General features: G+C 39.8%; 4 protein-coding genes and 2 long non-coding RNA genes across 15 annotated transcripts; 3 read left to right on the top strand and 3 right to left on the bottom strand.

The window, feature by feature from the left end:
• Nucleotides 1-2,654: 2,654 nt before the first annotated feature.
• Nucleotides 2,655-46,631, bottom strand: ACSL4 (acyl-CoA synthetase long chain family member 4). Of its 6 annotated transcripts, XM_053990668.1 has the most exons (17): nt 39,498-39,533; nt 33,111-33,221; nt 20,185-20,231; nt 17,402-17,918; nt 16,916-17,093; nt 15,048-15,157; nt 14,825-14,963; nt 13,306-13,456; nt 12,169-12,292; nt 11,336-11,407; nt 9,583-9,722; nt 8,981-9,153; nt 8,700-8,774; nt 8,276-8,467; nt 7,679-7,793; nt 6,837-6,994; nt 2,655-5,100 (listed from the first exon to the last, which is right to left on the bottom strand). In XM_053990668.1, the coding sequence occupies exons 4-17, from the start codon at nt 17,750-17,752 to the stop codon at nt 4,943-4,945; spliced, it is 2,136 nt and encodes a 711-aa protein (XP_053846643.1). In that variant the 5' UTR covers nt 17,753-17,918; nt 20,185-20,231; nt 33,111-33,221; nt 39,498-39,533; the 3' UTR covers nt 2,655-4,942. The 6 variants fall into 6 exon arrangements, with proteins under 6 accessions (XP_053846643.1, XP_053846645.1, XP_053846646.1 ...); XM_053990670.1 differs by lacking the exons at nt 33,111-33,221; nt 39,498-39,533 and adding an exon at nt 46,521-46,631 and having other exon boundaries at nt 17,402-17,641; XM_053990671.1 differs by lacking the exon at nt 33,111-33,221 and having other exon boundaries at nt 17,402-17,641; nt 39,498-39,694.
• On the top strand, nt 39,618-53,207 carry LOC128814640 (uncharacterized). Its single transcript, XR_008439440.1, has 3 exons — nt 39,618-39,740; nt 49,746-49,847; nt 53,156-53,207. It is a non-coding gene; the product is annotated as an uncharacterized LOC128814640 (long non-coding RNA).
• A 7,712-nt stretch (nt 53,208-60,919) lies between these two features.
• Nucleotides 60,920-99,353, top strand: TMEM164 (transmembrane protein 164). Its single transcript, XM_053990333.1, has 7 exons — nt 60,920-61,042; nt 61,253-61,824; nt 75,779-75,828; nt 77,394-77,460; nt 83,308-83,386; nt 93,216-93,316; nt 93,725-99,353. The coding sequence occupies exons 2-7, from the start codon at nt 61,459-61,461 to the stop codon at nt 93,929-93,931; spliced, it is 870 nt and encodes a 289-aa protein (XP_053846308.1). The 5' UTR covers nt 60,920-61,042; nt 61,253-61,458; the 3' UTR covers nt 93,932-99,353.
• A 2,005-nt stretch (nt 99,354-101,358) lies between these two features.
• Nucleotides 101,359-199,399, bottom strand: AMMECR1 (AMMECR nuclear protein 1). 2 transcript variants are annotated; one of them, XM_053989926.1, is made up of 7 exons: nt 174,738-175,816; nt 141,407-141,517; nt 117,947-118,061; nt 110,603-110,693; nt 108,899-108,995; nt 105,660-105,733; nt 101,359-105,113 (listed from the first exon to the last, which is right to left on the bottom strand). In XM_053989926.1, the coding sequence occupies exons 1-7, from the start codon at nt 175,190-175,192 to the stop codon at nt 105,046-105,048; spliced, it is 1,011 nt and encodes a 336-aa protein (XP_053845901.1). In that variant the 5' UTR covers nt 175,193-175,816; the 3' UTR covers nt 101,359-105,045. The 2 variants fall into 2 exon arrangements, with proteins under 2 accessions (XP_053845901.1, XP_053845900.1); XM_053989925.1 differs by adding an exon at nt 199,228-199,399 and having other exon boundaries at nt 105,031-105,733; nt 174,738-175,263.
• LOC128814260 (uncharacterized) lies at nt 174,232-244,706 on the top strand. 3 transcript variants are annotated; one of them, XR_008439327.1, is made up of 6 exons: nt 174,232-174,394; nt 175,829-175,976; nt 198,249-198,424; nt 227,281-227,422; nt 242,453-242,586; nt 244,403-244,706. It is a non-coding gene; the product is annotated as an uncharacterized LOC128814260 (long non-coding RNA). The 3 variants fall into 3 exon arrangements; XR_008439325.1 differs by lacking the exon at nt 174,232-174,394 and adding an exon at nt 174,449-174,618; XR_008439326.1 differs by lacking the exon at nt 174,232-174,394 and adding an exon at nt 174,723-174,787.
• CHRDL1 (chordin like 1) lies at nt 235,482-273,630 on the bottom strand. Of its 2 annotated transcripts, none has more exons than XM_053989923.1 (12): nt 273,248-273,630; nt 270,284-270,429; nt 268,466-268,578; nt 264,472-264,565; nt 249,571-249,716; nt 248,736-248,829; nt 246,688-246,755; nt 245,819-245,993; nt 242,349-242,543; nt 240,499-240,666; nt 239,309-239,398; nt 235,482-238,039 (listed from the first exon to the last, which is right to left on the bottom strand). In XM_053989923.1, exons 2-12 carry the CDS (start codon nt 270,387-270,389, stop codon nt 237,909-237,911), a joined length of 1,380 nt encoding a protein of 459 aa, XP_053845898.1. In that variant the 5' UTR covers nt 270,390-270,429; nt 273,248-273,630; the 3' UTR covers nt 235,482-237,908. The 2 variants fall into 2 exon arrangements, with proteins under 2 accessions (XP_053845898.1, XP_053845899.1); XM_053989924.1 differs by having other exon boundaries at nt 249,571-249,713.
• Nucleotides 273,631-288,358: the final 14,728 nt, after the last annotated feature.

Below are 288,358 nucleotides of genomic sequence, written 5' to 3'. Positions count from 1 at the left end.
TTCTTGTTTTAGCATTTAAATTGATGGGAGGTCATGTCTTGGAGTGATGGGCATTCCTGCTCAGGGTCTGGATGCTCAGAAATAACAGGGATGACATAGAGGTGATGGGCAAACTTCTGTACTTGGAGACATGTGAGGGTCAATGCAGAAATGAGCAGATGTGACCAACACGTAGTGTCCTCTGGAATCTCTGGTAGTGTTCATCACTAACCAGCTTATTGGTGTTTCAAAATGGGAGAACAAGGGGGAAACTCAACGGTTTGTGGCTTAGTTTTGGTTTCATTTTTTGTTTGTTTTGGTGCTTTAGTTATTTTTTGGTTTAAAAGTGCAGGTGAAGCCTGTGAGGATCAGACACTGTGCCCAGAGCTCTGTTTGTCTAAATTAATTAGCACTGGTCTAATGTCAAGGCTACATTCTTCCAACCACAGACAATTTTGGATAAATTATCTGTGATAATCAGCTTCATTAGAACACTTAATCAATTTAGAATGGTTTCATTTTGTTCAAAACATGTCTCTTCCCAATAAAAGTGTAGCAAGATTCATCCTATTAAAGCACCCAGTAGCAAAGCAATAGTGCAAACATTACCCTGTTTCTGTCAGAATTCATTCAAATTGAATTACATGAAAATGGCAGGCTAAGTACAAATGTATATTTCATATAGTCAGCCCTGGTCTTCCATGGCTGATGTACTCCTATCATAAAGCAATCACTAATCTAGTTGGCAGCAGCACTGAGTTAACTGGAAACGTTGTTTTATTAATCCAGGTAAGTTCACACAGAGTTTACTCTTTACTATTGTTTGCAATTCCTCGTAGCCAGTGACTGCAAGTTTTGCTGATTGCATTTTGTAGATGACCTTTGTACCATCTTATGCAAAAAACCCACCAGATGTATTATTTTTGATCTTCAAGTGTGTAAGTTTTAGCCTTCAAAAAGGAAACTGCTTTACTGTCATGTAAATAGAGCTTAGCCATAGGGTAGGCTCAGTGTGAAGGCAAAGAAACCCCACCACAGACAAAAATAACCAAAACCAAACAAAGCCAAGGTACGAACAAACAAAAACCCCAACAAAACCAAATACATAATGAGAATTTATTTCTTGTTTTGCATGTAATTGCAGAACAACACTAATTTATTGTTAGAATACAACAGTTATTTGAAGCTATTGTTCTGAGATGTGGTAGATATGTGTGGTTTTTTGTTTGTGTTTTTTTTTTTGTTTTTTTTTTTTTTTTTTGTTTGGTTTTTTTTTTTGTTTTTTTTTTTTTTTTTTTTGGTGGTGGTTTTTTTTTGTTTGGTTGGTTTTTTTTCCTAGTGAAAATGTGACCCACATTCTGAACTGATGTTCTGCTCCTTTTATAGCCTGCCAGTGTCCTGGGAACGGCAGTTCATGCTGGGGGAGCTGGCAGGCAGCCCCCTGCAGGTTATGCTCTGAGCGTAGTCAAGGGCACTGTGATTGCATGGGGTGGTTAAACACCACCTCATCTGCTCCTGAGGCAGTAACTCCTTCCTCTCCCTGTTTAGCCTTTTTTTTTTTTTTACCCTTTCAAGCCACTTTATGACATCTGCCTGTTACAGACATGTGTGTCATGTGCAGGACCAGTCCCTGCCAGCCCCACCACGGGGTCTGTGCCAAGGCTGTTCCTCAAAGGCTTTGCTGAACTGTCATTGACTCTGAGGCTCTGAAGGCTTTCATTGGCAGAGATCTTGGCTAACTAGTTCAGTATTTAGTAAGGCATAAGTTTAAAATCCCATGTTTCTCTTAAAATGCCAAATTATCCATTTCACTTTGTGCAAACTCAGACCCTGTTCTTTCTCCTTCCCGGGGGCCAGCTCTTTGTGCCTTTGTCAGGGTAACTGCATGGAGTTGCAGGTTAATCATCTAGTGGCATTTGCCATTCCTCCTCAGGGCAGCTAAACAACTCTAATCTTCCTTCACAGCTGAAGCTTTCTAGTGCCCCTGCTGTGGTAGTTACACTCTGGCTTTCTCTAGACACACCATGTCTTTTGAGGTAGAGGGCCTAAATATAATCTTACACCAGATACACCCAAACTGCATTTTGTTTCTCTTTGAACTTGTTTCTTCAGTCTTCTAATGATTTTAAAATACTTAACCTACTTTCTGAAGAACTTTCAGCATTCTGGAACCATCAGCAGTACATGAACTGCTCCCTCACGTTTCAGCCCAGCTCAAGATAAATAGCATCTGTAACTATCACATAATGATTTACTAACTCTTCATCTGCATCCTAGTCCCTTCTATTTAATGGCAAAAAATTAACATTCTTGCTCATTCTGTTTCTTCTCCACAAGCTCTGTCACAAAAAGGATTTAGAATTCATTAAAATGAAGGATAAAGTTCTTGCCCAACTGCAAGGTATTTGCAAACAATCCCCATATTTGAAGGCAGCCTGATGTAATCCTTCCCCCTCCTCAAAGGTTCTTGAAGAGCTGATGATGTAGCAAATTGTCTTTTGCAGTACATCCACCTCCAGTTCATTCCTTACAAGAAAAACCAAGCTTGCTGGAGGCTTGGTTTTTATTACCTGAAGCATGGACTCATTGCTGCTGCTTTGTAAGACAGACTCTGTTTTAGACAGAATGTGAGGCACAGAACAGCAATGATAGAAAGATCTTCCCAAAACACAAACTTGTTGAACCATTTAAGTTGTATTCCACTTTTGAAATGTTAACATTGTGTTATGTGTACATATATTTTGAAAATAGCAATCCTCAGTCAACCAAGACACAGAAGATAAAATACATTTCATATAAATACATTCATGGTTTAAAAAAATAGAACCTGCTGACAGACTCAAGTGCAAGCATCTTTCTTACATGTATTTCACTTTTGTGATACTATTAGGCTGACTAAAGGCTACTGAATAGGGACCAGTTTTAAAACATGGAAAAACTGGTACCATGGCTCCAGGACCAAGTACTTTTAAAAGTTGCTACTGATATGGGAAATGTTCCCTGTTGTCAAAAAACAACCATGTGTATCTTTAAAAAAAAAAAAATAGAAAAGCTATTTCCTTGTTTATTTTAGTGACTCTTGTAATTAATTCCATGCACAACTGGATACCATCACCTTTGTATACCAGGTTTCCTTTCTCTTTTTCCCCTTGGGGTTCTTGGAAGGTCAGCTGGCAGTGTTCTGCACTAGCAGGGAAAATTATGCATGGTAAAGATTGAAGCTGGTCCCCAGGAGAAGGGATGCTTTACTTCAGGAGCGTAGAGCCATCATTTATTTTTGCCAAAGTCTGTTTTAACTGGAAAATAAAATTACATATACATGCAGAAAAAGAAAAACTTGTCCTGAAATTGCAAGCTTGTGTGTTCAAGAGAAGCAATGTACAAAATCTTTTACTTTCTGTACAGTGACAAGTGACAATACCAAATAATTTTTTTAACCATCATATACACAACACAAATGTTATGAATAGAAATCTATAAATACTTTCAAATGAATTTGCAATATGGAGCAGTTGAGGGCCACAGCTGTACAAAATGTAAGCAACATATATAAAATGATTAAGAAAGTGCAAAGTAGAACAGTATCAAGAGCCTCCACTTTTTACAGCACTTATGGTTCAAGTGTGAAGAGCTGACAGGGATGCAGGAGCTCAGTTACAATTCAAAAGAAGACACAGTACAGGATTCGGCACACAAAATTATGAACTATTATTAAATTATATCTTCCTCCTTCTTCACTTCTATGACTTCCAGTTAATAGGAGAACATTTTTATAATGAATTTCTGTAGAGTGATTTGTCCCTTTTTACAAGTTTCCAAGAAACAAACGTTCCCTGGCCACAGACTACTTTTCTGTAAGTAAAACAAGACCAGACAGGGAAACTCCTGTTGGTTTCTGGTTGCCTTATCATGCTTACCACAGTTAAAAGGTGAACAGAAATACCTTCCATAAAGGAATGCAGACATTTAAAACCTGATCCTCTAAGTTACATCCAGTACTCACATGTATGTGAAGGTCTAGAGAATCACTGCCTTATAAACATCAACCACCTCTCAAAAAAACCCACCAAAACTCCTCTGAGTTTCAAGTCTGTTTAGAGACCACTGCCCATCAGTTTCAGAGCTGTTTGCCAGTCCAGATGCAAGTTCTGCATTCAGGCACTGATTTCTCATCAGCACCCCAGAGCTGTGCAAGTCTTTGTTTTCTTTTACACTCTGTGTCCAGTGGAAAGCTCTGCTTGAATTAAAAATTGCAGCAGCAATTAAAAACCTATTTGGTGAGTTGGAAGTTGAAATAGTTAATTCAATGCTCTTGAGTGAAATTGCTTATAACTTGTTTTTAGAAAGCTTTTCAGTTCACCTTTATTTCAGTATTTCAGTACTTTCTATTCTTTTGTAGGCACTGTAAGTGTTCAAGATATTGATGTGTAGAAGAATCCATCCATTTTCAAGCAGTGTGTTATTAGTAATCTCTAGCAAGTTCTTGACTACTGCTGTTGTCTTGGTTTTGTTTTTAAATGGAGAAGGGTAGACATTAGATACTCTTTTTCCCTCCTTGCTATAGGGAAGTATCTTATTATGACAGAAGAATCATCACAATTTCATTATTTTTTCCTCTTTGAGATATAGGCCAGACTTCACTACAAGTTAAAGAGAAGTTGTAAGCAGTCTGAATATGCTAGAGAAACAATAAAATTACCTGGTCACACTGCTTCACATAATGATGTCTGTCTCAAAACTGGAGATGATCACACGAAACTCTATGAAGACCATCAGTGTCTAATCTGCTAACAATTAAGAATTTGGAGTCTAAGATATTCTCTGTTTTACTTGATAGAGATTATAGAAACAGTCGTCCATTTGGTGTATTTTTTGAATGTGTGATATCTACAGTACACACAGACATCCAAAACTGAGGCATGAGAAGGAACCACCTGCCCAGCTGCCAGGTCAGCAGAGCTGTTTATTTGCCGCCGTACATTCTCTCGATGTCATTGAGGTAATGGTTTTTCAGTTCTTTCCTTTTCAGCTTGAAAGCGTCTGTTACCAGCCCAGTCTCGGGCGTCCACGGCTCAGGGCTTAACCGGACCTTGATGGGGATTTCAAATCTTTCTAATTTCACTGCAGGAACAAGAACAAAGAAAAGCACGACTGTGATTACAAAGCCAAATGAAATACTAATTCATGTTCCCTAAAAATCTGGTCAGCAGCCTGTAGCTTGTATAATATGCTGTCCTACTTCATGAAATAACCTTACAGAAGGGCCACAGGCAAATTTCATCCTGTCCCAACACTGAGTGCTGGTTAGTGTGCAAATACTCTTATACACTCTGTGTGTGACAATGCAAAATCTAAAGCTTGAAACAAATGACTGATTAGCCTGAAGCTCTGAGACTACTGCCACAAAAGCATACACTGAAATCTACAGTTGTATCTTTGCTACAGGAATGGAATAACTAGTTAACTCAGACTAGCTGGACATGCTTCATATTTAAATTATAATGAAGTACTTGTACACTTTCCCTGGGTGAATGTTTCTTTCCTGTATTTTTCATTCCTAAAAGTCTGTTTAGAGTTCAAAACAAAGGGACTTCTTTGTATTTTTGTTACATTAGCCACTTACTCTCCCTTCAGCTGGAAGCAGTGGCATGGCACATGCACAGCCTCACTGCAACCAAGGCTGCTTCTCTCTCTTGCACAGGTAATAGCCCAAGAGCGGGGAGAAAGGGAAGGGCAGGAGCAGCAGGAACAGCACAGGGAGCAGCATGTGCCCAGTACCACATGGAGTTTGCTACCAGCTCCTGCAGGTAGGCTGGGAATGGGATCCACAGCCATGGACTTGCAACTGAATTCCAGCACAGCCTCTGGGGGGCAGCAGAAGTGGGACCCAGCAGCTCCTCTGCCTTTCTAACTTCAGCTGCTATCAGGATGTGCTGCGCCTGCTCACGATGAAGGTGCATCATGCTCTGCTAAGAATGTAGAACTACCTCTTTAAATGAGTTTTGAAAAAAGTTTCACATAAATTAGTTGTATCTCAATAGTAGATTACTATCTAGAAGGCAGAAAGAAAGTATAAAAAAGGGTTTAAGTACACAAAGCTATATGGATAGTAATTTGCCCAATTCACAATAAAAACCCCCAGGGATTAAAGTGTTTAAACCTAAGCCTTAAACATATGGATTGATTTATTTTTTTTCAAGGTAAGACTTAACAGTGCCTGTCATTCTTGTTTTCCCATTTTCAAAAGGCAGATTCTCCTCTCTGTCCAAGAGAAAGTACTTAGCATGTGCTTAAGTGCAGCTTTTACTGCTTCCTTGTATGAGGTGCCAAGTGCTTTAGAGACTTTCTTCCCCACTGAGTTTGTTCATTTTTTTGTCCTGTAAAGGACTGATGACACATTTGATCATTCAGTACCACAGCAAGGAGTAGCAGGCTTTTAAGTCTCTACAACCACAAGGATCATGGCTGTTCAAAGCTGGATGGAACAAAGTTGTATGGGGAAAAATGCTTTGAAATCTCTTGCTTAACCAATTTCCTTGCCAGCAAATGCCTTGCAACATTTCTTCCAATTAATGGCTCTTTTGGACTTTATTTTAACCATATTAGACAAGAAACTTTTCTCCAGAATTTAGTTGGAAAAACCTTCAGATATTTTGTAAAAAGATACAATCAATACAACCAGTATTATGTCAATTCCTGGGATAATATGCAACAGTTTTGTGTGGTCTTTGCCTCGATAAACCATTAAGTTTTGGCAGATATAGAGAAACTGGAAGAAGGAGGAGCAGTTAGTGAAGATAATGGCAGTTTTTGCTGGATAAGCCCCCATGGCCAGCAGGATGTGCTGTGGTACTTACTCTTGTTTGCCACTTCTTTTATCTCTTGCAGTATTTCTGCTTCCATTGCAGGATTGTTACAGATGTCCACCCAGCTTCCACTGATGCCTTTCTGCTCAGCCAATGCTGTCAGCTTCTTCTGGTTAGGGACCACAAAACTGATCACGTAGGACTGGTCACTACACACAGAGTGGCAAGAGAAGGAAGGAAAAAAGGTTCAGTCAAGACTTTCAGGGTGTAAATTACCTGCTGCTGGACCCACAAATGCCCAGGTTATTCCACCATACAGAATCCTTCTTGTGCATTAAGTCTTCACATCTGAAGGCTTATCAAGAAGATAGTCTAAGCTGGTTTACAACACCAGGTTTGATCAGAATGAGGCTTTGCTGTCACTTCACTCATGCACATCTCAGTTTAGGTCCCCAGCTAGACCTGGGGTTTAACCACTTCTTTGCAGTTCCCCCTCACGTAGGCAGAGAGGGGAATATATTGGAACTAATTTCCAAACCTCACTGGAAAGCTTTGGATCAGGTGCAAAGTGTCCAGATTAACTTTTCACTGGTATTTTGACAGCCAGAACACATGCTAAATATAACCATATATAATGATATATACTCTTTTAGGGAAGGGATGGGATGGAACAGAAGCATATCTGGATAGGAGAAATGCCAACAGAAAAACTGGTAATTTCTTCAGCTTTTAGGCAATCTGGAAAGCTGTGCTTCTTCAGACATGTTTGTAACTTGTACTCTGAGGGAGAGGGTTATTAGAAGGAAACCATGGGAAACTATAGTTGGATTAGAGAAGTGGATCAGAGCCTGTACTTCAGGTTTACTCTAAGCAGAGTTTCTAAATGAATTTACCTTTTGGCATAAGCACAGATATTGTCAATCAATGGGCAGTTCTTCAGTGCTGCCTCTACTTTTCCGAGAGACACATATTCTCCTGCTTGTAGCTTTACCAAGTCCTTCTTACGATCTAGGAGTCAGGGGAAGGGAAAAAAAGAAAACATTGTTTCATTTAAACTTAAGCATTTCCACAGATCCCTCTCCATACATACCACCTGTGTATTTTGTGCTACACCAGATCTTAATGGGCAAGTTTTAAAGCAGCTAATAGCTGCCAAATTTATAAAGATTTCTGCAAAAAGTGTTCTAGCATTACACTTCTTGTCACACAGATTGTAAGAAAGGACTCTGATTTTAAAGCTTTGTAATTAATCCAAACCTTAACCTTGTATTTATTCTTTAAAGTCCATGTGCTAAATTTAGGAAATGGCATCACTTCCAACATTTTACTACAGCTATGAGGACTTTTGGAAATGTGTTTTACACCAGTTCTGTAAATAGGTAACCTTAAGTGGATTAGCTCAGGCAAAGCCAACAGTATTAATAACATGTTTATAATTATGGTTAGTCAATACTTTGTAATATATTAAGGTATCAAAAACTGAGACCCACCTATGATCTGCAGACACCCATCTGAATGAAATTCCCCAATATCTCCTGTACAGAACCATCTCTGGCCATTCTCATCAACAGAAAACTCTTCTGTTGTCTTCTCTTCATTTTTAAAATATCCCATGGAGACATTGGGTCCACCAATTACAATTTCTCCTCTAGGATTAGGCTTGTCTTTATTAGTATAGCCTCCTGAAAACAACACAGTCCCAAGCAATTATTTTTAACTTAACTTGTATATCCTTCTGCCAAGAAAATACTTTAAAACTTCAGTTTGAAGTTAAAGCACACTAACCGATGACTATTATCAAAGATAAAGAATAATTTCTTCATATGCTACACCTAGCTAAGCAGCCAGGCAAAGATACCTGCTAGGCAGAGGCTAAATGAATTACTCTGAAACCAGAACAATTACTACTCTCACCTTCTTGCCAGTCTCTCAGTTTTATTTCACAACAAATAAGAGGAGCTCCAACTCTGCCAGTGCTGTAATCAGCAACTTAGGGAGAAAACAAGAAAGAAAACCAAGATTTTTTGTTATTTGAAATATGAATGGGGTGTATCTTATCTCAAGTTACTTTACTGTAGAACTACAGCTGCAGTATTGTAGCTGTGTTTTGACTTGTTTTAAAAAAATTAAGAATCACCAAACACCATACATATCTATTTCTGAACTTATGTATTTCCACAGGTGTTTTTAAGTACCTTCTGTAATGGTTCCAGCTCCACACGTTTCTGTCAGTCCATAGCCTTGACCAACAGGACAGCAGAAACAGATGTTCATGAATCTTTGTGTTTGAGGTGAGAGTGGTGCTCCTCCAGAAAGCATCATTCGGACATTCCCTCCCAGCAGGGCCTTTACTTTTTTAAACAACAGTCTTGAAAGAAGGCAAAAAGCATTAAAAATTATTCACTTAGCTCACTCTTGTAAGAAGACACAAACCTCCTTCCTCCCCTTAAAAATTAACTTTTTCCCAGATTTTAGTAGACAGCAGGGCTAATCCAAGCCCATTACCTCCTGTGTAACACTTGAGGAGGCAGAGTTCCTGTAGCTTAACAAACATTCCAGTTTTATCACTTAAAAAAAAGCAGTGCAATGAAAATGAACCAGCCAGCTGTTTGGAAGATTAGTCATTACCATGAAATGTCTTAGCTGTTTCCAGTAAGAACTTGGACTACTTCAGTTAGTCATTAGGTGTTATTTGCATGTCAGATGAGAACTGTCTGATACTCAGAGCATCATTCTTTTAGACTGTCCTAACAGATTCCACGGCAAAATGCACCCTGGGCCCGTGAATGCTACTTACATGTTACACAGAGGTGCATCATATCCCCTCTTGATCTGTTCCAATTTGTAGTCATAGCCTATCTTGAACAGAGTTCTCTGGATATAGTTCATCTCTTGAACTTTACTCATGACATTTTTGTAAATTCTGTCCATTATTTCCTACAAAGTGTTAAAAAAAAAAAAAGGAAAATCACTATATGGGACAGACCAGCATGTGTAAATTAAATCCCATGTAATAAGTAACCCCCACCCCACCCCCCATTATCCTTCCTTTAAAATGGATAACCAGAGTGAAGATCTTTGCATTGTGGGGTTAGGCAGTACTTAAGTGCAATGCTTTTAACACATCATCAATGAGCCAATTTATAGACCGCTGCAGCTTGGAGCTATTTACACCTGAACCTGTACTTAAACGGTGACAAACTGATTTAGAAAATTTAAAATTCAAGTTTAACTCAATCTCTTTGCTAAGGTTGGTAAATTCCCCTCAAGGTGTGTCCTGCTTGGGAGTGCTGATGCTGTACTTTATCCACAGCAATTGTTAAGTGCAAGGGAATGAACTAAGAATTCATTGCACCACTTCCTTTTCCAAGAGAGCTCTTCAACTTTCCGAGAAACATGGTTGCAGTAATTCTAATTCTGACAAAAATCCACCACAATTCTGTCACAGATCAGAGATTAATTTCCATTAAAATAATAAGCTTATGGTCACCCTAATACACAGAAAGTAAAACATTGTTCAGGCTGGTGAAGTATTTAATAGAAGTTTAAAGATTGGCTCCTTCAAGTTTGTTTTGGAGCACAATGTATTGAAGTATTTATGTGCCTTCTCTCCATGTAATAAATTAAAATGGATATTTCCCAAAAGGTTGGAGTTCTCAGACATACTTATTGTCACTCTTAATTATCAAGAAGACAACCAAGCCTCTTTATGTGCTTATGATTTTATAAAACAAAAGAATGCATGTGACTAAATTGATTTTAAAACTCTTGGCTATTCTAAGATGTTGCAGAATAACCAGATCTCAAAACTCAGTATTCTAAATTAGATTAAATCCTCCTACTCACTACCCACCACCATGTGGCACCACCCAGTGCTACCAGTTTTTTGAGCCACAGGTGTGACAGGATCCTAAAAGCACCCATGATGGCAGCACATGTGGGGAGGGCCTTGGCACCAGAAAGACACAAACATTTGTGGAGTTTCTGGACAGCACCACAGCCTTGTGGAGTGCAGGAGCCCAGAGAAGTGTAACCTGCAGAAGCAAGAGGAGTTACAGGAGTGATCTGATCACTCTTTCCTCTGAGAGAAGCCTAAGCCTGGCCTAACCCTGAGAACAGCAAGAGACACTCAGCCTCGGTGTTACCTTGACTTGCTAAGTCTGTGACTGAGCCAAATGCCCATATCCTTCCAGTAGATTCCCTCTTGGCCAGAACCACCCTGTTTGCCCTGTGCAAAAAAGAGTTCCAGACTCTGACAGCGTCCTATTGTTGTGTCAGTAGCCCAGTAAAACACCACTTGTAACTACTGAAACATTGACAGGTTTGGATCAAAAAGGATCTTGGCTTTAGTACAGGCAGACTCTTGTGTTCATCTGCAGCATCAGTACTCAGTTCAATCCCCCAACAGCTGGAATGTCTGTGTTTTCTCTTTTCTTATTAGTGACAGGTTACTTATGTGTGAAGAGCAAAACATGTTAGTAAATACTTTTTTCTAGCATAAAAGAGACAGAACTTTTTTTGCTGGACGTTATCTGCTTCTGCATACTTACAGGCACAGCTGCCATCAGTGTAGGCTTAAGTACAGTACAGTCTCCTTTGCTTCCCTTCTTAATTTTACTTGACTGTAATAAGAAAAATATGTCAGTTTATGAAGCAGAAAACAAAACAGTGCTTGAAAACTAAAGGGCTAACAAAAGGAGGAGATATATTAGCATATGATTTGTTCAAATATTTTCCCCTGTTCCTGTGTCATTTTGCCCCCATTGATAAGGAAAGGGTAATGATTAACATCTATTTCAACCAAAATACTCAATCTTTTACAGGTTCACTTTGTTTATCTTTCTCTTACTTCCTCCCTCTAGTACTTGCTTTCTCCTCCATCTTCCTTTGGGAGCTTGTTTTGCTTGATGCAAATCTCTCTACAAGCAAAACACACAGAGGTATCTATTCTGGCTTAATTTACTCTTATTTATCTGAATTTTTAAAGGGGAAAAGGCAAAGGACTAAATAGAAGATCTGCAATAACTGGATAAAGAACTGATAAAGTGAGACCAAAACTTAAGATCACTTTAAACAGTTCAGCTGATCTATTAAGAGCTGTTCTTACCCTGTTATCCAGTGGATAACACTATATGCATTTATTAGGATTGCTTTTAGATTTCCTAAGTATCATAAAAGCAAAGGTTTTAATAAAATTTATATGGTACAACCTACTGCTGTTGTTCACCAGGAATGTTAATTTGCATCATTTTCTGAAAAAAAATTACATTTCTGAACTGTACCATATACATCAGTATTTCTTTACTGAAGGAGGAAGCTGAGCAAGGAAGGACAGGCTGCAAAAGCTGAAGTTTGCTCCCCACCTTGCTCTGTTAGCCCTCACCTGATCTGAGAGAGTGAGTGGAGAGGAGTAACCGATCCTGCAGCCGTAAGTGATGCAGGAAACTTCTGCTGTCAGTTCTAACACATGGGCCAGAGGCAAATAACCAATGTAAGTGTCCTTGGGTCTGGGAAAGAAAAAATAATTAACCATGAGTCACAAGTGGACTGAAAAATACCATTTAACCATTTTATTGTGTGTTTAGTTATTACTTTTTGATTGACCTGGATCCCAGGTGAGTTTATTCTCCTGCACACAAGACCAGTGTGATTTCAGCCACAGTATATAAACAAATTGGGGAAATCTGCCCTTACTGAAATCAGTATAAATTACAGGATTTGCCATGTTTTCTAGGAAACTCTGATTCCCTAGTCCTTTAATGCTATTTCCTCTCCTTGTGGGAGGTTTCATTTCAGTTATGAAATAATTACACTTTAAAATAATGACCAATGATTTACAAAGCCCTGTCAGTCATTTTCTTCTAGGATACATTACTAGAAAGAGAGCTAATTACTGAAGTACTGAGGCTGGTTTCAGAAACTAATTGCTCAAAGATTTCTCAGCAAGAACCTTAGAGCTGTCACTGAACAGCAGCTTCCAGCACCAAGCCAGAACTGTGTTTATATCCTCTCACAACAGCAGTCTGACAACAGGGCTTATTTCAGCTACTGAGCCTTTTGTGAATGCAGAGACAAATAGACATATTTCAGGAAAAGCTTCCTCAAAACATTAATGTGAAGGAATCTGCACCTGGTTTTACTGTTGTGAGTGCATAATTTCTTACTTCTCTGCTCTTTCAGTGAACTGTACTCGAGCAGATTCTGCAGCACGTGCACCCAGAGCAGTGTCTCCTGGTCACTGAAGTGCTAGGCTCTGACATGCTTCCTAAACTGATTCTGGGTGCCTGAAAATGTCTAAAAACATTTCCCAAGGTGCACTAGAGGAGGAATCTCTTATCTAGTGGTATCCTCTGATACTCAAAAGTGCAAAAATCCATCACAGACTTAGAGCTATGGGTAATAATAATAAAAGAAGCAACAGCATGTGAGAAAACAGCTAGAAGGGCGTATTATTCAAGCAAGGGAAGTTCACACTGGTTGTTTTATCTCTCTGTGCACAAGACAATGAAGTGTTTCTTACCCCAGTCCAGGTATTCTCTCACACTGTCCTGTCATTCCAGCTATTAAGTTTTTATGCATCATCATCACTCCTTTGGGTCTCCCAGTAGAGCCACTGGTGTACATTACTAAAGCCAAGTCTGTGGGAACAGGTCTGCTTGGCAGAATGCTTGCTACAAAATTCAGGAGAAAAACTTATTTATTATCTACTTTCTAAATTATTTCTGTAATTAATCAATGTGAAAATGTCTGTAATCAGTGTGAAACAGGTCCTTCATGGAAGGCCAGCACAGCAAGCTGTTGCATGGTCAGTGCTGGAGAAAGTAGTCATCTGGTTTTAAGAGGAAGAGAGGGAAGGCCAATTTTGAAAGGAATGATGAGTATTTGAGCATCTACACAATCTGGGTGACACTTTTGTCATTGTGGTTTATAGCTGACTGAAAGGAACCTTCCGAAGACCAAATAAAACTGTCAAAGGCTGCAAAGGGGGAGAATACAGTACTGATGAGAAACAGCAAGTTGGGTAAAAAAAAAAACCAAAAAGCCAACACCTCAAAAAGCTGCAAGTCAGCTTTTCTGTCCATCAGTCTTTCAAAGCCAAGGTTGTACAGGTAAGATTGCTTTTAACTCCCCCCCCCAACCTCAACATTTAAAAAAAATTTACATAAACCCTCCTCAGGTTTACATAAACCCCCTCAGCTGCAGGTTTAGTAGAAAAGCAGTTAGTTTAAAACACTTGACTTCTGATTTTTGTTTGCAATGACAATCACCAGCTTTCATGGCTTTCACAGTGTCTGCAAGGAAGCAGGCTTTTCAGAGACTAAGCCCAAGAAAAAACACCCATTAGGGTCACTGCAGGTCTGTATCAGCACCTCAGGCTGATCAGAGATAAGCAGCTGTAATGAATGTGTGTTTCCCAAAGCTCCTTTGCCAGTTTATCCCCTCCTTTATTCCAGAGACTGACATGGTTAATTACAGACTGCTGATGTAAGAACAGATCATCAGGGTTGGGTTTTCCTTCCTTAAAGCAGATGTTTACAGTCACTCCTAGCAGCCCAATGGAGCAAGGAATGTAACTGTTATTCCTCTAGCCTTAAATGCTTTTTAGCTACAGCTTGGTTAACATAATGGACATTTTCAAGCAAACAACCAAAAAAGCTTTAAGTGCTTTCTCCTCTTTTCTAATAAAAAATAGTGACAGTAAGATAAATAAAAGGCAAGAGTAGCAGAAAATGAAACATTAAACCAGTTTCTATTTCATTTCCTAAAATGAAGATGAAGTATTAAATTATTCTGGTTATGGTTTAGAAGTTAAAAACAAAGTTTTATCCTGACATACATGACACATGAACAAAAGATATTATAAAATAAGTTTTTTGTTTATTTAAAGGGAGCTGGAAGATGAATTGGCAACCTGCCACTACCTCTGTTGGTGACAAAGGCCACCCTTTGCTGGGTGAGGGGTTTTCTGCTAACGTCCCTCTTAAACCCGGTGCTAACACTGCTTGATTAGTCAGTCCTCTGTGAAGTGATTCACTTACAGTTTTCTGGTTTGGCTCCCAGCTCTTCTACTGCCTGCATGCTATGAATCTCCACATTTTCAGGGTATTCTGATTTATTGACAGTCTTCTTGTCCACATAAATGATATGTTTCAGACAGGAGACTTGTGGCAGTGCAGTCTACAGAAGAGAAATGAAATGTTTAGTAGTGTACTGACTGAACTGTAGGGTTGCTTATAGCAGGTGAAGATGGTACCAAATTACCTTAAGTTTGCTCTCAAGGAGTTCCACACTCGTGACCAGATATGATGCTCCACACTCGTTGAGACCATAGGTCACTGCCTCTTCCCCCAGGGTGGCATAGAGAGTGACAACTGTCGCAGGGGTGGGAGAGGACATGAAAGAAGGGTAAAAGTAAAACTAAATGCAAAAGCTCTTGCTTTATCTTACTGGAAAGCATTCAACTGGGAACTTTCTAATTTGGAAATAATATGGCTTTTGATTTTTCCACATCAGAAATTTTATGGCACAAGAGATCTCTGGAACAAGGAGGACAGCTGGGCAAGAAGCATGTGCTTACTAAGAGCATGGTCAATTACTGCAACATGGTTCCTAGACAGATGGTTGATGCCCCAAGACTGTCACTGTTTAGGGGGCCTTTGAACAACACTCTAGGTAACAGGCTGAAACTTTTAGTCAGCCCTGAAGTGGTCAGGCAGTTGGAAGGAACCTAGAATGGTCATCTACATCCTCCCAAAATAATTCTGCTTTTCCTATAGCAGAAATTATCAGAACAAACAGATGCACCAAACCCCAACAATGATGTACAAAGCAATCCCAGAGTAAGCAACTAAGAGCAGGTGTTCTGCCCCTGAGCTCTCTGCAGCCACAGCTCAGGGGGAGAGATAACACTCAGACAATACAGGGCACCAGCTTAAAGCTGGGCACGGCTACAGGCAGCTCTTTGGGCACTGTCAGCTACTTTCCTTGCTCCCATGTTATTAGTGATGGCAGCAAGGCAGAGAATCAGGCTAAGGAATCAGACTGTTTTTCACACTGCCAGATTATTTTTAACCCAGACTGGCTAGAGGAATGCCATTAAGTGCCTCCCAGGCACAATGGAGTTCACCTCTCCCCATTCTCTCTCTACTGAAAAAAACCCTCCTTTAATATAATTTGCTATCTCAAACTGTAACCTCCAAAGACCATTAAAGGAATTTAACAGTGCTGTGAGATAGGGTTCACACAGCACAGGAAAAAGAATAATGTTATACAGCTATTTCTTAGTGCCTTTCAAAATATCGGGATCCAGACCAAATTAGCCATAGTCTCCTACTTCAGTAGCAAGTTCATCTCTTCCACTACTGCCCCTGAACAGCCTCTCTGCACACTCTGCTGTACAAGCTGCTCCTTGCACAGGCAGCTACTACTGCTGCTGGGAGAAAAAGAGACAGCCCAGTGCAAGCAAAAAAATATAGGCTGTGGTTCAGAGTGTGTTGTGTGCAGAATGGGCACTGGAGTGCACAGTAACCACTGCAGTTCACCAAGTTTAACTCCCATTAGGGATTTCTGACAGCTTGAATTACCCCCCCCAAAAAAACAAACAAACAAACAAACACCACCCAACCCAAAAACAAACAAACAAACAAACAAAAACCAAAACAAAAAAACCCACCCATACATAATTGTAATGAATTATGAATTACCATTCATCTCTTCTGATAACCATTTCATCTTTTGGATGTATAATTTAGGATACAGACACAAAATACTATAAAAACATCCCACACTTTGTGGAAGAAATGCTTCTACTGACATCTTAAATGCAACTACTGACATCTTCAGAATATTTAAAACAACCTGAATAGTAAGTGGACTATTCTGTCATTTTAACATCTAGAACATAGTACAATAAAATCATAAAAAAGCAGTTTCATAAGTATGAGCAAGTTAATTTCAGGGACACCCACAATGCATACAATTGACAGAAAACTAAGACCATAAGGAGAGAAAGTTTGTGAAATTCTTACACCTCCAATGACAAGACTGGCAGAGTCAAAATACTTGACAGCCAGATCTGTGCTGAGAAATGGTTCTAAAGTACATTAGAAGTAACCATGTTGAGCACTCACGAGGGAAGTTGTACTTGAAGCAGGTGAGAGCTACAATCATCCACTCAGCTCGAGTCTCACAGAATATGACAGCAGTGCTTTTTGGGGTTAGTCCCAGGGCAGTCAGTCCATTCCCCAGGCGAGTAATTTTCTCGTTTACTTCTTCATAGGATAACCATCTGTAAGTTCCTAGAATTAACTTGAGAGAAAAAAAACCAATGAATTTCTATGACAAGAAGCTTCTGGTATAGCTCTAGTGGCTGATGTGAGCTGGTGCCTAACACCATGAGTACACAGTCTGCCATTCATTAAGAAATTGCTTTCATTTTACTTGAAGTAGAATAAACAGTGCATCTTGTATATTCTGTTATACCTCAGCTACCATAAAATGAATGGTTTATTAGATGATGACTGAAGAAGAGCTCCAAAGGGACATGCATTGTTGAGGCAAGATACAAAGCAGCTCAAACGCAAGTCAGAATTAAGTAAAAAATCGTTAAGTTTTACCTTTTTGAATACTTTTCCATTTGGTTGCATTTCATTTTCTTCACTCAGAATTTCCCTGGTTCCAAGACAGTCCTTCTTCCCAAACTTTGCTAAAGCATGGTCAAAGAGCTTGTCCAGTGTGTCTGCTCCAGGGATGTTTATGTTTGCTAGTGAGTCCATGTGAGTGACAGAGCGGTAGGGGCTCCCTGGCTTGTCCGAGACGGGTTTAGCTTTTAACCGCTTTGCCATAGCCTTTTTCTTCTTGGCATTGGTAAGAAAATACCAGGGAATAAATACCAGCATACTGTACAACCAGATTAACAAGTACACAGGCAGCAAGAGAATGGCACACATTTCTAGCCTAAATTTCATTGTGGGTATTTAAAAGAGAAACTCTCTTATGGAGTTCTGAAGCAGACAAGAGCAAGGCAGCAGTGCAGAGTGGTGCAGGGAGAAGCAACAGTAGGTGAAGCTTAGGTAGTGCTGATTCAGAGCAGCTGCAAAATTTTAGTAACCTTTGAGAGCCAACAGTGGACACCTATGGGCGAAAACCAGTGCCAAGCAGAGAGCAGGAAAAAGAAAGAAAAAATAATTAAATTAGTAATATTACAGTCAGTTAATTAGTTTTACTCCTTCTAAGAACTCACTTCAAAAGCATCACTGCACAACAGAGCAGTGAACTGCTCTGGGGATGAAAGAGGATGAATCTTTTCCATACTTGTTTCTTGCATTCACAAATATTTACTTTTCACAGACTTTTCCCCACTATTTCTGTTTGAATAGTTCAGGGCTGTTGAGATGAAGTCTGTCCTTCACAACATAATATTGTTTTTAAGCTACTTGAGTAATGACACAATTGCGTAATTAAGGGAAAGGTCAACACTTGTTTTCCCACTAAGTATTTGTACTACAGAGAAAAGGTACAGCAGATTGCTTTACTGCTTTTCAAAATGTTCTATCAAGTTCTATTCAGATTAAAATGTCTCTTGATATACTCAAAAATAGTATATAGGCTCAAAAGTCTACATGCTGTAATCTAAAAACTATATAATATTCCAAAACTGCTGTATTAACTTTGTTCCAGCAACTGCATTTTTAATCTTCTACTTTTCAACTTTGAATGTCAGACTCTTGGAAAGGGATAATGCAGATTAGCTTTTCCAATTTCAAAAAATACTTCAATACATGCATTTCAAACTCCAAGTATGGAAAACAGAATAAAATCTGACCAATTTAACTCAATTTAAAATAAAGTACAATTTGGCAAGATTTTGTCTGCATGTCAGAAATCTTTCCTCATTAAGGAGAACTGGGCCTAAATAAGGACTGGTGGTGAGTGGGAGAAAAACAAAACTGTCACAGCAAACCCCAGTCATGGCCAGCCCACTGGCCTAGGACAGTCTGCCCTGGCACGTGAGAGAGGTGTGGTTATCTTCACCTGGCTGCTGTGCTAACACACCACCCACGCTGCCACAGAGGGGAAAACAGAAGGCACAGGTGCACCAAGCAAGGGCAGAACCTCAGACAGGCAGGGGAGCCAGTGACACTGACACCCGCCATCAGAGCCCAGGCTGTCACCGACACCATCTGATGAACAGAATGGATGAGAATAGGGAAATTCTCAGGGCTCCATCAAGAGTTAAAAGAACGTAGGCACACCTCAAAATACCATCTTTATTAATATATTTGCTACCCTCAGGTGATGAGGGAGGCTACAATTAACATTTCAGGTTAAATAAGACAACTGCTACTTATAGCAGACAGAAGTCAGTTAACAGGTTGGTGGGTTATTTAATGAGAATTTCAATATAAGCAGCTGTGTTGTAGCCAATATCAACAGCTTTAAGGTAATTTAAGACTCAGAGATCTGCAGATATTTAAAACAACATGACCACCACATTAATTTAGTAATTACAACTACAGAATAAAATTACTGTTGAATGATAGTATAATAAACTAAGCTAAACTGAACTAAGCTCAGACTTGTATGGATGAAAGTATTCTGCATATTTCTTCTTATAAAAAATGAATGCTATATTCTTTTCAAAACATACATGTTTATTCTGCTCTCGTGAGCCTCACCATCAACCTCAGCAGAAAAGAGATCGGTTTACTTCCCAAAGCTCCAGTTCTCTAAAATGAAGGATTATGGGTTTATAACACAAATCTTGTATGACACTTTCATCCCAGTTAATTCAGTGCTCCAAAACCAGCAGTTGAGTCTGTATTTCAAAGACAAGCCAGCCACGGCTCTAAGACATGCTAAGGAACTGGCAGGACACACCCATGCTTACACATAATGCTACAAGTTAACAGACCCCAGGGGGAACTCTGGCTGCTCCTCACCTTCCAACAATGAACATAGGACCAGGCACACTGACTTGGATAAAAAGCAGAGTTGCTGGAGTACTGCAAAGTATTTAACACAATGAGACAGTACCACAGTTTTTCTTTGGGCTGTGTAGGAGCTTGTTCAGAAGTGGTGCTGCTGTGAAATACTACTGGCTAATAATCAAGAACTGGCTAATTTAGGAAGGGAGGAGAGGAAGGTTCCATTTCTTTCATTTTGGAATTTCAGGTTAATTTGTAATACTTTAAAAAGTGTTTATAAAAACAGAAAACTCAGCTAATTTGTATATAGTTTGAGTAATTAAAAAAAAATCACATTTCTATCCAGACAAAAATCAGTTGTTATTCTTAAAAGACATCAATTGGGAAGACTTAGTGAGTCCCAAAAATACAACTGTGGCTTTTTCCTCTGAACATGCTCATGCAAAACCTCACACACACAGAGGTGTACTTACAGGGGATCTTAGAGTGATGACTGAGATTTCTTCAGTGTTGATTAGACCTATAGTAAAACAGAAAAACATATTAGAATTTGGGATGTTTTTTGCCTTGCAGAAAGGAGGAATCCTTAGAATTTCCACCCTACTGCCCCTAAGAAGCACAGGCTATGAATTCAGACAGAAGTGCAACACAACCCATACAAGGGAGAGCCATTACAATACAGGAAAACATTAAGCTTCCAAACTACACTGGACAGACAAGAGACGAAGCTGCCAAAAAGGAGCTTAGCTTTTATGCGACACCACTTCCTCCCTTTCGTATTTAAACATGTTCTGAATAAAACAGAAGCTTAAGGCAATTTAATTACCAATGAAACCCAGAAAGACAAGGAAGAGACTTTCATATTGCATATGGTCCGTTCTTCTGACTCAAGGCAGGACAAGAAGCCCTTTGTCACTATTGATAGAGGAATATCAGTACAAACACGAACTCAGGACTACCCATAGCAAACACTGCCCAAGAGAACATCAAGTGGATTTGGGGTATTGAGGTAAGAGAAGAGTTTCCAGAACAAAAGCATGTTTATAGAGGCAGTGAGGCCTCATTGGTCCCATGACCAGTGTAATAAAAGATGGCTGTGTGTAACTGCAGAGATAAGGCTCCAAGAGGTCTACTGCAGAAAGCTTTAACTGATGTTTAACCTAGTTATATTTAAAAGGCCTTCCCCATAAGTCTGAGATTTTAATCAGTTTTTACAGACTGAAAATGAGTTAAATGTCCCTTGCAAAATTCTCCTACAAAGATTTTTCTCTTGAAATATAAAGAAGAGGTGCTAGAATGTTTTTAGAGTTACTGGCATTTGCACGTGGTTGTATAAGATTTTGATTCATTGCAGGATCATCCCAAACTTGTGCTAAGTAAGTATTTATCATCTCTTAAATATACTGCATATAACAGACTGACATATTCAACATGCAAAGGTACCTCCATACCAGTTGTATTCAGTTAGAAGCCAAACTTAGCTCCTCAAATTATACCTTATGCCTTCAATCTCCTACTTAATTAGACTTTAAGAGAAAGGATGGGATGCAATGCTCATGTCAATGCATCATCAAGGACACTTCAAGGTAAGACAACTACATATTACTAAAGTATAACAGTAATGTTCTTCATAAATTTCCTCATTCGTTACAAATAAAATTTAGCATTCATGAAAAGTTTCACAATAAGATAAAGCTGATATTTAACACTGGAATATTTAGAATATGTAATATTTTCCATTGGTTTATAAAGCTTATTCTTTCTCTTGACTGTTGAACAGAACTAGCCTCTTCAGATGCTTGTCTAGCTGTTTTGGAAACAGCAGAGCTTCCAGTTCTTGATGCAGGAAATGCATGTTCTCAGAAAGAGCAGCGTGCGTCAGGCATGACTACAAGAAAAAATGAAACCAAACAAAAATAGATGTTGTTTCTATCTATGAGAACCAAGATAGCTGGTTTTCAGCATTTCCTAAGGATTTTCCTCTGGTGAATCAGCTTCTATCAATTTTGAAGTGGTCTGGAGATCATTTAACATTTGCAGTGACATGTTACAGTGTACATGCTGGAAACCTCACTCATGAGGTAATGTTTCACTTACGGCTTTTATATATGGGTGTTTACAAAAATTCTACAGGCCAAGTTTACTCCTGCCTGACACTCTACTTTATGGGCTGCCAGAGATGGAAGAGATGTTATCTAAGTATAATCTGACTTTTATATCCTTAAATAAAAGTTTCAGAGAGATAACATACAACATTCTACTCCTGTCCTGTAGCCAGGGTCATAGAACAGAGTTCTGTTCCAGAACATGTGCTTTAATTTCAGAGAGACATCCCTCTCTTCCCATTTTAACTCAAATCTAAGAAACAACTGGCAACTATATTTTTTAATATAGGCAAAAACCCCTTTTAAATAGTCACAAAAGCTTATGGGACTAAATAAGAGCAAAAGTGTGTATGGGGGACAGAGAGAAGGTTTATGCCTCTGGAAGTGACTATTTTCAGAGGAGGAAATGCCTTAATCTTCTCTGCATTTGACTCGCCAAACTGAACAGAATCAACTTACTCAGCATTTACACACACTACTAGAATTTTTAAGTGTAATTCAAAATCAAATGAAGTACCTGTAGCTAGAAATTTTATCCTATGCAGTTTAACTTTAATAAGGCAGCAAATTAAATCATCACTAGGAAAGGCTTTAATTAGCCCAAGCCCAAAGCACTCTAAAGGCTTAATAGTCAAAGTATATCAACAACACTGCTTACAATCCTTCCTCTGGTGTTAAAAAGCTTGCCAGGGATCCAATTTACTATGGAATAGCATATTTGTAAGAAAACAACTTCATTTTCTGTCTGCTTCAAAGATAGTGTTAGGAAAGTAATCTAGTAAGGAAGATGACATTAGAGAGGAAAAGGGTTGTGTTCTAGTTTGTGAAGAAAACTGGAATCTCCAAAGCAGATTGTTTTTAGTTTAAAAGCAACACTAGAGGAAGTCTGGTTCCTTTGCACCAGAACTCTTGGAGCTCTTGCCAGCTTCAAATGGAGACACAATTCTGACTTTAGTGTAAGTGCTCAGGGCTGGCTCCTGCCCAGAAATTCTGAAATCTTCCAAAACAATCCAGTATGAGGTAAGTAACAACCATTTCTGCAATTTCTCTAGCATCCAGGCAGATGTAAACATCTTGGAAACCACAGTGAGCATTCAGGATTTTTAACTGGAAAAGTGGTTTTATGCAGTAAAAAAAAAAAAAAAAAAAAAAAAAAATTGAGTTGACCTAAGTATTTGAGTGTTCAGTTAGTCCAGTTAGTCAGTTTTTGGAAAGGAACTTTGGAAAGGAACTTAGCTGGTACTTAGTCGTCCTGAATTTGTTCGGTACAGGACAGAACAAGGCTGGGATTTCAAAAACAGATGACATAAAAAGAGATTACTCCAAGGGTAAGAAATACCACATAGCAAGGAAGATGCAGCACAATAAACAAATGAGTACATACTGTCAGGCTCTCTGCAAATTTTGATTTTTCCAGATTTATACCTAACACAGACAAGAATGAAAGGACATTTCCACAGCTGAGAAGACTGTGATGAAATAGCAGTAAGAGTTAGAAGGATCTGGTGGCTAATTACAGCTTAGAAAGATTGAAGGAAAGGAAACTGAAGGAAATGATTCAGTTTCTACATCATGTCGGTGCTTTTATAAAAACAAACTCCAGCAATATTAATGCAAGTTACTCACAGGAAAAAAAGTTCATGAGGTCTCATTTTTCTTTCTTTCTCACAGGCAGACTTCTACATGTTTTCCTCTTGCACATTTTGGTACATCACAAAGGGCAGTGAAAATCCAGAGAAAGTCTAACCAAACCTAACCAATTTTGAGGAGTACTTCTGTGCTCTGGCAATGCAATAGAAGCTCAAAGTTGAGCTTCTATTACTCAACTGTTCAAAGCTGAGAGTTGGAGAGCTCTCACTATGCCTGTACAGTGTAAATACTGGTACCTATGTCCCAACAAACAAGGAGAGGGGAAATCAGTTTTAGTGGATCCTGATACAAGTTTAAATATATACATTCTACTTGAAATAGCAAAATCACAAGTCACCTTAGGAAACTGTTTCTCTTACTACTGCTTAAAAAATACTGCTGCTTAATACAATATTTTACTCAGCTAATAACAAGGGTAATATTTATTTTTGGTTTCAAGAAAAACATTACTGTTGTCTTTTATGTTCATTGCTTCTGCTTACTACCTCAGAACATATATGCGCTTAAAGTCAATCAGAAAACAAAATCCATTTATAAATGTCAAGAGTCTATTTCTGCAACAAGTACTGTAGTGCAAGCCAGCCCAGCTATACTGACCCAGTAGTTCTCAATTACCTAAGAGCCGGGTGTGAAACGCTCTCCTAATTTGTAACACGAGTGCAAGCAAACATTTGGTGAAAGGGTAAGAGCTGTTTGCATGCCCCAAAGGCAGAAAACAGTAAAGGCCACGGCAAGATTTCACAACTGAAAACTGTCCATTGAGACTGCACTGAATTGGGAAAGTACTTCCTCTGACCCACCTGCTCCTTCGTCTCCAGCTCTACCAGAAGCTGCCCTGGGAGTACCTGAGGCTCTCACTGCAGCACCGCCTCTCCCGCAGGCCGTACCCAGCCTGCTCACAGCCTGGGCTGCACAGGCTGGCCAGTCACAGAACCACAACATCACAGAATGCTAAGGGGCTGGAATGGACCTCAAAGCTCATTTTGTTCTATCCCCCTGCCCTGGGCAGGGACACCTTCCACCAGAACAGGCTGCTCAGGGCCCCATCCAGCCTGGCCTTGAATAACTCCAAGGATGGGGCATCCACAGCCTGCTCCAGTGCCTCACCACCTCACTATAAAGAATTTATTCCTATTACCGAACCTAAATTTTCCCTCTTTCAGTTTGCACCCCTTCCCCCTTATCCTGTCACTACAGTTCCTCACAACAAGGCCCTCTCTGGCTTCCCTGAAGGCCCCTTCAGGTACCAGAAGGGGCTGTGAGGTCTCCACACAATCTTCTCTTCTCCCAGCTGAACAGCCCCAGCTCTCTTGGCCTGTCTCCATAAGGGAGGTGCTCCAGTCCTCTTAGCAACTCCATGGCCTCCTCTGGACTTGCTCCAACAGCTGCATATCTTCTTATGCTGGACACCCCAGAACTGTGTGCCATAGTCCAGGCTGGGTCTCACAAGGGCAGGGCAGAAAATCGCCAGGTCAATCTGAGTTACACACAGCACTGTGAATGCACTCACTGGGACTGATGACAAACACAGCCGTTTCAGTACCTTTTTTTGTGGTAAGGGAAGTGAGAGACATCTTTCTGTTTCACTGGCGTTTTAGTTAATGACTAGGCTAAAATCTGGTAGCTTGGACAGTGGGTATTCCAGAAGAAGATGGAAAAGGAGAAAATGTGTGACAGAAAAATACTGTTATTACCAGCATCTATGAAATATACTTGGACTAAAGGGGAAAAAATACAAAGAAAATACATATTCTATAGTAATAACGAAGTATTTCAGTCTGATCCCTCAACATATACCCCTGTCTCATCAGGCATTATGACAAATGTTACTCTGCTGTTCCAACAGCAGAGATAAATGTACTCTTTCCACCCAACTTTTTTAAACAAGGACACAAAGAGACAAGCAGTACAAGCAAGGACAAATTTCAGAGGACATGTGGCCACAGAAGACTTCAGCAAAAGCTCTGTAAACAGCCAAAGAAGAACTGATAATCTTCCCTCCCACACACAGTAAATATACAATGGACAGACTGGCTAGGTCTGTGTTTAGCTACACGAGCATTTTGCAGTGGAAAGGTTGTGACTTGCATGACTCTGATGATCCAACTAGTGACGTTTAAGTTATCATTGTATTTTACTTTCCAATTCTTTCTCAGTAACAAACTACTTCACAAAAAGAGAGTGTAGATCAAATCAATTTGAGACTTACAGATGTAAAGCCCTATTTGCTGTTATCTTCCCCTGCATTTTCAGGGCACAATGAAAGTAAATAACTGATGTACAGTTGGTGCCTGCATAACTTAGGTCAGAGTTACAAGGTGCTTATATAGCTTGAGTTATAAGATATCAATATAACCTGATATATTTATATAACCTGTTATCCATATAAGCTAAATCATTACTTTTTTTATATCTGTATAACCTGAATCATAACTTTTATATCTATATAACCTGACATAATGTATACCTATATAACCTGAAAAAATTATCTATACAATGTAATGGCTAATTAGTATACACTATACTATAACTAGTATATGGTTAACTAGTTGCTTAATGCTGAATAGACAAAAAAGAAGAAAAAACTCACCAGGTGGGTAGCTTTAGAGATAGGTAAGTATAGTACTAATGAGAAATTGGCAAATATAAAGCCAATTAGCCACCAAATAAAGAATTTAGACCAGTTAAGACCGAACAGACCAAGGAACATCATAACTATGCATGCTTCTAAGACAAAGTTGAAAAGTTCAGATGTGAAGAAGACTTTGGAAGCCTTCATCAAAGACCCCCCACAAGCCCCAAATAGGGGAGGCGCAAGCACAGTGCAAAAGAACTGTCTAATAACCATGAGCTCACACGATGTAAATTAGTTCTGGTGAGTATGTGATGGTGATGTAGTGACACTGAGCAACATTTACTGTATAAATGCACCGCAGCACTTGACAAAGGTGGGGGAGCTAGGAGGAGAAATCTCCCTGACTCCAGTGCTGCAATAAACAAATACCTGCTCTATAGACACTGCTATGGGGTTTTATTTCCAGCCCATCTTTTGGGCATCACATTGTTTTACAGTTTTCAAAGCCAGATGTAATATTCCTGTTTCTGGCTTATTACTGGATACTGCAGGTAAAAGTTACATTGATACTTTCTAACTTTTCTATCTTATTTTGCTTCCAATTGCTAGGTGCTTCCCTGGGCCTAGTGAAGTTCTTCTTGATCTATTTTCAGATATTGTCAGCACTACAAACATAAGCATTGACAAATGTTTTGTTTAATAATTCTTAAACTCACAGGTCAAGGGTGCTCATCTCCCCCTCTTATGCTTCTGATGATCATTTCAATGACAGCCTTTGACAATGTAAGGAAATTAGGATGCCAGGTGCATTTTGTTTTGCAAATAAAGATGAAGAAAATAATCTCCCTAGGTGTTTTTCAGAATTTGATTCACAGAAAATGTACTTATGTTTGTCCCAGTTCTAAATATAACTCTCTATTCCTTCTGGGAGCCTCACTGGCTCTTCAGCTTTCATTTTGGCAAGAAATGCTGCCATCGATTTTATATTTACCCTCCTCGCTTTTCAGAAACTCCATCCTCTCTCACCATTCACATTAGGGTGTTTTCTTCTCAGACACAGCTCATAATTTAGGTAGTGAAATTAATTACATACTTAAAAAAGGAAGAGGGAAGAGTAAATGTTCCTCCTTGTGTACTGCACCAGTAGTCTTTTGTCTACCAAAAAGTGGACTGTAGGCTGGGAGAGGTTTTTCTCATGTTTGTATGAGTTTTCCAAAATTCTGTAAGGACAGTCAACAAGAAGAGCACTAGAACTGGAAAATACACCTTCCTTTTTCCCTAAGGAGCTCACATTCAAATGCAAATTCCTCCTTTTTTTTTTTTTTTGACTAAGCCAAAAAAAAACCAAAACAAAAAAACATATTAGGCTTTCTTATTTGCATTTTGAAGAAATTCTCTCATTGCAGACATTCTGATATACAGAGGACTGGGTGTGCACTTAAAAAAAATACAAGTTTAAGAAAGCTGCCCCCACCCATGGTCATTTGAGATGGTAGCCCCTGAGATTTCAAGCATGAGTCATCTCTATTTTTCATTTGCATTGTGTAATAGAAATGCTTTGAGGGTCAATAAACAGTAGGAGCTTTGGGAGCAAGCACAGTTTAATCTTTTAAACAGATTCACAGTATCTTCCAGTGAAAAAGTGATGATGTTTTTTGTATGTTTAATGAATTGAATTTTATTGTAGTCATAAAGCAAAACTTTAGCAGTCTACTGCTTGGTTCATGTTGAACCTACCTCATTACCTTCTAGCTAAACATACCTAGATTCATTTCTAAGTATTCATCATCTCTGGATGCTCTCATGGAATTCTCAAGTTGTAACTTATCTAAGACAGGACTACATACTGCAACTTTTTGCTGAACTGACTTTAAACTTTTTGTGAGTGAACTTGCTTTCTGTTACTTTCATGTACTTTATGGTAGGCCAAGATACCTTTAGGGTACATTTCTGTTAATAATATTATTTGGCATTTTCTGCCGAGGAAGGCAATTTTACTGCCTAACTGTTTCATAATAGTTCTTTGATTTTTATCTGCACTTCAAAGAGGAAGTGAGGTGACCAAACAAATCCCATTGCATTTTCCCATACAAGGCAAAGCGCACATTCAAGTCTTTAGCTTTAACAGCTCTAAACAATGTTTTGTTCAAAAGTACTCTGAACATAATCATTAGTACTAAGAACACAGCAAAAACTAGCACAATACTTCAAGATGTCTTAAAAAAATATGCAGGGAAAAAATCCTCTGAAACAGTTTTAAACTTCAAAGTTTTGAACTTTACCAGCCCCAATAAATGTGCATTGCACTTCTTATTTACCAACAAGAAAGTGTTTAAGGGGTACAGTTGGAAAGGCAGAAGCATTTGATGTTCTTACTCCAAAATATCCAAGTACCATTTGCAAAGCAGCAGAGGGGTAGAGGATCACACGCTCCAGGCCTAAGCTGGAGCTGGCTCTGGCCAAGGAGCTGTGTAACCACATTACCATGGTCATACCCCTGTACATGTCCTACCCCGCAGCAAAACACACTAGCACAGGACAGCTGCGTGCTAGCACAGCCACAGAGCTTCCTGAAAGACATTTGTTCAGCTCCTGACAGTCCAAAAGACAAAAAAGTGTGTGTGACTATTTGCAGCAAAGCACATAGCTTTGATTGCATGACTTTTGTTGTTTATTTAGCTAACTGGATAATTTTGAATTTGAATAAAGCAGCAGTCACACTAGCAACTGCAGAAGAAAAAAACTGTGCAGCACTAGACTAAACAGACAGTAAAGTGGTCTCAGGCAAATTCTGAAGGAAGTTTCAAGAGGAAACTGATACTGTTGACCATTCTTTCAACTTATTTTTAGGAACTTTTTGTTCTGAAAAAGGGACTGAAAAGCATGACACAGTGTATCACAACAATAATTCATGGTTAGTAATAAAAAACAATTAGTAATTTTGTTTATTAACAAATGCAATGATACTCCAAAAGCTAACATTGGCAGAAAAGGTTTCTAATTCAACTTAAAAATGCACAATCCCCATCTCAAGTCTATCAGATTGATCCTTACAGGGATGGGAAGACAAAGTTCCCTGTTGAAGTTTTGAGTAAGGGTTATTTAAATGCCACTCCAGTTATTGTCAATCCTGCTGCTCACTAGCAGACACAAAAAACAAGTCACTTTACCCTGAACACAACTGCAATTCAAATGTTTCTGGGTAAGCAGGTTGATAAACTCAAAAAAAAAAAAAATCTAGAAAGGAAAACAAAATAGTGAAAATTCTAGGCCCTCTTAAATTACAAACATATCTGAATAGACCACTCAACCCAAACCTTTCCTGGTAATTAGAGCTCTGTCAGGTGTTGCTTGTCAATGCCATTTGTACAACTGGAAAACACTACCTGCTCCTTCAAAATGTGGAACAGGGTGTAGGTCAGGGCATAACACTAGAAACTCATTACATTATCATTTTCAATTTTCACCTCAGTTTTATGTTCTGAGCACCTTTGGGAGTTTGAACGATGTAACATGCTGCCAAAAGCATGCCAGACAAAGTTTTCATGTGTACTCACGATGGTTAAATCTGGCACAGACTGCTTTTAACAGCCTCAACAGTAAAGCTTCAGCAAGCCAATAATCAAAGCTTACCTTTCTGAAAGATAAATCTACTTAATGCTATGCAAGTTACAAATGCAAATCTCATTTCAGCTAACTAGGAAAATTAAAAGCTAAGAGGTAATATGTAACAAATTTCTCAAACTATTTGTTCTGTCTGAGGAACACCAATGAATCAACTTAGAGAAACAGACAACAGAAACCTTTGTCACCATTGCTTTTCAGGGAATAACACATCCTCCCTTTACCTTTTCATCCAACATCTGGACACAGACCATGACCCAGAAAGGTGTGGTAATATGATCAGGACAGAGCCTTACACAGAACAGTCATTAATAAGTGTAGGTGATCATCATTCATCACCTTTGAGCATGCAAATGACCTGAACTTGAGGGCTAGAATGAGGGGTTTTTCCTTTATTTATGTCAGACAAACTGCCAGGTGTTTATCAACTCTCCTCCTACTCGAGTTCATGGAGCCATACAACATTCTACACAGATACTGTTATTGAAAGACATGCAAGAAAAACAGGCCTGAAAGAGCAGCCAGATGGAGAACTGGCAATCCCAGAATGGCAAAATGTAGCACGCTCATACAAGGAGGATGCTCTGCATAGTTTTCTAAGGCATAACCTTGCTCTGAGCCCTACTCCAGTCCCCACAGTCTCACCCTGCTTTTCACTTAAGCCTAGCAAGCTTAGTTTCACTTTCTAGTTGTTCCTCTTGCCTGTGGCAATACATTTCATAAGGAAAGCACTTTTGACTAAGTTGCTCACACAGAGGAGCTCATAGAAATGCAGAAGTATTTGCATGCTTATAAAATAAACAGATAATCCATATTCATTATGAAAATTAAACGCACCTATCAAACAAAGGTACAAAACCAAGGCTATCAAGTTCAGTATTAACTTACCCTGTGTAAATACATAGTATGAATCAGCAGTACATACAACTGCCTCCATGGAAAGTAGTGTGCAGAATGACAAACAAACGAGCTACCGTGAGCAGATAGAAACTACTCCATCCTTCCCACTTCTATATCTGGTGCAAAAAGACCACAGACACCACAAACCAAGATCTCTTCCTTCTTTTTAATTTTTTTTATAATTTTGTATTACAAAATGTCAACTCTTAGTTGACATTACCACTAACTGCTTATTTTTCTACATAACATTCAAAGGTATAGAAAATACTGTTGTAAAACTACATTTTACCTATACAGTATTGCAATTCTTTTAGTATGTGTATTTTCATTGTGTAAGAAAACCAAAAGAAAAAAAGCCATACCAGGAACAGAAGAGGTTAGAGAGGTTAGTACTTAAAACAGTTTTTAGGATACAACACAGCATCAGCAAATTACTTTGCTGAATTGACAAAAACATGACCTCAGTGTAAGGGAGACTCCAAATGAGAAGTGAACAGCACAACAAGGGGGCTGGTCCCCTGAGTCTTCCAGTTGAGGCTCATGGCAGGTAACTGAATGCAGTTCTGGACTGAGGTGGTCCCACCTGGGCTGCACTGGCTGTTCCCCTGGGCTGCAGAGTTTGCAGGCACCTGGTCACACAACCTGTAGTTGCATGGGCTGTCTGACTCCACTCATGATTCAGTCCCAAAAAGCACCACTGCCAGAGAGGAAGTGATCACCTTGGTTTAGTTCTGCTGAAACACAGTTCTGTGCTTTGCAAGAACTTGAAATAAGCCTGAAAACAGAGCTACTGTTGAACGAAGTAGCCTCTACCTATTTGTTGCTGCCCCAGTCTGTCCCCTCCTTTTGCCAGCAGCCAGAGTAAGACTGCTGGCTGCAGCCTTTGCAAGCTTACTGCATCCATGGAGGTGTATTACAGGGGAAAAAAGGTAACCAGAAGCTCTACCATGATATATAATCCACTTTTATCTTTACTGAAAGCCACAAAACCCCAACCCCCCATACCTAGCCATTTAAAAAAGTTTACTGCAGATTAATTTTATACACTTCAAAATACTTTAACAGGCATAGTTTTTTTATTTGTGGAAGGTCAGGAGTTAGTAATTTTCCTAATCTGAAGTGACTGTGTGGTAGCTGGCTGCCAAACTGTCAGCTTAAGTTACGAGACCAATGCCCTCATTCATAAATTTTTGGGATTTTGCTGTGAGCCATTCAGCATGCTGCGATACACTGTGTCCAGCTCTTCAGACTGAACTGGCATATTTGAAATAGTGACATTTCACAGGCTGCTCAACTCCTCTAGCTACCAAGACAAATGAGAGAATGACTCACTGTGTATTCTACTTATCAGGTACTTGAGGTAAACTGAATTTAATATTATCTTTTCCAGAACTATTGCATGTATGACTGCTGGGGAGAAAACAACAAAGTACCCAATGGATCACTTAGACAAGGTGAAGTGTTTCAGTAAATCCAACCAGTTATGTCAATTTGCCTTTTTTTTTTTTTCAGACAGACACTTGCACCCTCTTACCAGCAAGGACAACACAGACTCCTTGTGTTCTTACCAGCTTTCTTCAGCCCTACCCACTCAACAGGACACTGGTGTCAGTGCACATTTAAATATGCAAAGACTCATTCTGCTGTGCTAGCTGTCATAAACATGTGCAATAAAATGGTGAACTACAACACAGGGTGAAATTAGAGCAAACACTTTGTAGTACCTGCCTAATTTGACAGTAGTGAGTGCTCTTTGTATTTCACTGTATGTGAGGAACTGACAGGAATCATTATTTACAATCTACTGTTTTTCTAAATACATCCTTCTTAGGGTACTTTTTGGTTCAGGTTGTTCTCCTAGTGCACAGAAACAGACCTAATAAATAAGTTACTGTTTTGTAAATTATAATATCTCCAATCAAGACTTGTGCCAGCTAAGCAATCGCTATATGAACACAAAAATGTATTTGTTTTGAAAAAGTTCTTATTTTAGCAAACACCCTGGTATAGGAGGCTTGCTATGGAGCTGAGTAAGCTCAGTGTAGAATGGGCAACTCACCTGCTCAGTCTCCAAAAGTACAGCACACCTTCAGCTTTGTCTTTAAAAGACTAACAGGAGATTCACCTTTTTTCAGGATAATCAGTACATTTTATCCTGAACCACAAAGGATAGCTCTTATGTTATAGCAGAGCACCTCCTATAAAAAATTCAAGCACGGGAATCAACTGGTGTGCACAGTGGGTGCTGAAGAACACAGAGATGATGGAATGAAGGACACCGGGCTCCTCCAGAGCATACAGCAGGCTCGTGGTGAGAGCTGCCTGCACTGGGCAGAGACTCACACGGTTTGCAGCTGGGGGCCTTTAGGTGCCACAGCAGGACATGAACAACTTGAAAAGCAATCACAGGAAAAGCTATCAGATAGAAACACTGCCGTGCTGATATGTCTGTAAAAGCATCTGTGAAACTGAGGGATGGTAAAAACTCACCTGCCCTAGTAGACTGTTAAAGCAAACTTAACACCCGTGTTAAGGCTGTTCTTACCATGGTATGCAACAAAGATTTTCTGGCAGCTTTGAAAGAGGTGCCTTAGGACACACAGGTGGTCTGAAGGAATCAGTTATTTGCTTTATATTTCTTTTCCAAGAATCTGAACTGGGAAATACCAAATAAATATGCTTATGAACTACCAACACAGAAGAGAATTTTCTCTTTGTGGTATTATACGTTCAATATTAAAACTTTTTCAGTTCCTCTCTATGCCAATTTTTTTTTTTTTTTTCTGTGAGCAGGACTTCTGCAAATAAGGTCCTTAAAAAAGCTTAAGGATCACTTACCAAGAAGAGCAGTTACACAGCTATTTTAGGGCTTACTCTGACAATGAGCTGAGTAGGTGAATACAAGGGATGTATAAATTACAGCAGTGCCAAGGTGAGCAGAGACATGGCTGAAAACACAACTATTTGGGGATGGGAGGAAATGCTTCAGGAAATAAGCAGCAGCATGTGGATGCTTGACTTTGAGTCGGGATGTTTAATGGCCAAAACTTTCAGCACAGAAATTAAAGTGTTCAAGCTCTGGGTCCCCAATAACCCCACCCCCAGTGATGTCAAACCACACGTGAGTGTGTAGTGGGCACTGCTGACAGCACCAGAGCCCAGTCTTGCACACACAGCACACTCAAAGACTGCCATGCAGCAGTCAGTAAGAACCTTAGTAAAGGCACTATTGCCACTCCAGTTATTTCTCTAAAGTTACACAAACACCCAAACAAGCAGCTGTATAAACTGGATATTGAACTGCTGAAACTGAGCCACTGCATGTACAGAGGAAAACCTCAGTGAAGGTGTGGTGCAGGACGCACCTCTTGTAGTTTATAATGTGCCAAAAACCATCCTTTCATGTTACTTGAATCTACTTCTCAGTCTCCTAGAGTATGTCACACTTACTAAGCACAACTTAAATTAAAACGTTATGCAGTTGGGTGAAGCACATTGCCAAGTGGAACAAAGATCAGCAATTGCACTAATATTACCTTCCTTTTAAATAGGTTGTACTGTCTTGTAAAATAGCTTTAAAAAAAACAAACAAAAACCAGGTCTGCTGTACAAATCTAAAAGGACTTTTGCCAAACATAACCATTAGCTTAATGTCAAAACTTTTACAAGTTGGCCAAGTTAATACTACAACAAAGGAAGGGGTTAGGGTAAATGTGTCATTAATATATATTTTTAAAATAAAGCACTCGTTTATTATAAGTTTAATTTTTTAAAAAAATTATCTTAAAACAAGCATTTCTGTAACTGTCTGGGTATTGCTCACTTACAATCTTATTTTTTGTAGTAAGGGGAGTTAGAACAGAACACCACCTCAGTGTTATTAAAATGGTAATTTAAACATCTCTTAATTAGTGCAAGCTGTAAGAGAACAAGTACTGGGATGTAATGTGCTATTTTAAGTCTGTCCTTGCAATGTCAACTTGTTTCTAATTTCAGTCTTTCAAGCACACCTAGATTATTTTTAAATTGATACACATATTAATATTCTAACTGCCATTATACACCTATGCTATAAAACATCAGGGTTTGGAAATAAGGGCACTTTCCCTGTACACTAACAAAAGTGACAAGCAAAAATCGTGCCATGAGCTGGCAGCATCATTACAGCTTCAAGTAAAACAGATATGTATACAGGTCTTCTGCTCTGAGTTTTGACTTTGAAAGCTGTCATTGCCAGACCAATGAGTTTATAATAAGAACTTTAAAAGAAATAGAAACCTGTTAACCTAAAAGGAAAGTTACAAGTATGCTTTAAAAAAAAAAAGCTCTACTGATGAAGCACATCAATATACATTGAAGGAAATCCTAGTACATTAGTTTTGTCCTCACGGAACAACAGGGGTATTCAAGTATAACAGATTTAAGAGTCTCGGATTTAAAGCGATAACTAAGGATCCACCTTGGATCACTTTAAATCCGAGACTCTTAATTCTGTGATAATTGGTAGATCACTTTATCTCTACCGTGGAGATAAAGATATCTCACCTTGAAGCCTGATGAACTCCCAGACATACAACAGCCCTTAATGTAGTATTAACTGTACTAGAAAACCCATGCAAAAATATATTTTTTAAAAAATAATTTCTCAATATCTAGGATTCCTTAAAACCACTTTACTGAGGTGAAAAGTACTCTTTGATTTCAGGGGCAAGTCCAAGTGCTTAGTTCTATCTGAAGTAAAAGAAAAAGGAAAACAATTCCTCACATCCTTCACATTACACAGCTGTTACTCCAAAATGTAAAGCAAATAAACTGCACACTGGCTTTCTGAAGCAGCAGCATTTGCTCCAACCTCACATCCATCCTAAGCAACTCAGGCACTCAAACTTTAAAATTCATCCATTATACAAACTGACAATCTGGCAACACGCTGGCTGAAGGAAAACACTTCCCACTCCTCCCAGTCCCATGCCCACAGTCATCTTTGCTTGCTTGTCCTGGTCCTCCATTTCCCAACACTGCCTGTGCTATTTATTCCCTTACTAAAAATTTGTTCAATGTGCCTTTGAGTTTTCTGCTATATTTGGGATCATCCTAAATAACTCTCCAGACAATTGTACCATCAGGCCTCACACCCACACACTCCTTGTAACGAAGCTCTGCAGGCTCAAGACCTCATCCAACCTGGCTTTGGACATTGCCGAGGTTGGGGCATCCGCAGCCCTCCTGGGCAACCTGTGCCAGTGTCTCACCATCCTCACAGTAAAAGAGAACTTGATGCCAGCCCCACGTCAGTCCTGACCCAGAAGCTACTTTGGGCTGTGGCAGCACAGGTCAGCAGCAGCACGGTAACCTGCAGAGGAGACAGGCTCCATATCTAGGGCAACAATAAGAGCATGAGGAATTTCCACCCCCACCACTCATTCCTAACCTCTGTCTCACACACTTGGTCAGGTAAATAATGTTATGAACACCTGGCACACAATCTAAGCTGTATCTTGATTATGAGTACACTTCATATGCAGCACTAGGTGGGAACTGATAGCCATGATAAGAAATGGAGCAGGCAAAGCAGAGCTGCTGTTGTTTATTTACCTTCTGCCCAACCATTTTTGTTGATCCCAATGCAGATCACACTAGGTACTTTCTGCAGAGAAGGAAACCGAAACCACAGCTCCTAGGCAATGCTGGCCAGTGGCCAAATCTTTTTCCAAACAGTGTCTTCTAGCTCATGTCCATATAAAACAAGCAAAACCAACTCACAGCTCCAGCTGTCCAGGACTAAGGCAAGGTCCTCCCCATGCACCACTCAGACCACAGAGCAGTCTGAGATAGGGCCTTGGTGCTGTCAGGCTCCACGGACACCACAGATGTAGGAGAAACCCGTCACACCACCTGAGTGTGTGCCTTACCTTCAGTGCAGCACAGGTTACCCTGAGAGTGGCCATAGCAGGAATAACCAGTGCTGCACTCAGCGTTTGTTTGCACGTGCCTACCTACAGAGTTCAACATTTTGAAAAAAACAGACAGCTTCTAGGAGTGTCAGCAGATTATAGGCAATCCTAATTTCCCTCCCTCACACTTAACCAAAAAAACAATAATAGTCCCTATCCACTGTAAAGATCGCTCTACCAGCAGAGGAGAAACTTTCTTAAGCCCTCCCTTCCACCCAGCTAGTCTATTCCAAATGGAAATGTGAAGGGCAGTAACCCCAGTTACAGGGAGGAGAGGAGAAGACTTTGGAACAAAGATGAACACCAAAGCAGTCACTCTGCAGCTGCCCCAAAAGGCAGTAAAATTAAACAGTGTGGACAGATTTTGAGATAGGCCTTCTACAAAAAAGGTTGAAGACGTTGCACCATCTAAGTAACAATCTAATCTATGAACAAACAGAAAGAAACCATAAATTCTGTTTCTCAGGAAATTGCTTTCCTCCTTCCATTCAACTTCCTTCTCTCCTGAGAAAACAAATGTCCTGCAGCACAGTGACCACATGCTTATTTGAGTATACTACGAAATTTCCCTTAATGATTAACTCCAACTCTTTTTTTTAGTTTAAGCAATGCCTTACTCAGAAGGGTTTTCTTATAAAAAAGCACCCATTCATTTTCTTATTAACTACCTAACTCTATTTATCATTAACTTCAATATATTTTGCATGTTTACTTGGCTGAGGCTACTGTTTGGCATTTAATTTGAGTACTCACTTCATTTACAACAGTGTAATGGGCTGCCCCTATTTTACTAGATATATATCACAACATCACCCGGCACATATCTGTATGCAAAGCCTTGCCTCGGTAGTTTGTTCGGAAGTGGTTTCTCTATTTTTATAAAAGGGCTGCAGCATCACCCTTACATTAGGAGAAGGTGTCATCTGCTGAACTCTGCTAATTTATTATGCTGAAAGTTTATAGCTGCTGCTGTTGGATTATTCAATAAGCAGCCATCAGGCAGCACCGTCACTGGCAGTGCATGTTCCAGAGGGCATTAAAGGTAACACATGAGCTAACTGTGCATGAGATGCAAACACCTGAATAATGAACACCTCCTGAAACCCCCCACCACAGCAGGGTCTGGGGGGAAATTATCTGTTTCAAATTTATACAATTCTGTAATTTAAGACAACAATGAAGGAGGAACTGGTAAATACAAAGAACTGAGAGCTATGTTAAATATGCATTAAATATTTACCAAAATAACTTTTATGAGGAAATATTTAAGGCTTCTGTAGAATTGTATTAAATACAAACTTTGTATGCATGCACAAAGAGCAGAAGAAATAAAAATGAAACCTGTCATCCTGTCAGAGACTGCAGAACTTTGCTACCTGTCTTTTAATTGGGTGAGAAGACTGGAGGCATGAAAATCTTAAACATATCTTAGGGAAAAAGAAAATCCATGTCCTTAGTCACTGCAGTTAGTCTGAGATGATAAATTCCAAAGATTCAAAAAGCAGAACTTATAGAAAAAAACATCATATGTTTCTAAAGTCTACCTGCAGCTTTATTTGCTCTTTTTTGCACGTGAAATTGGCAAGGCTACAACTGCAAGTTTATCTATAATAGTAAATGACAACACACATCATATTCTTATTTTTCTGCAACAATCTAAGATGCAAAGGGGATCAACACAGGATGCAAGCAAGGGCCAACATTATCCTTAACGTGACAATCATCTTTTACCATCATCAGGGATTTCAACTGTCCATTTACTTTCTATAAAACGTTCCCTGACACCAAAGCTCTCTGTAATCTCTATCTATATTTATGGAACATCCTCACTGAAATGTTTTGTACTATCACTCCTTTTTTTCTTAACATAAATGTTTCAGATTTCATTTTTTCCCCAAATACTATATGCTATAAAGGTATATGCTACTATTATTTCATTAAGGGACTGGGCAAACAGCAGCACTGGATCAGGAGAGGTCTGTGCAGCCAGGGCAGGGGAACCAGGTACTGCACATACAATTGCTTTTCAAATAAGTTTCAAAAACCCACAGAGGGGATGTTCTAGAACACCAAAAAGGAAAATCTATCACAGAGGAACACGACAACAAAAATATTCAGCCAGATTCTTGCTTTCCTCTTGCAGGTGCTTTTGTGACGTGGAGCAGAGAAGCATGCGCTGAGCAGTGAATCACCTCTCCTCATCGGCATCAGCCCATCTCCCGAGCCCAGCCTCCTCCCCTGCATCCAGGCGGGGGGCGGAGGGCTCCAAGGGCCGGGGGGCTCCGGGGGAGCCCAGAGCATCGTCGAAGCACCGGGCAGGGCCCCGGGCAGACCCAGGGAGAGGCCGGGGATGAGCTCCGGCCCGGCGCGGAGCGGGGAAGGGGCGGGCGGGGGGTCCGGCTGCTGGCGGGAGCGACTGCGCTCGGCCCCCCGGGCTGCGGGCGTGACGGGGAACGGCGAGATGCGCCAGCGCTGCCCCGGAGCTGCGGGGAAGACCCGGAGCGGAGCCCCGGCCCGGGGCGCTGCTGGGGCGGGCAGGGGCGCTTCCCGCCCGACTTCACGCCGGGCAGCCCGCCCGACCACCCCCCGGCACTTCCAGGAGGCCTTTCCGTGCCGCCACCTGTTCCGGGCAGCGGCCGAGGCAGCTCCTGCCCGCCCGTACCGGAGCGCCGAGCTCCGGCGCATCCTCTCGGCCCGGCCCCCCCGAGCCACGGCCGCGGGCACGGACCTGACCCCGCGTAACCCCGGCTCCTTCCCCGGCTGATCCGGCTGCCTCTGCCCCGACGGGAGCCCTGCGGTTCCGCGGGCAGCGCCAGCCCCGCGGCCCCTCTTCGTGCGCGGGGCGACCCTCCCGCCCCTCACCGCTCCCCAGATGCTGCCGAGTGGCAGCAAGATGAGGGAACCAGCTCTGCCCCATCCCATCCCATCTCACCCCACTCCATCCCATCCCTTCCCCGCCGCGCAGAGCCCGCACTCACCGCGCCCAGCCCCGGCGCTGCCGGAGGAGATCACAGCGCTACCGGCGGCGGTACCGGCTGCTAAAATGGCTGAGGCCGCGGGGGAGGAGCAAGCCCCGCGCCGCCGCCGCCAGGGCCGCCCAATCCTCCCTCCCTCCCTCCGCCACCGTGACGCGCTGGGGAAGGGGCGGAGGCGGCTGCGGACCCGAGCCCGGGGCCCCGGTCAGTGCTGCCGCCGCGTCCCGAGGACCCCGGGATTCGCAGGTTCGTGAGGGGGTGACATGGGACCCCGGGCTTCGGGCAGAGCTCGGTTAGCGCGGCCCTTCTCTGCGGGGCTTGTCACAGTTCCGCCGAGGCGCATGAACAGGCCGCGGGGCAGGCCGAACTACACGGCAAAAACCACTCCGGGGCCCCAGCCCCGACCCCGGGCACAGCCTCCCGGGCAGGCTACAGCTGGCAGCAGCAAGGCCGCCAGTCCGGATCTTTCAGGCTGGAGAAGACAGCTCAGATGTTTGTAACCCAGTTTTGGGCTCCTGACAATCTGGAGACCACCAGGCCCAGTCGGAGGCCCCTTTCGTCTTTATTCAGAACACAAGGAACGGGTTTCAGCAGCAGTGCTGACGAGAGTGACTGGCATTACTCACAGCGCGGTTCAAAAAGCCAGAGGCTACAAATATCCCCATGATTCATGCAAGTGTTTGCCAGATGGCTTTAGCTGTTTTGGAGTCTGAGGCTTCTTCGGAAGAGAACTGGCACAAAATAACTTGCTTCTGACAATGCCGCTTCTTAATAGCATGTAAGGGAAGAGGAAACATTTGGTGTTCCATCTATGTGGAACAGAAGTCCAGCAGGATCCTCCCCCGCCCATATGGAGTGGGATAGAGTGTGAAAAAACTAAATTGGCGTACATTACATAGCCACTGCTATATTTGGTAACAGGTTTGCTTCCATAAAGGACAACACCTTGCAGGAGGCTAAAATGTTCTGGCAACAACTGCACATGCAATGTGGATGTTATATTTAATAATTCCCAGAGAAGCAAAAAGCACATCACTTCCTTGGATAGAGGCTGAGCTGAATCACTGTGTGGGTTTTGCTCTGTTTGGACTATATGACACTTGGGGCAGTCTGTTACACTCTCACTTTGTTCTAATTTGTTTCAAACCCCATTGTGTTTCTTAATGTCACATCATCACTAATAAGAGAACCTGGATTGCATAAGATGCCCAAAGGCATATCTGTTTCATGCAGATTACTTTTTTCATGTAACCTCCCTAAATACTGAGAAAAGGTTGGGCAAACCAACTTGCCACATTTTGTTTTTTTCCAACTAGAACACTGACACAGCTTCTTTTCTAAATCTTTGTCCTGGACAGTAAATAGGCAAGAAAATCTACTTGTAATTTATTCCAGCTATTTTGTACTTCTTATAGTATTAGATTTTGCATTAAGTGAGTACAGATTTACTGTGATGTATTCTGCTGGTGGGTAAGGAAGCATGTCTTGTGCCTAAGCCAGCCAAAGCACTGGAATGACCACAGTGGATCAGAGTAATGCCTGAGGTAGAACATGATGCTGTTCTCAACAGTGGCTGGCCATCTCCTGGGAAGATAAGGACTTCTGCAACTTTGAGACCTTTAGCTAGAAGTAGTCTGTATCTGCTCCTGATAGAAAATGGAAAAGAAATCCAATTGCTTTCTTAGTCCTCTAAGCTTCCAGCATCTACAGCTTGATGTCATTCCACGGTCTAACTTCATGCTGGGTGGAAATCAACTCTGTATGTTCCATGCCTTCTGTCTGGAATTTCTACATGGTGTCCCCTGACTTTTGCATTAGTTAACCATTCTCTTGCCTCTCTCCATGCCACTCCTTGTTTTACAGATTTGTAACACACATTCCTTGCACTACTACCTTACTCACCTCTCTTCTAGGCTGACAAGTTTCATGCTTTCCAGATGCAGTTTCATAGTACCTCCAACAAGTCCAAGCTTCCATCTCTCTACTGCCGACTGCATGTCCTTGCTGCCACCTGGATTCCAGGTGCTTCAGGTTGTGCACTTCTGCTGAGTGTAACTCTTTCCCCTCCTCTCCCTTTATGCCCTCCCTCCTGGAGATCTCACCAAGCCATGGGACCTCATCAACCTCTTCTTGGCCCTGGACAAGCTGGCCCTATGTGCCACAGCAAGAAGCTCTGTGGGGAACCCCAGTGTCTGCAGGGTTTGTCCACTTGTCCCCAGGCCAGGCACCACTGACTGACATCCAGGCCTCAGTGTTCTTGGGGATGCTCAACAAAATACTTTGTCTGTTTCAGAAGGATGAACATCTAGGTCAAACTAATAATTTCAGCAAAGTTGGAAACAAATTTTGGTTAATTACAATTAAGGAAAAAATATAACCTGTCAGGTTATCATTAGAATAATGAGTCCTAAAATTATACTTACTACAGACAGGGTGAAGAGTCAAATACACCTTGTTCTGTGGAGGCTTTAGAAAGAGCACCATGGGAAACCTTTCCTGCAGCTACAGGTATGCAAATACCTGCCTGATTTTCATAGGATTTACTGATGTAGAATATGCTCTTTTGTTTGCTGTAAGATACATTTTCATTTAAACCAATTCTTTGAAAGATGCCAAACATTCTGTTTTGAAAGCAAAGCAGAAATGGATTTACTTGCTCTTTATAAATAAAGCTGTGGTCAACTGGTAATTCCCTGAGGATGTGTGATACTTCCAAAGGCTGTAAAACAGGAAGATAAGACAAGGAAGCCTGTAGTCAGGAAGCTGACATTCACTACAAGATGTGTAAAATCTCTTTGCAAACTTCTAGAGGAGTCTTTAAACAAAAATGAAAATGGTCTTTATATAACAAAGTGTCACAGTATCCTCAAAACCAAATCTGACTGAAAGGATTTTCCTTGTCTCTCATGTTGCAACTCCTTTGTATCTTTCTGGTAAGAAACGCTCGCTGAAGATCTCTGTGGGATGTGATGAGTGTAACAGCACTTCCCAGACAGTGAAGTCATGCTGTACTGACGCTGATTTTCAGCCTTAACACAGAGGTCAAAAGAAGAGAAAGGGATCTTGAGGAGAGGCTGAAGTCAAGGCCTCTGTTTTTCACCCAGAATTCAGAGAAAGCTTGGAAAGAGTAAAGAGCTTCTCACCTCATTCCTGATATCAGCAAAGGGATTGCATAATCTTAGCACTTCTAAGTAATAAATCAATATCTGGAGCCTTGTGGGTTGTTTATTTATATTAGGAGAAGTGACTGATGAAATCAACTATTTCCTAAATACAGTCCTGTTTGTATTCACAGACTGTACAGTTAGAATCAAAACAACAGAAAACAAAATTTGTACACATACTTGGCCATTTTGGAGCAAGCATTCTCCCAGAAAAGTTACCTGAGTTTCGTCTCGGGCTGTTGAAGTTTTAGTGTGCCCCTTTTTGCACACTGGACCTCCACATGAATTCTGCCCATCGAGAGTAATGGACTTTTGGTCACTCCAGACCTTTTTAAACTGACTCTTGTGTTTTAAAAGAAAACAAAGCCAACATAGCAGTCAGTCATATACATTTGATGACACAAAGGCTTACTGATACTGCCAAGTAAGTGCACTCCATGGGGGAATTTCCAGCAGGGGGAACTGAGGGATGGCTGTGATTAAAAGGCAGCATTTTAAGAGAAGGGGCTGCTATCAAACATATGAATGGTTTTGGTTTTTGATGGTTTTTGTTCAAGCTACTTCCATTCCTCCTTTAGTCTTATATAGGAAACCAGATTTAAAAATTATCTGCAAATCTGTTTATAATAGTTGTCAAAGAATAACAAATTTCTAATTTTTATAGGAAAAACAAAAAACTCTGTATTGCATTTCCAACCATAATACTGGGCCTTTGGAGGAAGGAGCAGGAGGAATGTAGAGACAAAGTCTGATAGGTTCTCTGAACAAAAAACCTGCAATCAGTTTCCCCCCCGCCCCCACGTACCCAAATATAACTTCTAACTTTGAGTCATTGTGCAGACAAATGAACAGCAGCTTGCAAGCACTGAACAAATACTTGCATTACATAATTAAATCATTGCTTTAAGCCCTATTCCATGCATGACACATAAACACGTACCTGCTTGCAGACATAACATTTGGATTTTGCAACACCATCAGCTCATTACCTGCTCAGATGTGTGCAGAAGTTAGAGCTACTTTGCTTTCCAGAAGTAACTGCTGACAGTAACACTCTGCTTAGGCTTCAAGACACCAGAGCAATGACAGCACACATGTTCTGGTTTTCTCTTTTCTCTGATTCTTTCCTCCAAGTGGGCACCTAGTTATTTACTATCTTGGGTCAAATCAGCACTCACAGGCAGTTCCATTGGTTGGGTCACACACTACATGAAGCTGAAGGAGAATGGTGTTTCAGTGTTCTGTTGCTGTCCAGTTTATCACAAAACTGAAAAGCCCTATCTGAAGCACAGCCTTAAAGTATTAGATGACAAATAGGATGCAGTATTGGACCAGGAATTCCTGACTGAAGGATATACATTTTAAGAAAGGAAAGCAGTATTGACAGAGAGATTTCTGATTTATAGCACAATAAATCTAGGGAAAGATGTGGAACTCTAAATTTAATGTTGTTGTTGCCAACATTTACGTGTCTTATCGGCAGAACAATCAATAGATCATCACAGAAAACAAAATACCTAAAAGTAGACTTCAGAGGAAACTTTGAACAGCCATTGCAAAAAAAGATTGAATAGTTAGCACATAATGAAATGTTCTACGCTGCCTAGAGATAATCACAAGAAAGAAAATTAATTGCTATAGAAATGAAATGCTTTCTTTGATTTTTCACAAGATCCAGTCTAAAGTGCATAACCACAGCAAACAGTAGCCACAACAGGCCAGATATACTACAGAGCCCATGAGATACATTATGGCTAAAAATACGGCTAAAAATTGTCTTCTTTCAGCATTTCTCTATTCTTCTCACCAGGATCTCTTGAGTCTTATAGTTTCCTTTAAAGGAATCATAACATTTTAAATATGGTGCCCTAATTTAGTATGAAACCATTTGGGGAATTCATCAGAGCAAACACTAGACTTCTGTGAGGACCTTGACCTCAATAGTTTTTCTGTTTACATATGTGATGGCAGAAGTTTTTGACAGGAACAGCAAGGCCAGCTCCTAATTGATACTTTTTTCCACAATTTTTTTTTTTTTTTTTTTTTTTTTGTTTTTTGTTTTGTTTTGTTTTGTTTTGTTTTGTGTTGTTTTGTTTTAAATTTAGAGCCTGGATAAAAAAAAAGTTACTGGTTCACCTTAACTTTGCTCCAGTTTTTCATTTGAGCTCAATTTTTTTAAAAATACAATACTCTATTTTAAAAAGTAGCAGTAGTCCTAAGCATGTATGTTTGTGGGTTGGCTGCTGCTTCAGCTGCATTTCTGGGGAACAGGGAATAGGGAAGAACAAACAATATCCTCTGTGGTGCTCCTGTACATGTTGTTCTCACAGGGAACAGTTACATGTGCATGTATTCCTCTGAATTTGCACAATTGAGAAGTAATGTTGGTAAGGTTAGAATGACTCAACTTGCTGCTATCTGTTTGTAGAAATTCCTATAAGCCTTGGGGGCAAATACACATCAGTAGAATGCATGAAGGACAGATATAGTCTTGTGTGCAAACCATATTTTGGTGCAGAAAGGAGCAGTTAACTAATTTTAGAGTAACTGGCTTCCTGTGTAACAATTTACCTATTACACAAAGATTAAATGGTGTGTTTCTTTGGGTTTTGATATTTCATTTCTTAAAGTGAAAAACTAAATCAACACATAGTTCTTAACATTGAGAGATTGAGCTCTTTTCTATACATAATAATATAAAAATATAAGAGAAATTCCTAAAAATTATTTGCTGATAGACTGGCAATCTACTTATATGCAAGCCTTATAAAGTCTTCTTGTTATTGTGAGCTGTGTTGTGTGATTTTTTTTAAACAACCTGTAAATGTTCCTCTTGGAACATCTGTTTTTATGTTTGTAAATCCCTATAAAATCAGTACAAACTAATCCTGCTTTCATCAGATATACTTTCTTTTTATATCAGAGATTGCTGAGCCCAGAGGGTAAAATTATGGAGTGGCAATACAGAACTCTAGCCCAAGGACAGAAGTATTGCCTATGCTTTAAAGCAAGTAGGTAGCCTTCAAGTACTAAAATATTCTATGCATCCTGTCTCAATTCCAGCAAGCTGCCAGTCTGCCCTGGCATGCTCCAGGAGTTCTGTTTCAGCCTGTTCCTGAAATGGTAAGGGAGTACTTACAGGACAGTCTTGCAGCTTCCATTCTTTAATGATTTACAAGACACTGCACCTATAAGAATCTCATTTACCCAGTTTGTCAAAAAGTTATGGATTTTGTTGTAATTCAAAGTGTATTCTTTTAATTCTGTTTTTGCAGCAAAGCTTTGAGTTAGCTTTTTTCTAGCATAACCCCTTTCTTCAGAGGCTGATTTTTCACCACACTGTTTCCCATCAGCCCAACACAATTATCTCCATAGCACTGTGGACCATTGAAAAAGGAACACAAATTCTAGGATAAATATCTTCTAAAATGTAATTTATGGACAGTGTGTTGTAGTGGTACAGACCTCTTCAGCAGTTTTGGCTATTACACTGAACAGTTTAAGAAAGGTATATAATTATTTGGTCACCTTTTTCAGACCCTTTAGGAGTCACCCATAAAACATTCCCCACATATACTTTTACCTCTCCCATCCACTTAGGTCTGTATAAGCTCTTGCTTACATGGACAAAAGATGCCAGAATATCAAGTTTCTACATTCTTAGTAGCATTTTTCAGTCAACAAGTCAGCAGTTCCTTTGCATAGTAACTTCATTGCCAAAATCTTTTGGGTCTAAATTGGTCTGTTTCCATTCATAATATCTGTGGTACACAAAATATTTGTCCATGAAAAAAAAACCAGAAATATCATATAAAGATGGGAAGTGCAGCTCAAAGTACAAAAAAAGTATTTGAATTCTTACCTTAAAAAGTGTTTCCTGTGAGATGAAGGATTTGACTCAGCACTCAGATCTGTAAAGTAAAAGCATTTATATTGAAGAGTCCAGGTGAATGTCAGTCTATAATGCTGTGGTAACGTTAATAGAACTCTGACTCTTAAATGCTTGCACTTGTAACATTGACTTCCCTTTTGGCAGCAAAATGGAAGAGAATTCTAATTGCACAATCAGTTTGTCAGATCACTGGCTGCTACCTACTTGTACACGTTGTTCCTCAAGTTTCCAATTAACGTCACGTATGCAAGAGACATTAATGGAATCTACTTCATTTACACAATGCTTCTAATGACTATGCTTTTGTTTCTGTCAGTAGTTCTATTAAAAGTTAATTCTTTGAGTCAGTTTTTTAATTGAATCACATGACCATATATGCAAATTGTTCGCAAAAAACAGTCCTTATTGTTGTAGTAGCTACAGAAGAAGTAAATGCTTGTGAATGAAGTTCTGAAATTCACAGGCCCTGGGGCCAGGGAAGGGAATGGCTGCATTGTGAGGTGTTCTCTGCCCCTGCTACTCTGCTACTCAGGGTCCAACACTGCCCAAAAGCAGACACCATCTCCCCCCCAACACCCCACCCCCGCTATCTGCTATGCTATCTGGTTCCACAGGCCAGCCCAGGTATCAGTATTACACAGCTGACAAGTACCCCGATAACAGTTTCTTCTTGTTTGAAGAATAGTATCACTTACAGACCTACCAGACAGTGATACTTAAGAAAGATGATGCTAGGGAGCTTCAGCTTTAGCCTCTGCTACCTAGATAATTCAGCTCCTTCATTGGTATACAATGGAAGCATCCTCACATAAAAGACTTGTAGCAGCTTGAGAAAATGAGAAGGCAGTGCAAAAATAGGCAGGGTAACAAAAGGTACATTATATCCACTGGACAAGCAGCCTGAGCAACTCCATCTCTTACCAAGTTTTAGAATATTATTTTTCATTGCTTCATCCAACTATATTATCAGGCTTAACAAGAGATGCCTTTCTTATCTCCTCATTATCAAGGATACAAACAGCAGCAGGGCTGTTCTTCCTTTAAATATTAAATATTCCTTTAAATATTATTGATCAGCATTGACAATAACACCCTTCAGGAGAAAAGTCGGGAGCAGCCCAAGTGTCAGCCCAGGACACCAGAGCACAGCAGTGGCAGCACCTTCTCTCCCCTCACACACAAGTGAGGGTCAGTTCTGCCTGCAGAGGCTGCTCAGCAAAAAGAACATGTGCAAAGTGTGTAGCACAGGACCAGTCCTTGTTCTCAGAATTTAAGGGGTTGCCTAAAGCAAAGCAGTTATTTGTGTCTTTCTAAGACATGTTTTCACACTGGACTTATGTATGTTACAGTAAGATCTGAACTCCCCAAATATCACCTAAATGTTGGGCTGGTATAATAAATTCATTCCTTCTTATGAGCAAACATCATATTAGAAAGGAATTCGATAATTTGGAGACAAACCACATAATAGAACATAAGTTCACTCTTCCCCCTTTTTACCTCTGCTGTCTATCAAATTTTGTTTTATACTGAGCATTTGACAAACACTGCTGTGGCTGGAGGATTAAAAGCTATGTCCCTATTCAATGTCATTCAATGTTACACTGCCATTCACCTCCCTTCCCAGAAATGGCTGCCCACAGGAGACAAGGTCTTTAGACTGAAATATTGCTGTGCAGAGTAAACAAGAACTCCTACGAGCAGCACAGCTGATGAAGCCTTACAGGCTTTTAATAGATTTGAAACCCTAGCTCTTTTTCTTCCATGGATTTCCTGTTTAATAAGGATGCTCAACTTAGGTTGTTACTGTAGAAGATCATTCAACATTATTCACCATTTCCATGCTAAACTAGGTTGCCATGTGACTGCACATGCAAATCCTGTGTGTCTTCACCTTTGACCCAATATAAAATTCTTATCAAAAAAGCAAATTTATGAGGTGGGACATCCTTTCCTCACAGAGCTTTTATTGTCAGGTCTTGAGTCTCTCCAAGTTATCCTGTGAAAGCAGCTTTGTTCCATGCTTCAGGTAGGAATTTCAGATAACAAAACCCACCACACTTCTTGTTCAAGTTTACTCACAAAATTAGATTTATAATCAATGCTACTGTTTCATCTTTTTCCCTATTTTGTGTGATAGTTTCAAACATTACACACTTTTATACTCTTCTGCAAAGTGCTACAAGAGTACTTGAAGTACATAGAGTCCTTGCAGTGCAGGGGAAACACTACAGACAGGAATTGCACCCTAATTTCTAAGCATTTCCTTTTGCTACTCATTTAATGCTAAAACTATCAAATAATTTATGATACTTGTTTCCAATTTTCACTTTTTCTTACATAGCAAACCCAGCAAATGCTACCTCAATGCAAATTCCATTACTTTACATCCCATGTACAAAATTTAGGACCTTTCAGAATTGATCTTGCAAATAGACATAGTTAACCTGGGGAAATTATCACACAAAACAAAGGAACAAGAACAGGTATTTCCACAAAAAAGAGACTCCATGAGAACTGCAACAGGCATTTAATGAGCTTCCACTGAATTTGGCAGCACAGAGTTCTGTGCTTACTTGGAAGGAATCAACTTAGATGACTGAAATACTGTGAAATTAATCTCCATTATGACCCCACTGACTTCTCTGGTGCTACACTGTGCACAAGGCTGTATAAAGCTATAAAAAGCTATAATGTGCTATAGCACATGCTATAAAAATTGTTGGCATAAGCACAAGGGAGTTCAGTAAATTGTGAGAGGATTTGTGATGAACAGGAGGCTTAAACAGTTTTAAACCAACAACACAAGATTTAACTTTAGACTTATTATTTTTCTATGGTATAACTTAATGGCAATTCTTCCTAATACTGGATTAAAAAGTTTAAAATAAGCCATAATAAGCCATATTCAATATCTCAGGAGGTCTACAGTAACAATACCAATTAAGCCTAATAACCACCTAAGTCTGTAGGTCTAAGACATTCCCCTGGGTGTTAGGTGATAGTTCAGCTAAGTACTAAAATGTCCCACTCAGGCAAATAAACACATAGTTTTAACAAATCAAGTTTAAAATGCCTGCCACCCAGGCCATATTTTTATTATGCCAACCCAAAATAATGATAAATGAATGCTGTCAAGTTTTTATCTCATGATAAATGTATTCCCAGAAGAATTCCTTCTTTTTTCTCCCACAGGCCAGGTGAGGAAATGGAACAAGGATGTGTAACATTCAATGACAACATGATGGTTTTTAGGCCTGTCTGAAGACAGAATTGGTGCAAATCCATCTGAAGCTGGTAAGAGGGCTTTCTAAGAATTATTATTCATGATATTTCAAAGCAAACTGCCCCATTTGCAGAGAAGATATAAACCCCCTCCTCCTCCTTTTCCTAACACCTTTTAAGGTTCAGAGAAGAGAGGAGGGGTAAGAATTACCTTTCAGGAATTAATTTTCAGAATCTCCTAGAGAATTTTACACCATTGGTTCTACAAGCTTTAGACTACTATACTCTACTCTTTACAATGTAACCAAAATATTACAGATTATTCAGGCCGTTCAATATCCAAAAATACACTGTGGGAACCTCTTGCTTCTGCTAACAGGCAGATGTATTGGGGTGGCTGTGGAGCATAACTCAGGCAGGATTATCAAGAGTTTGACTTCCTGCTTGATTTTGACATACAACTGACTCAACTTGAATCTACACTACAGTACCATCCCAAACTGCCAGAGAGTAGTGCTGCTCACATAGTTTACTCATTTTATTTTCAAATTATCTCCTCTTGAACCACTCTGCCTTTGTAATATGACAGTGACCAATGACTTCTTTGTTAAAAATCACCTGCTTCCCAGGAAGGAAAGCACTGCTGTTTAACAGCAGTAACCCCTCCAGCTCTGGCAGACTCTTCCTCCGAGGCGCGAACCGGGCTAAAGCCAAGCAGGACCGGGGCTGCCACCTGCTGTGCAAGTTTTGCTCTCTGTTACGACAGTCAGTAATTTTGTAACCAAAGGCTAATTGCACAACGCAGATGTCTAACCTGATTCCCTTCATAAATAATCATATGGAGAGGAATTTGGCACACGTGGAAGTGGGGAGAATCGCGTCTTGAAGCACAGGCGTTGTTCACTGGTGCACACTCACAGGGTCTCCAGGCAAGATCACAGCGGTAGGAGCCTCACCTGAGAGGGTCACACACACCTGCTCTGAGTTCCTGTGGGCACTCTCTACATGTGTACAACCCAATGTACTTCAACCTCTACAGAAGAAATATCTCAAAATACCAACTCCTGGGGGCATCTGAACTATTTTATACAGCACGTGAATGAATGCATGAGAACTGTCTGCAACCCTACAGATAACATTCTGCTGAATGTTCACCAAATTGCACTTCTCTGCTTGACTAATGATTTCTTTCCTGTCGGTTTGGGTTTTGCTTGTTTTGTTTTGTTTTAAGAAAAGCAGATTTTATATAGATACCAAGTATTTTTTAAATATCCTTGTTTCACTTACATAATTTACAGATCATAGAATTTCACTGCACTACAGAAATAGGAGAATGCATGCACTAGTATTGTGAAGATTTAAAAAATCTTTTAATGAGAAAACTGTACTTTATTCTGTTTGTGTGGCTGAACCTCTAGAATTTTTTTTTGCTTATCTAGCAGCCATTTGTGCTTTTTGGACTTATAGAACAGCAGCAAACAGATCTGAAAAACAGGAATAACCTGAGATGTTTCAAGCTGAAATATAAGGAGTTTTGTTCTTCTTTCCCCCTTCTTTGGATAATTTTTTGAATTACATGCTCCTGGAGCTCCTTTGAGCTTATGTGTCCACACTATAGTTTCAACTTATCTCTTTGTTTCTAGTAAAGAAGGCTTTACATAAATAATTTGGGCACATTTGTTCAACATTAAAAAATCTGTTGCTGAGTCCATGTGATCTGCTGGGTAATAACCTGTACTGAGTACCACAGCACTGACCTCCCATCCAGGCAGGAAGGGATTGTGTCAGGGTTGGGACTGTGGAAGAAATCTTCCCAGTAATCAGCCACAGGAGAAAACTCAGCCCCCAGCTCTGAAGCATGTGAATACCATCAGCCAAGCTGTGAAAATGCTCACAACTACACAAGCCATGAATCCTGATAAATATAGAAAGCTCTGTGGTAAATATTTTTAAGATTTATGAAAAATCCTAAGAGGAGCTGAGCTATCTGGATATCACAGACCTGAAAAACTCTTTTGCCTCCCCTGTTCTATTACTGGAAACTGTTAGCAACCATCCACTGATGTGGGATGGAAAAAGGAGCCAATGGCTACACGATTCATCTGGATACCAAGATGAGAACATAAGCTGAGATATTAAATCTGCATGAGATATATATTTTCTTGTTTCCTTCAAACACAGTGCACTACATTGGCCTCAGCAAATAACACCAAAAACCCCCTCTTATATTTAAACATGACCTGCTTTACAATATATGCAATCCATACATATTTCAAGAAAACTTGGTTCAAGTTATTCATCACTAAATTTCAGTCCAGTGATTGCTGCAGTTTAGAGCTAGTTCCTTTCTATCCCATCTCACCTGAGAATGGCAAAACCTATTTCACTCTGACAGGTCTAACATGAGAACACAATCCCTGCCTTCTTTCCTGCAAACACTGACTCCTTTTCCCAACCCCTGTTCTATCAGAAGGTTTGGTGTGCCTAGGCCCCAGCCAAGCTCTCAGTGACCACATGGCCATCATCCCTTCTGCAGGAACAGGCACATATTCTTGGAATTTAAAGTAAAACTCCCTTATAGAAGAGTATTGTGTCTCATGCAGGTGTGCCATATATTGTTAGACTAGAACTAGAAATAGAATCATAGAATGGCCAGGGTTGGAGTCTCCTTCCTTCTACTAGACCAGGCTGTTGCATCCTCACAGGGAAGAATTTCTACTTAATATCTAATCTAAACCAGCTCTTTTTCAGTGTAAAATCATTCTTCTTGTCCTGTCACTCCATGCCCTTGTCAAAACTCCCTCTCCAGCTCTCTTGGAGCCCCTTTAGGCAATGGAAGGTGTTCTAAGGCCTCCCTGGAGCCTTCTCTTCTCCAGACTGAACAGTCCCAACTCTCTCAGCCAGATTAATAGTAAATTGTTACTATTTCATTTCCTAGGTGTAGAAAAGTGGTCATAGCAACATTCTCAAGGGATAAACCAACAAAACTTGTACTGCTACTGAAAGCAAAGTGTATGTGTGGGTTACTGTATTAGTTATAGAGCATTGGGAGGAGAATTTCAGGGGGTGACCAACCACCAGAGGGCTCGCGGCTCCTTCCAGGCTGTTCAGTGAAATGGTTAAACCTTCTGTAACAAAGCACTTAAACATGACCTGTGTCCCGTGTGAGGCTCCTACTCTTTGTGAAATGCATTAGCTTGCACAGAAAACATGCCAGTATACTCACTTCTCAATAACTTATTAAGAGACACTAAAGACATACTTCACCATGGTCCTGCAGGGGCTGCAGGGGAATCTCTGCTCCAGCACCTCCTTCACCTTGGTGACCTTGGTGTCTGCAGTTGTTTCTCACTTATTCTCTCTCCTTTCTTCCACTGCAGCTGCACAGGGGTTATTTCTCCTTCTGAAAGCTGTTATCCCAGAACTGTTGTCTCTGTTGGTGCTGGGCACAGCCTTGTCCAGCAGCGGGTCCATCCTGGAGCCAGCCACCTTGTCCAGCAGCGGGTCCATCCTGGAGCCAGCCAGCCTTGGCTCTGTTGGACATCAGGGAAGCTTCTGGCAGCTTCACAGAAGTCATCTTGACCACAAAAACCTTGTCATGCAAACCCAATACAAAGGTATAAGAGCAGCCTTTTGGTATTTTAAAGCATCTAATTTCAGGGGCTATATTCACAGAAATGTTCAAGTGTGTGACTGACACCTGTGCATGCTAATAAATGATGGGAAGGTCTAACAGAACCCAGGTTTGGCTCAGAAATCTTTGTGAAAAATGGACACTTCTTGATCACTCACTGTAAAACTGAGATATCCAACACCTCCTTCCCAAATATCACACGGCATGAAAGCACACTGTAATAAGACAATTATATAACATAATAGACTTGACCACATAATATTCCATGATAGAACGAAATGGTACAAATTTCATTTAATTTAATTAACCAGAGACTGCACCATGTTATAGTTCTCCTTCCCACCTTTCATGTTGTTTCTGAGACTGCTGTTACATTTGTTTTACATTATGTAAAATATAGCAGTTCCCTGACTTTGAACACCAAATATCACTGTGGCTTTAATAACAAAGGCAAATTCCACACAGAAGGTTAAGGGAAGACACAGTGTTCTGAATCCCTCGGGTTGAGGTTCATAAGCAGTGACAGCGTCTCATAATCTGAAATTAATTCTTAGTTTTAAAACTAAGTTTATGCTAAAAGGGTTTTCAGTAATTCATCATGGATGCCAGTGTGCTCAATAAACTATAGCAAAACAGAACAAAAATAGAAAGCACACATTCTTCTGCCTTAATATCTATGTAGATTTAGAGTGTACCTCCTACGTATACCAGTCACAGCTTAACTCAACTGTAACAAACAATTAGAGACTGAGAAAAGTGCTGTTAGGGCTCAGCTTCCAAGAGAAAGAGTTTGGATGGTTCTTTTTAAAATGCCTTTTATTATACTTAGCAATAATATGGGGCTAGTACTGGACATAGAATAAAGCACATGCCTTGAAAACTTAAAAATGGCTGAACAACACAGGACACAAACACAAAAGGAAGTGTTCTAAGGCATAAATGTTTGGTTGCTGATGTATGAAAAGAGCAGTCTTCTTTTTGTTAGTTCTCAAGATACTTCAAGTTTAAGGAGAATATCTGGATAGAAATTTTAGTTTTCTTAAGAACACGTGTTTTATAGTAGATCCATTTTTTCAGACTCAACACAAATATAGTTTCCCAAGCTCCAAACAACTTCAGAGACTGTGTTTACTCATTTAGAATATGAAACTACAAAGAAATATTCCCATTTTTTGGGTGGCTCCTCCACCTGTATTGCAGACTGACTGCACTGTTTGACCTCTTAATCTCAATACAAGTGATCAAAGTGCAGATAAACTGTCAACTAAGATTTTCTTTATCTCAGAGCAAACTTTGCTGATTCATGATAGTTCTGTACTTTCCCCTGCTTTTACATCCACCTGGTTTTTGTGTCTGTTAATACTGCAGCATTTTATGTAAGGGAAAAACTAAATCTAATAATATGAACATGAGAGAAATGTGAATCGGTGAGAAGCTGGTTCATGCAGTTGTCATCTAGCAAGTTTCTGCTGGTGCTTTCTATTATTTTCAGTCCATCAGGTTAAAAAACATGACAATGTGATATGCCTTTCAAGCTTCTATTTTGAATGTTTCTAATTGACATTTACTTATTTTTTGGTATTGTCTAGCATATGTTCTAGCTACATTAGCTGACAGGGAGAGATATGATAAATGCAACAGACTTTCATCTTTCTCTCAAGAAAATTCCTTGAGAGGAAATAAGCAATTACACTACCACAAGCCTTTCTTTAAATTAATAAAAAATGCATGTGAGCAACTGACTCAATAGAAGGAAGTCAGAATAACTGATAGAAGAATCTCTATGAACCTAGATTTGTAGCAAGAAGGAAAAAACCCAACAGAACAGAAAAAATAAGAACAAACAAATCCACCCTGTAGTGAGTGGCTTGCTGTTCTGCATCCCCCACAACCACTGAGGTGTCCTGCATGGCAGCTGCTGGTGGTGATCTCCCTGGGGCAGGGACACTCTCAGGGTGCCCCTCGAGGCTGGGAGAGCCCTTACCCAGCATCTCCTGTCTGCAGCAAGGTAGGAGTGTTTGATGTCACATCCAAAGGTGCATTGCCTGCTCCTGACATGGATCTATACCCAGCTGCAGCTTCACTAGAGCAGGGCAGCCAGCAGCAGTGTTTGACTGCCTGCAGACTATCACAGTCTATGTGCTGTGTTCAGAGCAAGTCATGAGCCCTTGCCACAGCCAGTAAAGCATTGCTTGTGGCCCACTGCTTTCACAAGTGATCCAGGGTTTGATTACTTTCTGAAAAGTGGATAAAATGAGAATAATCTTCTTAAGACTATAAAAGCACCTCAGGAGTTAGTAGAACTCAGCCTAGGGTGTCAAAGCCATCTTAACAACAAAAAGCACATTGAAAATAAGGTCAGAGGAAGGATGTAGATGTATACACTTCTGAAGATTCAACCTCAGTAGGGGAGCAATTGTCCTAATTTGTGAAGGGAAAGTACATTTGATTTAATTCATGGGCTACAAGGAATGAAACAAGAAGGCCAAGTGAAAAGTGAAAAGAGGTAGGATGTAAGTAGGAAGCCAAAGGGACCATGGTTTCTGTTTTGTACAGAAATAGGCCTTCTGGTTTACAACTGTTGTTGCTTTCTGCATAAACAACCTGAATATATTCATACCCATAGTCTGCAAATGCTGCCCAGAACTGTTCTAAGTCTCATTTTGACTGCTCAAAGCTTTTTCAGACTGCAATTATGTGCCCAGTACTGTTGTTCAGTCAAAAAAACTACAAACAAGGAAGATCTGTGAATGTTGGTATTCACCAGAAATATTTCAGGACTTAAAATATAACTTTGTTGCTCATTTAGCTTGTGGGTTTTTGTTGTTTTGGTTTTTTGTAAAACTTCCTATACAACAAGGGCACAAAGTTTCTAGTACATCTACAGGTGTAACTACATACTGATGTGTACAATCACATTTCTAAAGTACAGGAGCAGAGCTTGGTGCTGAGGAAATTGATATAATTAAATTCAAAGGATCTGAGGACAGGCTAAAGCTAAGCATGTGCTTAAATGCTTTTTTGAATAAGAATTAAGGTTGTTTACTCCTGCTTTGAAGTCCAACTTATGATGCTTCTTGATGATACCTACCACATGCAAGATTTCAGGCCTTGCCTTTACTTTCAGACTCACTTAAGATGGAATTTGCAAATGATACATTAGGGAGAGACAAGATGCAGAGTTTTGTTTTCCAGAGAAAGCATAAGCTGCCTTTAAATTTCATACCTTGTCAGAGTGGGGCTGCCCCACAGAGGCAGCGATCCAGGAGCTGAGGGCAACACACAGAGACACTGACCTGACCAAGGACTCATCCCAGAGCATCCAGCCAGGCCAGGAGAACAGGGCTGGAATGGTGCCAGGGGCTGTAAGACTCCAGTGATCATTAAGGAAATGAGGGGGGACAAGCCAGGTCCAGGGGCAGGTGAGGAAGCCCACTCAACAAGTCAGGAAGAGCAAAGGCCAGGGCTGAGAACAGCTCTGGGAGAGGACTGGGGCTCTGGGTGGTCAAGGACTCCTGATATGTCCAGGGCCTGGCGTTTCTTCATGGATTAACATGTGATTTCACCACTTTTATATTTAAAGAAGCCACTGGCAGAAAAATAAATCTCATGCTAGATGCAAGAACAAGCCGCAGGTTCTCGTGCAAATATTTTAGTTGCAGGAATTTATTACTTTTAGAGAACCATTTCTATTGACATAGGAGATCCATATGTTTACAGTAGATCTTAGTAAGATCCTAACTTACTTAGGCAAAGGATGAGAAGAAATGGTTAATAAATAGAAAAGAGTAACAGCTTAGTGTTCAGTCAATAATACGAAATTGTTATTCACAGATTTCAGGGTGCTTTTCAAAGAAGCTGAAGAAATTCAGAGAGAATGAATGAACTGTGCATAAGCCATCCAGCAGATTGAGATCAGAGAAGCAGGTATTTTGAATTTGTTTTGGATCACAGTCTGAACATGAATGATCCATATTGTGTTGCTGCAAAGAAGTATCAGTTGTACCAGGGTATTAAATTTTATATCAACCGTGTTCCTTCTTTCTAATGAGTGGAATATCACAGCAAGAAATCAGCAGGTCATCTCATCCATTGCCACAACCTAAAGTAGGATCATATAGATCAGCAAAGTGCTCTAGGTTACACCTAACTCTGGAATTATAATTGTAAAGTTAATCAGCTTCCTCATACTGTTAACCAGAGCCCAGAAAAATTAATGCTGGCATAAGACACTGAGGCAGAAAATGAGTAGCAAGGGGAGGAGGAAAGGCAGAGGTGATTTATACCAGTATAATGTGCTGAACTATGATTCTACTTGATCTTACTGAACATCTTCTTTATTATTTAAAGTTATTATTTATTTTAAATGTTTCCTGAATGGTCGAAAAAGTTTTGAAATGTAATTCTGTGTCCTCCCCTCAGCTTTGCATCATCTGCAAAATTAATAAGAATTTTCTCTGTTCTGTTATTTAAATTGTTAATACCAGTAACACAGAGACAAAGACTGAAGACAGGCTCTAAAAAAACAGCAATATATCTTTTCCTTTTGTCAGTGAACTGTTTCTTGCTTTGAACTACTCCTTGCTATGCAGGAAGCTTTTTACAGACCTCATAATACATTTACCCAGACTGTATTTCTTTAACTTTTTAAAGAAAATATCATGAAAGTGTCATAAACATAATCAAGCTGACAGCAGGCTCTGTCCTGTCCATAAGGCCTGTTCTCTATTGGAGGAAAAAAGTCAAGTTATCTGGTGTGATTTATTTTTGACAGATCCATGTTGACTGCAATTTTTCTCTGGTTATCATCTAGGTGCTAATAATAGTTTGAGGTTTATTTGTCCAAGGATTTTTTCATGAATTTAACTTAGTTACACATAAATTGAGCTGTATTTCTCTGGCTCCATCCCCCTCTGATAACAGCAATGTACAGTATACTCTTCTCTTTTCCCAGCATCTCATTTACCTTCTTAATTCTTCAACTGTCTTTCAATCATGTTCACTAGACTCAAACTGAAAACATTTGGTTCATGTGAGTGCTCCTTGTCTGTTCTTTACCTACTCTGGGCTAAGATAATTTTGTTCTCAGCATCACCAGCCCAACTATCTGCTTGTGCATGGTCTTTTTTGTAAGTCTAATACAACAGAGACACCAATCCCTTTAGCTGTCTTCATAATTTGTTGATAGATTTTCTTCTCTGTTGAGAAAGGGGTTCATAATTTCTCTATATCCTTCTTAGTACAAATATATGTAAAGAGCAGTTTTTATCTGGTAGCTCTTGACAATTCAATGGTTTTGCAGCAATACCTTTTTTAGTATTTCTTATTCTTAGTGATTTGACCCATCTTCCTTTGTATTTTCTTCATGTGCTTAAGGTCAATAGAGACCTCATGATGTGGCCAAGCTAAGCTTACTGCTATTTCTGTTCTACTCACAATTGGGATAAATGGCCCTTTGAATTACTTTCTAAAGCATCATTCCTTTTCTTAACTCCTTTCTTTAAACTTCCTTCCTATGAGATCTTAACTATTGATTGCTTAAATCTTTAGCTTTCATGACTTCTGTTTTTATTTAGCTGTTCTCTTTCCTTCCTCTTTGATGGACAACAAACTGACATTTTGCAAACACGTTTTTTGTGAGCAACATGCTGCCCACTTTCATGTTTTCAGCCAGTTATTCCTCACTGGCAATCTCTGAAAAATACACAAACCACCCAACCAAGCCCTCATATTCTTGAGGCAAGGCCATATTTTAAAGAAATCACTACATCTGAAATACCAGCACCTGACAATGTAGTGCTGCTCCGATGGAAAGGAGTTTTCACTTCACCAAAGATAAGCTCAGGAAAGAAGTCAGAGAACCAGACCCCAGACACTGCCAAAGGTGAGAGACTGAAATGCAGAGACAAGGTATAAAAATGCCTGGGATTGCTCCTAGCAGCAGTAGCTGCCCTCTTGTATGTGACTGAGGGAGTGGAAAGGGACAGATCTGTCCCAGGTTGTTCATTGGTAGACCCCTAAGAGACAATACTCTGTGCTTTGTGAGCAGTAATCCTGTGTTTTAGAAATAGAGCATCTTTCTGAACAGTAATCCTACAGCTTAGAAATAGAGGAAGAAGAAAACTGCCAAATATTGGCGTTAACGCTGAATTGCTTGTTTTGAGTATTTGTGAAGCCGGGTAGTGCAGCGTGAGTGTGTTGCAGGTATGTGCGTGTCTGGTTAATGGGACAGGAATTCACAGAAACATTGTGCTGCAGGTTTAGATCAACAATAGGTGTTTTAATCAAAGAGCAGTGACTGAAAAACCAGCATTCTGTAGAACTCTTATTAAGCTCAAATTGTGGAAAGAAGACCTTGAAGATTTAGGAAAAGCCTGGTGGGATCCTTCTTTCCCAAAAAGGGAATAATTTCTTCCACAGCAGAATGGCAGTGACATACAGCCTCCAGCTTTACAGACCAGGTGCTGCAGCTGTGTCTATATAGAAATCACTTTGACTCAGCCAGTATTGATATCTAACTGGTCTTATCAAACTTATTTGTGGAATTAAGCTTTTATTTTCAATTAATCAGGCTCAACAAATTGGATCAGTGATGGTGCTGTCCTAATGCTGTCCTGTGGAGAAGGAAAGCCCTGAAGTAATCAGGATGGGGAGAGCAATGTGCTGCATGCAGGTAATGTGAAATAAAATCGGTAGGAGACAGCTCTCAGGGGATGACCTGGCTCTGATTGCTTTGAAAATATCCTGTTAACCTGCTACTCTCTCCGGATCTCCACGGACCTTTGCCTTTCAGAGTTACATATTTGCAATACAACCTCTTCACAATGCCACAAACCAGGAACCAAACCCGTGCTCCGCTGCACAGGGCACACGTGGCAGTAAATCGTCTAAGCACTAAGGCAAGTGGGGTCTGCGCCCTGTGCGAGGCACTGGGCACACCTGGCTGCAGGCACCTGTGTGCGGCACTGGGCACACCTGGCTGCAGGCACCTGCCCATGTCCAGACCCGAGCTGAGCTGGAGCCCCGCTCGGATTTTGTCCTTCCTCGACCGACCTACCTATATCTGCTGCAATGGCACTTGAAAAACTCGTTTATCGAGTTAAGGTCGCTGCCGATCGGGTCGGCGAACAGGACCGCGCTGACGGGCGTGCAGAGCTGTGCCCGCTCCTTGCCGCCCTCCCGGCCGGTGGCACTGAGGGGGCGAACCGCGGGCAGCTGCGATGAGGAGGAGGAGGAGGAAGAGGGACGAAATAAGGGGCAACAGGCGGGAGGGAGCCGCGGACGGGGAGCGCGCACCCGCCGCGGGAGCGGCGGCGAAGGGAGGCGGTGGGGAGCGGAGGGAGGCGGGCGCAGCCGTGCAGGAGGGAGGAGCGGGCGGCCGGGCGCAGCCAATTCAGGGGACTCGTCCATTTTTCGGCGTGAGTCAGGCACGTCGGTGGGGTGATGCTGCGGCGCCGGGCAAGGGCCGGGCCAGCCGCGGGGAGCGGCCCGCCCGCTCGGGCCCGGAGTCTCGGCCGTGCCGGCGCCGCCGCTGAGCGTAGCGGTGCTTCCTCTTTCCCGTCCCTCGCCAGGGCCGGCGCCATGGCCGGGGGCGCCAGGCCTGCCGCTCCCTGACACCCGCCCGCCCGCGGAGGTACCGCGCCCGCGGATGCGGGGGCCGCGGAGGGACAGCGGGGCGGGCTGAGGGGGCTGGATACGGCGCTGGCCGCGGGTAAGGGCAGCCCAGGACGGGGAGGAAAGGGCGAGCGGTGGGCGGCAGAGCCGGGCGGGGAGAGGAGGGGTCCCGGGAAGGGGGTCTGGAGCTGGCAGGCTCCGTGCAGCTGCGGCCTCTGCCTCCCCTCAGGCTGCTCCGTGCGGGACTCCGGCAGCGGAAGGGAGGGGAAGAACTGCCCGTGCCCCGAGCGGAGCTGCCCGCTTCTCACGGAGCCTGGCAAGGAAGGGCTGCAGCAGGAGCGTGTTGTCTTGGCGTTTCGTGCTTCGTCAGCCCAGCAGTGTTTTGGCTTTGATTCCGTCTTGCTCCTACCTGTTCCTGGAGAAGAGGTACCCGCCATGTCTCGCTACAGCCTCCACAACCTCCTGGACTGGATGTATGGCGGGGTGGACCCCAGCTTTGCCGGCAATGGAGGGCCGGAATGCGCCGCCTTTCTCTCCGGCCAGCAGCGCTTGCTGGAGAGTTTGGTCTTCCTCAGTGTGGGCACCGTGGAGATCCTCGTGTCCCTGTGGAAGCTCAGGCAGCAGCATGTCCAGGAGCTGGAGAATCTGCTGCAGCAGCCCCAGACTAAGCAGGAGAGCCTGGGCAAGAACGTGCTGCTGGTGCTGCTCTGCCTCATCTTTGGGCTGGAGGTGGGGTTCAAGTTTGCCACCAGGACTGTCATTTACCTCCTGAATCCCTGCCACGTGGTCACCATGATGCAGGTAAGGCTTGTGCAGGGTCACCTGGAAGTTTGCTTTTGTGATGTACTTGCAGAACAGTATTTTTTTCCCCCCATAGTCCGTTTGTGGACTAAAAGTGCCTAGCAAAAATACAAATGCCAAGAATGGTACAAATATTTTAAATCATAGGTTTTGGGTCAGTTGAATCAAAATCTATCAAAAAACCCAAGTCAGATGAAAAGGTGAAATTGTAGCTATAACTAGTGTCCAGATCTCTGGTTGAAAGTGTAAGTAATTAAGGCTTTCTCATCACTTGCCTTCACCTGATCCTTGCTTCAAGAATAGAAGGTGCTGTTTTCACTGACAGGAGTGCTAAGATTTGCACTAAATCTAATGAATACAAGATTAAATGCAAAACCAGCTGTGTAATTTATGTGCAGCTTTTTCAAGCAAGTGCCTTCTAGGGGTGTGATTGTATTTTGTGAAGGTGTTGGAGAAACAAATTACTCATTGTGCAGATACTGTTGGTTTACCTTTCTAATTTTAGAGGCTGAATAGTAAAGAAACAGGTGTTACCTGTTTCTCATATGTGGGGTGAACAAACTGATGTGGCCTAATATGTGTGGATAAACCATTTATTTTTATGACTTGTGGCATGGTTGTTGATGTGTAATAATGTGCAGTTTGTGTAGATTTCAAAATAATGGATACACAGACAAACTGTTACTGACCTGGGCTATCTAAAGCTTATAAACTGTGTTTGTTGATAGTCCTGTGCATGTACTTAATTATCAGTTTCACAGAGCTCATTAAGGAGTGTTGAAGATGTCAAAAATATTATTATTTTGCTAATTTTGTACCCTCAACACTGAATAGCTTAAAAAATTTTAAGGTCAAGAATTAATCAAAGAATGTCAAAAAGGCTTTCATAAAAGTTGCCATGATAGCAGTGTCTGTCTAAGATCAATAACAGATGCAAATCAGATCAATGCCATTCTGGGTCTCCTATTGCAGTACGTGAGGTGATCTGGGCTGAATCAGATCTAGGCAGTTGTTGGATTCACACCTGGAAAGCATTTCCTAAAAGGCAGGGAAACATCTTTTCTGGTTGTTCCAGCACTTTGAGAAATGGATTTTATTTCAAGGGGGGGAGGGGAAACAAGCTGATGCAGCTATATTCAAGACCTTTACAGCAATTAATTTATAACTCCAGAAATAATTAGTAGGCTATGTAAATTCCTAGGCTGTGATGCAGTGTTTGCTCAGTAATATACAGCACAGGACACTTCCTTCTCGTGAAGTGATAAGGATTGTTGTGAAGTCAGTCAGTCAGTATTGGGGTGAAGGTATGCCAGGACTATGTAGAAATAATTAAAATAAAATAATATGGCCACATTCCCTTTCTAGGCAGTAGTCAATGATAACTGGGAAATTTTCCTATTAATTCTCTGGAAAAGAGATGAGGATATATTTTAGCAGTAGGATTTGGAAGTTTAGTTGCCTTTATTTTATGATGTTAATGATAAGTATTCAGCTGAATGTTTACACAGACCTGGGACAGCTCTGTTCACCTCTTTCAATAATGCCTTCTGAAAGGGAGATGGAGTCCATTGAGAGTTAAGCTCTGTAGTCAGGCACTGCCATTTCTGAATCTCTTTTTGACTAATTGGGATGTTTTTAAAATAATCCTATGCTAATTACTAACTAGAAATGGTGTTCTAGCATTTGTGATATTGAGAAGGTGAGCTTATTGCCAAAATGTCAAATCATGCCCCTTCATCCTCAAAACGATGTATTAGAAATAGGCCTAGGCTTCATGTAGAGAAAGAAAATAATGGCAAAACCAATGGCTCTCAGCAGACAGAGAGTTAGAGCCAAAGATAGTCAATGACCTCCACCAGCAGGCAAGTAAGACATAGCTGGAAAACATTGTTTTCCTAGCCTGAGTTTGCTGAGGGCAACAGATTTGTAAGATGAAATATATGAAAAAATAATTTGTCCTTCACTTCTCTTCTTGCAGTAATGTGTACATAATCCTGCTGTGTCTAAATAATAGAATGAACAAAGTAGAAGGTGAAGCGATGAAACTTGCTACAACAATCAAGATCACTTCAAAGGGAAACCAACAGTAGCTGTTGATAAAGGTCTCTTCTTTCACTCTATTTCTGTTTTCATTTTCTTCAGCTGAGACTGTTTCACCTCAGCAAAAAACACTCTGGCTCTGAGCCAAAAATATTTGAAACTGAAAATTATGCTTCAGGTTTTCCCTGCACAAAAGCAAAATTCCTGCTCTTAAATGACTTAAGACTAAAATGAGATCAAGGTAAAATGGAAGTTAGATGTGTGTGCATTTGGGCAGACAAAACTGTGTAATACAATGGCTGCTGAGTTTTAGAAATGAGTCTCTTCTGACCAGGTGTTTAATTTCTGCTTATCATGCCAACCTGTGTTCAAATCTTTTCATAAGTGGAAAGAACTAGTTTAGATGTGTCATTGCAAGGATGAAGTGTTGATCAAATGAATGTATTTAACAGCCTCAACAGGTCTTATGGCTAATCAGCTTCTCAGAATTTGTTGCCATCCTGTCATCTGGTTGAATTACTAGAAGCCGTGGCACTCATTTCCTGTTTTGGGTTTTGGCTTTTTGCTTAGCTTTTGGAGGAAGAAGGGTGTTTCTTCACCAGTGTCATGCATGCAGCATCATTGGGAGAAAAATCCTTCAAATCTTAAAAAATTATATATCTTTTGTAACAAAGCAAATGGAAACTGGTGTGCTTTTTGTGCCAGCTGTGGGGTGGGGATGGGGCTTGTTTGTGCAGCATGGTGTTTAGTTAGTGTGTGGTGCAGAAAGGGGAGAAGTCTGTGTAGGAGTTCATACTGAACTCTTTCTTTACATAAAAAATGGTCTTTGTGAGTTATTTGAATACCTCTGTTAAAAAAGAAAACAAAAACAAGCCACAAACCACTCTCCTTTTAGGATTGGCAATATGATTGGACTGGTGCTGCTGCAGACCTGACATAAAAGGGAAACATTACATCTCTAGGCTGTTCAAAACCTATTTGCCTTTCCATAGCAGGAAACAAAAATCAGCATATGTTTTGGGAGCCAGGTGTTATATTTTCAAGACATTAATTCTTTCTAGTATTTTAGGGCACATCATTGTGGTATTGAAAGTGGATATGTGAAAGGAAATCTTTAAAGTTTCTGATTGAGCAGCGTGAAAGGAAAGATTCCCTCAAGAGCCAAATACAGCACTATTGATTTCTTTACAAGCTTTGTGAAGGAGATCTTGAGCAGCAGCCAGAGTGTGCTTGTTGAGAAGAACACACACAAGTGTTGTGTCCTTGTCTATGAGCATTGCTTTAGTGAGGTGAAAGGAAAATGTCACTCTTTGCAATGTCAAACAAAATTATTTCTAACCAATTTTCTTTATCTATTCTGTATTCTTTAAACTTTATTTTTTTTTTTACTTGTACTGCTTTGAAAGCAAACCAGTGAGAGATCCCAAGTCAGAACTACAATTTAATAGGAAAATTAAAATAAAATCCAGTAATACAAAAACACTGACAGAGTCAGGATACAACCTGACACCCTGTGGGTCAGGGTGTTGGCAGCAGTCCCACTAAATGGTGGCTGCAGTCCTCCTGCAGTGACAGGTGTGGTTCTGTTGAAGCAGTGATCCTGTAGAAGGGTGGAATTTTCCTCAGAAGGCCCAGTGGTGGTGTAGGTGGGTCTGATCTTCCTCTGGGAATCCAGTGGGAAAAGGCTGCTCTGGTGTTCCAAATGTCAGATTCTCTCCAGGTAGGAGTGCTTGGCTCCTCCCCCAGGTGGAACATCTCACACTGGGATGATGTAACTATCAGTCATGCAGTGAGACCCCATGGCCCATTAACAGAAGATATCTCCTCGAGGGAGGATGGGTGGTGGAGGAGATGAAGAACAGTTCCCCACCTGGTTTTAACAGCTGGTAATGGAATACATGCTTTTGATTACCTCTTGCATTGTAACCTAAGATGGTACTTTTCAGCCAAAACCCTTCCATTCATGTAGCAGTTCTTCATTTCACATTTAGTGAAGGAGCAGTTAGAATTTATATAAAAAACTTGTTCTCCATTATTTGTTCCTGTACCCTCAGTTTGTAATTTGACACAAGAATTTGCAACTTACTATTCACAATCAAGGTAACTTAATGCAAATGAGTAAACACAGGTGTCTTTTGATGTCCTGAAGACACCCAGCTGGAGTTAACAGGCAATTAAGTGTAGACAGGACCCAGAGCTAAAATTAGTCTGTATTGCAACAGAGAAACTTATAACCAAAAAAAGGAAAAAGCCATCTAAAGCAGAGGTTGTAGGTAACACTGGTAGGGTGATGTAATCTCGAAAGGTCCTTTCCAACCTTACTGATTATGTGATTATTATAATGTTCTTCTTTTTAAAAGGGTCTTCAGTTTTAAACACTGAAGGTTCTGACTGACCAGTCTGTAGAAATTCAAATGGCATGTGTGTAATTTTATTGAAACCTTAAGGAAGTGGCAGAAACATGACTGTAAATAAATCTTAAAATAATGGTACAGCCAGTTGTTCTTGTAAACTGTTGTGGATTTTGAACTTGACTTTAGTATGTCTAAGCCTTCTTCCAGAATGGTGCTTTAATACCAATCTTAAAATAAATGTTGTAATTCTATTTTATTTTAGAAAGAGTTTTGCAAAAATAATTTCTCAGTGGTAAATTAGAGCTGGTCAGTTATTGTAATTTTCTTCCAGTTCTTCACTGAATTATTCCACTTCAGCCAGTTAAGGACTGACATTTGTTTGGAATAAAGAAAATTTATAGGAAACATCTGTTTTGCTGGGTTATTGCTTTGGTGATCTTTTTAGGCAAAGAAAAGTAAATGTAAAAGGGAAGCAGTAGGTGGAAAGAAAGATAGGTTTCACCTAGTGATTTTGGTCTGATGTTTGCATAAATAAAGTGAGTGCTAAGTGCATCTGCAGCTCAGTAAATACTAAATTCTGGGTTAATTATTTCCAGTTCTGGCTTCTTTAGAGACCTGGATCCTTCCTGTCCTCTGAAAAAGAGGTTACTGTTTTTTGAAACAATGGGCTGTTTTCATAACTTACACAATAAACATAGCTTGACTGAATTCTGCATCATTTGGGAACATGTACCAAAATATATCTAATTAATTACTTACTTCCTCCCTTTTTTTCCTTTTAATTTGCGTACATGGTTTCTAAATGCTTTGTAGTATTTGGAAAAATCAGTTAAATTGTGTATGTTTTTTATATTCTGTCTCTTCAAAATTTTGAATTAAAATGAAAGGGACAAAATTTCCTATGAAAAATCTACATTTTTTCAAAGTGTAAGTCTATGAACATAAGTCTTTATACAGTTGCAAGTTAACTTGTGATGCTTCTCCTTACAGCTGATGGCTAGAGAGGAAATTCATGCTGGTGTGTGCTGAAAAAGGGCATATGAAGAAGAATTAAAGCACTGACAGCACCAGTGTTTCTTGGTGGCAAGCCTCATTTCTTGCAAAGGAGTGCATTTTCCTTCCAGGAGGATGATGGCAGCCTCAGGGGCACAGATAGGAAGTGACAGGTCAGGGGACAATCCATCAGTTCCCTTATCCCCAGTCTGCAGTGCTCCAGAACCATTGGTCTGACCTTCAGAACACCAGGACATGCTTGGATAGCTTAATCTGCCCTGGTTCCCAGAACTGTCAGGTTTTTTCTTAATTGTTACTTTTGTCTTAATTTGCTTTATTTGTCTTATTTTTAAGCAATGATTTTGTTGTGTTTAAAAAACACAATCAACTGGAGTTTAGAGCTTTTACTGATACTGCACTTATTGTAATAATTACATATAGGACTGAGGAAAAGCTTTTTTGTGATAGCTTTAACACAGTATGTACTTTGTTTCACCATTGTGTTTACTTTTAGTCAATCCCAGCATATAGCAGAGAAATGGAGAAATATTAGTATGAGGCAAGGCAGGGTTTCTTAGTCAGAAATAAGAGTAATTTTTTGTTTAGTATAAAGAGGATAGCAAATGTGTCCGAAGGCTGTGATTCAGTTTTCTTTGTTAGAAGTGATTATGGACCGGCCTTTTTAATTTAAACAAGAATTGGCCAGTGATGCTTTATCCTAAGCTTTAGTCCAGGTGACAGGGACCACAGGAACACATCATGATGCTGGTGGATGTTCTAGTTGAGGAACTGGAGTCTAAAGCTCTTAGTTAAGCCTTTTTTTGAAGTTGCTAGAATTTGGAAATACTGATGTGCTTCAGGCTGTAATACATTCTTAGATAATTTTCTCCTTTGTTCTGAATATTCTTAGGAGAAAAGAACATAAAAAGTGGGGAGTTGACAATGGGTATCTTGCTCTCTTAGCAGGAGTAGGAACTGTGTGATTGGAAACTCTGGATGAAAAAGCTTAGCTTTCTCTGACCCCAAATATTTACACTGAGTGTTATCATCTAAAGGCCACACGATGAATGATTAGGTAACCAGATATTGGTTTGTTTTGATGAGATCATCACAGATTTAAAGCAAATATCATTCAAAGTGTGACATGTGTAGTTTGAGGAACATATTAGGGAGATAAAGGCCTCTCTTTGTTTCTTTTTTCTTCTTCTATTTAGATTTTTTTTTCAGAACAGAGCTATCAGTGTACTATCCAGTGTTATGATGTATTGCTGTTGGCTGTAATATATTTTTAGGATGGATTTTTTAACTTATTTGGCAGTTTCACACACCATTGCATGTAGGTTGTTTGCTGGTAACTTACACTCATGTTTCAGGAGTAGCTGCCTGAGGCCATTAAGATTTCAGTGGAGTGGTGAATGAAAACAGCAGCAGTACCCACACTGGACAACTTATAAATTCCAGGGACTGGGATGTCTTTCATCTCATGATTTCCAGTCTAAGAAGCCTGTGTTTGCTGTCTCCTTGCCCTGCTGTCAGTGGTGACAGTCCCAGTCCCAGATGCTGAGTTTTACTGAAGGGGCTGTACACCAGCCACATCCCCTGCAGCAGTTTGAACCGTGCCAGTGTGCACCAGGAACAAGTCCTGTGCCACGAGTTTGAAACCTGCAGAGTGTAATGGGACTCGTGTTTCTGGTGGCACTTCCTCAGGGCTTTGGATTGATGTGGTGAGGGTTTGTTTATTCAGATGGCCAAGTAATTAGTGTCAAGAAAATTTAATGGTTTGTGTTGTAATACTTGGTTGGTTAGTGAAATGCCAACTTAAATTATCAGGAATACAATGTTGTATGCTGTAGCTTTTTATGGATTGTGTTACTATTTCATTGGTTAGAGTTGGCTGTAGTAAGGCTATTAGTTATTTACTGTCTTGTGTTTTTAAAGACTAAAAATTTCTGTTGTAAAACCCTACAAAATGAGGAATTTCAAACTGTGCAAGAAAAGGTGTTGATGACTCAGGACAGAGTAGAGCAGGGCTTTTCTATGATGATTTTGCTTTTGTAGAAAACCAATACAAAACATCCTGCTCAGGGGAAAAGTAACAAAAGTGAATATGCATGTGAGAATCTTCTTGTGAACTCATGTGTCACTGGCAGAGGGAGATGCAAGTTAATCTAAATTCAGTGTAAATTAAATTTTCTTAAGGAATTGGAATTAGGATTTTTTTTTTAATTCAGCCTCTTTGTTCTTTTACCTCAGATACGTTTTTAATTGTCAGGTTTTGTTTAAGCACTGATTTAAGAATGGGGAATCAAGTAACCCACTACTAGGGAAGGGCTGGTGCAGATAGCAGAGAAAAAGGAAAAGTCACTTCAGTGACCTCTGAAATACTAATTCCTAAGGTGTGATAGCTAATGCACTCATAGAAAGACCTGAGTCATGTGCTAATAATTAATCATGAACTCTGAGACTTCTAGAAATCTTTCACCTAAGACTCTAAAAGGAAGAAGTTGAATATGGGTTTGCTGATTAAACAAACTAAGCCTGTGGAAGGGGAGACTAACCTAGAATGTCCCAATGAACATGCATCATTTACAATGCATTAGATTGTAGAGGATGGAAGCTGTTCAGCTTGCTACACATCTTCCATCCCTGGGTAGAACTGGGAAGCTGGAGGGTGGAATCAGGGACAGGCAGCTCGTTGTGTTCCAGAGTCCAGTTTATGTAACATAGAAACTACTTTTATTGTAGTATTTCTTAATGCTCTGTCAGCAGTTTTGCTTTGGATCATGAGTATGCTTAACACTAGATTAACATAGGACACAATCCCTGAACCTGACAGCTGCAGTGAGGCAGCAGTGATTTTTATGCTAAAATATTGAATACATTCAACTTGCTCCTATTTAACAATCAGAATGTAACATCTTTTGGTATCTTTTCATTTTTTTTTCAGATTTAGCAGTCTGAACTTGTCAAACCACAGACATGATTTTTATTTTCTATTTAAATTCCCTTTTAGAAGGCAAGTGATGACTTTTAAGTGATAGCTGTTCTATGCTGACTTGATAGTTTGTACAGAAAGAAATGCTGACTCAAAGCTGCATGCTGGAGTTGATAAATGATAGAATGATTGCTTTGAACTTAATTAAAAATAAATTTTAGAGTTGACTGACAAAATCTTCTACATCTCTTAAATTGTCCATCTGCTTGGATCTTCCTTGCCTTATTGTGAGGGAAAATGGATGATTTTCACAAGTTCAGTAAAGTACACTTAAACTTATGACCCTGAGGTAAGTGTACTTCACTATATCTTAGCCTTTTAAACATACCTTTAATCTCTTCTGCTCTGGAGAGTACTTTGATCAACCTAACAGAGTGAAAATATTTATTTCAATGCAGATTTATTAAAGCCTATCTCTATCGCTTTTTTCCTTTTGGTTTTAAATTCATTCCAGTTTTGGATGAATCCAGTTTTCATGGATTTTTTTCACATTGCTCTGAATATTGCCAATAGGAATTAAAATATAACCTCTTTGAGTTTTTATTTTGAAATAGGACAATAAACCAATCAATTTATGATCTGGTTAAGTAATCACAACTGAATGTTTGAAACGTGTTTCCAGTCTGCTGCAAGGAGATATTAAATCAGGCTGCTCAGGGACAGACAAGCTGCTATCCTGAAAGGTAAATGAAATATGTGCTACAGGTGCAGGGGTTTTAGGGGCAGTGTGCTCAGCTGTCCTCTGCCAGCAACCACTCAGACATCCCTAAGTGTTCCCGTTGATCTTGGTCCCACAACTGCTACTGTGATGTAACATCTGGAATGGTTGGAATTGTGTGACTTGCCCTTCTCCAATACTTTTTGAATTGTCTTCTATCTCTAGGTTTTTGATCAAACAAGATGATCTTTGTTTTGCATGTTTCTGTCTCAGCAGGGCTAGGACTGGTAGAAGAAAAGCCTTTCATGACAAGTTTTGACTGCACTCTCTGCCTCAGTGTACTGACTGAAAATTAGTGTCAAAATTAAAATACTTTTGAGGGGAGCTCTTATATGTAGTATTTTGTAGAGATTTGGAATGATCTGGAATAAAAGAAAAGCAGAGCTGCAGCTGACTCATAGGACCAAACAAACAAATCAGTGAGCTCTCCCTGTTTAATGCCTGGAGTGAGGCAATAGCATTCAATTAATATATATGTGAAGAGGTATTTTTCTTCAGACAGTATTGCTGTTAAACTCTTTTTGAGCAAAATATTCTGTATATCTTTGGAGAACAGCTCTTGAGATTTTTACTAGTTTTTATTTTTGAAATGTTGATTACTACAACTAATGGCATGCTGACATCAAAGAAACTAGGAAATATTAGGCAAATGAAAATTTGCAGCTGACAAAACTTATGGAAATGGTCTCAAAACTTTTGGAACCTGTAACATTATATATATATATATATATATATATATATATATATATATATATATATATATATATATATATATATATATATATGTTTCTACATATATCCTTGTCAGCCTCTGAGAATTTTCCTAGACATAAATCTAGCATGTTTCACGGCCTCTCATCAGCTGTTTTTAGGTAAGTCATGGCTCATAATCCATGGGAAAAATGCTTTCAGGCATTCTAGAACTGTAGATTTTAGCTACTGTAGGTTGTAGCTGACTACAAATGTATTGTAGAGGGACTGTTGGATTAAAAAATTGCAATGGTGGAATAAGAAAATTGTTTTCATACTGGTTTCAATCTAGCAGTACAGTTAAATGTGAAATAGAAAACCAGCTATGTTTGATGGCTTGTGCATTTTTTTCCATCTTTTTAAACTGGTGCACTTACCCATTGCTGAAGTCCAGATATGCAAACTGTAAAATAGGTTTTTGAATAAAACTATTTCTATATTAATCTAAAAAAAAAAAAAAAATCAAACCCACTAGTATCTCCAAATTAATGGGCTAATTGCAGCACATATAATGCTCGAAGTGCCAGAAATGATTTGCAGCCCAGTCCTGCATTAGTTCAGACCTGCCATGAGTTCAGTGTCCCTAAGCTCCTGTCTCAAGGAAGGAATAGTTAATTAGTGCTGTGCTGGACACTGGGGTCCCCAGACTCTCCAGCCCTGCTGATCCATCCTGTGGGGTGGTGTGACCTTTCTCTCTGGGCTTATGCAAGGCAGTGCTGGCCATGCAGTTCTTCAGGCCAGAAACATTTCCCAAGGGGATGGATAATTGTACTTAATAGTCTTGCAGAGCAGTTGTGAAGTACAGTGACAGAATTTCTGGTTTTCCATTTTCATCTGAGTCCTCAAGGTTGAAGTGCACTTCTGTGGATTAACCAGTGTTATGAGGTACTCTGCAGTTTACTGCCTGAGAACAGTTGTGGAATCTTCTGGTCCTGTGCTTCTGCTTCTTCAGCTATCCTGGCTCTCAGTATTGTCCCCATCTAGGACTTCTTATCTCTGCATTTCTTCAGTGCCACACATGATTTTGTACTTCCTCTTTCTCTTGCACCCATTAGCCTGCAGTCTTTTACAGATATTAATCCCTGTGTGGAAGATGTTTTAAACTGTTTTTTTGAACGGTGGAAGGGAAAGGCAGCAGTCAGAACTAATCTCATAATCCAGCCTATCAGGCAATGTATATTTTATAGTTAATTTTTCCCATCTAAAATAGCTAATTTTGTCTATTTTGGGCTAATTCTTTTGTTCTTCTTTCATTTGTAAGGTGACAGAAGAAGAGGGGATATTGAAGTTGTTTCCTAGTGTTTCTTCTAAATTGAAAGTTGACTTATTCTGCCTTGGGCAAGGAGAGCCCCTTCATTGTGGTGTACCATACACATTCCTGTGTCTGCTGGAGCTCTGCAGTGCCAGCTGGGCTGGGGACTCTGAGAGCCTCAGTGCCTCAAAACTCAGGAGTTCTGCAGGAGAACAGAGGCTGGGAGCTCTGCACAGCCCTGCTGCTGATTTAACTCAGGATCCTTTGGTTTGTGGAGCAGAACTGTTCCCTCCTGCAAGGCAAAGGATTGGATTTCCAATATGACAGTGAAAAGGAGTAGGATTATGGGATCAGTGTGGGAACACTTGTGTTGGAGCTTATGAGCTTGTCTGCTGTGAACTGTGTATTTAAGACTGCTGATACTCTGAGCTGAGTAATGACACTTTTTATACAGATCTTTGAAAATCAGATACAGACGTGTCCTTGAAAATTTCCCTTTAATAAGTTGAGATTTGTTTATCATGGTAAGTATCTACATATGTAGAGAGAAAATGTTGATATTAAGCTGCTGAAGCTGAAGCATTTGAAAATCTCTTCCATGATCTAAATTTTAGCAAAAAAAAATCTGGTTATGATTTTTCTGCTGTCATGAAAATTGGAAGTCAGGCTTATTTTCTGAAAGATCCCTTTAACAGAGAGATTTTCATGCTTAAAAGTGTTAAATATTTGGTTTTCCTCCCATGAGGTTCTGAAACTGTTTCTTTCAATAGACTTGAAATAAAAACAATCAGCTGTGAATGGTGTTCTCTTCTTTGCCTGTCTCCATGGTAGTGAAGTGATTTAAATTGTTATGTCCATCTCAGTCCTTGTAACACTGCCATCCCTTCTAAATGTGAGCTGTTTTAGTCCTCAGTGCTGGGATTCAGACAGTACTCAGACTCAAAATGTAGCTTCTGCTCTACCATGTAGTAGTTAGAGTATTCTGCAGTGTGTTAGAATATCATAATAATATCATTAAGACATTATAGTTTATTTATTTTGTGCATACAGAGAAAAAGGTCAATTTATAGGGTTGGGGTTGTTGGTTTTTTTTTAAATTTATTTTTTAAAGATGTAGGAGATAAAAAGAAATGGAATTCTCCCTTGGAAGAGCAGAATTTGTTTCATGGAAGTATTAACCATGCTTCAACAGTAACATATATCTCCTGTCAAATTTCTGAATTTAAGGAAATGATAAAATAGTTAAATTTCAAACTCTAGATGAACCGGTGAGTCTCTGGATATCATACCTCCATTTCCTAACATACAGCATGAAGTGTTTAAAAAGTTTGACTCTGCATGCAGGTTGCATGTGAGAAAATACTGGTCACAGGAGAGCTGTACAAGATATTTATGGTCTCCAAAGAAGGGAAAACAAAGTCCATAATTCAAGGAACTTTAGTTAGTAAGCAAAGTTTATTTCAAAATATGCAACAGTGGAATAATGAAGCATAATAAGTGTTAGACACTTCCCAGAAACTGTATGGGTCTTGCATGCAAGGTGATATACAGAGCTCTCATAAGATTTTTCTGGCATGTACTTTTTTCTTCTTTGTTTCCCTTAGCACAGGAAAACATCCATTAGTGATTCTAATCATGCACCTGTTATGTTCTCTTCCTCCTTAACCTGCCCTAATGAGTTGAAATAGCTTGTTATTTAAATGCAAGACTTCAGAGAAACTGATTGGATTTTAGCAGCATTCACTAAGAAAATGTCTTGAGGTACATTAAATATGTAATGTAATGGTGATTCCATTAAATTTAATTGCTGCTCCTCTTACTGTGACTTTATTAATGTTTATGACTTGGGAAAAACAGTTTGAGTGTGTGTTGTGTTCTAAGCTCTTGTTGAGTCTTGAACATATTAAGTATACGTATATTAAGAACTTGACCTGGAAATAAAATATTTGGAATTTGTACATTTATTTGTGTAGTAATGACAGGAAGCCCCTTGCATATGAAAGGGCTCAGTAGGATGATCCAGATTTCAACATTTCTTCTATTGCTGCAAGTACATGGTCTGGTATTGATTAATTTCAGTATCCATTGGAGGCCTCTTCCTAACTCTGCAATGCTTCAAAGAAACACGTTTGGTGAATTGTCCAATCTGACATCACAAAGCAGGCATACTCTCCAAATGTTCTCACTCGATTCAGTGATAATTTGTTTTGTTGGTTGTCAGTGAAATAAGGTATTGTGACTTTATTTTAGGAACAGCAGTAAAAGCTGTGATCCATATTTTGCTGAAATACTGAACAGTAAACCAGAGTTTCTTCTTTGCAGTAGTGGACAACATAAAAAAAAAAAAAGAATTTTTATTACTGAACATTTATGTAGTAATTGCCTCGTATCTAGAGCAAGACTTGCTAATATGAAGTTTTTAAAGTTACTGTATGAGGTTTTGACACTGGTGAAGGGAAGGACAGTGATGATGACGTAAGTGCTGATATTTAGCACAGCAAGGACCTCACCATCATTGAGGGAGCTGCTGCAGAAGATTGGTGATACAGTAATCTGGTTCTTGAGAGACCTTTTATAATGCCAGTAATAATTGGCTAGAATTTGACTGGTTTTGCAGGCACTGGCAGAAGCTAAACCCTCAGTGCTGCTCATACTGCTTTAATCTTTTTACATGTAGGCAGTGGGAGACCTTTTGATTTGTTAAAGACTTTAAGTCTTTTCCAGCTCTGCTGTAAAACAAGTCTTCTGGCAAGAAATTATTTATGATATACACAACTGAGTAGGAAAGATTTAGAAAATGGATTCTAAAAGAGGTCACTGTCATTAATTTAAATTTGTTTCTAACATTTCAGATTTTTCTTCTTGCCTGTCCCCCATGTCGGACTGCAATGATTCTCTTCAGGTATTACCTCTTCCTTACTGTATTTCTGTCTACTTGTACAATGTATTTTAGAAGTTAATCACTGCTTAATTTATAAAATACTAAGGGCAATAGAAATATCAAGTTGGAAAGGTGTATTGGTTAGATGGAAAAATGACACTTTGAAAAGGGTCAGGGCTTAAATCAGGGTGTTGGGCCCCTTATCCTTGCTTTTTATGTGTTGGTGGGTTTGGCCTCGCTGATGAACAGGAATTAGCTCAGTAACAGTGGATTAATGCAGATTATGGTATGAGCTACTATAATTTGTGTCATGGGCCTTGAACCGTTTTACCATCCTCAGTAGAAATTAGTAACTGGGCCTTGCTGGAAGCCATGCAGGCAGTCTGGGTCTGATTTCAAAATTGTGGATAGGGAAAGTTAAATAGGCTAAGCAAATTCTCTCTGGCTTCGTTGGGTATTTCTCAGATCTGTGCAGTCTTCTCTAAATTACTGCATGTTGTTGGTAACTTCTGCAGCAGCAGAGCTGAGGGGGCAGCCAGTGTGTTGAGAGGAGGGTCAGGGACTTCCCAGGCAGTGGTCCTTGGCTGTAGCTGCCACCGTGGCATTAAACTCTGCTCCTCCTTGTCTTAGTCTGGGCAAAAATGATGCTGGGGGAATGCCTTAGACAGTCTTTCTGCAGCTTTTCCCTGCTGTTCCTTATTTCTGCAGGGATTATGCTGAACAAATACTCTACTAGCATCTCTCTTGGAGAGTGTGAGAATATGTCTGCTGTTCAGGAAATCTTTCCTAAAGACAAGTTATAGAGCAGAGGCCACAATATTAGTTGTTTTTCAGAATGGGTATATCTATTTTCTAACACCCTGACAGCATATAAATTATATTTGAAAATCTGTGTTAAAATTGTAGTACCTTTTCCTCCCTCAAGTTACTTTTAAATCCCTAGGAGTTTGACAGACAGTGGTGGGAGACAGTTTATTCTTTACTTTGTGTATAATGTAAAATAGACTGAAACAGTTCTGATACCAATTTTCTGTTCCTGTGTTCCAACAGTAGTTCAACAAAAAGATGGCTGAAAGCTGTACAAATTACAGTGTATAATACTACTTTCCTGCCTTGTGCTTTGCTTAGGACTTGCTGTTGCATTTTGATAAATGTAATTATTTTATTTAAGGGAATTCTTTCAAATTCTTAAAGCTTTACTTTGAAGCTGTTCATGCACAGCATTAAAGAGGAGTAAAACCCTTTATCAAAGATGCTATATTAAGCTCTGGAAGACAAATGAACAGCAGAATTCCAGCTATTTAGCAGCTTGCATCATGAACAGGATTATGGGCAGCCCAGGCTTTCTAGGAACCCAAAGCTCATTATAGAAAGCAGTCCTACTTTAGGAAGTTCTTTAAGTATGTATTTAAAGATAGGATTTGGTCCAGTTTTATTGCATGTAAGAGTGACTTAATTAAAATTCAAGCCTAAACCATTTTTTAAGTGTCTTGCTATCTTTTATTGAAGAGATACTACATAAAAACCATGAAAATATTATTATTGCATTTTATTTCCATGGATGAAAAGAATATCTCTTTTCTAAGGTTGCAGATGCATATGCTGAATGGGGCCCTCTTAGCATTGCTGTTTCCTGTTGTTAATACACGCCTGGTGAGTGTAATGTGGTTTTCCTCCTCCTTTTTTATTTATTTCTAAAAGATTATCTTTGGAGAGATGTCAGATGTTTGCTTTGCTTGGCCTTTTAAAGTTCATTTTACCAGGCTGTAGACTCCTGGTCACTACAGTGGAGCCAAAATAGCAATCTTGGATTTTTGGATGTTTTTAACTTGGTATGAGAAGACAGCACTGCTGTATTGAGTGTTAGCTCCATTCTAGCCACTAATGGAGGGAAAACTTGATGGCTTTGAAGGAGACTTTCACAGGTTAACCCTGTGGCCTGTGGTGAAAATTCAGTTTCAGGCTTTTCAAACTCTGTAAATGTAAGATTCCTCAGGCCTGGAAAATGCCAAATGTTATTGTTGGCTTTCATCCCCTCTCCCCCAAGATTAGGCACAGCAGATTTTTTTTTCCCTATAAAAGTTTTCAAATCTGCTGTAAAACTTCGGTCTCTTGGACAAAAAAAATTTAGCCTGTTGGTGTTTCTAGTGAGATTCTTAAATCCCCTGAGATTTAAAGGTAAAAAAAGCTATTTTGAGTCAAATGAAGTATTTTTGAGGCTTATTTCAAGAGCTGTTATCCATGCATATGTAGAGGAGGTGTATATGCTCATATGACTAGATGCTTTTATTTTTTTTCATATGATTTATCTACAAAAATTTGTTGTTGCAGCTATTTTAATGTCTGTTTTAAGACGGATATGAGTACTTTATGTTTAAGCAAACTATGCCCATAATAGAGGGTGAATTAATATTATTAACAAAATGGTTGTGGGCTTCAGAATCCATTTCAGATTTTGTTGGTGGATCTCCACTTGCAAGTCTTGACTGTCTAAATAAGATGAAATAGAAACTTAATGCTCATGTGCAGTTTGCAATTACATTTTATTAAAACTTGGTACTGTTGAAGAGGCAACAAATTAATAAAACAAGTGTTCTTTTCCTGATAAGGAAAACTTTTTATTTTGTATTTACAACCATCTCGTTTTTAAGTATATATAACCTTAGGCATGACAAAATTGGTCTGGGTAACTTATGAAGGAAAAAATGTTGAAGTATTTAATAAATCATTAGCTTGTATTTTCTCTGCCATTATCACAGAACTCCTTCATATTAGGGCAGTGGTGATAAACAAGAAAGATACAGACTACTTATAAAATTGTTCCTATAATTTGGAACAGAGTAGCCAAAAGATACTGTCCAAGAGTAAATATTTTTGGAATAATTACAATTTAGGATATTTTTGGCCTAACAGCTGCTTGCCAGGCTTTTTGCTTTTCCATGTTTCTTCTGGCACAGGATAATGTGGGTGATGTTGTACAGCACTGCCTTGATCCAGACTCTCTCATGGCAGACACACATTCTGCTCCACAAATCTCACTGTGGTTTTAACACCCACATTGTCCTGAAACAGGAAATGTCTCCTAAAACCTAGTAGGAATTAAAAAAAGAAAACCAAAACCTCAATTTTTTCTAAGCTGACTGTTCTGTTTTTTTTAATACCTAAGTGAAAAACCTTTGATTCAATCATTCAGAATGAGAGACAATCATTGCTTCAGCAGATGATGGATGTTTTAGTGTGTATCAGGATTTGGATTGTAAGTGCTAATTTGTTCAAAGTAATTTCCAGAACACCTCTTACATTTCATAGCACAGTCTGTTAGGGTCATGTGTTGTTGCTACCAATTACATTACTTAATGAAATACAAATGTCTTTTTGTAAATATGCTTCACTGTTAAGTTATCCTAAAGTGGAAGCTTCTGGCATAGTTTCATGGTTTCCATTTTATTGTAATGTATCTCAATTTTTTGTTGTTGTTTTTTAGAACCTTAGTAATTTCAAAATTCTTTTAAAATATCCCCCTTGCCAGTGAAAAAGGACAGTTGACATAGTCACTGAAACTACAGCAGAAAGTTTCTACCTTCTATTATTTTAATCTTTCAGTCAGACTATGCTAAACAATGCAGTTAAAAATCTTATTGGACTATAACAGGCACCTGGGATGGTGTTCAAAAAATGTAGCCTGAAAGGTGAGGTCAGTCTATTCTGTTCTTTCCAAGAAAATATTTTCCTGCCTTGGCATGAGGTTGAGATTAACAGACCAACAGTTAACAGACTTAAGCAACAGATGCACCCACTTGTATTTGTTTGGCACCTAAATATTGCAGTTATTAGCTACATTGGTTGCCATGTGCTGATGGAATTAAATTCTGTGCTTTGGGATAGGCATTGGATAATAATAAAACTGTTTTTGGTGCAGTCAGTGCTTTTGTGAGTTCTTCTTACCCTTTCCGAAATAAAGGAGAAGATGCTGAGGGAATTGGCTTGTTAGGCTTCCAAAAGGGAGCCAGCAAGTTATAAGAGGACAGACAGGAGTAGAAATATTTCTTTTTACTCTGTATTTATATTCTACAGCACACAGTGTAGGTCCTGATAACCTGACTGTGCATGTGAATTAATTTAACTGCCACAAAGGCTACAACTGTTTGGAAAGTAACTGGGTTTGCTGGAGCTTTCATGTTGCATTAATCAAATTTTAAAGAAAAGTCTTTCCACTGGTTAAAAGTGGGAATTTTTTGCCAGCTGATGTCCTGAAGATGTTGATATAGATAAAATAAAAAACAGGACACGTCCCAGAAGTATTGGATACATGGGTGTCAGCTCACATGGCCGAGATGGTGCAGTTTTAATGTTTCCAGAAGCTGCTATATTCTATTCTTAGAACTATTTGGCCTGCGAAGTCCACATTCTAAATCTGTGTTAGGAGCAGAATCATACTCTGAGCAGGACTTTGAGTGCATTCTGTGTATGCTCCAGTCACTGGCTGCTGTATTGTTGTTGATTGTTGGAGTAATAATTCACTGCACTAAATAGTTAGCCTGTAATGGCTGTGCCTGCACAGCAGAATGGAATAGGTTTGGCAGCACATTGTTGTCTCTAAACTGACTTAATCTAACTGGCACAAGGGAAAACAACAGAAACAGTGGGGGGGCTGTTGAGAGATTGTGCTTGGGTGGCTGGTAGGTGATAAAGCCAAAGTTTGTGCATATTTGGGCACTTGTACATGCTGTGTGCATTAAAATGGTATGAGTGTGTCATTTACTGATAATGTCCAAGAAAGTGGTTGGTACAGTACACTTTGGTGTTTACTGGGCTGTGTTCTAGATGTCCTACAGGAAAGGCCAGAATCTGAGAGTTGAGTGCCTTCTATTCCTTTTGTGCCACACTCTGCAGTCTTTGTAGAGAATGATGGAGGAGGTGCTCTTGAGCACTGCAGTGCTTGAGCCAGGGTATAAATAATTAACAGAGAGTGGAGTGCTACTGTCAGAAACCAGAGCAAAGTGTCAACCTGTGAGCCCACTGAAAACCAACTGCTGTGTCTGAGTGTTTAATCTAAGTTAGTATTATGTCCATACTCTTTTGGGGTGAACTCAATATCTGACATCTGGGCTCCACTCTACTGCTGCCTTGAAGAGATTTTTCTAAAGCTGAGTTCAGGGCATGGAAAGCTCTGTTCTCTTTGGGCAGTAGCTGGTTTAAGTTAGAAAGTGAAGTCTTATTTGTTTTCACAAAGAGATTCTTTAAATCCTTGATTGACAGGAGATCCCCTGTGCCTTGCCTTCATTCCAGTTTCTCCTCACATGTGAAAGGTGCTTGTGCTGAGTGAGTCTTTTATTGACAAAACTGTTTATAGACAAGGCACAAGATGCAGGTGAGTTAGTTGCTCAGTACTAACTGTACTTTTTTTTGTGTTTGCTGTAGCCTGGCTGTACAACTTGAGTACTTGGCTGTACAGCAACTCTGCAGCTCTATAGCAGGAAATGCACTTGCAGAATCAGCCAGGCTTCAGAACAAGCAGTCTTTTACAGTGGGAAAAAGATGTTTTGTTTTACACACAAAAAAATACTGTCAACACTACTGCAGCATAACAACTGTTACTCTGTTCTCAGGAGTGTCCCAGCACAGTGTTTGTGTAACAGATCCTCACAACTCCATGGCTGTGGAAGCCCTTTTGACACCACAGATAAATGGAGAATGCTCCTTGGCAGGAGTGAGTGCCTCATGTTTTGGTGTTGATATCAGGAGCAATTGTTTAGGAAGTGGGAGTGGTGCAGCTTTTTCTCCACTTAGGATCACTGCTTTAGCCCCATCCCAAATAATTTTAATTACCTCACTTTGCTCTCTGTCTTGTTCAATGAAGGACAGTAGAAAAGGTTCGGATTTAGGAAACCTCACAACTTTCATGAAGTTTTTGCTTTTGCTTAGTTACCTGGTTTGTGTTTGTTTTGATACAGAATACTTGGAATGAAATAACCCAACAGATTGTACGGGAGGGTTGGTTTAGCTTAGCCCCTACAGGAGCTGGCTCACCACCTCGGAGGTTGCCATCAGGACACACACAGTGTCCAGTGGGGGAATGCCAGGACTAGCATAACCCAGTGGTTGGTTTTAGAATCTTCTAGAGTCTTTAGTATCTTCTACATTCAAAATAGGCTATAAGAATTGTTAGTTGAATTTAAAAGATCACTATGTTATTTACCAACTGTTTGACTACTGGTTAGGAAGAAAATCAAACTCTCTTTCAACCTCTCTTCTGTTGATGTAGAAATTTCTGTAATGTTTCAGTTTCAAGGCTGTGACTCAGTGTCTCAGAAGAGTCATAGAAAAGGAAGGCTTTTCTCCCCACTCCCTACTTCCCAACACACAAGCCACAGTGGTAGGTCCCGTGTCTGAATTCTTCTGGCTGGAAAATGACAGAACGAGTCTGCATTTGAATCAAGGTTTTTCATTATTCCCAAGAGATTTCATTGTCCCATTTTCAATTCAGAAAAATACTACAACAGTGTGGCTTTTTAGCTCTGCAAGTCAGATGCAGTAAAAAGCTGAATTCTGAATTTTTGAGTGTTTTCTACTACTGTTCAGTTTAAAATGTGCTGCTTTAGTGTAATAGAGCACAGTATAAGCTAAGGAGCTTATAGATGGGACTAACTTTCAAATACAGTGCATTCCCTTTTCTAACTGATAAAGAGCTAGAAATAGTTGGGTCTGGATTAGGAGGCTCAAACACAGTTATGGCTGAAGTTATTTTTAGTATTATTTTAGGTGTCTGACTTCTTAGAAGAGAAGTTACACTAATTCAAATAAACACACAAATGACTAATTGTAATTTCCCAAAAGTTGGCAGCAGGTGAGAAATACCTGATTCACTATTAACTGGTAATTTGTTTACACGTAATTCTGCAGCTTGTCTTTAAAACCAAGAAGTGACTGGTCATTTTTTATTTTAATTTATATTTGCTCAAGCTTAGCAATTCTGTACATGCATGCAGGTTGCTATAAATCAGGTATTTAGATTTTTTGCACAGGCCTCCTCAGTAATTATTTGTGTGTGTCTATATATATGTGTATATATATATATACTTTTATATATAAAGACCTCATTTATGGAGTTCTCTCACAAGGTGACAAGCATCTTTTCTTTCTAAAAAGACTTCTACTCTGTGGGGGTGTGCATAATTTCTGATTTAATTATTTGAGTGGGTTGCATTGTTATTGGTAATTCATGCTAGCAAAGAAAGGGAAAGAGCAACCTTATGTTACTCCTTTGTTGTGCTTATGGCTAATTTTGGGAATTACCTACTGGAAGTGCAGCGTTTATGTTAAGGGGGATGGAATGGGTACAGTTAGCTGCACTTTCAAGGCACTAACCATTAATGTCTGTTATTATACATAGGTGATAAAATAACTGTAGGCATTGCCATGGGTTAGAAAGAGAATTGTTCCTTGGAACTTGGTTGTTAGTGATGAAAAATACTTACAAATATTTTCCTTATTCCACAGCTTCCATTTGAAACAGAGATTTATTACATCCAGCATGTGATGCTCTATGTTGTGCCCATCTATCTGCTGCACAAAGGAGGTAGGTAGGCAGTTTACTCCCTATGGATTGAACTGGTCCTATGGAATGAAAACACTTTGTAAACCAATTTTCTCTGTTTTTAATTAATAGTTCCTGATGTTCTAGTGTTCTAATGTTGGAGCTTTTAATGAGTTGTGTCAGGCACTAAACAAAAAATTGTTAAAATGGTCTTTTGCCTAAAGGGATATTTAGAATGTATTTGCACAATGTGCATTGTCTCCTTGAGCAGATCTCTGCCATCTTGCATTATTCTCAGTTGTTAGTGGGATGTATTTTTAAGATTTTTACCTTCTTGGATGTCTCTTGAGAAGTACTGGAACTCAAAATGAGCCAAAAAAAAAAAAATTAGTTGTCTAGTTAGATAAATCCCAGAAATTCTGTAGCTCCAGTGGAATGTAGTGACACATATCACTGAAATGAACTAGATTGCTTGTTATCCCTTCTAACAATGTTGCTGTCTTGCATTCACTTCTGCCACAATAGTTCAGTAAGTCTGGGAATCCTAAATTGTTTCCCTGGCCAGTGATTTTTCCAGTTGTGGATCCTCAAAGGGAATGCACTGTACATTCAGCTGGTGTGGTGCTCTGCCCCCCTCTAGTGCTGCCATGTCTCTAGCTGCATTTCCTAGCAGAGCTGGATTGTTCCATCCAGGAAATAAAATACAATCATTTGTGATCCACACGTTCAGTAGCCTTCAATGAAAGCCCTGAGGATGTGATGTCAAGCAATGGGATGGAGTTAGGCTCTTCCATCCTGCTGAATCCATTGGGTTTTATACCAGTGGGCACTTAGAATCCTTCACCCTATTTCACTGTAACCTTTGTGTTGCAGTGACCTGATTGCACTGTGACCTGCTGAGTGAAATAAAGAAAAATGATTGAGAGGAAAAGTGAAGTCTCATACTTCAAAAGATGATTATGTTTCTTTCTTTCATCAGGGAAATATACCAGCTGTGTTTTAATTTTAATCCACCCTTGATATCCTGAAATTCTGGCAAATAATGCGAAAGTGCAGGGTAGTTGTAGGAGTTACACAAACTCATAATCTTTGCAGGAGAAGGGTGAGGAGCGGGGGACAGAAAATGTAAGCAGCCATGGAGTGAACGGTAGGTAGTGACAAACAAAGCTCTTGTGATGTATGTCAGTATAACACTTGGTGGCCTTGGAGTTCCCATCTGAGGTCACTTTAAGACAGTCCTTAGCTTTAAAAAGGCTTGGCCTTGGGTGATGCTTGATGTGTTCTTTTAAGTTTTGATAGTTTGGTGGTTTGGTTTGGCTTTTTGCTTGTTTTGAAGTAGAGGTTCTTCAGAATCTGGGACTGACAAGAACTGGATTTGCAGTTAGAAGGGTTTGCTGTTGGACACTTGTCACCCTGGCTCAGTATTCTGAACCCCTACCCTGTATTTATGTACAGGTATTTGCTGCCATCTAACGTTCACGTGATGGCAGTAAAATTGCTTAAAGAACTTTGTTGGCTAAACGTGTGAATTGAGATTGCTCTGGGCTGTTTAACTAATAACTGCTCCATTTCTTATGCACTTGGCTCCTCGTCACCTGACTGGCTGTAACAAAACACCCATGAACTCCTGTCACAGGTGACCTAATGGATCCCTTTTGGTGGAAAAATGATGCAGCCTAAAAATATTTGTTAATATTAATTTTGTCATTTCACTAGCACCTCTCTTTAAGTACTTTATGAGTAGGTCACACAGGCCTTTGTCCTGAGTTCTGTATCTTGTGAAAATCGCTTTTTCATTGCTGACATTGATCAGCATGCAGCTTGATTTCAGTATTGTAAACAGAAATTTCCATCAGTGAATCTGCGGATTATGATGGAGAGAAGTAATTGAAGGCTAGAAAGTTGAAAAAATTGAAAAGGAATGGATTGTATTTGGAAAAATACACTACTTCAGTTTTATTGGGAAACTGCCTATATTACTGGTGACCTTGATAGGATCCAAATATTTCTCAAAGACAGGGTGAGCAGAACACCTGAAGCAGAGTGGATTTGAGGCTCAGGCTATAGGGAACTGTACCCTTTGCTTACAATACCCTTATCAGGTGTTGCACCAGCCACGCACACACATCCAAACTGCCCACTGGAGTTTTTCCTCTTTGAAAGAAAACGGGTGACAGTAAGCAAGGGCTGTAATAATTTATTTTCTGTCTTTTCCTGCTACTTTTTACAGTGATGCAGGCTGGCAACCTTCATGTCCTTCCTGACCCTGTAAAGAGTGGGGGCTTTACCACAGTTAGCAGCACATGGATATGAGAGATGCTTGGAACTCAGGCTTCAGTGTTGCACAGTGAACTCACTGGAGCTCAAGGACATGGATCCCTTCTGGGGATTAAAAACTCCTCTCCCTCTTACTCCTCTCTGTACTGAGTGGATATAAATTTCCATACTTCCCTTTCTTAACATGTTTTCTTTCTAAGTGCATATATGCATGTATACATAGCATGCATGCCAGGCTGGACAAATGAAATGCTTTTACACCATGGCTCATCTTTCTTGGCAGCACTAAGAGGCTCTCATGCAAAATAGATGTAGTGTGGATGTAACAAGCCAGCAAACAAGATTCCTACCTCAAGTCAGTTCTCACATAAAGCGTATCTGCAGTTGGCACTTTTATTTTCCTGGATAAATCTCACCTTGTGTCACCTGGCTCCCAAAACTGCAGTATGCGTCTGATATAGCAGATGCAGAGGACACAGCATCCCAGAAACTGCTGGAGCAGTTGAACCAAACCTTGCAGGTCACTGTTTTCTCTTGTCCTTAAGAAGTGAGACTCTCAGAGACCTTCAGTGGGGTCAAGGACATCTAAGTTCTTAAACTGTGTATTCTTAAGATAATGAAAAAAAGTCTAGTTTGCACTACATCAGGTTTAGAGACTGATCATGATGAGTCTGTTTCTGACTGTCTTAAGCTTGTTTTGGTCAGGTTTTCCAATGGATTTGACAAGATCAGGTGTGCACCTTATTTCAGAACATCAAATCAGACTGAAAGTTAATCAAGGCGGAATTGTTATTTCCTTAGTGCAGTGATCAAACAATATTCTAAATTACATTATTCCAGATTGAAATAAGAGTGAATTTGTAGCAGCTCCCTAGAGCTCAGGAGATAACCTGCCCTGTGTTTTGATATCCCCAGTGTTATTTATTTGAGTTAGTAACTCCAGTAGGTAGAAGAGGCTGGTGGCGTTGAGATGTTTGGGATTCTGTGGCTGCAGGGAGTGATGCTGAGCGATCGTCGGGGTTGGCTCTGTCCTGCAGCCGCGGGCGGGTCTGTCGGGGCCAGCTCTGTCCTGCAGCCGCGGGCGGGTCTGTCGGGGACAGCTCTGTCCTGCAGCTCTGTCCTGCAGCCGCGGGCGGGTCTGTCGGGGACAGCTCTGTCCTGCAGCTCTGTCCTGCAGCCGCGGGCGGGTCTGTCGGGGGCAGCTCTGTCCTGCAGCTCTGTCCTGCAGCCGCGGGCGGGTCTGTCGGGGGCAGCTCTGTCCTGCAGCTCTGTCCTGCAGCTCTGTCCTGCAGCCGCGGGCGGGTCTGTCGGGGGCAGCTCTGTCCTGCAGCTCTGTCCTGCAGCTCTGTCACGCGGGCGGGGCCGGCGCTCAGCGCGGCGCTGGTGCCGGCGGGGTGCGCTGCGCAGCGCGGCCGGCAGGCGGGGCAGTGGCCGGGCGGGGCAGTGGCCGGGCGGGGCAGTGGCCGGGCGGCAGGCCAGGCGGGGCAGTGGCCGGGCGGGGCAGTGGCGGGGCAGTGGCCAGGCGGGGCAGTGGCCGGGCGGGGCAGTGGCCGGGCGGGGCAGTGGCCGGGCGGCAGGCCAGGCGGGGCAGTGGCCGGGCGGGGCAGTGGCCGGGCGGGGCAGTGGCCGGGCGGGGCAGTGGCCGGGCGGGGCTGTGGCCGGGCGGGGCAGTGGCCGGGCGGGGCTGTGGCCGGCCGGGGCTGTGGCCAGGCCGGGGCTGTGGCCAGGCGGGGCTGTGGCCGGCCGGCAGGCCGGGCGGGGCAGTGGCCGGGCGGGGCAGTGGCCGGGCGGGGCAGTGGCCGGGCGGGGCAGTGGCCGGGCGGGGCTGTGGCCGGTCGGGGCAGTGGCCGGGCGGGGCAGTGGCCGGGCGGGGCAGTGGCCGGGCGGGGCTGTGCCCGGCCCGCGGGGGCCGCAGGACGTGCACTCCGTGGGCCGGGCCGGCCGGGGATGGCCTTGCGAGGGCCGGGCAGCTCTGTGCGCTGCCCCGTGTGTCTTAGGAGCCGATTTGCCGCTAAATAAATGAGTTGTTTGCTGGGAATAGAAGCAGAATTTGCTTCTTAGGCAAGTGCTGTATCTCTCTAAGCAATGAAGAGCCAGTGTCCGACTCAAGTCCCAAAGCCCATTTTTTTGTGATCTGTCTTCCGAGGTGGCATCAGAAGAGGAGCTCTGTGGCATTGTCACACAGGCAGTTGAAGCTGTCGATTTCGTTTTCCTTTTCTCCCTTCTCGCGGAGGATGCCTCTGCTGTGCTCAGCCGGCGGGCAGGAGCAGCCAGCAGCTCCCGCAGAGCAGGGCAGCGCTCCTGACCTCAGGACAGCCCGGGCTTGCTGGAAGATGCAGCACACAGATACCAAGTACAGATGAAAGGATCATTTTTCCTTTGGTTGTAAATTAGGAAAGTGCAAACAAAACACTAAACTTGTGTTTTCCATTGGCTGTTAGGACCAAATTTAAAGACCTCTTTTTAGCTGTTGCACCCTATGTCAGCCACTTTCCCACTTTGTGACACTTCCCTGCCTTTAGCTAATTCTTTCCTTACCTTTTAAAAGGAGTTATCAAGCAGGCTTTATTATATACCTTTAGTAGTAATCCAGGAGAAATATCACTTCATGTTTAGATATACTTAGACAGTCATAAATCTAGTCCATCTCGTTCTTAATTGAAATACTTGATAATGTGTGATGCAGCTCTTTTGTAAGAGTTTATTCTTACTTACTCTTCAGTAATTTAACCGAATTATTTAGAGAACTATCGACTCTTGCATGTTATTTCCCTACTCTGCTTCTAGCAATTCCATGTTCTATTCCAGATTTCTCTACCTGCTGAATGCCCTGTATTAGACATAAATGTGTGGTTTGCTGTTGAGCTGTGCTTGTGCCCTGGCACCTTGAGCAGCAGGGTAGCTCTTTGTGCTGTTACTCTGGCTGCAGGCTCAGGCTGCAGCCTCTCTTGTAGCTTGAATATTCGAGGATAATCTTGTTTGATGATTTAAGAGAGATGAAGAGGAAGATGAGGGGATTTGTATCTGGCCTGTGACCCTCTGAGCTTTATGCACTGGGCAGTTACAGTTAGTTTGAAAAATGAAATATCTCTCCAGGAGATGGAGAAATTTAGAAGGGCAGGTGCCAGTATGTGGAAGAACTGCTACTATATGAAGATGGAGGAAGAGCTATTGCTGCTGCTTTATGGAATATAAAAAATGATTCCTGAGAGAAGCAGGTAGTGTAAGAGCTCTGTCAGAGCTGGTTCTGATGAGAGTAGCTGGCACTGAGGGGAAACAGAAACCTCCTGGCATAAGGTACTAGTTTGAAACCTACACATGGAGTCAGAACAGCTGTAGGGGAAACATGGATTTCAGGATCATCCTCTTGAAAACATTTTTTTTCCTGTTCTCCCCTGGAAAGGAAGTTTTATCTCTAGGCTAGCTCAATAGGCACACAACTGGAATTAACCCTCTGATCAAGGGAAATAAAAGGAAAATAAATTTGCCCACATATTTTTGTAAGCTTGAAAATGAAATAATTGTAATAGTTGCTCTGAGTTTTGGATTAAGCAGGTCTACTTATAATTGTAAGATGACTGAGAGTGTGCAGCACTGGAAAACTCATAAGGCTCTATCAGATGTAGTGGGAATGAAAGCAAGACATTAAAGAGATTATTTTAAACCCTACTAAATTAAAAATTTGTACTATATTTAGATTCTAATTCTGTAATTCAAACAGAGGAGTAATTTTGTTCTGCATTATGTTTTCACAGAAATACAAAAGGAGTATTGCTTTCTACTAAGTTGTGTTCAAATTTTCAGAAGCCTGTGTATTGAGAATTTGAAATAAAAATAGTTCATAAGAACATTTGACCTAGCACATTGCAGGGAGAGAACAGTATTAAAAATGGCATGTCTTTGTTGATCCTTAGTTCTTTAAACCCATGCTTCCATTTCCTAGATGGCAAAATTATCAACTTGGCATATTCAATGTCAACAAAGTCTTGTTTAGAAGCAGTTGAAGAACCCCAAACTCTTCAGTCTATATGGAATCCTTTGTATCAATGCTATTGAAGTAATGAAGTGCAATTTAAACTGAGGTATCCCCTGCCATGCTCTTCCAATGCAGGAGCAAACATGCAGCCTACCTAGATGGCCCCAGCTTGGAATGGTCTCAGCTGTCTAGGGAGTGAGTGTTTTTGAGAATGAGATCAGTGCCAGACTGGCACTTGGACTAAATTTCTGTAAGTGCTTAATGTATAAGAACTGCCCATGATCCTTCATAAATAGAGAGTGAAACTCTCTGCTCCCACCTACTGAAATTGATTTCCTATGCAAGCAGCAAGTAGCTTTTGCCAAAGCCAACACAGGCCCTTCAAACAGCCACTCAGTTGGCTCTCAATTTTCCTGTTTGTGTTTTTCTTTTAACAGACTGTACTATGGAAAATAGACCACACGGGTCCATTAAATAGCAATCCACTGAATAGCAGGGCTGTAGAGTAATAAAATCTATAGTGGGTATTTATATAATGAGAAATGTACAGAAAATATCCCAGGTATGAATTTAAAATTAGTTTCCCAAAGCACACTGTGGAATCTAGAGTGCTCCAAAATGTTTTTGTGTGGAGGTCAGTGTTTCCTTTTTGTCCTTTGATGTCCAAATAGTGCTACTGCTGAAAATCACACTATTATTTTCAGGATTGCAAAGTCTAATAAGGAGGGATATTTTTAGTAGGAAGCAAGACCAAAAATCTGTAGAGAGCAAAAGTTGCTGATGTATTTTTTTTAAATTTTGCAACAGAGCAAGGATGTAGCAGAGGGAAATTCCTTGCTGGGGGAACCTGAACAGCTCTGCTAAGGGACCTTTGAAATGCCATTCCCTGATTAGACTGAAGCTGGACATGAGAAGCCTGGGTTCAAAGCCAAATTGTGCCATGGATCTGTGTTGTCATCTTGTGCAATTTCCTTGGTCTTTTAATGACTGTTGTCTCCCTCCAGTCTCATTTTGTAGTTGGGGTCACTTGCCTGTATTAGTATTTATACCCTACCTGCCCTGTAAGTCACCTGGAAGTGGAGGTGTGTGTATTTTAGCTTTCCTGGGTGCTTACCCCTTTAGACTCTCACTAGGCTTTGTCAAATACTTTTGAAATAACACAGGCAGCTGCCAACAGAAACCTAATTTGGTTTAGCACTGCTCAGCCAGTTCCCGGGAGCTGCTTTGATACCTTATTTAAATTTCATGTTGTGTTTTGTATCTAGGTTAAACACGCACCTAAAACTGCAAGGACAATATAAATAAATTTTGCAAGTCAAGCAGTGTTTTCTTTACAGCAGAGGAGGGAGTACAAAGAGTTTCTCTAAAGAGTTTCTCTAAAGCTTGACCAGGTCACCTAAAGTTGGTGCAGCCAAAAATAGAGCCATGATCTCCTGCACTCTGACACCAAGGCTCATTCCTCCTCCTCCTCTTCTCTCTGTAATGAAAAACCATATTCAAGGTGGTGTCACCTATCTGATGTTTTCAGGCCATGGAGTTTAATGAATATCATTGCTGTCTAAGTCAAGACTTCTGCACTGTTTTCTAAATAGGATGCCAGCTCTTACCTCACACTTGACAAGTGCATCCCAAGAATTACTGTTGGGATTTTTTTCCCTGTACCTGCAGAACTCAAAGTGATTCCTGTAGAGTTCTCTTTTACCTTTGGTTCTACTTCCTGTTCAGACACTTCTGGCCTTCACCCTCCCACTGCATAAGAAACCTTACAAGCTGCCCTGTGCTTTCCAAGTAGCTCCTGTGCCCAAGTGTATCACGGGCTCCCCAAGTCCCAGCCTACTCCCTGACCCACGGTGTGCAGAGGTACCTGGGGTGATGCCACTGCTGCTGGCTCCTTGTTAGGAGGGGTGTGTGGGGTGCAGGTGTGCTGCTGGCACTCACACTCACACACACACACACACACACACACACACACACACACACACAAACACACACACACACACACAGTCTTACCCTGTGCAGGCAGCAGCACAGCACTTGTGTTCTTGGCAGTGGGCACTGCGTGGATGTGCAGTTTTAGACAGCAATGTGTCTGTGATTTTGAGTCTGTAGCACTCACAAAATGCTATTGAATTGAACTTATTTCAGGTACCTACTGCAAAATCAATTTGAACTGGCATGATGGGTACAAATTACAGAAGGAAACTGTACAGAAAATAATTTTGAAAGGGTCACAGAGCTTGAGGAAGCATTGCTCTAGAGACCTTAAACCTGAGCTGGGATGCAGCATTAAACAGTGATGTGGTCACAGCAGTTACATGTATTTATCTCCACAGGATGCCATACACAGGCATTTTCATAGCAGCTCTGGTCTGGTGGGTGCTGTGGTAGCTGCTCTGCATGTGGAGTTATTTAAGTTCCCATTAGCCTTGTATACTGTACGCTGAAGTCTTTCATTACTTCCTGGTAATTACTGAGTGTGCTGGCTAGCCAAGGCCAGTATCAATATTGCACTCTGTGCTCTAAGCTGTCCTTTGAGTACTGGATACATGTTTCAGTATTTAATAATATCTAATGGATCAGAGAGCAGATAAAGACAGATAAAAAATGCCAGTATATTTTTATAATCCTCTGAAACTCTTACAGCAGCCAAACAGCATGACATCGTGCATCTTTCCTTCGTGTTCTGAGGCTGTTATTAAAGTCATAAGGAAAGTAGTATTTTTCCACATATCTTACAGTGCAGTTTTCATGTCTGCTAGTAAGAGTCTAGTGAACACTGTAAACTGGTTTTGTTCTTACCATATGAAATTTGAATATTTAATTTCCAAAGTAATCTTGTATCTATGAGTACTTCTATTAAGTCTGATTTCCTTGGTACATTCTAGATCGGGGAACATTGTGTTTTGTCAGTAAAGCCTGGTTTTGAGAGGGTAGAAAAAGGTTGGAATAATATATCTGCTACTTCATTTGAAGGGAAAAAAGTATTTTACAGTATCTGTGATAGCTACTGATTATAAAACTGTTTGTAGTGTATAGCTGAAAGTATCTCCACAGCAGCTTTCATTTAAAAGCGTAAGTCTGTCATTAATGGATTGACCACCTAATACAGCTTTTCTGTTCCTTGGCATTATTGGTACAAGTTCCTTTTCAATAGTTGTTAAACAACCATAAAATTAGGAAATTACAATTAAGCTGTGCTCAAATAAAGGCTGTGCAGGATCTGCTGCTGCCTAAGTCAGTTCTGTGCATGCTGAAATTATAATCCCTGCAAGAAGCAGGTTTAAGTATAAATAACCTGATTTTTGGAAGATTCATTGTACACCATTATTGCATTATTACTTCTGTGATAGAAGGAAGAATGAAGTAAATATCATTGATATTGGTGAAAAATAGATTTAGTAACGTATTGTACATTTCACTGCTGGACAAGGAGGAGGAGCTGATCAGGTTGCTTCAGGTAAGAAATAAAGCTCTCAAATATTAATTACTATAATGATATTGAGGAGGTTATCAGCTCAAGCCAGATGTCCTGACATCCAGGAGAGGGAGGATTTTTCATTGAGAGTGTGATGGGCACAGCAGTGCAGCTGAACATTAATGTATTCCTTTCTTTTCAAGGTATCTACACCCCTGAACCGCTCTGCAATTTCTGGTGGGCTCTTTTATCCACGGGGTTTATGTTTGTGTATCATTTTAGCATCTTGCAGATCCTGGGATTGGTAAGTAAACCCAGGTTAATAAATGGGTAGTCTGCAAGTACTTTCAGAGTAAAAACACTGAGTAGTTTGAGTGTCCAGGTCTACATGCATAAGACTACTTGCATGCAAATTTTTGATAAGGCTGCTTGTATGCAAATTGCATGTTCTAATGAGCATTTGTATCTTATATCTTGCAAGTAGTGGTAAAATAGTGCATAGATTGGTTATGTACCTGCATAAATCCATTTATTAAATACGCAATGGAATTTAGATCTACTTTTTTTCTGAAAGCTGCGCTACTTGTGTTGAGCAAATGTGTGTCACCTGAACATTTTTATTATGGTAATTATCTAAATTTTCACTGTTTTTAGGTGAATCAATGCAAGATAAAAATATTGTTAATTGATAAATTTATTGTTGCTTCCTCAGGTTACAGAAGTGAATTTGAACAACATGTTGTGCCCAGCCATCTCAGATCCTTTTTATGGGCCCTGGTACCGAATCTGGGCATCTGGACATCAGACTGTCATGACCATGACTCATGGGAAACTCATAATCCTGCTGTTTCACAGTGCTGTCCCCACCTTCAAATGGAGCATGGACTTGCTTAGACTCCCAGCTAAGAAAATAGACTGAAATTTCTCCCCACAGAGTAATTCATACAGGAAGCAGAGATATACTGGAAAACAAAGAGGGGGGGATGAGATGGCTTTATACTTCTTCCCACAGTTTTTTGCCTCAAAAACACCTCTGTAATGAAGTGAGGTTTTTTTACCTGCTGTTTCTCACTGCCTATTGCCAATGGCAAAATTAGTGGCCTTATTCTGGGGAAGGTTCATGTTTTATACATTTTGTATAGATTACAGTAGAATCTTGCTAAGCCACCATTTAAAATTAGGCCAGGACCTGTCCACATTCCAGCAAAGAGAGTGGCAGTGCTACCTCATTTTGACTCATTTTCTATTAAAGAATTGTACACTTCTAGGATAGGAAATAATACTGAATTGTAGCACTCCACTGATGTGAACCAACATGCTGAACTGCATCACCTGGCTTAACTCTTAAAGCTTGAATGTTCAAAATAGTCACAGGAAATCATGCACACTTAATCTTCCAATCAGAAGTGCAAAACAGTGAGGTTCTACTGTATTTTCTTTAAGCTGGTTGAAAATGTTGGGGAACAATAGCTCATTAAAAAAAATTAATCAACTACTTAATTTCTAAGCTGCAGTGGATAAGTACCTATCTAATGAAGTCCCATCATGATTCTTTGGAGATGCTTTTATTTTGGTAAGGGAAAAATGAATGTTGAAATAATTTCTAAAGACCACGTTACGTATAGTCCATGATAAGATATTGCATCCACTGTTCTGTCCTGACTTTGAAGAAAATGTTTTTTTTCACTTTCCTTAGACTGGAGAAGGAGTGGAGATACAAAGTCCATTGTAAACATCAGGGTTTTTTTTTTTTTTTTTTTTTTTTAATACTTAGTAGCTTTTGAAACATTCCTGCTTCGTCTATGCTGATCCTCACTGACCAGACTGGTTGAAGAAACCAAATGAAACTCTTCTTTCCCTGCAGCTCTGCTATATCATGTATATTGATTTTAAAATACATGTGTAAAAAGGAATGTCAAATCAGTGCAGGCCTCTACTGCAAAGGGCATGTTCCAGCTTAGTAGCATGACCCATCAATATGTCTTTTGGAGAACAGGATGTAGATGGGCAGAATGATCAACTGTGTGTACCTGCTCAAATTTTGCAGGAGAAACCATTGGGCAGAAAGATAGAAAATCCTGACTCTGTTCTTCCAGAATTGTGAGTCCATTATGCAGACTGGTGTGTTTCAGGGCTGCAGGCTTTTCTTGTACAGTAGTTTGAGGGAATTTATAGATTCATTATGTTGTCAAAGCTGTGACTTGTAAGATAAACCAAAACCATCATACCTCCTCCACCTGGATCACCTGAAGGTATGTGCTGATGTTAAGGTACAGACGTTTATACCTCAGGAAGCAAAAGTAAGTTGACTTTTTTTTTTTTCCTAAAACAGAAAAAAATTTCTTTGGTGAGGAACAAGTGGCTACTTCAAATATTTTTACTCCATATGATTAAAAAAAGTACATCTCAATCTGAAATACATTGTCCCATATTATGATTTACAAATTGGTTTCTGACATTCTTCCATGCCTTGCTCTATGTGTGTGTGTATATATAACAAAATTTACTGTATGCTCACAACTTGAGAACATGCAGCATGTACCTAAACTATCCCTCAGGCATATACAGCTGGTGTTAGTATTACAATAGAAGGACTTAGACAAATTTTGCAAATACTATTTAGCATTATTATTTGCTTAACTTACGGTTTTTGGTTTTTGTTTTTTTTTTTAATTGCCTTTTTTTTTTTAGCATCTTCCCTTTCTTTTCCTGTCAGGATATTGTAGTTCCTGGGAGCACTTCTCTAAGTAGGAGCCTTTTCTTTTTTCCTATCTGTAATCATCTGCTTCAGGGCATTCCAAACAAGTATAAAGCAGCTGCTGTTTGCCACTATTGACTGCCTCTGGTCAATTAAGACTGCAGGAGCATTTAAATGAGCTCAGGTGTCTCACTCAGTGCAGGCTCTTTGCTTGGAAAGCAGAATTTGCGAAATCTTCTGGCTGACTTAAAATTCAATAGCAGGAATGTGAACAGAGCTGACAGGGCCATCCCTGAGCAGTGGAAAGGGATTCCTGGTGCAGAGCTGCTGGGAGTGGTTGCCCCTGCCCTCCCTCCCTCCCTTGATAGTCACTGGCCCACCTGTGCTTTTCCCTCTTAGGCTGCTCCAGTTGTTTCCAGTCACACAGAAATTCGAGGTGTAATTTCACCACATGGAGTTTGCTGATGGAGCTGCTCAGTGGAGCCAGTGGGGTACTTGTACTGCCCTTCTAAACCTTGTGTGGGCACGTTCTGGAGCTTGTTGAATCTTTCATACCAATTTAAGCTGCGAAAATGTCTCGCTGAACAAAGCAAAAAAGTAGAGAGGTAACCAATGATGGCACTCAGTAAGAATTTTAGAAGTACTGGAGCTGCAGGGAAGGAATCAAATGGTGCAGCTGGAGTCAGGTGGGAAGGCAGGCAGTGCAACCTTCACCTTTTGAACATAAGCTGTTGCTTCTTTGTTTTTGTGCGGTACCAGTGAGGCTGGTTGACTTAGAACAGAATCATTTAGGTCAGAGAAAACCTGTGAGTTCATCAAACCAAGAATTAACCCAGCACTGCTGAGCCACCACTAACCCTTATCCCCAGGTGTCACACCTACACATCCCCTCCAGGCTTCGTGAGTCCACCACTTCCCTGGGCAGCCTGTTCAAGGCTTGATAACCCTTCTGGTGAAGAAATTTTTCCTAATGTCCAACTTAGACTTTCCCTGGTGCCACTTGAGGCTGTTTCCTCTTGTCATGTTGCTTATTTCCTGGGAGAAGAGGCTGACCCCCATCCTCCCTTCAGGCAGTTGCAGAGTGACAAGGTCCACCCTGAGCCTCCTCTTCGCCAGGCTATACACCCTCAGCCATTCCTTAGATGTGTGCTCCAGTCCTTTGCCCAACTCCAATGCTTTGCTTTAGATGTGCTCCAGAGCCTCAGTGACTTTCCTGTAGTGACAGGCCCGAAACTTAAAATTATTCCCTCCTTCCCCATGCCCTTCTTTGAAGGCTTTTAGAACTTCATGATGATCTGTGGTGACCCACCACTCAAAACTGCATCAGTGTAGCTGAGACAGGCTCCACAGAAGGGGAAGGACAGGTCAGAATGGGAGCAGAAAAGGAAAAAAAAACTTCTGAAGCAATTGTCATGGAACTTCACATCCTTCATTCCTCAGCTATCTCTGGTTTCTGCTGGGAATGTGCATTAGCCAGAGCTTGCCATATGTGCAGGAAATGGGAAAGCAGAGTACTTCATCTCTACAGGAGTTATTTGTTGTTTTCCCTGGCAGAGGCTGATTTTTCTTTTCCCTGAATGGTTCATTTTATAGGAAGTTACACTATACAGATTTCTTTGGTTGCTTTATGCTTATTTATGCTGGAAATGAAAGCACAAAACTCTACTGCTGTTCTTGGGAGGCAATTGCATTCTCTCCTGGGGTGTTGCACACTCAATCCATGTCAAGATAACTTGAAGCTGTTGCCCAGTACCCAGTGATGAGATTTTACAGTGCTGCAGTGCAATGCACAATTGAAAGGGCTGTCCTGGGCCTCCTGGTCAGATGTGCCCAGATGTGTCATGGCACTGGGAATTTCAACAGCAGTGGCAGTGGGGCAGAGCAGGAGTGGGGCTGCACAACCAGACAACTGTTCCCAGCAGCAGAAGCAGACTGTAAAATCTTACCCCAGAGTGGCTTCATTTACTGGCCAGAGTACCCCAAAAAATTCTTGTGCAGTGCCACTGCCTGCCCTTCAGAGATGCTGGTATGGGTTAAGGGGTCTGAACAGAGCCCTCCAAGTGTTAGTATTTTAGACATTTCAAAAGAAACAAGGAGTTAAGCAAACTCATTACTCCAGCTGCCACTGGCTGCATTTCCCTCCAAGTGTACCCATGGATGAAGCACTATTAGTATAATAAACCTCTTTACTGACGAGTTTGTTTATGCAGCCTTGGAGTAAGTAGCCCTCCAAAACAGAGGTAAACCAGTAACATTTCTGCCTCCACCACCTCGTGCCATGGCTTCAGCTGTCCAGGATCCCTGCAGTGCTCTTTTCCCAGGGATTCAGACACTATTCACTGTCTGAGCTGGATCTGTTTAACTTCCTCTTTTAAGCACCAAAGGAGAATTTGCATCGTTTCTTTTGAAAGGTGCAAACGAATAGCTCTTGCCCATGTGTTTATAAATTGATGAAAAACCACAGTCTATGAACACGCACCTGGAGCTGGTTTTGGTTCAGCTTCTTAGTTCAAAAATGCTGCCCATATGCAAAACTTATGTATGCTTGAGCAGCTGCTGCCTTGGTGAGCCTGGGAAACAGGAAAAGTCAGTCCATTTGCAGTCCAGTCAAACCTTGATGTCAGAGAGTATCTAAGAGTAGGTTTCTGTTTCTGGCCACAGAGTTTTGATATTTCTGTATATTTGAGATAAGTTTTATAAACTTCAATTGTATTTTTCAGAAATGGCTATTTGCAACTGTTAACTGACTGTAATTTTGTCCTAAATCTTGCATCTAAACCAGAAGCCTTTGTTTTCTATGCATCCATAGCTAATGAAAAATAGAGTTGTGGTGTTTTCTTCAGTGTCGCAGTTGTTTCACTCTAGGTGGATCCTTAGGAATTAAATTCATCTTTATAGTTAACTTATAAAAAAAAAGCTTATAAAGCTCTGATAAAGCCAAAACCCAGGAAGAGGGTGTACGTCAGCCCTGGTGGGAGGTTTCTGCAGGCAGAGAGGTTAACTTTGGTGTTTTCAGTTCTACAGTGAGAGGAGTCCTAACAACGCTGTTGATTTTTGTGACCTTGTACTTCAAGTGATATTGCTGTAAATCTCTCTTGCAGCTGTTGGTGTAACTTAGGCAAAGCCAAGCTGTTTTATAAATAATTTTATTTTTCTTCAGGGTCAGTTTTGTACTTTTAAAAACTATTTCTGCATTTCCTGAGTCATTATCCCAATGCTGCAGAGGACACAGCAGGCAGAGCAGTGAGCACACCTCACTCTCCCAGACCATCCTGTGCCAGGGGCTGGGCTGGAGCACCAGGGGCTGCAGGAACCTGCAGGACTGCTTACCCCACACTCTAGTCCCAGCATGGCATTATCCAGGCACAGAATGGGTTGGGAAGGGCAAGGATGGATGTGGATGGGCTCAACTGCCACATATGCTGTTAGTTCTGAATAATTTTAAGAGTGTTACAAATTTTGTAAACTTTTTAATGTGCTAAACTTTGGTTATGAGGTAACATTTACAAATAAGGGGTAATTTGTGTACTTGTTTTTGTATTTTGCTCTGGTGGGCTTTTTTGTTGTTGTGCCCCAAGTCCAGATCATTGAGCGAATAGTTGTTAAACCTTGGAATTAAAACAAATAAATGCATTTTACTGGATACTGAATAATTTTGTGATCATTCTAATTGTGCCAGGTCTGAGTCTGTCTTGCTTAGTTATTACTTTCGATAACTAGGTAAGAATCACAGAGGCACATAAATTTATAAATCAGGTTAAGAAGATGGAGGCTCCTGTCTGTAACAGTCTGTACAGCCTGATGTTGTCTACCTTGCACACAAGAGTTCAGTCTGACTTTTGCCTGTTTCCTGTCAGTCAATAGCAGTTTAGCAGAGCTCACTGCAGGGTATAAATCCTTTAACCACTGTTTAAATAGGACCTGTCCTTGTCTTTCAGGTGCAGAGCTCAGGGAACTGTTACAGTACAAGGATGCTTTCTCCACACTTCCTCACTGTTCCTACCCCAGCCTGGGCAATGTCCTGTAATTCCCATTTCACAGCACTTCAGCAGAAGATGGGACAACATGCACAGAAGTTTTCAGCTCGCACCTTTGTTCAGAAAGCTGCTGTAGCAGCTGCAGGACTGCACTCAGCCCCACATCACAGGATGACAAAGTACTTTTAATGTACTTTGCAAATGCTTCTGGCTGTAATACACATGATTGCAGCATAGTTAAATGTATTCTTGTGACCCAGCACATCTCAGACAAGCAGGTTATTGCTTTGTGTTCAGTTCCTGGCAAATACTGTTATTGGAAAAAGAACATACTGAATGTGCCCACCCTGTATTATTATATATCCATTGCAGAGGATTCAATTCTTCATGTGGCTGGGGAAAAGAATCAATTCTTCAGCTTCATTTCTCTGGAAGAGTATAAAGACTGATGAAACAGCTTAAGTAGAAATCCAGTGTGAAGTGCTGTATGGCAGCCTGAGCTGAAGCAAGCAAGCAATTTCCTATTGCAGGCACTGCTAATTACTATCAGCAGCCCTCTATAACTAACTGGAAATCAGTCTAATACCAACAAATATATAAGAATAAGCAAGTTTCAACATCTGAAACACCCTTAATGCTACTGGCTTGGTTTGATTTTTACAGCATGGGAACTGGAGAGCTGGCTAAAGCAGTGAGAAGAGTGGAAACTCATTGTAGGAAGTGGCAACTAGCTCTGCCTTTCAATGGCTTCAGGGTTTTAGATTAGGTTTAGTGTAGGTTTTACACTAAATTTTACCAAATGTGTGAGCCAAGCTTCTGTCACTGGTTTAGTATTTACCCAGGCAGGTTTCCCTTCAGATTTGTTAATCTCTCAATCAAAGCTTCAGAGCAACTGAAGGAATGGCTGCATCAGACTTCAGCATCTAAAGGTTACATGGATTCTATTGCTCTGCTTTCAAAGGCACTGCATCTACAGCCAGCAGAGCTATTAATACAGCATGAGGCAAACAAAGCCCTTCCAAACTCAGAGCTGAGTTCCAGGGAGATGGAATGCTTTGTCTCAGGAATTATCCTACAGAGGAAATATGCTCCCTTTAACTCGGACTCAGCAGAAAGTGTCTCAGTGCACCAAGAATTTGGCTGAGGGACCAGAGTTCTCCAACTCAATTTTGGCATCAGCTGTGCTGCTGCTTTGACAGAGATTTTTCAGTACACACTGGCACAATGTTCTGGTGAACAATCTGACTGTTAAGGGGTAACTGGTGCTGTGTTGCTGACACCAGTATAATTGGTTCAGCAAAGAAGTTTTGCTTCAAAAGATTGAAACCATTTCTGCCTCTCACAGGAGGGAGCTCAGACCTGGACAGAATTCCATGTGTTAAAGTTAGACAAGAAGTATAAAACTGAACTGGCAATTGATATAAATACTGATGAATATACTGAGATAAATAACTGATGTAGCTGATATAAATGGTGATTTCACTGGGAGTGTTTAGTGAAAGTTGCACGTACCTGTCCCCAGTTTGTTCCTACAGCAGACAAAAGGGAAAGACAGGAAAATATTTCTAACACACCATTAGCCTTTAACATTAACACCAGGTACAGATGCTTCAATAAAAACATTGACTGAGCCCACACAGTTAAGCAGAGAAACATAAAAAGAAATGGTGATTATTTTTCCTTATTTTATTGGGTAAATGATTTAAAAGGTAATAACAATAGTGTTAAAACTACTACAATATCTTTCCACAGCCATATCTCACAGACCCACAGATAACCTTCTAGCATTTTTTTTTTCTTTTTCCTCATTTTTCTCTTTTTAAGCCGTACTTATATTAAAATGCCCATTTCAACAGTTTCTTCACACTAATAGCAATTAAATGTGGAAGGAAGAAGGATCTAGTTATAAAGGAAGGGGGTTCAGGTAATCTGTGATTACTGTAATCAATTGAGTTGCTAAGGAAGGAAGGAAAAGACCAAGGCCTTACAAGCTACTCCAGGTAGCTCTAAGCCCACTGTGTGTCACCATGGCATTGAAGATAACTCAAGATGCTGGTGAACAATTTAAAGTAAGTTTGTTTTTTTTTTTGTAACATATAAAACCCTAAAATAACTTAGAAACTAGATCCAAATATCTTGAAAAGAATCAACTTTGATATACAAAAACAGTCATAAGTTGTTACAAAAGTTTCAAACAAAAGTTTGTTTTCTCAGTGCGTTTATGTACCAGCGCAATTACTGAGTCCAGAGCAAAGAAAGAGGTTTTTCTTTTTTATTTTTTTTTCTTTGACAGTAATAAAAAATGAGGAAAACATATCTTTGTATATAAAGTATCATTGCTGGTCTTAAGAATAAATGTAACCAGAAACCCTTAAATCTGAGAGGCACACTTTGGGTTTCTCTTTTTTTTTTTTTTTTTTTAACTTTTTTTTTTTTTAACATAAAATGAAAGTCACCAGTTTATTTAAATGTAGGAGATACTCAGACTCTCCAAATAAACTTAATTCAATTAACATCACTAGCAAAAATCAGTTAGAAACTGTACAAAAATAAAAAAGTTAACACATTTAATCCTGCAGGGATTTTGTAAGGACTGGAAGGCAGGCTTTAGGAGCAGCATTTGGGCATGGCTGGAGGCTTCTTTGGTTCGATCTAACACACATAAGAGATGTAACCTACTCCAGACAACAGTTTTAAAAACCCGCACAGTTGAAGACAAGTAGAGGTCCATATACAAACTCCAGGTGTGCCAGGGCTGTGCCCACCTTGGTTCCAGAGCGGGGCTGAGGTCAGGACCGGAGCGTCCACCCCTGCCGGAGCAGCATCTGCTGGGATGGCAGCAGGAAGGACACTTGAAGCATCACCAAGTAACAGCTTCGTGTCAAGTCTATGGTTTGGTTGTCTAACTCAGTTTACAGAACAGAGTTTTTAGGAACATTAGGCAAGAGAATGAAAAAAAAAAAAAAAACAAAAAAACAAACCCAACCAACAATCTCTTCAATGGAATAAGGCAAACTGAGTAGTGCTCATAAAAAAAAAAAAATCAGCATTTCAACTTAACAAACAGTGAAATAAGCTACTTGGTTGTACCTTAATTTCTATAAAGTACCCCAAATGAAAAACAAATCTGTAGCTAACCCAAACAATACAGCTAAAAGCTACTAAATGTAACTACGAGGGAATGACATTTGTGAGAGCAATTGCTGATTAGCTTTAAGCAAACAGACCTATTCTGTGCCAGTGCATGTCACAGTGAGCTGCACGTTTGGTACAAAGAATCCCACAATTACAGAGAAATAATCTGCAGCAGTTCAGCACAGTGTGCTGAGGAGGTAGGTGCCCTAGAAACACTGTAGGTAGACTGATTATTCCAATCTTAAAAAAAAAAAAAATCATACAATCTGATTGACCACAGACTCTGTAACAGTTTTTAAATTAGTGATACAAAACTCTGGTCCAGAAGGGTCTGGCATGAGCTCGGTTCAAAAGCACACCTTTACAGTTTGTATAACACCCTTGAACTATATTTTTAAGCAACAGCTACTAAGAGATAGACAAAAATGCATTGTGCATTATGCTGTATACAAAAAGGAGACAAAACTATCCTTTTCTCCCCCAAGCCATGGTGGGAAGTATTGCTGACCTTGTCCTTAAAATCCTGCAGGATTGTTTATTCATCAGTATATCATTATTACACTGGTAAGAAATTCTGTATAACATCTGCATATATCGAAGATTTCTTAAAAAATCTGATATGATTTTAGATCCGCATGACCAGTCACGTGACCTTCTTGAGGTTGATTAGCACCTTTCAATACATATATATTTTTATATATAATAGATCTTTTTAAAAAACTTCTAACAATGAGCTCATGCAGAAGCACGAGCGAGCTGTAACGAGATGACAGATAAAGATGGGGTTGGATGACTTTTTTTCGCAGCAGAATGATTCAGTTTGTGCTCAGGTTCCCTATAAGGGCAAGAAAAAAAAACCAACACAACTCTATCAGGTAGCCACTTGTTCACATTTCCACTTGAAGACTAATTAATCTAAAAGTGTTCCCCAAGTAGAAACAAGACAACAGTATCATCCAAAATAGCCTCTGTATAAACATCTACTCATTTTTGCAGCTTCTGGCTGGCATCTCCTGGCTCCTGAAATTTCAGGCCCTCTGCTTAAAAATTAAGGCATCACAACTGAAAATGGTAATATTTAGACATAAATGCTGTGGATGAAGGAATACCAAAGACTTTCTACAAGAACTTCCATAGAAATTAAGTGGCACACCTAACCTCACATAAGGGATGAGCATAATTTATCTGACTTTGAAACCCTATTGAAACACTTTTACAGTTAATCCAATTTTTTTTAAAACTGAATTTTATCTATTTGATTTTTATATATCTATGTACTTACAAACATTCATTATTCAAAGTAACTGGAATTTCTGCTTACTGTGGTTTACTCACTCAGATTAGGAAGGTCTTTTCTGTAACGGGCAGCCTATGCTGCAACAGGCAGCAGTGGGAGTTCTGCAGGCACAGGAGGAAGCAGTGAGCTCCTGCCATCGACTGGCCTTGCAAACAGACCACACATACCTTTTACTAAATCCTATTTTTACAGCAGGAAAAAGTTCCCATCGGTTTTCTTTCTTCTACCGTGTGGAGGGGTATCAGAATTATTACACAGTACTTACAGCTCTCAAGCACTATTCCTGCAATAGATGAAAACATGTAACATTATGGCATACTTGTCCTGGCTCTCTCACAACAGTCTTTTTTCTTTTATTAAACAAAAGTTAACTTGATCCAACTATTCATGACTTGATAAAACTCAGTAAGTCCAAGACCAGATGAAGAACAAAACAGGGATTTCTCTTTTCCAAAATAAGTTTGCTAATAAAAAAAATAAATCTCACTTTAAAGAGGAAAAAAAGTGTCCAAAACCTTGATGCCAGAGCAGCCTCAACAGGGTTTGCTAAAATGTCTGGAGTATATGTTTTCTATGAATTTTATATATAAGTATATAATTATGTTATAGTCAAAGGCACTAAAATCTAAATCCATTTTCTTCCTAATATGACATCTGCTACTCACCAATCTGTTATTAGGATACAAATGTCACTCCTAATTTAGTCATCAGAAAGGCATCATCTCATTACAAATGCATTCTCGTGACTCCTCCTGACAGGCCTGGGCTGCCTGTAATTCCCAGCACAGGATGGGACACAAAAGGGTCCTGGATTGGATTGTGCCCAAATCATTTAGGCCACTTGATTCTGAAAATGCTGCCTTGTTAACATCACCTCTCGATGTACATGAGTTGCTTCTCTTCATCCGAAAAAAGCATTTTGTATGTCAGCCTTGGTGTTCCAGCTGTTTGTGCTGGATCTGGAGATCCTGTACAGAGCTACATGGAATCTTTACTGTGAATGTGAGATATTGTACACACAACGTCATTAAGAATGTTATGAAAATGCAATTCATTGTCTACTTCAATACCTGAATCTGATATGTTTCATTCCCTATCACACCCATTAATGCAAAAGCCATGAAAGCCTTTTTTGCTAAGCAAAGCATCCCTAACTGCAATCCTTAAACTCTTCCTTCCATCCACAGTTACAGAAAGCCTTGATTGATATAATTCAATGTTAATGAAGTAGAAATTTAAATTTTCATAAAAAACCCAAGGGTATGTGCTGCAAAAAAATCTGCAGTGAATCAGTAATAAAAAGGTATGGGATCTTTGTAGTAATGCAGTTTTCCCTCCCGTTGCCATGATGAGCTGAACCAACTAAGGAGCCTCAACATGGCAACGGAAACTATCATCATAAAATGGTACAGTAATAGAGATAGCTAGACCAAGAAGGGGCAGGGTCTCCTGGGAAGAGGTCTGCAGAGAGGTCCAGTGACTGGTCATGTGGCTCAGTGTCAGGAATAATGGTTGTATGGTGGAAGGGGGTGCCCAATACCATTCTGGAAGTGATGATGCTGACGATGGGCAAGGTACTCTGTGTAGCTCATCGTCATCTTCTCACTGCGGTACCTGGCAAAGAGCAGAGAGGCCAATTCAGGAACTGTTACCAGGAAGCTGCAAGGAGCACCAGAAATGCTGCACTGCTGGTTTGTTTAGTGCTAAGAGCTCTGTACTTCTGATGCTGGGAATAAGACTTGACTTCAGCTGCACAAGGGAACTGCCACAATTGTCAGGGTCATTTCCTGAATCATGTGATAAATCATGATGTAACTACTTAAGAAAAAATACTTTAAGCAAACAGAATTGTTAAAAATGGTTGGCTACTATATTGGTTGAGGTAGAGGGAATAGATAATGTCCTGTAGCTTCAGCCAACCCTCTAAAAAAATATAGTAGGAAAAACCATAAACAAGCACTATAGATTTTTGGGCTGTTTTTGAACAATCAGTATCAACTGTCTGCCAAATTCTGCTTTTAAAATTATCCCAGCTACATTAAATATAGTTACATTTTTTTTAGACTACAATCACAGAATATCTCCAGTTGGAAGGGACCCATCATGAACATTGAGTCCAACTCCCTACTCCTCACGCAACTACCTAAAACAAAACCATATGGTTAAAAGCATTGTTCAGAAACCCCTTGGCCGCCAACAGGCTTGATGCCATGACCCTGGACAGCTTGTTCCAGTGCCTGACTACCTTCTCAGTAAAGAATATTTTCCTAATGTCCAGCCTGAACTTCCCCTGAGGCAGCTTCATTCCCTTCCCTTATGTTCTATTGCTGGTCACCTGAAAGGAGGTAAAAGCAGCTTTGTTCCACTGCCCCCACATGGAACCTCTAGACTCCAATGAGGTCTTTCTCAGCCCTCTCCAAACTGAACAAAACATGACCTCAGCTACTCATCCTGAGTCTTGTCCTTGAGGCCTTTCACTGGTCACTTTCTTCTCATCGCACTCTAGAGTTTAATGTCCTCAGAGAGGCACCAAACTAATTTTACCAGGCACTGAAGTGAGACTGGCAGACCTGTAATAAGAAGGATCTTCCTTCTTCCAAATGGAACGACATTTGCCAGCTTCCACTTGACTGGGACCTCTCCTGACTCCCAAATCAGTTGAAAAATAATGAAGAATGGTCCCACAAGAACGTTGCCCAGCTCCATGTAACTAAAAGCAGAATCCAGGTCCTGACAACAAATATTCTGAATACATCTGCATCAGTATTGTCTGACAATGAGGAACACAAGGAACCAGTGGCTGCTGGGCCTTGCAGAGAAAGCAGCAGCTCTTCTGGAATCCGTGGGATGGTATGTGGCACCCAGCCAATGGAATTCCCCACCATGGGAAACAACGAGGGGCTCTGCAGGTAACAGTGTGCACCATCAGGGGCAGCTGCACAGCCCCTGCACAGCTCTGCAGGTGGCAGAGAATCCCCAGCTGTGACCTCTGCATTCCAGACCCCTCTGACTGCCCCGAGTCCCTCTGTGCCACTGTTCAGCTCTTTCAAAACATGGCCAGAACTGCTGGGTGTGAACCTGAAGGGAGTGACAGACTCATGATCAGCCTAAAGCTTTCTTCACACAGAGGATGTTTACTTTAATTCAGAAGACTTGAAAAAGAAGTTAAAAGCCCTTATTCACTCCTCCAATATATATTTGCATTTATGACAATAAATTATTAAAATGAGGTTCTAAATCAGGTTGTCTAATACTGGAAAACAATTACTATTTTAATAATACTGTCTCTAATCTGTCAGCAGTATCTGAGATTTTAAGCAACAAAGCAAGTGAAACAGGCAGTCAAAAACCCCCTTTCTCTGAATGTCAAAAAATTATGGTTTGCTCATTTCACTTATCAGGCAATTGATTCTGGTACCAGTTTCATTGTAGTGAACTCAATTACACTAAATATAAGGCTTTTTGTGGGGTTTTGGGGAGGAGTGGGGGTGAACTTCAGGGTTTTTTTGTTTTGTGCTCCATGTTATTGCTCCAAGCAAAATCATGCAGCAGGAAGAAAATGTGTGCTATATGGAATTTTTGTTTAATGGAAAAAGATTGAGGCTGAGGTGTACAGAAATGATTTATTGCATTATTACTCTTGCCCTCAGCTAGGTCCAGATACTCTTTTTGAATATTCTTTTTGAAAATAAGATAACAAGGTTACAGCTGAAATAAATTAAAGGGCGACTGGGGTTCTGCACTTGGAAATTTAGCTGGTTTCTGTAAATCCTTCCTCCCTAATTTAACTGTCAGAATGTTTCCCTTACTCAGAGCTACCCCACAGTAGTTAGGTTCCTGTAAGAATCCAGAATTCCAAACACTCATTGAGACCCAAAATCTTTAACTCCTTGAAGAGGACAAATGGTCAAAACTTCCTTATAACCTAAGACTTTTAAAAATCCTATTTCTCCATGCATGACTGCATAACTGGAGTTCAGCAGTCATTTTACACTGCAGGCTTATACAGATAATAGCTTTAAACCATTCCTACAGACATTCATACAGACTCCTCTACACTTCACCACCTAAGGACAGTATGGACAGATTATCTGCTGCTAATTCTGAAATACCTTGGCTGCCACACAGTGAGGAGCCCTCAAGAACACGTTTTATTAAATTAGCAAAACCAAACTAAACTAGTATGAAATAAAGTACTACATTCTTGTCCTCACTCCTGGGAATACCCTGACACAGTTTCACTGGTACATTGGCTGTTGAAGCAATGCACGGCTTGCATGTCTCACATTTTAAGGTTAGGGAAACCTGCACTCCACAGGGCATAACCCAAATGTTTCTCTGAGGATCCAGCAGATTAGTGATCTGAGGAGTCTCCATGACAATACAGCAGCAGCCCCACCACGAACCATCTGCCCAAATAAATCTGACAAGAGCAAGTACTCCCTGTTAACCACAGCCCTGAACACCCACTAGAGCCAAAAATCCCTCTGTGAGAAGCCAGAGCTAAAACACTGCTGTGAATGTGCAGAATTATCAGCCCAACTACGCAGGTACCTGACATCTCGTGCCCTGGTATTGAACAGCCACCTCTTACTCCCAGCTTAGTACCACTCACCCTGTGCAAAGCTTCTCCTAAGTCTGTACTGCTCTTGTGAAAACAAAGCAATCATGAATGATACATCCAGGAGAGTTCACCATTACCATCTGCAGGAGCACTTACCAGGAAGGAGCACCTCCCAGCATTACAACAACAGGGCTGTGTGGTATCCCAGTGCATACCTGGTTAGCTTTATTGTTTTCCTGAATTCATTAGTAATCGGAGCTTTGTAGCCTCCTTTCCTCAACAAGGAATCTATGGTTTGAATGTGGTCCCATCCTGTTGAATTTTACAGTAGCACAAATTAGTGAGAAATGAAGCAATAGGAACAGATGTTGCAAAAGCACAGTACAGTGTGTGGTGCTGTTGTGAGTGCAAGGACTCTGCTGGCATTTATGATAAACCAAAATGTTCTTCCCTACTTCAGAACAGCTGAAGGAAATACCACATTTAGGATTTCTTTATACTCACAGCTGACTCTACAAACAACATATATTTTTCATCTCATAGCTGAAATATATTAAAAGTGAACCCACCCTACCCAAGTGTCCTAAACTGGGTGTGTGATACAAAACGAAACTTTTCCAAAACATTCAGGTATGATCATGTATCACAGCCGCTTTAGACATTATAAATGGTTATAACAATATGGGAAACTAAACTTATGTATAACATTTAAAATAATTATTAGTTGAACATGTGCAGAGAACCTGAAATCAGACTTCCTTCATAAATATCACTTCACTTTTCAGAGATATGGCTGATTTTAGAACAACTATATATGATAGGTGTCTGAATAAGGAAAGAAGCGATGAATTTAAAATACAGATTCATTACTGTTCTCAATAAAATCTTCATGCTATCCAAACTTCCTATTTATTTAAAAACTCTCAAATTTTAAATAGCTGTTATTTCCTAAAGATGCAATAATTAGTCATATTGTTACATTAAAAAACTGCAAAAACTACAGTAGATTTGGGCACATACAAAATACAAATGAGTAGTTCTGGAGACTTTAAAGTATCAGATTGCAATTCATGGTCTACTAAAACTACTCAGAAGTTTAGACACATTCCCTCTACAATTCCTGAATTTTAAAAAAAGCTTATAATGCCTCTAGACTTTTATGAAATTATCTGGAAACAGAATTATCAATTAAAAAGAATTCTCAGTAAAGATATCAGCTGAACTCTTTGCAGACAAACATACAGAAAAAGGTAAAAAAAAAGCAGCAGTAATGCAAACTGTAAACGACTGAGACACACTATCAACCTTGGAAATAAAAAAACATAGTGAGTGCTCAGAGTCAGCAAAAGACTGTTCAACAAAATCTACTCTAGTTTTTTAAATTCACTTAACTTAAGTCTGTGGCTCTATTAAAAGGGACTTTTAACAACATTCTTTTGTACTTCCATCCATTAAAAACCCTGGGAAGTCTGTGTTTGTAATAGGAATTGAGTACTAGCAGAAAGTACCTAACTGAAAAACAACTTGTTCATCAGGAATAAATCATGGTTAAGATAATTGCCCAGCCATCCCAATGCTTAACGGAGCTTCTGCATCTCCCTTATATCCCAGTCTAGCAGCCACACAGAAATGGGCAGCTTTTAACAGCTGTTAGCCTGGCTGACAGCACTGTACCACCCCTGCACATTGTATTTTCCTATAGCTACACTGCATTTATGACTGGCTCAAAAACAGCTACAGTTTATTGAAGCCCTAGGAGACTGACACAGGCATGTAACTGGCATTTTATACAAGAGTCTTCTTACAATTAAACACTGCTCCGTCATCTGACATCAGTGCAAGGTCAAATAGTGCATTTTAGATTTACAGGTATGTTTGAATTCTTCACCAGATCATATGAAATAAAGTGCAACAATGACCTTGCTCCTTCGCAACCTCCGGTAAGTAGGTGGCCGTGCGCTTTGATCCTTTCTCGTTGATGAACTCTATCCTAATGCCATGGACACCCACCTGCAAGAGAATGGCAGCTCCATTAGTACATTACCAGAGAAAAGATACAACATGGTAACTGACATGGTAAAATCCAAAACATCAACAGTGGTTAACAGCATTTCACAGAGTTTCGGGAGGTGGCACTGCATTGGGTGTCATCTTTTTGAGAGGTGTTCACTTACAGCCACGATAAGCTCAGCAGCAGCACAGGTACACAGGATGTTCCTCTGCTCCCCACCACAGAGCTTCATTCGTGGGCTGGAGGAAATCCAGCTGAGGAGCTAAAGTTGTTCTGTCTCCTCTGACACTGTCACCAATGTTGTTGCTGATAAAATCACCTGGTCACCAGCTACAATCTGCAGGCAAAACAGCTGCCAAATCTAATGAGGCTTCAATTAAGAACATTAATTCTGTTCAAAGCAGCAACTGAGTGATCAAAGATTTGTCACACTGTGGATTCAAGCCTGGAGCCTTCAAAATTTCTCCTCATGTATGAGGAGGAAATGGAAATATTACAAAGTACCCAGCCTCAAACTCCTACTTCTCTGCTACTAAGAACTGATGTTCTTAGTAAGGTGACAAAATGACAGCACGGAAACCAAGATTACTAATACCAAGGAGCTGGATGCAGATAAAAATAAAAATGCCAAAAATATTGGGAGAAAACGACATAGGAGGCTAGACACCTTTCCAGGGCATTGTTTAAGGCCCCTGTTTTCAGGTTACAATAATTCTGTGGAGAGTACCTGCACTGGGATCAGGCCATAAAAGATACTCCATTGCCAGAAGGTTTTCAGTTGCTTTTGAATTCTGTGCACAAACACAAAGCATTATTAGATGGACATTTTTATGCCCACATAACCAAGATGTTATTTCCACTTGAATCCAACACTGCATGTGAAAATGAGTCAATGTTTTAAAAGGCTATCACGTTGTTTGGTGTGGCACATCCTTGCGGACACAAATTTAGTAAAAAAATGCTGTAACATTTTCTTCACTGACAATTTACTCACTTTACTGTAACTGTAGGGCAGTCAAAAAACAAATAAGAAATATTTACAAAGCTCTACCACTTCTTCAATTAACATATCTGTTTATATTAAGACTTTAATTTTTAAACTTTTCATTCTTTATATATGATACAAGCAGGGGAAATGGGAGGAAGAGTCCCTTGTGGCTGGCCATGGCCACAACCATTCTTCCCTATGAATCTAACGTTGTTCATAAATAGGAAAAATGTAATTTTGTGACTAAGAAATTTAATTCACTGACTTTTAACATTCACAGAACTTTTAACATGTTATTTCATTACCAAACATTCCTAAACCCCGACTTTCATTACATGGATATATACAATCACTAGAGAGATCAGATCTGTATACTCAGAAGATACAATTATAACCCCAAAGGCCTGAAGATAAAATGAAATTATGTTAGAAGCTGAAAACAGCCTACAGAGTTTATGCCCAAACCAGTAAGCTTCTGCAGCTGGTCATTTTGTAACTGTATATTCAGTACTAAGATTAAATATTTCCAGAGTTTGCACACCTTGAAATCCTGCAGAATATGAGATTCTATATGCTACACAAGTGTTTTGCATAATAGTGACCACACAATATTCATGAACAATTAACCAGGAGCACTAGTGATGTACTGAAGTATGATGCAACATTCAAGTTGCATCATTGCTCTGGATGTTTCCCATTAACCATTTTAATGGACTTTTAGGCCCATGTCTGTAGAAAGAGGGATGTACAGCAGGGGAGAATTTCATAGCGTCCTGTGGAGCATGAATTCCAACTGCGCAGCTGAGCAGGACAAACAGCTTTTCATTGTTCAATTCCAGCTAGCAGGCTTGAGTTAAATAAATGGAAGCCACACACAAGCAAAGCAAAAATGATCCACACTAAGCCTGGCATGGGCACAGTGTGGAATTTATTTTCCTCAAGAGACTGGTGTTCAACTGATGCAAATGTCTGTGATTTTTCCCAAAACAGCCTTCTCCAAGATGGGAGGTAAGGGCTGGGTCTGTGGATGGCATTAAGCTACCAGGACCAGCACACACCTTCCTACACGGCCTCAGGTCTGCTTCTCAGACTAAAAGTACTGATGCACTACAGGCAGCACTCTGTAGAACAACAGCATCTGTCTGTGAAGTTTAGAAAAACAAACCAATCTTGTGCACATAGAGCTGGAGTTCTGCCTTGCCTATTACCATTCATTAGGGAAATGACTGTCTATAGGTAGCCTCTGGAGCTGAAAAGGGACCACACGATTGCTGCCTCAGCCTCCCACATAGATAGGAACCTATTTAAATTGTTGCTATTGGGAGAGGAAAGCAAGATAAGGAGAGAGACTTAGGCAAAAAAACAATCTCTGACAATATTTCTATGGAGTTTTACAGCATGAAATACTGTGTCCTATATAAGCAGTACTTGTAGATATAAACTTTCTGATCAGTTGTCTAAGTGGCCAGAGGCCACCTAAAATTAAGTTCTGTGACAATATCAATTAAATTAATAGACCTTTCATTACATCTAAGGATTGCATTAAACTGCATTATTTTACTTCTGAAATGACCTTTACAAAACTTCAGACTTTGCTGTGTATTTAAACACATTCATATTCATTTATACGTATTTTTAAATGAATTCTTTATTCCTATACACCTTGGGATGAGAGAAAACATGTACATGCTACATTTATTTTTTTGCCAAGTGCCTATGGCACTAGCCAGATTACTGCTCACTCTTTATACATCTAAGAAAAAATGGTTCCAAAGTCCCCTCTGATGCCAAAGCTGAAGCAACTCTCTTGGTGGACTGGTCTGCCCCAAGGCTCCAAAAACAGTTCATTAATTTGTTCCTCTTGGACTGACTCTCCAACCATACTGAGAGGAAGAAATAACATTATTCTCATTAGACTGTCCACGGGGAATTTGGATAAGCACCTAAACATCAGGCCTTGTTGACATTTAGGTTTCTGTGGACTCCACTGTGGAGTAAATTATCATCCAAATAATGGTTCTGTTTGGTTATATCTACTGCACTGAAATCTGTAAGCTATTTGCATGCAATCACCACTAATTAGTTTAATATTGATTAATTGTAAAACAGTTGTTCAGAAATACATTAAAGCAGGTAACAAAGAGCCTGTTACAGAGAACCCACATGGAATGCTCCAGAGCTGGAGCAGTGCAACACCCCCTTGGTGTCAGAAACAAGCATCTGCCTGTTCCTTATGTCCACTCATTTTCTGGGTTCTCCAGCACCCCAGACCTGATGCACAGCCTGTGCCCACATGCCAGTGGCACTGTGACACCCTGCTCTGGGTTAGGGACAGCCCTTCGTTTGTCAGCTCAGTCTCTGCAGCAACCTAGAAAAAAGGTTTCTTCCTTTTTTTCCAACAAAAAAAGCTGGCCTGGAACTTCCACAGTATTCCTTGTGATACCACAGAACAGTAATTTTCCCCTTTATTTACCTTACTAATACTATGGAAACAGCTGTACACAAATGTTTTGTTAATGAAAACCTTCAGATTAAGTGACTATTGCTACTTTCTTGAAGCTGATCCCACTTGGCATTAGCTCAATTCTACAGCTTTTTAGCCCCACATTTGCAGCAAATATGCTGGCTTCTTTCTGACCATCTTTAGTAGCATCTAAATACGACATTCTGATTTAACAACAGAGGCAAAAGACTCCTCAGGAGGTTTGTTCTTTACTTCATGTCAAGCATAATCATTCATTTATATACATGGAATTGCTGAATGCTGTCCAAAGAGAATAACATATTTAGATCCAGACTTTCTTCTCAGTTCTACAGAACAGAAGCTGAGAGCCACTGGTGTCGCTGCACTTGCAGGCAGGAATACAACTCTTGAATATACCCCTTTGTCAACAATGAAAAGCTGCCTTTCAGTCAACATTATTGGCTACAACTATTTAAGCTAATATTTAAACCAGTGCAGGTTTAAATAGGTTAAAGGCCTTTTGTATCAAGACAGCACGTACAATTCTGCAGATTGTACTCTACTGAAGAACAGCAACTTTGGGGCAAAGAGCTCTCTCAAGGTATTTTAAGGAAGAGCTACTGCTCGAGTCTAGCCAAAAAGTTCTTTGTTGTAATTACATACAATTCCAATGCTTTAGGATCTTCTAATAAAAAATGAGGAGAGGATCTGAATCAGCAGGTCTGAATTAGTTTATGTAGGGAAGGAATGACTGCTATCAATAGCACACGTTTAAAAATAAGTGGTCATTATGACTTGTCTTGTAACTAGTCCTTTGCTGTCTGATCTTTAATAAAAGAGCAGTAGTATCACCAAAAAACCCCACATCTTTGAGTTTTTCATGCTGTCCATTTCTCTGAGGTGGAAAGGCTGTGCAACTCCATCCCAGCAGCAACTGGACCACAGTGCTCTGTTCATGGGCTCTGTGAAGCAGAACTGGAGGTGCAGCTCTTACACTCCCAGTGTACCTTTCAAAGCCCTACATCTGTTCAGCACTGCAATTCAGACAAAGTCACAGCTATGTAAGAATGCTAAGTTGTATTTCAGGAAGCATCCTTGTGAACATGGCATTGAAGTGGTCCTTTAAAGATGTGTACTTTCCCCTAATTAATGAAAATGCAGTAATTTGAGAAGTCATGTTGGAACTAACAACAGTGAATTCACACAGATCTCCTGTTTACTTGATGGAAGTTTCTGCTGCAAAAGGGTCTCACATTGCTTTTTACAGCTGAAATATTCATTTATTTTGTTTGGGAAGGTGATTCCTTAATGTGAGAAAACATCCACCACTGCTTCAGCACAGAGAAGACACTCCTGCTGTCTCCAGAGCGCTTCACTCCTGACTTCAGATGACATTGTCTCTAAGCCCCTCAGAGCACTGAGTTGTCTGAATTGGCAATTTTGAAATATTGTGACCTGTGTCAGCAAATTTCTGACCTGGCTCCCACAAGATCATCAGTAACACACCTACAAAAGCAGGGACTCCTAACTAGGCTGATGTTTTACAGGATGATCCCAGCATGACAGGAGATGAAAGGTGCAGAATCTCTCTTTACATCATACTCCAGACATCCTGAAATGTCCTTTTGCCATTAATATTGCATAACTGCAACTCCCTTAAAAGACAAATGGGTGACATAAGCTATCTCGCTGCCAGGCACACACAGTGATGAATCACTCTTTTAAGGACTAACAACCACAAATTTTATAATCTCATATTTATATATCACCCCCCTCCTCTGGGTCCTTTTGCATGGAAATCTAGTTTGTGACCGTTTCTTAGAATTGTAGGAATTTATGAAGGGTTTTAACAACTCACCATTAGAAAACCTTAAATGAAATAGGAGAGAGCAACTAAGCAACACAAGGCCTTTTATATTTTTGGCCCCTACATTCTTCCCTTGTAAGTCAGGGCTTTCCAATAAGAACAACTGTAAGAATCCATAAAATCAATCAGAATTCAGAAACACTAGAGTTCTGCATTATGCTTACTTACAAATTCTGCGGCAAAATATAGAAAGGGCATAGAAAGTAAAAGCCTCCTTTTTTGCATATTAGTTATGAGTCAATATTAGTTATGAATCAGCAGTCACCCCAGGAACAAAGCTAAAACCAGTCTTTGAAAGGGACAGTGGATTTTTGAACTCAGGCTTTGCTTTCCACTTTTCCTTAAGGATGAATACTTGGGTCATTTTAGACATTTATTATTGAGACAATGAAACAGCACCTAATAATATTTATAGACTATGGCATGCAAAGAGCTAAATGCTATTTCATTATGCACTTCACATTTTCTGAGTGTATTCACAGTCTGATTTTTAATAAATTATAATAAATGAAATTAAAATATCACAGTGCTGGCTATCAGAAGTCAACCTAATAGAGGAGAAAAATTCTACAATTTTGATTTTTAGCTACAGTAGTAATAGTTATTAGTTTGATTACTTGAAAACACTGTTTAAAATGTCAAATGGCTCTGTAAAAGCTTCTTGTTGAGACTGCAGACACAGTTTCTGCTAAGATTTATTTTTGGTTTGACACTACATAAAAAAATGAGTATTTCTCATTATGGTGAAAATGCTCATAAGCCCCAAAGAAAACCTGGATTCATCTCAATTCAGAATTACATGGCAGAAAGTAAGAAGCCCTTGTTACTACGAGGTGAACAGGAAACACATCTTTGTCAATTTTCAGCTACTGTAAAATCTGTAATGCTGAGGTTACTGCTCATACCCTCCTTCTGAGACTGCAGGCTAACAAGTGCAATTGTTATTGAATATACATTTTTTATCTCTAAATACAACAGAAAGCCTCTTGTTCTCCTAAGAAGTTCTAAATATTTAATCAGGCTAAGTTATTATTAAAGGCAAGTACTGTAGCTTTTGTGGAGTCTGGCATTATAATGTCTGCTATTCTATGACAATTTCAAAATTTTTCTTATGTCCACTCAAAAATAGATTTAAAGAGGAATGAGGAATGCAACACGATGGCTGAGATGAGGAGTTCATCTTAAGTACCTTGTTTTCTGCAAGCATCCAATGCTAAATAATTTGGGGAAAAGAACGTTACAGACTAACACTTCCATCAGTATACACTGTCATACACACATCAGCATCTGCTTTTTAATCTCATTTATGCTGCTGTTCCAAGAGGATGCATGCAGGTTTCCCAGAACCTGGCAATTAGAATAGATTCAGTTCCATGCGTAAGCAGTGTGAGAGCAATGATTTATGTGGCCTCACTGCACAAAGGCTTTGGGAGGTCTGTGCAGGACACTCACTCTGAAAGTAAATGACATTTGGGAGAAGATGAATGTCTCTACAGGCTAATGGAAGCAGCTTGTTCTGGGACCGCAATTTTGTGCAGTACTTGTTTCTACAAGTATACATTATGTTAACTTCCATACTGGAACACCCCTTTCCAGAGTCAAGGGACTGATCTACCAGGTCGATGCTGCCAATGAGGCCTCAGGACACACTTGCTCAGACAATACTTTCCTTCATGGAGTCTTAGACATCAAGACAACCATGCAGACCACTCTGAGTGCCTATGTGGGCAAACCCACTACTTTATTGCATTTGCACGGCTCAGACTCTTGAGTTGACGACAGTTTTATCAAAAACTGTCTTTTGAATCCATGCACATATCCATGTGTACAGAGTGCAAAACAGTGACAGCTACACTAATACATGCAGATCATTTAAACAGTGTTACTTCAGCTATAGATGTTAATTTTCAAGAAAGATATCTGACATTCTTACCTCCCAATCCATGTAGTCACACACATCTTCAAAGTTAGTGAGTAGAGACACTGAGCAGAAAAGCCGTGGCAGCTCATCCCTCGTCATTGGGGGGAAACGACTATCTTTAAGGGCACTGTTGAAGACAAAACAGAATTTCAAAGGATTTTTTTTTTTTTTTAATTTCAAGGATCTAATCTGAAGAGTATAAAGGAGAAAAAAAAATCCTGATGAAATGATGACCAGTTTGATTACGCAGTCACCAGTGTAACATACACTCTGATCAACATTCCCAACTTTTTCCTTAGACATTTGTTTTGGTTCTTGGCTGGCCAATCAGATGATGATCTGAGGGTCATTCCTTCCTGAGCTGATTTTGCTACTGTGACAATTTTATTATTACAGAAGCAGAAAGCTTTTGAAAAAAAGTTACAGAAGCAATAGGTCTTCCACTTGCAACTTGTTAACTCCTTTCAAAAAGGATTAAACTTCTCAGCCCAAAGTGAAGGGGGAAGTTCTATGGCCAACAGTGATCAAACACTTAATACAGTAATCAAATTGTAGAATTTAATTATTCAGTGAAAAAAAATCCAAACAAGCAGAATATTCTCTAAAAAAGACTAATATTCATGCTTACTAACAAAGGTGAATATAAAAAGGTGAAAACATCCAAGGGCTCTACAGACCTGTAAATCTACAGGACTTGAGGAGGTTCTGCAAAGCAGATGTCATGATTAGTAAGAGGGAAGCTTGCAAACAGCTAATCCATGGATGATGTACCGTTCTACAGACAAACACACCTACTGGGGTAAAATCCACACCAAGGGAGCTACCTGTGCACAGGCCAGCACGTCTGGAAACACACAGCAAGCAATGCCACGAGTAAGAACACTTGTAAAAACCTACTTGCATAAGTTTGGTTAAGAACCAGTTAAATTGGCAAAGGGGTTAATGTGATGATAGCATCTCAATCTTTTATTCTCTTAAGCTTTGAAATAAGATGTGAATACAAACATGCCCATCTCCAATAAAAACAGTATTCTGCCAACTGAGCTTTTGGATGAGTAAAGAGAATTCAGGAGACTTCCTGAAATACACCCAAGCTCTTCACATATCTCATTGTTTCATCTAAAAATTAGATTGTTCTTAATAGTTTTATTTGGCCTAGAGCCAGTGGGTGCCCCATAGCTGATATAATCACAGCCATGGCCATGGTGTTAGAATAATGGCTGCAGGCTCTGCACCAGAATTCACTGTTTTTTATAAAGAGTAACAGAACTTCATTACAGCAGACCACATAAGGACATGTGAGAAAAAAACCACATGTTAAGTTTAACTAGAGGAAATCATCATATGTACAACCAGAAATAGTTTCCCATCAAGAACTAATACCATAAACTGAAGAGTTAAAATAGGACCTACGTTTTCCTGGGGTGGGGGGGAAGGCAAATTTTTTGTTGCAGATATTACAAAACACAACACAGTATTGAATTCAGACTACAAAGTCCTTTTCTACACAGGCCTGAGAAGAACTGGGAACACTAAAATAGATTTAAACCATAAGGCCTATGATATTTAACTAATGATCTCCACTGAAGATGTATCAGAAGCAGGTAATGCTGATGGGATTTTCCAGGCTAGCTTTGGAACTGCTGGAACCAGGCAGAGTTACCATTCTCTGCTCTCTGGTGTTCAGAGTAACAGAGATAACTCCTATAGCCACAGCATACCAACAACATCTCAAAATACCAATAACCTAATTCAGCTTTCAAATCCTCCCACATGGTGGGGAAAATAAATAAATATACATATGTAAAGGGAGGACACTCGGAACACAGGGACAGCTCAAAACAAAAGTCTATCTAGTTTTAAGTCTATGTAGTAGTAAGTCTTTACCAACAGCAGCTAGCAAAATTAATGAGTACAAGAACATGGTCACAGCAAATGTCCAGGAGTATCTTCCTAGAATACTCTCCAGGAATCCAGTTATTTATAGCTTAGGTATTTTGAGACAGAGATGAGATCGCTGTACTTGAAAGCTCTTCTGAATTTTATTTTCTAAGTTCATGTATACACACTTATCTTACCCCCCCTTTTTAATAAAAAATTATTATTGGAACCCCTAATCCTCTTCGAATACATTGCTACTACAGGTTTGCTTATTTGCAGATGGCTCATTTCCCTGAGGTCTCCTGCATCTCTGTCACATAACCAATCTATGTGAACACCCTACTGAGAAGCACCCAGACAGACAAGCATTATTTTATCAACAAACAAGGAATTCAGTTATCCCTACAAACAACTGTATGCATAGATACTGCTAATATTACTTTAAATCTGTTTCTTGAAATTTCTGCAACCCTCTTACCAAGCAAAACACTTCCCATATTGCAAGACTTTAAAACTTTCAAAAGATTTTTCTTTTTTGCACAACTTGGAACTAGGAGTTTGTCTTTGAATTCCAATTCCTATAGCTGCCAAAATCTACTGTAAATTTCAACTTTTTGAGGCAAAGGTTGTCTGTGTGCTGCAGACAAAGGTAGCAGTAGAAGTCTCCAGCAAATTCCCACTCACTGAAGATCTGCTGCACTGGCATTGCTAGATGATAAAGCATCTGTAACTTAACATTCTTCAAGTTGTGCAGAAACAAACCTCATCCCATGCTTGTGTAAGCCATGTCTCCCAGAACTACAGAATATCCTAAGTTGGAAGGGACCATCAGGATCATCAACCCCTGATCCTGTGCAGGACACCCCAGCTCAGCTACTCCACTTAAATGCTGAGCTAATGACTTGAAACAAGATGAGCAAAATCATGACATATTTAAATATTGATAAAAAGCTGAGATATGAAAGCTTCAGGTGAGCAGTGGGAGCAGGAAGGCACACAAAGGTGAAAAAGCCTCAGGCACACAGAGGCAGCCAAGTGGCTCAGGTGCAGTGAAAGCAGTGCCATGCAGTGACCAGCACACACTGAGCAGCAAGCTCAGCTGGCCTACTCCATTCTTCAGCCATGACACTGGCACAAATACCTTTTCTTCATGGAACCTCCTCAGGAGAACTAAAATATTGCTACTGACACTGGTGCAGAGATCCTGTCTCAAAACTCCTGCTGCTGGAGGTAAGTGAGAAGCCTGGCAGAGTAAGACCAGAGATTTGAATAACAGCCTCTGACACCACTGTGACAACTCTACACAGATATTACTGTGATTTTATTCCTCCCTTCTCTGTCTTCAGACCCTATCTACCTTTCAAAATAGCTTTGCCTCTGTTGTTTTGTAAGTAAAACCTAAATTTACCTGGAGAAACTTGTGTTGACAATCAGGAACTGGAATAAAACCTACTGAAGGGAAATGCTAACAAGAGAGCATATACTGATTAGCTACACATGAAATACAGTCTCCTAACAAAATTTATGAAACAAAAATTTTATCAAGGTGCCAGCTTTAGAAGAACTATCTTAAAACTTTGTAACCTTTTCCTAATGAGTTTGGACATCACATACTACTTTAAAAACCAAGATCTGTTTTATTGTGCTGTATATTACAGTTAGAATACCAGTCATCTTCTCAATCATTCTATTATTGCTACCATGGTCCAAACTCTACAGTAAGTTCCAGATAGCTTTGCAAGGCCTAAAAGCACACCAGCTTTGTAAAACTCTTCACAGATGAACTGCTTTCATTTCTGCATTTCCCAATGCCTGGTTAGCAGGAGACATACGGCATTAGAGATGCTTCCCTTCAGAACTCAGCCATTATCCTTGAGTTTAAACTTCATCTCTGTGGGTAGTGAATAAATCACCTCTATGACTGTTCTGAGGGTGCCAGTGAACAAGTGGATGGTGCCCAGCAGTTCCTCAAGGACAGCTTCCACGTTATACAAGTCTCAGCTCTCAATGCTTGACAGACTGGCATCAATCTCAGAAGTGTCAATAGATGTCAACACTTACTCAGCAATGAAAAAAAATTCTTGCATGAGCTTTTCCTTTTGCCATTCCTGTTCTGGGAAGAAAGACAAACAGTTTCTACAGGCAGCAGTTTAGCCCTTACCATCCAATTCACACACTCTACAACCATCTATGGATGGAAATTCAGACCTAAGCCTCCCCTGACACGTCACTGCACTTGCCATGTGCCTCCTGGTAACCAACTCCCAGCAAGCAGAAAACAAGACAAGGCAATGCTTGCTTTCCTCAAAAGCTTGTTACTGGTCTGAACTCAGAATAAAAAAATGTAATCACCATGTAACTGTGGTGTCATCAACATTCTTATCTGGCACAGGAGAATCTGTACATGTCTGTACTTTTGTAGCCTTAGAATTTGATTGTACAGTTTTATTCAATGCTGTATTTTTCTCTCAATTCTTCTGTTAGAAGAATGAATGAAATCTGGCATATTAAATACCACGTTTAAAAAATATTAACTCCACAATTTTTATGTTAAATTTAGAATTAAGGAAGGGTAAGTGGAAATAATCAGCAAAAGAAATTGGAAAAATTAGGTGGAGTTCGAAACTACTTTTAAAGAAAAAGTCCAATAATTGTAAAAGCATTTCCTAGGCCATCTGTTCTTTACTCCTTCATGCCCAGAAACTGATTACATATATTGCTGCTGACTAAATGGAAGTATATAGTACTGAAGAGTTGAAAAGAGGCAGTGCCAAGCAAGGGGAATTCTAGCTGGCTAATAAAAGGGCATTCATTTTTCATTCACAGGGCATTCACAGAGTCTGCTCCATGTAAAAAGTGAAGCAAGTAAAGTCAGAATTGAATCCTGTTCAAGGAAAATTATTTTTAGACATTAAATGCATGCACACATACGCATGGCCTTTCTAGTTAAATATTTATGCAGTCCTGGATGTCCTAAGATCAAGTCATTGCCAGTTAGGAAAAAAGCCAAAACAAAGTGTTACTCAACTATCAGTTTTTCTTCAGCTGAGCCATACTATACAAATCTCAGCTTTTCTTCAAATGAAGTTTATTTGGGATAGGAAATGTTTATCAGTAATTTCATTTTCCAAGGACCACTCATCTTTGCATGTGGGATATAGAAAAGCTTGCAACTTTTTGCAAACACTTCAAAGACACTGAAAGTATAAAAAGAAAATGGAATTGTTTGAAGTATTTTTAGTTTCTGTGATAAACAGCATGATGATTTGAAAAAAATATATATATTCCTTACATATTTATGTTTCTTAAGACTACATCTTGTTTTCTATAAAATATTACTAGAGAAGCTCTTAGAACAACCTGAAATGATAGTATGTGTGCAGGTGAACCAAAATGAAATACATGATTGTGTTCTCCATCCATAATTTCTGTAGGCTATAAAAATGCCTTAAAAAGAAAAGTCAGATTCAGTCCTTGAGAACCTAGGGCTCTTACATGTGATGTGGCAGATGGGAAACAAACAGTAGAACACAAATTAGGGAAATAAGTAGTAGTGGAGTTTAATTACTCTGTTTAGAAATGCCACAAAATCCTTGTGATTGAATTAAAAAGATCCTTTAAAAAAGTTTGATAGCATATAAGCATCAAAAATAGTAAAGAAGGATTTTAATGCAGATGAATGGTGGCATTAAATGAATTGAATTCCTAAGGTTTTACTCATTGTTATTTAACAACAAACATTAACAGTGAAATTTCCCACTACAGCTCTTTTTTGGGGATAGTCACATCTACAGGCCTATACTGGACAGAGTTTAGATAAAACTGGATGCAGTTCTGTACATTGCTGGAAATTACTTTGAAGGTTTAAACATGACACAGGAGGAGGAGATGCAAAGGAAGCTGTCAAACACTGGGCATGATGTAAATAATACTCACTTTTATAGGAAGTGTGAATGAGGCAGAGACATTAAGTGACTCATGCAATTTAGGAGGCTTACACTGAGTCAGTGACAGAATTGAGAACAGAATCCAAGATCCCTGATTCCTAAAAATCTACTTTTTGTGACCGCATCTCTTTCAGTCTGCTCATCCTTCTCTGTAAGCTTTTAATCTAAAAGCTTAATCAAACATAACTGATAAATTTAATCTAATTTAAAAATTAATTTTCCATTACTTTTTTAGTTCACTCTATTGTAATAAATTTTCTCTTGACCAGTTTCTGATATAGAACACAGTCAAACCAAACCATAACTTTATGGCATCTAAACAATTCTTAAAATATCATCAGTAGACATATGAAAAGTAGGCTAAAGATCTTATTTTACAAACTATTACCCTCTTCTGATAAACTATTACCCTCTTCTGATAAAGTAGTACCTTGGCACTACTTTCAGATGGTAGGGAAAAGACTTAAATCCTACCAGCTCTTTCTTTAGCTCAATAAGTGTAACCCTGAGATTTTTGAATTTTTTTCACTAAGCCAACTAAGCTGAGTAGAATTACTACTACATTTGAAGATATATTTAACAAAGAAATGGCCCTTCATCAATGAATTCAGCCCAAAGGACCCAGATATTCAAAACCTTCTTAAATTAATGAGTGGCAAACTCACTGGATTTTAGGGAACAGTGAAGAAAAGACAACAGCAAGAGACACTTGGTGTCAGGGTTTCAGAACAAGAACAAAAGACAGTATTTACTGTTCCATTACTAGGTTACTGAGCAGTGAAGTTAGTTCAGATTTTTACTTTTTCATTCAGTAACTTCAAGAGGAAGCGATTAAGGAACACTTAAGCAGACCACCAGTATTTTCCTAATGAAAATCAGTTCTCATAGCTCGGTTTGGCAGAGACCAGAGAAAACCAACAGCTTCCAAGTCACAACATGCAATTAATTTTTAAGCCAGAAAAGCAGGGCAGAGTGTGCTCTACTTCAGAAAGTAGAAATTATTATGAATACAATCCTCCTAGCTGTCAGCATAAGCCATCAGACAGCCCAACACAACCCACAGGTCAGCCTTCTACCGACTTTTATTTATGACCAGCAGAATTTTGCCAACTTAAATGGAGATTTCAAAGAGTAATTTAAACATAACATCAAATCACTTGAATGCAAGCAAAAAGCATTTATTTATATTATTGCTCTTTTTTTGGGTCAGACTGGAAAAATTTCCAGGAAACAAAACAACTGTGAATGACGTGTTTTTCCTGAACCCTCCCTTACATTTGGGAGACAGAAAGGGAAAGAACAACATTTATACTTCCTGCACATTATATTGCTAAATGGTAGTCAGAGGATAAAAAAAGAAATACACACTTGTTGTGTGGCACAGAAGAACATGTCTGAAGTTCTCAGCTGATTTTATCAGCACAGTACAGCAGGTAACAGTAACAGAATTCCAAGTGGGACAAAAAAATACTGATCTGGCATTCTGCTTCTTGAATCAATTTCTTCATTTTTTTTTACTCCAAAAAAGTGAAGTATGCCAGAAAGACTCTCTTCTCCCAGTCTGTCTGAAATCAGACATGTAACTTAAGAGAAGGAAAAACCTGCTGCTCTATTTTAGACAGTTATTTTAGCTTTGAAAAAATACCATTCTTTTTAAGACAAATCAGAGCACATATATAAATTAAGCATTTAGAAAAGCTCATCAGGAAAGGCAACCTATGTTGGCTACATAAGACAATTAAGTCTCTATTTTAGACAGCCAGCAGCTCTGAAAATAAGCTGTCTGTATGTTTTCCTTATTTAATGGCTTCAAGAGTATTTTTATGTACACACATATATTGTAGAAACCAGACCCACAATTAAAAATCAAACCACACTGGTTTTGCTGGTAAGCTTCTGGGCCCTTGTTTTTCCATAAAAAAGTCCACCAGTTGTATAAATCAAAAGAAGCCTTTACAGAATATTTCCAGGAGCACTTAAAATCTCCAGACAAATCCTTATCTGACTTCTTATTCTGGCTACACGGTACAGATCCACTCCAGAGCACACACGAAGCACTGACACGGTCTGAGATGCTGCTCAAGGACTCTGCAGTCACTGTGAGTACCTGTTAAGACACACAGCTAATGTGCACCTGCCCAGTGACCATGGGCTGAAACTCCTGGGGGTTTCACTACTGCTGGTTCCTCAGTTGGGTCTGTCAGCCTTGGGTACATAGCAGATGAAAACTCCAACTCCTCACTGACTTACTATCACTAAATTTCTTTTAAGAAAAGCAAGCTCACAAACATGAAGCTCTAAAAACCAACACACCCATAAATTCAGGGCTTTTTAGCAGAAAGAAACAAATACATTTTTTTCTACCGCTTTGACAAGAGAAATATTCTATCATGCTGGGTTCTTCCAAATAAACCTAGGTCATAATTTTGCCATGATGCTGCTATACTGTGTGGACATGATGCCTGAAATTAATTTCTCTTTCTTTCTGACATAAAGTACCAGGGAAACAACAAAGGCTTATATGGAGAGGTTCTTCACTGTTCCCTAAAATCCAGTTTAGCAGAATTCTGTGCACGTGCTGTTATGGACTTCAAGTGCAAAAGTATGATCACAGAAGTCACAGCACTTGCAACCTGCTCGCATCAAAAAGTTCAGTTAAAACTAAGAAGATTCACAAAGTGATATTGTATGTTCCTGATTACATTCATGAGAGTCAAGTTTCTATGGCTTTAACTTCCTTACTGTTTCCTGAAACCAGAAATCTTACACTATAGTACTTCTGTGGTTCTAAAGGACTCACTGGCCTTTCAAAAGGCTAAATAAGGTAAAGAGTCCATTTTTCTCACAGTTTTAGTCCTACAGGCTAAAGGTAGCCTGTAGGATACCTACCAGGCATGAGGTATCATTTTGCATTACTATACAATATACCCTATTACATCAGAAAAAAAATTAAAATCTTCAATTATGTTAACTTCAAGACACAGCAAAGCTTCAGTAACAGCTCAGAGCTACACCCTGACAGAGGCATGCTAAATCCAAAATCTTCCCATTACACAGGACAGTGAGAGAGGGGCAGCTTGGAGCACACAACAGCCCAGAGTGAGCAGTTACTGTGCATTTGCCAAGGTGCAGGTGGAGAGCTGCAACTGCTTGTTCCATCCACTCCATCCTGCAGGAACAGAACAGAACGAGAACAGAACGAGGCAGTGGATGTCGGGCACATCCACTGCCCCACAGGTGCCTGCACTGGGAATTGCTCAGCACAGACCCTGAACATCAGGTCAGCAGCTGTATACAGGAGTTTCTTCATAGGGGGGGCAGCTTCTTTTCTGCCTTTTCCTGTATTGTCCCTCACCTGTCCCTGCATCATACATCCTGCTGGGATAAATGACAATGGAATTCAAAAACGTGTGACTGTTTTTGTCATAAACACTCAGGAAGCTGAAAGGTGTCAATTTCCACAGAAATGTCTTGGTTTGCTACATAAAAGCTAAATCCACAGCAATTAAAATGTTCTCCCAGCATAACACAGTAGGCTTGTCACAGTGATTAAAGATGCTTGTTTAAAAACTGAGCAACAAAACTGACCAGGGTTTGGTGTGTAGGTTTTTGTTTGGTGAATACATGGTAACAGACTAGTCAGAAAAATCTAATTGAGCTCCAACTGGACTAAATTATAATGTCACTAAAAGGCTTTCCAGCAGATGGCAAAGTTTAGATAATGAACAAAAATGAACTGCTCAATTAAACTTAGAACCACACAGCTTGAGCAACATTAGCCACTCAAATCTCTAGGAACATAGAAAGAAATCTCTAGAATTCTTTACATCTCCGGCACATCTCTCAATATTGACCTAAGAACATTATTTCACTCCAAAACAGATACTGAAGTCAAGACAAAAATCTTTGAGGCCACATAATAGCTGAGTTCAACTCTCATTTAAACAATTCACAAAATATTGCTCCCCCTCTAAAGCTGCATTCAAGCCGTAATTTTACAAAAGAACAAATTAATGAGGTATTTTAATTTATTATGAACTTTGAAAAGACTTCATCTTAAGTACATACAGAAAAACATTTCTAAATGTGTCAGCAATATAGTTATATATAAATACATGAAGATAATTTAAACATTTACATCTCCAAATGCCTGCAGCTTGTAAAAAAGAGGGTCTTTTTTAATTATGCTGCTGAGATTCTAGAACAAAAGAGTACTTCATTTTCTCAACATTTCTTCTCTCACCAGAAACACTGTATTTTTATATCAAAATATGATAGTTGAATTTTTATTGCTCAGTTTCAGTACTGTTCGCCACAAACACTGAAACTGTTTTTCGATCAGGACTTTGAAATCACAGTGATGGAAAATTAAATATACATAATCAGGTTAAATATAAGGAAAGCAATAGGTATAGTAGATTATGCAGTAAATCAGTTTAGAAGGACAAATATTGCAGAATCACAGAATAGCTCTGGAAGAGACCCTAAAGATCATTTCATTCCAACCCCCTGCTGTGGGCAGGGACACCTTCCAGCAGACCAGGTTGCTCAATCATATTTGCTTATGTGAGGTGTTGCAGTAAATGGTTCACAGAAAAAGATTAAGACAAGAAAATATGCTGAAATATGAAGGTATTAGCAAATACAGTCTGAAAAATAAAAGGTGACAGGATACAGTCTTCAAATTCTTCAGCAAACACAAAAACAGAGAACAACCCAAGGTCCACACTGCCTTACAGACTGGAATACGAACACTCAAAATACAGAACACAGATTAATATCCTGGCTTGTTTCCCAAATGTGTTCCATCAGTATCACAACTCAACTTGGATTATGTTCAAACCAACTGGTTTTTAGCTAAACACAATCTCTTACACATCTTGCAAGTACATCTGCAGAGAGTTGCAGATCTGAGTGCTGACAGTGTAGAGGATGATAAATGAGCTCATAGCATCTTACTAATTCTGTGTTTTTATAAATACAGTAAAAGACAGGCACAAGATGAGTCCCTTGTGGCACATCACATGTAACAAGACCTCAGGGAAAGAAATGGTCCCTCCTTACATCATGAGACTTTTGGTTTCTAGGCACTTGCTCCTGCTATCATGAAACTATTCTAGAATGCAGCTATCAGGATTGCTGCATCAACACAATTTAATTCCTATTTAAGGCAACAAAAAGGCTTTTTTCTGTTCATTTTGTACATGTGCAGGTTTTTATTTCATATATGAATCTCATTAGCAAATCAAGGTATGATCAAGCATGAATAGAGTATGTTTTAGTTACATAAACACATTTTATATATCTGGAAGGTTTGCTTCCTGAATTTCCTTCCCTCTACCTTCCACACACAAAGAAGTTGTCTGTAAGCCATCTTCTTATTCTCCTTTTAGCAACTCTGCCACTTCTCTCTCGCTCATGCGAGCGGGTCACGATTTCATCCTTTTATTCCTTCCAGATTCCTGTCACAATTCTGTCTACTTGGGGCGGCATGTTCTGTACCACCTGCAACCTATTCAGCTTACAGAACTGCCTGGATGGGGCACTCACAAACCACTCTTATCTAAGGTCAAGATACCCAAGCAACAGAATGTTTGCAAGCTCAGCTAAACAGTACATTCAGTTCCAAGTCTGACAGCTGTCACTCGGTATGTTTTTCACTCTAAACCAGGTTTTGAGTAGCAAATAAAAATAGGTGAAGTAGAATGAAAAGGAAGTTCTGAAATGAAGAAAAGGCAAAAGGTCCAGGTTAGGCTACATCTGTCCGTAGCCTCAAACTTAACTCAAGTATTCAAGGAATGCATTTAAATCAACAGCATTATATACATTTGAAAAGTCTGCTTATGAATTAGATATTTTAAATCACATCTTCTTAGAAAAACTACAGGCCAAATTCTTCTGCCTTTGAAGATAGTAGAGTTTTGCCATTCACTGCAGTAAAGCCTAAACCAGGAAAGGACTGTTCTGTCCATGTGTCTATTCAGCTTTTAACTACCACAAACATTTTGCATTGCCACATATGTTTAACTATGGGACTTGTACCAAGACCAACTGAAGCCCAGCTATTCAATGGTAAATGAGGATACAGTGGGGACACACAAAAAATTGGTTTAGTCATAACTGTACCATTAGAGATACAATTCAACACATCTATCTAAAGTGGGTAATATTTAAATGGAAATAGATTATCACCTTTTTAAAAAGCAACTTATGAAATGTTTCAACTCCTGAATGTCAGGAATGCTTTAGTCAAACACAGACTTGTGAAATTATATGTAACAGCTCTTGGAAATTCATATTTTTGGGAAAAAAAAAAACAAAAACACATGCATTGTAGACTTCCACAAACCTGAAGAGGGTTTTCTGAGCAACAAACCAGAAAGTCACCCTTTTCAGTGACTGAAAAAGCTGAGCACACAAAGAGGGCTGGCCCTGGCAAACGAGGCTGCATGCGGTGCAGAGACCTACACAGACAAAGCACAGCTGCTGCTCTTTGCAATGAGGGATTAGCAGTCTAGGTCAAAGGAAAAAAGCCTCTCTGTAGCTAAGTGAGCAAACCGCAGAATGCATCCTCAGCACAGATGAGAAAGGGCCAGCTAACCAGCTTGCAAATCGTGCAGAAGTTTCTGGAACAGAAACAAAACCAGCATCAATTTCTTGACAGAGCATGTAAAATATTTCTGGTGAAAAGCAGTGATGCCCTGCTGTAGAACTGAGGTTACAATGACCTCTCAATTACTTTAAAATTACATTTCTCCTTTTCCTTCTTTGTGTTCACTTATATAACAAGCATTTTTTCTTCATGGCCAAACGAACACATTACATGTGGGGCTTTAACAACAATACCTGGAAGTAACTGGCCTAGAGATAACACAAGCAGCTCTTTTAACTCTAATTAAACAAGAACTGAAGCTGTTAAATGCATATACATATGGACACAGAACTTTTTTTTTTCCATACAGACATATCTCTTTCAACGTTTGAACAATTGAGTCATATTATATTTTGGCTTTACATGGATGCTTCAGTTAAATGGGATGTAAGGCAGTATTTGAAGAAAATACTTGCTTAACCTTTTATTACATACTATATATATTTTAATTCTACAGCATTCACTTTAGCAACATTAAATGAAAGAAATTAAGAGTCTCTTGAAGTAAGAAATACTGTTTGACTGTACCAATGTGAATGCCTTTCTAATCTGGCTTTTATTTATCAATAAAGCACTGAGAACGTTACTCACAATTAAGCTGGTATCTAATGTAGCAAATTAATTGCATGTTACAAGAACCTTGACACCTATTTCAGTTTGTAGTATTACAGAAGTCATAAAATTACTTGAACTAGAAGTAACAGAAAGTTGTACTGTTCAAAAAAAACCCAGGAGCTTTTCTTCTTTTCCCCTGTAAAATCAAAACTAAGAGAATTCCAATGAACTGAAAAATACAGTAAAAATAAAAAGTCACCTTTCCTTGCTGCTAAAAGTTTGCAATACCTGATTTCATATACAGACTTAAACCACAACTGTTAGTAATTGCCAGGATCACAAAGGGCTCTTTCACTGAAGCTGGGGTTGCAGCTTCTGACAGATGAGAAGTTCCCAGGAGCTGTGCCCAGGCTCAGCAAAGCACTTCTTAACACCTGCACCAGTTCCTCAAGTTCTTGTGGGAGTTATTTATATACTGTACTTCTCCAACCTGAGAGACTGCTTGCCTGACAACTGACCCTTTAATGCAAGTAATCTGCACTAAGAAATAAAGATTATACCATAGCACTGGAACAGGGAACCTAAATTTAAGCATGTGAGCTGACACTTTGTAGCCTACGTATTATATTTACGACACAGGCACATGTCACCATTCCCCCACAGAAAATATCCTTGCTTGAAGAACTGAGTGTTACCAGTCCTACAGAAATTCGTACTGATGGCCAAAAAAAGCTCTTCTCCACCATGATCAAAAGCTATTCTCCACATGTAAATTGCAACTGTATTTAGAAAAGTTTTAATTAAAAGTCTTGAAAACTCAAAAGTAGGAATCTTTGAGATTAGAAATATTTTTTGGTTATACAACAAATATTCCTAAATAATGGTTTATTTACATACTTTCACAGCACTGGATGCTTTGTGAACTGCATCAACACACAGTTATTTACAGAGCTAAAAAAAATAATCAAAGTACATTCAGTTTGTTTCTAAAATAAAGGCTATCACAAATATACACTCATTTAGAGTGTATATAGCACTCCATACATTTTTCTAAGGAGTACAGTTGAAAATTGCAGAATCTGAAAAGTGCACGTGCAATTCAATGAAAAGAGACAAACCTGGAATGCTTCTGTTCCTAATATGACATTTTAAAATTAATGTTAGAAAGGAAAAACCTGGTTATTTTCAGGTAAGTATATATACCCCCTACAATGAACTGTAAAACTCCAGTCACTTGTAAACGATGAAATTCAAGAAATCTTTCAAGACTTTACTGTGTGTTGTTTCTCCCTCCCCACTCTGAGGTCACTTGCTCACAAATACACATGATATAAGTTGAAATAGTGCAGAGTGATTGGGCCTCTAAGACTTTAGGACTACCTCAGAAATGTGCTTAACTTCAGATGTCTTCAGACATTCTTCAGCATTTATATGGCTGCCTGTGTTCCAGCAGTGGATAGGCTATTTCTTCTTCTTCCAAGAGCTTTTCCACCATCTTAACTGCACAGCTCTTGTAAAGGACATAACTTCTTTCTTCCTGGTGTCAACAGGAACAAATTTTAGAAACAGGTATCTGTCAGTACTATTAAAAAATTCCAGAAAACACTGCTACAGTTTACAAGAGCATTCTAACTCTGATTACTCTGATCTATGGAAAATGGTAAAAAACTATTTCAAAAGCTTCAACACCTTTGTGTTAAAGTGAACAAGGATAACAAGGGTTTTGGAGCCCAGTTTCCCACACCCAGTTTGTGTTATTTCTTCTTTATAGTCTTAAAAGGAAGCATCAGAAAACACCTAAATGGAGGAGGTGCTGACAGACTGAAAACTTTAATAGAGACTCCTTTCCCACGGTGCCTCCCACACAAAGCTGCAGAGTTTAAAGATTTTAACAGCTTGTAAGCATGAGACAATTCTTTTTCCTGTGACCTTGCCTAATCTCTGCTAACTGGTATTAAACATCAGATTTCAGTAAAAAACAGTTCCTTGAGCCGAAGTGCACTTCTACTGGGCAAGCTATGTAAAATAGCACAGCTGCACCTCAATTCCCAGAGTCTTACTTAGGATGTCTCATATTTAGTACATTTAAGTAGTGGCCAGTTTGTGCAGTGAGATGTTTCACTACCCTCAGAAGAAAGTTGTGGAAAACATCCCTTGCTCTATATTAAAAATTAACACCTGCTAAGCTGAGAACAACCAGAGAGAAAAACTCACCCAGAAGCAGGTAATTTCTATGCCAACTTTTTCCATTATGTCCTGTTTCCAAATAGACAAATCCTTTCTTTACAATGTTAGTGCTCTGAGACACACTCCACCTTTGCCTCTGTTGTGAGCACAGTCCTATCTTGTATTCTGCAGCACTGGCCCATAGCTCAGCATATTTTTGCAGCACTTCAGCAATCAGTAAGTCACCAACAGTCTCAAAAGAAAGCAAATGTTATTATAAAAGATTTTTAGACAATTTTTGGATAGTGTTCTCCTTAGGATTATCATATAAAGAGATTAAAAAGTTGACTAAAACCCATGAAATACCAACAACTACCTGTACTAGTAAAGGAAAAGTAAGTTATGGCAATATAGAGCTTTGCTAGGAAAGCCAGGTGGCCAGTTCCCCTACCTCCACCCCCCCTCCCAAACATTTCTGTCAAGTTAACATCCAAAGACAAATATCTGACTTAGAACCAAACTCATGTTTCAACTCAACTAGAACTCTGTCTTTGAACTTACAGGGCATGCATCATTTTGTTCACATAATAGCAGACTGTGTGGGAAGAACATGAAAAGCAAGATCATCATGGGTAAGACTGGAGTCACAAATGACATGGCTCCTTCCTGAAACCCATCTGCAAAGTCTGAGTAACTGCTGGATAGCACCAGTTCAATCAAATTCCAGCAACATCTGATTTATTCCAAATACCACAAGTTACATTAACTAATGAAAGTTATCTTGCTTGACCATGTCTTTTTCTAAGCATGCATTTTATAAAAGTACATTTTTGAAACTCCCAATTTTTAATGCATGTCTATTAAATAAGATGATGAAATAAGTATTTCAAAATGGCTATTTCCTTAGTTACACCAAATTCTACTGCTGAGACCTTAAACTTATGACAGTAAGTTTAAGTCTCAGTAAAACCCCCTCTAAACTTCATTGAGCCATTTTATACATATACAGCAATTTTGTAGCAAATTTTAATTATAAAATTTATTTTTCCTTGATTTTCAGATACCTTTCATAAACAGTGAACTCCAAGAGTAAGTTCACTCTACAAAACACAGTAATGCATTCTCCTGTGCCAAAGCATTCATATTCTATAATTCAGTTTTCCCAGCAAAACAGTAAAATGGTTATCAATATTTGATAATCCTGGTTCTACTGAAAAAGCTTTGGAGGTCATCATTATGCTCTCCTCCTTTCATAAAGATAATAATCTAAGGACTGTCCTTCCATTTGTGGCATTTTCCTTTGCTTTCTTTCAAGCAGTGTTGCTAAGGAAACAGACTTATCTACCATTAGGTCCAAGGGTCTAGCAAGGTTTTTCTCATAATAACAGAATAATAGAGCAACAATTATAAAACCAGTTTTTTGTTTTGTTTGGTTTTGATTGTTTTTAAATAAAGAAAAAAATTAAGGCAGAATCACTACATTCTCAACACATGCAATATGCAAAAAACATGTATTCCCTAGGGCATGCTCCTTTCTTCTAAACAAGACTTTCCTTCCTAACAAAATAAGGAGAAGCATTTAACCCATCATTAAAACAAAAATTTGGGGTTTTTTTCACTTACAGAGCCAGTATGGTATTTAGCTTTACCCTTCGAGAGAAGGCAGCAAACAGCTCTGTTAAACAACAGTTCCCTGAAGTAACAACCTGGCACTGTGTGCACAAAATCATTACAGACCTATTTACTGAACTGACTCACACAGAGTAACTAAGTCTGGCTCAATAAATTCAGATTTATATACTTCATTTGGACTTTCTGTTATCGTGGGTTTACACCACAAACTGCTTTACTAATAAACATATATTCCACTAGAACAGATCTTAGGATTTACCCAAATTAAAGTGCTTGTTATTTGTAAAGTCAGTGTCTACAAGCACACTCAAAGCAACTAGCTTTTATTGGCTTGGATAAAATTTAGAAATATGAACAGCTCCAAGTTTCAGTAAAATCTCATCTATATACAAATGATATGGCAGGCAAATCCATGAGCCAGTACAAAATGTCTATATGTTAAAATAATTTTGTCTCAGTTGCAACAGAGGTAATGAGTAAATACTTCAAGATCACAGTGCTAATACCTTAATTTTATATTTTAACAAAAGCATTTTTGAAAACAAAAAGAAGTTCTAAGATCCAACATTATTAATACCTCTGGAGGGCAAGACCATCATAAATATATACATATCTATATACATCTTCTAATTTATAAAGTGAAGTTGAACACTGAACTGCCTTAATATACTTCAGCCCAGTTCTGACTCAGAACACATATATGCTATAGATTATATGCTACATACGAATATACATGTGTATGCAATAAATGTGTTCAGTACTTGTGTATTTCCAAATGTCTTTCAAACACAGCTTTGGCTCAGACATCTCTTTCTTTTGCTAAGGAGTTCTAGTGGTATGAAATTGCTACAAAGTGATGAGAATATACCCCTCACCTCTGCTGCTGCCTGGCAGGTAAGCAGAACCTGCCTTATACTGGGCCCTGGATGATGCCCATGTCACAGCAACATTATCAACCACCTACCCAAGGGGGCCCAAATTAGCAGAACAGCAGTCCTGCAACCTCTTCAGCATTCTTGAACTCTCCTTAGGCCAGGGAGCTTCCATCTTTGGTCTGTGGGAAAAGCACTCAGTACACCCTCTTAAGTGTCATTTTGGCTCCCTCCCTTCCACTTCCTACCTCCCCAGGAATGTAGGATGCTCTGAAATCACTCCTACAGAACCTTGTAATGCAGTAAGGAAATATATGATAGTGTAACAGAGTTGCTTATGCTGGAGATGTTTAGCCTGGAGAAGAAGAGTCTCAGGGGAGATGTTACTGCTCTCCACCTGCAAGGAGGCTGTAGCAGGTGGGGTCAGCCTCTTCTCCCGAACAGCAAGTGACAGGACAAGAAAAAATGGCCTCAAGTTGCACCAGGCATCATTTAGACTGGCTGTTAGAAAACATTTTTTCACCAAAAGGGTTGTCAAATATTGAAACAGGCTGCCCAAACAAGTGGTGGAGTTCCCAGCCCTAAGGGGATGTAGAAACCATGTAGATGTGGCACTCGGAGACATGTTGGAGTGGTGGGCTTGGTAGTGCTGAGTTAATGGTTGGACTTGATGACCTTAAAGGTGTTTTCCAATGTAAACAATTCTATGATTCAATGTGACAGATGAGTATCTGAGGAGTCTCAGCTGACAGCATGTAGGGCACTTTTGTTATTAAAACCTAGTCGATTTTATAGGTTGAACCCTCCCTAAAATTTTTAGCCTTCATGACTGCAACTTGCTGTTAAGTGGGAGGTAGGAGTTACTCATTCCAGAGGGTTACTGTCACTGGCTTCTCACATGCTCTGTGGTACACAGTGGTTGTCTGTTCACTCAACTGGCCACAGAACCTTGTTAGTACACATGGCCCTAAGCACCTCTTCTCACTTGGAGATCTGTGCCCTCTACCTCAGTAAGGCAGCCTTGAGAGCTCAGAGGAGACCAGCAGGCACCAGCTTTTCACAGACACATACAAATGGAAAGGAAGCTCCCTGACTTTAAAAACCATATTAAACATAGAAGAACAGCATAACCCTGGTGAGGTCAGGCTGTCATGAACCTACACTGCTCTCTGCAGAGTTTAATTACAAGTGTGATAATGTAAGCTTCATCTCACAATTATCAGGCATTTTTCCACTGATGGCCACCAGACAGTGTATTAGCAGAATTTTAAAAAGCCAACTTTCAGAAGTGTTATACTATAATCAAAGCCAAAAGCAAGACAGCCTGCAAAGTATTATCAGTGGGCAACACAGAATCAACAATATGCTCTGAAACATTATAGGAAATGTTATTTGCACAAATTAATTCAACCTATGACTTCTGTCAATAATGAAGGCCACAACAACTGTCAAAAATATGTAATTCCCCCAACTCTGCAGTTCAAAAAAATTGCAGTCAGATGAATGAGTAATGCTTTGCCCTGGATCAATGGTAATGACTACCTACACCCACAGCAACACTGCTTGATGGTAAAGGTTTTGGGAAGTTATGGGACTGATTACAGGGTTAGAGTAGTAAACTCAACTGAATACACAAAGGAAGTTGTCCTGTCTTACAAAAACTTGTCACTAGTCTTTAGCAAGTATTGCCAGCATCAATCTTAATGTGATTAGTTCTTAAATACTTTTCAATTTCACCCCTTAAATCAGCTTGCTGTACTGCTGTCTTACAGTTGGATGGTAAAATTTGGAACAGGAAGAAAGGGTTAGTGTTTTTGACAGAGAGAGCAGGCAGTATTGCAGCAACAAGGACTGACTCTTGAAATTGCTGACAAGGACAGAGCAGTACTTGATGCCAGCAGTAGCCAAATCCTCATATGGAATGTACACCCAAATTCAGTTATGAAAAAGTCAGGTTGTAAGTTTCATTTCCTTCCATCTCGTGCTTCTCATCCCAAGCTTCTCTTTGTTTTCTTTTCTTGATCAGCCACATCTAAGCTGAGTGTCTGACAGCAGTCTTATTTCCCTCAGGTGGAATGGTAAGTAGAACACACAACAAAAAAACTGTCTACATCATACAGTCAGTAGAGACAGGTCTATTAGCTAAAGGAAGGTGGGTTAAACCCAGTTTTCAGCCATTATGTTAATACACTTAAGCCTCGGACTCTTCCAGTTTTTCTTGACTACTTTCTTCTGGGACAGCAGACTCTGCTGTGTAACATCTCCCTTCACCTGCCTGTTCTCTACTATCTCCCTCCCCAGATACATATTCTAGCCTTGATGGGCTAAACCAACACAAAGTTAAAATTTTATGCACCTATACTTTTTACATCCAACAGGCATAAAATATTACTTCAAATTCTATGAAATAGATTAAAAACTGAAACAAAGAACTGAAACCATTTTGTTTAGTATCTCAAGTGTATAAAAGCAGGAGTTTAAAACTTCAGTGCCAAAACCTAAGTCTTACTGCTGTACAGAATACGTGAAAAAGTAATTTATCAACCTGTTATGAAATTCTGTGGTAACCTGCTTCCAAGTTCAGAGTATTTTCCTGAAGGAGCTGTAAAACATAAGGTATTTTTCATAATCTGGACTGGTTTATTTTTATGCATTCAGGTGGGATAGTCAATTTAACACATTCAGTCTAAAGGACTATTTTAGCCATGGTAAAATTTCTTCATTCTAAAATGTAACATTCGACATTGTAGAACATTTGGACATGGTTTACCTCCTAGCAAAATGAAACACAAATCACCAAATCTGAATCTCTCTCTCTCCATAAAGTTCTGTAGAAGACTTTAATAATACACATCCTGTGTTTCACTGATATAACTGCAGAGAAAATTGAATTTAGCACGTAGATTTTATAAGGAATGCAGTAATAGCTTTTTTAACTATGGGTATTCTCATCCCTCCTCAGAACTTAGGCAGATGCATCCAATTAACGATGAATCATTCCACATAAATTTCCTGTTTAGAACATACTGGCAATATCAGCACAACAACCTACAGAGCTCAAAATGGTCACAGATCACCACCATTTTTGGTTCCAGACCCAAAAAAGTGTAGGGTGGGAGTGTCCCAAGAAAGAAATTGTTCACTCCACATTCCTAGATGAACTATCATTATGCTGCTTCAAAGTAACTACACTACTGTATGCAGATAGAGAGGTGTATCCTACACATATGGATATGACATACAGCCAGAGATCACTAGAAATAACAAGATTTATTTACTGTGATCATAAGCACTATTCAGCATATTTGCAATACAATCATGTGTGAAGGAATTTGTGGATATTTTGATTTCTAAGCACCAGGGAATTTAAAAACAGCTGTTCTTTTGTACCATTTTACTGACTGGAAGCTGGGCCACAATTACACAGAAAGTGCTGAAAAGAATAAGAATGAATTAAACAAACAGCCTGGTTCTGTTTATCCATGCTATATCTTCAAAATAACTGAAGAAAAGTGCCTCCTGGTGTCAAAGGAAAATAAAGTCAGCAGTCATCTGACTGCATTGTCAACTGAAAGTTTTGGTCAAATTCCACTTTCTGCAGTAGAGCCCATTCTCATTCTACCTACTTTGTTAATAAATTCTGCCTTTCCTGAATAAGTTTTTCCCTTTCAGGAATTGTCATGTCTTCTGCAGCAGCCTATTGCCCACATACTGCTGGAGTAAGCTGTAATGTCCTAGTTTCTAATCCTTCCTAGGGAGGCCTGTCAAGCTCCAAACTCTCAAAGCCCATGGACATTTCAATGGTGCTTCTTTTATTCTTTAAATGCTCTCCTCTGGATGCCTCACAGTTGAAAAGACTGACCATGAGAAGGAAACTAATCACAGGTAACCCTCTTTTTCATTTTTTATATAGTGACTGATAGAAGGGAACAAGTTTTTTTGTACATTTTCATATGAACTCTACATTTCAGTGATCATACTTGAAGTTTGGTTATTTAAAAAAAAAATAAGCAACCTGGAAACATTTTAGGTACCATAAGCATAAAAAAAGATTTACCATAAAAGGTAACAAAGTCCAATATGCACTAAATGTTATATTTTATTTTAAAGCAACTTATGTGCTTCTGAAGATTTTTTTTAAATAGGTTGGTATGTAGCTCCACTTTCCTCATCTTGAAAATTACTGGTCTCTCCTCTAAATAGCCTACTATAAACTTCCACAGCATGTGACCATCCTGTAAATACTGCACTGAAATTATTTCAGTTCCTTTTAATTTTCATCACTTTTCATGTATTTTCATGTATTCAGCTTCCACAGTTAGAATGCAGTGACAGGAATCATATAATCAGTTTTAAAGGTATTTAAGAGCACAGCCCTGTCTGATTTGAGAGAATGGAAAAATCTACAAGGAACAAAAACTATTTTCTTGAGCTATTGCCTTATTCCTAGCCTCAGGGGGAAATTTTCTGTACAAGCTCATTGTTCTTGATCAGGCACTGTAAAGCATACACCTAAATGAAACACTCTCCAGTACAGGGGAAAAGTTGTTTTTCATTCACTTTGGCTCACTAATGGTTAATATTTTAAACCTTTTAACTCTCAACAAAGAAATTGCTTTGAATTTTATTAAAAGGTTATTTTCACTGACCATTTTGAATGGTTTTAAAGGACACAAGCAGAAACATTCCAGAGTGCATAATAAATAAATTGAACACAATAAAGGTAAACTAGGTCTGTCAGAAATTTGTAAGGGCTCCAGGAGATGAGCAGTTATCTTCTTCAAGCTCAGCAGAGAAGCATGAAATGAACTTCAGGTTGTAACTAGCTAGGGAGACATGTAAGAAAGAACATCTCCCATTCTAATATTATTTAATGCCAAGATGGACAAGGCATTTTAACAGCAAAGAGGAAGATCCTGTAATGGACAAAAGCCTCAAATCTGAAGTGATCTGGAAGCACTAATTATTTTAAGTAATGACAATTTTAGAGGTCTATACGTGCCAGAATACAGCTTCTACTTTAAAGCACAATAAATCTATTGTAACTGAAAGGAACAAAACTCCATTGATTCTTTAGAGAATAAACTTAGGAAAACTCTTAGAAAAACAAGTAGAAAGCTTGCTACTAGCTCTAGTGATAAACTTATTAGTTTTCACTCTATGCAAAGGAAATGGAACAATATTAAGGTGAATGAATTTAGGTGTAGATCAAAACATGAAGATTATGCTGCCAGGGAGTGAAGGATTATCATCACTTACCTCCCTCATCCAGAAGCTTCCCACTCAGGGGCTGGGATGTATCTGAAGAGTAACATGTAATGGAAATTTGTAGCATTAAATTAACTGCAGCTGATTGGAAGCACCTGATGGAGAAGAGGTGAGAATACCTGCTGTTTTAGACGTGTGAATAGGATAATCCCCAAATCTGACTTTCTGGTCTTCTGGCCTGACATTAACTACTAAGTTTAAAATCTGTCTGAACACTGGAAAAATACTGTAATAATCAGTTACAATAAGCTACTGGAGAGTAGTTTACAGACCAATAAAATGAGAACAAGCTCAACTTATGGTTTTTAACTGCAAGCATGGCCTCATGACACCAGTAGTCAAATATCCAGACAATACTCTCAGCATCAAAAGGAGACACAGGTTTTCATTGACCCATACAGTGACACAGCCAAAAAACCCAAAACAAACCAAAGCACACTTATCTCCTCAACAGACTAGTTAAATATGTAAGTCAAGGCTACAGAAAACAAATTCTTACCTAGTAAGTGTGTACTCCCTGAGTCCTGAATGCAGGTTCATGGCAGAAAAAGTACCTATGCATCCACGTAATCGTTTATCTCGACCAATCTTCCACGTTACAAACAGTGGGCTGTGGTAGGGAGGAAAAGAGAGATGTGATCACAGGAGCAATTTTGACAGTTGGTGTGAAATTTCAGGAACAGAGCCCTTCCATTTCAGGCAACAGGGGGCAAATCTCTAAAATGACTGTATCTGAACAGGACATGGCAGTGAGAAATGTCCTTTGTAATTCTTTTGACCGTTCTAGAAACATTGTTCATGTGATATAATAGAAAATAAGATTACTGGAATAGTTTAAGGACAGAACGAAACTGCTTGGCAACAGATCCACTATGCTCAGTGTACCTTACTGTTACCCATTAACCTTCTCCCGTGAATGGGAAAAGCCTCACCTTAGAGATCTGTATATAAGGAACCCTTTATGGAAGAGAAAAATACCCGTGCCACACTAGCCATCCATCCTCCTGAGCACAAATACTTTGGTCCTAATACTGCTGGCTAGAAACAGAAATCCTTAGAAGACAACAAAATTTAGGAACACCCTCTAAACTTAAAAGAACTACCAGAGGAAAGGATATTTTCTCCACAAATCCCAAGTTCGCATTTAAAAATATCAAAAATTACCAGAAGCAGAGCAAAATCTCTAATTTGAACACACGACCATGATAGTTACAAAGACATACTAATAACAAAACAATTCATACACTAAATTAATCAGAAAGAGGAGAACCATACAGCTCTTGGGAACCAAACCTTTCCTTGCAGTTCTAGAGAACTGCATTAATCAATACACAAACAAGAGAAAACTGCACTAACTTGGATTTCTCAAGGGAGTGCACATGGCATCTGAATACCAATCCTAACAAAGATTTCTAATAGTGAGATGAACATGGATGTTTAGAGAAGAAAAGCATGTAAAGTTTACTCTTTTTCTAGAGAGATGACAAATCAAAGTGCATTACATGGAGAAGAGTGCACTGTATTCTATGAGATCAGTCACTGCACAGACGGGTGTAACTGTACTGGGGCTCCATACATAGGGATGGGTGCACTTTGGGACTCTAAAGGAATAGCTCTTATCCTTTTTCTCCTTCCACATCATTAGCTTTGTCTGGTGTGGCACAAGATACTTGTCCTGTGATGGCAGAAAATGATATGCCTCAGTCTGCAGCACTAACACAGCAGCATTCAGTCCACTCCTAACTTGCTAAAACCTGTTATCACCTGCTGGTACAGCAACTTCCTCCTTACATGATTCAGCTGGACAAGTTCCCTTCTTTCAGTGACAATGAATAAAAGAGGAAGCTGAAGTCATAGTTTTCTTTTGGATTTCCTTTTATTTCTTTTTTACTGCCACCCCCCTCCCTTTTTAAAAAGTTGTTTAGTAAGTACTGAAAAGCATAAAGCCAGCAGGGCCCATTACCAAACATTTAATAAAATGTGGGTTATTGCACTATTTTCCATTCAGCTCAAAAACTGGCATTTTACTGGATTTTCAAGAAAGGTATCCCAGTCACCCTTAATCATACCAACAAAATAATTAGTTTGTAATTAGATTGAGGCACTGAAACCAGTCGCTCCCCTTGAACAGAAAAAAGCATGAGTACGACTCAAAATGGACTTCAGGATTATTATTCTCTTGACCTTTATCTTTGGATTATAAGATTTATTAGCTCTAATATACTTAGTGGAGGGCTGTAATTCAGGGAAATATACATATTTACCTTCCTGTCAAAACTGAATTCCTTCTAAGGTGCATCATTACTGCTACCTTAAAAGGACAAGAAAGACCAGGGAACTCCACTGAATAACAAATAGTACTGAAACATTTGCATACACTTTGAAGGTCCTTGTCAACGAGTACCAAGACAAAATGTAAAAGTTATATACGTATATAACTGTATATTTGTACTACTGGTAGTAGGAGTATAAACATACTGTTCCAACTGAGTTGGGTAAATGAACCACTACTGGTAGCCATTATTACCATACAACACAAAGGCTGACTAAATATGTTTTTCCAACCTTTCAACTTCTGTACTGCTCCCCAGGAGCCACCAAAGGTACGAGGATGTCTACACAGGAAATCTAAGCCTGCTGAACAGAACTACCCAATTACCATCACAGATGTCTTCAAAGTGCAATACAGACCACAGGTTCAGAACAGTCAGTGACCCAAGAGGATTCTAACTCTTAAAATTCATGAAATAAGGCTGAAAGAGACCTTCAGCGCTCCTGCTATTGTAAGGAATAATTATATAATTCTGTTCATAAATGATCCACATTCTCCTGTCAGAAGTAGAAATAATAGAGACAAAATCCCCAAAATGAAAAATCTGAAGCTTGCTTCAAAACCTTGCTGAAGTTCAGAACCTCTGGAAACATTCCAATTTCCTGCCAAAATGTTTTCCCAGCCAGCTTGTACCTATCTATTCTTGTGCCAACATTGTCCTTTAGTTTAAATAGTTCTTTCCCTTCCTGGTTATTATTCCCCAAAGTATTTATAGAAATAATTCACATGCGTCTTCAGACTTTACTTTGCTGAGCTGAGTGGAATGTGCTCATTCAGTTTCATCTCAAAGGGATCTTTCCATTCTGACCATCACATCTCTTCTCTACACTTTTCCAGTTTATATTTGCCTTCTTGAACATCCATGTTTGGAACTGCAGACAGAATTACAGAGGAAGGTCTTGCACCTGAATCAATGCTTCCATCTCTGAACTAGGAACACTGACTGCTACTTTTTAGTACTAACTCTTAGAGCCTAACACTAAATCTTCAGAGAGCATTCCTAGTCTTACACTAAGACCACAGAAAACCTGCTCACAGAAGCTAGACAAGCTATGAAGAGAAAAGAGTATTTTTCTTACTAGTGATGTTATTTTGCTTTTTCTTGGCATCCCTGGCTTCAGCTGCCAGCATATCTTCCTAAAGCCTGCAATTCTTTCCTTGTGTTCTAAAGCCAATAACCCACAAATAAACTTGCTATCTGACATAACTGCAAATTTAAAGCTGAAGTGCCAAACTCCACAGATATTGATGTCAAAAGCAGCTAAGTAAATTGGTTCATTTTCAACTTGAAAAAAAAAATTCATATGCTACCTGTTTTTCTTAAAATAAAAACAAGAGTTTTTTGAGCAACACATTGTTAGACCTAAAAAATCTTTAGTAAGAAGCAGGAATGATGGCAGATGCTTGGATTCTTTGTTATCCAATGACGTACAGCAAGGATATCCATGGCATCCTAGAGTTCAGTCTTCTTTTTGCCCAAGGAAGTTTGAAGCCACATAACCCACAAGAATCAAAGAGCATACTGGGTGGCGTGATCTCACCTTTCTGTCTGGTTCCCTCTTGATGTAGTCAGAAAGCTGCAGATGTTGTTGTTTGTTAGTTTGAAAAAAAAAAAAATCACAAAACCAGACTTTGTACTTCCATGGGAAGTGCTCTAATAATCAGCCTTAAGCAGTTCTCTTACTCAGTTAAGGATTAAGCATAAAAGCAAAACAGCTCCAAGCTTGGGAGTAAGCGATCCTGAACCACCAGACTCGGAAATTTATTTGTTCAGCTTCTCATTGTGGTGCCAGGAACTTCTAACATGCTGCTGACAGTTAACAGGAGTTTCGCAGAGCGCCACGAAGTATCAGTAGCTGAAAGATGGTGGAAGATGTTTCAAACTATGAAGGAACAGAAGAAAAGACCAAATCCGGACCCTTTGAAGCCCCTGTAAACATGACAATCAATCTTCTTTCATAACATTCTACATTTTGATTGCTTTGTTTGAGAGCCAGACACTGAAAAAGTATTTCTATCCAAAACTATTTACAGGTGCCACAGCAAATTCACAAGTAACATGAAGACTATAAACTCACCATCCAGACATTGCATAAATTACTATTTATCAGAAAGTCTTGCCCAGCTCTAATCTAAATAGCAGGAACTGTTTCAGATATTTGCTATGAGGTTGTCAGGCACTACCCCATGAAAACCAGCTGATCACGTATATTGCTTTTTCCTTTCAGTTGCAAAACTGAATTAAAGAGACTGCTGCAACACAGTGAGTTTGACCTGGTATTGCTTCCTTATATACAACTGCAGTCATCAAAAGGGGTATACATACACATTCTGTCTCCTTGTCAGATTCTAAAACACATCCAACACCCTGAACACTGACCTTAAAGGCAAGCCAGAAAATGTGTGGCTGAAGCCCAGGTGCTTGGGTCACCCAATCAGTGCTGCCCATGTCAGACTCCTGCTCCTATTATACCCTTCTCATTAATGAAAAAACTAGGACAGCCCTACACTTTACAACTCCTGGAGAACTGGAACAATCCCCATGGAGGCCACAATGTATAAACCTATCTAAACACTGAAAACAAGTATCAGAATATTCTCTGATACATCAATGCTTAAAATGCTTTAAAATGCTTAAAAAGTGTGCTTAGGGCACTGGTAATGCTTCACAGCCAAAATCACCTAAACCATTTACTCACCTGTTGCTATATGTTACTGAAAATATTTAGACTGAACGCAGGAGTCTGCAAGCTATTTTAGCAATCAGTCAGCTACCACAGTTAAGAGTCATCGTGCCAGTAACTTGCACTGACATCATGCAGAATGTACTGTTAAAAATATCTTCTTTTAATATAAAGCAGCACTAGATACAAGCTGCCTCTTATTTACCAAAAAAAGTGAAGGGCTCCTTTAAGTTTGGGTGTGGGAGAGAAAGCAAGAACCATGAACAAATTGGTCTTGTCCTGGTACCACCAGTATAAAAAGTTTCTTTTCCTTGTTGTGGATATGGAGAAAAAGAAAGGAGGGGAAGGTGAGAAGAACAGGGCAAAGAAAGAGTAACAGATAAAGAATATTTATTTACTTTTATAAAAGATGAGTGAGAAATGTCTGTTTCATTTGAAGACTTCCAAGTAATAAAAAACTCTGAGGACTTTGAAGTGAAAAGGATTAAACGTGATGGACTGGGAAGTAAAATGATATTTATATAGACATTTTAATTACAGTTATTTAACCACTACCTTTTATAACCACAGAAGGTAAGAAAACCTCTACAGCCCTCATGTTACTTGACACCCAGAGCTGTAGGATCTGACACTTTGAAAAGCTGCACACTCATCCCTTTGTAAGAGCAGAGTGCTTCCAGTTCAGCTCTGAGGATCTCCAAGCTCTCACACTCCCAGGAAACACTCAGAACACCCAAAGTGGCACTGCCAGCATTTTCCTTTTTGTTTCACACAAGTGAATGAGCTATTGCTCCCCATTTCCAGAAATTTTTGGATTTATATTTTTTCACATGAAGCTTACTGTGTCTTATTTGTGATCATGCTACCCTTTCTAATAACAATAAACCTTCACATAATACTGTTTCCAACTAGAAGCATCTGGAGGAAAAGGAATTTGAGTCTGTCACTGGAACAGATGCTATGACCCCTCCTGTACAGGTGCAGTGCCAGGCCTGTCTGGAAGCACAGAGAGCAGCCTCCCTCCTGTAACTGATGCACTCAACTCCAGCACTGTCCAGGCTGGGGCATTTCCAGCTGTCACAATTTCATGAGCTAACTCTCATTACTCAGTATCAGAGAATACAGCTCAGGAGTGAAGGAAGGCAGCACAGCTCCCCCAGTACCTTTATCAAGGGCACCGGCACAGACCTATTGGAAGTACCTGGTGTGTGATGAAAGGGGAAACTTTGTGATGAAAGGTGGATAAAACTACAGAGCTGGTCAACAACCACAAAAAATCTGCTGTCTTTCTCAAACAGTCATCATCATACAAGCACACAATGTAGGGTGAGGACATTTTAGCTCACCAGATATATTCCAGAAAAAGTCTGCTAAAACACAAGAAAGTCAAGACAGGAGTTTATGAATCTCACAGGAGAATAAGAGAATAGCAGCAGCCTTCCATCCACATGTATAAAGACATAATTTGGTAAATGTAGACAATTAATACATACAGTTTTCCAGAAGCCAAGAGAAGCAACAAAAGGAAGAAGTCAGTAGCTTCTCACAGGAGCCCAAAGCTCCTTCCTCAAAGGAAAAAGGCTCAAGTGCATAAAGACTGACAATCACAGCAATATGTCCACTAAGAAAAACTGGAGAAGACAGAAAAACAGCAAAGCACAAGAAGAGGCACAACTAAGACAATCAATTTGCAACTTATGAATATAAATGAGTGTAAAGGGAATCCCTACTATCCTCATAAAATCATTTCCGAGAAGAAAGAGAAATACAGGGAAATTGTTTGCCAGCTACTTAACTCAGAGACTATGGGGAACATCTGGCAACAGAAGATGCTAAGAAACACACACTGTAAGATATTCGATTAAAGGAAGTCCTAATGGTAAGAAACATAAATGTTAGTATTGACTGTCTTGGAGGATGTATGCCTGCCATCACCAGTGTATCCTCAAAGGCCTTCAAAAACTGGCCACTGTCAGGAATGCTGTAAATATATTTGATTCCATCCTTTAACAAGAGAGAAGATCAAATAGCCTCCTGATGTTCACTGCAGACCCCTTTTCTGATTTTGTATGATGTAAGGTAAGAGAACAAAGTGACAATTCACACATGAAACTTGTGAATGTAAAACTTGTAAAACTGTGTGAGAGAACTGTCATTACAAATTCCATAGTAAAAAAAAATCTGAAAACCCCCCATTCATATTATACTTCTGTATGTTTCCTTCTATGTAGCACTACTGCAGAATTGAGTAGAGAAAGAGATATGCAATATTAACCATATTTTAAGGATCAGAAAGCATCATTTATTGCTTCAAGGAACAGAAGATTGAGTAGCTTTCTTGAGGTTCAAAGTGCTCTTCAACTTTTTCTGAATCCAGAATAGAAAGTCCAAAAAACATACTAAAGTGAAAATTTATAGTAGCCCATATATTATGTTTTTCCTGTTCTGAAAGTCAATACAAAGAGACTTTTGGGCTAGCTGCAAACAAAAAGTTGGGGTTTTTTTCACTACAGTGCCACTTAACAGCTAGTGTCAAAATATGTGTTAACAGCACAATTTGCTTGACTAGTTTTACACAATCAAAAAAAGAATTAGCTACTGAGTAAAGTCTCAAACCCATTCCCCTGCCTGTGTCGAATCACATATACATAAGAAACCTCAACTTTCTAGGACAATGACATCATCCAGCAAAATCCACAAAGACTGGAGCACATCAAGCATGGAATTCCCCAAACAGAAGGAAATTGATTCCATGATAACATTTTTCTTTCCATGTGGGAAACATGCTGAGCTTCTTAAAACCAGTCTGTATTGCACTACTCCTTCAACACATTTAGTCAATGAAGAAGGTTCATTACTGCCAATGCATGGTGATCCAAAGACAATCACAACCTACTGGCTGCAGAAGTCAGAAGAAAGAGCTGCAATTTTTGAATTTAAAATACTATACAATTACCAAAAAGGTTATTAATTACTTCTGAGGGTACAGCATATTCTCTCACTCATTCTCAGGACTAAATGAGCAACTCTTCCAACTACTGTATTTCAGAAATCAACATTTAGAGTGATTTCTTCAGGCATATAAACCACTTAGTAGATTTGGTGATTTCCCTGAAATGACTGCGTGCCCTAGAGAGATCAGCCTCAAACCTGAGCTGCTAGGTGTGAATTTGTTAGCAAGTTCTGCTTATCTAAGCAGCTAATCTTAAGGAAGGTCAGAAAGCAGCTACTATTTTAAGAACATCTAGTTTAAACAAGAGTATAATCAGGGTTAAAAATAAAAGGACTGCTGCCTGGTCATTTTCTAAAGTGAACCTACAATACCTTAATTAAGGTCACATTAATAACGGACAAAAAAGGACAAAAATTCACAAATACAGCCAAACTATGTGTCTGCTCCTTCAGCTGCAACATCAGAGCTGCTATTCTTGTACACTCTATTACATGAGCTCAGGCAACATGGGCAGCATTCCAGGTAAGAGAGGATACAAGCAACAATTTATAAGGGGATGACAAGAAATTTTAGGTATGCTCAGACTGAATGCTCAGCCTGACATGACCAACAAAACATCAAAACAAATGAAAAAGTCATTATTTTGCACCTTCTCCCTTTAACTCTCAGAAGACAGCCCCTCAAGTTCATGAAACAAATTGAATTTCTATGACATATGTTCCTAAGTTTGCTGTTCACTTTGCTAAAATACATATTTACATGTAACAAAACCCAGAGTGCCTCAGAAATCACACATGTTGGTTATGCATAGCTTATTAAGCATTACTAAAAAAAGTTTGAATATCTGCAGTTCCTTAGACTGCACTTTCAAGAAACAACATTCAAAATCATGATGTTCTCCACAGCAATATATGTCAGGGCAGTGGTCACTTAAGTCAGAGCACTTAAGTCTGCAGTCCTACAGCTCACAGCACACCTGGAAATTCCTCAGGATGGCATCTTCCTTACAGGTGAATTAATTACTCACTTCACTGCTCAGAGTTACTGATGAATCTTTAGGCCTGTATAACTTGTTTTAAGGTAAGACACTTGAATTGTCCTCTAAAATAGAATGTTTATCTTCCTCGAATTCCCAACATTGTAACTTCAACTGGGTATGAATTGTGTTTGCACAAGGGACTGATGTGTCACACAGCTGAGTATGCACACCCTAACCAAGAAGACACACCAGTTCATCAGCTCAGACTGCTTCAAATTACAACACCTCAACAATGTTCCAACCACAGCTCTTGTCTACCACAAACTCCAAGGTCATCAAGCTTGTTTTATACCTCAATCAGCAGGTATCGGGTTTATACATCTGGACAAATGCTAAACCATTAAATAAAGTAATCTAGAATTGAGAATCTTTAGAGTATCAAAGCTTAGGGCTGTACTTTAGTCACTAAAGCCATTTGTATCTCCAAGAAATTAAGATCAAGTTAAAATAAGTATCCAACAGAGATCCTCTGCAGTTAGGCCAGAAGGGATACATATATATATGGCTATTTTGTTTAATTGACAGGGTTTTTTTAAAATTTAAAAAATAATTAAAAAATCAAGCCTTAGAAATATTTCTAACCCATACAGCTGTGAAGAAAGCTTTCCAAGTATGACCCAAGTATTAGCCAATGCAGTATCACAAGGTTATTCCAGCTCCTTGGCTGCAGATCTTAGCAACATTAATGTTAGCACAGCTTTTATGTTTACTATTTCTTGTCAGAATCATCCATGCAACAGGGAAACCATTAGTCATTTCAAAATGAAAATACTCTTTGCAATGATGAAGAACAGTGGCATGAAGCCGGCACTCACAGAAAACAGGGAGGGGAGGACATGATTAGAGAGTAGATAGGAGGAATCAAAAAGCAAGGAAGAATAAAATGGAAAATTCAATGCTCCTCAAAAGACTACAGAAGTGAAGGAGCTGTGGGGAAAGAGAAGAGTTTTTCACCTTCCTCTGAGTGTTAAGTAGAATGTGTCTCTGAGTTTTAAATAATAGAAGCTAACAGTGTAGACTAGAACTACCAGAATGGGACAAAGGGTCACAGGCTCTTTACAACACAGCACTTGTGATGCCAAGGCTCCTCACCAGGGTATTTTCACAGTACTTTCTGTGATCATGCACACCATGATCCCCTGCTCTTCCACATTTACCTCTGACTAGCCAGGTTTAGCCTTCAAACTTCTGCTAATCTTATGCAAGTCCTGACCAGCAGGATAAACACACAGAAACCTGCTCCTCAAAACTAACCATCTCTATGTCAACACCAAAAAATTAAATGACAGTAATTAATCAGCTTTGCTTTTTAAAAAGGCTTATTGTTCCATAAATATTCTTTTCATTAAAGGTGCCTACAAGTCTCTCAGCACAGGTCTGGAGCAATGCAGCTTGAAGACAGACATCCCTTGACTATTTCCAGGCGAGCATGTTTATCTGAGCAGCGCAGTGCCATATGTGGGAGAGCAGATAGGATGGCTCTGCACTTGGCCTAGACGATTCTGGCTCTTATTAAGCACTAGATCAGGAATTGCTGAACTGTACACTGTTTTGTAACAAAGCCATTAACATGTAACACTCCTCTGATGAACATCATCACCCTCACAGAATTTGACAAGGTATTACAGAATAAACACATACTCCTTCCTCCATCGTACTCTGAACTCATTACTTTTCAAAACTCATTCTGCTCATTGTGCTCATTTCTGTATTCCATGTGTTTTTAGGCTTTCTTTCCCTTCCCCCACTTCCTTCATTTTCTCTTCCATTTCTGTTCTCCCTCCATCTTTTTCATACTTAAATCTCCCTTTGCAACCAGTTTTTAAAAATTGGGGGGGGGGGGGGGAAGAAATAATGAAATACTCAAGTTATTGTATTCCACAAGCCCATTACAAGTCAGGGAGAAAGTCCTCGACCCTCACTAAATAAGTCTCTATTTGTTTCATAAATTCTAGAACCTTCACTTTGATTAAAACTTCTGGAACATTCAGCATATTCCCCCCCAAAAAAAAATCAGCTAAAAGTTATGAGAAAGTGGGGTTTGAATTTTGAAAAGCAGACTTTAAGGTTCTTTGGAACTTCTCTTGCCAAAGTAATGCTTAATCTTTCAAGACAGTACACATGCTTATTAAATACATCCAGAGTAAGGACTAACTCCAGATAAAATTCTGCTCAGAAGCACCCAAGAACAAGTGTCACCACATTCCAGGTTATTAAGGCACCATAATTTGCAATATTTAATAAAATTATGTAACAATATATATATATACATTATAGAACTCTTCACATTTATGCTCTGACCTACTTAAGCAATTCTTTTTCCTCAATTGCACAATTATGAACCAGAGCAGAAAAATCAGACTTTATGAAGTTAATAAATCAATAAGTCAATAAATCAATGCAATGTCATTACAAATCATAAAAATTATTACTTCAGAATCTGCAGTCACCTGATTATGACTTTCTATGGGACATTTTAAAATATTCTGAAGAAATATACTTTTGTTTCCTTGATACCTTTATTAGTAGTCATCCATTACACTTATTTTAATCAAATCAAACTTCATATTATACATTGAAACTACTGGTTTGTTAAGAAAAACTATTCTCAAAGCAAAGCTGGTATTTCCACCTCTCTCATTCCTCAGACAACATTACACTATTTTATGTTCCTGTAGGTAGCTCTTAATAGAAACACCAGGAAAATACTTAGCAAGAAGCTCTGGCTACATTTGAAGGTTTTCAAGGTAGATAGGTTCCAGCCAAAGTCACCTCCACACCCAAGTTTCAAAGAAAGTGGGCAACTTCAAACCACAAGCAGCTGTCATATCTAAAAATGAGCTCAAACACATGTACCCATTAACAAACTAACAAGTCTTCAACTTATCAAGGACTGGCACTACTTACCCAAAGCAACAGTATGGATACACTCCTCTCCAGAAGGACCAAACGGTCCTGAATTAGAGATACTCATGTCAAAGAAAAGCATTTTAAAGGGGTCAAACTAGTCAGACAATAACATAATTGGATGCTTTGCAAGTCAAAGTTAAAGCAATTTCAGGACCATCAAAGACCTCAGGTATAGTTTGCTATCACTCAAAGTACAGACTGGAACTGAGACAAAATATTTCCACTGAAAGTATTTTCCTTTCAACAGTAACTTTTTTGTAATTAATGCTTTGAAAGGATTCAGCAGAAAACTTTTCTAAAATTCCATGAATGTATCCAAACCCACATGTTTTAAGAACACCACATGCAACATGTTTTAGAAAGCTGTGTAAGATCCCCAGAACTTCTACCCCATAGAAGACCAGAAGACAGTGCTAAAGAAATCTGATAAGAATAGCTCCAGCTCCTATATTTTTATTTCCTTAGAAGTCACTAGCAAAAATGCAGCAAACATTAGTTTTGAGCCACTGGTATTATGTTTCCCCTTCTATCACTAGCAGAATGATGCAGGCATAAAATTAGTTTTGAAATTTGATAGAGAAAAAGCATTCCCCAAGCACTAGAAGTCTGGAAGATTTGTGCCACAGCATTATTTCCATTCATTTAAGAGGGAAGACAATTCCATGTTCACAAGTAGTTGCTGCATATTTACTACAAACCAGGAGCCAGGAAACATTGTTTTGCATAGAGTTCAGACAGCACCTTAACAAATTACTCCTACCTTCAGAGTCTATACAGACTACCTTAAAGAATCTGTTCTCATTGCCAGTGAAGATACTGAATTCTTCACTCTGATTAGACTTGCCAGTTTTACCCAAATAGCCAGTGACCACTGGATTTTCATAAACTGTTTTTTTTTTTTTCTGTTGAAATATTACTTGAAGCAGTTACTCAAGCCATCAGTGGAGAATCAGGAGTTACAGTTAATAAAAGGTCACACAAAATTTTATTAGAGGTATATCTGGGATTCTACAGATATTTGCTGCAGACAAATCATAACTTATGCTTTAATGAATTTCAGCTAACTGTGAGACACACTGTTCATTTAAAATATTAGATCAGTGAGTACAAGCAGGCAATGCAATGTATGCAATTTGTTCTGGAAAATAACTTTCTTAATTAAGTTCAGACACTTTATACAAATAAGACACTAGGTATAGTCATAAAGGCATCCATTTGGCCTTTAAAATGCTTTCTGTTAGTTGCCAAATGCATGATGCATGCTGAGACAGAAGCACCTAAGGGCACAACATAAACAGATGAACAAACAATTTATGCCAATAACTTAAGAGTTTGCCAAGCCCATGAGAAATTAACAGACAAGAGTTTTCTGCTTAAGTGGAACTTGGTTCAAAGGATCGAGAAATATTTAAAGAAATGTAAGGAAAAAATTGAAACTACACAGGATTTTTTTATTACAGCAATAATATATTACAAAACTTATATGCCAAGGTGTCAGCTGACAGGAGAGACTGCAGTTCAGCCAAACATTCAAAATTATTCCTTTAAAAATCATTGCTCCTTCCCATTTTAAATTACATATTTTAGAAGTCCACTGCATAACAGTAACTTGTGAAAGACTTGAAACATGAGGAAGCACACAAGAAGAAGACACATAAGCATTTACTTTCAGGTTTTTAGAATTTATTTTAAAATGTTTAACTTTGAAAATTTCGTACACATTCAATAATTTTGTAAGTGGTTTCAAGAAGCTCACAATAATGCAAGAGGAGCAAAGAAACAAGCCTCACAAGAATCTGAATTTGCCCTCTAATTCAGACTTCACTAACTCAACAGCTGAAATGAATTTATTACTAGTCAATCAATCATTCTAGATTGCACTGTTTGTATAGAACTTAGCCATGTAATTTAAGCAATGAGATGACACTTTTAAGATACTCTAAATACAGGGATGGAATTAGAGCCAAATGGAATTTATATTTTTGATAAAGATGTAACAGAAGACAGTACTTTTAAGACTGATAAAGATGATTCAAAGTCACAGAGTTCTCCCTGGTTTGAAAGTCTATGGAAACTGGATGCTTTTAAAGAAGACAGACATCTCTCAGTCAGCATAGGTATAGAACACAGGATATCATGCTTTCAGATGCATTGGATGATCTCTCATTGTCTTCCCACCCCTTAAATCACTAATGACTGCCTCAAGGGTTGAGTAACAGTGAAGTCCAGAGCTGCTACTTAAATAAATACAGACTTGCTCTAACCTCCCATCCACAGACAACCTCCTCTCCTGCTCTGCAATGAACATGTGTGATAGGAGAACTGATCTGGTTAAAAATATCTCTCCCCTTTTTGCTGGTTTAGCCTAGACCAAGTGTGTTTCTCTCCTCTGTTTCACTGTGCAGGGGCATGCACAGGGATGTCAGCTCAAAAAGAGGAGAGGCAAAAGGCACAGGAAAGAAGGGCAATGAGATGACTGCTTACATTTGCCTTTCACAAGAAGAAACACATGCAGTACAGCTTAAAAACAGGAAACAGCAGTAAGATTATTAAAGAGAGGTAATTAGTTTCATGAGGACAGACTACTGCTGGAAAAAGCAGAGGAGCTTTCAGACACGTTGCTTTAGCAGATTATGCAACACACAAGACAGAACAAAACTGGTCATGAGGTAAACAACCATGCTAACCTTGAAAAAGAACACACTTAGCACTCAGGCAGCACAGAGGTGTGTTAGCAATGAGCCAGGTGACTGGTCACTGATCCCTTTGGAAGAGAACACACTGCAGTTAGTGACACAAAGATGCAGTAATACACTGAGCCAGTACTGAGGCTACAATTTTAAGCAGGCAACAGATATGACTTAGTTACTTTCAGACATCCAAGATAACAGAGCATCATTTTTTGAGCAAGTATACTGGTTACTACATGCTATCACCAGCCATACAATTGGACAACCCATAAACACAAAGAGAGCAGCTCTAGTATAGGAAATTACTGGAGGATACAAAAGCATCTTTACAGGCTTTCCCTGTTCCTACATTCTTCCAGCAGAATCTTCCACTGGCCATCCCTGGGACACTAATAAAGCAGATCCTCACTGGGAACATCAGTTCTTTCAGAGTCTTTTACCTAACACAAGTTCACAAAAGCACAGAGATGCTGTCTGCAATTTTGCTTCCCAAAAATGGTTTTTTTTTTTCCTATTTGAAGACTGACAGTTTTAGGGATATGCCTTCATTATGAGGGAACAAATCTAAAAAGGTTAAACAAAGCCCACTACTTCATATGAATGTCACTGCAGTTTTATAATAGATAACAAGCAATGCCATTGAAAAAGGCTCTTGTGTTGCCTACTTGTTTTCTCTTCCATGCTTCATTATGCCTTTTGCCATCTCTAGCATTCATGGATGAATCAGAGTTAATCTCTGGAACAATCCACCCTCTGCTTCCTGTTGACACAGGAATCCTTCTTGGAGTAGACAGACTTAGGACTGGGAAGAAGCAGGTGTGGTTATCAGATGACTTTACTCGACACACAGCTTGCTGCTGTATTTGTGACATCTGACAACCAGCTGGCACAGCAGCCAGCAGATGGAAAGGCAGCAACCTCACAGGGCTTCTACACTGAAATTGACTACCTGGTGATTCAGCAAATCAACAAAATCAACAAAACAAAAAAAAAAACCCAAACACCCAACCAAACAACCCAGTAGTCCACTGAATCCACACTAGTAACAGCAGTGTATGGAATCACAGGATGGATCCTCTGGAAAGTAAACTCGTGTTGATGGACAGAAGCATTACACTCAGGATTTCCATGGTTTTACTTTCTTAAGTGCTGCCAGATTCACATGTGAGGCTGAGAAAGGAAGTCAGTGATACAGACAGCAAGGATTCAGACATGATGGGAACAGGAAGAACTTGTTAAGCACGCACATTAGTCATGCCAGAGTCAGCCAGACTGGCATGCTAATAAGAGTTTTGGAACTTACAAACACTTCTACACTGCTGCTAAAAATTTCATAAGTAACACATGGGAAGCCCAAATACTTGGCCTCACCTGACACCCTCCAATTAAAAAGGATCTCCAAGATCTGGTGGAAGGAGGACAAACCAAAACAGGGTAATGCTGAGAGCCTGCCAGCTTACTCAGCAATTCCAACAGGAGCAACAAACAACAGGCTGGTGGGGAATGGCACTGTCTGTGAAGGTTATATAAACATTTAATGGCATAAAGTGTTACAGGAGAGGAGAAGTCCAATTAACTTCTTATGCTAGAAGTCACACAATCAAGTAATAAAGACATGATCAACTACATTACCAGTTCAGGAAGGTCACAGACTTTCAACTTTAAGAAAGGTAGTAACAATGGGCAACGGAAATCTCCTGATGTGAAGTGAAGCCTGTGACTCATTAGAATGGCATGCAGATTTTTTTTCCCCCAAATAATGACTTCTACCTTGAAAGTTAGTGCTAGGATCTACATGAAAAGATCAAATTTTTAGCTTAGTTTTTAATGGTACACAAGATATAGTTAAAGGATAAGAATGCTGCTATGTAACTGTGCCTGCAGTGCAATTATATTTCAACATCACAGCTGAATACAGTGAGACAAAAAACTATTGGCACATGGATAATTAATGTTAAGGGAACAGTGTAAAAAAAAAAGTAATTAGCAATCCTCTCAAACCTGTCTCCCCTCAAAAATAACCCAAACAAACAAACAAACAACCCAAAACCACACAACCCTGAGGGGAGGGGAAAAATTACAAAAAAAAGCAGACAAAATTCTGTATTAGGAGATCAAGTAAAACTCCTCACAGCTGGAAGCAAAACAAAAGTAGTCAAAAGAATACATCAGCCCCTGCAATAAAAGCCTATATACTGCATGATTAAATGGGGAAGTTAGGAAGCAAATCTGAGAAGTCAGCTTTTAAAATCAGAAAGCTTGCTTAATGAGAACAGAAGAGTTTAGAATATACATGGTAGGTCAAAAGTAAACAGGAAATAGAACTTAACATGTTTGGGTAGCACCTTGCAAAGTTACTTAACTACATCAAAAGCAGGAAACCAACTAGAAAAACCAGTGGGGTCTCTTGCAGACCAAAATGAGAAAAGGATGGAGGATTGATAACACCAGTGTAGAGAAGCTCAGTGGAACACTATTCCCAGTATTTACCAGTGAAGCAACTGGGGAGACATTCACACCTATCTTCATAGTATATAGGTTAGAGGGACAAGGTCAATTTGAATTAAGTACAGGGGAAGCATTTGGCTGAACAGACAAGTCAGACATAGTTCACTGGGGCCAGCACAGGACAGTTCCAAACCTGACACTGAGGAACTGCTGGGCAACAGGTTGCCAATGTAATTCCAGAGCACACTAAAGACTCTAAAGGGACTGATACTACAGAAAAGCAAACACAATTTCCATCCCTGCAAAGTAGCAGTAGATCAGATCACTGAGCACAGACAACCAGTCTGCTGGAAAGAGTACACTCAGCTTCTCTGAGAGAAAATCCTACCAAGGCCACAATACTTCTCCCCCATGCTGGTGCCAACTTATATATTCCTCTGAATTAGAGCATGCAACTGTTGGATCCATTGAGTTACTGGGCTATACACCAGATAGCCTTGTGGAAGCAATCCATCAGGACTATTCTGAAAAAAAAAAAACTACTTGTAAATGTAACCTTCAGCTGCCCAAAATGGGCTCAAGACTTTCTGTGACAGTCTGCACATGGTTCTGCTACATATTGCAGGCTCCTTCACTATCTTAAAATCATGATCCAAAGGTTTGCTGCACATTGCAATGTTTGCAACTACGTACATAAAAGCACTACAATGGACCCAGATGAACTCAACAAGGAAAAAAAATCCCAGTTCAGTCTTATATTCTAGCCTATAAGCTTTGTTCTGATGACTGGGGAATAAGATGTAAGGCAAACAACTGGCAATGCTGTTAACAGCACAATCACAAAAGGAAATATGTTATGTGATTGCTTTTTCTTCCACAGCTTCTGGATGTATTTGCAGGCACCAACCTACCTGCTCAATGTGCCAAAAGCTGGAAAAAGTCATTGAAATGAGTCCACCAAAAAAAAAAAAGATTCCCTTCACTGTAATCTTTAGCACTGCTGGGTACAGCAATGGGCTTACAGTCTCAACCAGCAGAGCATTTACATTTTCAGAGCAGAAAACAAATCCAGGTTAAAACAACTTGAGCTACAGTTCTTGTCAGCCTAAAATTAATACTGGCTGGTTGCAAGGGTCCCGTCTTTCCCCAGACCACATGGGAAGATCCTATCCCTTAAGCCAGCTCTGGCATTTAGCATGCTAAAAGACTCAGCGAAAAAGAGTCTAAAACTCAGCAAAAAAAATAATCTAACAAAAAGCAGCAGAGTATCTGCTGCTGACTTATCAAGCAGAAACAGCACAGCCAGCATGCACTGATCAATGCAAGTAGTTCAAGGGAGGGTGTGGGGCACATGTATGAGGATGTTTTGTTTGCCCTGGACACGGAGTCTCATCCAAAGGCTGCATTTAACTCACATTCCTTCTCCAAACCAGCAAAGTATAGTCAGAGCATTAATTATGCCTGCAGTAGTCCTGGTACGTGAGTGAAGTCAGATTGGGAAACTGCACTCCAGTTCTAATATGTCATTCAAGTGGTTTGCAGGACACAAATACACTGTATGAGATAATCAGCTATTCAACACTAACAAGACTAAAGAAAAACAAAATTCTGAAAGACCCAGAATTAATCTCAAAGACACTACAATGTTTCCACAACAAAGCTTAAACACTTCTTTCTAAAATTAAATACTCTCTCAAACACCGCATGAGATGCAAACAGTCTCTCATAACTATGTAGAGAAACCTTCAGCGAGATCCCTTCAAATGTCAAAACTGAATTTTAAAAATCATCCTATCAGACTGAAAACTCTGGAAAATAACCAGAGTGCACTTTAATTTTGATGCATCAAAATCTGTGTGCTCACATTTTGGCTTTCTTCACTAGACATTTTTTGAAAGCAAAAAGCGAACAACATCTTCAAAATTAACCTTGAAAATGACACATTTCTAAAGCTAACACAAAATAAAACTACACTGCACACCAGCAAAATATATATATAGCCTTTCAAAATTAGTACCAGGAATTCTCTGAAAATACTGTATCCTATAACTACACCACAGAAATATGTGTAGTGTTTAATTTAATATAAATTTTCTAGTTTTGCTAAAAACAGGTATTTGGTGTACTACCAAAAAGCCCCAAACCAATTCACCACCTATGAGCAGGTCCCATACAATCATGATTCAATCATTCTAGGAATTAGCTAAAATAAAACAGCTGCAGACCAAATCATTGGTCTAAAGATGAGTATTATTTTGTTGTTATTAAATTTGTATATCGGCTAATCCGTGAAGTTTCTAAAGGTCAAGCCACTGAAGATTTATCTTTACTCCAAAAAACCTAAACATTCAACCATCTTACGGCCTATTTTTTTTAAATCAACATAGGTAAGAGTAGATAGCTTTTAAAGGTCTATGAAAAACACTATAAATCTCTTGAAAGCAACAGAGAGGTCCAAATTGCTCCTTTTTGGATTTCTCACAATGCTTCAAGGTGCCAGATCTCTTATTTTCAACTCTTCCAAGGCAGAATAATTCCACTGTCGTGGCACCTTTCTCCCTGACGTCAGAGTGCAACCTCAGCTCTGGCAGCTGGAGGTTGGCACCAATTTTTCTTTCAGTAACCTGGGAATGGTGGGTCTACACTGTGATCTGCAAGATTTACTGAAAACTAAAGCATGGGTTTACACACTGGACTTGGCTCAGATACAGCCACTGCACAGCATCCACCTCATGGAGAGCACTCTGCTCTGAGCCAGATCACACATGAGGTGGTGGCATGTTCCACCTCACGGTGTGAAGTCAGACTTCCTCTGATCATCATTTCCAGTTTTAGCTCTATAGAGGCTGCCACTCCCTCAACAACTGCATCCAAGCCTAAACACATGTAGCAGTGGGCATACTTCAGCTGATGGGGGAAACCTAAACTGAGATGAGGAGGAACAGCAGGATGACCATATAAAAACACTGAGAAACCACCATGTTACGAGCTCTAGAAGCAATGATCACCTGTATCACTTTATTGGTCTGTTGTCTTGGTTTAAAAAGAAAAAAAAAAGCCACAACCCACCAAATTGCAGCTTTGCTTTAAAAGTCCTTCACATACCACAATTTCAAAATTATCAACTTGAAGTCTTCTGCCATTTCAACATAAATGTGGAAGCCACAACTTTCCCTGACACCTCAGGGTGAGCCTGTCTGTTCAGTTCCCTGTTCCTCCCTTTCATAGAAACTGTGCTCCTACACTGCTTCATTTCTTTGCTGCCATGAAATGGTGTGCAAATAAAAACCCATTTTATTAGGTGGCTGAAGTCAAGCAGTAAAGTCTCCAGCACCACTACTCTAAAAAACACTACTGCTTAACATATACTTTGTTTGCCATTTGAATCCTTTCCTTGAGTTTTATTTTGGCAACCACTCTTATTCAGGGCAAAGGATACTGTGTTCAGAAAACAAATATCCCATTCCCTGTTCAACATGAACAATAGCAGAGTTATGGTTCAGTTCCAACTTAGTAAAAAATTATTTATACATATAACATTCTCCAAATTAATTACCTCCACAGAGCTCTGTTATTGACCAATATTTGCTTCTATTCATCTCCATCTCAAGAAAGTCATAAATCTTACTCAAACCAAAAGCAGACTGAAAGAAAGGTAGAAGTTTCTCTGTCAAAGCAAAACAATTTATTAAAGAACAACCCCCATTAAGTAAGTTAGTAATCCTGCTAGACCCAACTCAGTCAGAGAGCACCAACTTGGGCATCTTTGAACTAACTCACAGTGAAACAAGTAATCTGCTCAAGAGAAGTTCTATCAGAAGCTGCCTAAAGACAGTTCATCTAACAGCCCTCAGAGATAATAAACTTCATCTATCATCACTGTTCTCCAAAACCAATCTTTCTTATACAAGAAAAGCACCAGTGCCACAGTTTAAAACTGTGACTTATCCCAATATTCAGATACAGAATTCATTAGTGCCAGCACTTAACTTCATGTCAGGAGTATCAGTAGATCATTACTAACTATCATGGCTACACATACAGACATGAACTTGGCAATGATTGCCAGTGTCAATTAAAAAAAACCAAAAGAAGAATTTTCAGTCAAGAAATAGAGACGGTAAGATGATATTGAGAAGACAAGCTTTGTCATGTTATCTTGATAACTGGAAACTTTCAATGGCAAAATTACTGTCTCATTCTTGAAAACTTCATCACCAGAAGATTTCTCAATCTAGAACATATTACCAAAGCAGAAACAACCAAGGACCAGGATTAATGCCATCTATCCATCCCCTGAGAAGGTAAAATGCCACACTGATGCCTAAAGCCCAAGTCCACTCCAATGAACTCAGAGGGACCTTTTGAACTATCAAATCTAGTGAGCTTACTACCAAAGGCAATGTGTCACATATATCTTATCAAAATAATCAAGATCTATCTAAAGTATTTGGACTGCCTGCCCCCACTAATCCTATTACTGGTTACAATAATGCCACATTACTCCAGAAAGTGGAAACCTTACACTCTAAATCTAAAATTAATTCACAGTCTTTTAATATCCTTTTTGTTCTTCTTACAGTACTGGCATTTGGTTTAAAGAGTTAATTTGTGTCCCTTTGTCTTTCTCTTCCTATACACACATACATATGCACACACAAAGAGATAGATACATATAGACATACCAATATGTATACACATATACATACACACCTCTCCTCAATCAAATTTTGTACCTTTTAGTCATTATTCTGATCCTCTAAAGTAGCCCAGCCCTTCTCATCTTCCTTTGCAAGCTGATTTCACACTCTCAAGCACTCTGGCTGGCCTGCTTTGCAAACACAAGATGTCTTTCCCCTGAGAGCAGCAGAACCATAAACTTTTACAAGTAAGCTCTCAGCCACTCCCTTTTAAAACTGTATTTAATACTTTTCTATTCTTACTTATAATTACTCTTTAAAATAGCCACTTGCCCTTTATATATCTATAGCATAATGAAAGCTAAGCAATCTGACAGTAAACTGGAAATACCAGAAAACCATTAAGGAGAGAAAAAAACTCCTAACTTACAGAATCAGTTTTTATGCACTCCTGAAGTACATGGCATTGTTCTTAAAAATACTGATTTTCATTCCATTTCTAACAGTATAGCCCCTGAAGTACCTCAACCATTCCTGCAAAACATTCTCATTTTCCTTCCAACTTCACTTCCATAAAACCTTATTTATAATCTACTCATTGCTAGTTGGGTGGGTGGGGTGTTGGGGAGAATTACTGGTGAAAGACATCACTTCTGGCTCCAGATATCCCAAACTACTAGTTCCTAAAGACTAGAAAAATATTTAGGGAAGTATCATTATACAGTCACTGCTTGTACTTCCTTGCCACTCTACCATTTCTTTCTGCTCATCTCCACTTCCAACACTCAGTAAAATCAAGAGATCTTATCTCTCTACACAACCATAACTTACTGTCTCTAGCAGGGCATGGAATGTGTAACCATTCCCTCCCTCTTCAGAGTTCCATAAAACAATGGTGTTCATGCAACTTGAACAGAAACACAAGATGCAGTATGATTTTCAGAAGGCCTTGTCTTCAACCTTTATTAGCAAATTTAAAACTGTCTGAACTATTCTCAGGGAAAGGATTCACTAAACAGAACCCTAAACTATGAAGGAGAATACTGTGACTATGAGAACCCCAAATGAAAAAACTTATTCTGAAAAAAAAAATCATTGCAAATTCTGTGACTTATTTGAGAAGCAACAATAGCCTTTAAAGGAGTCAAGCTAACGTGAATACAACTGCGATTCATTTCAGATATAGTAGATTACAGTTTAAAAAAAGGAAAATAAGGAAAAAAGGAAAAAAAGAAGTGTATGCATCCAAGTTGCCAATTTAGGCAAAAATATCCTGAGCCAAGTCTGGAGAGCTTCTTGGCAGGATAATCCAGTCAAGGGAAAGAACAATTGCAATAACAGCCAATTTCTCTCTATACTAACTTGACAAAGAAGAGTAGGTTGAGGTGCCTTATTTTTTACATAAAGAACACAAGGTAGAGAGATAGAAGACCTCATTCAGGTTTGTCCACCATAATCACATGGCCAGGAACAAAACACAATCCTTCCAAACACCACTGCAGTGATTCATCCTTAAGTCCCACTTGCCTCCTGTAATAACTTGGATACAGAGAAGTTGGACAGAACGTGCAGAGCCCCAGAAACACTCAGAGGTCCAACAGCCATTCAGTGTTTTTATGTAAGATTGACTCTTTCTTCTTTTGATTAATCTAATAACTTAAAAACTAGTACAGGTCTTACCAGTGGAACCATCTGAACATTACTGATCTCTCTGCAATGGCCTCTTCCAAGAAATTTCTGGCATCTCCAATCCCCTAAAAATTAGTGCCAAGATGTCAGAGACCACTCTGAACTGGCCTAGTTTTCCCTTCCAGAGCAATTTCCATTAAACATTCTACATAAAATGACAACCAAGAAAGTGTATTATACTTATTTTTTTTATACTTAATTGCCTAACTATTGGATGCATATCTGTCATCCATACATTTATATGATCATTGGTCAGAGAAAGAGTAATATCTCACATTGCATCAGCAGAGTGTTCATCATGTTCCCCTATCTTCATTTACCCTATCTAGTGTAACTATTTCAGCTCAGGATGAGCAACAATCTGCTGCTGCTGAGCATCTCAACACATTTAAAAAAGAAGAAGGCATACTTAAAATAGCAGGATGGCAAAGGGTAGTAGGTAGTCTTTGAGCAGGTTATTCCAAGACATTTACATTACATATGTGAAGAAACTTAACACCTTGAAATCATGCAAAAGGAAAAAAAGGAAGGGGAAAAAAAAGAAGCAGCTGGCACCAAACAACCTGAAGCACAGATTTCATATTCTCCCAAAAAGAGGTACTGCTGGGAGCTACTTTTTGCAGTGGCTTAAATTTTGTACCTTAAAAGCTCAAGCTGTCCAAGCAGAGAAAACTGCAATAATTCATCCTTGAGGTGAAAAGAGACCATGGTGGTTAAGTGTACACAGGAATACTTGTTTCACTTGAACCTTTTTCCTCTGAATTAAAAAAAAAGTAATTTGTGTTCCATTTATCCTTCTTTAGAACACTTCATTTTTAATGCTTGGGTTTATCCAGTGTTCCTTCCCAATGAACAGCCCCAATCTTTATATATTCTCTCAAATTTTAGTCCCAGTATTTTACAGGAATTCAGGTGCTGTGGTGGAAAATATCCCATGTGAGATTTCTGCCACCTGCCTCTCTCTACTTGTTTATTTTTCAATTTTAGTTGAACTGAATCAGATCCAGAATCCTGCTCTTATTTCTTAAGGAAGAGTGAGCCTCATTACTACAACTTTGCATTCTATCAGCATCTTATTAGGGATCAGTTTTAATACTACATTACCATTTGATTCTTCAGAGTTTGCTTGTAACACTGTACCAAAAGAACTTGCCTTTTACTGCTTGGCTTGCAGTTTTTAATTTGTGTCAGTGGCTTGCTGGAGTTTTGTTCCCCTCATGCTTAGGAGATGTTTCAGTTGCAGTTAGTCACCTCCCTTCAGGCACTGCAGCACTCTTTGAAGAGGGCTTCTTTCCTCACTACACCTTTTTTGTGGGTTTTTCAACCACCCGCTCAGCCCCCAGCAATCTCTCTGCAGAAACACTACTTGAGAGAAGATTGGTGCAGCACTTGCTCTGCCTAATTAATGTGGCAGACAAAGTACTGAAGACTACAAAAATATGTTTTTTTCTTCCTCATAAAGGTCCTTACAAGGGACCTCTGCATAGCACATCATCTTTCCCAAAAGTTAATCTTTCAGCAAGTTTATTTATACAGAAAAGATCAGCCTTGCAAACTTGCCATTCCTTGGCAGCAGAACTTACCCTTGTGCTCACTTACTGAGTAAGGAAAACAGTGGGGCACCCAACCCTTATATTCTTACAGTCACCTAGAAAAAGGAGCTGGAAGCAGCCAGATTTACACAGGCCCACACTGCTGTCCACCAGTGGAGAACCACACACTTTTTTCTACCTTAATAATACACCTAAAACTCATGAATTCTTGAGCTTCACCCATAGAATTCTTATCTCTGTACAAAGCGCCACATGGAAAACAGGGAAAGTGTTTTAATTTTCAGAAAAGATAAAATAGAAGCATTACTGATGCTAAAGATAAAAACTTATGACAGGGATCCTTCTCTTCCTCTCTCTTCTGTCTCAAACATGGCCCCCAAGTACCACTCAGTAAGGCAGACAGCCTCACAGATGCTAGGACCCATGGTGTGCCAACAAAGCCTGGAGAGGAAACACCTTTGGTGGCAGAGGGGCAAAAGATAAATTACAGGAGTATGTCTATGGCACATATATTACAATCACTGCAGCCCCAGGTTCAACTTTGCCACAAGTGCCACAGATTCCAAGCTAATGGAAAGAAAAGCAAAAAATGAGATTTTATATACCATTAAGGATTGTGAGAACTCCATCTTGGTAATGCAAGAGCGCTCTGGGAAGACATACAGATCTTGATATGGCTGCTGTCCTAGTGACCTTGCCACAACTCCACAGAGCTGTTCTGCTTTCCGTAAGATGTCATTCTCATGAAATTAGCACTTTAATAACCCTGGCTGCAAGTACTTAGTGTGGCAAAGCAATATCCACATACTCACAACAAGCACTGCCTTCCAGGAAGTTATAAAAGCCCAGTCAGATTACAAAAACTTCAGGCATATCCTGTAAGCCATGGACACAGACATGCAGTCTGTTAGGGGACACCAGTTGTGAAGAGACAGAAACAAAAAAGATCTCAGCAAATATGTTCCTGACCAATGGAACAGGAAGGTATGCCACTTCAGAAATGGAGCCCTTTATATTGATTGCTTTAGCCAACACCCCAGTCATGAAAATGAAAGGTTTTTTTCAAGGTCATACAAGTAGGCCAGGAAAGATGCTGACTTGTTTATAGTGCTGGACTGATAAACTGCCCAACTTTTGGTCAGTCAGCATATACCACAGTACTCTCACACAGTGAGGAAGTGCAGCACTAGGACCTACTCAACAGCCATATTCCATTTGAGAGCTACTGCACTCCCAGCATGCTTTGTTATCAAGGACCTGTTTCTGAGAATTTGTCAATTAACCACAGTAGAGCTGCCCCATCTTGTTATTTAAATGCAAATTTTGCAATGCTAAGCTGAGTACCAATCTTAATAAACCACTCCTTAGGAGCATAAACATCATTAAAAAAGTCAAGCATTTTCATAATGCTTTGCTAACGAGGGTCAGGGCCTGACTGGACTTGTTTTGGCCTCCAGCCTAGCAACAGTTTCTGTATTGGCCAAACTCGGGTGAGTCTACTATTATTTTTAAATAATTTACATATTTCCTGCCTTCCATAGAGACTCTTGCCACAAACCACCAGTATATAGCATATATCAAACAACTAAAACTTCTATTTCTGAAGACAATAATTTGATGCTACAGAAAACCTGCACTTTACTGTAAACAGTTACTTAATGCAAAAACAGGTAGCTTAACATACTGAGCTTGCTCTATTGATTATGGCATGAGTTTTGAGAGAACAAAAACTAAAGACTACATTTCATTCATTAACTGGTCACAGTCTAGATCTGTAAACTAAATAAAATGAGCTAGCCCAGGGTTCCAAATTTTTATTTTCTGGTTATCTCTTAACCGTCAGTGACCAAAAAGTGCCAACATTAAATTTCTCTTATTTTAGTATTCAGTGCTAGATAACATTACTATTATATTTAGCTCACAACTGAAGAGAAGGCAGTACTGCATACTCTTTCAGCAGCTCCAAATAAAATAGTTGCATTCCTAAATCATTAATGTTTCAACAATTTCTAGCAAAAAAACCTTGAAGTTAGATGTACGTGTGAAGTAAACCAAATCTAGACACGAAATACATTTTTCTGACAGAGAGTTTAAATGTCAAAAATAATATTAAAATTTGAATTTCCATGAAAATCTTTAGCAGGAACATAAAGCGCCAAATTGAATAAAGAAAATATAACAAACAATATTAATGTAACTAAACCAAATGAGGCAATAAAAATGAATGACCAGACTGATGACACAAGGAGAGGTTGTTGCTGACTCCGCTTCATCCTACAAGGAGTATGAGAACAATTAACTTCCACAGAACTAATACGGCAGAGAATCAGAGCACTTAGTATAATTTTGTGGTGACTGCCTTTAGCTAAAGAAACACAACCAGGGTCTATCTATCCTTAAGACTGCCAATGATTTGATTTCCTGTATCACTAGAAACTAGCTCATCTGCATGTAAGAACAGCTCACTAAAGTGAGCTTATGAAGGAAAAAGTCCTCAAATTACAGATAACCTAATCTGGAGTTTATCATAGCATTATTTTCTCAGTTCACCCGTCATATCAGAGGATGAACCTACTGGCAAAGGCAATTTCTTTCTGAAGCCATGCAACCTTATCCCTTCTGCCCCTCTGCTGCACGAAGATGCATTCACCAGATCTGCTTTCAAATATGCTGGGAATTCCCTGCTGAGCACTGCCAATGCCAGCCAAAATACACATTCTCTACTGTACTATATTTTCAAAGCATCTACCATGGAATGCCACTTTGAAAGAACTACTACTTCATATTCCAACATTTAACATTCAACAGTAAAGACCAATACACCGTGTTAATTCAGAAGAAAATACTGAACCTTACAAAAATCCACATGACATGCACATGAAAACCAGAATGAAGTCAGACAGACACACAGACATGAAAGAACACTTCCCTGTGTGTTTCCTAGTTGATCTTTGGCCATGATCAAGCAATCATTATAGCTGTTGTGTAATACTGGAGTGTAACAATAAGTATAAATTATTACTGACTGCCACGAAACGGTGTAAGTCTCCACTGCCATACAACCAAGTCCTGCAGAGAAACAACAAAATTTCATATTCCTGGCATCAAGGGCAGTAATGACAATAGGTACAGGCCAACCCTGTGTAGGGATTGCAGTGAAAGAACACTGGTGGGTTTAAGACAATATGAAATTCTGAGTTTCCAGACAAAGTTTCAAAGAAAAGCTTGTAAAGAAGCATATACCAAAGCAAGCAAGGAGTTAAGTGCAATATTCCAACATTACCGTAGGTTGTAGAGACTAAAGCTGGAGGTCAGGCTGCAGCCAAGAAACAAGAATTTGGAAAAGCATGAAAACTTATCAACTGCAAGCCATAACATTTTTATTCACATGTATATGTAAGCATATGTACACACCTACAGACAAGTCTCATCTCTCTTCAATGCATTACTAGAAAGCATCGGACAGTAAACAAGAAAAGATCAGCTGATTGTAAAAGCATTTTAGCCCACTCGTTTATGGAGAAGGAAAACTCAGTAGCCTTCTTTCCCTGTGTTTATTAGCTTTCTGACAAGTAACACCTATCCCTTAATTGCTTTTCTGGTTTGGTCTTCTGCAATACACGAGATGGGCCATTATGATTAGTGGAAACAATACTTGGGGCTGTACAGGAAGATTTTAAGCTATTTCAATCTAAATTACCAGCAATTCTCCACCATTACCAACACTTCACCAAGACACAGTAACTAAGGAAAAATCCTGACTATCCAGTAACCCTAGAAGTGCTTCTTTACTACAAGGTTAAGATATACTCACTTTGAGTAGAATCACAACTTTAAGTCTTTGAGTGAGAAAAATAATGGGAACAAGACTAGCTAAGTCTGTATTTTTAAACTGTATTGAACTGAAATGTTTCCAAACTTCACTAACAAAGTATTAAGGTAGTGTAGTACTGCTACCCCATATCCCTTCAGATTATGCAAATTAACAGATCTTGGACCTGAAAACACAATGAAATACTAAAGTCAGGCACATCAACATGGCTGCAGATCTGCATCTCTGTCCCATAGCCAAACAGCTGCTGCAAAATGCCACAAGTCATCAGTGAAGTAAGGAACAGATAAATTTATGAGCTAAGTCTTTAGCTCAAAACTGGCTATCACCTGGCCAATATTTTAATCCAGAGGTCAATCACAAAAGATGGTCAAGCCACACAGATAATTCCTAGCAAAGAATGTGGTAGCAAGCAACACTTCCTCATGTGCACAGGGCTGTCAGCTACCCTAAAGCATCAGGACCACCACAGGTACAGAGGTCAGCTACAGGAACCACTTATTGCCACTGGCACAGTCCCCTGACAGATGAGGAAGATGTGAGCCAGTCTTCATCTGGGCATTTGAATACAATTTCCAAAGAGCTCTTCAGGCAGATGGGAAGCAGGGCACAGGCCCCATCACTCATTCCAGCTGCAAACTTGTGTTCTTGGTTACCAAGTACCAGATGACAGGGCAGAACAAAGGATTCCCCTTACAAATTGTATCAAGTACAGGTGGTCACCATTAAAATAATCCTGCTCACTAGCAGGAAACCTTCAAGAAGGGACTAAAAAAGCAAACAACTGACAAAAGAGTTAACCTGATGGACTGCCAGACAATGTCTTCTCCACAAAGATGGTGATATTAAAATTAAGTAGGCAAGATGAAGATCTTGAAGCAGACACTGTGCAGGACAAAAACTCAGAAAGATGATTTCTGTGTGCCAAGGGAAATCATTACAGTGAGCAGAGATGTGAGATTCTAAGAAAAAAGTCCTCTTCACTCCCCACAGCACAGCTTCAACTGAACTTCTCTTCACACATTTATACTCCCTCTCTTGTCACAACCTGCTTGCACTTCCACTCAAACACTTTCCTACTAGGAGGAAAACAGCAGTGAACAACACTGTAAACCTTGAGCCCCTTCACACTGGTAGACACCTCCTGTCCACTTCCACAATGGAAGGCAGGACATGGTATTGTTTCCATTAATCATAATGGCCCATCTTGTGTATTGCAGAAGACCAAACCAGAAAAGCAATTAAGGGATAGGTGTTACTTGTCAGAAAGCTAATAAACACAGGGAAAGAAGGCTACTGAGTTTTCCTTCTCCATAAACGAGTGGGCTAAAATGCTTTTACAATTCTTCCTGCATCCCCTTACAATTCATTTCTATGGACAAGTTCAATGTTCTGTAACTTTACTCATCAGAATCTCAAAACAGTGTCTAAATGACACTCTGTCCTAGAGACAATTGTAGCAATTTTCAAATTGGTTCAGCAATTTTCAAATTTTGTATCAGTGTTCACACTGCCAGGGTCATTTCTACATGCCTTCTGCAGCTCAGGTCTGAGAGCCATCATGCTGGTGGAAGCAAGGCACAGGCCCTGCAGGACATATCCTGCAAAGAAGGGCAAGGGTGGCTTAGAGAGCAACCCAAAGTGAAGTGAAATTAAAGGTACAAGAAAGTTCTTCAATTAAGAGTGACAGAATAAAATGTCAGCAGATCCATGGAGCCTACAAGAGGAGAGGAAGTCTCCATGGCTGGAAGAACTTGCTCAGCCTATACTCAACAAAACACTGCTGGAGAGATTCAGTGTCTTCCAGCTATCTTCTTTTAACTCCATGAGTCAGCATCCCCTCCAACCCAACACCTCCCTAGCAATACCCTCGACACCCTCTGTGCTTTAGGAACTCCAGAGATAGGAAAACGCCAACTGTTTCATCCATGTATGGGCTGCCCTGGAGTTCAAAACCCACACCCTTTCAAAACAAGCTTTTCGAGTCATTCCTACTGCCTTGAATTTGCTGCCCTGATGCTGTCCTCATCTCGCCACCAGAAAGCCAGAATAATCCAGAGGTGTCACAAGCAGGTTTTGTTCTAAAGACAATGTGCCAGAACCCCTTGTCCAAGTGATTCAGCCACCTGCTTTTCTTTGATCATGTCCAGTTTCATTGTTCCAAGACCTGCAAGGAATATGAGTCATGTTTGTGTGAGGATACCTGCTCACAGGTCTTTCATCCTCCCTGTAATTAACATAATTTAAAAAAATAATTCTATAATTTACATACCCTTATTTTAGGCCACTGCTCTTCAACCAGGTATTTCAGTCTATGGACAAAACCTCCAAATTAATTCGAGGCAGAAAGATGCAATACACATTCACTGAAAAACACCAGTTTTCATTCAGGTTTTTTTTTTGCTGTACAGGATGAAGCCCAGCTTCAAAGTCAACATCTAACCTTTGTGAGGTACCCAGTTATCAATAAGACTGCCTGCAAATCTTGTGAATGCCAGAAATCGTGCTGCCTCTGAACACTTAGCAGGAGCAATTTATTGACCGAGCTAAAATTTTACGTGTAATACTGAACAACTTTTTCAAAGTTGCATCCCCAACTGCACAAACATAATCAGCTCACATGGCTGCTGAAAGCAGCAGTTCTGCCATCTGTCTGCTTATTCCCACCTCACACTTGTGCAGGCACAAATGTTTGTGAAGCCATGCAATGATCCAGAGAGAACCAAACTCTGAAACCAATCAGGGGAAAATACAAAATTATTGTTAGATCATTTCCTGATCTATACAACCATGCATGCTGGAACAAGCATGGGAATAAACAGAAATTACATTATGAATTTTAATGACAGTGCCACTTTCTGAAGTCTAGAAGTCCAGAAGTTGATGCAGCAACTTTTCACCAGGTCTAGCAACTAAATCTGAAGAACACATATGAATTTCAGAAAAATTCAACTAATTTTACTTAGTTTGCAATTGCATTGTTGTTAAAGTAAGAAGCAGGAGGAAAAAAGTAAAGTGATCTACTGCTTACTAAGAGGAATCAAAGCGCTTACTGGAAACCATTTCAGTGCTGAGATCTTCACCCCTGCCTCGGTTTCCTCCACTAATAAAACAGACAGTAGAACTAATCTGTTCAACAAATCATTCTGCAATACAGATAAAAAAACATAACACCAAGGTAATATTGTTACAGAGACACAGACAAAATTCAACTCTCTTACAGCAATGAAAAAGTGAAACAGCATAAAGCTGATGTTGCAACCTATAGTGGTCTGGGATGGAGAACAGACACAGGACAATGCACAGCAAAATGGCTACTCAGAGCAGCAGTTGCTGAACAGTTTGTATCTACAAAAGGACAGACATGGATTTGCAAAAGACCTGGGTAAAGAAACTCACAGTGGAGTCTCCCTGCCCTCCTTTCATTATTGGTACTCTGATGAAATCACATAGGAGTTATGAAGAGCATATAGGGAAGACTTGCTGGGGTGGCAGGTTAAGTAGGAATCCACAGAGCTGGGTTGTCATGACAGCAGCTGAAAGTATGCAAGAGATGTATAGATCCTGGGTGTTAGAACAGCAAGGACTACAAATAAGATTATCAATACATTACATTTTTAAACACCAAGAAGCATACACCGCATCTCATTAACGAAACACAGACTGCACGATAACCGTTTGCACTGGTGAGGGTGCCCGAGGGTCCAGGACATACACAGAAAACTTGTACTCATGAAGTACTGAGAAAGCACAGGTTCTCACAAACTTGATAGCCATGCTGTATATAAGAGGAAAAAAGTGACATGCACTCTGGTGGACCAACACAGTCGAGTCTCAGCTGAAGCCTGGAAACTCACCACACGAGTTCCATTCCATTTAAAAACAAAGTAAAACAGCGGAAACTCATTTTCAACAATCCCTTACATTAACTCTGCAATCAAACAAACTTGGATCATGCAGTAACTCGGTAACTCATCCCAGCTGAGAGGAAGGAACTTCCTGTCAGAGAGAAGTTACTCCCTGATGTGTCTGAGCTCTATCTGCAGCAGCATGCCCGGCTCCTCAGCACAGGCAGGCTGCAGGTGCTGACATGCTGAGCATCACGGTCCTGGCAGGTCACTTCTGAAGATGGTGTGGCACAGGGTTCAAGACAAACACTGAACAAGAGTGGCCAGGGATGGGAATAAAATAGGCCCTTGCTGGACACTCTTGCAAGGAAGCTTGGGAGGCAGAGGGAGGACGGGAGTAACAGGTGTTTATGTGATCAGTTCAAAACTCTGGGAATTTGATTTGGTGGATTACTCAGGGACTGGGGATGTCTAACACTGGGTGATCTTCAGGAGTCATTACAAAGCAAGGACTCTGAACGATATGAGACCAAAGTAGCGTTACAAGTGCCTGGCCCGGGGAATGTACAGGTACACCAGTGCTCACAAATCCGGGACTCGCACGACAGGGCTCTTACACTGGGTACTCACCATCCAGCACTGGTGAAGAAGAGGCCCGCCCTCATGCAGAACACACGGACAGCGAGAGGCTGCCTAGTGAAGGGGTCCCAGTAAGGACTACTGGTGAAACGAGCGAGGAGCGAGCTACTCGGGGGCTGCTAAACACAGCCCACGAGCGGGGAGAGGGCACTGCCCACGGAGCGCGGCGGCCGGACGTGGCCGCGGAGCCTGCCACAAAGGCGGTCGCTCGGAGCAGGGCGCTGCCAGAGGTGTGAGGGTTCACGGGGGAGATGTCACCAGCGAGCCCTGTGCGCGACGGGCCAAGAGGGGCTGGGGAGGAGTCACCGAGCTGGCGGGCAGCGCAGCGCTCCCCGGGGCGAGCCCGGCGCGGGAGGGCAGCGCGGCTCCCGGGAACGGGGGCGCCCGCGGGCCGGGCCCGGAGACAGGCGTGGGGCCAGGCGAGGACAGGGGCCGAGCGGCGGCAGCGGGGAAGGTGCCGGGCGGGAGGCGGGAGCCGGCGGGGAGGGAGGGAGGGAGGGCGCCCGGCTGGGGGGAGCCGGGCGGGACGGGCGCGCACGAGGCGCCCACGCGGGCGGTCGCGCCGATACTCACTATGGGTCGTTGGTGAAGCGGGGGCTCCGCGGGGGCTGGTATCCGTACAGGTGACAGTAAAGCACATCGAAGCAGAAGCAGCACATCTCGGCCGACACCACCATCTTCCTGCAGCCGGGCCCGCCGGAGCCGGGGGAGGCGAGCAGCGAGGAGGCCGGCGGGGAGAGGCCGACGGGGCCCCCGCCGCAGCTGGGCGGCAGCGGCGGGGACAGGGCGCAGCCGGCGGCGCCCCCCGCCAGCCCCCCGATGCCGTTCAGGCGGGGGCCCCCCGGCGGGGGCAGCGCCCCCGGCTCGCCCCCCGCCGCCGCCGCCCCGCCGCAGTGGGAGCCGCCGCCGCCGCCACCCGGGCCGGCCGAGCCCGAGGGAGGGGAGCTGGAGAGTTTCTGCTTCTTCACCCCGCAGCAACCCGCCGCCATCTTGGAGCCGTCTCCCCCCACGCAGCGCTTCCGACCCATGGCGGGGGGGCCGGCCGGCCGGCCGGGGGACGTGCGGCGGCCCGCTCCGCCTCCTGCCGCGCCCGCTTCGCCTGCACGGGGAGGGGGCGGGAGAGGGGAGGATGAATGAGGAGCGAGAGGGAAGGGAGGATCGGCAGGGGCGGGAGGGGAAGAAGAGACAGAAAGAGCTGCGTTAGAGCGACCCTGTGAGCGGTCCCGGCGGCCAGGGCCGGGCGTGAGGGGGCAGCGCGGCCCGCAGGTGTGGCGGCCTTTCCCCTCCCCTCCACACGCTAAGCCGCCCCTCTCGCCTTCCCCCCGCGCTTTATCTCCTCCTTCTGCCAGGGAAGTGGAGCAACTCCACCTCGCGTGCTAAAAAAAAAGAAATAATAAAATAAACCCACAAACGCGAGCTCTGCAGGCACCGCGCGGCAGGAGCAAAGCCCTTGAGATGGTTAAAAACACCCCGCTAAATAATTCAAGTGACCTGAAATGCCTTTCTCTGGGGGAAAGGAGGGGAGGGCTGTGCTGGAGCCGCCAGGCTGGGAGCCTAGAGAGAGTGCTTGGATGCAGCTATTAAGCATGCAATCGTGATGGCTAAAAGCCACGGGCTTTAAATGTGTATATATATATAAAATATATATCTTTTTTTAATTACAGCTTTGGCAATTCACAACCAGTAAATAGCCGCTCGGAGCATAGGCCCGCAGCTGCAGAGCCAGCAGCCATGACCCGGTGAGACCACGGCGCTGGGTGCGGGCAGCCCGGGAGAGACCTCTAGGGAAGGGAAGTCCAGAGGAAAAAGGATGTGAGTTCCCGCTGTTCTCCAGAAACCAAAAATCAAGCTTGTTAGGGAGGGGAAATGTGTTTTATATTACTGTTTTACATTAGTCTCACATATAGATATATCTGAATGGATGGAGAGACTTGAAAACAGTGATAAAGTACTTCAAAATCTGTAAGTATATTTAGAAAATAACACCTCACCCGTCAGTGTTCTGCAGCCATCTCTGGCACGGGATGTAACAGCTGTTTAACATAGAATAGCAGCACTACAGTATCAAGGAAGACAAGGGAGTGAGGACTGCCACACAGAGTTAAAATAATATCACAAGTTTAGAGAGACAGCCATTACACAAGCTGAAATGCAGTATACAGAAAGATTTCCGTCTCAAACTACTTGGACACTCAGTTCTGCATTTCTTGATGGAAATGGTTCCTCCAGCATCCTCATTATATTAATTTTGGCAGCATCTTAAATGATGTATTTGAAGATATTTAATTATTAGACCTCCTATACTAATGGGTTAAAAGGCCCTTTGGAGGTTTCTGTCCAAATACTGGCCTGAACTCCTTTTGCTTTGACTGTGAATCATAGCCTGAAGTAAAACAGCTGCAGGGAATAATAGCAAACAGAAAGGAGAATTAGATGGTGTGAAGCAGTCTTTTCCATTTTTAAATGTAATGTTTATGTTTGGAGCTGGCAAATACTTGAGAAGGGAACCCAACTACCTTCCCAAACAATGTTCAAGTTTCTTTCAAAACAAAGACAGTGTTTTCTACTGAGGGATTCATTTGTTTAAAATCAGTTAGCAGTGACACCTTCTGTTGCTTTTGGGAAAATAGTTTCTCCAGGTATTGAATTCTGTCTTTTTCTCTTTTTTTTAACATCCTATATTATTTAACACCAATATTTATAAAAATATTCAGTAACTGCAAAAGCTTATGATGCAGACAGAAAGATTAATTGTTCGCTCTGCTGGGACAGATATTTGGAAGATTCATAGTAAGGCTCAGAGCTAGGACTCATATCCTTATGCAATATCAAGACTACTGATGATGAATAGTGATAACTTTTTGATTAAATATTGCAAATGGCCCCTGAATGAAAGGGTAAACTAAGTATATTACTTAATCATTAGAAAAACCTTTCCTTTTTTCACTTCTGCTGATGTTCTCTGCTGTATTTGCGTATGGTTGTGTTCCTGTTTTACCTCCGTGCATATAATGCGTACCAAATCTCTATGTAAAGACAACAACAAATATACAAACACAACTGTGGAAACTAGTGGAACCAGGAAGACAGAATTATATTATCAAATATCTTGAAGTGGAGAGAACTGCAGACTCACAAAATGTTCTTCATAGCTCAATGGAAATTTTTCATTTCTAGTTGAAGGAGCATTTATTCTTTGGATAATATGGCTTTGGTTAACTGCAACGTGTTTCATTGGTCCTTTGCTTCAGTTAAGTGTCAAGGACTTTTACATTTCTTACTGCAAGAAACCCTGAATGTACTTCTTTACTCTGCTAACTTCAGCAGATTCTTTCCTGTTAGTTGATGACAGTGCTGTGCTTCATGCAATCAGATATCCCAAGTGAACTCTGGATGAAAAACAAACTCTTTAGAAGTACCAACAGAATCAGAATGGTCATGCAATTAGGTCAATGCAATTTAGGAGTGATGTAGCTCTCCTTTATGACTTCAGCTGTTTAGCACTATTGCTCACCTCATGTTCTAAAGCCCCGGTGATTTCAGAAAAGTCACTTGTTACAAGTAACAGATTAAAATTGATATGTGAATTAAAAAGCACAACTCATTGTTCTTGAAAAGAGCTGTAAATTATTATAGGAAACACAGAATTATTTGCAGAAATATATTTCTCAGTGATCTGACCCTGCTCTGAAGGATTGCCCTTCTTAAACAAAATAATCAGAATGATTAGTATCTGGGGGAAATGATGTCCTGACAGAATCTAATTCCTTTTGAATCCGAGGTAAAATTTGCACTGACTGTAGCAGAAGTCAGATTGTTGTTAAGTGGGCCAAAAGATCATTTATGTTTCCTACAATCTAATTAGAAGACAAATCAGCCAGAACAAGGAAACAATGAGCAAAAATTTGGCTCCATCAGTAAGCAGGAGTGATATAATCCTTGCCTTATTAGTATCAATTCTTTTAATAGGCACTGGAACAGGTGAGGGTTCTAAAAGGGTACTTAAAAATAGCACATTTAGGCTGTTTGGCTCCATGTGCACTTCTGCAGGAGTAGTAGTATTGGTTTAAGCAGCTCTACCTCAGCTAATTGTTCCCTTTCCTGCCCCACCCATTCTGTTGTGTTCATACAGCTGCTTGTGCAGATGTGAGGCAGAAGATCAAGTTTAAAAACACTCTTTTCCATAAATTATTTTTCAGCCAAATCAGTTCTCCAGTCTGGTTTATCACAGAGCTGCACAAAAATCTATGTTGACCTCTTGGAGTGGCTACACAAAATTGAGAATTAATGACCTTGGGCAGCTGAAACAGTGCTGGTGAAAAATTAGAAGATGCAGCCTAAAGCAGCATTTCACATATATATGGGGAAACTGTCAGAAATCACAGAAATGTTTGGATTTTAAATAATAGGTGAAGAAAACCAGTCGAGGAAAGATAAAGGGCCTTGAATGGGAAGGAAATTCATTTATGCTTGGGACTGTAGAAAAGTCAGTCAGGCAATGAAGAAAAGGGAAACAAAGTTCTCTTTTCAAAATACAGAATATTCCATTTTCTGAGAACTGAAGGAAATATTATACTACAAATAATTCTGTAAAAAAAAATCCCTTTGAAATTTGAACTATGTAAACAGCTAGCATGTCTATGGCGTAGTTATATACTATTCTAGAGAAAAGTCTGTACATACATCTTCCAAAATTCAAAGGTTAAATTCTATCTTTCTATGTTTCCATCCTAATGAGCTTTTTTGGATGGCCCTGCTATAACACTGGAAGATTTACATGCTGAAAATTCCTTTGGTTCTGAGGCGTTTCCACCCATTGTAGAGCCAGTCTAGGCAACTCTTCCCTTGCTCTGCAGCCTACAAGGCATCAAGGGTGTAGCTGGAAAGAAAGTGGGTTTGCTTGTATTGCTTTCTCACATTATTCCCAAACTGGTCTATCACACTCTTGAGGCTCATGTGAGTTTTCCTCAGTATATTCTGCTTAGACAGAATAGTTACTGTTCTTCACTTACACTCAGTGTCTCAGCTGTCCCCAGGAGAAATTAGATGCAGCCCTGAATCTAGGCCAGAAAGTGTGCACAAACTCTAACAAAGCTTATGAAAGTTAACTTGCACATGTCTGAGAACAGCAATTGTTCCTACCATTTAGAGGCCATATCCTGCTATTGTTCCATATATCAAACCCCTATTGAAGTTTCTTCTAAAAAATCTTGTACAAAAATCATCTCCGGATGTAATAACAGCCAGCAGACAAAAGGGTCCTCACATGTTATTTTACTGGAACCCTGGTCCTATTTCATATTTTGGACTATGTTATAATTGTACTGTACTGTGAATCCAATCTGTATTATTTTAAAATTCACATTGTTTTACAGGCATTTTTCACTCCAATGTGAATTTAGAGTTTGGTCCTGTTAAACCATTTGGGCTTGCACTGCAAAATGGGGCATTAGTTTGGGCATTAAAAAAAAACACAACAAAACAAACACCCCACTAAATAAACCCTCCAAAACAAACAAGTAAAGCAAAAAACCACCATACATTCTAAAATGTTGTTTGTCAAAGTAAATAATCTAGGACTGAACAGTTTCTGAACTAGGGATAAAAGCATTAAGTGTGTCAATGAGTCAGAAAATTATTTAATTAAAAACCTAAAGTTCAAAGCACTTGTAACAAATGGAAGGTGAGACTAGTAGTAGCTTTTTAATGGAATTCTTTTCAACTAATTCTGTGAGCTGCAATGTTCCTCAAATATTATGTTAATGCCATATCCTATCCGTTTGCAAAGTATTTTTCCATTGTACAGTGATAAAAGGAGATGTAGCTTACGTAGCTGTATTCTCAATATGAATTCACTGTGGCATCATTGAGGTCAGTGAAGCTACAGTGATTTATGCTAGCTGATACATTAATAATAAGCCTTAGGATATATTTTTTGACATGGCTGTTTGTAGTTAGTCTTCTTCACAGAATATTTGCCACTGCTGTGGAGAACCTTTTGTATTAATAGCATTTCTCAATTCGGAAGAGTGAGACCTCTAAGAGTTGTAAGTTAATTAGAACAATATTGGTATCTGTTTATCCAGTGCAGTTATACAGACACCAGTAATGAACCTCAGCAACAGTCAAATAGGAAACAACAATTGAGGTGTATTAGGAAAAAAATGTAATCATTAATTTTCAAGTATATGAGTGGATTAGGAAGATAAAATGCATGGTGATGGTGTGCTAAGAATTAAAATCTGATCAGGACACCACAATTACAAACCTGTTTATTCCTTTAGGGAATAAACAAGGGGCCAGCACTTGATTTTGTATCATGTAAAAATACCAAAATAAAACTTTCATATAAATTTAGTTAATGCAAGGAGTGGCAATTTCAGAATAGAGGTGAATATTAACAATACCAATTTATTATTAATGATGTTAATTGATGAGGATGACAGAAATGCACCAGTATAAGGAAGCCAACAAGCATAAATTCTGATCTTCCTTTTGATATGAGACTGTGTTGAGCTTCCTTTTTCAGGTGTTATTTAATTTTCTTGTGAAGTGATTTGATTTCTTCTGGCTACTGCTTTTGCTATCTTTTTGCAAATGTTCTCTGGCTTTTGGTGTTAAGGAATTCCACTTCCGTTCCTCTAATGTCCAATTCTTAGCTCAGGTTCATGCTCCCTTGCTCTGGTATTTTACACTGTTCAGATAGCATTGAAGCTGTCATCTCTCTGTTCCTTTCAAAGAAATGAGATATACTGTTCTTTTCTCCAGAGACTGAAGAACTTCTTTCTTTAATCTTTGTGAGCAGTGAAAACTCAGCAAATCCTTCTGCTGCCCTTTACCATTCTCAATTCTATAAAAGAATCTGTGAATCTTAAGATGGCCAAGGATTACTTCCAGTGTTCCAGGTGGAAACATCTAGTCACTTGCTATTGGATAGGTTTAGTTTCTCCTAGTGTAATATTTTGGCTATTGTTTTGAAAGTGTGTTCATTAGTAGACTATTGCAGCTTCTAAAAATATGCAAGCAGGGCACTCAAGTATTTTTCCATCTTCATTATTGCAATACATTACTATTTATCAACTGTATTATTTTTTCCTTTCTCCCTAGAAATATCATCCTTCTTTATACTCAATGCCTAAATTACTTACCCTTATATCTTCAAGTGCTCTGGTCTGTACATGTCACCCTGAATGATATGTTGATCCTCCTTTCTGTGACTGGTTTGATAAAATCACCACTTATATCACTTTGTTGCGCTTCTCTCTTTTTCTGTGCAAAGTAAAAGCTGACAAATGCCAGTGTTTTGCCATAATGATGCTGGCCCTTCAGCACTATGAGCACTGCTAAAATCACTAAATATATTGTCTTAAAAGAGACTTGCTATAAATTGAATGTTAGTTAAGAGCAGCTGTTACCCTCTGTGGCAAAAAGCCAGCAGGGCTCTGGAAAAACCCTTGTCATTGCAGTTGTTCCTTTCCTCCCTGGCACTTTGTGAGAGCAGCCCCAGTGTGCTGAGGCTCAGCCTCACCCTCAACCCTATCTGCTTTCACATATTCAGTCCTGCAAATTCTTCTTTTCTTTCAAGTGGGTAAGAAAAGCCAAACAACTCCTGAGCACCAAATCCTAACTCTTTATCTTTATGGCTTTAGAGGGGACTAGCAACCCTGAACCCCAAATTCTGCAAGTTTCTGAATAAAATTGGATCTGTTGCTACTGGTAGAATTCAGTGCCTCACTCATTCGTAGCTACATTTTCATTAGTTTTATTGCTTCCTTTCTGTAGAATTCATGTTCTCCAACATATTTTCTCATTTCTTTCTATTACAAAAGTCAGTTCTCCTTTCAGACATGTATAAATCAAATTACTCCAGCAAGGTAAACAGATTTTCACTGTTACAGAATGATGAGTTCAAACCCAGGCCTTTTAAACAGGTAGATCCCCTTGTAAATTGATGAATGATTTGGCAGTTTCTAGGTCTCCTGAGCTATCCTGTTTTCTAGGAAAGTGATATTTTCATAGAACAATATCCATCCCCACAAAACTTTACGTCATCCCATTTTTCTAATCGCCCACATTTGTATTCTCACTCTAGCGAAGGGCCTTCAGGCTGCTAGTGGTGATAATTTCTGTCAGAGTTGTTTAATGTGTAAAATAAATACATTGCATTAATTTTGAATAAAAAGCAGCTGATAAACATGCAAGCTTCAAAAGTGTTACCTCTCTTGTGCACTTTTCCTTTCATTTACTAATTCTGTTATTCCTTTTTCACATTATCTGTATAACTCAGTCTGCCATTACAGCAAGTAAAAGTAGACCTTTTCTTTTTTAATGTGATCATTACTGAAATGAAGTAAAACATATTTCAGAAGATTAAAATAAATATTATTTCTTAAACTATGAAGGAAGTCATAGCATTCAGGAAGCACTGTTGCTTATTATGTTTCCTGCTACCCATTATAAAAGGTGAAGTTACAGTTTTTAACATCTGGAAATATCTGTGATGATCAAGACTTGTATCTGAGCTTGGATTTGCATGTTTGTTTTTCTCAGTGGTTTCTCCATGGTTAATATTCTAATAATCTACTGACTGCCAGAGATTGCACAATATTAACATATTTTTATTTATATATCATACATATGATTTGAGGAAATAATAATTTCCATTCTTAATACTAAAAACATGTCCTTGTTACTTCAAGTGAAAAAAAAAACAAACCCAAAACTTCTCTCCTTGTGTATTTTAGAGTACTTATAGACCAAATCTATAAGTATTTTGATCTACAGGCTCCAATTATAAATGAGATTCTGGGTTTATTACCATCTTCCTTGAAACTGCATCTCAATAAAAATTCATTTGTTTTGATTAGCATTTCTAAAGAGCATTTCAAGATTGGAAGTATCCCTGTGACACAGTTGTTGAGAATCCTAGCACAGCATGTCAGATCTAAGGCACTGAAATATTTCAGGGCTATCTGTACATTGGGTATATCCTTCCAGCTAATGCTTAGTTTAGATTAGGGATATAGAAGAAATTTGAAGGTAATTTAATAAAAAATCCTATGTGTTTAACTCTTTAAAAAATCACATAAGAGTTTGAATTCTCTTTTTTTCTATTGCTTACTTTGTGCTTGTTTTCACAAGTCAAAGTCCAGCTGTCCAATGTCATCACATTCAGATTCTGCCATGACCTGTCAGTCCCTCATCTCTAAATTTTCTATTGCAATAGAACAGCTGCCTGAAAACTGTTGTGGAATACTGAAATAAGCCTTTCACTGAACTATTCTTAAACAATATATATTGGATATGGCTTGTCTTGTTATGCTAAATCCATGTCATTCAAACATGTACGCTTATAGTATAATACATCTACTTTTTAAAATACTGGCTTATGGTAATCTCATTCATTGCATTTTAAATGGAAGGCTCACAGCTTATCAAATCTATTTCTGTTTCTAGAGGTACCCTTACTCTAAAACTAGTTCTCTTTCTAGTTAAATCAGAACTGAAAGTTATCAAAGGAAAATACTACATTTGCCCTTTGATGAACAATTACCAAGCATTACATGTTCAGAGTAAAAAATGGATAACATTTTATTTTATGAGTCCACTAACTAATAGTGAATTAGAATAAAACTCCTGTGGGAACACATTTGACATTCACATGAATAACAAATGAGTTCATTATGATCCTCTGCTTATAAAAAAAATGGGAAATGAATTCATAATTATTAAGCATTTAAAAGTAACATTCCCCCAAAAGATAAAACCTTGTATTAAGTACCCAGCTGTGGTTCAGCTGCAGGGCTTTAAAGAACCTGAAATGAAGTGGTACCAGAAATGATTTGGTCATTTGCCACATTAACTACTTAGTTGCCAAAATAATTTGAAAGCTAGTTAATGCATTTGAATTAATCCTGAAAGTTTGAGATTAATCTTGCTTCCAAAGCAGAGAATACAGATTAGATACATGGTGCATGAAAGGATTATGCTGGGTCTATGTACAAAGAGGAGGATTACAGCACATATGGCTACTGACATGTACTCATGTTGTAAGTGCCTGGGGGCATCTCATTTGAAATATGTATTAGAGTTGAATGTTGTTGGGGTTTTTTTGTTGATATATATGTGGTTTTATATATGACAAATACCATTCAGGACAGTTATTTTGCTGGAAGTGACAGTCTCAAAACTTGCCAGGCTGTCATATTAGCATACAGCTCACAGCCAGGCAGGAAACAGCTCTTCCATGAATCGAACCTCTGCCCTGTGATGACACTAATAGCACAGGGCTCCAGAGGTTGCCTTGTCTGCCAGGCAGAGAGGGAAATAAGAGATTCTGAGAGCAAAGTCAAGAGAACAGCACAGAGAAGTTGCAGAGGAAGAGAAGGGGGATAAGTAAAATCCTTTTCTTTGTACTACCTGCACCAAGGACATAAACAGAAAAGGATGAGAAGTAGACCAAGTTAAGACTGTTCTAAGTGCTCTCAGCACCAAAGAGATACAAAATTCTTGTGTCCCTAAATCTTACATAGATCTAAATTACATTGATGGAGTGAAGAAGATAGTTATCTTCTATATAAATATTGACCCCATGGGTAGCCCTCCTTGGTTTTCCAAGGAGTAGAGAAATAATGCCATATGAGATATATTAACATCATTATTATAATGCCATATTCCTTTTCCCAGTATAGAGGTAAGGAGATGTATGAAAGACCACGTGTACATGCAGATTTTAAAGTAGCATTGCTCCCACATTTTTCCAAGCTCCCTTCTCCTTTGTAACAACCAAGACAACACAATTGTGTTGCCATTGACTTTGTTGTTGTGCTGATGGGGAGGGGAAAAAAGCCACATCAGATGTGCTCATATTTTATTTCACTCAGAGCTCTGAAGCTGCAGTCTGCCATTAGGTGGACTCCATGAGAGACCTAGGCTGTGGGCTTGAGAAAAAGTGCTGTAAAAACAAAAAGTACAGAGCAGGGAGGCAGTAGGGAAGGAAGGGTCTCAGGATTATGGAGGCTGAGGGACATGCTGCAGAGTCATGAAAATGGTCATGAAGACTAGAAATATAGTCCAATAACCAAAACAGAATTCTGTAAAATAATCATATACTTTTCTAGTCCAATTATTTGGTTGTTACTACTAGGTAAAAATTAATCAAAATATCAGAAAAGCCATTTGTACTATACTAAGCTTGTGGGAAAATGTGGGCAATTATTTGAGAAACTGTTAAATGAAGATAAAATTATGTCCTTCTGCTTTGGAACAAGAATTACCAGAGGAGCTTTAGAAATTGCATAGCTGCCAATGGAAGAATATAATTTATGCACTGCTGAATTGCATTGCTTTTAATTTTTAAAGTCTTGGTTCTGTCTGATTTAACTTCTGATTTGGTCTGTGTGGATAGAGTTTGGATGTATGTCCAGACAATAGGGCTGAGCTGATGCTTCAGAGAGAGGTGAGAAATACCCGACCTAAATCTAATAGATAAAACCAAAATGTGTATCAGAGAAACTAATTGTGCATCAGGGAGACTAACTCCTTCCTGAGCCCTGTGAATTGCTGGGTGAAGAATGTGGTTTGATTACGATTATTGCCTTAATGCAGACCTTCAATTCTTATGGGCCTCGTGAGGGCAATGCAGGAAACCTGTTCTGTGATGTATGAAGTGAGGGGTATGAACTCTTGTATTCATGCATTCACATCATACATGAGTCTACATTTCAAGGAACTGGGAGATAATTAAGGAGATAACCCTTGACTGCTAATTATGCTACATACAACTTTTTTTCCTTGAAAGATAAATTCAAGTTTGGAGATTTGTTTGAGGGTTTTTTGTTTGGTGAGTTTGTTCTGGCTTTTTTTCAAGCTAATACATTATGAATCTATTACTTATAAAACTTCTGAAGTTTCTAAGTTTTAAAACATTTAACATCTGTCAGAAAGATAGTTATTTGTTTATCTGTGGTTGTCAATATTTGAGTAATTATTATTATAAACAAGGACGCAATAAGAGAAATGCTGTGATAGTTCTCCAAATTATGAAAAGGGAAAGTCTATTTACTTTTTATTTATAAAAATCAGGTTACATTATCTTACTATTGCCACTTTAAATTTAAGTCATCAGAAGACAATTTGCTTTCAAAATGTTGGATAAATCATACAAGTCAATGTCACATCATGACTTCTCTGACCATATGCTCCCTCACAAGGCCACTGCTGGTCATCATTCAATATCTGTGTGCAAAAAATTGGCATGATATACCTTATCAGGTAAGTTTCTGTTCATTACCACCACATTAGGTTACATGTAAGTTATTCCAATGTTTGCTTGTAATTTGCTAGGTGAAACAGGGTGGCCTGTTGCAACACCCTTCTGTGGAAAAAGGGAATTCACTCCACTAAGTTTGTAGAAATCTGTAAAATTAGACACTTCTTTCAATGTCAGAGAACTGTGGTCACTAGGATTCCTTTTGGAAAATTAAGAAAGGAAAAGGTGGTAGGAGGAATTAGGACTTGGGATGGGTGAGTCCTAACTAAGATAATTGGAGGAACAGCCATCTCTGAGAAGAAAGGGCAGAGCCATACAAGATTATTTTTTAAAAGAAACAGGTAACATTGTGAGGTGATATGAATAATTTATAAAGATTAAAGTCTAGGCTTCAGAATGTACTTACAATAAGACAAGTCTTAATCTGAATCCCCTCAATTTGTGGTATAGTATGTTGCAGCAGATAGCAAAACATGCTTGTTCTAAATCTTATGAAATAATTATAGTAAGTAAATGCAATTGGCAGTGGTTGAAATACTAATAACACACTGCATTTCAAACATTTGTTTAAAGTGACCTCAATCTCTTATTCTACTGCTAGAGACAAACCTCACTCAAATTGCATTTGTCTGCTGCTGAAATATTCTGACAGTATGGTACCCAAATTAGGTGTAATTGCTAATAATTTATTCACCAGAAGGTTTGCTATTATCAGCTTTGTTTATGTCAGATGGAGATTAAAAAATAGTTCTCTTTCTTGTAAACTGCTGTGCAAATTTCATCTGCTTTATTAGATGTCATTATCTCATATGAATGATATGAGATTCTTCTCATTACAGAAAAAAAGACAACTAAATATAATATAGGACTTATATGAATGTTATTATTTTAATTGACAGAATCTTGTTCATATGTATTCTATCTGTAATATACTATAAGCTTTCTGTTCCACTTTCAAGTAATGTTGTTGTAAACATTCAAGCCAAGAAAGGAATATAGCTTGTGAGTGTAATATATATACATACTGTATATTTAGCAGAAAACATGTAAAGAATTTAAAAATTTATTTTTAATGTTGCGTTACCCCATGCAGTGCTTTTTGTTGCTCTAATTCAAAATGTTAAGAACTCAGAGACAGGTTTATTAGGAAAACACATATATCCACTGCATCTCTACACTGTATTAAATAGTGTAAAATCACTTCTTAGCTCTTGTGAAGATGTGCTGTTTGAAAGAGATTGAAGTATGTGAGTAGCTATAAACTATTCCTTTTAGCTACTATTTTGATAATTATCTTTTTCTTTATAACATATCTCACTGATCCTCAGTTTTACTTGTTTCAAGGGTTGGGGGTGTGTCTCTTAAAACGTGGTATTTCTACTTAGAAAAATTAAAAGAAGAAAAAAGATAAATAGCTGCACATCATAAAGTTCAAGCTACTTGCTGGCCTGTGGATGTTACTCCTTCCTTGTCCACAGCATTGTCCTATTTCAGTACTAGGAAATGTATGATACACTACTTGTAGCCACAACAGAAAAGATACAGAGAATCCAATTCGTTTCTTTCCCTCTGTAATGTAGGAGTTATATTCATTAGGTGATTAAAATTCAGATAGATACATAATTACATTTATTAACATATAAGTTCATTTACATTTCTTATTTATGACCTTGCACATCACTGCTTGTTCACCAGTGGTAGAGGAAAATGTAGTTTTATGTTAGTTTATAATGAATTTGTTCTTGCTGGTAAGCACTGAAAATGTGATGCAATGTTTTCATTTCAAACACTGCAAGAGAATTTTAAAATCCAAGTAATTCATTTATTATAGCGGGCTGCCTGGAAACGTTTACTCTAATTTTTTATTCTAAAAACTAGACTTTATTTGTTCAAATTTTTTACTGATTTTCCTTCCCTACACATGAAAATAAAATGCAGAAATTTAATGTTTTAGATCATGTGCTTTCAGGCAACTGCATACATGCATCTATCTACATGTTAAAAACTCAGTAAGTATGCTGCCTTTTTCAGAGAAAAAAATCTTGAGGAAATAGACATTTCTCTTCCAGGGGTAATTTCACAGTTGTGAGGGTTTGCTTTGTTTTCCTAATGATATTCTGCAGGGATACTTGGTTGGAGTTCTATGCAAGGATTTCTGAAATCAATGGAAAGGTCATGCACTTTGAATTGAGGTCTCAGGCATGGAAGAATATATTCATTTCTGTGTCAGAGCCAGACCAGAAAAAGGAAGGAGAAGGGTCCCAGGTGTCCATGGTTCAAATAACTTGCTCTCAGCACAGATTAGAGACGTGTAGAGGCAGTATGTGATGGAAGAATGGGCATGGGATCCCATAACCATCCCATTTGTCCCTCATCAGTATGCCAGGACATCAGTGGAGTGGTAGATGCAGGAGCCAAACCCAAGAGCCTCCAGAACTGCTGTGGCAATCTGCGAGTGGAGTCTGGTCTGCGGTGCCCAGGTGCTGCAGTGGTGCCCGTCTGAGCAGGGAGCAGCCCCGGCAGGGGAAGCCCTGCCCGCAGAGCCGAGCCAAGGGCTCGCAAGGGCACAGCTCCGCCTGCTGCTGAGCCCTGCTAGAGTCTGCTACAGACCATGCTGCATGGCTGTGCCTGTGCAGGCTTTGCTGCATAACTCCTAGTTGACTGGAGAGATAAAAATAATTCTTGACATAAATCAACTTCATTCTGCCTCAGGACATAATTTAAATACCTTCTCCTGGGTGTTCTTCCCTCTGTATAAAAGCGGCAAGTTCACTCTCCAGCCTTCACACTCTAATTCTAGAAAACGTTTCACGAGGGACTGCCACAGTGAAGGCAGAGCTATTGCTGCATGAGGATACAAGGAATATCAGCTAGGGACACAGTGGTGGGAAATGGAAAGATATTTTAGAAAGGCTCTCGAGTATTTTCTTTCCTGAGATTCTAGGGCAAAAATTATGCTTGAATTTATGAATAGAGATGGACAAAAATTTTGAATGATTTCTAAATTCTTGGAATAACAGAGTTTTGAGAGGACTGGTACCATTCTTGAGATTAGGTTGAGCTAAAATTGTTTCAACTGAAATATAGGGAAAATATGAAACATTTTCTTAGTTTTTAAAGGAAATATCTTAACATGCTGAAAATGAAGCTTTTCATCTTTTGAAACAGAAATAGCACTTCCCACTTCCAAATTAATATAAATTGAATAGTAAAATATGTGTATTTTTTTTAAGGTCACAAAACATTTTATTTTTAATTAGAGGTAATATTTCAGATTTACCCCAAATAGAAATTACTGGGTTTTTATTTCGTTAAAAAAAAAAAAAAAAAAAAAAAAGCTATCATGTGCGTTCTGTATGAACTGAGTTTTGTGCTTCCTTTTTGCTGACATTTTCATTTTGTTATTGAACTGGAAGAAACCTCACTTGCTCAATTCTGTTTATGAAATTTTGTATTGATGAAGTAGTGTCACGAGACACTGTTCTGGGAGTTTTCAGGTGACCTGTGTTTTTTCAGGTGACTGTTAGTGTAGCTCCTCCCTGTACTGTACCTGTGCTGGACCTTGAGCCTTGCCACATGCTCTGCCTGTGCTGTACTCTAATTCTTTGGGACAAAAATACAGTGGGTAGGAATCTGGGATTTCAGCAGGCTGTTCATGAAAAGCAGGATCTCTTCATTCTAACGTGACTGTGGGATACCTGCATGAGGTATCATTAGCTCAGCATATACTGAATAAAAGAGACCTGGTCACAGATCTTTTCCTTCTGCTTTGTGTTCCTATTCTCTTCTTTCCTGTTCCTTGTTCTCTTGTCAGCCATCACTTCATTTCAAATAGATATGATGTTCAAAATTTTCATCTAAAGTTACAGAGCAGGTGATGAGAACTCCAGATGCCCTGTCAGACTCTCATTTTCTCAGGCTGCTCTGGGCAATTCAAAGGTAGAATCTTCTGATCTGTGGCTCCTCTCCCATTGAGTCTATATGGCTGACTTGGGTGAATGCTTAGGCATTTCAGAAGCTGTTTTGCTAAGTCATCATTGTCACTCTAACAGTGTCAACCTCTGGAAGCTCAGAAAGCTGCTGCAGTCTCCCAAGAGAGGCTTATCAGGCCTTTCCTAGGAGAAGTAAAGTAGGTGATGAAATGAAATGCTACTACATGTCTCCATTCACAACATCACTTGAGCATGTAAATTACTACAGATTTGGTGTAGGATTCCTATCTCTTATAGGTAGTTGTTTGGATGTTGTTTGTTTTTTGTTTTGTTTTTAGTGTCTTTTAAAGAAAAGTTATTAGGGTTGGTCTAGTAGCTAAAATCTTCAGCATGGACATGACATGGACAGTGAAAAACTTTTACTAAGAACTTCTGTAGTCAAAACAGCTAATAAGAGTTTGCAATTTGAAGAGACAAAAGTGAGCAAAAAGAGAGAGGGAGTGCTGTCAGTGCAATTTTACAGATGGAGAAGGGGACAAATCTTGATTCAGAAAAGTATGGAGGCAGATCCTGATTTTTAGCATTACCAAATGTGTACATTTCAACATACTCTGTTTGATCCTGGAAATGCTTTATGCCTACGCATTTCTAATTTTAACTGCTCTGATTTTTTATTTTTTTTTTACTATCAAAGAGAGGGGCTTTTATAGTTTCTCTTCAAACTGATTTTTTAAATATGCTGGAGCATCTCTATTCTCAGCACAGATTTTCAGTATGTTTTCAGATTTTCAGCAGTTTTTGTTATAGGTGTGTAGGCTCCCCTTCCCCCTTCCTCTCCCCCCTGCCCTCCACCCCAATTTTAGTGCAACTGCAGACATCCAGCAGAGAGAGAAGCAGGAAAGGACAGATTTACATACATTGACTGGCTGTGCTGACTTTTCAATACAAAATAGCAGGGTTATTGTACTGCATCAAAGTAGGAGTCTTAGCCTGGAAGGGATGTTTCATTGACATTGAACTGAAAATATAGGCACTGTGTAATGGATCCTAAAATTGGCTGGACTGTTTCTGGATGCCTGTGTTCAGAATCCATATAAAAATCCCTGTGCACAGCATAAGCAGACTAATGAGGTGAGACCTTTTCTTAGTAGTATAATCTTTAAGACAAGTTCTAGCAGTCAAGCAGGAAATCAGAAAAATAAATGGTACATTCAAGTTGCTTGTCTTTGTCCAGGGCTGTGGTAATAGTTTGAATTGAATGATACAGCACGTGAAGAGGTTTATTCCTCACAAATGCCTTGACACACTCTAGTGGCAAAAGCTCGCAGCGCCATTCAGTCAATGGAGCCCGGTGAAATTCATTCCTTTTTCATGTGAAGCAATGGTTACCCTGGATGAAAATTTAGTTGGTCAATATTGAAAGTAACCTGGCAGCTCATAACCTGCCATTCAAGTCCTGTGCTTTTATAAAACTTACTTTTTTTTTTTTTAATTTTAATATATAAACTACCGAATCAGGAACTTTGCTTGCTTGACATTTGTACAGAGTTTTGAGCAACACACCCTGACCTGAGTCATTGAGGCATGGCCATGATATTTATGCAATATGTGGAAGTCAGTAAACAGCACCCATCCACAAGTCCTCAACACTTAATAGTAATGGATACAGATCTTGGACAACCTCATCTTTTAACCAACCATCATTAAAAACTAAATCAATAACCACATTAAAAATGTATTTATAGATAAGCTGGTTTTGCTGATTGAACTTATCATAAATGATTCACTGTTTTGTCTTCTGAGAATACATAATGGACCACTTGGCTGCCTCAGTTCTCTCTTCATTTTTACTTCAGGGCTATGCTGTGGCAAAATCCCTCTGCTAATACAACGAAGAATTTAAATATATACTTTATCATCACAGTCCAGCCTATGGTGAAGTGTTTTCTCCAGAATCAAGACTTTTCTGTGGCAATACTTTTGGATTGACTGTGTACTAGTACTGATCCTCTGGCCTCATTGCTGATACCATTTGAGCTGAAGAAGGATGGAGTATCTCTGTGTTTTACTGCAATTTACACACTAACATGACTCAAGTATTTAATTTAGCACAACTCAAAATTTCCCTTCCTCACCAAGATTTGCTATTTTGAAACTCTCAAATAGCTGTGTCACAATGAAAACAAAAATCCCTTTTTCCACAAAACAAAAATGTAGAAGCATCTCTTTCTGGTTTAATGTTTGAATTTATTATTGTTGTTTAAACAATACAAGATTACATGTATCTACATGTATCTGCTTGTTCATTATTTCTCATTATTCTCTATTTCAATGATTCCTTCTGTTCTTTCCTCCTTGGGTGTTACTTTTTGGTTATCTGGACATAAAAGAGCCACATAGATATTTTAGACTGGCTCTTGCTGCTGTGCCTCTGAAGTTTGTTAATTTTTTCTTAATAAATTTTCTCTTTATATGGGAAAGTTACTCCGGTAAAAGTAAATGTAAATGTACTATCTAAATGAAGACCCTTATATGAAAATATGGCTTTCCCCAACTCTCTGGAGGTTCTTGCTTTGGATTTAAAAGTGAGTACTTTTTAGGCTGGTGCAACTCAATCATAAATATTGGGAAGATGCTGACTAAAAATTAGATCTGGAGTGAACAAGTAAATCTCTCATTGAAGTGAAAGGGAATACTGCCAATTTACACTGGGAATGAATTAGACCTTGGATTTTTTTGTGTCCTCATTTGACCTGTTGTCCTCAAATAGCATTGTCAGACTAGATCTATCATACATTTCTAGTTATGTCATAATAATTATATCATTATTAGTGATTAGATCAGCTTTAGAGGTTTGTTTTTTTTTTATTCTTTGTCCCGTTGCCAAGTTCCATGAGGACACAAGCTATGAATTATGTTGGAACTCTGAATTCTTTTTTCTTGTGGAATGGACAAGGTACTTCCAAGACCAGGAGCCTGTTGTGCATACAAACTTACCTACATACATTGGGGCAATACATTATTTTTTCTCACTGTTCTGTAGTGATATAATTAGCAATGGAATGGCATTTGCCTTTCTCTGGTAGCTGGTGCTATCATGAGATCCATGTTCCTGGTTAGCAGAGCTGAAAGGGACTAACTTTGGGAACAACTCACTGCTTGCTTAGTACAGCAACACTGGTCAGCATATGCCTCGTGTATCCTAGATTATAAGTATTCCTTTATATAAGGTCCCTTTTTTACCTTGTCCCTCATCCAAGCAAAGAATTAACCAAGTCATAAGAAAAAATAAGACAGCAATGGATGAGTGAGCACCCAAGAACACCACCTTGAAAGATACAATTGCTTGTATCTAATGAGGCATCAGTTGTTCACTGGATGTCTGGGCTTTGTAAAGATGCAGCATCCACTGAAGCAATAATCAGTGGTGAACTTTTCAACTTTTGATTATTAATGCACTTGCTTTGTCCATCTTTGCATTTTAAAGTAATGCCAGATGACTCTGTAATTCAGTTTTGCATCTAGGTTAGACTCCAGTTACAAACAAACGAATATCTGAGTATTGCATGTAAATGCCTTAAAATTCCCCTCAGGGGCTGCCTTGAGGAAGGGGTTTTTTTTCTCCTTGAGACACAAAGGGTTAGAATTGCAGCAGAGAAGTTATTTTCTAGAGTAAATTTGATTAGTTTCAATGGACAACAAGCAAAAAAATTAACTAAGCGTATAACTAACTTGATTAGGTTTGGGCAAGTAATCTCAGCTGCATGGAGGATTTATATGTTCCGGTGCAGACAAATGAATATGACTCTCTTGCACTCAGAACCAGTTTAGATTTTAAAAAATACAGCTTTTTTGACTGCTAATGTAATAAAGAAGATTGGTTGATAGATTCTTCCATCTGTTATGCCCAGACCATACTTTGCAGTGCAGATTTTACTAACTATGTGATCTGTTATTTTTTGCATGGTGCAAAATTAGGCTTCCTTCTTTCTTCTCTCTCTCCTGGACAGTGAAGAGCTTTATAAAAAGCATCATATAAAGGTATTTTGGGCTGTGAGATGACAAGCTGTCTTATGTGGCTGTGGTTCCATTCTTTTAGTTCAAGGAGGTTTTAATTTGGAAGTGTTAAATAGTTCTTCTTTCTGTTTATTTAAACACTTTGTTTGCCTTTATGAAAAAGGCGAGTTTATGTTAAAATTCAGGGAAATATAAAAGTGCAGAAGAGAAGCCAGTGTATTTCAATTTAAAACTTCTGTGAAGTGACTCATTTATTTGACCCATGACTCTGCAAAGTCACTAGATAGACAAATGCATTATGCAGATAGAGAACTGGAGACAGAGGTTATGTGATGCCCAAGGCCATGCAGTGAGTCAAAACTGAGCCAGGGCGAAGTTCCCATTTTAGTGTCTATTAATAACACCAGCACAGACAAACTACATTAAAGAACTAAAATTGGGGGCCATGTGATGTCAGCGTGCTCTGCAAGACTGAGATATTTTTTGTTTCCATCTAAGTCTAAAATGGTGAAATTATTAGACATAAATATGACTGGATTGATATCTTACCTGAAGGCTTTCTCATACTTAAGGATAGTAATCTCTTTCCTCCCTCCTGACTGAGACCTTTTGTTTTTTCTTTGACAAACATAAAAATTATTTGTTTACCTTCAAATTTTGAGTACTGACAGGTTAATACTGTGTCTGATGTCAAAAAAGACAGTCATAACATAGAAGTATATTTTATCTAGCTTTAGATAAAGTTAGTGACTTCAGTTACTAACAGGACGTGGCAGAGGAAAAGATGTTGCATAATAAGTTGCATAAGTTGGAGTTAGGAGCTGCTGTATATCATCAGTGTCTGCCAGTGACTTGCCTTAGTGACTAGGACTTGGACTTTCAAGTATAAATATAACTTTTAGGTGCCTTTGCTAGTGATTCTATTTCTTATGATTGCTAGCTTGATTGTTATATGTAGTAAAACAAAAGTCAGTCACGAATCAGCAAGATTATAGAAATATCCACGAGAACTGACTAAATGGTTGACATATTTGATGGGGAAAGCAAAGGAATCCATTGCAGCTATATTTAATTGAAGCCAATGTCTATAAATGCCAAAAGGTGGTATCAGGGATTATATTTAACTTGCAGTCTACAAAGCATTATCATGGAAATTCATGTAACATTAATGACAATAGTCAAATCAACTTAGTTTTCAAAAAATAGAGGAAAAACTTAATATGGAAGTAACTTTTTTGTTCTTAAAATGCATTCAAAATACCCTAATTATGCAGTCTCATAACAGATTTCCAAGATTCTTCAGAATATCAACAGGAGCCAAGATTGCTCCATTCATTCTTCTTTAAGTGCTAGTTTTATCTGAGTATCTGAAAGAGGCTGATGTTACTGCATTTGTTGTCTTAATCTTTGTACAGAGAGAGAAGTGACGTCAAAAGGAGCAACATTGCTAAAGTAAGTTATAGCACCTATCCCTTCTTCACACCCCAAGACTGATTTGTATGTCACTGAAATTAACATGTATGACAGTGACCTAGAAACAGTCCTGGAGTAATTATAATGTTGCAGCAACTTGCAGAAACAGACATTGCTTTTGGTAATTGATCATTCTTCATAATAAAAACCCGATAATTAGGTTTCTTGCTCCCATCTCACTGCTTCATTGTATTCTCCAAATTCTAATTGCTATGTTTGATTTATATCTGTTTGTTCTTGGGCCAACATTTTCATACATTTTAAATAATTAATCTCTGTGATGATGTCTTTACCAATAGCCTTCATACTCCCACCTCATTGTTAAAATGCACATTGATCTTTCTGTGTTGTGAGTGACAAAAACTATATAATGTTTTAATTAGGGACTGACCCGTACTTAGAGGATACCATCAGTGCTGTACTGTCTCTAGTATCACTAATGCTGTACTCTAATATGGTTTTGTCTTTTTCTCAGCTGTTTTGCATTTGGAGTGTTAGGTGGAAGCAGCTGCACTTTTGTTTGTCTGCCTGTCTCTGCACAGTCCTCCAGGATATCTGTTACCTCTCCATTCCTCTGTTACTTCCACCTTGCTGTCCAGGTCATGTAGCCTCTCTCTGATCCTTCCCAAGCAGCCCTTATTACCCTGGTGCTTCTCTAACTGTTATCAGGCTGAGGTTTAGGTTGAAATGAGATCCAGAAGTGACCTACTCCAGCTGTGGGATGATGTGGGAAGAAATGGAGATGGGAGGATTCAAGAGAAACAGGCTGCAGAGCATTTTCAGACTGCTGTTGCTATCTGGGAGAGGGCTGGGGAGTGCTGGTGCTGCCTGGGCTCCACAGCTACTGGGAAGACAATGCCCAGCTGCTCGGACACGCCACGCGAGCGCTTCCTGCCTCCTCACATACAGTCTGCAGCCTGCCACCTCAACTGCCCCTTATCTGCTTATTCCTGCCAATGAGACCTTAATTTCCTACTACATTTTCTCTCATTTCTGCAATTCTGTGTTATTCCTCCTCTAAACTGATGCTGCCTCCCAACATACACCAGCACACCACTAAATGTGTCAGTTTTTTGTTGCAGAGCCCTGCTCTGTATGGCTATTAAAATTCAGACCCAGTCCTTGAAGAACTTTAGCTATTCAATTTTTGTTGATGATTCCTCTTTCAACACAGTCCCTCAACTGGATTTAATGGAATTAATCTGGTCCAAAGTGACAGCCAGGAAAAATAAAACTGTCCGTTCAATTTTAATGAAGGGCTCAGACATCTGATCAGATTGTTGCTCTTAGTAAGTTACTGCGTGTCAGTGGAGCCATTGAAACTATGGGTGCTTTTAGTCTAGCCAATTGCAGAGTAGTACAGGACCCGTTAACTTTTTCTAAACTGATTTTTAAACTAAAATTGTAAAGTGTAAACTTAAAAAAACCCAAGCAAGCTGAATGGAATATAACTGGCCAATTACCATGGCTGTGTTAATGTACAGTATCATATTGCAGCTTTAGTGTGTGTCTGAGAATGTCACTAAAATTAGAGGGACCCACTTCCATAATATTCTGAAGAATAATCAAGTTTTTTTCTGACTCTAGAACAAGTTTTACTTTACATCAACATGGGTTCCACTTCACTTTAGCCTTTGTTATTGTTATCCATTAGCCCTTTTTATATTCTGGTTTGTAGGCAAGGATCATCAAGTGTGAGTTATGCAGTGCTGCTGCTGAATTATAAATTAGTTCATTTATAGAATAAATTAATCTTTAATATCTTGTGTGTGGCTGATTTTTTATATATGCACACCAAAAAAATGAGTGTATTAACATGATAAAGAGTGCATGCTCAGTTGGGAAGGTCTGGAGAGTTGCTAATCTCCACAGTCTATATTCCTCCTCTAACAAAGATAAGATTTTAAATTTCCAGCAAATTCCTGTATGCAACAGTTTGTTTTGAAAAAAAAATGGTTATATATGTTATCTGTTTTTTCATTATTCAGACTATTTCCTTTCTGCACATCTTGTGACAACAAGCATTGTCTTTTTGATAATAATTTTTATCAGTGGCACAATTTAGGACAACATTTTCTAAAATGAACCCCGACAAGCACCACTTGAATGGTTGTCTGTACAGGTATAATTCCTGTATTGGGTTTATCTCACTGAATTCCCAAAAGACTCAATTCTGCACAGACCTGTCCTGTTGGTAAAACTTCCTTCACCTGACTTCTGTTTGTGCTGAGAGCAACATTGGTTTTTTGAGAGAGAAATGCATAATCTAGCTTTACATGTGTGCTCTGTAACTTGTCTAATGACATAACAGTTTCTCTGTTAGCAGTAAGGAATTGAGTGCTTTGCTAACTTTTACTAAAATACATCCATCTTTCTTCCTGTGGTCTCTAGGAAATGCATTGAATCTCAAGATTTCAAGCAACCTGAGTCCTAACATTTGGGATTGGGTATAAAATTGAACTAAGGATTAAAGGATTGATGCCTATTTATCATTCAGCTAATTTAGTATCAGGGATTTCAGTGAAACTGAGGCAGACTCACAAGCTGGATGAGAGAGCCAGACTCAGGTAATCAGCCTTATGTTCAAAACAACATTGACAATATAATAGAAATTGTCTCAAAATTGTTAAGAGACTTTTAGAAATAAAAATACCACCTTCAGAGCCTGATCCTGGATCTATTAAATCTAAAGTACATTAATATATTGAAATTTCACCATTCTTGCAAAGGTTACTTGGTGCATTTCTGTGAGCAAATAAAATAACTGCATGATAAAATTGAGTCATTTTTAGTACAGCTCTGTCTGCTGCATTGGTTTTATGCTGTCAATTCCTTTGTAGTGTTAGTGTACTGCTCTGTAGCAGCCTCAAGGTATTAAAGCAGAGCCAGAGCACAAGACAGGAAGGCAATGTATAAAACTGTAAATCAGCAGGAGCAGGGCTTTTTTATAACATTTCCATTTACTGTACATAAAACCATTCCCTGATTTGAATAATTTGCTGAGCTAAGTAACAAGATTAACAATATACCTTCAACAGGGAAGATCAGGCAATAAAATATCCACAGTTTCAATCAGGATTGCAAATTACAGATGTCCAAAAGATAGTAAAATGTAAAGAAAAATCCCAGACCCCTGGAACTGATCAAAATTAGTGTCAGTCATTAATTTCTAAAACACACAAAGAGACGGTGAGTATAAATGTGTTACTTACAACTGCTGAGGATTTTAGGGAATGAAAATGGAGACCAGGAGCTGGAGACTGCCTGCCATGCCAGCAGTGTTGATTTGGAAGCGATGGACACAAATAAACATTCAGCAAAGCTTAAAAAGCTGCAATGCAAGGCTAGCCAAAAGTGTCCATGTCCTTACCGTGCTGTGGCTGGCAGGCAATCCGTGTCTGGGAGCCTTCAGTCCCTCTAATCAGGCTCCAGGGATTTTGTTTGCAAGAAAGATTGTCCTTTAAGTGATGAGTGCAGGAAAACAGAGAAATAAAGAGAAATGAGCAAATCGTACAAGGCAAATAGCTGCAGGTCTTTAGCATGCTCCCTGCGTTTTCCTAAGCTGCATCTGCAGTAGAGAAAATATCCCAAAAATAGCTCAGGCTGCCAATGACTTGCTGAAACCTGAGAAAGAATTGCTGAATTTAAAGATCTGGGTTGCTGTGGGTGTATGATTAAAGTGAGAAATTGCTGGCAGGAAGAACCTAGGATGAAACCACATGCTTAAGGAGTAACTTGTGAGTTCACTGATATCAGAACATGAGCTGACCTCTGATTTCCCCCTCCTCCACCCAATGCCAGTTAACCCTTAAGAGTTCAGAATGGAAGAAAGTTCTTCAATAACTGATGGAAAAGGAAATATGATCAAAAAAAACCCCCTTTTTTCACCTGTAATGTAGTGACAATATTTTGCAGCAGTGCCCTATTTCTGAAATTTCATAGCAATAAGGGAAGCTGAGGTTTTGCAGATCTCTGACTTCTGGAAAGCTCAGTCTGGTGTAGGGTATAAGCTAAATACTCACTTGAAGTTGTTTGTGGTCCCACAGAGTGCAAGGGATTTCAGATAAAGTTTTGAGGGAGGGAGGGAAGGAGGGAGGGAGGGATGGATGGATGGATGGATGGATGGATGGATGGATGGATGGATGGATGGAGGCAGGGAGGAAGGCAGGAAAGGGAGGAAGGCATTTAGGAACTTTTCTGCAAACAGTGACTTAAGGACAAAATCTCAAGATTTGCCAGAGTATTTGGCACAGGCGTGGAGGAGACACTGGCATCTCTATATGGTGCCCAGAACAAATTACAGTAGCCACTCCAGGTTGTTCTGGTCTGTAAGTGCTCCCTGTGGATCCCTTGTGCTTACACAGCTCACTGGAGCGTAGCGTGCTTTAGCCCAGTCCTCAGCTGGAGGACCCCAGCACTTTTTAATGGTACTTCCTTGATTAAGAAGAGAACAAGAGGCAGTTGGCAGAAAGTGGGGTACATTGGCTTGACATCAGTTAAGTTTCCCAAGCAGTGCCAAAAGTAACCCTCAGTAACCTATTTAGGCTGGTATTAAAGCTGCCAGAGCATGGACTAGGAGCTAGTCCCCAGCTTTCTTTGTACTGGCACTGAAAAGGGAAAAGGTTTCAGTGCTGTAACTGGGTTAGATTCAAGCCACATGGGACTGGATTATAAGAAGCTGCTTCTTTGGAAAGCAATTGTGCATCTGAGAAAAGAGCTGAATATCACCATTAATTCAGGGTGTGCTTTTGGCTTAACATCAGTTTTTTGATATGTGTAGAAGAATAATGGACCCATAGGAAGAACACAATATTTACTATGCTTCAACCATAATTTAGTGTAATCACTTAATCATCATGGTAGGACTGTCTACTTGATGCAACGAACTTGAGAGTGTCTGAGCACTTTATCTTGAAGATGCCATGAATATGTGAATGTATTTTATATATACTGGTAGCTGTAGCTTCACACACATAATGACATTCTCTGGGGCTGAGGAGTGAAGCATTTGTCCTGTGACAATGAATAGCCATTTAAGTTGCACATGCACAAGGGCAGCTGAGAATGCCCAGCTGTGAAAGTCCCTTTTGTAGGTGCTTTGGAGAAAAGGCCCATTATCAGGTCTTTTCATCTGTCTTCAATTCTAACTGATCTGATCATAAATGTTCTCCTAGAAGCTAGAAGAGTAGACAATCCCTGAAGCAGGCTGGTCATTTCATCTGTATTTATACCCCAGCAGGGCCTTTCCGAAGTACTTCTGCTGCCCAAAAGGAAATGTAGAATATCATAAATTATGGCCTGAATAATTATGACTCATGTTGCAGGATTCACTCTCAGACAACCGGCAGGAAGCACTTACACACATCTAGTGTTAATTTATAAATATATCACATAAATTTCACAGTGAGTGCAGGAAGTCTGATTACTGATCTCCTAAAAACTTCTAATGCAAACTTCTGTTCCCATATTTGAAGCAGCAAGTGATAATACAAAAGACATTGTAGGCACCTTTTTAATAAATTAATAAAACCTAAATCCAGTAGTAACTTATCATGTATGGTGGTGATAGTGATATATCAGCATGAGACAATATTAGTGTCTCATGTGTTAGCAGATGAATGAACTATGCATTAAAAAATTAGATTCTTTTCCTCCCTACCAATGAGGTAATTAATTCAAACACTTTTTGTCTCTCCTTGTTATGAAGAGGTTGCTAATGCAACACAATAACACAATAAACACAATAAAGCAGTGCTACATCTCAAACAATCAGAAACTTAGTATTCAAAACCATTCTCTCCTTGTTATTGGTGAATTTCATTAACTCTGAGAGTCTAGATCATAAATTACATGTATGTGATAATGCATAGTTTTGTATTTTTGACTTAAATATAGCATAGGGCAAAAGTGAAAAGAAAGGAGTGTGACCAGATGGGTAGTTTGGCATGGAAACAAAGACATTAGCATACATTCATCGTCGTTATAGGAAAGCACTAATGCTTATGGTGCTTATCCAATAGATGTGTGGAGAAAATACATCTTCCCCTAAGCATGATGCTTTAGGTCATGATTCCTCTAAATTATCAGAATGTGCTCCTGAGAGTTAAATGTGTGAAGGTTCTTGTTCTTTTCTTCATCTCAATCATTTCTTTAATGTCATATAAGTTAAGTTTTGCCTAAGCACCCATTGTAAGCTTTTGTGGCTTTTGTCTTTGATTTCCCTAGAAAGAAGTGACAAAGTACCGGGAAATAGTACTGTCCTACCAGGATTGATTTATCTGTGAGCCTACTCTGAGCCTAGTGTGATCCATAAATCATCTGCAGTTGTGTCTGTCTGCACATCAGGGTTTGGATTGGAGCATCCAGGAATGTGTGGGAGTCTTTGCCTGTAAGTGCTGGTTGATCTGGAGAAACAAAGTCTTGTTTCCACCAGTGCAGTCGAGTCACCAGACTGGTGTGGGTGTAAATGGGAATTCCGTTACAGAAACTTGTAGAGCTTCACTGGGCAGGATGTCACCAATTGTTTTTCTTATAACGTAGTCTCTTTTTTGAGGAGCTCTTTGTATCATGAATTTCAAAATTGTCTGGCACATGTAAATCACTGAAGTAGGAAGATTTCCAGTGGATTGACAGATCTTTTTATCACAATGATAGAGCTGGTGCAAAAATGACACTTTGCATTATCTGAAGCTGTGGCCATGATTTGAAATTAGGCCTCGAATGCCAGCCCTGGTAAAATGAGTGGGAAGAGAAAAAGCACTGTACCTGACACTGCAGCATGCAGCATGAAAACTTTTAAGGATGAATTTACCTGAAGTAATTTGGAATTTAAAAAAAAATACTAGAGAGTATCATAAGTATTAGTGCCTTGAAGACTGTGTCTGTCTGGATTGTTTGAACACAAAGTGTCCAGGTTTGGTAGCATAGGGAAATCTGAGGGTAATGGCCTTGATTGCTGCAACTGTCTTTTTTCATGTTAGAGTACAGTGTCCCATGGCCCCTGTTTCTCTAGGCAATATACAAGAATGTGCAAAATATATCATTTTATGCCAGGAACCTGAGAAGTGAGGTCTCTCTTTGTACCTGCCAGCTGATTTGCAAGGGCTTGTTAGAATATATTTCTCCCATTTTAGCTAAGGCTAATTAGACATAGGCAGTTGCTGCTATCTACCAGAGTTTCTTCACTCATTTTTTCTCTCCTATTTTTTGCCTTTTTGCCCTACTGTCTGGGACATTCTCCTTCGTGTTTTAAAGCCAATTTAATACCTTTTTCTCTTGCCAAGTGCATTCTGATTGTGGCTCATCCCACCCTACTCTATTCCAGACCCATTCTGTTGCCTTATATTCTGGTTTTCTTCTTTAGTTGGAAACCTGTTGTTGGAATGGATAAATCTCATTCTGTATAACTACAGGAAAATTGCCAGTATAATAGAAACTGTTTGTAAAATTGATTTTCTTTTCTACAAAGGATTGACTGGAAGACTTTCCCTGTAACAATTCTATAGCAATCAGTAAAAAACAAAATTAAAAAAGCCAAAACAAAACCAGAGGAAAGCCACAACCCTCCCTCCCTCTAGGCATTGAGTTTCTCATCAGTTGTCATTGCAAATTTCCACAAATGCTTTTGGCACCATTTCAAAAATTTTAGCTCTGTGTTATGCTTTTGTTTGATTAATGACTAGTTCCAGAGATTTCCTCTGGTGATCCTCACGTGAGACATAAATAATTATCAATTGCCTCAGCAATGTCTGGAAGCAGAGTATGTTAAGGATGTAGTTTGCTTCCCTGAGTTTATAATGAAACATCCCATTGTATTCCTTGCCCTAAGGTACTAATTTGATACATTCTGCATCTGCCTGGCCCAAGAATTGCAGGTTTGCCATAGCAAAGTGAGAGATTATATTTAGAAATTGCTGTTAGCAACCATCAAATGCACACTTATCCCCATTCTATGACATGTTCAATTTGGCCTTACTGTATTTGTTCAGTTTTATATGTACAATAGGATAAACTAGAGTACTCCAAAGCAATACTGAATACTAACAACTCCATTCAAAAAATTTTATTCCAAATGGTAGTGAAAATATTGAGGAAAATAGTCCAGGTTCTACTCCATTGAACAGCTATAAATCCAAGTAATTCTTTCTCATCTTACACATTTCAGATGTATGAAGTAGGTAAGTTTTGTAATTATGATACATCCTTCCTTGAGATGAGCTACACAATGAAAGAATCTATTTCAGAGTTGTGATTAACCCAGTTTCTAATGCACAGACTGCTGTGACAAGAGTTAGGGCTTTGTTGTTGAACTTGATTTTACTCTGAATTGTACAAATCAGGAAAGGTTCCGTTAAAAGTCAGCTGCAGCCTGAAGCCCATCAGTGTCATTCTCTCTGATATTTTGACTGTGGGGGAAATTGGCTATTGCAGCTGCTGCATTCCTTTCCCTTCTCTCACCATCATTATCTGTTTCCATGCAGTGATTCTCTTCTAAGATGGCTTAGAGGTCCCTCTTCTTTAAACATACTTTTTATATCTCTGCTGCCTGCAGTCAGACTATCTACACATCCTGGTAGAGTATGCATAGCAAAGCAGTATGATATTAGGCCTTTGAGATAGGGTAGCATTTTTATGAAGAAGAAGAAGAAAAGGCAAAATAAGAGGCATAAAATGCAGTGTTCAAAATTAGGGTTTCATGGTGTGTACCATCATTTCACATTTTCCCTTTACCTCAGAGACTCCTTGCTACCTTTTCTGTCATTTGGAGCATTTTGCTCTGCATCTGATTTCTCTGTGGAAGTGGTACTTTTATCAGTTCATGCTCTTTTTCCCATGAGTGTCAAACATCTGTGGCTACAGGTCTTCTTGAAGTTTTGTATTTCTCAGTTTAGAAAGTACTGTTAATGGAAAACTTTGTGTTCTTTAATATCTTGACTCAGGAAAGCACTGAAGCGTGTACCTGGAGATAAGTATACATTGCAGTAGGACTTAATTCAAGACTATATTTAACCACTCATTTGAATCAATGTAATTTTCATAAGTTTTTTCAGTACTAGGACTTTCTCATGTCTCCATATATATGCAAACTTTTGATTTCCAGAGATGAGATTTTGCAGTAGCTGAATAAGGTCTAATTGTGTAAGCTTTTCCATTCCTGTCCAAATAGCCTGCCAGTTCCAACACCAGTTTATCTAATGTGTAAACTGGCCAGCAGGGCTTCATAAAATTATTCTTTCCTTCAACAGTTTTAGCCCTTGGTCTTTTCTCAAGAAAGATTTCTTATGACTTCAGTAGGAATTTTGCTTGAGGCCTGTAGAATCCTATTTAAGATTTAACTGTGCTATTTGACAATTATTGGTTATAACACACTGAATAATTACCCAGTGTGAATCCCTAGCAGATGTAATTCTCAGCAAATTGGGCATGGGCAAGAAGCTGAATATTTCAAGAAGTGTCATTATTTATATTAATCAAGAGAAATAATTTGATAGTATTTTAAGAATACCATTTTAAGAATGTCCCACTGGTTAGTTAAAAAAAAAAAATCAAAAGTAGTATTTAAAAGCTGTTCCACATAATCAGCCTCAATGACTCTGGTACAGGATTCCAGTCACATGGTTAATGGAAAAGAGTATTTGTTTGGAAAAATAGAGTGGAGGCTTTAACCTTCTGATTTGTTCCATGTAACATATTTTTCCACTACTGCAACATGCTTTTCAGTAGTGTCACGTATAAACCCCTCCAAAGGTTTAAATTTATGGGGAAAAGGTTAATGGAAATACTTTGAGTTTAATATGAGGTTCACAGCAGATGCAAAGCAGCAGTTTACTCTAAAATGAAGCGTCAGTACAGTGCTGTCCCTGAGACAGATACATTACCATGCCTTCACCCCTCATATATTTATTTAATATTGGATATGTAATGATCAGCCTTGCTGTCCTATTTGGGCAACACAAAAGCCTCCTCAAACACACAGCTGAGATATTCTAGTACAAAGTGCTATCCTGGTAGTTGTAACCCCTCCACTTCAGCTGTCCACAAAAGATGCTGAAAGGAAAGAAGGACATGCAGGTCAGTTTGGCCATCTCAAGTCCCCCAGCCTGTGGGTGCTATAGCTGTTGCAGCTAATTCAGCTTGGGGTAATGGCAGGGAGAGAAGCAGGAAGTCAAATGCATCTTACTGATATCTTCCTCTCAGTGTTTCCTCAGCTCAATATGACAGCAGTGATCTTTTGCTAAGTCCTTAGGGAGTATACTCTGTAAAATACAAATTTCTTTGCCTTTTGAATTATCTTTCTATTGACGTCTGACCTTTACTTTGGAATAACTTTCCAACTGTGCATTATTTCAAACAACAGTTTGGACTTGCAGGTAGCTGGAGAACCTCCCTTAGCCCCGTGGCTGCCAGCTCACCTGTGTTGTTTTGTCAGCATTTCTGGTGCTTTCTCTCAGATACTCTTTTTTTTTTTTCTTTCAACAGAAAACTTGTGATTATTTATTGTTTGTAATCATAGAAGCCATTTAATCAGAATGTTTAACTATGTTTCCAGTTTAGGACTGGAGCCAATTTGGGTTACTTTTAATTTGAACAAGATTTTCTAAATGAAGCCTTTTGCAGTGGCTTTCAACTCAATTAGAGACCAGAATCTTAACTCCAGTTTTGGTCAGGCACTTGGAAAGGTCTGTAAGCCTGTCTTTGGCTTTTACTGACTTCTATTCAAGGTGGCTTAGAGGTGAGTGTGCTCTGCAATGCCTTCCTAGCCTAGGGCCTGAATATCAACACAGGGCTTGAGAATTTTCATGTATTTTATCAAGCCAAAGAAGAAATGTAACAATAACTATTTGTTTTATGACTTCCCTTAAAAAATAATAATTAATTTTATTTCAATGACTGTGTATTTTATTGGCATATTAATTTCCAGGTAGATTGAATTAGCAGCAGACAGTGATAATAAATTTTGCAGGGAAAGGTGTGGGAGAGGCAAAATGGGTTGGGATGCATCAGACCCCGTGAATGTGGTCTAGTGTGCTGGGGGTTTATAGCTCCAGTGTTGAACTGGAATATACCCTGTACAATTTGTGCTAGAAAAAATGACAAGATACTGCCAGGTTTGTGGAGAGCCACTGTGGAGTCCACCAGCACTAGACTGCTTTTCATATAGTGCAGTTTGCACTGAGTAAGAAAAGGCTGGAGCCAGATTTTCTGATAATGCATCAGGTCTAATGGAGCAAAGTTCAGCCAAGTATATATATATAAAGCAGTTGCTGTCTCCAAATATGCTTCGCTTTAACCATTGCAATTAAGTAGCCAATTTTGCTGTTTCTAATAAACTAATGAGAAAAATTACCAAATGAGAGCTTTAAAATGCAGATTAAAGCACAGATGAGACAAAGAGCAAACATTTTTTGAAAGGGAAAACTAACTTGTGTTCTGAGAAAACCCTTCATGAATGCTGTGCACTAATTTCCATTGCTAGAGGGCAGCCTGGTATAAATAAAAAGAGTATGAGACCTTAAGGTCTGTGAGTGTGTAACCTCTCTGAGTTTAAATGGGGTACTTTTCAAGGATATCAGTGGCTTTTTAGTTTTATGATCAATATTTAATTTAAAAAAACATTTCTACTTTAATTTCTGTCTCAGGGATGTTAACATTCATGTGTCCACATTTCTCCAGTTTCTTTTTGGCTCTTCATAAATGCTTAAGAGACGGTTGACTTGGTCACTCTTCCTGTTGCAACAGCTAACATAAGTAAAGAAATTATGAGATTTTAAGAACTGTTTCCTAATTATTTTATTTGCTACAAGATTTTCCACTCCCCCTGTAGATGGCATCTGCAAAACATTTATGTATTATCCTCTGAAGCAGAAAGCTGTATGGTATAAAATTTGTGACCAATTATTTATTTATTACTCATGGGTGTTGCTTTGCATTCTGTCTCAGAAGGGTGTGCCTCTGCTTTATGTTGCTCCTCTTTGACTATTCCTTATTTTGCTAATGTAATGCTTGCTGTACATGCATTTTAAAACTGAATATAGAATCAGTTTTTTGCACAGTGCTTATAAACAACCAATCATTAGAGCAATACTTGGAATAAATTTTCATTTCAAATACTTTTACAACCCAATTTTCATTTGTAAACTATTATGAAATGTAAATATCTGTAACTCCAGCAATTTCAGTAAAATTATTCAGCTTTTTATGGCTAGATAGAGCTCTTTGAGGTAGAAGTCAGCATAAGAAAATCAGTGTTTCAAAATATGGCAAATGGGGCTTCTATGTGGTACATCTTTCTCAGGCATCTGAAACTAAGAACATCTCCAAATTGGGAGCTACTTCTGATTATTTGACTATAATTGCTCTGGATGCTGCTACTTTCAGCCTCCTGTGGAGATTTATTTTGGTTTGGTTGTTATTCATCTCACATAATTCACAGAAATAGGCAAAAGCATCTACAGGGCTGCCCTAAACTTCCCTCAGCTAGGCTGGCTCTCAGGGACACTCCCTGTGTCTGGGAAGAGCTGAGCTTCACATTCCAGCCCTGACCCTGACTGTGCACTTTACACTGAAAAACTGTCAGCGCTCCAGCCTGATGTGGACCTGGATGTGAGTGATTGCTTAAGCTCAGTTTACCTTGCCAGAAAAAAACACATTTCATAGGAGAATCCTCAATGTCTTTTTTAGGGAAAGTTTATGTACTTGTAAAATAATATGGATCTAAGTGAAGATTGCAGAAGTAACACCAGTCATGAAGTTTCTTCCATGCTGTCCCAGATGCTGTCCCTGCATCTTTAAGCTCTACTGATGCCTTTGAGATCTGTGATGATCTAAGAAAGGAGGTTGTAAACAGGTAGGGGTTGTCCTCTTCTCCTAGGCAAAAAGTGACAGGACAAGAGGACATGGCTTCTAGCTGCACCAGGATGGTTCAGGTTGGCCATCAGGAGGAATTTCTTCATACAAAGAGTTATAAAGCATTGGAATGGGTTGCCCATGGAGGTGGTGGAATCACCATCCCTGGAACTCTTCAAGAAACAACTGGACATGGCACTTAGTGCCATGGTCTAGTTGACAAAGTAGTAATCAGTCCAAAGTTGGACTTCATTATCTTGGAGGTCTTTTCAAACCTAACAGACTCTCTGACTCAGTGACTGGGATTGTCAGTCCTGCTGCTCGGGCGTGAGGTGCTGCTGTGCTGAGAAACCTCCTGTGACCTGTGGCAGCTCCTTCTACAGCCAGCAGCTCCATTTCCTCCCATTTGCTACAGTGTGAGCTGGAACAGCTTTTTGGTACTTCCCAGATCTCTTGGGTTAGAATAAACTTTCCCAGGGAAAGTTCCCCCATCACTGTTACGTAGCTTTGTCCTGTACTCCCCTGTACCTGCCATAAACCAATTTATGCTGGCAAGAGAGTTTTGGAGTAGGTACTGCACTGTTCTAACCTCCAACATCTTTCTGCAGGGGGGAGCAACAGTCTCTGCAGGCTGGCAATCTGCTTCCTTTCCTCAATACTACAAACAGTTCATTTTTTAAGTCTATGCCTTTATTTGCACGCTCTCGGTATGAAATGTCTTTTGGTTGTTTGTCTAGTTTTTAGTTTCACAACTAAAGAACAAAAAACACTTTTAGACCTTCTTTAAAACCTGGGGTTTTTTTACTGTGAAGCAAAAAGCAGCCAAAAACACACAGTTCTGAGTAAGTCAAATTATACTGCATTCTTGTGTTTGAGTAAGACACAGAGCAACTAAAACAAATGAACATAAACAGGGAAGCCAAATTAAATACTTACATTTGTATAGTGCAAGATGATCCTGGGCTCAGGAATGAAATTCAATCTTTATTTATTTTTTGAGTAGGCAGTACATAAAATAGTTCAGGATCTTTGCAATGCAACTGTACAGTAGTGGAATATTTTTGACTAAAGAATCAGCTCATTCTTGTAAAAGGACGAATTGTTTGCTTAGCATGCAAGAGAGCTTTCACAAATCTAGAGGATCACTGAATCAGTCATAGCTCTTCATAATGCAAAAGCAAATTGTCAAATGGACACCTGACACCAAATGGGGAAGAGAGCATTTGGGTGTCTAATGGGCACATACACAATCTGCTTAGCATTGGAAGTGTGAAGTTCTGCTTGAAGCAAAAATGATTGTGGTATGTAAGGAATGCAGATGTTTATCTACATATCATTGCCACTGGGCCTTCTCACAGCTCTCCTAATAAAAGCAGAAAGAGCTTTTGGGCTTTTCCAAAACAAATCTGACCTTCACATCACTCCCCACTTCAATGTGCTTTGTATAAAAGCAGATACATGAAAAAGTAGCTGCAGCATAATATGGATGTTAGGAAATTACTGCAGCACTTTATTTTATAGCTGAAGATTGGGGTAGAAAGATTTCTTTTGGAGGCACTGCAATTCACTCACAGATTATTCACTCTGTGCTGGTAACTCCTATGCTGCTTCTGAGCTCTCCCAGCATTTCATCAGGTGCTGGCAATTGGTCCTGGAAGCACTGACAGAGAAAATGGCTATTTTCTGCAGCTAGATTGAATTGAAGAAGCTGCAATATAGTCAACACTTCACTAGTTACTTTTCTGTGCACAGAAATGCCAGCAGCCACCACTGGGGTGTTGGGGGAAGTAAGGAAATGTGGTACATATCCACAAATGAAATGGGAGCGAATCATAATCTTCATTAAGCAGTGGTGCAGTTAAGGACTGTGTGAGTGACCAGTACTTTCAGATGCATCTGCCCTTCTGAAGAGTTGTTAATCTCAGTAACAATATCATCCAGAATGCCAAATCCATGAAATTCACACTCACACTCCAGATTGCAGATGACACCAAGCTGAGTGATGTGGTTGACATGCCTATAGGATGGGATGCCATTCAGAGGGACCTGGACAAGCTTGAGAAGTGGCCCATGGAAATCTCATGAGATTTAATAAGACCAAGTCCTGGGTCAGGATAACCCCTGGTATCAATCCAGGCTGGGCATGAACAGATGGAGAGCAGCCCTGCCCAGAAGGATGTGGGTGCTGCTGGCTGAGAGGCTGGACATGAGCCAGCCATGGGCACTCACAGTGCAGAAAGCCAGATGTGCCCTGGGCTGCATCCAGAGCCCTGTGGGCAGCAGGGGATGGAAGGGATTCTGCCCCTCTGGCCAGCTCTGGTGAGACCCCACCTGTAGTGCTGCATCCAGCTCTGGGGACCCCAGCACATGAAGGACATGGACCTGTTGAATTGAAGCCAGCAGAGTAGTCCACCAAAGATGATCAGAGGAATGGAAGACCTGTCCTGTGAGGAAAGGCTGAGAGAATTGTGACTGTTCAGCCTGAAGAGGCCTTGGAGTGACCAAATTGTGGCCTTCCAGTACCTGAAGGGAGTCTACAGGAGAGATGGAGAGGGACTATTTACAAGGGCCTGCAGTGACAGGACAAGGGGGAACGGCTTCAAACTGAAAGGAAGTAAGTTTAGATTAGATATTAAGTGAAAAATCCCTGTGAGGGTAGTGAGGCACTGGAACAGGTTGCCCTGAGAAGCTGTGGATGCCCCATCCCTGGAAATATTCAAGGCCAGGCTGGATAGGGCCTGAATAACCTGGTCTAGTGAAAGATGTCCCTGCCCATGGCAGGGGGGTTGAAACGAGATGGTCTTTAAGGTCCTTCCCAATCCAAATCATTGTATGATTCCAAGGTTTCCTGTGTTAGAGTTGTGTATGGAAATGTTTGTGTGGAATTTAAAAATGTTGTATTCCTGAATTATTTCAGCCTATCAGTCAATCAAAAGAATAGCTGTTTTCTCCTGTTTCTCACCCCCAAGTGGCTGCAGCAAAGAATATCTGTCAGGTTTCTCTGGAGTTTTTCCCCTTTATTATTGTCTGCACAGTCTCCACATAAAAGGTTAGTAACCTTGGCTTTTGCTTATACTATTAATACTGGGTTTATGTTGTAATCCCACTTCATTTTGCTGATCAGCCTTACACTATCCTCAGCTGTTATGATATGGAAACCAAAATATCCAGATGTTCTTGTTAAGAACAGTGGCCTGACTTCAGCTGTGAAAATGCATTTTTAGTCCCTTGTCAGAGACTAGATTTCTATATAGCAGTTTCCACAGAAACTACAGGAGACTCAGTGGTCCTGGAAATCAGGCCCCTCATTAGTGTGCTTACATATGGATACATAGGCACTTTATTACAGCTGAAAAATGAAAAGAGTTCATATTGGAGTTATTACTAGGTATTTCCCCTCTTGTCCCTCTGTGTCATATCATGGATTTCTTTGGCACATGTGTTACCCAGCCAGCTTCAGGGCCTGAGTGGCTTCCCCACTGAAGCAGGCCAGAAGTGAACTGTCTTTTGGCAGTGAATCACTGATGAATTTTAAACAGAGTCCAAGACTCTGGACTCATCTGTTAGCTGAAGGTCATGCTGTCAGTGTATGTGTACCAGGGCTACTCAAGGTCATGCTATCAGTGTATGTGTACCAGGGTTACTCAAGTGATGGACTCCAATGTGGATTTAGAAATAAGGCAGTTTTGCCTAGACATTGTATAGATCCCACACAAGATTTCCCTCCAGAGTTTTGTTTTTTTTTTTTTTTACTGATTGTGAGAATTTCTCCCAACATGGATCCTTCCCACGAGCTGCAGTTTTTCACAAACTGCACCAGTGTGATCCTTCCCAAGGGATAAATTCCTTCAGGAGCAGACTACTCCTACATCAGTTTTCCATAGGGTCACAAGTGTTGCCAGCAAACCTGCTCCAGTGTGCATTCCTCTCTCCACATATCCACAGGTCCTGCCAGGAGCCAAAGTCCTAATACAGAAGCTTCTGGGGCTGCTGCAATTCTTGACAGGATTGAGGATTGTCCCCTTCTCTGTCTATTTCTTTTTGAGGGCCAGGGACTTCTCATCCAAACGATCTACACTGGTGGAATGGGGAAGTCAAAGGATGGTAAGCATCCATAGAGTGTAAAGACTGTATATGGACCATCACTGAAGACAGAAAGGAAATGTTTTACTGTAGTATATGTTGAGATAAAACTTCCCAGCTTAGCCACCCTCTACCTTCAGGTCCATTTAGAGCTGAGTGGAGCTGACAGCATGAAGTGCATTGCACTTGACATGGATGTGCAGTGCATATGATGGGGCAAGGCATTGAACACTCCTCTCTGGATATGGAGAAGTGCCAGACATTGTCCTGTCTGGAGTTCTTGGGCATATCCTTATACACAGGCTGAACAAGCTTGTGGCCTTCAGACTTAATGGACTTCCTGGGCCTCAGTAGGTAGCAGAGTTTTTGTACTGGGTTTTGCTGTGAACGGTTTTGATGCTGCCTGCAGGGAGAGGAGTGTGCAGCGCCTGGTGTGTCCAGCAGCACTGCTTCTTCTGCACTGACCTGCTTCCCAACAAGGAAACATCCACATTCAACCCAGTGGACCGTGGTAAAAATTAACAGAGTGAATTTGATGTTCATGATTTCCTTCTCCTCCTCCTTGGCAGTATTCCTAGTAAATTTGGTACCTGAATTCCTAACAGGCTCAATTCTAGATATAATTACCAGTTTGTGGGGGCTCACAGGATGTCCAGCATAATCAATGCTCAGGGGAAAGCCATGGGAACACCTGGAGCCGTGCTCAGAGCAGAAGAGATCTATTCTGTGAAAGGTAACGGAAAACTTAATATTCTCTTTTGGTGCTGAGATACTTGATCTATTTTTATTCTTTTCTGTTTACATTTAAGTACCCTTTTCTGATTTTTAGACATATGTGTACTTTTTCCTTCTCTCTCCTATGAGGATAGAATTCTGCAGAAACCCTTCCCCCTAAAACCACAGACAAATGTGGATTAAAGGTATGTGCTTTTGCAAGAGGTCTGTATTCACACTGTCACTCTCTGGATTAAGATTGCTGTGGTTTATGTATGTGCAGCTGCTTTCTAATTAAAGCCCACATCTGCCCCAGCTTTAACACCAGTCAACTGTAGTGAAGCCATTAACCCTCTCTGTTATTGTCCCCCCTTTGTCCTATGGGCACATGGAAGGCTAAGTAGGTTGAGAAACGAAAACTCAAAAGCACAGTTCTCTTTCTTGCTGGGGTTATGCTCAGTACATCATAAGAAGGAAGGACATGGAAGCTAGGTCTCTCTCTGTTCCTTCAGGCTTAATAAGATTCTGTCTTTTAGTCTAATTTAGCACACATTCAAGGCTGGGCTGCAGTCCTTTATTCTGCTGCCCAAAAACTTTTTACATTATTATGTCTGCTCCCAATCCATTTTAGTTGCTTAAAACTCCTGCAAGCCCCTTCTGGGAAGCATGTGCATTTGTTGAGTAAAGCGGGTTACCCTGTCATCCATCCACCCAAAGGATCCCCTGTGTCAAGGGAAGGAATCCTTGGTAATTTCACACTTACTCTGTGTTTCTTCAGCTGTACAAAAGGAGAGCCCTGTGGTCTGGCCCTGGAGACTGTGGCCTTTGCTCACAGCCAGCTTGTAGAATCCAGGAGGCCATGTCATCCAGAAGGGATGTTTGTGTGATTCTCCTAAATGACAGAGAAGATAAATGAGTGCAGATGAAAGTTTTCTCTTGTTTCCTTGGGACTGAGCAATAAAGTAGGGAATCTGTAATATGAATTTAAAGAAAACAATACCACCAAAACACTAGAACAACTATGGAAAATTTGGCATCTCTGGCTCCTTGAGCACTGTTTAGCCTTTCAAAACTGAATCAGCCCAAGTTCATGGCTACTCTTGATAACTTCTGACACTTCATCCAAATGAACTATTCAGATCCTGGGTGGAGTAACACTAATGGTGATGTAACAGACCTGAGGTCAATGCATCTCCTCCCAGTGTGTGGTCTGTGAATAATATGTGGGCCTGTGGGTCCCAGAAGCAGTGATCTCTTTGCAAAAGAATTTGACAAAAAGGGTAGCTGTATCACAGTTAATACTCCCATTTCCTCAAAGAATCCATTCACTGTAAAGGAGGAAGGAACATGCTTTTTCAACATGTCTTTTCAAAAGCACTCAAAAGAGAAGGCACTCTGGCTGATTTGAGTTGTGTACACCTGAAGAAAGTCTTTATTTGAAATGAGTGTCTGCAAAATATACTGAAGTCAATGTAAGATGCAGGTGACTGATGGTTTCTAAAGTCAGGTATTTGTTTTGATGCCTTCAAATGGATTTCATTGTAGCATGTGAGCTGTGATTATCACCGACTATAAGAGGGTGTATTGAACAATCTTTCCTCTCTAAACACACTGATGGATATTTGAATTACAGAGTCAAAAAAAGTTTTAATGAAGAATGCAAAAACACACCTGCTACCTCGGTGAGGGAACCCAGGCTGGAAAGGGCTTACTTGTGGATAAATCCACAGATTTTAGGGAAATGGCCACTTGTGTGCCATGAACAGGGTATCCTGCATGACCACGTTTTGTGAAATTTTGATTATATTATTTTGATTACATTATTCTTTGAGAATTTGCTAATACCAGACCGCAAACATGGGGATGTCTTTCACCCTGTGTGGGTTCTCTGTACCTGTACCCAGGTACAAACACTTAGAGGAATGTGAGTCAGTGATTAATAAGATGAATAAAGAGCATAGCAGCAAGTGGTTTTCTTTTGCTCTTTTAGCTAACAACCAGATCAGCCTCCATTTGGGCTGGTATTTATTTCAAGAAAGAAAAGTTCCTAGAATTATGTGGTGCTTTAACTAGATAAATTCACTACAAGTATTGCTAGTATTGATTTTTTTTGTCTATTGAAAGTATTTTTGAAGATGTTTTCCAAGTAATGTCTTCAACTTTCAAAGGCTTGTTTTTGCTCTTGGTTCAAGTCTTGCCTCTTTATTCCTGATTGTTAAATTGTATATAAAATCTCCCATCCAGCATTTATTCAGAGACTGGCTTTGGACCAAAAATGACCCCTTTATTTGCACACGACACACCTCACTTATGCAAGAATAGTGTATCGTTTTCCTAATGAACAGCTGCATTTTAATTGCATGTCCTGGGAATAACCATCAACTGGTGAAATACAGTCTGCTCAGCCTTCAGTGCATGTATGCAATCACCACTCTGGTCACAAAACCCCAAATTTTCTTGCATCCCTTTTGTCTGGAATGGTTGCAGCAACATTCCTCAAAAGAACATCTGTGGAGGGAACTAGGTCACTAAACTACCTAACCCAACAGAAAGAGCTAATGGCTTTTTGATGATTTTCAGGTTTTTTTTTTCCTAAAGCCTCAGCTCCTAGAATAATTTGATTCTGGAAGCATCTTGGTTTTAAAAAAAAAGTTCTCAAGCCCCATGTGAGAAAAACAGAAACACAAACCTCAGACTTCAAATCTGTTTTAAAAAGTCCAAGGTCAATAAAAAGTGTATTTAGATTTGACTTGTTTTTTAAATTCTTGAGACTGAAAGTCCTTAATATCTCTCACACTTTATTGCTGCTTAATTATGTCCTTTCTAAAATTCTAAAATTGTAAGAGACACTGAAACTAGCAGAACATAACCAGTTCCTACTAAAACCTGTTGGGTCTACAAAAAATCTGTTCATATATTTCCATGAGTTGCTTTACTGAAGCAGGGCTGACTCACAGAGCTGAGACACCTTCTTGCAGCTGCTGAATGCAAAGGCAAATATCCCCGTAACACTGCTGTGTTTTATGGGACTCTTCCCGTGCACTTTACTGCCAAGAGCAAAGTAAAAACTCCTTCCTTTAGCCTTTAATTGAACTAAGTTCTCTTTGATTCAAGGGTTAGCTTTGCCTGAGCAATGAGTGCAGAACTGGGCCAGACAAGTAGTCCCGGTATAGATCAAAAGATTATTGTAGGTAGATATTAACAGCTAACATTATTGATACTAAAGAAGAGACAGACTGTGCTTACCATCTGCAGATGTTGAAGTGGGTGGGTAAGATCTGGGTTTTAGGGAATTGGAAGCATTCTGGTTTGGTGTTTTTTTCCCATTTGGTTAATTATGAAATTGTTATTAAAACAGATAACAGTGACTAATTTGGCCAATGAATTTAATGGGATGAAAGACAAGTGCAGAAACAAAGCAAACAAAGACAAGAGAAAAAATGTAGAAGCTTTAGCTTATATTTAATGTTGTGTAATTGCTGTTTGTACTAGAATTAAACATTTTCCCCTGCCTATTAAGGTCATTTTACGGTTTTAAATGTTCAAATTTCAATCAGCATTTGAACACATGATAAGTATCATTGGAAGAGATTGTTGTTTCTGAATTGTACAAGGTGTAGAATACACGTGTAACCTGCAACAACCAATAAATCTGTGGTCCAAAGAAGAAAATGTATGTATGGGTGTTGGTTACCTATCCTATATATAACTAATTTTTAAATTTTTTTCTGTTCATAGGCTGTTGTATTTAAAAGTTTTTAATACACAAGCAAATCATTATGTTGTCTTTTGTTTGGGGAGTTGTACAGAAATTGTTAGTGTTTCTTTCTGCCTACTGCTGCGAGAAAAACCTTCAGGGTAATTCTTTGTGTGCTAACTGTGGCAGAGTAGCTTTCCTGACATTCTGCCTGCTTCAAAGAATGGAAGAATCCCTAAGCCAAGGAGAACACCTGTGAACCTGGGCTGCTGCTAGAGCAAGAGTCAGCTTCTAAAGGGAAGGCTAATTGAATTTTCGTGGTGTTACAGTTCATGTACCATCAAACTTAGATTACAGCAGATTTGTTTGAACATATATAAAGAAGAATCGTAGCTAATTTGTGACAGTTGCTGGCACACAGAGCCAATTTATTGTTGTGATTGTTTATGAGAGATTTTTGTGAACTAAGTCCACTTTGTCTTCTTTCTCTACAATTTCTCTTCCATCATCAATCCCTCATCTTCTCTGGACAGCTTCTTTTCAGCTTCTTTGTCTTTTCTTAGGTATCTGCTGTTTTCCTACTTCCTAGATCTCACTGTGACTGTGCATCCTTGGGTGGTGTCCTGGATTAGGGCAGATTTGGGAGGAAACTACCAAAGTGGTCTCTCTAGAAAGCAGATTCTAGCAGCCCCTCCCCCAACTGGTTCAGGAGAATAGTTCCTTGGAGAAAAACAGAAAAAAACTCTTTATTTGACAAGCAAAGTATTCACAAGCATAAAAAATGAATACTATGAAACAATAAAACCTCTCGCTGTTCTGAAGAGATGGCAAATTCAGAAACCCCTTGTCGTGGGGTCTAGCTCGGCTCGCTCAGTCCCTTATCAGTCCCTCCTGTGCTGGCAAATGCCACGTCCTGGGCCCTGGTGGGCCACAGGTGTGAGCTCCCGGTGCTTTTCTGGGTTTTCAGTCCAGAGCAGAGCTGGTCAGTTCCAAGAACAAGAAAAGCCACAGACCGGGGAACTTCTCTGATTCAGCTAGCTAAAAAAAACTGACTAAAAAGCAAAGGAGAGCTCTGTCCCACTGTCTGTCCATGCTGCAGACAGCACAGTCGAGGAGCAGGAACGTGTGGGAGCCAGTGCAGTTTCTGCAGACAAACTGCGCGCTTCTTCTGCCCCCTTTGCTCTCGGAACCGGTCTGAGCGGTGCAGAACTCAATATCCAGCATAAACAGAACAGACACCTGGGGATACCAGCATCATAAAGTCACTCCAGGACAGGGGGAAGGACCCACTTAGTAAATACAGGTATTGCCTTGATGTACTTTGCAGAGAACCTCTCAGGTGTGGGAGAGAACCAGTGCTGTGGTGGCAGAGCAGCACATTCTGTACTAGTTCTGCAAGGAAGCCCACATCTTCCAGAGATGCTGGGACAACATAGTTCAGTTCAGCTTGAGCTAGGTCTTTTCAGTTCAATGAAAAATGTGGGACACTGGGGTGTATGTGGGACACCAGTTTTCATCTCTTAAATCCTACATTGTATCCACAACTTTTCTCTCCTCCTGTGCCAAGGTGAATTACCCCTGTACCTGCCATTGTCCAAGTAGACAGCTTGGGTTACTCAGGAATCACAGAATCACAGTCAGTGAAGTTGGAAAAGACCTCTGAGATCACAGAGTCTAGCCTTGGACTGATCACTACCTTGTCCTCTAGACCATGGCACTAAGTGCCATTCCAGTCATTTCTTGAGCATCTCCAGGGATGGTGACTCTACCATCTCTATGGGCAGCCCACTCCAATGCTTTGCAACTCTTTGTATGAAGAAATTCCTCCTGATGTCCATCCTGAACTTTCCTGGAACAGCTTGAGTCCATGTCCTCTTGTCCTGTCACTAAAGTGGCACCAACAGACTTTGCAGAGGAACAAGCCAGGATAGGAGGGCAAACACAAGATGCACTGTGCTGTAATACTTTGCCTCCAAGGAAAAAGCTCCTCTGTTCATGTCCTGAGGCAGCTGAGAGACCTTGGCTAAGAGCAAGGCCCAAACCAGCCCCAAACCAGCAGCAGTGGGCTAGAACCCTTCCTTTCTTGATCTGCGCAGCATAAAGATGTCACAAAAATGAAGTGACTTGCTTGAGACTCTGCAGAACATCAGTGACAGCATTGAGCACTGACTCTGCTGAGTCAAATGAGTGTTTATGCTGCAAAGCACAGTGCTGCTTCATAGGCCTTCCATCAGCTCATTACATGTTAGTAGCAATGACTGGTTTTATCTAGTCAGAGCCAATGAACCTTAGACTACTTTGAAGGAGGGATATATTACATGGGAGTTACAGGATGATAGAGTTGTCCAAGAACATTTTAAGTTGAATATATTTGATATTATGCAGAAATAAAAAGACTGCAGGTGGCTGCTCTCTTCGCTTCACCTCTTGACTTTTGGACTGTGCTGCTATAGATGATTTTCAAACACTCCTATGCTGGGACATCAGACAATGGAAAGCTGCCCAGATACAACTTGTGTCCTACTGGGAGGAGAAGAAATGTCCATCTTCATGTTCAGCTTCTCTGTGCATGACTATTTCATTCTGGCCAACAGAAATGGAAAAGAAATAAACAAAAGAACTACACTTTCAGTAAAAGCTCCTACTTGTTAGAACAAAGGGCTTTGAGCAATGTTAGTAATAAACAATAAGCGACTGAATGACTGTCAGAAAAAAACATTTGCAATTGTGGAAATACATTACTGTGAATTAGGCGGGTTTTTAGCTGATCTACCTAAAAATGCATGGTTTATGCATTGAGTTTTCTTTTTGTTTAGTACTGCTAGAGGAGAGGGACTGAGAAAAACTGGTTTGCATTGCTTTTTTAAAAATTATTCTCATCAATTTTGTGTGCTTTTATCATCCTTAATTGTAGGGATAATTTTAAGTTTTTATGAAAACTTCTCATATTAGACTAATCCAATCTAGACATTGATTTCAGTGGGCATTGGAACTTTCTTAAATAGTTTCCAGAAAGGTTTCTTTCATCACTTGGACAGCAGACAAATGAAATGGATGAAAAATATGTATTTAGAGCATGCCATGTAAGAAAGGGATCTCAGTGCAGCAGCCTGTCACCAAGATATTTACTTTTGAAGTAGTTATTTTTTTAGAAAATACTTAACTTGCTGTAAAATGTATTACTAGAGAAAAGCTTCAAAGCTAAACATTCATCCCTCCCAGTTTTGCTTATTTGATAAAGACAGGATTCTTAACATAATGATATGGTGGAACTGATTATGTAAAATAGCTTTTTGGCAATTAATATTTGAGTGAATGCCTTCTCTAAAATGAAATCATAATGGATCTTTGTTGCACTATCAGATTTCCTAAAAAGACTGTTTAACTAAGCTTCTGTATGAACAAAACAATAAAAAACAAGTGTGAAATGCTTATCATTTTAGGACTTTTCTGCTGTGGAAAATCAGTCTCTTTGCTCGTATTGGGGCAGATTTCTCTGTAATTCCCAATGTTTTATTTTTAAATATTTTAATGTAACCAGTGCATTTTCACTGTGATCATAAGGTTTCATTATTATTTTTAAGGAGTTAAGAGAGAGAGTGGTATTTTCACATGGATTTGCAACAAACTTTGATGAGTTCCAGAAAAGTGACTGTTATACAAATATATGAGGAATGAAAAGAACTTGTTATCTTTAACAAGGGCTTGATTGGATATAATAAAAGTTCCTTGTTAATTTACTGAAGTTAGCAGTTATGCTGGTAATGAATTTATAATCAACAACATTTGATCTTCTGCGGAAGCTTTTGCCCCTTTCTCCCCCTCAAAAGGTTTCTGGAGAGAGTCCAGATAATTTCCTTTAATAAGGATTAAAACTTTAAAGGAGTGTTGCTTTATAGTGACCCTTTTTGGCAGTTTATCAGAACACTTATGCAGCTGGTAAATGTAACTACAAAATTCTGAGCAGGGATGACTACTTTTCCTTAAAGAAATCTTTCCTCTCCCCTCCCTGCCATGGGCAGCACATTGTTTACAGCAACACTGACAAAATAAAGAATCGCAAAATTGAGTTACGTGAACAGGAAGGCTTTGATTCTGTGGGAATAGCTCCAAAAAATGTCTTGTGTAATGCATGTTAAATGAAGTCATTATCCTAGAACTTTGAAATAAGTCTATCCAAATAGACATGACCTGTTTTTTAAAAATAATTATATTCCATTTAAAGTTCTGAGAAATTGTCTGTGTTTTTAACATGAATTAGGACTGACATTCACATGAGTCTCACACAAAGCCTATTGAAGTGTTGTGCTGCATTTGTAGAGAAGTTTTGCTATTGACTCATTTTGATTTTACAGTCCTTGTTACAAACTGGTATTATTAGAATCAGTGTTTTACTGGGGAAGTGGCTGTATGTCTGTTGTTGTTTTGTTATTTTTTTTAAGTCTCTCAATCACCTCTGTATTTCTTTAAGTTCCAGCCCCTGCCAGGTACTATCCTGGTCAATGGGAGTGAACACCAATAGAGCCACAGATGGGCAGGGTAGACAGACAGCCCATATAATCCATCCTCTGCTGCTTTTATAAGTCTATAAAAATGCAATAAAGAAAAGAGTCTCATTAGGTAGAGGCAGGGGGCTGATCGATTTGCAGGCCACACTCAGTTTATAGCTGCCTTCTGTGTGAAAGTCCACCTTAGAGTGTGAGTTTACTCTGTTTGACATGGCTTGTTTAGTTAGACTTAATTTACTTCTGGTAATGTTGAGCATTATTGATGTTTTTGTGGTGATTTTCACTCCAATTTGGCACCTAAGAATGGACCCACTGTCATTTCACTCAGTAGAAATAAAACCCCTTAAGCCAGAGGTCAGGAGAAAAGCTGAGTGAAAAGCTCCTAACCAAGTGTGAGTTGTCTGGAAGGCAGGAGCTGTTTAGTTGAAAGGGAAACTTAATGTCAAAGTTCTCATTTCAACTCCTGTGTGTTTTTCTCCATTGCAACAAACACCACCTCCAAATACTGAAAGAGGCTAAAAGAAAAAGATTTTGTACATAATCTCAAGGCAAACCATTTTTTATTTTGTTATAGGAGTCTTTCCAGAGGAGAGTTTTTAACCTTAAAAAAAAGAGCATATGATTTTTAAATTAGAGTTCATTTTAAATCTCTCTGTGGGGCTGGGAGAGCTGGCTGAAGCAGTGCTGAATTTTTTTTTTCAAACCAGACCTGTTTTTCTCAGCATTGCCAAAGGCTGCTGCAGGTGGATTCAGGGAGAGAGGCAAATGTGATGCCCATTACCAGTGTATTTTTTGGGAATCCCACCTAAATAAATGATGACAAATTCCTAAATGTGAACTGTTGATCCAGTCTTATGGAACTGTTGAGATTTTTTATTTGTTGATATTTTTATTCATTTATTTAATATTTCAGTAAATCAAATTAACCTTTTTTCAACTATGTCCTGTGTCTTTAAGTTCTGGTGATTGTTGTTCTGCATGAAATGTTTTCCTTTTATAATTTTATAAGTTGCTATCTCTAAGTTTTGTTATTGAGTCATAGAATGGGTTGGATTAGAAGGGACCTTAATGTGTCTGTCATTTGGATAGCTGGAAGTTGTCACCATTTACGTTCAGATTTTAATGCTTTTCTTTCTAATGACTGTCTAATAGCTTGTCTTTAACCTTAAGAGAGTCAGATAAGAAAATGAGCAAACTTAAAAATAGGTAACTGTTCTTCCCTTAATGATTTGCTAAATTTTATCATCATACCAAAACAGATCTGAGTCTTGAGTTCAGTCAGACAATTCCAGTTACCATTATAAAACCTTCCACAATGTTTGAAGTTATTAAAGTCCATTGGGAATGTCTATCTGGCTTTTTAGTTCAATCTCTATAATTATTATTGCTGTTGTTGTTATTACTGTTACTATTGCTGTTGTTTTTGTCTTCCTTCCCCCCCACTTCCTTTTCATTCAAACAAACACACAGGTGACTCCCATGTGATGCAGTGAACCATACAACTCATCCCTGCTCTTTGATACTATGTATTACCCCCACAGAGCTCATTCTTCAAAGCCATTGCCTGGGTTTGAGGAGCCGGTTTCTGTTAATTTTAATGGGGATTAGACATCCTTTCCCTAAGGCAGCTTTGAAAAATATCCACCAGATTCTTTATGGCTCTTCTTGGAGGCAACGAAATGTTTACCTAGTTATACAGCCACATTTCTATTTCATTTCTACTGGGTCCTCTAAATGGCACAGTTTCAAAGGGATTAGTGGATTATCATTTTTGCATGCAAGGAAAAATGATACCTTATTTTTTGAATTGTAACAATCAGTTTATACTCTGTTCTCTTCTGGAGAACACTGACATCATTCTTCAGAAAACTGATTTCTTTCCATCCTTCTCTGAATGATGTATTTAGAACATGTGTCACCTTAAATATGCAGGCTTTCAAAACAAAATTGCTAAGTGAGTGGGAGGGAAGAGGAGAATTACCTTATCCAACAGAACCAAAAAGCAGCAAACCCAAATGTATTTTCCATTCATTGACACACATTCCCCAGCAGCAGCCTGGATTCCCTTTCTCAAGCACTGCTACCCTATCTGAAAAGATTCTGGGAAATAATAAAAGCAAACCTCAACTCTTATGTTAGGCAGATACTTAGAAGAGTCCGCTCTGCAAACATTTCCTTTGAAAAAAGTAAGAAGTTCATCATGGATATAAATAGAAGTGTTCTTCGTTATAGCAACATGGATGGCTGCTAAATTGCATTTAAATTGTCCTTGTTTAATTTATGTTATGTGCTGTCTGCCTTGTATATATCCCTTAGTTATGTTTTTGTCAGTTGTGTTTCTTTAAATGCATTATAAATTTGTATTTCCCTCATAAACCGGTCTCAAACAGGGCATCTGTACTGGAAACTGGTTTTAGTGACTTGACACTTTGGTTCTTTTATGTTGTGAAACAAGTTTTAATTTTCTTAACATAGGCCAGGCATGGTACATAAACCTCTACCCCCCTCAGGGAGGCTTTTATGTTTGACTCCTTTAGTGGCAAAGCTTTTGAATTTCTCCCCTTGATTGACTTGATTATGATCTTCCAAGTATATATCCTTCATGCTGGTGAATTCCTGGTAGGGATCCTCAAAGGAGTTTACAAGCTGCAATACTAGATGAAACAGAAGAATTAAATTATCCTTGCAAAAGCTGCTACTAGTGAAATTAGGAAGTTGAATATTAGTGCTGCAGATTTATTTATTCTTTGGGTGTCTAGTTTTAGATACCAGGGAAAGATTAATTTTTAAAGAACAGGTGCTCTGAGATTTCTGCCAGGTGACTGAATCTGCACAACCAGAACCCAATTTGAAAGTGTAGGACAAAACCCCTGCAAACATTGTTCTGGCTTACTCTGCTCTGGAGCTTTGTTAATGCTGGGATGGAGTGGATCTAACCATGCTTGGTAGAGGTCTTCTCCTCACTTAGGAGGAAATTGTTGGTAGAATCTCACAGCTAGATTGAGCAGCTACTCCAACAGTCCATAAGTGAATTGTGTAGCCACCATCTTACAACTCTGAAGAAAACCATTTGGCCAGAAAGGATCCTGCTTATATGCATGGCAGGCAATGCTTCTGTCTTGTGCTGCTCAACATGCTTCATCAGAAGAGGCTGGATTTTGCTCTGGGAGATATTTTCAAGTTCTTGCAGGTCATTGCTGCCCAGAGTCCATTTGTCTGTAAGCATTACACACAAGAAGGCAGCTCAGGTGTGGGTGTGTTTCGCCCCCCCTTACTTCTTGCCTGCAGTTTATATGGTGCCATTTGGTCTGGGATATCCCTTGGATCAGTTGGGGTCAGCCCTGTCTCCTCCCAGCTCCTTGTGCACCCCCAGCCTCTTGCTGATGTGGAACAGAAAAGGCCTTGACTGTGTGTCAGCACTGCTCAGCAATAAGGAAAACATCCCTGAATTATCAACATTGTTTCCAGCAGAAATCCAAACCACAGCTTCATACCAGCTACTATGGAGAAAATTTAACTCTACCCCAGCCAAAACCAGCACAGTAAGAAAAGAGAACTAAGTGGAGAAAGGCAGGATGAATATAATACTTCTCAAAAACTTTTTTTTTCTTTTTTTCTTGTCGGAAAACTGCAGTTGGGGCTTTTTCAAAAATTGACATAGGATGGACAAGGCATTAAGAGAGAACTGGAAGGGCAGGCAGGAGAGATAGAGGTATAACTTTCCTTAAAATAGGCATAAATTAAGGAATGGAGATCTACATGTATAAATTCTTTTATAAACATGTAAAATAGAAATAACACAGAAATGCACATACAGGAAAGCATGACTCCCTCAGTGCAGAGTTCTCCCTTCCTCCTACACTTTAAGAGCTTTAAGGCTCTCAGCTGTCATTTGTCATTGGAGCTGGCTGAAAATCTTCCAAATTTTATGAAAACTATCATAACCTTTTTTCCTGACTTGACAAATAAAAGGATGTTTTTTCAGGGTGGGGAGTAGTGTTATTATCTGTAGTGAAAGCAAGTTTATTTTTTTAAAACTGTTTTAATGGTAGTTGTTTCTATTTTGGTAGATCTGTGTATGGAAACTGATGCCAGAATGCTAACACTGCATACTGCCAGAAATCAGTTCAGATTTTCTTCTTTCTCGCTGTCACATTATAAAAATGATTAGGGGTTTAAATACTGATTTTCCTATTCACATAAGTTTCTAATCTATTTTTAACACTCTGGATTCCTGTGTGTGGTCTCCTGCCACAGTGGTTTTGAAGACTGCTGGCAGAAGAGATTTTCTTTTTTACCAGTTTTGAATTTGCTGCTATTCTCTAGATCAAAGAAGGAGAAAGGCACAGTTTTGTTAAGATCTCAGGGTGTAGGTGTTCCTGGTGGTAACTGTTTCACTTGAACATAGTGAGATGCTTACATCACATCCATACCTGTTGTCCTGGGGATTCTCTTACTGACTTTTGCTGTGTACTGAGGCAAATGCACACTGAAGAGAGCTGGGATCATTCTTCCTCCCAAATCAAAGGTGATTAATTCTATAATTGATTCCAAATGAAAATCTAATGACATATCTAATACACAGTTGTATGTATCTAATATCTAAGAACATATCTAATACAGAGCTGTATTTTCAGATGCCAGGATTAATAAATGATTTTGAATTACATAAAAATAACTTCAGAGGGAAAACTCTTCCATTAGCCAAATTTTTTTGAAATTTGCAAGACAGAGAAATGGATGGCATGAGAAAATATTTTTCTGTGCACTTTCTGGTGATGTTCTGATGTTTATAGAGCTCCATAGATAATTTTGGATCCCCCAAATGAAATCCAATGACCCAGATAGATTCTGGGATTTGCATTTTTGGAGTGAGACCACAATGAGGTTTGAGATGTCTTGTTTGTTTTTTTCAGCATGTGCTGGGTATCATCTGCTTGAGAACAGAAACGTGAGCTGTGAAAGCTGGGGCATGGCCCAGTATATCTCTTATGGTAGGACTGGCAGATATCTGCCCTTCTCCCCAAGGCACCATGCCATTGCTATGCCATATATATTGGCATTTGTGAACACTTTAGGGAATAGTTTTTTCTGTTGTGACCAGTTGTGCGGCTGTGAATATTTCACAGTCCACTCTCATGGCTGTGGTGGGGGAAGCATGTTTGGAAATCAGGTTCGTGCTACAGAGGAACTGTGCCAGACATGGGAGCTAAGACCACAGGTTGCACAAAAGCAAGCAATGAAGTGCTGCACAGGAAACTGCTCAAGAATTTGCAAAGTAAATCAACCATACCTGTGCAGCAAGACACAAGAGAAGACTGGTATGGTAGTTCTTTTACCTTTTCTTTTCCATTACAGAGCTTTCCCTCATGTGTGCCATCTGCACAACTGTTAAAGTTTTGCTTCCTTCCTTCTCACCATCTCCTATCAGGAGTGAATGTTCATGTCTCAAAAGGGCAGATTTGGGGAAAGCAGACTAACTGCTTACAAACAGCCAGCTCTCTAAAACCACAGGTGTATTGTAGGAGTTTCAGTCATTGCTTTGCCTCATTTTATTTCTCCTTTTATTTTTCAGGCTTTTTAACAGCAGCCCTTGCCAATCAGATGAGACAAAAAAACCCACACTGCTCTCCTATAGCCTTTGGCATTTCTGAGTTGGTGGCCAAAACTAATTGAATTTGTGGAAGGAGAAAATAATGAGGAAAAATGCAGATTAGGTAAGGGAAAACCTTCAGGGACTGGGCTAGAATATAGATGAAGCAAGCAGGATCCTGGGAATGACAGCTCTGGAATGGCTTTGACTTTTTTAATGAGTGGGAATTGAAAAATACATATTTATTATCACCTCGTTTAATGACGTAACTTGTTAACAATATAACTGTCACCTCGAGCCACTTTCCTGAACAGCAGGACAGGCCTATGGGACTGGTACCTCCACACTGTACAATGTGACACCACACTTTCTCCCTTCAGCTATGCTCATTCTTTTTGGCAGAAGTTTATTCAAAAAGACCATCCATCACCACTGCCTTTTCACTGAAATGGTCAACTGCATAATTAAGATGTTTGAAAAGGAATGTTCATTGCAGTCTGAGGGGCAGAGGAACTGAAAAGCAAGGAGAAATTATAAACACAGGGAAAATGATAAGGCCTGTTAGCAGGAGTGATAGGGCAGGGAATGAGAGTGAATGGTGTGGGGTTGAGGCTGCTGGGCAGCACAACAGGCTGAATGCAAAACAAGAACACAGATTCAGGAGTAATCTGTACTGAATAGGAGAAATATCAAATTGATCCACAGTGAACGTGAGATTGAATTAGCTGTAGTGGTGACATGGTGCCTTGCCCTGGATGTGCCTGGTTTAGGGCAAATTTGGGAGGGAACTTTCAAAGGGGCCTCTCTAGAAAACAGATTCAAGCAGCCTCTCCCCCAACTGGTTCAGGAAAATAGTTCCTTGGAGAAAAACAGAAAAAAACTCTTTATTTGACAAGCAAAGTATTCACAAGCATAAAAAATGAATACTATGAAACAATAAAACCTCTCGCTGTTCTGAAGAGATGGCAAATTCAGAAACCCCTTGTCGTGGGGTCTAGCTCGGCTCGCTCAGTCCCTTATCAGTCCCTCCTGCGCTGGCAAATGCCACGTCCTGGGCCCTGGTGGGCCACAGGTGTGAGCTCCCGGTGCTTTTCTGGGTTTTCAGTCCAGAGCAGAGCTGGTCAGTTCCAAGAACAAGAAAAGCCACAGACCGGGGAACTTCTCTGCCTCAGCTAGCTAAAAAAAACTGACTAAAAAGCAAAGGAGAGCTCTGTCCCACTGTCTGTCCATGCTGCAGACAGCACAGTCGAGGAGCAGGAACGTGTGGGAGCCAGTGCAGTTTCTGCAGACAAACTGCGCGCTTCTTCTGCCCCCTTTGCTCTCGGAACCGGTCTGAGCGGTGCAGAACTCAATATCCAGCATAAACAGAACAGACACCTGGGGATACCAGCATCATAAAGTCACTCCAGGACACATGGGGATTCTATAGTGCTACAGCCTCTGCTAAGTCACATGGATGAAACATATACTCCACAGAGCTGCCTTCAAGTACAGTAGTCCCCCTATTCCCCCCTGGTACATCTGCCTCTCTTATAATAATTAATAGGTTTTTAGAATTTCTTTAATTCTTTCTTGTTGGATTTATCACAAACATATTGGTATCTTTTGATAAGAAGGTTCCTGTTTCATTGAGTAAATGAATGTTTGAATAAAAACTCAACATAGTAATTACATAACTGTCCACCATGGTACTGGATTACTTTTGTAGTTCTCTTCCCCCCATCCCTGATCTCAGTGGGGCAGGTGAGCTGAATCTTTCAGATGTGGCATGGACAGGTGCTCCTGTAGTGTGCCACCGCTGTGAGAGCAGGTTCTGTGTGATGGGCAATGGGATCTGATGGTGGAGACTTCCAGAGGAAAGCAGGATAAGAAAGTCCTTGGACTTCAGCTCTCGCAGGGTACCACAGAGATCCTCTCCCGATGTAATACATTCACTGTTGGTTTTCTTCCTGTGCTTACGGATTGTACATGGAAAGCTTTTATAGTGGCAGTATGTTTAGCTTTTAAACAAAGACATGTGTCATTACTATTATTGTGTCTTATTCTGTACAACTTTCTAGGATTCTTGGACTCTCTTTTTCCATATATGTGGGTAGGCTCAGAGTGTTTACTTGGCTACCATTTATCTGATTCCTGGGACCAATTAAAATAGGGTGTATTTCAAAACAGTCACCTTCTGCTGGGCAAAGGAGAAATTAATGGTAAATCCTTCAAAAAGAGAAAGCTTTAACCCTTTGGTCCGTTAAAACCCAGTTCCCGTTCGTGCTAACTTCCCTTTCATTGAAAGATAATGAACCTTCACTTCTGTTCTGCGTCCTCACCTTCAGCGTGGGTTCTCTGCATAGCTCCCGTCAGGATCAATTATCTGGGGGGTCAATTATCTAGCAGGAGAGGCCCCCGAGAGCAGAGACTATTGCTTAATTGTTGCTGTGGGATCCTTGGGCAGTGTGCACTTCTGGGGCTCATTTACAATTCTAACACATCCAGCACACCCTGCATCGGGAGCCCTGTGAACTGGACAAAAGTTAGAAAGTGGCAGCGCTGTTCCTGGCCAAAAGCTCATTAAGATAGGCATCTCCTGCTAGTGAACATCACACAGATGACACAGACAGCTCACTCCAAATGAGAAACATTCTTTTGTTCTGTCTCACTAGGGCTTTCAGATAAAAAGAATTTGAGGCCAGCTGTGATATGAAGGGAACAGGTTTAAAATAGCTCTCAGGGGCAGTAAATGCTTAATGATCAGATCTTTCATTGCTCTTGGAACATTTGAGGAAACTCAGCCAGCTAAAATTCTTGTTGATTACTTTAACAGAGGCCCTTTGTTCATATTATCATGCAGAATAATTAAACCAATGCAAGCAAATCCTTAGCTATGTACATAATTAAAATGTTAGGCTGTGATTAAACAGACAGTATTGGCACAGACACTTCACTTCATAAAAGAGTTCCATCACTACCTTAAGCTTGGTTTTACCCTATTTTAATAATTATTTTGGAAAAATAAGTTGTATTAGGATAGTGGAAGATGACATGTTTCCAGTGAGGAGTTAATGAGATTTTATAATGGAGAAAAAAGATCTAAGCATATCCAAAGTATTTAGCTTATATGGCAGAATTAAAGGTGAAAAAAAGAGCACAAAATCTGTTTTAACTTACTTAAAAGTTCATTTTGAAGGGGTTATGTCAAATTTTCTCATTTCCTCCCCAGTTTTGCTATCTCTTATGCAGCAAATCTTCAAATTGAAAAGTTTATGAGGCACCTGAAAGTTTGTCAGAAAGAAAAACCCTTTGATCTATAAAATATTTTATTTGAATGTACTTTCAACTTATTGGACTACCTGTTTTAAGTCAAAAGCTTATTGTCAAACATTACATCATTCTGAGCTCTCCTAAGACATAATTGCCAGTTTTCTTTTGGGATTCTCTCTCAGATGACAATTACTGACAATAACAGTTATGCTGTTGGCAGGGGCAGACTGACTTTTCACAAGCTTTTTTAGAATTGGGCCAGGACCCTTTGTGAGTTCCCGGGCAGCAGAGATGGAATTTTACAGAGTTTCTCCAAGGAAGGTCATCAAAAGTTCTTAGGAAGCAGATTTTGGCTCTTCTGCTTTTTTGGGTCACAAAATCTTGTTTTACCAGAACTTTTTCACAGTGGAATAGGTGTCCCTAGCTCTGGGACTGGAGGGAAGCTGATAGAGAGGTGACACCTGATGGAAATCAGGTTATTTTGATGCCAGGGAGTAGTTTATAGTTTTTGACCTTTTTTTTTTTTGTTGTTGTTGTTAATATATATTAGGCAACATATTATAGAACAGTAGCAGTGGCTTTAAGGCTGATGGAGGCAGCCCCAGAAAAGATCCTGGGGTTCACCTTGACTCCCTTTCAGGAACTAGACTAGAGCAATCTTTTTTTACAAGCAAGGTCTTTGGATGTGATTTCTGAGATGGAAATAAAAGTTAGTCTGCTGGGTTCAGCCCACTGCCCTGAAGTAAAACTCAAAGTGACAACTGCTCTACTCTCTTTACTAATCCTCTGGGCTAAGCAGTCCCCTGAGAACCTCTGTCTGGAAATCTATTAAGATTTCACAAGTTGTTCAGCAGGAGTAGTAATTAATGATTTGCAATGTCTCTGAAAACTGCAATTTAAAATGAGAACGAGAAGATGAGAAAAGTCTTTCTCCTTTACATTTATAACAGCCAATGTCATATTTTCCCTAATTTTTTTGTGCTCCTTCCTTTGTTGGGTAAGATGTCCCTCTAATGTGCAAATAGACAGATTTGCACAGAATTTGATCTAATAATTTCCTTTGAAATACTACTTGATGTATCTTTTTCTACTTGAATTTCACAAAAACCTTCAGAGACTATTATGTAGATTTCTGGAGAAATGTATTTTAAGGGCACTGTGGCAGGCAGTGAGTTTCTGCTATATTTGAGCTGTGTAATCTAAGAATTGGAAACCCCATTAGCCAGTTAGTAAATTCTTGGCTTTGAAAATCTTCCAGCAGACAGATTTTGCTGGAGCTTTATTCTAGAGGTACTGCTCTAGCAGAAGCTCCTTTCAATGTTTTAATCACAGCAAAAAAAAAAAAAGGTCTATTAAGAAATGCAGCCAAAAAAAGTCTCTTAAGAAATGCCCTACTTGGTGGAGAGGCCAGGAAAAAGACCTTCAGTTTGCAGTGTTCAGTATTCAAATGCAGTTTTGCAGCTGTCAAGAGTTTCTCTGCTCCTCAATTTTTCTAGGGTTTGCTTAACTTCTTGCTTGAAAAGTATATTTTCCTAGACACTCAATGCATTAATGTGAGCTGCAATCATCATGAGCACAGTGGTTATGATAGTTTTGTCTTAATAAGAGTGATCTCAACATGGACATCATTTCGATGGGGTAAATAATTCCCAACACATGCAGACTATAAAGACACTGGGAGCTTGTTATCGACTGATGTCATGGGGAGAGCCTCGTCTCTTCAGCCGGGACTCATCAGTTTATAAAGGTCTCCAAAAGACATCTGACTTTGAAGTCAGAAGAAAAATCAGGGTGGGAAAAGCTGGTGTAAGTTCTTAAGTCTCTGTGGGCTTTGACCATAATTATCAATAGAATCTTTCAGTTGCTTATGATTGCAAAAGAGACTGTAGGCCAAATTAATAAGAAAACCTGCTTTTTTTTTAGTTTTGTTTGTGAAAACAATCCATAATTTATAAACTTACTGTTTCAAACAAAACAGCAGCTGGAGTTTTATTTCCAGAATTCTGGCACATTTGCTGAAGCTCAAAATCACTCTTTTTTATTATTTTTTTTTTTTAATTTTGACTTTGTTATCATAATTTACATAGTGTGAAGTGAGTGAGAAGGGCTACTGGTAGGATTTGGTTGCATAATTGTACACCTGGTTTGCATTAATATAAATGAAGTTAAACTTAGTGAATAATCAGTTCTGATTGTAAACATCCTCTAACGCTTTTTAATGTTGTCATTGGACTATTTTTGAAAGGACGCCACTGCCTGGCTAGATCTAAACCCAAGGATTTTGTGAGACTTAGCTTATGTGGATTTATAACATGGAACTCAAAGTAAGGGAATATTTTCTAATAGCAGAGAATTGAAAACATGATCTCAGATATGAAAACTCAGCTTTCTGGAACATATCATCTCTTGGAGTTGTATACGTGTCTCTAAGAATATTTTTTTGGTTAACTAAATAACCACATTTAGAATTTAATCTTCCTTTTTCTAGAAAGACCTTTGTGAAGATTGATTAGTTGGTGACTGTTGTCTATTAGGTTATGGATAGCTATGCAGCCATAACTACAAATACTTCTATATAATGTCTTTTTATTTCACTAAGGGAAAAGCTGGCCCAAGAGCTCACTTTTCTTGTTTGATGTTTCTATAACACTTCCCATTCCACCCTAAGTACACTAAGAAAAGTTTGTGTAGAAACTATTTCAGTCCCTATTGAACTGCAGCTACCACAAACTGCATTTAGCAGCACAAACCACACTGCCCAACACTTAGTACAGGAAATGAAAAAAAATGCCATGGTAATGTCAAGCTCGATGTGTTAACTGGCTCTTCCCTTTTAGAGATGTGGAACAGAAATGTCCCAGTACATAAACCTAGACTAGACATAACCATCTAGTACATAAACCATCACTAGACTTCTATTTATACCTCTATAATTAGATCTCAAATTCATTGTCCCATCCTAGCTGTTGGCAGAGGAGAGAACTGAGCTGGCAAGAACCAGGCTAGAGCAACAGTTCTGTCTAGGGAACATGAGTGACTGGGAATCTGTGAAAAGTATAAAATGTACCTTTGGTACACGTGAATTTCTAGAGTATACTACAGTGGGTTTAATGCCAGCACAGAATGTATCAGTATGACCCCTTTTTAAAGAGATTGGGATTATTGCTGTTTCCATCAGGAATAGAATACAGTTTTAATTTATTGTGGCCTTGACACACCTGATTTTGTGGTGGTGTGATCCTGGAACAAACAAAGTTTGTTTGAGAGAAAGAGGAATGTAAATCTATAGGAGATAGATTTGATTTTGGTGGAGTTGTTTGGTGGGTGCTGTTTGTAGTTGTTAGCTACATGTTATGCTTAGTGAGATGTACTGTCTCTATCTTTTGAGCTGAGGTCACTTGAGGACAGACTGGGAGTTTTTACTTTAAGTGGTAGTGCAATCAGGCTCATTGCATTTACTGAATGAACTATCATCTGGTGTGCCTACATTAAAAACTGTTTTGCAGGGTTAAGATCAATTACTTGTTTTTGCTTTGGATGTTTTGCATTCTTGCTCACGGTTGGGTTGGTGTTATGTGAGAAGGGAGGGTTGTGGGTACGTACTCATATACTCATGTAGCTGCAGACATACTTTACCCAAAAAGTAAAACAGTCCAAAACCTCAGATCAAAAGATGAAGACATTTTTTAAATCTCTAACAAAAGCAATAAATGAAAATAAGGATTAACTTTGTCAATTTTCACCCCTCCCTCAATAAATCACTAAAATCTTGGCTTTTATCTTAGATGGATAACACAATAGGCACTAGAGCACACCAACATTACGCAAATACTTCATGTGCTATCAATTATTTTGGAAGGAGTCATCATCTGAATTGTGAAATGCTTTGACCTTTTTTTTAATGAATAGTGTAGGAAGAGGAGAGTGTTAGTTAGGCTGACACATTGTTTCTCTTTTACTTGTCTGGGTATATTTCAAAGTGTTCAGAAGAACACAGCAGTGACTAGGGCTCCTGCCTCCATACCCAGCCCCTCCTGACCTGTGGAGTCATGTGGAGTCAGAGCTGATCCTGTTACGTGAGAAGGGGATAGGAGTGAAGTGAGAAATCAAATTTAGGGTGCTGTTAAAAAGCATTTGGATGTTATGAAATCAAGAGAATACATTCAATGAGGATGCAGCTCTGCAACCCTGACAGTTGATGACTTTCAGTCTTCAGCTAGTAGGAAGGTGAATGCCTCTGATGGAGTTAGGAGAGCAGAGCAGGCCCATGTGCCTGGAGTGTGTTCTCATGGAAAGGATTCTCCTAAGAGACTTCTAAAATGAAAAGATAGCCAAAACGAAGATACAGGGTGTGATGAAATAACAGCAATCAGTTTCATTAGAAATTTCCAGAGATATTCTGGATTTCAGATTTGATGTACCTACTGATTCGAAGTGATTTACTTTGAACACTCATCTTTGCCAAGGCTGATATTCTCTGTATTAGTTAACACTGCCAGCCATGTGTGAGTTACATTTTTCCCCTTATGTTTCTGAAAGCCATCTCATTTTTAGGCATTAGCACAGATTGATTCCATCAACATTCCCCCAATTATTTTGAGCTTCAGAATATGTTTTGCCCGTAAAGCAGTAAGTCCTGTACTGTTCTCTTAGTTGGCAGTGCTTGATTTCTTCTTAGGTTGGTTTCCATATATGGATGTCAATGCTTTGATTTTCAAAATTAATCTTGCTGGGTAGGTGAAAGCTGAATTAAATAGGGTATTTTCCAGTCTGACTCTTCCATATCTCAGTATCAATTTCACAGCAGGCAGTCATGCACTGCACACAGCTGGGCACATGGCTTCAGACTTTCTCTGAGGTGGCAGCAGCCACCTGCAAACAGGGAGCTGAAACCAAACATCTTGAACAAACAGCACCCTATGCAAACCATCTTATTTTATTATCAACTTCAGAGTTTATTAATTTATCAAACCAGGTCAAAGTGATACAAGTACATAAATAAGTACAGCAACAGACGTACATCTCATGAAGAGAATGCAAAACATGACACTGTGTATTTTGTTGTCTTTAGTGACCAAAAACGCAACACTGCATTTTACTAAATGATGCTTATGACTGCTTTTTGCTTTTCTTAGGAAGTGTTTATTATAAAATAAATATACAATCTGGATTCCACCAGTCCTGTCACAAATCCAAAAAAGCAGGTTGCCTTCCTCGTAAAAAAAAATTACAAACACCGTACACTTTCCACTTAGTCTTTTGCCACCAGCTACTGCTACAAACGATGCCTTTTAGGTGAGAAATCAACTGCTGGTCTTCTCACCAGAGAACACTACAATTCCTCAGAACCTCTTCTTAAACATTTATAATAAAAATTTTACAGTTCTGCAGCACATTTCAACCCAGTAGTTTCCATGTGCAATCAGTGCTTCTCATGCCAAACTGCTTCTTCTACAGTTACACTGCAGCTCTGATGCAGTGAGGTTTTAGGGCCTTTGTTTAGATATGCTACACCCCTTTCCAACACCAGGACAGGACTTATGGAAGCTGCAGTCCCCTGGAAAGGTGGCAGGACAGTTCACTTAGTTCTCCTTTTCATGAACAGTGATAGAGGATTTCTTTTAGCCAGGTGTTCCTGCATTTCAACTTGCTGCACTTTCAATAGCCTGTATGCCCAAATCTTATCTGCTCTCTGTCCAGGCCTAGGGAGAGCAGGGTGGTCCTGACATCACCCTGTATGTTTTCTTCTAATTCCCTTCAGCCTTTCTTTCACCTTCATGTCTGTTCTTCTCACTTGCTCCTCTTTGTTAAGAAGCCCTGCATCCTACTCCTCCTGAGGCCCGCACTGCTGATGGAGACTGCCAGGGTCTGCTGCCCACGCCAAGGATCCCCTCACAATGGTGAAGCTCTGCCTGAATGGGCTTTTGGCATTCAGTACCAACCTCTCCCACAACTTCATCCCTTTAGGAAAGTGGACACCCTTGAGTGCTGTCACTGGCAGAATGACAAATCTCAAAATCCTTGCTGTCACTGTTGATTTCACTCCCTGTGAAGCCCCAGCCCCCAGCTCAGGCCATTTCCATAAAGCTTTGTTTCCTAGCATGTGTTTAAACAGCACTATTCCTGTCTGCTTGTGGAGTAGAAAATGGGAGCAAAAGCAGGCAGAGTCACTTGCACTTGGGATTTAATCCAATATTGCAGCCACGGGGCAGTGCAGGATTTTCGTTTTCGAATTGTTACAATTACTCTGCAGATGAAAGTCTCCTCTCTTAAACACACTGCAGATGTGCTATACTAAATTTAACAGAATCTCTCAGATTTGAGGTTTTTTCCTGAAGATAACAGCTGTCACAACAAGCAGCTGTTTGTTGTGCTCTACAAGCCTATAGCTGTTTGTTGTTTGTCATGGGAGAGAGTTGTTCTTGAAACATGAGAATTGAGAGGTCACCCTCAGAAAAATGAAGATTATGTTTGTAACAAATCAGAACAAATAAATTAAGTTCTTCACAACTTTTAAGGTATTATTAATTGTGAGTTTTAATGCTTGAGGTGTTTTGAAAATACTGCAAGTACTTCACCACTTTCTGCCACATCACTTTAGAAGGTGGTTTACCAGCCAATAGCATGTGTAAATAGGGCCCAGAAGAATGAAGTTATTAGGGCTATGATGGGGAGCTAACACTTTTAGAGAAGTGGGTGGAAGAAACAGTGAAAACCACTTGAAAGCCAACATTTGCTCCAATTGCTACAAAAATATATTGATTGCCACTAACACCTGCTGTTCAGTTTATGGACTTTGTTTGCTCAACTACAAGAAATCATCCCAAAGGCAGGCTGCTAAGGAGTCTGTCAGTTTAAATCTGGTTTTTATGTCTCCAACATGAGTATTGTATCACTCGTATTTTTCCTCCACTACTACAAGAAATCCATGAGTCATTTCAACACCAGAAATGGTATAAATTCAGGACAGGATATAATGCTCCCATAGTTCCTACACATTTATTAGGTGTCCTTCTTTTCATTAGTTTGAATAACTTGCCAAATAATAAGAGTAAAAATGTTCTGTTTTCTCTTTTTAACTTGTAAAGAAATGCAACTCTAGGAAAGCACAGTCTTTCTTTCTCCTTCCCCCACCAGTAACACAGAGCCTTCTAGTCTTTTGGAGGAGATATTTGAACAGTTGACACAGACCACTACACATAAAGCAGCAGATTTGCTGTGCATGATGTGAATAATTACTGCATTATAGTTTTGGGGTTTAGGGCAACTGCTGACTTAAGCAAAATAAGCCTGCAGTCCAGCTGCAGATCCAAGTTTTCAGAAGTTTTCTTGTGTTTTTCCCTCCAGTGCTGTCTTCCTTAACAGTGACCCTTTTCAGACTTTTCAAGGTACAAAACCTTTACCAAATCCTCGAGCTCAGTCCTGCACACTCTGCTTTCACACATTTGGCTGATCTGAGCTTCTCCCTCGCTAAATATTTTCCACTGGCCTGAAAACAAAAACACAAAGGAGACAGATATTGACTTAGGAAAGGGCACAGGGACTTTGAAGACATTTACAAGCACTCTGCAAAGCAACTGATTCACAATGGTCAAAGAGGGAATGTCCAATCCTCCCATGGAAAATATTCAAAGCATCTTACAACCATGTAACATATTCCATGCAAAATAACTTTGTTAAAAAGAATAAATATGGATCAGACTATTACTATTTTCTTTAATTAAGTAGTCCTGTAAGTTGGCTCTATTTATTCAACCATTTTATGACACTGGATACCCTGGTAAACCAAAGTATTTAAAAGCTGGGAAGCAACACAGCTGAATGCTTCATTGTGCTGTTAACTCCTCCTACCTGTGCCTAATACAAAGTGTGATGGAAAATAATATTTCTACATATTTATGATAGTGGTAATAGAAATGCATGCTGTCCTGGTAACTAGAATACTACTGGCTACTAGCATACATTGCAGATAACAATGAAAGCTTATGGAAGGCTGACAGCAAAAAACTAGGGAAGTTTTTATATGAAAACATATCTGTATTTCTATAGGTCTGTAACAGTTAAGAATATATTATTTCTGGAAAAAAGACTTTTTAACTAGGAAAAAAGTTATAGAAAAAAATTTCAAGTTGTAATATGAAAGAACTAGGAATTAAAAATATCTATATCCTATTTCAGTTAGCAAATTAGCTGAATTAGTAATTGTTAACTACTGTCACAATCCCAAACTGGACGAAATACAAAAACCAAATTGAATCAAGAGTGATAAAAGTAGTGCATGTCCTTTCATAAAACACATTTTAGTAATGAAGATGTTGTTAGGAACATAGGAAAGTAATCTTTCAAATGCAACATAAGTGCACGTAGAACCCCTTTGAAAAGATCTGAATTTTTTTCCCTTCTAAATTACTTTCTAAAACACTGGGGTAACTTGACATGTTGCATAAATAAATCCAAATTCTGCAGCTGTGCTGACATTAGTCATATTTCTGACTTACGCTAGCATGGGCAGAAAAGATCCTATATTGTACTGTATTAAAACACAAGAGACTAAGCATGTACACAAACTACTGTTATATGTATCTATATTTTAAATTGCTGTATTTTGATTACTTAAATCTCAAATTATCAAATATTGTGATCATATACTAGAGGAAAATTCAGTATATCCACTTGACTGGGATGAGTAACAGAGAATGTTTTTCATGGCTATGATTATATGAAGAGTAAAAACCTCAGTAAGTCAGAATTTACTTACTGAGGGTTGTCCTTGTTATCAGCTTGAAGTAAGGAAGTCCTTCAAATTCTCTCTTGGACAATTTTTCAACATAGAGGTGATGCAGAATCCCTTCAGAAAAGAAATGAGAAGAGCATGTTACTGGAAATGTGCCCATTGTTCTAAACCTGGAGTGTTGTCCTGCCTTTTTGTAAAATTTTCAGTCTATGCGTTTTTTAATTCTGTTTCTCCATCCCTCTGTGTTTTTTGCTATTCCCCTGTAGAACTATTCTCCTGTGAAACTGGAATTGCAGTGAGTTTGTGAGGGGTGTGAGAATTAGCCAATTCTTTCCAAAACACTGAATCCTTCCTAATTATGAGTAAATGTAAGATTATAACAAAAGCCAAAAGTCCCAGTGTCTTGGAGTAAAACAGCATAATTCTGCAGTAAGATACCATTTTGAGCCAGCAGGCAACATGACTGTCAAATCATTATTAGGATTTGTGGCTTTTTAACACACAGGGTAGTTGTGAACCACCCAATGTTCTGTGATTTCTTTTCTGCTCCCACTTTGGCCTTGGCTTTCTCCTTTAAAGCATCTAGAGATGTATCATTTCCATGCAAAAGTGTGCACTATATGAGGGTTTCCTATGAGGATCACATGCTTTTTGCTTAAATTAGACAGAGATTATTTTTATGAGGCTGGAGATAATTTTTATTACACTGAAAGTCCATGATTTGCAGTAGTGCTTGGGCTTCTGAATGCTTCTCTATTTTGTTCTAATTTTACCAGTTAATCTAGTAAAATATATTGTTTCCATCCTTAATACATTTTTTTGCCCATATCCTGTATGTACTATCATGGATGTATCATCACTATGGCAGACAGGGCAGACTGATTTCAATGGAAAGCTTTTTGCTAAGAGCCATCCAGGCACTTGTTTCAAACCCTACTACCCATTTATCTGCAATAAATTACACAGAGTAATACTGAAAACCTGTTTGTCATTGTGCTTTTGTTCCCAATGAAGGGTAGGAGTTAGCAGACTACAAATTTGTGTGTTTCTAATGAGTTTTGAACAGAAAAAATCGAGTATGTTGGAAGTGGCTGTAATAGTGATATCCTAAAGAGCCAAAAGAACAGCAATCTAAAATGCTTGGATCTGTAAATTGTCCTGGGATTTTAATGGAAGATGATACACTGTTTAAAGAGAGAACTTGCTCAACTCACCTCTTCTAATTGTCCACACATGTATTTCTATTTGAGGTGGCTTTTCAATCTCTATTGCAATTTTCCTGATGGTTTCTCCTTCCTCTGTGAAAATGGATTCATAGACAGGAAATGTCTCTTTCCCACAGAAGTAATCTTTGTTGTCAAAGGTTTGACTTGGCACATCTTCTGTTTAAAAAACAAAAAGGACAGAACACATACTACAGCTATAATCAAGTCCTCCAGAATTTACTTGGCATCAATAGCCAAGAATGGTTAGTTTGAAAGTAGAATTTTCATTTGTATTGCCACACAAATCCATCTCCAGCTGTTAACACAGACACTTAACAGTGTTCTGCCAGGTTCTGCTAGCCTGTCCTTGGTGGTAAGACAGTATTTTTACTTGTAATCCAGTTTCCTAAGGGAATGAGCTGTGTACAGCAATGTGGTCTGGGAGACTCCTCACCACTTTTGAACCTGTTGTCTACTTTGCAAGCATATTTGAAATTGTGTTAGAAATCTCAGGGTAGTAAAAGAACTAAATGAAATTTGGTCATTGGTTAGAGTGAAGAGACCCAAATTATTGTTTTACTGAGGAAAAGAATCTATGAGGTTTGCATTTTGCTTGGCAGCAGCCATGTGGCCAGTTCAAGCCTGAGCCAGCCACAGCACACATTATCTCTTGCCCACCTGGTAAAGCTGTAGAGCATAAGTAGAAATTGTAATTATTCTGTTTGCAATTAAAAGTTGGACAGGAATATAAGAGAGATGATGCAACTTAGAGGCTCAGATCACTGTTTGTAGAAACGCCTAATAATTAATAAATCTCCACATGTACAAGACAGACTGCAGGAAAAGGTTCAGCTTTCTTAAAAATGGGCACATAGGATCTCCAAAAACAAGGCAGTAACCTCCTTTTTGCCATTAATTTTTCTATTGAAGCCTGTTAGCCAGGCTTTGTTGGCTGTTCTTCCAATGAAATCTGTGGATCTCTGCTTCACAAGTCTCCAAAAGACCTAGATACACACCTCCTGCCTGCCTACTGCCACTGCATCATGGTTTTCCCCCAGGAAACAAGTCTAGCAGGAGAAGATGGGAAGTGTGCATTCTACGAATGTTTCTACGTGTGGCTGAGCAACTCATTTCCTCAGAGCATCCTTGCCCAGTGCATCACCAAACACATAAATGGATACATAAAGGAACAGTTTAAAGGCACATAAGGGAATTGGACAGTCCTTTACCTTTTGTATTACATGAAACATGGCTTTTCATTTGGCAAACCATCAGCAGAATCCTTTTAGGAGATTTTTCACCAGCTGTAAGCATTTATTTTAATAATGTCTACGTAAGTTTTATCATTAGTGCAGCATAGACACAAGGCTAAATCTGTGATAAGTTAGTATTTATTTTAAGGATTAAGTTATGTAACTGACACCAATCAGAGTTTTGAATCCTGGTACATTTTAAAAAGCAGAAATTACGTTATCTCCACATGGATTTTACAAGCTAGAAAATTATTTGAAGGTTCTGTGGGCACTGTGGTAGGGGAAGGACAGGGCCTTTTGGCAGTAATGAACTTTCTGTATACATTTCTGTAATATTCTCTTTGGAAATGAGCATCAAGAAGTCACGTTAACAGCAGACAGAAAGGCAGTGACTGCTGAGGACATGTGCCAGCAGCATGTCCCTGTGTGAGGAGCAGCAGCAAGAGGAGAGGTGGCCAGGCAGCTCTGCCTGTCTCACACTGAGGCCTCTGCACCACACTGGAACCACACTGCTGCCGTTCACATCAGAGCTTGTGATCAGGAGCCTTGAGCCAAGCCCTTTAACATGCACAGCAAAAAGGTGGTCTGTGATCAACTTTGTTTTACCTGGACAGACTTTACAGCATTTTCCTTCTACTTTCTGAGGGTATTTGCAGGGATATTGTTCTGGACAGTGAATTTTCTTACATTCTTGTTTGGTGATGTTGCAGGTGCACAACACACACTCTACGATTCCAAAGGCCCGGAGATTGGGATGCCAAGATTCACCATGCGAGTATGTTTTGCCATTTGAAACACAAACTACAGAAGAAAAGAAAAAGAAGAAAAAGTTCAAGAGGAAAAGGTAGCTCACTTGCTACCTATCTATAAATATCCATTTGATTCATGCACATTGTTTAAAGTGGTGTCTCCATACATCATCTGTTAGCATCTCAGGCCCATTTCTCTGCTTTTTAATTTTAACTTATAGTTCCTTTACTTAAAATGAGTCTAAGCCTGTGGCCACCCTTTTCTGAGCAGTTTTTCCTTGATGCCAACTCTGCTGACGCTGATGTCCATTAGGTTTTGAGGAAAACGGTGAAGGTCAAGTGTCTGACTATCTCCCCTCCCAGTTCATGCATTTCAGTTATGCATTAACCAGCTTAGAAAACTCACTCCTTCCCCTCACATTCTCAGTCCACACACAGGACACAGCCTGCTACAGTGGTTTTGGCTGTATTTGAATCGAATTTGGAGATGAGAGGTTCATGTCATTTGCTACTGAGTCATCTGCACAGCTCCAGCCATTTGCTGAACGCAGCCTTTGCAGTGAGAGCAATGCTATCAGCTGGCTGGATTAGTGATACCTGGGCCTTTTATTGCTTGTACATGTGAGTTCTGCTACGTAGCACACAGAAAAAGCACAGAATACTTGCAAAATGGAGTTTAATTCCTTTGTGGAAATATATATGTCGATAGGTATATAAATTCATTTGGCTTTTGGAATCACAAGAAAACTTGAAAAGATTCATTCGGGACTGAAATTTCATTCCAAAAGCTTCTAAGAACTTCAGAATATTTATTCATCAGAGCCCCTGGGAGTCAGAGAAATACAGCTGACACAGAGAGTGGAAAAATCCATGCCTGGTAGAAGCCACTTTGGGTCACCCAGCAGTTGATGGGAATTTAATCACTTTACACCATGTTTCCATTTGTCCTATAAATCCTACTTCTTTCTTTTTAAATATTTTATAAACACAAAGAAAAATGCAAACTAATCCTAACAAGGTGAAAGAAAGGGCACTGCTTGATTTCTAAAAGCAACAAAAGTGAAGCTGGGATATGTTGTAAATATTTCCAATTCTTCTAATATGCCATCATTTTTTTTCATGTTTTTATTTGTAAAATATGTTCCTATTTTGCCTGTAACTTTCAAAAGCAATTTAAATTTTATCTGTAATCTGAAATTTATATCTAACTGGTAACAGATGTAACCAACTGGTTTATATATTTTAGTGAGTTACTGAGATTTATGGGGAGTGTTTTTTGCAAAGTCTTTCATGAGCTTAGGCTATCATTTGGTTAGTAATTTGCTACTTTTTAACTCTTTTTTAAGACCTGGGATTTTTTTAGAGATAGGAAACAGTTTTGTTTCTCAAATGAAAGTAAAGTTTTATCTGTATACTAAAAATATGGGAGAAAAAACTGTAAATTAAAAAATTGGCAAGTACTCAGCTGCTCAGCAGGCTTCTTACATGCTTAAATAGCATAATATTGCTAATTTTAAAGTCCATGCTTCCATGGACTTCTTTTCCCCCAGCCAGAATTCCCCAGATCCTTTATGGCCATAAATACTTCCTGAGTTCTCCCTGACAGGTGAAGGGATAATACATGACATTGTATGGATACATATTCTCTGTCTTTTAAGAGTTTTTTGACACAGAACAATTAAATAAGTACTCTGAGGCAGGAGACAAAGACTCTAGTACAAGCCAAATACTGGCAAATAACTTCCAGTTACCCTGTTTTTAGTGCTCTTCATGCTCGGAATGATAAATCTGTATCCACACAACCACATAGTATTTGCATGTCAGAAGAGCTGTGAGTTTGTTCTTTAACTTGTTGAAATATGTCTCAAGGGACATGTGCATTAATTACTAAAACACTTGTTAATTGCACAGGAACAAAAGAAAACACATGGTCAGCATTCCTGTTTCCATCATGGGGATCTCTCAGACACTCTCCAGGCAGTGAGTCTCTGAAGTTATACTGCATCCAGAAATATGCTGCTCATCTGTATGTCCTTTATTTGCTGAAACAAGTCAGTTAGAAATTGCTTTGATGATGTCTTCATGTGCAAATTACATGTCAAAGACATTGCACTGTGTGGAGATTCCTGCTCCTAGATTCACCATAAAACACTGGCATGATCTGAATGCTTTTTCATGCTTGTTCAGGTGGATAATAAAGATCCTATAGCCAACATTCCTTCTGTTAGTTAATACCTTAAAAGATTAGTTGGACCTAATACAAGGGATTTTAACTCTTTGTGGTAGTTTCTAAGTATGCTGACTGGCATTTATGGATAGATGCTCTTCTGAGCATGTGTTTTTACAGCTACTTCTTTCATAGCTTCCTAGGCCTGTTCCTGTAGACCTCTGTTCAAAGAGGTACACCCTCTATGGGAACTGAGCATCCCACCCTTTTTACTGTACAAAACCTGCTGTCCCACTAACTGGTGAACTACTATTTTCCCTTTATTTTTGTTCTTCCTGTAGTGCATGAGGAATATGACTTGAATATGGTTTGCCACATGGGCTTAAAATTCTGCTGTCCCCCAAACGCTGCATGTCCTACATTCTAGTAGCAGAAGGCATTAAAAGATTCTTTAAGTGAGAATCATTACATTGGTTAAATTTGCCTCTCTACAGCTCAGGCATTCAGTACAGGCAAATTGCCTACTCTGCCTCTTGTGTTAGTCACAGGGGAGGGAGATCATCCCTTGTGTCCCACTGCCTCAGGAAACTTGTTTAAGGTCGGGAAAGACATGAGACTGTCTTTCATGAGAATAATTTGCTAAGTCTCAGAGGCAGAAAACCTCCTGATGCTGTGGCAAAGCTTTCTGGTCTGAGATTTGCCAGGCAGTTGAAATATAAGCAGCTATAAAAGTTACAAAATAGGAGAGAGTGTAAAGAAAATAGCCACAAAGAATTTCCTCCAGGACAAGTCACAGTGTGAACAAGTTAGTGAATCTAAAGGCATCATGGTGTCCTTTGTGGCACAAAGCACTCACTCCCCTGGCAGCCACCACATGAGCTCTCAGAATTATGGGGCACAATCCCACAAAGTAACTCAGAGAGCAACACTGCTTTTGCAGAGTGAAATGCAATATTGTACGTGTAGGCAGAGTTGATCTCAGTCAAGAAGAAATTTCATATCCTCAATAGCTTATTGCTTTTGCCTCTCTGATTTGCATCAGAATTCTCAATACCACTGAGAATTTTCAAGATTCTGCTGTATATTTTGAGAGGTTTTTTTGAGCTCTAGCTGACTGATTCCTGACCCAGAGCAATACTGGAAGAAGTGCTTGTCTTTACCTCGTCCGTGCCTGTGCTTGTTGTTGATGACGATCTGTACGATTGTTCCTGAGGCCTGCTGGGGATCTGGGAGTGCTCCACGGTTACTCCTGGCACTGGGAAATCGTGGCATGCTGACTGCCTGCCTGGCAGAGCTGGGTGACAGCTCGTAATGGGAGCGATGGTAGGAGTGTCTCTGTTTGCAGACAGAAGGAGAGCAGGAGAGTGAATGTCTCATTCCAATGAGCAAGGGGTACGAGTAGGGAACGAGTACTGCTGGACTAAAAGTAGGTGTAGTAGTGCATAGCATGTTTTCTAAAAACACTGCTTCTTTTCAGAGAATCATTTTCCAAAATGCCCATGAACCTGAAGGTTTCATATTACAGCCCTTATTTTATAGATATGATTCTTCCCACTCACCCAAAGATCTGCTGGTTCATGTATTTAAGTGGTGCACCTACTGCTTCAATGCGCTTCAGATTCTCTCCAAATGCTATTACAAAAAATAATCTCTTGAGCAGTAAGTTGTTAATGGATACTTTTACCACCAAAGACAGTGAAGCTCTATAGTAAATATATATGTGTGTATGTGAACTGGGAAGCAAGTATTTGCAGTTATTATTTAAGAGCAATTTACTGTAAATTTTATTCTTATAGAGCATATACAGAAAAAAAAACAAATCCAGAGACTTCAGGAGCTCTTGCTCTAATTCAGCATAATTCATGAATTCAGGTTGAGTGAAAGAAACCTGTTTTGGGCTAGATTCACAGAACCCAGAATGAGGCAGTAGGTATTCAGACCCATTATCATCCTGTTCTTTTTTTTCCCAATGTACTGCCATGAACAGCACAGCAAGAAAGTATGTCTTTAAACTGTAGGTCCCACTTACAGCTTCCCTGTTGGCTGGCTGCCGGAATATGTCTCCATCAGAATGTTCCCATGATAATTCTCCATCTCCTGTACATGAAGCAGAACAGAATCCATTAGAGGAGTAACTGTGCAACACTTTGGGAGATACAGAGGGGAAAAGTCTCACCTGGCTTTACAGCTGTTTTAGGGTCTAGTCAGTAGCAGAGGAATGAATTTGAAAATCAGCAAATTTTGATACTAATATATTTGGCCATGCAGGGAGCAGAAACCGACTCACAGTTTCCTCCCCATGAGCTGTGCTAGATCTTTGCAAATATTTTGTTTAGGTTTTCATTTCATAGAAAACACAGAGGTGAGATAAAAGAGCTTCTGCCATACTGTAAAGGACAAGGTAGATTATGAGATAAATGATCATTTTAACATTTTTAAATAAGAGCAGTAGACAGAAGAATACATTAAAAAAGCCCTGGATCACTGCAGACAGTGGGTTGCCTCGAGTGCATAATCTGATGTAATCTCACCTTTCATATGGAAATGCTAATGAACCAGTTTCTCATTAGTGACTGTGTCTGATATGACTGATTTCTCCAGTGTAAGGCTGGTTTACTGCATAGCTATGTTTGATACTTTGAAAGTCAGATTGATTTTTCTAACTGGAATAAGCTGGTTTCAGATACAGCTCAAATAACTAGCTGGTAACTGACATCAGACAATTAACAAGGATTTACTTTAATTAACTGTCAATGTATTACATTTAAAACAGTGTATCACTGTATTTCCTGCTGGCAACAGAACTATCACTTTGCTTGTTTGAGATCAGGTGGCTTCACAAGCTGTTTGACTGGCAAGGAGTTACAAGATTTGTAAAGATACTGTGGAGTAACATGGAAAAGCAGCAAAGAATGAGGAACAATCTCTGTGCAAAGGAGCACTGCAGAGAGATCCTCACCCTTGTTCTGTCTGAGGTGACGTGTTCATGCAGCACAGAGCACTGCCCTCCCAAGAGATCAGCTCAGGTCCTCCATGGTGCCACACATAAATTAATTACCACTGCATGGTCCCCAGAGTCAGCAGCTTTGTCACCCTGCTGCACTGACAGGACTACACAGCTTCTGTGCAGACCTCATTCCTTCAAACTGCACAGGGCTCTCTCTGCATCCTGCTGCTTTATTAGCACTGATGCACTCTCAAGTACCTTCTTGTGGCTCAGCCCTCCACTGCTCAGAGCTTTTGGTTCAGTTTGTGCACTCAGCCAACTCCTCAGGTCGTGGGCTGTGGGACTATGCTGGTTTGTGTTTCACATCTCTTGCACCATAAGGAAAATTACACAACCAACTAGATAATATCCTTATTTTTACCATGCAATAGTATTGAGTTCAAACAAGCAGAATATCAAAAGAATGCAGCAGCACAAAGGTGCAAGCTGGGGAGATTTTCAAAGCATCCTGGCATCACCGATGTTATGAGTGGCACTTCTGAAAAGCACAGGTACCTTTAGGTGCTTATCTGCATCTTTGAGAACAGGCATAGATGCTTAGATATCCTGGAAGTGGTGGTTCAAATGCCATAATACTAACAGTGAGATAAAATACATTTAGAAATTCTCAGACACTTTGGGCTTTTAGACAGACTGAAGTCACCTGAGTATTGTCTGACACCTAATTTAAATTGGAGTAATTGCCCTTGCCTCTGAATTGAAATTCTCATGTCTTGCACAACTTGAGTAGGTCTGCTAACTTGTCAGATAGAAGCTCATCTTTTATTACAAAGCTTCTCTACTCAGAGTAATGGCAGCTACCTCAATACATCATTTGAAGCCTTGATGCATTAGGGGGATGCAACTTTATCATCAGAGCATTCTCACCTTGCTTCAATTTAGGAAAACAAAGGTAGCAATGTTACCTTGCTGGCACTCATAGAGCAATTTCCCAACATGCATTGGATTGTAATTACATGGGAAACTTGCAGACAGTGTCCTGAGTGACAGTGCTGGTGCACAGACAAGGTTCGGAAAGGGGAAGGAGTAAATTCAGAGCCTGTCCTTCTGTGACTTGAGTTTCAACATACCTCTGCATACTGGACAGCAGGACTCTGGAACAGAAACTGGGAAAGAGCAAGTTAACTTGGGACAAGTCTTCAATCCACAGTACACATTTCCTTCCTGCCAGTAAAACACAAAAGGGAATTTAGGAGTTGTTGATTATCTGGTACTGTATATTCTTTTTTTTTATGGACATGCTTATATCTGTGTTCACATAAATGCCACTCTATGCAAAAGCAGAATATTAGATTAGAACAGTCTGTTCAGTACTTGGCCTATGAAATCATTAGTTCATGAAGAATATGATGATGATTTTATGAGAGGAAGTAGAGAGCTGCCAGTAGTTGATACTGAAGAGCTGCTTGGATTGAGATGTTTTGGTTCAGACACTGGCTCTGAAGAGTCACTGGGTGACTGCTCAAATATACTGGATTTGAATTGTGACATCTCAGGAATGGCTCTGTGGCCCAGTGCCAGCTCAGAGCCGTCCCCTCCCAGCCTTGGGGCTCTTTACTTATCAGCTCAGTCTAAATGAAATCAGTCATTGGTTTAGTGCTATATTTTCCAGTTAGGTTGAAAGGAAATATTCTATATATGCCAAGCAGCAATATTTTACCTGCTGCCTCTGCACTGCAGTCACAGCAAATGCAGGGTATGCATTGTGTACTGTGTTTAAGAGGTCGTCTGGCATTTATTTACCAGGTACTGCACACTCTCACCAGCTCTGAGCACTCTCATGAGTTTCAGCATTAATTCTCAATTCCCAGCCTTTGCTATGCATTGCTTGTATTTCAGTGTCACATCTAGAAAGGAGAACTGGAGTATAGACAGAGCAGGGATCTGTCAAATCATGTTACTTACTGAGCAGCTGCACTGGGCACACTGGTTTGCTTGCCTGTTTTGGAAAAGCCCCTCAGCCACGAACATTTCTCCATGGTGGTAGGTGGTGCCATTGTATTCACAGGATTTCCCAGTGATTTTGCTGCTTACTGAGAAAAGGGAATCTTCTGGAAGCAAGGGGAAAGGAACATTTCATGCAAATATTCTTAAATATATAAGATATAAATATATCAATACAGGGGAGCAAAAACCTCCCTTCTCCCTCATTTCTCTTTATTATGGAAGGACAAGTTTTGTAATGCTGCAAAGTACTACTGATATCTTGCTGAACTTTGGTAAATCACACTTTGAGGTAACTGACCCAGTTATTTCTAGTATGCTGATGACCAACTGCAATGCCAGCACTAATGGCCCTGTCTCAGGCTGCAGTGTTTTCCCTTGTTCTGCAGCATTTGGTATTAGGACAGAGGGGTGTGGTTATGTGCCTACTTGTTACAGGTACATGGCTCTTTCATGCTTTAATGTAAAAGGCAGTAGGTGCTGCATACACACAGAATCCCACTATCAACAGCGTTGTTCTAGCAGGGTTTCCCCCTTCTTAGTACTGAGTACTGATATAGGGTTTTTTTTTAATGATTTCTAGTATTATAGCCCAGAGAGAACTTAATTGCAGGTTAGCAAGTTGTGCCACAGGGCATGGATGATTCCCTGCCATCCACGGGCACAAACCTTTTGGTAGAGGAGCAACAGTAATGATGATGGGACTGCCAAGAGAGAGCTATGTACAAAGTAAGTGTTTGTTCCTAGTGGCTTTCACAACTCATTGCTGCTGCTGTTTTCAAAACAGGCAAAACTTGTCAAAGGCAGATGCCAAAAGCTAACCAAAAGTTGATTTTTCTCTGACATGCATTTTAATGTCAGATGTGCAGATGAGGGAACTTTGTTTGCAGAATTCGGTGCATATGACAAAGTGACAATATATGGCAGTGTCAATTCAACTCTGAGACCTCCTGCTTCAACTCAGTATCATATTGAGTTCTGCACCACATGGGTTAAATGTTTTTCTAAGACGTACAGCTATCCATACCTTATACTAAAACATCCCCTGGATTGTTTAGCTATTAGCAGTTGATAAACTGTGCAAAAAGAGTAGACTTTACCCATGAAATGTAAGTTACTTGATACGGCTTGGGCAGTGAACCTGGCACTATATATTTATATTCACATGAATTTAGCATCTCAGCATGAGAAAAGACATTTCAAACAAGGGCTCTGTGGAAGTAACAATGGAGTGTTTGTTCTCTGGAGCCCAAATCACAGCAAATTTAAAGGAATGCAGCTGAAATTTCAATCAGTGTGTTTGGGCTTTCACATAAAAGAAACCTGACCTGAATATTCAGGTATTCGTATAGTCCCTTTCATTACCTATCAGCTAAACCTGGAGATTTTTTCTGTGAAACCATGACACCACAGAATGTACGTTTTTCAGCTGTGAGCTCAAGTGTAAAAGCAGTTTTCTGCTGGTACGTACTGCCATTAAACACAGCCATTTAATTTTCCATACAAGCATAAACTAATTACATTGGTCCATCAAATATAATACTTTAAATGGTAAATGTCAAATCTGTCTTTGGAACATACATGTACTAAGCATTTGAGAGTGTATGGGGTCAGAAAAGTCCATTTTGTAGGAGACTGGTAGAAGTCAGCTAGTCAGGGTTCCTTGCCTGATATTTCATTGCCTGACACACTTGGTATTTGCACTCCCACAGTTGAAGCACTGGATACATCATTATTTCAATGCAATCAAGAGTGTTGAATGACACCTTTCCAAAATCTTATAAAGAGTACAGAGCCCTGACAACATCTGTGTTTGGCACAGAAGTGCATTGCTTTTGGCACTTGCTGTATGGTTTGCTAGCAATACAGTCTGGAATGGCAAGATGTATACTCTAATTAAGACATCCTTTGAAAGTCATCAGCAAAAGATTCAATTGACAAATTCAGCTACTATTTAGGCACAAATATTGGGAAACATGAATAAAGAGGCACTTTTCAGGACTGTGATGCCTCCCAAAACTTAAAACTCTTTCTTGGGTTTTCTGAATCATCTCAGGGAAAGCGGGAGGAAAGACTGACAAACTATTAGTTATCTCCTTGCCCCCTGGGCAACTGGAAGAGCAGAGGACTGGAAAGAAATTAAAATGGAGGGAGAAATGAAAGGATAACACAGATGGCCCTTGACTGGAGACAAGGCCCTGTTCACACAGCCTCTGCAGGACATTGCTGTGCCCATGTGGGATGCCTGTCCAAAGCAGTGTGTGGCTTGTGGTCTGACATTTGCTAAGACCAATACCTGAATGACTCACCATGACTCTTCAGAGTGTTGGATGAAGACAGTAAATTTTACTGCAGATTTATCTTGGTATATGCCATATCACTCAGTTCTGTAGGAAATCACCAAATGCCCTTAAACTGTGGCTTCTAAATAAGGAAGGAGAATGGTGAAACTTCTATTGCTTAAAAAATGATGGCAGAGAGAGTTGCACTAGGTAGTTGTTTTCATCTATGTTTCTTTTAATCAATCACAGAGGTTGGCCTGTGACAGCTAAATCATTACATGCAGCCCAAAACACATGTACCTCTGCCTGTCTGAATTTGGGATGAAATTCTATGGCTGTTTTAAACCAGAGAATCACAGGATCATTAAGGTTGAAAGGACCATTAAGATCGTCAAATCCAACTTTCGACTTAGTACCATCACCGTGTTCACCACTAAACCATGTCCTCAAGTGCCATATCCACATGTTTTTTGAACACTTCCAGGGATGAAGATGCCACCACTTCCCTGGGCAGTCTGTTTCAATGCTTCACAACCCTGTCCATCAAAACATTCAAAACATACCTAATGTAAACCTGCCCTGGTGCAACTTGATGCCATTTCCTCTCATCCTGTCACTTGTTACCTGGGAGATGAGACTGACACCCACCTCACTACAACCTCCTTTCAGGGAGTTGAAGTCTTATTTGATAAAATAATTGTAAGAAAAGTCAGTTTCAATTACAGGACATAAGTCTATGATTTAAGTCCTGCTTAAAGTCCTGTGCTATACTGCACAGACCTGTCCATATGGTCATCTTTTAGCACATTAAGCGGCTGGACATATTTCATTATTGCACAGAGTCAGGTCTGAAAGAAGTTTTCAGATCAAGACCACATTACTTGTTATTGCAAAAAAATATATACAGTCATTTATTGGAGATGGCATATTGAAGAGCACAACTGATCCTCTCCAAACACAGCATTTGCCTGGAGCTGCAAGGAAGATTTGTTTATTTTCTGTGTCCAAATATAATTTCTGTCTGGTGCAGTCTCTCTCTCTGTCTAACTTTGCTGGTGTGTGACTGATTTTCTTCAACTGAGACTTGGTTTCTTTCCTAATGCTTTTTAAATCAAGGCTAATTAGAGGAGTTCAGACTCCCCCATGATATCATATTCTCCTGTTGAATGTGAAATTAGAGTCATTGTGGATTGTTTTAATAAGTGCCACGTTTGAGCTTTGAAAAATTTTGTCATTAATACTGATATCAGCATACATTATTCTGTGCCTTAGAAAAGACAGGTTAGAATCAGATTAATTAACTGCAAATATACTGCATTGCTCAAAGCTCTATTTGTAAACCTTGCTTCCTAATCAGGACTGTTCCCAAAGCTTTATCTGGCATTTTAATGGTGCTGACTAACATTGCTTTAATTAGCTGCCTCTGTGAAGTACCAGGCAAGCCATCTGTGTGAATCCTTTTAATTAACTGGGTTCAATCTAAGGGTTTTTCCTGGCATTCTTAGCATGTCAGTGGAAGCAACACACAATGTATAGGGTAAAGATGTTATAGCATCAATTGTAAAGGAAATATCTCTGTTTCTGTGGTTGGCATTTATTATGTAAGGGCTCAAACTTCTGTACACAAGTTGAGAGGCCATGCTTATATTTGCCTACAATTTTTTGTGTGATCAAGACAAGCCCATGAGTCTGCAATATGGATAGCAGTGATTTATCACCATCATTAGCATGAGGTAATGGCAGGAGCCAAGATCTACAGCCTGGGATTCACATGACCTGATATGAATTTCAATTTATCCTGTAAGTAACTTTAGAGGTTAAATCTGGCTGAAGAAATCCTTCAGATTTTACAGAGAACAGAATACAACTGTATCAAAAATGGATTGGCTTCAAAACAATTCTTTTTTTAAAAGCAACTGGAGACTACAGTGGCTATGCCTGAATGCTTATATCCAAACATTATTCTCTTCCAAACATGGGATTCTGTCCAGCTTCTTTTGTCTACCTGGGCTGTTTTTCACTGATGTCCCATACTCACAAGGTAAATTCCAGGCTTGATGAAGCCAATAGAAAGGTTTCCTTCAGGATTCAGCTAACATATGTGCTTGAATGCTACCTTTTTGAGATTGTACTGTGAGGAACTGTTGATCTCTACAAAGGATTTGTATCAACTAAGACCTGTAGTACAACTTGGTGTGAAAGTCAACTCTGAACTAGAAGTGCATACAGGTATAGTTCACAGATTTCATGAATTGTGGTTCCTTTGACAGAGCATGCAAAGAAACAGTATGGCAAAAATTTTGCCATGAAGGGATGCTACCTCAGGGTGAACTGCAGCACCAGTGCGTTCCTGATAGTCTGACAAAACAGTGTTAGATATGAATTTCATAAACCACAGAAATTTTATGGAAATTTTATGGTTCAGTGGAATCTGCTCCAATCACATATTTTTTCATGGAAGACTGTCTGGGTTCCTGATGGTCTGCCCATACTTGAGGTGTCCAAGGGCCAAGGTTTGAGTGAAGAGTCAGAAATGTACACATACCCAACTTTCCAGTCTTTTGGGAAAAACAGATTCTCTATCACATGGATCACAGTCAGTTTTGGAAACACCATCTTTCAGTTTTCTATGTTTACAATTCTATTCCTTCCTGGATTGTTATAAAAACTTGGTCCTGAGATGCTTTACCCTTACTTGGGTATAAAGCAGAAGAGCATCAGTTATTTGTTACTAATCCCTTGAATAGCTTAGACAAATTCCATGGGCAGTTCCTGATGTTTAAAACATTGGTAATTTCTGCAAAAGTATTTATGTGCAGAGTGAAAAGCAGTAACCAGCTATGATCTAACCTTTTGGGAAATAGGAGATGACTTATTTGAGGAATGGCTTTAGGATCCAGGCCTTACTACAATCAATTAAGTGCTGAACTTGGATGCTTCTGGATAAAGATAAGAGGTACAGGTATAATTACTAATGAACAGTTTAGGACACTACCTAACAAACTGGGAAAACCACCTTAGAATCAGTACAGTCATGGCATGATAATCAGTAAAGTGTTTATGATGTGACATCTGAAAGACAAAAAAATCAGCTGCTCTTGGGCACTCCTTGCCACTGGGGACAAGGAGACATCTGGGCTTTCTGACAGTCACTGTGCTTAGCTGTACTGACCTGCAGTCAGTGGCAGGCTGAAGTTGAGTGTCCTCCTGAAATGGAGACTGCCCTCATTGGCCCATGAAGGCACAAGCAAAGCTCATGCTACTCATATCCCTCAGCAAGGTCTGCTGGGACCCTGCACAGCACTTCAGCAAGGGTCTGTGGGGTTTTATTGGATCTCTAGGAGGTGCTTTCCCTACAATATTCTGTCCGTTTGTGTTAGTACTTAACACTCTCACTATTGCTTATTTTAGTATCAGAACATCTGGCAAAGAACATTTTCTAAAAATCCTACAGACTCTTGGCTTGCTGACTTATAAACTATTTTTAAACTGCAACATTCAGAATCACCTAGTGTCATTTAATGAAAAAGATATGCTTTTAGTGTCCAGCAGAAAGGCGGGGTGCCCAGCCTGACTTGGCTTTTACAGTTTGTCTATTTTATTAACCACCCTTATGAAAACAATCTAGTGCTAAACAATATGAATTTAATCACAAGGTCTAATGCCTTAAGAAACTTACCATACTGGGAACTGTTTTGCAGATAGTCTGGTTTTTTTGTTGTTTTTTTTTTTTTTAAAGCAGACAGATGATAGATTATGAATTTGAATACAGAGAGGATTTTATGAAACATATTTTCTGAATCAACACAGAGCATAAGCATGTACAGACCAAGAGACTGAGGATTGTTTTGGCACCATATTCAGTAGGGAAGCGATTGCGTTCTGTTGTAACTCCGGCACAACTGTTTGCACTGACATCTCTTCTGCACATTTCCTAGTATTCCCAGTGAGTTCTGCTACTTAACGTACACAATTGGAAGTGTCAGTTTAGTTTCAACAGGGACTCTAGAGCTCTCTGGGATGTATCCTGGTGCAGGAAACTGTCCTTGGACACCAGCTGGCCAGTGATCTCACATGCTGTTTTCTATACCCCTCAAGTTGTAACAGCATCATGCAAGGCTACATTATTGTCCTTGTAACTTAAAATTTGCCTAAGAATTATAGGTTACCCATTCAGAAGCCACACATAAAGAGCAATCATGAAATAAAACACAATTCTTGGAAATGTGCAGACCACAAGCATTTCTAATGCCAGAGGGGAACAGGACTTGAGTATCAAAGTACCTCTTCCTATTTTGCTTATTGAAAATTCTGTGAAACTTGAATCAACTCAGGCACACACACTGCCCAACACAAGTGGGCAGTACTTTCATTACCTGACATCTGCTTTTGGAAGACTCTTGGCTCAAGTAGGAGTTGCACATACCCCTAGGTCTCTTTGTTAAAAATATATAGTTAATTCTCTTTCATGGAGTCCAGGTCTTTTCCCTAGAAACAAACTATTTGGTAGGGTAATGTACACGCAGAAAGATACAGGGATGATTTTTGTCTACTAAGTCTCTTAGTGGTTTTCATAGCAGTGTTAAAGGCTCACAAAATAGACTTCATGCTACTCTGCAAAAGATTAATTCCAGGAGGCCCCAAAATACTGAATCAGTCTGGAATAACAGTAATGAGATAACTTATTCATGTGCAGAATCTGAATGGCAAATAGATTCAAACTGAAAGAAAGTTGGTTTAGATTAGATATTAGAAATAAATTAATTACTGTGGGGATGATAAAGACCTGGCACAGGTTGCCCAGAGAAGCTGTGGCTGCCCTATCCCTGGGACTGTTCCAGGTCAGGCTGGGCAGATCTTTGTGCAATCTGGTCAAGTGGAAGGTGTCCCTGCCCACGGCAGGGGGTTGGAAGATCTTTAAGGTTCCTTCTAACCCAAACCATTCTATGATTCTATGAATTTACTTTTCTAGTTACTTTTGATTGCAGACAGTTAAAACACGTTTGGATTCTCTGCCACCCTGATGTACAAGAGGAAAACACAGAGTAAACTGAAGCACTACAAAATTCATTTTGTGAGGGGACCAGGGCTAAACTCCTCTCTCCAGCTTTTAAAATGCTATGTGCCTCTTCTGATTGCTGCAACAGCCACTTTGACAGTTAGATAAGCATGTAAATATGTGAACAGTTGTTGAGCTGCTCAGATTAACAATGTCTGAACTAGCCTTCTTTCACCTAAGGAATCAGAGCTCTGAGAAAGTGGTAATGAGTCCTTTGTATTCTTCAGCCAAAGCTCTTCCCAGTCCTGGAGAAATCTAAGTGCTAGTAACATTCCAAGTAAAAGATAAAGAAGCCTGCCTCCAGGCAAAAATACTCTATGTTAGGCTGTTCCCTCTCCTACACATAAGACAATAGAATATGGTTATTGTATATAAGGAACAGCTATTCAGTATTTGAAATGGAGGAATAAATATGTGTTTATAATCTGATCCTTACAAATTCAAAACAGAGCAGCCTAAGACTTAAAAGAGGTGAGGGAAGCATCCTGCAGAGATTATGCAGCTTGCCAGGAGAGTGACAGTGAGATTTTCATCATAGTTATGTTGAATAAATCCTGAAAAACTCTGTTGATTGAACTAACCTTGATGTTATGTGTGCAAACCAAATTGTATTTTTAAAATATTCTTTAAAAAAAGATCCTTATGTGTATATGGAAAAAAGATCACATAAATTATATTCTTCTGTGTTTATGCAGTGCATTTCATGCAGAAATAGTAGTACTTAATAAAACACAGAGCACTTGCCTATTTTCCTGCAGTTCCAGTGAAACTAAGGTACAGTAACAACAGCAGGTTTGCTGTGTACTCAGAGATCCAATTAATGTTTGTCTGCTGACCCATTTGTACCAGAAAGGCCAGTGCAAAGAAGCAGATAGCTGTGAACACGGATTTCCTCATTCTGCCACTGTGGTTCACATCCCCAAAAAGACCTTCAGTGCAGGAAATGTTCCATGACCATGTTTTGGCCATTTGAGTATGAGGTGCTGCACTGGGGCTACTTGTTGAGAGGGGCCAAATGCAGAGGCACTGAAGAAAAGAGAGTAGATAGGGAATCTCTGTCTCACAGGCAGTGAGGGACATCGTGAGCACAAGTTTCATGGTGACCTGAGATAAAACATGCTCCGTTTTTTTCCAGAATTTTTCCTATCTATCAAACTTTCCTCAGTACCTGTAAAAGCCTTTGCACACTTTGCCTCAGAAAGGCAGGAAACCTGTCAGCACCTTTAACTCAGTTCTACGTATTCCAGACTTGCTCCTAGGGCAGCTTCAGGGCTGGGTATCTAAACTGAGCCCAGAGAGCCAGCAGCACATGGGGGAATAAACTGCTATTGCAAATTGACTGTTTCAAGGTCAAAACCACCAACTGCTGAAAGGAGACTTTCTTACAGTGGTAAAAAAGTTTTTATCATTGTCACATCAAGTAGGGTAAAACACAAATATTCTAGAGCTACTTCTCACCAGAACTCTAGGTCCTGATTGATCATCTCATGAAAATACAGGAATCTCAGACAGAGAACACCTTTTCAGTGCAGGGTTAGCTTCTAGAGGTCAGCTAGGATTATTTTAAACAATTTTTGTGGCTGGAGGTCCTTGGAGAATTGCAGCACAGCATAGGGGACCAAATGGATTTCCTTCCTACTAAAAATTCTTTTGCCTAATTTCTTCCCTCTGCTTTTGTTTCCACTCTACTCGAATGTGTCACCTCAAGGTCTGATCTGAAGTCCATTGAACTAAATAGATTTGGAACCTGGCCCAAACACCTACTCTGTGTGGCACAGGAAGAAGGCAGTTTCCTCTTTCATCTTCTGTCTCATATTTCTACCATATTCCTTAGCATTTCTAGAGAGAAGGACTATATCACAGTCAGTAACTGCATCTGTTCTCATAGAAGACTGAGTCCAAAAATTATGGAAGTTAATAGAAATCTGTTGACTACAGTAGAAAGTGGATCAAGCTTCAGTCCATGTGCATTTAGCCTTTTCCCTCAGTCATGCATCACAATCCAAATTATTACAAATCTGTTTTGTAAATTTGTAATATTACAAATTAAAATGACGTGTTAAAGTTCCTTCAAAGAACAACCAAAGCTGTGCAATGATGTTGTCTTTAAAGTAGTGGTGGAGGCTGATAATAAATGTGGATGGAAAAGTTGTTCACCATCCAAAAACTCCAAACACCAGCTCTAAATAAAATCCATATGTGCCTCTTGGAGGTGCAGGTGTCAACGATATTAAGCCACAAAATGCTTTACATTAAAATAACTTTAAGGACCAGGTTAAGCTCTAAAAACTCCAGGGTAATTCGGAGTTAATCACCATAGCTAGTCTTTAATATGGTCAGTCTGTAGAAAGTGTATGAAATTCATTGCTTGAAGGAACTAGTAGCACCTTATCTAGACACTATGAACTTCCATCCAGATTCAAGGCAAAGACGTAGTTTCGGTTTAAACATTCAAAAAGCTGTTGCTTGTGTTTTAGCTTTCTAGGGCTGAAGTCAAGCTCTTCACATCATTTTAATATATTTTCTGCAGCTTAATTTCCTGTGTTTTCTTTTATAGTTGCATAAAAAATTGCCTATCAATTGCCCAGCAACTCTGAAGGGCTCATAAAACACTTTCTAGGTTGCTCTAGTTTAATTCCTGCTCTCAAGTTAAAATATTATATGAATCCACCAATCACTCTACCACCACAGAAACAAATTAAATGAAGCTTTGGTGCATTCTGAATCCTCTCTGAAGTCTCTTTGAAGGTCTTGGAAGTTATCTTGGAAAAATTCTGAGCAGCTTATCCTATGCTATCATGTCAGTCCAAAGAATTAAAGTTCTGTCATCCATGTGGGAAGATATGTATTTTTTCACATATATTTTGGATGGTGATATACAGATAGATTTTAAATTCTTTTTTATGATCAAAAAAGCATAATGGAAACAAGCAATAACTTCAATCTGGCTGTGATAGCAAACATTCCTTGTGAAGATAGTGACAAAACCAACTCAAATTATCTAAGCACATATCAATAAGAAAAAATTAGACATCTCCCTGGAATGCCTATACCATTATATTTCTAAACCAAATTTACTTCCAAATAAATAATTAATTTTAACTATCTGACAGCTACCCATTGTTAGGACTCTCACTTGCTGAACATGAGAAGGGTAGGTGGTAGCAAGAAGAGCTGAACAGAGAATGGAAGAGCTGCGCACAGTGTCCCTTCCTCTATCCCAAAAATGTTCATGAATGAAAGGGTGAGAAGACTAGAACTGAGAGTCTGGGAGTCCTGGTGTGTGAGCTGGGTAGAACCCAAAGCCTCTTCACCAAGTGGTTTAATGTATGTGCATTCTGCAATGGAAAAATCACTCCACCAGAGCATTCCAACAGCCAGGGTTGAAGATTTTGGTTGCAAGATTCAGTGCAAGATGTGCTGCACTATACATGTTTGTATTTACTTATAAATATATAAATCCTGTCTGTCAGATCAACAGGTGCTGTACATGCCCTGCACCTTGCAATGCTGAGTCTTTATCTACACTGCAGTGTGCAGGCTGTCACCTGGACTAGCTCAGTTACTGGCTGAAGGTAGCACTGAGCTCATGGCAGGCACATTTTTCCTGCTTCTTCTGCGAGTTTTGCAGTGCAATGAGTTCTGCACTGTCCCAGGATCTAAAATAGCTAGTTCAAAGATTCAGGTATTACTGGGCCATGCTGCAGTCTACCATGCAGACAGAGCCTCACTCATTTTTAGGTGACGTTCTCAGCCCACTGTTGTGAGATGCCTCATCTGGTATATCTATAGGTGACACCTGGCATTTCTGTACCTAAAGAGGAACAAAAGTACACCAGAAAAGTGGTTTGGATTTGATAAAGAAAAACCACAGTACTAAAGGAGCTTAAACTTGAGCATGTTACTAATACTGAATGTTCTTGGAAGGCAGTGTGTTTAGTTGGGGCAGCAAGCTTAGAAAACACTGGAGCCAGATGGGCTGATTCATACATCAGTGTGCAGCCTTATCTGCTGAGAAATCAAACCAGCAAGTGGAATGTGGAAACCCTTTCTGAATCCTGCAATTGTGATTTTTTGTTTCTGATGTAAGCTTTTCTTAGGTTTACATATTTGATCTTTAACTAGACTCTAAATACTTTGATTTATAATTGTTGAATGTAGAAATTATACAATCTACAATAAATGTTCCAGCTTTAAAGGCACTGTCCATAGAAGTGCCATAAAAGACAGCTACAGCTAAATCCTCAAAGAATTTTTACATTAAGTTTATTTTCATGACAGGAGGCAGAAGCTCTGAAGTCCACTCTAAGTCAAGAGCTGATCCAGAGCTGAGAATGATGGTGAATTCTCTCCCTAACTACAAATCATCTCTCCTCGGACGATGTCTGGAGCATCCTGAGGTGGAAGGAAGGAGATCAAGCTCAGAAGCATGTGATGTCCTTTGAGTCTCACTAGTGTGTAAAAAGAGTCTCAATTCATGTGACCCTACATTTTTGGTTACATACATGTGATGATACGAAGAATACAGTCCAGATGGTAAAATACTTTTCAGAGCTGCAAAAGGAAGGAATATCTAGATCTGTATAAGAAACAAGGTCTGGATTTTGCCAATGCTACAAAGAATAGGTTTAAAAAAAGAAAGGTTAGCAGGGAATCTGTGGTAGAAGCTGGTGAACCACTGATGGAAGTAGAAGATGCTTCATAACATATGTCTGAAAACTACTTAAGACTCATGATGTCTGGTGCCAGGGAGACAGGATACAAACACTGAATCTCTTTGTGTCAGTGAGTCCAGTGTCACTATGGATGCAGAAGACATTAATTCCAGGGGGAGAGCAGTGCCAGCTTTTCTCAAAGGAATCCTTTCAACAGCTCCTTCACTTAGGTAGCTAAGAAGTTCAATGTTCAATGAAAGATGCTGCCTCCTGGCATTACCTCTGCTTCATTAAATAAGGAGACAGTGATTTGTACAGTTACACTCTACAAGGCCTGCAGAGAGGCAAGAGAAGAGCCCCAGGTCACTCTGACTAGCATTACTCATTTCTGTAATGCAGCTTGAGAAATGGAGGGGAAACATATGTGACACAATATAATGAGCATTTATGAGAGAAATTCACATGGATGGCCAATGGCCAGAGCTCTCACACGTTCCATTAAAAAATAACCAGGAAAACCAGAGAAGTGAATTTCCTGCATATCATGGGATGTTGCACAAAAGACATTGTATGCCGGACGCATAGGAATGGAAAGTTGGCACAAGATCTGCAAGAATGCTTGAGATACCTATTCAGATCAGGCATGAACAATTACCACTGAAGACAGAGCACCAAATATTATACACATAATTGCTGCAGAAAGCAAAATGTAAATAACCCCTGAAATCACAGGAGACTCCTGGTTCTCTGTTACCTAACATTGTTACAGATTCAATCAGGGGAAAACCAGACCTTAGTGAGACTCACATTTTTAATGAGATAGTGCACAGCTAGCAATGTAATGGCCCATCATTTGTAGTAGATTGATTACAAATACACCTTAGGAGCAGCTAAGAGAAGATAAAAGATCACAATTCAAGAAAGGCTCATTCTGATAATTTTCCATATTTATCAGTTTAAACATGGAGTACAAAATTCCAGCTGAAGACTATGAATAGAAAAAACTTAACTTGATAAAATGGATATGAGAGTTTACATGGGGCCTTACTCTTCCTTACTAGATCACTGTAGAATGTTTAAAAATCTTCATAGGTATCATGACATTTACAAGCTCATGAACAGAAAAAAACCAAGAGTTCATTGCCAAGGAGCACTTGAAGCAAAACCAATCAATCTAGAAGCATTTACGTTTCTATAGTAAATATGATACAGAGATACTAAAAAAATAGAAAAGGTTCCTGACTGCAAATGCCAATTATTGAGTAGGATTTCTGTGATTTAACTTAAACTGTCAAAAAGTAAGCATCCAGTTTTCCTGTGTTCCCCCCAATAATCAGTGGAGAGTGACAGGCATCTCCAGGGAAAAAAGTCTTCTCATTCTGGGTGACAGGATGAATCACCCTCATAGCTGTAAAGGGTATCTAGATTATTGTCTTCCCAAGTGAAGCTTAGATTAGCTAGAAAAACAGACCAGATTTTGGGCACACCAGCACACCAGTCCTTCTTTTGATCTGGAAACAAAAGAGGGGTTTGTGTTCCCAGCACCTTACTATTTTACTAAGTTCTAGTTTGCCAAAGAAAGCATTTTGCCTTAGAAATTTTCTTTCTTACATAGTAGACCATTATAGAGAAAACTCCAATGAATGTTTGAAGAAAACCACTGGATGTTCCAACTCCAAAGAGTTGGATTTAAAGTTGAATGGGCTCAATGTCATCCTAAGACACAAAAGCAGCATCACAGCATCAGATGAGTTATGAGCTCGAAATGGTTCTTCCTTGTCACTGGTTAAAAAAAGATTCTAGACACCTAGATCAGATATTGATACACATATCTGATAGAGAGGGTATACAATTGTCAGGGCAGGTGAATCCAACCCAAAACTGGTATGTGGATACCATTTATTATCCAGTGCAGTGAACACATCCATCCCACCTGAACAGCAACTTTCTTGTGCACTCTTCTCCCTCTGCCATTGTGCACTTACTGCCTCCTGCTGACAAGCCGTGCTCAGGGAATAGCTGTTTTCCTCAGACAATTAAACTCTCTGGAAAAAGCCAAATAAAACCCCTTTCTATGATGCTGCATGAATACTCTTTTATAAATGGAAATGTGGGGTGCCACTAAGACAGACATTTAGGGAAAAGCTCCAGTCAAATCTCCCAGCCATTAGGCCATGTCGGGAATGCTGGAACAGGCTTGTGAAAGATCCTGCTTAGTCTCTTTCATACAGTGGCTCTTAATAATGAGCATATAATAAATGTACAGTCTGGAGAATTTACTATACAGTATCCAATTGGATTTATATAGTCATAAACTTCTACAGCACTGCTTCTATGATTTACAACAGTCTCTACTAATTATGAAGCTATGCCTGGACCTGAGATGTGAAAGGTAAATGTTACCACAGCAACACTATACAAATGCACATTTGCCAAAGCCATTTTGAATTGCTTATTAACAGACAGCCATTGCAAATAACCACATATTTTGGTCTGCTCTGTTGGAAAACACCAAAACCAGAAGCCTAGGAAGTTTGTGGGATGGTGTTTTATTGTGATAGAGTTTAGAGACAAGGAGTCTGGAATGGACAGTCAATGAAAGGACTGCTACTTTCTGCCTGGATTGTAGGGGATTGGACTTGGTAGCTTACCTGATCCCTTCACAAATCTATACTTCTGATTTCCTAAACAGAAAACACCATGGGAAATACTGTAACTTACTGTAGGACAAGCCTCTCATGACCTAAATGGATACAGGAGGATGTTTACTTCAGAGAAGTTTTCCAGCACAAATATTTAATTTTGTTGTTACTCAGCATTTTAAATAACTACTTCAGAAAGGACTATTTGTCACTATAGGAATTACCTGGGCATCGTGGGCAGCACAGCTGTGGTACATGCACAGGGGAAGCACAGTGTAGACTTGGGCATCTTATTCTGCTGCACAAAACATTTCCATTCTGCAGATGGAACATAGTACATAGTATTTTAATGAAATGTGCTGTCTTACAAATTTCTGTGTTCTCTATTCTACATCCAAACTTTTTTTTTTTAAAAAGCCTTTTTACAACGTTCTGGTTTCACTCACACCAAGATATGCTCAGATACTACCACTGCCCTTGAATTTATGCTGGAGGTCAAAAATCCTTAAAATCTTAAAACTGGAGGAAGTGTCTAACAATGGATAGCAACAATCTCCATTTCTCCTTTTCTTTCCAGCTGTCATTTTCTTTTGAGCAGATTATGCTTAGGAATTGCATTTCCAAAACTAAGACATGGATAAATGGTAGATCTCTGAGATATCCCCTACTGAGGGTTAGTTCAAGACCACAAGAGACAATAGCATCTGTAATTGTTCCTGAAAACTGTGGAGAGCCTTTTGTTTTCCTTTTATTGCTTTCCCAGTAGACAAAAAAAACCAGATGGTAAGTAGCCATTTTTCTAAGAAATATGAGTTAAGTCTTGGGAATAGGGTTCATTATTCATGTCATTAACATAATATTCTATTTGACCACAACTAAGTTTGATTTATAATTAAAACACAGGGAATTTTCATTCTCCGGTGTCTGTAACCAGAAAAGACTATCCATTTCAAATTCCCATTTCCCATCTATAATTCATCCTCTTAATTTACCTCTGAGTTGCTCATATATATAACAAGAAAGATCTTTCAGCATCAACATTGATACTAAGTTATGACTGTAGTTTTAGGTGGTGTCAGAACTAAACCCACTTTATTTTCATATACCTTCTGGAGCACTGAAATGTTTTCAGTGGATGTGCAGACTTCCCTAGACAGCAGATGTATAGGCTTTTCTATTCATCCCTTTCAAAATAATTCATTGACAAATATCTGCAGACCACAGGCTGGAATCCTACTGTTAGATCATTGCTAGCCACAAACTACAGTTGTGCATCTGCTTTGGAAAGAGACACTAAAAATTATTATCACCATCTGTTTCCAATAAGAACTGAAATGAAATATACTGATTTTGTACAAGAGGAGCAAATTTTAGACTGTAGGATATTCAGAGAATAGGGACTATCCCTGGTCTGCACAGCTGCTTGCCCAGCAGACGTGGGAGCCTGTGAAGCACTGCTGCAGAAGAAAGGCTGGCACTCCCTGTTGACCTGTCTCCATGTTGCTGACTTGTCCTATTCTGTGACCTCACTCTTTTTCATTTTAAGTCCTGTGGAATCTCCTGAGGTGAATGTTTACTTTCTGTGCATGGTCAGCTGTAAAAATAAAATAAATGATAAAAATAAATGATAAAAATGCTAAAATTCTGCTGGCCAACTTTGCTGCTCCACGCTGCCAGCCAGACTCCACTGTCTGCTGCAGGGCTTAGTGAGACTGATCTTACACCTGCATTCACAGTGAGAGTTGGGAGCACAGCCCCACTGACCAGAGCAGGACTCAAGTGCTGGTCAGTCTCTCTAAGCCAGGGCCAAGGTCACATTTCTGCATCAGGTACCAAAGAGTGTTGATGCATCTCTCTCCTGAAGTTGGGCTATCAGTGCTGAGTGTGGAGAGCATTTAGCCTGAGGTCTGCAGATATGACTACAAACACAAGCAAAAGCAAAAAACTGCTGTATTTTAGGGAGTAAAATTATGATCTGACAAATTGTGAGTGCTCTATTTTACTTGACAGTAACAGTCAACAGGCTCCTGTTGACTGAACTGGGGAGGAGGAGGGGTTGTAAAAGGAAGGGGGAATAGGGTGAGAACACTGAATTATGTTTTGTTTTATTCTGGTTTAAGTATGTAAATTATAACTTGTAAAAATACAATACTATATACACACACAAAAACAGGAAAGCTTTTTTTTTTTTTTTTTTAATGCCAGGCTGTATAACTTGGCCTTTGTTTAGTTAATTTGCCTTACCTTTTTCTTAAACATCAGAAGTGTGTGTGCTGGGGGGATGGACAGACAGACTGTTTAGAGACAGAGCAGAGATCTGTCGGCTGCCTGGCTGATGTGACCTGTTTTGCACAGACATCACATGGGTCACAATGTCTGTGGCCAGTAGACATTTTGATACACTGGACATAAAGACCCCTGGGGATTTTTTTGCTTTTCTCTGCAGTGTGAGGGAATCAGTTGCTGCATCAGGCTCTCTACAGATCCTCTGCCTACCTGCCAGGGAATCATGTGTGGTTTACACTTAGATCTCTCTGACTTGCTATCTGTGGCACACTTTACTTTCATCTTTTACGCTGTCATATTTGGTTTGTGGTCTGTGCTTGTGCTATGTCATGATATGTTTTCTAATGCCTTTATTTTGTTAAAATTATAAATTTCCTGAAGGAAACTTCATGAAACTTCAGGAGCTTTCATCGTAGGTCAGTGCTCTGAGGGCATGATTTTGGCTGGGGGAAAGCTCAAATGAATGGTTGGATGCTGCAATTGTTATTTGCAATCTTCTTTCTATAGAAGATAGAACAAGAGTCACATTGAAGAGATCAGCATCCTCACTGCTGAAATTATCCCAGGTTACATTTGGTGTACCCTCATGGTACACCAAAGGTAAAACATAGCAAAAAAGGGAGTAAAGTCCAATCCACTTCTGAGCCTGCATGTACTGGAAACTACCATAAGCAGTCTCCTTCTTTACTAAACCTGCTGCCCTGAACTATCACTTTGTCTTCTGCACCCAAGTTAAAAAATAAAACAGACTCTGCTCATAGTGTGTGGGTGTGTCTGGGTCCCAGCACTGTTGTTGTCTAGAGGAGCCGACCAGGCACTTTCCCAACCCTCCAAACTGTCCAACATCTCTCTAAAAATCATCGAGCATTTATTTGTATCCAGATCTCTAGGATTACCAGTTAATTTTTTCCCCACCCAAGACACATTCTTCCAGTGATTTAATGAGTGTTTTACTCCACACAAACTCTGAGGGAGTTTTCAACTTGGCATATACATCAGCAAAAGTTGAGTGGAAACTCCTTTTTGCTCTAAACAAAGACTTTTCCTTTCCTTCCCACTACATTGTTTTTTCTCTCACAGCTGCATGCTGCAGCTAAACTTGTGGGACTACTGTTTGTGCATCTCTGCACTGAATTGTAGTAGCAGATTCCCTCAGAGCAAATGCTGCACAGGGGCCCAATATTTTACACTTGCAGGGAGGGAATATAGCGAGGATTACTTTATTCTGCATTAAATATAGCAGACAGAACTCAGCATCTGGAGTGTCTCATGTGTTAGTGATTAAGATCCCTCACTGTTTATTTTAAAGTACTCTAACGGACATAAACTGCCCTCATTTTTGTGCCTCCTCCCAGCTGTATATGACATACTATGGGGATCTCTGACTGCTGTGTTTTTGCATCAGCCATCAACTGATGGGAGCCCTTTCATGTTCTATCCAATTCTCTCTGCTCCCCATAACCTTTTCTCATGTTTCATCATCTCATTCTTCTTTGACTGACTTTTACTAACAGTGATATCTAAGCCTGGTCCTTCAGCACTTTAGGGCAGCAGATGCTTTGCCTGGAAGATGTTGGCAGTGTACATAGATCAAAGTACCAAATTCAGCATAATCATCTATATTGGTGGAACTGCGAGGATTATACTTAGGTAGTGGGGCCTGATCAGTCGAGATGCAATGCCCAGTATCCAAAAAGCTTCTGGCTAATTAAGGAGCTGTTTTGTCTATACTATGCAAGTATTTTTTGCCAGTATTGGCCTTCTCTGTTAATATTTTCCTTTCACTACGATCACCTGCCTCTATTTCCTGGAGCATGACCAGGACCCACTAGTGAAAACAGGTTTGGGCTTTATCAATTGTAGCTACATGAGAAAGGATTGTAGTCAGTGAAGCAAGCAGGAGTTGTAGGATCAATAACTCAGCAGTCCTACCTCTGAACAAAGACAATTAACGCAGTAAACAAGGCCATACGGTTCTAGATAAGGATGCCATCTTTCTCCTACATGGTATTTCTTATCTTGAAACACACAGTATGTATCTGAATCTGTAAAACAGTAAAGAATTGAAAGAGCTATGAATGAAAATTTCCATTCCATGTTTATGAAGTATATTTAGATGTGCAGAGTTCTCTGTAAACTGCTTTTTATTTTCCTGGAGAAAAAGACACAGCAGAAAGACCCTTAATTCCACAAGCTGTTTTTTCTAAACTTCCAAACCAAAATAAATGACATGGCCTCCCATTTTTCCAAAATTGCAACTCCTGAAATGATGATTAAATGGCTTTCATACAGGTGAGTTTCACCTGTTTAGGTAAGAAAATTTAAGTGCCTGATCACTCAGACAGGCTTATAAAAAACAAAACCTCTTCACTGCAAAACCAAAGCAATTAGTCCAACTCATGAAAATCCCAGGCTGTACCACAGAGAGATGTTGAAATAATTTATGCATCAGCTTTCAAAATATTTAAGATGTTTTGTTCACTAAGTACTTCTGATCCTGCAGTTACAGACTTGCAGAAATCCACATACAGGTCAGACATTATTGTCCTGTCCCTTCCTGTCACACTATGCTTTCACATTGAAACCTCAGATCTCTACAATAAAAGGGTGTTTCTCATGTGTTTCCATGTGGGAATTTCCTTCTGTTCTCTTAATGATATCCAAGTTCAGATTAATTGATTACCTACAGTATAGATGATACTTCAGGATATCTTAACAAAATACCCATCTTCCATGTGCTAATCCAAGCCAGGGACAGTCTTCACATTTACTGGGCTAGAAGAAAGTAGCCAGAGCTAGGGACTGTTAGTAGAAGCTGTGATCTGCTTTCCCTTCACACAGGAGCATGACAAATGAAACACAGGATGCAAAAAAGCAGACAGCTGGAGTTTGGCAATTTCTCACTGCTCTTTCTTTGAACAAGGTTGCTGCACATGGTTTTCCTGTGAGTGAGTTCAATGGGGCAGAGGGCCTTTCTGGAACTCACTCTCATTTGTTTTCCCCCCATCTTCCTTGGAAGCAGAACCTGCTGATACTGAGGCTAAAATTTTTTAAGGGCAAATGATGTCTTTTGTAAGAAGGAGGCCAAAACCCAACCTGTGCAGGTAGGGAGAGCATTCCAGAGACCTAGTAACAAGGCTGAAGCAGTCAATAACTCCTAGACTTATTTGGGTAGCTATTCCTCCTTGCCATGATTTCTGAAATATGTTAACATCTCCCACAGATGACAGGCTTTGCAGAAATGCTTCCTTTATTTTGTTTGCATTCTTTTCAATTCTTCTCATCAAGGTTTTGACAGTTTTTTTAAGAGGCTGTTAATTTTCTCAAAGGATGTTGAGAATCTAATCCAGTTCATGTGAGGTAGTTTTTACAACACAACAGAAAGTCTTGGACAAGCTTTACACTAGCTGAAAACTTCAGCACAATAGTCTTACACATGGGACAGATCCAGATAATCTGTCAGATGTTTACAGAGGTTACTAAATAGAATTAAGCACACTCTTGACTCAGATATTTGAAATAAAACAGATTCTCCAACTGATGCGTTGCGTTCTTTATGATGCACTATAACCTGTACAGCTTTAGGAAAATGTACCCCAAATGTGGGTGTGGCCTGATTCTACTAAATACAGGATTAGAAGGAGGAGAATGTTAGAAGGTTTAGGACATTCTTTTCTGAACCACATCTGAAAATAGAAGGAAAATGGCCAATTTAGGTGAATGTGACAGCTTTGTTTGAAGTCTACTTACGTTTTACTTGTTCTAGTTTACCTCCATCTATGAAAAGGAGACAGAGCACACCAAAAAAGATAAAATGAAAATCCTCCAATATCCACTTTCTTTCCATCTTTATCATCAACAGGAAAAGAAAGAGCCTCCAAGAAGAGAATGTTGAGCTGTTGGGAAAAAATATTAAATTAATTATAGTAAAATCTTGTAAGATAATTATTTCATCCAGCACACAGAAATCCTAAACTGCAAAAAAAAAAAAAAAAAAAAAAAAAAAAAAAAAAAAAAAAAAAAAATCTGTATCATGCATCTTCCTTTCACAGAAACAGCTTTGCCTTCAGATCATTTAATTTTTGGAAAAGGGGCCACATTCCTATTCCTGAAAGCTGAAAGCTGGATATTCCTTCTAAAAATGTCCTTGTTTTATTTCAAAGCAATCTGGCAAGTAAGCAATCTAAATTCTTAAAACTTCTCTTTCCCAAGAAACTAGTTTGGGATACGTTTTTGTAGAGCATCACTTTTAGATGTATCTGTGGTGTCAGTTGCAACATGTTTGCTTCATGCTAAAGTTAACCTTGGGTGTCCCTGGAGTACAGGTCCTGCACTGTGGAAATCCCTGCTCAGGGTGAGCCACTGGCCCTGCTGCAGCCAGTGGGAGTTTTCCTTACCACATCTAATAGGCTTCCAGCACAATTCAGCTCGCCCCTCTCCCCACCACTATTGTTCTGGTACTGTGTATAATTAATTTTTCTAGTGTTAACCCTTCTGCTGCCTTGATAGCTGAGAGCAGAGTGGGGGAATGACTTGTCATCTTCATTCCTGTAGATCCTTAATGTCAAAATCCTGCATGTGGGGCAAAGCTTAATTTATTCTTCTCTGTGTGCTGCAGAGCTGGTATTGTACTTGCTGCATGTGTGATTCTGTTTATCTTTTTCTGGGTTTTAATAAGTGAATTATTTTACGGAAATAATTAACTAATTAACTGAAGTAGATTTTTTTTTAATACAGCCAACTTAAGATTCTACTATTTTGCTGCTCCAATGTTTATAAGCATTCATTGCAAAAGTGTTATCTTCCCAGAGTGCACTTGTCCATAACTTACAATGCTGGAAAGATTTGGGTGTGATTTTAAAAGCCTTGATATGGATTCACTATTAGTTTTATAGAAGCTTAAAAACCCAAAAAGAGTCACTATTGGAAAAATAGCAGTCTGTTTTGTAAATTAATTTGGCCTCTTCAGATTTCATGTAAATAACAGAACTGTATATAAATATGTTCAAACTTACAGATCATCAAGGCAAAAATAATGATTTCTATGTGAATAAGTGGTGGATAACTTAAAGAAACTAAACAGTAACTTAAGAAGCCCATAAAATGAAGATCTTCCTATTAAGACTATTGAGACCTAGGATACTGTAACAAAGGGTGTGTGATCTGATTTTATCAGCAGCTTCAAGAATTCTCTGTATTTCCAAACCACAACCACAATGGACATCTTCCTTAACTAACTAAACCTGTGTCACTGCTCTGTACTCAGTAAGCTCATTCAAAACAATGCAAATTGCCTCTGAAAATGTTTAAAGAAATCCCTTCTTTAAAGCACAGTGCCTATTCAGTAACTAAACATAACTTTCCATTTATTTTGCAAGTTGAGAATAATGTTTCAATTTCAGAATAAGAGTTTAAGTAATTTTTCCCTTTCCACATATTCAAATCACATAGGACATTTTTCAAGCCAAACATCCTTTTAAAAACCTGTTTAACATTAAAACCTCATAATTTAGTCCCAGGACATCATGCATGCATTCAGAACAACAGTAGCACATCACTGGGACTAGCAGAAATGTGAATGTTTAAATATTTCAGCCTTCTTAGGGATTGCTTAAGCAAACAATAATTATAAATGGCGCACAGTTATCCTTTGTGCAGCACCGTATCTGTTGGCTAGGTTGGTTAGTTGGAATAGAAAGACTGGGAAATCCACCCATTTTAAATGTCAAGTCTTCAAAAGGAAGAACATTACAAAACTTTGACTGCTTGCTTTTAGAAATGCTGCACAGTAATGTGAGATGGAGGAGTTAATAACAGAAATGGGATGGAGACTTTTGATGTCTTTCTTAATTCTCTTTAATTTCTGTATTGTTGTTACTCCAAATATAAACACATACTTTTCACTATTAGGACACTCCCTTTATTTCCCCAAAGGGCAATGTCCTAAAAATATTCCTGGATTTAAATAATCTCAGTTAGTATTAACCTGTTAATTATTGGTGTATTTTCTGCATTGTAGAAACAATTAAAGTCATCCACATCTTACATGAATTACTTAGTGAAGTAAAGCAGAAGGGGCTCTGTTTAACGCCTCGCCCTCCAAAGAGCCCGGTTTGGTAGCTACAAGAGGCAGTGTCCGGCTTCGCCACGTTTTACGATTAGAAAAAAAAAACCTAAAAATCCAAAAATGGCAGCGCCGAGGGCAGCTGGCAAAGGCTGCGGGGCGCGGGGCTGCGGTGATGCAGCGGCGGGGACAGCTCAGCCCCGACGGCCGCGCTCCCTCTACCACCGGCAGCGCGAACCCTCTCCCTCCGCTCTTCCCGAGGCTTTATCCCTGCGGCGCGTCCGCCCGCTGCCGTCGGGAGGTGGCCGGAGGCGGGCGGCTCTCCCGCTGCGCCGCGCCCGCGGGCTCCGGCTCTCGCTGCTCCGACAGAACAGCCGCCCCTTGGTCGCCGGCCCGGGGAGCGCCCGCCGCCCCGCCCGGGGCCGGGAGGGGAGCTCGGCTCGGGGCTGCCCTCCTGGCCGGGGCCGGGCCAGGTGCCGGCGCTGCCCCGAGGGGGCGGCGGGACAAGGACCGGCGAAGCGGGACGGACGGAACGCCCGGGAGGCGTCGAGTCGCCGCGCTGGGCTGTCTGTGCCGCGGCCTCGGGAGTAGCTCCGGCAGCGGGACCGCGCCTTCCCGGGGCCTCGTGTCGGACAGCAAAGCTCACAAACCTGGGGCAGGGCTGGAGGCCGCTCCGCTCCGCTCGGACACCGCCGCGAACTGCGCTCGGGCTGGGGCACCCGCGCGGCTCCGCGCTCCGCTCCGCCGGGTACGGGGAGGTCCGGCCAGGCGGCTCCGCTGCTCACTCACGTTGCCATGATCTTCTCCCGCGGCTCTTAGGTGTCCCCTTCGATTGGGTAGTGGAGGGGCAAGCAGGGGAGGGACGGGGTGCTGCCGCCGCCGCCGCCAGCCCTCGACCCCCGAGTGATGGACGGGAGCGGAGAGGGAGGGATCCGCCGCTGCGGGGTGGGCGCTCCGGAAGGTCCCGGGCTGGGGCACCTGCCACCGCCTCCCGCCCCGGCGAGGAGCGCAGCGAGGCCCCGCGGCCGGAGGATGCTCGGCGGCGGGTCCTGCCCCGCAGCCCCGCCGGCAGCGAGCGGCGACGGGAGGCGGGGTGAGCAGGTCCCAGGTCCGCCTCCGCCCCGGCCCCCTCCTCGCCCGCGCCCCGCGCCCGCCGCCCGGCACAGCGGCGTGACTGACACGGCTGGGGTGGAGCCGCTCCGCCATGGGGGGCCGCGGAGAGGGGCGACGCCGGACGCGGGGCTCGGAGCCCGCCCGCCCTTCGGGCTGCCCTCCCGCCCGCGGAACCAGCTGCGGCCCGCCGGACCCGCGCCCGGCCGGTGCGGCCATGCTCCGGTGCCTTCAAGCGAGCTGCAGGCTGGGTGACCGTGGCCGCTCTTACTCCGCGGGAACAGAACCCCACGGGTGGCTTTCTTGGAGAGCGGACTCCACACCGAGACGGCTCTTTAATGGGCTTCTCCTAGGCGGGGTGCCCCCCGAAGCGGACCCGACGGAGTTAGCATCCACTGGGATCTGCCAGACACCTTCTGCTGATACCCTCTGGTCTGATTTATTGTGTTAGAAGGTTTCAAGGTCACATTGAGATTCTGGTGGAACTAAATTAAACCCATGACTCATTATATGCTTGGTCAAACATTCTTTTTCTGTCTTCTTGTAGCCCCTGTAACTAATAAGAAGAGATCAGTGAACTCTTGACAAATGATCTGAGAAAAAGGGTGAGGTATGAAAAGACATCATGTGGAGAAACAAATTACAACCTATTTCCCCTACTTTGGGACCAGGGTGTTTGGGAAGCACTGCTGGGAGGTCGTACACCTCTCAGGCTTAGTAGATATTTTCAGAAGGCTGAAAATTGAGCAGAACTTTCATTTCTTCCATTGTACCTTAGCTGGACAAAACACTGAAGGTGCAGTGTATGGTGAAACCTTATACTAGTGTGAGGAAAGGATAGATTACTTACTAAGTCTTTTGTAGTGTGACTATGAGTAACCAAGGCTGTGTGTCAGTCAAATGCAACTATATAACTTCTAATATTAAAAAATGAAAAGAGAAAGTTCTGGAGCTAAGCATTTTGAAAACACTGCTGCATGCCTACTTCTGTGTCACTCTGCCACTCTGTCTTGCCATGCACAGGCAGTAATCCATGTTCCTAAGGAAAAACCATTGCTTAAAGCTCTTAGTTCACAATGTGATGCCTATGGCTGCAGACTGATAGCTTTGGAAGAGCCGCTGTATGAAACAGGGATGGGCAAACAGAGAAAGAAATGGTAACTCAAAATCAGAAATATGATTGTAACTTGCACATGAAAGCAGAGAACCTGCTCTGTGCAAGCTCTAGTCCCACACAGGGATGGATATCCATGCTCATGGAGCAGAGTTAAGCACATGCAAGTGCTTCTAAATTGTGGGGCTGTAGTAATGTTTTTCCTTTAGGTGTTGTGCTGGGTTAGACCATACAGGCTCAGCCTGTGAGATAAATTGCCTCTGAACAACACAGACACTCAGATGTGTGACTGAACTGATCCTATTGCAAATCTTGGTGAGTAGGAATCCACAAGTCTTTGTAGGTATTAAACTTTGTAGGTTTAAGAGTTTGGGTTGATAGCAGCTACATGACTTTGGTAAACACAGTTTTGGGCCTGGGCAGAGCTCAGTTTTACTGCAGAGACATCCTCCAAAAGAATCCACCCAACTGTGTCAGTGTTCTCTATGTACTTTTTTCTCCATGTATTTTCTTCTCTGTGCTGATACAAAGTCCAGTGTGTGTAAAGACAACAGTAATTGTTGCAGTACTCTTTATGCCTAGTCAGTGTAGTAGTAATGAGAAGTGAAATATTTTCTATAGACTGTGTGACCTGAATTCTTTTGCAGAGGGATTCTTTGAAAATAAATTCCTTATTTGGCCTGAAGAGTGCTTTGGAAAGTTGCTATAGATGCCAGCACTTTCCACTGCATGCTGTAAGGCTGTTTCAGAAGATGCTGCTGTCTGATGGTCTCTGGAGATACTAATTCAGGTGCAAGACCTTTGTTGAACATAGAGATATTTTAACTGGTGTTCTTTATCCACTCTGGCAGATTTAGGTTGTAGAGAATTGGCTGAAAAAGCCTTTCTCTCAAGTGAGGTTTTGGGACTCACTGAACTGGCAACTTGGTGGAAGCCCAGACTTGCAAGGGCAGGCTGCTCTAGTCTGACTCCCAGTCCTGTTCCTGCTGCTCAGGCTGTTCATCAGTTGCTGGGATGTCCCTGAGGGCTTCTGACTGAAGATGCAGTCTGGCATCTCTCTTGGTCACATACAATGGCTGCACCTCTTTCTTGTCCTTCATCTTCCCATGGCACAGTGCTGCAGCAAGGGTTGTGGTTGTTAGGCCACAGGATGATGTGGCACATGCTGTAAAAATTGTGCATGAGCAGAATGTTCACAGGTGGCCTCTTGGTGAGTGGCCCTTCTGAGCTGGCAAGGTTGCCAGTGCCCCTGGATCCTGAGAGTGCTACACCTATGCCTGAGCTCTTCCTTTTCTCCCAGCTCTGGCCAAGTCTCACCAAGAAGGACAAGGACAAGCCACTACTCTTTGTGTGTCACCACAGCCTGTTATGCTTTGCCTTGTCTCACATCTAACACAGCCCCATGGTAGGGGTCTGTCTTACCCCCTTAGACCACAGCACTGACAATTTAGCAAACCCCTTGCTCTGTGCTCTTGCTCAGCAGTGGGCTGTTGCTGCAGCTTGTGAAGTTCAGGGCTGCTGCACACGTGTGACACAGAGAGCTCTGGAGAAGCATCAGATCCACAGTTACCTTTCATGCTGCCAAGCAGAACTGAATGCTTGAATATGCTCTGCATTCTGGTGTCCAGACAGGAAGGAATTGCTCCCAATAATGAGCATTAAAGATTGAAGGATGCCCTCAATTTTTAAAAGCACAGAGATTTATTCATGCAATTCTCATTAAAGATAATGGAAATTAAGCAGATAAATAATGTGGCACTGCCAGTAGAAGTCCACGTCCCTGTACTGTGCCTCACAGTGACTGAGCAGCATGAAGGTATCCTGCTATTATATCTCAGTTCTTGTGAGGGGAAAAAAAAACAGGCTAAAAGATTCATGCCAATGCTAACATGTTTACACACCATGTGGAGTTTTCTTAATTGGAACAGACATTGAGCTCTGAGAGATATTAGACACACGACACAATACCCCTGGTTATTTCTTTTTCTTCTGTTTATCTATGGTCAAATTTTCATTCTAAAAATATATGAAAGGGAATTCTTAGCGTTATGATGAGAATCCTTTGATTTTTGCATTCCCATAAATTCAGTGAAGCCCTTTGGAAAATGTATCTTAAGATGCTAAAAATTATTCCCAGGGTTTTATAAAAATCTCTAAATTACTTTTTGTGGTTTGGATCAGCCCCCCCAGTTATCGTACTGGGAATATAATCTGGATATTCACCAAGCAGGCTTCACATATACTGTTCAACAAAAAGGGCTTCAGATGTGCATGATTTTGTGATTATGGCATAGGGTGGTCATGAGCATTCTCCACCCTCCTGTTTTTTCTGTAGCATGGACTTCATTCACAGTGTGTTGTCAATCCTCTAGCACTAGAAATTAATTTATTTATTTGCCAGTGAGACAGATGGACATAGCAAGCCTGAGATTTCAATTCAGTTTGTTAAACAACAACAGCATTACTTAAAATGTCAAATTGCAGCCCAATTCCTCATTACCTTGCTGTGAATATATTCAGATGAGACTGAAGAGTAGCTGAAAGTCTTTCATTGTTCTGTCAAAAAATGCAAATAAAATATGTCTCTATAAATTTAACTTCCAAATAAACAAGTGAGAAGAGACCCACAAAACCTGCCAGCAGCAATGAAAATGCAGGAGAAGCCAACCGCACAATATTTCATTCCATCCTAGAGTAAATGACGCTTTGCTATTTGGGGTGTTGAGAATCCCAATGTGTAGAATAAATATATGCACTCAGAGGTGAGGCCCTCCTGAATTTTGCATGTGCTCATCATTTCCTCAAAGTGTTCATCTGCAGATGTTTCTAATCTAATCTAATCTAATCTAATCTAATCTAATCTAATGTATCCCTGATATTTATAAGATGCCTATTACCACCACAATGTGTGTGCAGCTGTAATTATGATCCTATAATTCTCTTTCATACCTGTCATATAAAAAACTTCAAGACAATTTGTAGGAATATAGATTTCTTCGGTATATTCATGAGATGCATGAATAGCAAGTCCAAATCTTAAGTCCAAACTTTCATCTATAATTCTTGTATTATGGATACATAATGTGCTGGAAGCACAATTAGTGCTTTCAGCAAAGTGCAAATCCATATAACATGCAATAGCATCTCAGTGACTATTTTCAGCAATTGAAAAGCAACATCAGAGAATCTATGTAAGTGATGATTTCTGAGTTTTGGGATCAGCTTCACCTTTGTTGTTTTTTCACTACCACACATTCTTGAAAACAGCAGAAGGTGACACAGTTCACATAAAAACAACATATGTTCTTTCTTGCCATTGCAATTGTTGACTAGAATCACACTTGGTAAAAATTTTCAGGAGTTTAAAAGAGCCTCAGTTATTTGCTCTTAGTTCTGCTATGCAGAAGAAATGCTGGAACAGATCTTATGGATTAATCATACCATGATAAAAGATCCACTTGCTGAGGCATTTCTTTGCAGCTGGCATCCACCAGATAAACCCAGTCAGTCCTGTCTCCCAATGCATGACAGAAGGAGTCAAGGCAGGCTGAATGAGGCTCCAATTGCAATTCAAATATGCTTTTATAAACCGTGCTTAATGCTGCTAATCTCACCTTGGTAAGCAAAAGACAATAATGACATTACTGAACAACTCAGGTATTACGTAATTCTTTTGCTTAGAAATTTGCTGGTGTAAAGAGTGCTTTTGAAACCCATTAGTAAAACTGAACTTACCAAATGATCGATCTTTTCTCTAGGGAGAACAAAGTCAAATATGTGCCAGCATGGAGCCAGAGCCTGCCAGGGGCTGAGGACTTGCAAATCCCATTGCTACCAGTGAGAGCTGAGGACACAAAGTCCTTGGTGTAACTGAGCTCAGTTGTAAAACAAACTAATGGCTGTGGAGCTGTCTTTCCCTCTGATAACATTAGTGTATACTTACTCATAACAGACCCTAATGTGTTGACTTGCACTAGACTGTGATGCCAGCCTGCTTGATTCTGATGCAGGCTTAGGAAAATTCAAGCCGGGCTCTGCCTCAGTGTCCGACTGACCGTGAGGGCACGCACCAGCACTGAGTTAGGCCAGAGGGGGACACTACTCCTTTCTCTTGTCTAGTTCATAAAGCCAGTCTTGAACTTTCCTTCACCAGAAGATGGTGATCCTTTCACATGAACAGAATTGCAGAGAGACGGGGAAAAAAAGCTGAGCTGTGTCAAAAAGTCACGAGGACTGTTCAGCAGTGGATGGGAACAGTGGAAATGTCCAAGAGAATAATAGTGAAATTAGAAATGGCTCTTTGAGAATAACCAACTACAAAATAAAGTTTAAAGTGAGGAAGGGGGGACTTCATTTCATCATTAAAAATATCAGTATAAAATACAAGGAGAAAAACAGTGAAGACACTGTTGCTAGTAGGCTGGCTTTTAAAGTATTAATGGAACGTCACAGAACAAGAGTTTCTTTTATTCTTTTCTATCCCAGCTCCCTGCTTTCAAGGTTCTTGTGTGAACATGCTGTAGTTTGCAAGGCTGTGAAATTATCAGACCTGGACCAGTGCCAGTACAAACCAATTTATTGGAGTCCAGCAATTAACTAAAACCTAGAAAGCTTGATTAATTGTGGCACTGCTCAGCAGGGAACATTGAGAAAAAAAATCATGACACTCCATGAGTTCTCTGTTCCATATACCAATTTACATTATATGTTAAGAAAAGTTTCTTCTCTGTAAATACCCTTACTTTATTATTTTGCATAATGTAGAAAGAATAATTAAAATGCCATGTGAAGAAATGCTTGTTGATGGTTCTCTGGATAATAATTTCATAGTAGCTGTTATCCTGTTACATATTTTTTTTGCTACTGAATTAATATCTCATTGTAACCCCAACAATAGGATATATTATTTTAAAACATTGTTTCATTAAGCTTCTCTCTGGAGGGACATATTGAGAATCCCGCACTGCTCTGTTCCCTTCTATTTCTTCAAATATGCATGTGTGCAAGAAAGATGAGGGTTTGATGGTTGTTCAGAATTCTTTAGGATAGAAAAGCAGCAAACAAATAGTTGGGCTGAGAAGCAATTTAGCAGGGCAGAGTATGTTGACTGAAATGAAATCCTGGAGTCTGAGGAGGCAGACATTGTGAGAAGCAACTACAAAGTGTAATTTAGGTGTTAGCTGATTTTATTATGATAGTATTAGCAAGTAGTGTCCACATTGTTTTATTGTAAGGCTTGTCATAAAAGTCTATGCATAAGGCAGAATTAAAAAATCTCATTCCTAGATGCCTTAGTGGCACATGAATCACCTTTACTATAGATAACTGCGAAGAAAAGAAATATTCCAGCTCAGTGTAATGTACCACTGCAGCATATTGTAATGGGTAGTACAAAACCCTGGATCTGATTCATCTTATATGTATGTGTATATATATATATATATATATATATATATATATATATATATATATATATATTCTCCTTATATCAAAATAATTCAATGGTTAGTAATGGAAAAAAAGCTGTTTAAATATAAAAACTAGTGGTAATAGAATTGTCACCCCTGCCCAGTGACAAGGAAAAGAAAGATACATGAAAATATTTTTACCTTTTCAACATCATTTTGTATCCTAATCTGCATCCAACCGCGACACTGTCACATTCTCAGATTTAAAGAGTTCAATCCACAGACAGGGCTAAATCACATTAGGCAGCAGTGATAATAGAGCCTGGGCATGCAGAACATCCCAGCAAGCCTCTAGCTGGGGCTCTGGGGTGATTTGGGACATTCAATGAGGTAGGAAGGGCTGTCTCCTCCAATTTCACTGTATTTACTGGGGATTTAATGTATTTTTTTAAAAGATATTTGCAGAGGAAATCAGTTTGTCGGAGGTCATCTAATTGAATCTACAGCCCTGGCAACCCTTCACAAAGGCTGCCAGGAATGACCGAGTTGCTAGTGCTTAACTGTGAATACCCAGCAGGGGTCCTCCACAGGCCTGAATACAGTCAATTATGTTATTTTTCTAAATATTAGTGACTCAGCTGTCTCTGCTTGTGAAGAGTTGCCAGGGTCAGAGATACAATCAGACAGATCCTCCCCCCTTCACTTCTAAGACATGAGGAGAATCTTTTAAATATCACACCGAATAATCCTGAAGTGGAGGGAAGGGTTCTCACAGGCTGTGCTGCTTCTCCAGGGTGGGTGCATAGGGTCTCCCTGGTTTGAGGGGTGCCAGGGGCCAGGCAGGGCACTGTGCAAGTGCTTGGGGGAGCACTGCTGTATGTGAGCAGCTTCCCAGCTCTGTGATGTAAATACAGATTTCTCAGTTTAGCTCAACAGACACTAGGACTGAGACGTTTCAAAAGACAGAGGTACTAGCAGCTTGTCTCACCCCTTTAACACTTTTTTGTTATTTCTGTCTTCTCCTCTCCCACCCACCTCTCATTGTGCTCCAAATATCTCTATGAAAGGAACGTTTCTATGTACTGTAACAATTCAGTTTTCCATTTTCCTTTGTAGATTCATCAGGGGGAGAGACACAAGAGTGGTCACTAAGGAGCGCATTCATGGTCGGGAGGGCTCTTCCCTGACACTTACAGATGCCTCAGCAGCCACAATCCTTTGCCCTCTACACAGAGCTCTGCAAATATTTTAGGGTTTAGATTGTAACTTCCTTAGTTTTTGCCAAAAAGGCTCTTTTCCAAAGCCCAGCCTTCTTGAGAAACAGTATCCCTATCCCTGTGGTCCATAGCCCAGCTTTTATCTGATCAACAGTTTTTGGCAGAAGGGAAAAATCCCTCTAGAGCATTTGGGTGCCTGTGCATCGTTTTGGCCCAAGTTTGAGGTAGTGCTTTGGAGTTGGCAAACTTTCCTAATTTACTGCTGTTAAATTTTATCCAACTTTAGGAATATTATGGGGATGTGGCCAATTTCCAGCTATTCTGAATCCATTGCAAATACTTTGCCAGCATGTGTCCAAGTATAATCCAATTTTGATGGTTTTAATGCCAATACAATTTCCCTGTAAGTACCTTCAGGCCTGGCATCTGAACTGCAGTGAGCAGGGGTTCAGCAGCTTGGAGCCCAAGTCCCAGGAGGTGACACCTTTATTCCTTTGGGTCCCTGTTTGTCCTAGAGGTGGAAAGCCCAGACTGGGTCTCTAGTCACCACTGACATTGCATCTCTGACTTGTTGAACATACATTATTTGCTGTGAGAGTGAGGATCTAGGCATTTCCTTGGAATGAGCAGAGAGTCTGGAGTCATAAGGTATCTTTTGCTATTTGACATCTGTACACTTCAAATTGGGGTACTGGTGTTCCAGCTGTGTTAGAAATACAGTAGCTAGGTAAAAGTGCAGTGAAAGCAGAACTGAAGTTTCATATGTTTCAGTACTGCAGGGAACTTGACTTTGAAGAACTGGACATTATCAAAAGGGTGCCTTTGTAGCTTGTTCTTGCTATAAAAACAGGGAGGAAACCAAGCCACCTCTGTTATAGAGTTTCCCCTGGCTGGAGCTCCCCTAGGGAGAAAGAAAATAACCCAGCAAGGGAGAGGAGGCTCGCTGTGTTTAGACAGCCTGTCCTGATCTGCTTGTGCCTCTCAGGAGGAGGAGTGCCCTAGGAAGGTTTTGATGTCTGGCTAACTATCAAGGCCACTGTCCCCCTCGAATAGGAGGATATGGTTTGGGCAGCAGCTGTAGCACTCTAACTGAAGAAGAGATGGTTTCCTCAATGTTTTCACTTTTAATTCATCGCCTTCTCCACAGATTGTTGGCATGATGGCAAATACATAGTGTTAAATTCTGTCCCCAGGCAGTAATGAGGACTCCATTGTGGAAATCTGGATGTCCTTAATGTTGCAAAGCTTTGTGTGACCTACTTTGGTCACCGAAATGGTTGGGACAGCAGCATCCTGTCTTGTGCTCCAGCTCATCCAAGTAGTCATTGATGTAAATTGTGATGTCCATTGTTACAAGCAGCTGACAAGCATGCCTCAAAAAGAGAAATGAAGATATTTCTAACTTTTGTTTCAGCAAATACACCTTTTCTTTTCTTCTGCTGACACTGTCATCCGTAATTGTTAACAAGACTTCCTGGTTTTCTGTTCAATAACATTCAATAACTTAAACTCTTAGCAGAATTATATCAATAACAAAAGTGATGTATGAGTCAGTGTGTTCAGGCTTTGTGAGGGGAAAATTCTGTCCTGATTCTATCCTCAAAGAGTTCCACCCTATTCCGTGCATTCAGAGATCCATTATACCACTGATTGGTCATGAGACATTTTGCAGGCCAAATTCATGTCTAGAGGAAGCAGGCAGGAAAGCAGCAGTTCAATTTACTTGAGCTCATTAACATCAGCAATTATTCACTTTTGGGTTCTTCTGTGCCACAGTTTTTGACTACCTGACAGAACTGGTTTAAGGAATGTGTGACAATTAAGTACAAGAAAATTAATAATACAAGGGGAAATGTTTTTACACTGACACAGAACAATTTCTAGTCTAACGGGATCTAATCTAACACAGGTTTAGATTAGATCTTAGGAAGAAATTCTTCTCTGTAAGGGGGATGAGGCCCTGACACAGTTTTCCCAGAGCAACTGTGGATGCCCCATCCCTGGAAGTGTTCAAGGCCAGGTTGGATGAGGCTCTGAGCAACCTGGTTTACTAAAAGGTGTCCCTGCTCATGGCAGAGGGGTAGAACAAGATGATCTTTAGGGTCCTTTCCAACCAAAACCATTCTATCATTCTACAAAAATTACCATCTGACAGTACAGTGATGCAGTACAGAGCAGAACTGTTATTGTTGTAGCATCCTTAACAATCCTTACACCTGAATCCAGAGGTATGAAGAGGGAGAAGGGAACAGGACTTCCAGCAGCTCTTAGTTCTGTATTGCTCTGCTCAAATGCAGGTGCTTCATGGGAGGCTCTGCTGGCAAGAGGGGTACCAGACCTTAGCTCCTTCAGTGATTTCATGACTGGCACTGCTCTTATACTGTACTGTCTTGTCTGAAGAAACTTTAAAAGTTGTGGACTTTTCAGGTTATCCTTTTTAGAAACAGAGAAACTGAGACACAGTGAGAGGAAATGCTTTGTGTGGAGGTACCCATCAGCTCTGAGCAGAATTACAACAGACCTTGTCTCAAGTTTTGGCCTAGTGTGCTACCAACTGAGTGATGTTTCTACTAAAAAACATGCTCTTTCATGAATTTACGCATTGCTTTGGGTATTTCAGATCTCAGGAGGACTCAAATCTCCTTCTTCCTCACTTAAGAAATGGGAGAACCACATATGAGGTAACAACCGTATTTATTCTTCTACCACGACCCTTTAAAAGAGAAAGGAGAAGCAGCTGATAACTAAAAAAAGTAACACTCAAACCAAAGCCCCCAAAAGCCGGGTAAAAGTTTTTTTAAAAGCCAATCTTCTGCTTACTTTTATTTTAACAGGCCATCTTCCAAACTTACACAAGGCTAAGTATATTACAAGGCATGGATTAAAACAGAAAAGTTCTCTAAAGCAGACCTGACCTGTTTGAGTTGTCTTTAAAATTAAAAGCAGACTCTTTGTTTTCTTTAATATGGAGGGCAGCACCAATAAAAACACCAGGGAAAGGCCAGTATTACTAGATCACATGTCTGCTTTTATCTCACAGCAGTTATAGTAGAATGATTTTTGCTTAGACACTTGAAAGCTGGACTGCATCCTTTCATGCTGAAATCATATCTCCTGCAAGGATTATTGGAGGATATAATGTTTCCTTCAGCTTCTTATTTTCTCCACTCCTGAACTTGGACTCCTGACCTCAACTTTTCTCTGGTTATGACCAAGCATTGGCCTTCAATTGAATAGCTGAGCTCTTTTACAATCAGATCAGCTTCTGCTCCTGTAATTTCAGACTTATTTTGTGACATTGATATTGTAGATCTTAACAAAAAGCCAAACATTTTATATCTTGGGTAATGACCATACAGGAACTGCCAGGTTTAGCTCCCATGTGTGTAACCATCCAAAACACTCAATATGTGTGACTGGAGTCGGAGGAGTTGTGCACAATTTGCATGGGGCCCCTGTTCCTCTTTGTGTCCCTTTTGCAGCACAGCTCTGCACCTGTGCTTTGCTCTGGGGGTCACAAAGAGTTGTCCATGAATGGCAGGTAATTCAAGGTTCATGGTAGCTGAGTCTGGACCCTCTCATTAGCTGAACAGCTAATCAGGCAGAAATCTGTGGGGCTCTCCAGTTAATTACAGGGCAGGGTTAGAGGGTAGGTACTAAAAATATCTATTTCTTGGCTATGCCACTGTCGCCTGCTAGAACCAGTGGAGGCTAATTGCACTGGATTATCTGCACAGATAAGGTTAGATGTACTATTCAGAAGAATACATAATATGGGAAGCCTTCTGTTCATGGGACTTGTGATTTCTTTTTAAAAAATTATTCTTTATCCTATCACAGGATATGATGTGCCTTGTGCTTTCTCTCACAAAAGAGAGAATGAAGATTGAAGTTTGGTTGTATGGCTACACTATCAGCTTCAGTGTACAGCTCTTGATCTTGTAGCCAACAAATTTGAATGTCTTCAAATGTTTGAGACACCAAAAAAGGTATTGGAATGTGGTCTTGAAATCATACAGCACTGGGCTTGGTACAGTCATTTGTTATCACTGTAACAACTACTTCATGAACATTTCTTATTTGCGTGAGTGTGAAAATAAGGATAACCAGGTACCTCTGCTACATGGTCCTGTAAAAACCTGGCCTTTTGTAAATAAGCCACAGCCTTACTGTATTTAAATTACTTTCTGGTGAGAGTGGGACTCTCTGAGTATTCTTCAGGAACACAGATTGAGAGAAGATCATTTAGAAGAGTCTTGCAAGCTGATTAAACTGTTTTCCAGAACACAAAATATGCCTGGAGAAATGGGACTGCTAGTGAAGTTTTACCCCTGAATATAGTAGATATTATCTTCACTCTAAGTGAAGTCAGTGGCAGAAGTGTCTCTGGTGTAAAAGGAATAGGAAGCAGTACCTATCAAAGAGCATAATATTGCAGATTTTCCAATATTTGCATTGGCAACACAGATAAGGCAGTTTAGGAGATTTCACAGACACAAATTATATATTTGGAAAAAAATAATGTGCAAAAGTGGATGTGTTTTGCAAAGTTGTTTATGCCTTTTGATTGACACCTTACTGTTAACCATTTATTTTAGACTAGCCATCCTCTTAGGCTTAGGAGCTCATAGGAGGAATTACCTTCACTAAATGCATTTTGTTTTATTTTTCAGTGTATCAGTTGTAGTGAAAGTACATTAAATAGGCCTGTAATTCACAGCATTGTGAAGAACTAACTTATTAAACAAACCTAAAAGAGAATATAAAACACTTCAAGCACTAAACGGAGTCATTAACCATTGCTAATTAAAATTGAACTTGCAGATATGGCATTCTTTTTAATAGAAATGTAGAGAATACTGTCCCTTAGTGGTGGTGAGGAAGTATTGCTTAAGAAATAGCTGCACAACTACTTGTTCATCTTACTGTGCACATTGTAGTGAATGTCTGTTGCTGGCAATCAATAGCAGCACAGGTCGTGCAAAGCCTTGGGTTATCTCCAGTGATTGTACATGAACTAATGGAATCTGGAAAAAGAAGGCCAGCACTACTCAGAGGTTGTTTATTTCCAGAACAGGCTGAAAAGTACAAAACTTGATCCCAACATAATTTGTACCCCAGTGAGTGCCTCACTTTTACACCAGTGGTCCTGAACTCACTGTGTGACACCCTTATGCTGTAAGAAAATAACACCTTCACTTCCTAGTGTGGAGGAAAAAAAAACTGGCGTGCATTTGGGCCGGTGTGTCACAGGCAGACAAAATTTTTCTTCTTGGCACCCAGGCTTCCTTACTGCCTTTGGGATAAAGCATTCCTGGGCTTCAGGCACTGCTCTGGAGAAACTTGCTCCTTTTTCTCTGTGTAGCCATGGTCTATGGATAGTCTGAGGATTCAGTCTCCAGAGCTGTGTAGTTTGCCTGCAAGAAACTCATTATCACTTAAAAATAAGGACTGATAATTTTCTACATTTATCTGTTCAGCTTAATAGCTGTAATTGCCTTGTAAGGATAGTAAGACTATTTACACAGTTATTTGCAAGGTTTCTTTCAGATCTTTTAAAAATCATTTTGTGAATACACTATTTTTGCCAGCAGTATTTTTTTGTCCCAATCCTGGTATATGATAACTGATTGTCTACAATATGAATGAAAGGGTATTTGGTGGGAGTGCTGCTGCTAAAGTCTAGCAATGTAATGTGCCTTTTTTGTAGCTGCTCCTGAGGGTCCCAAGGCCTGACACTGCTCCATTACTCTAGCACAGCATGCAGAGACAGTGTAAGCCAGGGATCTGGGAGGCTTGCTGACGATTGCCTAGGCTGTATCTGCTTAGGCAGTGGGCTTTTGGGGGATTTGTCTCTTAAATCCTAGATATACAGGATTCCGTCTGTTGGGATATATTTGGTGAAGCTGGGCTGGCTCCTCAGAATTTTGTGGTATAGAGACAGGTCAACATGTGAGTAGGAAGAGGCTTAGAATGTGTAACTGTAATAATCATTAATTTTTCGCTGCGACTCTCTAAAGACAGGAAGGAATGAATACTGTGAGCAGTGAACTATCTGCCACCACACTATTGCTTTTAGCCTCATTTCCTGTACTCCCAGCTTTCTTCAGTCACAGTGGCATATTCAGAATGAAAGTTGCACACTGAGCTTTTGATTGCCTTCAGCTGAAAACCTGCCCCAAATCTTCCAATCTTCTCTTCAGAAGAAGAGCCCAACTTATCCAAACAATCACATGGATGCATTGTCTGGATCTTTCTGTTTCTTCCTCCTAAGTGCATCCTTACAAAGCTTTAGAGAGAATTTTCCTTAGGAAATATCTGTGGGGATCTTCTCTGGAAACTCCTGGGTTACTAACCATTAACTTACTCTGCTGAATTAACAAACAGATATTTGGCTGCAACACTGGCCAAAGTAAAAAAATGGGTAGTGAATAAAAGTGTGGCAAGCACATTTCTCTCTCTCTCAGGATTTTTTATTGAGGTGCACAGAGAGAAATGAAAGAGAAAATAATTTCTATTTCTGCTCCATGTTTTTCTCTTGTGGAATGTGTTTGGAGAATTGTTTACCCAGAGTGAGCGCTTGGTTGGACCATGGTGGATTGTTTGGGCCTGATGGCCAATCGGATCCACCTGTGGCTGGGCTCTGGAGAACAGGGTCACGAGTTGTGAGGAGTGAGATATGATAGTTAGAGAAAGTAGCATGTAGTATTTAGTATCCTCTTTTATATAGCATATTAATGTATTATAACATAATTATAATAAAGAAATCATTCAGCCTTCTGAAATGGAGTTAGACATCATCATTCTTCCCATTGGGTTCGCCGACATCTACAACATAAAAGCACCATTTTTCAGTAAGAATATAGTAGCATAATATAAAATTGCCAAGTTTTGAGAAGAAACAGTCTTCAG

This window comes from Vidua macroura, chromosome 14 (assembly GCF_024509145.1).
Source record: "Vidua macroura isolate BioBank_ID:100142 chromosome 14, ASM2450914v1, whole genome shotgun sequence".
In the NCBI taxonomy this organism is placed as follows: Eukaryota; Metazoa; Chordata; class Aves; order Passeriformes; family Viduidae; genus Vidua; species Vidua macroura.
This window is presented reverse-complemented; position numbering and strand designations above follow the sequence as displayed.

Excerpts from the sequence above, each read along its gene's own strand:
- ACSL4 (XM_053990668.1), bottom strand. The coding sequence starts at position 17,752 with ATGAAATTTAGGCTAGAAATGTGTGCCATTCTCTTGCTGCCTGTGTAC. Across the intron at positions 9,154-9,582 it reads GATGCACCTCTGTGTAACAT|ACTGTTGTTTAAAAAAGTAA; the intron begins GTAAGTAGCATT and ends CCTTCTTTCAAG. Across the intron at positions 8,468-8,699 it reads ACTGAGAGACTGGCAAGAAG|GAGGCTATACTAATAAAGAC; the intron begins GTGAGAGTAGTA and ends TGTTGTTTTCAG.
- TMEM164 (XM_053990333.1), top strand. The coding sequence starts at position 61,459 with ATGTCTCGCTACAGCCTCCACAACCTCCTGGACTGGATGTATGGCGGG. Across the intron at positions 61,825-75,778 it reads ACGTGGTCACCATGATGCAG|ATTTTTCTTCTTGCCTGTCC; the intron begins GTAAGGCTTGTG and ends CTAACATTTCAG. Across the intron at positions 83,387-93,215 it reads CTATCTGCTGCACAAAGGAG|GTATCTACACCCCTGAACCG; the intron begins GTAGGTAGGCAG and ends TTTCTTTTCAAG.
- AMMECR1 (XM_053989925.1), bottom strand. The coding sequence starts at position 199,399 with ATGCTAAAGACCTGCAGCTATTTGCCTTGTACGATTTGCTCATTTCTC. Across the intron at positions 110,694-117,946 it reads GTGACTACATGGATTGGGAG|GTGGGTGTCCATGGCATTAG; the intron begins GTAAGAATGTCA and ends ATTCTCTTGCAG. Across the intron at positions 105,734-108,898 it reads AAAACAATAAAGCTAACCAG|GTACCGCAGTGAGAAGATGA; the intron begins GTATGCACTGGG and ends GCTCTTTGCCAG.
- CHRDL1 (XM_053989923.1), bottom strand. The coding sequence starts at position 270,389 with ATGATAAAGATGGAAAGAAAGTGGATATTGGAGGATTTTCATTTTATC. Across the intron at positions 249,717-264,471 it reads GTGCTGCCCACGATGCCCAG|AAGATTCCCTTTTCTCAGTA; the intron begins GTAATTCCTATA and ends CCTTGCTTCCAG. Across the intron at positions 239,399-240,498 it reads TGTGTGGACAATTAGAAGAG|GGATTCTGCATCACCTCTAT; the intron begins GTGAGTTGAGCA and ends TCTTTTCTGAAG.